Genomic DNA, 249,241 nt, shown 5'->3' with positions numbered 1-249,241 from the left:
TTGTATACAATGCGTAACATCCTGGAGACTCTTATAATCAGGATCTTTGGAACCAAGCAGGTCAGACTTCCTTATTTTATAGATGGAGAAGTGAGGTCAAGAGAGGACGAGTCACTAGCAGGCAGGAGAGTTGGGGAGAGGACTCTTTTTAACGTTTATTTATTTTTGAGACAGAGAGAGACAGAGCATGAGCAGAGGAGGGGCAGAGAGAGAGGGAGACACAGAATCCGAAATAGGCTCCAGGCTCCGAGCTGTCAGCCCAGAGCCCGACGCGGGGCTCGAATTCACGGACGGTGAGATCATGACCTGAGCCGAAGTCGGACACTTAACCGACCAAGCCACCCAGGCGCCCCTGGGGAGAGGACTCTTAAAACCGGTTCTGAGATCATCAGACATGCCTTGTTTCCAGGGCAGATGAAGCGCAGCGAGGATACTTCCGAGATGGGCACCTGGGAAACAGCCCAGTGACTTCTGTGAAGACCTCAACACACAGAGCCGACTCCAGACCCAGCTGACACACAGATACAGCTCAGTCTTGTCTCTCTTAGGTTTCATTTTTGCCTTGTATCAGCTCTTGCGGGAATGAGTCGTACAACCGTATGTCCACATACCTGCTTGGACATAGAAGTATTAATAAATCTTCAGAGGAAGCACCTGATGTTCTCCATCTGAATGTTTGTGTGGGGGGTATTTCTTCTGGTCGTTTGGGAGGAGGCCATGGTTTATTTCTAGTTTTAATGGACTATGGTCAAAAACTGGGGCCTGCTGTTCTTTAATTTGGGGAATGTTGTAATGGTTTCTTTCTGCCAATGAACCAGGGTCTTTGGGATGATCTGGGACAATGTCCCCTATTAAATTAAGCTTTTCTACTCTTAATCAAATTCAAATATTCTTACTTAATTTCTATTTACATGAACTATGAAATACTCAGATAACTGTATTAAAATCCCTCCAGTGTAACAAAGCACTTAATAAAATTCTTCTTATATTAGATTTTATACTACAAATGAATTTTGTTGCTTTATTTTATGGGGCATCTGTCTTTATTATGACTGTCACAACTTCTCTGTAGATTGTGAAATTTACTTTATTTGTTTGTTTGTTTATTTATTTGTTTGTTTGTTTATTTATATTTTAGAAAGAGAGAGAGAGCACAAGTAGGGGAGGAAGCAGAGGGACACAGAGAGAGAATCTCAACCGGTCTCCATGCTTAGCTTAGAGCCCAAAATGGGGCTCAATCCTATGACCCTGGGATCATGACCTCTGCTAAAATCAAGAGTAGGACACTCAACTGAGCCACACAGGTGACCCTTATTTATTTATTTAGTTAGTTCAGGTACAGTGTTATGTTAGTTTCAGGTGTATAATATAGTGATTCAATAATTCCATACATGGGGCACCTGTGTGGCTCAGTCAGTTAAGCGTCCAATTTCAGCTCAGGTCATGATCTCACACTTCGTGGGTTCAAGCCCCACCTCGGGCTCTGTGCTGACAGCTCAGAGCTTGGAGCCTACCTGGTTTCTGTGTCTCCCTCTCTTGCTGCCCCTCCCCTGCTCGTGCTCTGTCTGTCTGTCTGTCTCTCTCTCTCTCTCTCTCTCTCAAAAATAAATAAACATGAAAAAAAATAATTGCATACATTCCTCAACAGTCATGGTGATAAGTAAAGATTGTGAAATTCACTTTTACACAATAATTTACTTTTGTCTGGTCCTTGAATTCCACTTTGACTTTCATATTCCGGCTGTGCATCTGATTTAGCATTTGCAGTTATTTTAATAGTCTATAAAAATTATTATACTGGGGCACACGGGTGGCTCAGTCAGCTAAGCGTCTGACTCTTGATCTCACCTCATTTCTTGACCTCAGGGCCGTGACTTCAAGCCCCACATTGGGCTCCACGCGGGGCATGGAGCCTATTTAAAAAAAAAAAAAAAATTGTGCTGCACTTCCAACTTCCAGAATTGCAGATGAGAAGAATTCCAGAAATGAAGATGAGATGGTTTGATTCTTTTTCCTTTTGTCTTTTCCATGGAAGTTTCTGACATGTATGACCTTCCTATCCTGAAAAGATGTATTTCTTTCTGTTTTGTTTTACCAGTTTATGTCTAGATGTGTGCTTTCTCTCATGGATAATGTGTGGAACTTGGTGAATACGGTCAGTACTAAATACTCAACATTTTTCTTCAGTTTTCAGAAATTTCCTTCTATTATGTCTCTAATTATAACTTCTATGTTTCCCTCTTAATTCTTGAGCTCATTATTTGGGTAGGTAACATGGAAGTGTTCTTTAAAATACTTGTCCCCAGGGGCGCCTGGGTGGCTCGGTTGGTTAAGCGTCCGACTTTGGCTCAGGTCATGATCTCACGGCCCGTGAGTTCGAGCCCCGTGTCGGGCTCTGTGCTGACCGCTCAGAGCCTGGAGCCTGTTTCAGATTCTGTGTCTCCCTCTCTCTCTGCCCCTCCCCTGTTCATGCTGTGTCTCTCTCTGTCTCAAAAATAAATAAAAAAATAAATAAATAAATAATAAATAAATAAATAAAAAATAAAATAAAATATTTGTCCCTACTGGAGTGTGTAGCGAAAGCCTTCCCATGAAATCATGAAGTACAAGAAGTGTTCCTCCTGCTAACCATTTTAATTTTGTTGTATTTTGTTTTGCATTGTGTGATATCTCTTCCATTTTGTCACGTAGATCACCAGTTCAGTTCGTCTTGTGACCATCCTTTGTTTACCTCCTTTAATACAATTATTCAATCTTTAATTATTTTATTTCTTTCTTCACTATGTCAAGCTAATTCTTCAGGCCTTCTGCTATACCTCCCAATCAATTCGTGATGGTAAAAATATATGCGGGTGCTGTGGCCCCTTGTGTACCACCTGGGGCCTTCCAGGCTCTTCTTTTAATACAGTCTTAAACTGAGCATATTGCTTTGAGATCTAGAAGGTACTTTTTTTTTTTTTTAATTTTTTTTTCAACGTTTTTTATTTATTTTTGGGACAGAGAGAGACAGAGCATGAACGGGGGAGGGGCAGAGAGAGAGGGAGACACAGAATCGGAAACAGGCTCCAGGCTCCGAGCCATCAGCCCAGAGCCTGACGCGGGGCTCGAACTCACGGACCGCGAGATCGTGACCTGGCTGAAGTCGGATGCTTAACCGACTGCGCCACCCAGGCGCCCCTAGAAGGTACTTTTTTGTGCTCCATTTTTATTTCCTTGATAGTCTTCCTTATGTGAGACAATAAAAATTTTATCTGATTCTTCTATTAGTTGAACTTCCAAGAAAATGAGTAGGAGTAAATTGCTTTTGTCTGCACAGCGTGTCTCTTGGGGGAAGTGGCTCCCTCAGTGACCCTGCTAATCATAGGGCCATAACCCTGTAACTGCTGGGAGGACACAAGAGCTGTAATGTGTGAATGGATTTTCTGTGTGGAATTAGGATCTCAAGCAGAGAAAACATGGAGACTGGAGGTCACATGTCCTCATGCTAGAGGGGCTGGGATGCAAAACTGTGGCCCTCCCAGCTTTGAGGAGGGAGATGTGCTCTCTCTCACCTCATATGATATGGAATTACTCAAATATAAGTCAGTTCAGATTTGGGGCATCAAAAACAGGTGAATGACCACCATTACCCTTGATGTAATAAGTGTCAGAGCCAGATTCAGACCCAAGTCTGTCTGACATCAGAGTTTTTGGTCGTTATCACTATGATATACTTACTGTGAAACATTCATGCTTTTGCAAAGAGAATGTCCTCTGTGCTGTTCAGAAACCGTTTAGTTTGATGTAGTTTCACTTATTTATTTTTATTTTTATTGCCTGTACCTTTGGTGTCAATTCCAAAAAAATCATTACCAACCCCAATGTCAAAGAGCTTTTCCCTGTTTTCTTCTAGGAGTTTTGTGTTTTCAGATTTTACATTTAAGTCTTAATCCATTTCAGGTTATTTTTTGTGAATGGTGTAAGACAGGGGTCTAGTTCCATTCTTTTGGATGTGAATGTCCAATTTCCCAGCACAATTTATTGAAGAGTCTGTCTTTTCACCACTGACTATTCCTGGCTCTCTGTCAACTATTAGTTGACTGTATATATGTGGGTTTGTTTCTGGGCTCTTAATTCTGTTCCATTGCTCTATGTGTCTGTATCATACTATTTTAATTATTAGTTTGAATTCAGGAAATGTGATGCCTCTAGGCTTATTCTTCTTTCTGAGGATTGGTTTGGTGGTTTGGGGTCTTTTGTGGTGCCATATGGATTTTAGAATTGTTTTTGTACCTTTGAAAAAACTGCCATTAGAATTTTGATAGGAATTGCATTGATTCCATACATGGCTTTAGGTAGTATGGACATCTTAACAATACTAATTATTTTAATCCAATAACATGGGATATCTTTTGATTTACTTGTGTCTTCTTCAATTTCTTTCATCAGTGTCTTATAATTTTCAGATTGAGATCTTTCACCTCTTTCGTTAAATCAGCCACTCTATGGCTTTGGTTTGGAGAATTTAATCCATTTACATTTAAAGTAATTATTGATAGATAAGGACTTAACAGCGCTATCTTATTACTTTCTAGCTATTTTGTAGTTCTCTTGTTCCTTTTTTCATCTTTTGCTGTTTTTGTGGATTGATAATTTTCTTTAGTGGTATACTTTGACTCCCTTCCCTATGTCTTTCATGCATCTACTGTAGGTTTTTGCTTCATGGTTACCATTAGACTTACATAAAACTTCTTATAGAAATAACAGTCTATTTTAAGCTGAAAACAACTTAACTTTGATAGATACAAAAACCATACCCTTTTACTACATCCTCATTTTTTGTTTTCGATGTTACAATTTATACTTTTTTATATTTTGTCTTCATTAACAAATTACTGTAGCTATAGCTAATTTAATACTTTATATGAGAGTTAAGTGATCAACACACCATCATATTCAGTATTAGCGTATTCTTAATTTGATTAAGAATATTATCTTTAGCAGTGTGTTGCATATTTTCATGTTTTCATGTTACTAATTAGCCTTCATTCTAGTTTGAAAAATTCCTTTCAGCATTTCTTGTAAGAAAGGTCTAATGGTGATGAACTGCCTTAGCTTTTGTTTGTTTGGGAAAGTCTTGATCTCTTTTTCATTTCTGAAGGACTATTTTGCTAGGTAGAGCATTCTTGGTTGGCGGAGTTTTTTCTTCTAACATTTTGAATATATCATCCCAGTCTCTCCTAGCCTGCAAGGTTTGAGTGAGGAATTCTTTTTAACTTGCAACTTTTAGAGGTCTTAAAAGTTTTAGGACTATGTGCCTTCTCTTAATCTCTCAAAGCCAAGCCAGGTGCTAAGTACCTCCCATTTATTCCCCCTAGTACAGCTCCTTAAAGTATTCTGGGTTATGTGCCTTCACCCAATCCAGCAGAGTTGAGTCAGCCACCTGAGTGTGCTTGTGCATGCCATCTATGGGGGAATACATGTGATGCTGGCTACAGCAGGGAAGGGGTATGTGGAGTGCAAGTGATGTGTCACATGAGCTTCATGGGCAGACCTCTTGGTAGAGCCCATTAGGTTGTTAGTAGAATCCATGGCTCTTTGCTGGATTCACACCCCAGTTGCTGTGAGCCCCCAGAGCCCCCCTTTTTTTGCTCCTAGTTGCCACCAGACTAATCAGTCATGCTCAGAGTTCTGGGTGGGGCAAGAAAGAAGTGGGCCTCTCGGGTAGTGTCCTGCACAATGGGAGAAACCAGGCACTCACTATGTTCTCACTTTCCTCATGGGAGAAACTGCAGGCTGAAGTGATCTCTTTTGGGCACTGAGCTGTGCAGTCTTGGGAAAGGGGTGATGCAGGTAATTTGAAACCATTCTTCTCACCCTTTTCACTGTATCCATTCTAATAGTTTTGCTCCACTGGGGTTCTGGGATTTCTCTCCTAGATTCCTGGGCTCCCACAAAGATACTCAGACCATGGATGATGGTCAAAATCAGTGTTTCTACAAAAATAAACTCAAAATGGATGAAAGACCTAAATGTGAGACAGGAAACCATCAAAACCCTAGAGGAGAAAGCAGGCAACAACCTCTTTGACCTCAGCTGCAGAAATTTCTTGCTCAACACGTCTCCAAAGGTAAGGGAATTAAGCAAAAATGAACTATTGGGACCTCATCAAGATAAAAAGCTTCTGCACTGCAAAGGAAACAATCAACAAAACTAAAAGGCAACTGGCGGAATGGGAAAAGATATTTGCAAATGACATATTGGATAAAGGGTTAGTATATAAGATCTATAAAGGGGCACCTGGGTGGCTCAGTTGGTTGAGCCTCAGACTTCGCCTCAGGTCATGATCTCACAGTTCATGAGTTCGAGCCCCACATCGGGCTCTGTGCTGATAGCTCAGAGCCTGGAGCCTGCTTCGGATTCTGTGTCTCCCTCTCTCTCTGCCCCTCCCCTGTTCATGCTCTGTCTCTGTCTCAAAAATAAGTAAACATTAAAAAAAAAAAAGAGTCTCTTGTGGTTTGTTTCCCTCTCTTTTCTTTTCCCCCCTCGCTTCCCATATGTTCATCTGTTTTGTTTCTTAAATGCCACATATGAGTGAAATCATATGGTATATTTCTTTCTCTGATTGACTTATTTCACTTAGCACAACACATTCTAGCTCCAACCACATCGTGGCAAATGGCAAGATTTCTTTCTTTTTGATGGCTGAGTAATATTTTGCTGTAGTATTATGCTAAGTGAAATAAGTCAACCAGAGAAAGACAGCATTTCCCAAATGATTTTTTAAAGTTTGCATACTCTTATTTACATACTATGTCCTGAAAAATTTTATAGGGTTGGATAATGGGTCACATCCACTGTTACAGTGTCATACAGAATAGTTTCACCACCCTAAAACAATATCTCTCAGTCTATGAGAATAAAAAAACAAGCACAGGGGCGCCTGGGTGGCGCAGTCGGTTAAGCGGCCGACTTCAGCCAGGTCACGATCTCGCGGTCCGTGGGTTCGAGCCCCGCGTCGGGCTCTGGGCTGATGGCTCGGAGCCTGGAGCCTGTTTCCGATTCTGTGTCTCCCTCTCTCTCTGCCCCTCCCCCGTTCATGCTCTGTCTCTCTCTGTCCCAAAAAATAAATAAACGTTGAGAAAAAAAAAAATTAAAAAAAAAAAAAAACAAGCACAGATGAAGAAATATTTGCAAATCACATATCTGACAAAGGACCTGTATCCAGAATACATAAGTTCAACGATGAAAAATTCAATTTAAAAAATAAACAAGATTCAGGGGCGCCTGGGTGTCTCAGTCTCTTAAGCGTCTGACTCTTGGTGTCGGCTCAGGTCATGATCTCACAGTTCATGGGTTTGAGCCCCACATCAGGCTGACAGCATGGAGTCTGCTTGGGATTCTCTCTCTCCCTCTCTCTCTATGCCTCCCCTGCTTGCTCTCTCTCTCTCAAAATAAATAAATAAACTTTAAAAATTAAAAAATCAGGGGCGCCTGGGTGGCTCAGTCGGTTAAGCCTCCGACTTCGGCTCAGGTCACGATCTCGCGGTCCGTGAGTTCCAGCCCCGCGTCGGGCTCTGGGCTGATGGCTCAGAGCCTGGAGCCTGCTTTGGATTTTGTGTCTCCCTCTCTCTCTGCCCCTCCCCCGTTCATGCTCTGTCTCTCTCTGTCCCAAAAATAAACGTTAAAAATTAAAAAATCATAAAAAATAAACAAGATTCAGACACTTTACCAAAGTTGTAAGGGTGGCAAATAAGCATGTGAAAAGATGTTGAGCATCATCAGTCATTAGGGAAATGCAAATTAAAACCATAACGAGATACCTCTATACACCTAGTACAGTCACTAAAATCAAAAATATTGGCAACACCATTGTTTTTCATTTCCAAACTTTCCATTTTTTTAAACAGGTTTCATTTCTCTGCGAGAACTTTTGTCTTTCCATTTATTTCAAAACTGTTTACCTTTAATTCATGAGGCATGGTTATAATATCTGCTTTGAAGTATTTACCTGAGAATTTTAATATCTAGGTAATTTAGGATTGCCATCTGTTGATTGTCCTTTCCCTTGAGAATAGGTCACATTTCCCCAGCTCTTTGGACACGGGTAATTTTGGATCATATTTTAGGCATTTGAATATTTTGCTGTGAGATTCTGAGTTCTATTAAAAGTCCCCGGAGCATGTTGATCTTCTTTTGTTTTTGACAAGCAATCAACTTCAGATTCAGGTTTCTCGTTCTGCCTTACTTTCTGTGGCTAGTGGCTTCGGATCCAATTTCAAAGACTTTGCTGTCCTGTTTTGCATCCGTCTGGCCCATGCACCTTTCATGGGTTAATCTGGGAACTGGGTTTGTTTTTTTTTTTAATACCCTAAGTCAACACGAAAGCACGTGTCATTCTGCGTTGGGCCTCTAACACGCACGTGCAGCTTGCGGGTAAAGCCTAGCACTTATGCCAATTCATACATAGTAGTTGGTTACCCTCTTGTCCAACTCTCCTCTATGCTACTTCCCTTTACGTTATCTGGATCCCAAGGTCCTTCTTGAGTCTTCTGGCTAGAAAGATAGGTGTTTGTTGGAGTTTTAGCTATCTATACTACCGCACACTTGCTGGAGTCCAGCCCCAGCAGGTCCAGGGGTTCCCGAAGGATGAACGGCGTCGGCGACAATAACAAATGGATACAGACGACAGCAGCGTGTTACACTGGCCGCTTTATTGTGGCAAACGCGGCATTATATTTGTTAGCAATTTCCTTGTAGCGTGCGTCATCTATGTTTCTCGGCTTTACCTAATTCTAAAAATGTTCCTTTGTGTAATCACCCATTAAGGAACCTCATGGTTATTTCTTTGTCACGTTCCCTCCTGCCTTTTGCTTATTGATTAATTTCTTCATACTACTTCCATTATGTACCTACGTTTACTTATAGCTTAAAAGCTATAACTTATATACTTAAAGCATTTGCTTTGCTATTTTCATGAAAGGTCATCTAGCTCTCAACACCTCAAGTGGAATGTTTACAGGGACATGACTTCTTAATTGTTCCTTTGAACCATTTGCGGTACAAGGAACAAAAGTATTCGCTTTGGTCTGGGGTGCCGGGAGGGAGCCAAGCGGGCCCTGGGAACCCACGCCTTATGCGCTCCCAGAGAGACAATGTATACCTAGGAGCTAATGAACCGTTCTGTACCTTAACCCACCAGGTCCAATTATCATCCGGAATGCCTCCTGGGGGCCAAGTGGGCCTAGGGGTTGGAGTAACTTGTATCCATGGATATATTCCTTTGTTGCCGGAGTGGGGACTTTGAACCCATTTGTCCGCCTCCTTGGCTGGGAAATATACGGGGCTATCCTTCCTTTAGGTAGGGAACAGGCAGGCGGGGGTGGCACCGGCTGGATATAAGGTTTCTTTTTTGTACTGGGGGTCATCCCCAGAAGATATCCCCGAGTTTGCCCCCATGGGTTTATTTTGAGTCATCAATGCCAGTTGGACCTTGGGGATGGCCATGATGAGTCACAGGAGGGATATCAGTAGCTTCCCATTCGGAGGGTCGCTGTGCGTTGCCCTTCTGCCAACCACCCGGGCTGTGCCATCAGGAAGGCTGGATGGATCGGCTCCCGGCACACAGTTATATGCCACTTAGATCACCTTGGGGGCAAAATAGTGAGGGGAAAATATAATGGAGATCTCTTTTATACATATTGGACCATAAAATATCCCTTTCCATGTCTTTTGGTTGTTTGTTTGCACAGAAAGATGAGTTTTTAAAATCAGAATTTTGCACCTTTGTTACCATGGATGCCCTGTAGGTCCACAACTGGGCCTGTCCTTGGAGCTGGGCAGGGAGGGAAAAAGACAAAACCGTGGAGATCTCCGATCCATATACACACATTCTTTGGTTCACAGGGGACCCATTTTTTTCCTGCTTCTCTGATCAGGAAGTTAGCTTCCCCCAAAGATTTTGCTTCTGGTACCTGCTGTCCAATTCTGCACTGAGGCTCCCTTTAAGTCAAAGCTGAGAGATAAAAGAAGAAAAAATCCTTGAGCAAATCACCCTCGTGTGTCATCCCTTAGATTTTAATTCCCATCTCCAATCGGCCTATTTTTAACTCTTTCCTCAGGTAGCTGCTTCTTGCATTTTGTCCAGAGTTGTAAGTTTTAATCAGTGGAAACAGGTTCTAGTGGACTTATTTCAACTTGATTAGTACATGAAACCTCTATATCCTTCTCTGATGTTCAAATTGTCACAACTTTGGCCAGTGGGTACCCTTCCCGCGGATTCCTGTGTCCTTCTGTTTTGACCTCATTAATTTTTGAAAGCTTCCTTCATAATCCCTAAAATGACAACTCTGTTTTATTAATGACATAGATGCTACGGGATTTTTCTTTGTTAGAGAGGAAAGAGATTACTGGCATTTCCTTATTTTCCACATGAATAGAGGAAATAAAATGATTTGCTGTTTCTTATTTCAACAAAATTTGGAGAGACTTTAATCATTTGAATTAATAACAATGCCAGGTGATAGATTGGCTAACCCCAGCAGAGAATTCGAAGCTGAGACGATGAGCTGCCAAAGGAAAGGTAAAGATTAATTTCTGCTTGAGTCTTAAAAACACTTTTAAACAACCATTTCCCCAAGAACGCATAAGCATTGGGAAATTAAAAAAAAACAGACGTTGTATTTGTTGCCAATTGTGGACTTATGGCTTTTGCCCCATGTATGTTCATGGAATATAGGTATATTCATGGGATATAGGTATATATAGGTATATTCATGGGATTTATTTAAGAAGCCATCAGCAATGATCTCAGAGGAGGAAACCTTGTTTCTGTCCTCCTGTAATGGATTTTGAGTGTTGATTAGTGTAGAATTTTATCTGCTTCCAGGCTTACTTATTTTGTGACAATGCTTCTCTACTGCTTGTGAACAAGGACTGGAGTACCGGTGATCCCAGAAACAAAAACCTGAATTTGGAACATTCCTTGTCGTCAGTATCAGGGAACTGCTGCCCCCTGGTGGGCAAGCTTTGACTCACAGGAGGCTCAAAGCCACTCGGTAAGTGAGTTTTCTGAAGAGAGACTTAGTTTTCTTCTTTTCCTTGAAAAATAAGGGTTGCTCCACAAAAGTCCAGCTTGACCAAGAATTTGTAGTTTCTTCTGTAGTTTGCGAGACTTTTTCTTAAGGGTGAGATCATGTGCACTGAGAGGCCGGGAGTGGAAGATCCAAGAGGGTTCTGTGATCCCAGAGTCTCTGTCTGTCTTTACGACGCTCTGTGATGCCACCAAATACCGTATGGTTGCAGAGGCCACGCATCTTTGAATGTTGTAGAATGATATGACTGAGAAAAAAAAGTTTCCTTGAAAAGGTATCACTACATGGAACAGGTGAGGCGGAGGCTATGTACAGAGGTTATTGGAAAGGGTGTAAAGGTTTTATTAATGCCCCAGGGGGGGAATTAAAAATCACCCCCAAATTCCTAATGCCTTAAATCTGCCAGAATTTCAAGAAAAAATCTTCAGCCTAGGAGAAAGAGGCAAGCACTTGAGGGGCTCAACCATCAATTAAACCTTGTAACGTGCAAATACGTTAAAGAAGTTAAAGAAGTCTGTCCTGTCTTCAGAGGACTTAATCTCATGAGGGTTTTTTTACTTGAAAAGGTTCTTTGCAAATGAAAAAAAATTAAAGTACTAAATTGTAAACTCTTTTGGTCCAAAAAGAATATTATGCTCTTTCAGGAATAAAATTTAAAAATATATATAAATAAAAATGTATAAAGACCTTGCAAAATCACAGAGTTCTTAAACATTATTTAAATAGTGTTCCTGTATTCTAATATAAATACTTCCAATAAATAATGCTTTTGGGTGAGAAAAGAGAAAATCTAATGTTAGTTCAATGATCTGAGTATTCCTACTCAGTATAATATCAAGAACAAAAGATATGCAAATCGACTTTAGGTTAATAATGAGTAACCATAAAAAGACATTATGAAACCTTCTGTGAGGTTTTTCACATTACTTGGTTGAGAGACAGATTTTTACAGTTCTCTGTTCTCATTAGTTCTCCCAAACAAGGGAAACATTTTTATTTTTGCTTTTGAAGTTTGGGTTAAATAATTCTGGGTTAAATATACTGTTTCTGAATTTGCCTCAGGAAATAAAAACACAAACATTAAATTGTTTTTTAATCCAAGGCTTTTAGTTTATTTATTATTTTATAAAATAGTTAAATACCTAAATTCCTTATTCTTTGTAGATCAGTTTTTATTAATTATAATAATATTTAAGGAGATGAACTGTAAACCTAGGTCTTCAATTAAATAATTGATACTTAAGCATAGAACATTTATGCTGTGTTTCTTGTAAATTTCAGATACTGTTTCATTTATGTGGAGTGACAGTTTCACCACTTATGTCTTTGTTTCTCTGTCAAGTTGTTACTATAAACTATGACTTCATTGTCCTTTAAAGTGAACTTACATGTATTTCCTGAACGATGTCATTGAACTAGTATCTTTAGAACAATTTAACATCATGGCCAATAGAATAGAAATCTTTGTTCATCTTGATAACTCTAAAAAATGAAACTTTAGGGGGACAGAAAATGAAGTCTATAGTTACCACATAGTGATAGGAATTATTTTTTTCTTCTACCTGCCCAAGTTAAGTTGTCCTGCCATTCAAAGTATTATATATATTGTCTTAAAATATGCTTGATAAGCTATTTTGTTTTCAGGGCGCCTGGGTGGCTCAGTAGCTTAAGCGTCCGGCTTCAGCTCAGATCATGATCTGGTGGTTCATGAGTTTGAGCCCCACATCTGGCTCTGAGCCGTCAGCCTGCTCGGAGCCTGAAGCCTACTTCAGATTCTGTGTCTCCCTCTCACTCTGCCCCTCCCTCACTCATGCTGTGTCTCTCTTTCTCAAAAATAAATAAACACTAGGGGTGCCTGTGTGGCTCAGTCGGTTAAGCATCTGACTTCAGCTCAGGTCATGACCTTGCCGTTCCTGAGTTCGAGCCCCTTGTCGGGCTCTGTGCTGACAGCTCAGAGCCTGGAGCCTGCTTTGGATTCTGTGTCTCCCTCTTTCTCTGCCCCTCACTTGCTCACGCTCTGTCCCTCTCTCTCAAAAATAAATAAACTTAAAACAAATTTTAAAAATAAATAAATTTTAAAAAGATATTTTATGTTTTCAACATTAAAGCTTACATTGCCATTTAATCATTGTTTACTTAAACACATACTGTTTATATACACATAAGTACATATCAAGATATATTAAAACTAGTGCACAAAGAAATTGGAGTTAAGTAGAGGAGAAAGACTGGTAGATCAGAGATGAGAAAGTTGCTCTCAAAGTAGGTAGTCTGTTCTCAAAATGAATTAGCCAATATTTTTGGTTTTCTATGCATTTCGTACAGGCAGGCGGCAGACCTTTCTCCCTTCATCAAATGTGTTTTCTCATATCTCAAAAGAGCGCTGACTCTCATTATGCATTTAGGGTATTTTATGACTTCGATAACTGTAAAAATAAGGGTCCCCTAGCTTCTGGAGTAGCTAAAATTTCTTTTTTTTTTTTAATTTTTTTTAACGTTTATTTATTTTTGAGACAGAGAGAGACAGAGCATGAACAGGGGAGGGTCAGAGAGAGGGAGACACAGAATCGGAAACAGGCTCCAGGCTCTGAGCTGTCAGCACAGAGCCCGACGCGGGGCTCAAACTCATGGACCGCGAGATCATGACCTGAGCCGAAGTCGGCCGCCCAACTGACTGAGCCACCCAGGCGCCCCTGGAGTAGCTAAAATTTCTAATGATCCTTGTTTTAACATCTACAGTGGTCATTACGAACTATCACGGCTTGAGTTATTCACACAGGCAGGTCTTTTCCTGATCTCACGCAGCTATGATTTGCTTTTTCTTTTCTTTTCAAATTACAGGTTTATCTTGAGGGCTCTTGGATTTCTTGGCTATCCCCTTAGTTGTAGCACCACCTGGTATTCAGAAGACCCTCCCAGTTCAAAAACCAACTTGCTACACGGCACACACCCTTCCATGTGCCTACGCTTTTATGTTCAACTGACCAACTTCCTATGATGCTGCTCAAGATATTGCCCTTGTCCAAACCTGGGCCTCAAATTTAGACCTTCAGAGACTGATGGGCAGTTTTTATATGCAGACCAGCTTTGGTGTTCATAGGTAACGACTTATTTGCACCAAAAATGTACTCTTTCAACTTGCTTATGTAGTCTATGGCCTGATACACACAGAGAAAGGACATTTTAGCTCTAGCTAGGCTTGATTAGTATGTTCTATTTAGATTCTTTCCAAATTGCTTAATGGTATTATAAAAGTGGTTTTACGTTTACGGGGTTCAGGCAAAGAAAATAGTTCATATCTACATTTTTTTTTTTTAATTTTTTTTTTTCAACGTTTTTATTTTTATTTTTGGGACAGAGAGAGACAGAGCATGAACGGGGGAGGGGCAGAGAGAGAGGGAGACACAGAATCGGAAACAGGCTCCAGGCTCTGAGCCATCAGCCCAGAGCCCGACGCGGGGCTCGAACTCATGGACCGCGAGATCGTGACCTGGCTGAAGTCGGACGCTTAACCGACTGCGCCACCCAGGCGCCCCAATTCATATCTACATTTGAAGGCTTTCTGTAAATATTTAAAGAGATTTTCAAACACATGAAGAGTGGTCCAGATAATTTTTTTTTAAACTGGATCAAATCTCTTTATTAGAACAGTCCTCTCTCTCTCTCTCTCTCCCCCCCCCCCCCCCCGGTATAATTGACATCTAACATTGCTTTGGTATGGCAGCTTTTTCAAATAGAGGGCAAGTCCAGAGAGGCTCAGCTGTGGGCTGTCAGCAGGCAGCTCTCCTGGCAACTAGGGGAGTAAAGTCCTGATGGGGATTCTAGCTGGGGCACCACAGTGAGAGATATTCTATAGTTGGAGGCCTTTCTGGACACCTCTGGATGTTGACCAGGTATAAGTCTAATGGACACTCTGAAAAACCTGTGGGTAGTCAGGACCTCTGCTGTCCTGGGACACCTGGGAGGCTCAGTCTGTTAGCATCCAAATTCAGCCTAAGTCACGATCTCGCTGTATGAGTTGGAGCTCTGCCCTGGGCTTTCTGCTGTCAGTGGGGAGCACGCTTGGGATCCTCTGTTCCCCTCTCTCTGTGTCCCCCCTGAAAAATAATAAACTTAAAAAAAAAAGACCTATGCTGTCCAAGAACTGGAAGGAGCCTAAGAGCAGAAATTGATTCTCAAAGATTAGACTCTATTTTCTTTTCAAATGCATGCAATGATTTATTAAATAATAGTTTGTTATTAAATAATAGTTTGTTGGCTGGACTGAGGAACTATCAGTCTCGCAGATGAAAGGTGGCTGGCTTTGAAGTCCCAGTTTATAAATCCTTAACTAAAATGGGCGACTTGGAAGGAGGATGCAGGTTTGACATTAACTGATCTCTTGTAAAAATTCATATATAAAAGTGACGTTATCATCTGATTAAGGGACAATTAAGAAGTTTCAGAAAGGTCTGAGTGAATAAAAGGGAAAGTTAAGGAGAAAGAAGTGTGAAGGGGCCCTGAGGGAGGAGGTCTGGTAAAAGAAAAGTATATATATAGAAGGTTTCTGGGGCGTCTGGATGGCTCAGTTGGTTAAGTGTCTGACTTCAGCTCAGGTCATGATCTCACGGTTTGTGGGTTCGAGCCCCGCGTGGGGCTCTGTGCTGACAGCTTTGAGCCTGGAACCTGCTTCAGATTCTGTGTCTCCCTCTCTCTCTGCCCCTCACCCGCTCACATTCTGTCTCTCTCTGTCTCTCAAAAATAAATAAACATTTTTTTAAAGAAGGTTTCTGAGTATTTGGATATGAAAAAAAAAGGAATTAAAAAAATCCTTCAGCTTGTGTTTTCTTGACTTTAAAATGGACATATAAGGGCCCCTGGTTGTCTCAGTCCATTGAGCACATGACTCTTGATCTAGGGGTTGTGAATTCAAGCCCCACATTGGGCAAAGAGCCTATTAAAATAATTAAATTTAATTTAAACATTTTTTTAAGTACAGTATAATAATGGTGCGGGAAGAAACCATTTATATTTAGCAGTGATAATTATGGAATGTTGCATAATTTGCAGCCCTAACTCACACACAGGAAATGTTCTCACGTGGACAGTATTAAAGGGTGGTGCATTCTAGAGGTGCCTGGCTAGCTCAGTCAGGACAGCATGCGACTCTTGATCTTAGGGTTGTGAGTTCCAGCCCCATGTTTGGGGTAGAATTTACTAGGAAGAAACAAACAAACAAACAAAGACAAGAAAAAAGAAAAAAGAAAAAAAAGGGGCAGTGCATTCTAGAAAAAGATCTCCTGGAAAAAGGGGCTAAGGCATCTTCTGAAAACTCAAATCTGAAGTGTCACTTAATGGCAATAAAGAGGAGAATTTTATGTGTAAAACATTACAAGCTCCATATCTTTTTTTCAACGTTTTTTTTTTTTTTATTTTTTTATTTTTGGGACAGAGAGAGACAGAGCATGAACGAGGGAGGGGCAGAGAGAGAGGGAGACAGAGAATCGGAAACAGGCTCCAGGCTCTGAGCCATCAGCCCAGAGCCCGACGCGGGGCTCGAACTCCCGGACCGCGAGATCGTGACCTGGCTGAAGTCGGACGCTCAACCGACTGCGCCACCCAGGCGCCCCTATAAGCTCCATATCTTATTTGTTAAAAACTCTCTTCGTCTGTCTGGAAGTTTTGAACTGGCTTCTCCTTCCCCCTCTTATTACTCATTGAGATTCCAGCACCTGTCCTCAAACTCTAACTCCTACTCACTGTTGGTGAAATAAATTTCAAAAGATAAGAAGAAAATGTTCCCTCCTCCCATGCAGTCTGCTAGGGAAGGAGACAAGATCCAATTTGATAAAACCATTCTGATGAAGATTAATGCTAACAAAGCCGTTTTGTAAACCACCCAGGCTTTATCGTTATGCCCCGAGAAATTAGCTGTAACTTCCTTGAGGTCTGTGATTCCAATTGGTTGTCCTATTTATTATATTTGTCATATTTTATCTTCCCTTACAGATAAAATGCCCCAGGGGATCACTGGATCTTCCAACTCCTCTCATGAGATGAAACAAATGAGGAAAACAACCCCCCAGGTTTCTCATCTAAACCCAAAACTGGCTATGTTTAAATTAATAGTGGCTGTTAAGAAAATATTGATTCAACAATATCATTTGATAAATATCTCTTCTACTGGCTTCCATGCCACCTAGTGTCTGTGAAGAAAATGGACTTTGTTGGGGCACCTGGGTGGCTCAGTCGGTTAAGCGTTCGACTTCAGCTCAGGTCATGATCTCGCGGTCCGTGAGTTTGAGCCCCGCGTCGGGCTCTGTGCTGACCGCTCAGAGCCTGGAGCCTGTTTCGGATTCTGTGTCTCCCTCTCTCTCTGACCCTCCCCCATTCATGCTCTGTCTCTCTCTGTCTCAAAAATAAATAAACGTTAAAAAAAAAATTTAAAAAAAAAAAAAAGGAAAATGGACTTTGTTTAAGACTTCAGATAATTCTGCGTTCTCCTCCCGGTTCTCAGCCTCTGATGTCCTTGGGAAAGTTAACAACTGGCTTGGAACTTCCATTTCCTTATCTCTATCTGTAACTGTTGCACCAATTGTTGTTTAGAACAGAGCCTGACACAAACTAGTTGCTTGATAAATACTGATTGACCTTCTCAGTTTCCTCTTTCCCTTGCTTCCTTTGTTCCCTCTGTTTTTATTCCCACCTCTCCGCCTTCTTCGTGCCCATGGGAGCCAAGAGGACAAGGATAGTTAATTATTTTAAAGTTTCCTTTTCTTAAAAAAACAAACCCAATGTGTCTTGCACACAAGGGCCAGTGGTTGGAATTTGCCCGTTTGTCTTACTAGGAGGGAAGGCCCACTTTTGTTATGGGTGCTGGCCAGTATCCACTAACTCACTCTGTGTCTAGCCGGGACATGTGTTAAATGTTGTCAGCCCGCTAGGTCGCAAGTTCGCTCCCTGTCTACATGGCTGACTAAAAACTACCCTGCTTTGGCTAACATTGTCAGAGCTCAGCCCTGCCGCAAAAACAGTTTTCCATCCTTCATGAACTAGCCACCCACTTCTGGAACCCTGCAGCCACGGAGCTTCATATCCTGATCTCTGGTCCACAGAACTCAGATAATGGAGGACTCTCAGGGGTGCTGTGGTCCTGGCCTTGTTCTAGGATAGCGAACTTACATGAGGATAGCCAACAACTGTAGCCTGGCATGAAAAAACAAAACCCAGCCAAGTAAATCTGAGGATCTAATTGGTTTTATTAAGCAATTTATGACATCCCATCTAGCAAATAGAAGGGAGCTCTGAGGAGTTGTACAAAACAGAAGGTTTTTATAGGAAAGAGTGTAGGGCAAGGAAGTTATTAGCAAAAGAAAAGAGAGGACCGTTGTAGGCTATATCCCTTTTTGTGGGGAGTGGGGGAGAACAAGGGGTTTTATCATGCAGATAAAACTTTGAATGGGGTAGGGGTGGCGGGTTAGGGATGGAGAGGGCCCTGTGACAGATGACTTCATTGGTGTTGACAAAAAAAATTCCAGACTGACTAGTTAAGACTGCATTTCTGGGGGAGGCTGAAACTGCCATTAGGTTAGGTATTGAGCCCTGGTTTGGTGACGTGGCTTAGCAGAAGAGATTCCATTTTGGGGCCTGTGGGTTTCTCTTTGACACTGGTTTCAGGCATCTTGGTGAATTTGCCCCCATGTTCATTTCTTGTCAATATCTCTTTCCGGCCCTTTTCTGCCAAGGTAGATTTAAGAGGCTGGGGCTGCAGTGCTCGAATGGTAGGAGGCTCAGGCAGGGGTCTTAAGTCCAGGCTGGCACTGATACGTGGGCCACTTGTTATGCTGTTACCTGTTGTCTCAGCTCCAAATCCAACCGACCGTGGCCCTTTTTGTAACGCTGACGCCAGCGCCCTGCGCAACGCAGCCTTTCTTTGCAGTCGCTTCATTAGGCTCTGCCAATAGGGGGTGCTAGAGGGACACTGCGAGGCTCGGGGAGGAAAGCGCCCACATCCTGTTTGCTTCCTAAGGGTTTCCCGTCCTCGCCACCAGCACTGCCCAGCCTTGCTCTTTCTTCACTCTGGCATCGGCAGTGCATTTCCTTAGCCGTAGCTGGGTCCAATCTGCAATATTCGAGTATTTACAGAGCCAGCTTCATTGTGCCTCACGGAGAAAGCAGCTCTCGCTGAGCAGAGCTCTTTGCTCAGAAGTCTGGGTTTCAGCTCCATGGGCCCCTTCCTCCAAGTTCCTAAGTTTTAATACTTTCCATCTCTTTTCTTGTTGCCCCAGCCATAGTGGCTGATTCCTGAAGTTCCTATCTCTGTGACAGCTTTGTGTCCTAATTTTTTCAGTTCCTAAATGCCTCGTTCGTGATTCTTTATATTAAAGTTAATATTAAATTAGTTAATATTAACAGTCATGGTATGTTTAAGTATTAAATTCCTTCTGTAAAAACAAGTGATAGGGCTCTGACTGATACAAGACTGATACAATATGCACTTAGATGAAGGGCTAGGGTAAAGAGACTGAGTCCAAGTTGGGGAGAGACTTGGTCCAAGTTGTCCAAGTTGGGGATCTCTGAGGGACTGCTCTGGACATGGACAGATGGATTGGGGTGAACAGTGGGGGAGATATTGGGAAGAGGGTTCAGGACTACTCTTAGGTGGACAGTTGTAGTAGGGAAGTTAATGATTTGGATGGTCTGGATAGAGGATGAAACTTAAGGCCAGATGAACCTACGTGTGGGAATTAGGCAGGGTAATGGGCTATGTTGGGGCTATTGGTGGTACAGTTAGGTTGTGGTTAGCTTAAGGCTAAATCTGAGTAGACCCAGGGTAGAGTGGGGTTGGAAGTTGGATTTAGGATTGAGTCTGACCTTTGGCTTAGTCTGAGTGATGGTGTGAGTGATCAGAACCGAGGATTCGTTTGCACTCGGGTTGAACCTGGGTCTTGATTGGCCTTATCCTAAGTGGATCCATGTAACTGGGGTGAATCTGGGTCTACTGGAATGGAATTCAATTACCTCCTCAGAATGAAAAGTGTCTAGTGGCTTTTCCCCATAATTTCCTAAATTACTTGGGTGGGAACTTCACAGGCACTGACTGGTTCAAGCATAAGAATTTGGAGGTTGGGTAGAAGAAGAAACAGGGCTGGTAGGTTCAGAGGAGGCGCCTCTTGAAGCATTTCCAGAAGAGCACCTTGGGGGAAGTTTCTCACAGCCTTCCACTATTCAGAGTCAACATAACCATTCTCCCACCCTCTCCTTTCCTTTCTCTTCTTTCCTAGCCCCTCCTCAACTCTCTGCTTATTGGAAATGGCCATTGCTCAATGGTTATTTTGGAATGGCCACCATTACTATCATACTAACATAATGGCAGTTTCAGCCTGCCACAGAAATGCAGTCTTAACTAGTCAGTCAGGAATTTTTTTGTCAGCACCAATGAGGTCATCTGTCACAAGGCCCTCTCCATCCCTAAACCACCCCCACCCCTCCACATAAACACACACACACCACCAACACAAAGGAAGATGAGGTAATCTGCATGATAAGACCCCCAGTTCCCCCCCACTCCCCACAGAAAGGGATAGCCTACAACAATCCTTTCTTTTCTTTTGCTAATAACTTCCTTGCCCTACATTCTTTCCTATAAAAGCCTTCCATTTTGTACAACTCCTCAGAGCTCCCTTCTATTTGCTAGATGGGATTGCTTGATTCATAAATTGCTTAATAAAACCAATTAGATCCTCATTTACTTGGTTGCATTTTTTTTTTCATGCCAGGCTTCAGTATGACAGTAATGACCAACATTACTGTCATCTTCTTGTGAAAAAGATGAAACACAGTAAAACTGGGCCCCAGAGAGGAAAGTGACCCTCTGAAGGGCATTTAGTAGGTCACAGGCAATGCTGAAACTACAATAGCCATCACACAGATAATCTGTATGTAGTGAAGTTGGTATTTAAGAATGAAGATGTACTGTAGACATTTTTAGACAAGCAAAAATGGGAAGAATTTGCTGTAATAAGGTCTCATGAAAGGGCATTCTAAAGGACATGCTTCAGGCAGAAGGTCTGAGATTCCAGAAGGACAAAAAGTATGATATTTATAAAATACGTGGCAAATATAAGCAATCATTCACTTATAAAACACAACAATACTCTTTGGGGGAACCGAAAGCAAACAAGATAGAATTAAATTTGTGTATAAATTAGGAGATGCGTATTTGATATGAAAAGGTAAAGAAAGATTGAAAGGAAAAGAAGACACAAAGATTTCCAAGTGAATACTAAGCCAAAGAAAGCTTTTTTAGCTCAATTAGTATTAGAAAAAATAGATTTCGAGGGAAAAAGCATTGCTGAGGTACAAAGGATCACTGCATAGCAAAATATGTTTTCAAACATATTCTTGTATCTAATAATACACCATAGGGATATATGTGTATAAAAATAATCAGAAATATGGAAATTGATGAATCTACAATTAAAGTGAGAGATTTAAAAACCACCTTTCTCAGTAATTGATATTATAAACAATCAAGTTAATAAGTACTACTTAATAAGATAGAGCTAATATACACATGTAGAACACCACATCCTAACAATATTATTTTCAAGTATAGACAGAACATTTATAAAATATCATGACATACTGGGAAAATCTCAACACATTTCAATGGATTAATAACATCTGAGTCTCTCTTCTGATTATGTTGTAGGCATGAATTAGGGGCTACTTTTATTTGCTTTTCTTATTGAATGATATGGCTTTTTGGAGGGCTCTAGAGATCCAAATTTAAGTGGCTACAAAAAAATATCCAAAAACCTCATAGGCATTTAAAATATAACTCTTTTAGGGGTACCTGGCTGGCTTAGTTGGTAGAGCATGTGACTCTTGATCTTGGGATCATGGGGCAGGTGAGTTAGACCCCCACTTTGGGGGTAGAGTTTACTTCAAAAAAAATCTTTTCCTTAAAAAAAAAAAATCTAACTCTTTTAGTTTTATCAACTGAAATTACCAGAAACAATAGCATCCTATTGGCAGTGAGCCTAATGCCCAGATGTTGGCCTCGAAGTCAGCTCTTTACTAAAAGGAATCTAGGCGTTTTAGAGAAACAGCTGAATCTTTAGTGCTGGGAACATACAAGGTGAGCAAAGGATATTTTCTTGTGCTGAAATCATGGAAGTTTTAAAAAATAACAGGTCATGGGGCGCCTGGGTGGCGCAGTCGGTTAAGCGTCCGACTTCAGCCAGGTCACGATCTCACGGTCCGTGAGTTCGAGCCCCGCGTCGGGCTCTGGGCTGATGGCTCGGAGCCTGGAGCCTGCTTCCGATTCTGTGTCTCCCTCTCTCTCTGCCCCTCCCCTGTTCATGCTCTGTCTCTCTCTGTCCCAAAAATAAAAATAAAAAAAACGTTGAAAAAAAAAAATTAAAAAAAAAAAATAACAGGTCATTATGGCATTATTTACAATAGTTAAGACTTGGAAACCACCTAAGTGTCCATCAATGGATGAACAAATGTGATATATCTATATATCTATATATCTATATATCTATATGGCATACATATATATAATATTATGTTATACTACATGTAATAATATTCCAATATATATTTGGAATATTATTCTGCCATAAAAAGGAGGAAGTCCTGCCATTTGCAACAACATGGAGAAATCTTGAAGGCATCATGCTAAGTGAACTAAGTCAGACAAAGATAAGTACTGTATGATCTCATTCATATGTAGAATCTAAACTGGACTTACAGAAACAGGGAACAGATTGGTGGTTACCAGGAGTGGAGGGTGCAGGTGGAGAAAATGGGTAAAGGTGGTCAAAAGGTTCAAACTTCCAGTTATAAGATAAATAAGTTCTGGGGACCTAATGTAGAGCAGAGTGACTATAGTTAACAACAGAGTATTGTACACTTGAAAGTTGCTAAGAGAGTGAATCTTAAAAGTTCTCATCACAAGAAAAAAAATTGTGTCTGTGAAGTGATGGATGTTAACTAAACTTATTGTGGTAATTATTTTGCAATATATACATATATCAAATCATTACGTTTTACTCCTTAAGCGAATACAATGCTGTATGTCCGTTGTATCTCAATGAAGCTGGGATAGAGACTGAGGCAGCCCTAGATTGCCAAACCATTTGTTTTCACTGCGAGGCCAAAGCTTTTCCCACTAGTACATGTTCATAAGTTGAGGGCTATATATACATGAATGAAGAAATAATGTCTTTATTGTCAAAAAAGCTCTAATTGAAATTTAAGCATTTCCTTGATTTATGAATGTGGACAATAAATTCACTAGTATTAGTTATTCCTCTGACTTTACCACCAAAAGAAAGAAAAATAATCATATATTAAAGATGTTGTATATATGCTGAGATATCACTTATGCTCATCACTATTTTGAAATTGCACTAGTTATCATACCTCTTATTTGAACTTATTTAAAACACTAATAAAGGGGCGCCTGGGTGGCGCAGTCGGTTAAGCGTCCGACTTCAGCCAGGTCACGATCTTGCCGTCCGCCAGGTCACGATCTTGCCGTCCGCGAGTTCGAGCCCCGCGTCAGGCTCTGGGCTGATGGCTCAGAGCCTGGAGCCTGTTTCCGATTCTGTGTCTCCCTCTCTCTCTGCCCCTCCCCCGTTCATGCTCTGTCTCTCTCTGTCGCAAAAATAAATAAACGTTGAAAAAAAAAATTTAAAAAAAAAATAAAAATAAAACACTAATAAATATTTATAGTTTTATTTCAATATTTTAAAAAGTATGAGGCATGTAAAAGGACACAGGATCCTGCTGGAAGAAATGTCTGCTTCCTAAAGTGATGATAATCTGGGCGTCAAACATCATGCCAAATATAATGGATTGAAATACACTGAATCAATGAAAAGACATAATTGCCTAATGATACTCAGAGGATGGATAACCAGAAAGACCCATATGTCACCCTTCGAGGCAGCCACAAAGCAAACTTCTTACTTTGAACACCAGTAACTAATTTGAATGCATTATGTAGTCATCCTGCCTCTCCAGTAGGGGCTATATTTCTAGTTATCAAATAGCTCTAGTTGATGAGGGAAAGTTCTATTTTACTGAGTTGTATCCTGAAAATCCTAAGGAGTTTATTGACTCAGGCAAGGACTATAATTTGTGTTAAATCCATTAGGTGTATGATTGACATGGGATGACACATTTGTATAGGAAAAGTAGCACATATGGATTAATTGCAATATAAAAGGGGAAACCAGCACTGTCCGATAAAAAGATCAGACACTCATCACTTTAATCCGGTTGTGAATCTGAATACTGAGTGACAGGCAGATATTAAGTGATCCCTGACGTGTTGCAATATCAAGAACATAGCTTCACCTCTGAGGCATTTTTGCAAAAAATATTACTTTGATTCAATAAAACCATTAGAACCAACCTCATATTGATGTGATATATTGGTGAACAGGCTGAAGAATACCAGACAAAACAGAGGAGGGGTCACCATAAGAACAATGGGCCCAGTGCCTTCAACAAGTCAGTGTGTGACAAAACGGGGACCGTGCTAGATTGAAAGAGGTTGAAGGGATATAAAAATCACATACGATGGTTTGGGCAGGCCAGCTTTCCAGAACACTTTGTTCTAGGATGAACAAAAATGCATGATAAATTTTAAAAAATTTTTTTTTTTTTTTCAACGTTTATTTATTTTTGGGACAGAGAGAGACAGAGCATGAACGGGGGAGGAGCAGAGAGAGAGGGAGACACAGAATCGGAAACAGGCTCCAGGCTCTGAGCCATCAGCCCAGAGCCTGATGCGGGGCTCGAACTCACGGACCGCGAGATCGTGACCTGGCTGAAGTCGGACGCTTAACCGACTGCGCCACCCAGGCGCCCCGATAAATTTTAAAAATACTTCAAAGAAAAGCAATCTATCAAGAGTAGTAACGGAAGAAATATAAACCTGAATAGATCAACCAAGCATGAAGACATTGGCATGGTGCTCAGAAGGCTCTCCTCCCACTAAGTCTCATGCTCATAAAGTATTAACACTGAGTTCAAGTTTGTTTTGCTTAAAACCATCCTTGTTCACACTCTTTCGCCCTAGCATAATTATTAATAATGCTTTCCTTTATTCTCAAATGTGTCCTTTTTACATTCATTAATTATGGTTGAGTTGGTCATCTCAGATCTTGCAAACTTTAAGGGAGCAATTAATTCCTGTCTTACACAAGATGTTCTGGAAAATAGAGGAAATGTAAGAGCTGCCCAGATGATTTTAGGAGGTATTATCTTGATTTCAAACACAGACAACGATAAAGAACAGAAAAACAATAGGCCATATTTCCTTTGTATGTATGTGCTTGAATTCCAAATGAAATTTGTAGATAATCAAACTTAAGAATATGTTAAAAATATACTATGATTAATTAGGGTAGATCTAAAATTGTGAGGATGATATAATATCAGAAAACCTAACAATGTAATTCTCTGTTAATAAACAGAAAAAGATTATAGGATTACCTTAAATGATCCAGAGAAAGTATTTTATAAATTAAAAAAACTAACTATAGGGGCGCCTGGGTGGTTCAGTCGGTTGAGCGTCCGACTTCAGCCCGGGTCACGATCTCGCGGTCCGTGAGTTCGAGCCCCGCATCGGGCTCTGGGCTGATGGCTCAGAGCCTGGAGCCTGCTTCCGATTCTGTGTCTCCCTCTCTCTCTGCCCCTCCCCCGTTCATGCTCTGTCTCTCTGTCTCAAATATAAATAAACGTTAAAAAAAAAATAAAAAAAAAAAAACTAACTATAGTAGAAGATCCTAAGAAATTAGAAGAAAAGAACTTACTAAACATGCTAAAGACTAAAGGTCAAACTCTTGGGGAGAATGTTATATTTAAACAAGGAATTTTGGATACATTCCATTTAGAACTGGAAGGAAATAGTGCAAATGTTTACTGTAACAAGGGAGAACATGGCCCATGCTATTAGGAAAAATAAGAAATAGGTGCAAGGACGGAAAAGGTGGAGATATAATCGTCATTACTTGCAGATGATACAACCCCTTACCTGGAGAAACCAACAGAATCAATCAAAGAACAAACTAAGAGAATTCAGAAGAGAGTTCAACAGGTTTGCTGGATATAAGGTCAACTCATGAAAATCAAAAGCATTTTTCCGTGTTACCAATGATCACGTGGAAGCACAGTCTTCCCACTTAACCATTCTAGTAATATCCAAACCATTTGTCAATTTTTATAAATTGTTGATGCAGTCTTCTATTTTGCTTGGCTGTTACTGTATAAATGTTGCTTTGGTTTGAGTTGGTTAAGAATAAGAAAATACATCCAACTGCTCTCAAAGGGCCCTTTGTTTTGTTTTATGGCCCTTGTTAAACAGCAGGACCAAGGCTCACATTCCACACTCTATATGGCTCCAAAGCCCATGCTCTTTCCACTGAACCACATTTTTCCCCTTGATGTTAGGACTTTGTAGGCTATGCCTAAAATCCAAATTCATTAATCTGGTGTTCAAAGTCCCCCACAATCCAACCTTCTCACTACTTACTAATTTGTATTTGCTAGCCCTTGGGCTAGATCTGGCCTTGCATCTGCTGCTAGGGACACAGAGATACTCAGTGCCCAAACTAATAAATTGGGTAAACGCAAAGTGAATAGGCAACATCACCTCTTTATCGTAGTTTCTGCGATTCTCTTTTAATGGGGAAAGTGAGCTTGCTTAAGCAAAAGTGAAGTACAGGAAAGGGAAGGAATAATGTTTCTCTTTGGCTTTACCCAAGGATGGATTATGAATACCTCAGTGCCAGGGGTTCTGTGCTTCTAAGTTCTGATAGATCTCCAAATAACCCTGAACTGCAGCTTGCTCAGCAGCTGGCCTGCTGGTCAACCCCGGGAAGGACTCACGAAAGTTGACCATGCTTCCCTGCTTTGGTGTCACAATCTCACTGCATTCTCTACCCAGCCTCAACAAGACAGAGGTCTGCCCTCTGCTTCCAGGACCCTCCTCCTTCAGCTCCTCTCTGCTAGCAGGGAAAAAAGATGGAGATGTTTGGTGGCTTCCATAGAGCAAAGCTTACATCTGTTCTGTCTTTTTTTTATGACAATTTTTAGAAATTGTTTTTATTTTTAAGATTAAGCATCCTTGCTAACAATCTAGACACAGTTCTTGCTGATTCTTTGCATATACACATATAAAATGGTTAAAAAATGATTCCCCAATTTTCAGGGATGGGATAGGAAAAAAGAACATGTTCATGGATGTAGCTGAATTCTTCTCATTCTCAAAAAAATCTTTATTTTGCTACCAAGGCACTCATCAAACCATAAGGAAAGGCAATTTTTCAAAAAGCAAACAAAACCCCCAATAGAGATCTAAGTACTGGGCCCAAATTACCCCCACCCCCCCCCCAAAAAAAAGCAGCTATTGTAAAAAAAAGTAGGAAGCCAAATCCCTTAGTTCATTAAAAAGCAACTTTTAAAAAGAATTCAGAAAGTTAAGATTGGAACTACAGTGATGCAGACAGGATAAAAAAGCAGATAACAAAAAGTTTAGCTCGAGAATATAATAGGTTTTGTCATATTCTAAATTTTTTTTTTTCAACGTTTATTTATTTTTTTGGGACAGAGAGAGATAGAGCATGAACGGGGGAGGGGCAGAGAGAGAGGGAGACACAGAATCGGAAACAGGCTCCAGGCTCTGAGCCATCAGCCCAGAGCCCGACGCGGGGCTCGAACTCACGGACCGCGAGATCGTGACCTGGCTGAAGTCGGACGCTTAACCGACTGCGCCACCCAGGCGCCCCATGTCATATTCTAACAGAGGTAATGGAACTTTGTGCTGCTGGAAATAATATTAAAATTGTCCTTACCAACAGAAGGTAGGGTGAGGTTAAAGGGAGAGAATATAGAACAAAAGACAGCAAAGGGACAAATTGTTCCGAATCTAGGCTTTACTTCCCAGGAAAGATGAATGGGGTTGAACTTCTTCTGAGCCACTCTCATTAAATTCTAGACTTGACTCAAAACCAGGGACCATGCACCACTAAGAAATAAAGAAGTGACTCACAGTCTTTATGGATATTAAAATATTTTTAAAAATTATCTATAAATTTCTATTCTGAAAAGCAGTAGATCAAAATGAAGCTAGGCCATCCAGTCAGTTATAGAATAAAGGGCTCCCTCCAAAGAGAACTAATTTAGCAGAAATCTAGGTTGGAAGGGACGTAACATGGAATAAATGAGATGAGGTTCTCAGCACAATTTGAATAAGGCTTCTTACCCACCTCCATTTTAAGTAGTACCAAAGGGGCTCACATAAAATATATTAGAGGGATGCTTCTCAGAGGCAAGCAGGTCTATATGTCTAACTCATGACCCCATCTCATTACCTAACGCTTGGGGAAGAAAACAAATATTTAATTTTTATTTATTTATTTTTATTTGAATGTAGTTGACACACAGTGTTACGTTAGTTTCAGGTGCACAACATAGTGATTCGACAAGTTTAGACGTTATTCTGTGCTCAGCACAAGTGCATCTGTCCCCATACAACACTATTACATTGACTGTATTCTTTATGCTGTACCTTTTATTGCCGTGACTTATTAATTCACTGGAAGCCTGTATCTCCCACTCCCCTTCACCCAATAAAAATTTAATTTTTAACTATTCAAAGTTTGGGACACACTGTACTATTTATGTTTGATATCCAGTTTTCATTTGCTGAGACTTACGGCTTATAATTTTCCCAATTATGCTCATTGAAAAATGTATGAACGTGCCTAAATAATACCATATGAAAATATAAACCTTGTTCTTCCATATCTTTTACATAAGAAGAGTGAATGAATGGCCCCCTAAAACTTCTACGAAGTTACTTTGCGTATTTAATAAAACTAAGCTAAACTATTCCACTTTCACATCTTGCGCAGTAGGAGGTAACTAGTCTTCAGTCTCATCTTCCCAAATATCTCCATTAACATCCACAGCCTGTGTTAACTGTTACAACCAGTTAAGACATGGGGAATCAGGAGCAGTGAAGTGTTCATAAGGGCCTGCTCTAGAGAAAGAACTCAACCCAACAGAAACATTGCATCCACGCCACCTTGTTATATCCATCTAATTTCTCCATGGGAGTCTCACAACACGGGCAGGTTTTTTAATTCTTTTCTCGTCACTTCTTACTTTCCATCTCTTCCAGTGCCTTCTTACCACACCTCTGTTCCAAAAGTCTTTTATTGGCCTCGCCTGCTTGCAAGCACTCATTTCATAAAACTTAATTTTTCTGCAGTCACCTTATGTTGAGAGATCCCATATGGTAGCGTCAGCCTGAACAAGGTACAGAAAGCAAAGTTGCAGCCAGGGAAGATGTCCATTGTGCAGCCAGGCTCCCACATTTCAGGTAGCTGGCAACATGACATCACATCTGCCATCGAGTCCGCGGTGGCTGGAGGGGAGGGCGATCATAACGGGAAAATAACTCTGCTTCTACTAGTTCTTTGACCTGACCCAGAGTGGCCACCAAAGGGCACCTGGGTCCTGGGCAGTTGAGGCATTGAACTTGGCCATCTCTGATCTGGATTTCAAAGTAGTCTTTCGGACAGCCTTTGAAGTACGCATGCCTGCACTTCCAAAAGTACATGCATTCACTCATTCACCACCCACCTTCTCACACAAACAGATATCTCACAGGAACAAGCATTTTATCTGCTGAGCTTGATCCAAGTCCAAGATTTCCTGGCTCAGACTCAACCGTGATTCCACATCCTGTGTGGGGCTCTCACCCACAACTTCCTCTTGTTTATATCAGGTCTGGCAGGTCCTCCAAAGAGGCTTGAGCTATCCTCTGCACTTTTTTCTGAGAACCCATCTTGAGGTCAAAAGGAGAGACAATATTCAGCTAGGGTCTCTTCCTTAAGAAATTGCATCTGGGCAGGGTGCCTGGGGGGCTCAGTGGGTGAAGCCTCGGATTTCCGCTCGGATCATGATCTCATGATTCGTGAGTTTGAGCCCCGCGTCCTCTGTGTGGACAGTTCGGAGCCTGGAGCCTGCCTCGGATTCTGTGTCTCCCTCTCTCTGCCCTCCCCCTGCTCGCCCTCTGTCTCTGTCTCTCTCTCAAAAATAAACAAACATTAAAAAAAAAAAAGAAAAGAAGAAAGAAAGAAATTCCGTCCAGGCAAACAGGACCACGCTGTCATGGTGTTCTTACAGCAGGTTGTCTAAGTGTTTGCAGAAGCAAATAGCGCGCAAAAATGCCTTCAGATTTTGTGAAAAGTCTAAATAGATCCTGCTGTCTCCACCTTGGAGGGATTCTTGTTTTTTGTTTTTTTTTTTTTGCAAATGCATCTCCGTCATAAATACTCACCAGGGCCAGCAATTCATCCTCCTCAGCTTCTAGGTTTTCTGACTACATTTACATCCAAGAAGCTGAGGACAATATGACACTACAGCCTGTGTTTCATTCCACTTTTGAAAGTGGTTCTTTTGGAAGGAGGAGAACTCTTGAAAAACAGTAGGTGTTCATTTATTGCTAGCAATCATCATCATTATCCTTATTATCCTCACAACAGTCCTGGGAGGTAGGCGCTCATTCTTATCTCCATGCCTTTGAAGAAGTACCTACAAGTAAATTAGTAGAATTAACAGGAAAGTTTAATAACTTTTCTTGCTACAAGATCAACCACAATTGGCAAGTGAAGGAAGAGTATACAGTAGAAACCAAAGGTAGAATGGTAGTTACCCGGGTTCTGAGGGCAGGTGAGGGGAAATGGAGAGATGGTGGTCCAAAAGTATAAACTCCCAGTCATGAGATGAATAAGTTCCGGACATCTAATGTACAACATGGTGACTAAAGTTAACAATACAGTATCGTATACGTGAGGAGAAAGTTACTAGGGGAGTAGATCTTAAATGTTACCCCACAGAAAAAGGGTAACTATGTGACAGGATGGAGGCATTAGCTAATGCTACAGTGGTAATCATTCCGCAATATATAAGAGTATCAAATCATCGTCTTCTACACCTCAGACTTACACAATGTTGTACATCAATTGTATCTCAATAAAGCTGGGGAAAAAGTCATTAGGACTACTCAAGGTATTTTCTCCCTTTCTGAGAAAAGTTATTTAAATCAATGCGCCCACACATAAAATTCTGCCAAAAAAAAGAGAATAAAGGTAAAAGAAAAGACACATTTACAATGGAATAGAAAAACATCAAGTAACTAGGAACAAAGCCAAAGAAAGTCAAGATTTCTATGTGGGAAACAAATAAATTGAGATCAATTCAAGAAGAGTAAAACCTCACCTCCTGTATGATGTCAATATTCTCCAAATTGATCTGTAGATTCAGTGTGACCACAATCAAAATCCCATGTGTTTTCTCTTTATGTGCATTGACAAGCTGATTCAAAGATTTGCAGACACAAATGGGCAAAGAATAATCAAGATAATCTTGAAGAACAAAGTCGTAGGATTTAAATTCTGATATTTTAAGATTTATCATAAAGCTATAGTAATTAGGAAAGTGTGACATTGAGGCAAAGATAAATGAACTAAGTAAACAAAATAGAGTCCAGAAATAGACCTAGTCATCCATGACTAGTGGAGTTCTGAGAAAAATGTCACAGCAGAGTAAGGGAGAAAGGATAATGTTTTCAATAAATGGCGCGTTATCAATTGGATATCCACATTGAAAAAAATCTCACACCATCCACCTAAATCAATTCCATATGGATTATAGATCTCAATAAGAATGTAAAACCTTCTTACTAACTTTCTAGAAGGAACATAAGAGAATATGTTTATGATCTTAGCATAAGTAAAGATTTTTTTTTTAAACATAAGTAAAGATTTTTAAACAGGACATAGAATATACTAACCATAAAGGAAAAGAGACAGATTTGACCTCATTAAAATTAGGAACACTTGTTGAACAAAAAGATGTCAGTAAGATAGAGAAAATAAAAGTCATGGAAGCTATTTTTAAAACATATAACCAACAAAGATATTGTATCCAAGCTCCATAAACATTTCTTACAAATCATTAAGAAAAATTCAGACCAGACTGCAAGAGAAAAGAAGGTCAAAGTCTTGAACAGACATTTCACAAAGTAGAATAGCCAAATGACCAATGATCATAAGAAAAGGCTCTCAATCATACTGGTTATTGAAAAAGTGCAAATTAAAACCACAATGAGCTACCATTACACATGAACACCAGAATGGCTAAAATTAATAAAGACTGACAATATCAAATATTGGTGGGATGTTTTAAAATGGTACAACCACTTTGGGAACTATTTGACTGTAGGTAGAAAAGGTCATCACATGTTTATCTATGACCTATCAATTTCTCCAACAGAAATGCCTATATATGTGCATAAAAAGATGTGAGCAAGAACAGTAGTATTCAGGGGCGCCTGGGCAACTCAGTCGGTTGGGCGTCCGACTTCAGCTCGGGTCATGATCTTGCCGTCCGTGAGTTTGAGGCCCGCGTCGGGCTCTGTGCTGACAGCTCAGAGCCTGGAGCCTGTTTCAGATTCTGTGTCTCCCTCTCTCTCTGACCCACCCCCGCTCATGCTTTGTCTCTCTCTGTCTCAAAAATAAGTAAACATTAAAAAAAAATTTTTTTTGAATCATAGTATTTATTCATAGTAGTATTATTCATAAATGACTCCGAACTGGAAAATATCCAAGGCCTATCACCATGTGACTCTCACAAACATAATGGTGAACCAGACACAAAAGCCTAGTTATGTAGGATTCCATTTATATAAGTTCAAAAACAGGCAAATCCAATTAGTGAATCTATGACAGAATTAAATTTAGGAGTGTGATTAACTTTGGTGAGAGCTGTGTGGACAGTGACAGGGTAGGAACAAAATCAGGGCTTCTGAGTTGGAAATAATATCATATTTCTTGACCTAAGTGGGGTTTACACAGTGTATTCACCTTGGGGTAATTCCTGTGTTGTACATTTTTTATTTGTGTATTTCACTGAATGTAGTATACACACTTTGGTAAGATAGTTCATTGAAAAAGTTGTGAGCAAATCTGAATGAATGGTAGGTATATAAAACAGTAATATTAAAACCAAGTTTTTTTTAAAAAAAACATTTTTTCAATGTTTATTTGTTTTTCAGAGAGACAGAGACAGAGTGTGAGCGGGAGAGGGGCAGAGAGGGAGGGAGACACAGAATCCGAAGCAGGCTCCAGGCTCTAAGCTGTCAGCACAGAGCCCAACGCGGGGCTCAAACCCATGAACTGTGAGATCATGACCTGAGCCGAAGTCAGACACTTAGCCAACTGAGCCCCCAGGCCCCACTTATACCACATGGTTTTAAACTGTAAAAACATGACCAAAACAAGGTGTAATTTGGGAGGGGATATATGGGTTAAATTGTTGTAAAGCTCTTACATTCTCTAAGAAATGGTAAACTTCCTAATTTATACTATATTTTGATAACTCAAGCATGTATATTTTAAATTTTAGTGGCACAGCTAAGAAAATAATGATTTCTTGTGGACAATCTAATAGAAGGGTAAATAGAATAATAAAAATACTTCAGCTAAACCATGGTTTACTTTTAGTAAACAGCAGATACCCAATTTGCATTGGTATTTACACCGAGTTTACCATCACATCCTGTTTTTTATAATTCCTAACCAGTCTTGCTTTGATGTTCTATTCTTTATGATTCTTTCTATTACCTCTTGGGTTTGCTCCTGACAGCGTATGTGGCACATAAGATTAGTCCCATGTTTCAACATACCCCAGTAAGGGTCTATTAAACTCAGTTTCCCTACAATCATTTCTTCTTCTTTTTTTTTTTTTTTAATTTTTTTTTTAACGTTTATTTATTTTTGAGACAGAGAGAGACAGAGCATGAACGGGGGAGGGGCAGAGAGAGAGGGAGACACAGAATCGGAAGCAGGCTCCAGGCTCTGAGCCATCAGCCCAGAGCCCGACGCGGGGCTCCAACTCACGGACCTGGAGATCGTGACCTGAGCTGAAGTCGGATGCTTAACCGACTGAGCCACCCAGGTGCCCCTCATTTCTTCTTTTGATACTGTTTTGTAGTAGCAGATTCTCCATACAATTTGCACTGTAGTGTTGATTTCTCTTTAAACTGTTAATATTCTATACATCCAACAAGCCCAAAGAAGTATACATACTAAAGCCATAATTAATATTATGATAGGATGATTTTTAAAAATTAAAAGAATACTGGTTTGGGGCGCCTGGGTGGCGCAGTCGGTTAAGCGTCCGACTTCAGCCAGGTCACGATCTCGCGGTCCGTGAGTTCGAGCCCCGCGTCAGGCTCTGGGCTGATGGCTGGCAGCCTGGAGCCTGTTTCCGATTCTGTGTCTCCCTCTCTCTCTGCCCCTCCCCCGTTCATGCTCTGTCTCTCTCTGTCCCAAAAATAAAAATTAAAAAAATAAATAAATAAAAGAATACTGGTTTTAGGTAAATAGCCTTTGAAAATATCATTTTAACAATGTATAGTTAAGGTAGATTCTTTTTTTAATTTAAAAACATTTTTTAAATATCTATTTATTTTGGGGGGGGAGGGGCAGAGAGAGAGGGAGACAGAGGATCCGAGGCAGACTCTGCTGATGGCAGTGAGCCCCATGTGGGGCTTCAAGTCACGAACCACGAGATCATGCCCTGAGCTGAAGTCAGCTGCTTAACCGACTGAGCCACCGAGGCGCCCTGTCTTTTTTAAATTTTTTTAAAAATAATTTTTATTTTTATTTATTTTTTAGCATTTATTTATTTTTGAGACAGAGAATGACAGCAAGCAGGGGAGGGGCAGAGTGAGGGAGACAGGATCTGAAGCAGGCTCTGCGCTGTGAGCACAGTGCCCATGCAGGGTTCAAACTCACGAACTCTGAGATCATGACCTGAGATGAAATCAAGAGTGGGCCGCTTAACCGACTGAGCTGCCCAGGCGCCCCCTTAAAGCAGATTCTTGATTATCTATGCATAAGAATTCTCCTTTATCGGGGATGCCTGACAGCTCAGAGCCTGGAGTCTGCTTTGGATTCTGTGTCTCCCTGTCTCAATTCCCCTCCCCTGCTCTCTCTCGCAAAAATAAATAAACATTAAAAGTTAAAAAAACAAAGAATTCTGCTTTATCAAACTGTTGATTAGTTTTAGTAGCTTGGTTTTCTAAATGCTCTACAGTGTGAGAGTTATTCGTCAGCTCTCCTTTTAGCTTAACCCAACTGATACCTAATGTACCATCAACATGTGGGACTCAGTTGTCTAAAGCTTTCTGTAGACATTTTTCTTGCATGGGCCAATATATTTCCGGTCAATATCCATCAATTATTCCTACAAGTTAAATCACTGCCCACAGAAATAGTCTCATCTTCCCAAGTGATCCTTCCAAAATGACACAATATTTTATTTTATTTTATTTTTATTTTTTATTTATTTATTTATTTTTATTTTTTTTCAACATTTATTTATTTTTGGGACAGAGAGAGACAGAGCATGAACGGGGGAGGGGCAGAGAGAGAGGGAGACACAGAATCGGAAACAGGCTCCAGGCTCTGAGCCATCAGCCCAGAGCCTGACGCGGGGCTCGAACTCATGGACCGCGAGATCGTGACCTGGCTGAAGTTGGACGCTTAACCAACTGCGCCACCCAGGCGCCCCAACACAATATTTTATATTACTGATCATTAAAATTTGATTATGAGGTGCTCATTAGAGGGTACCTATAAAAATATTAGTGTAAGAAAATGGGCTGTTTGTTCTAAATCCTGGGGACAAATATGCCCGATCTGCCATTTCTAACATTTTCAGTATCAACAGTAACATTTGGATTATAGCGCCTGTCTTCTGTGTCCCCACGTCCTTGAACGACAGGCATCCATCAAACACACTTCTTCCACATCAACGTAGGAGAAAACTTCCCTCCTTTAGTCTAATTAGTTACATTGGTTCAGCTTTCAGTAGTTTCAGTCTGCAAATCCCAACTTTCTGCTCTCGTATCTATGGTATGACCAACCTTTTTACATTATCCTGTAATCTTTCCATAGACAGCTCCATGCCCAATACCAGTTGTTTCCATAAGCAGGTACAATCCCGTAGTTCAGCACCAACAAGTGTATCCTGTGATTGTTGAATAGCTAGTTGTTTGGGTTTTACAGCTGAGGGCTTGGGGCGGTTCTTTAGCCATATTTTGTTGCCACAGAACTTCATTTCAAGCTGTCCAATTCCAAATTCTGCCTCAATTTCATTCTAGTTTTGTTCCTACTGCTACTCCTGTGGTCGACTATGATTCTATCCTGTTTACCTTCGAATGATATGTTTCCACAATTGCCCCAACGTATTAAGTTGTTGATGAGTATTTCTATAGGATAAGAGTTTGTAATTCCAGTCCTGGTTCTGATTCTTTCTAAACTAGTACTTAATGGCTCTTTGAGTTCAATCCTGGTCCTTTTGGCCCCTCTGTAAATATTTTCCAGAATGGTAAAGGCCACTATGTTCAAGTAAAGTTGATTCATATTAGCAGCAGTAATACTAAAAAATACAGTTCATTTGGTTCTCCTAGAGGCCTTAAATATGGAGACTAAAGATTGCTAGGTTATAAACAGGATAAACTCATTTTTAAGGGACTGTGTATACATCTGGCCACACGATGGCGGAATGAGCCTAGGGAAACAAGCAAATCTTTTCTATCTGAAGTGTTTTCTTTCCATTTTATCAGGTGAGGGGTTATCCTTAACCTCTAAATTCATCGACCTTCCAAACCTTAACTCAAAGGGAGAAATACCATACTTGCAAATGGGAGTTAGCCTTAATTTTCACAGAAACAGGTAAGGCTGTTGATCACCATAAACTAGCGGTTTGATATAATTTTGCCAAAGAATTCTTTCGGGTAAGGTTCATGTATTCTACTTCTCTGGAAAACTGGGGCTGATAAGGAGCGTGATAAGTTATTGGTGTCTGTAAGTTCTTACAGATCCTCTGATTTACCATAGAAGTAGAGTGACTTCATCTTCTGGATTCTAGATGTTTAGGAATTCCAAAGATTGGGATGATAAATTCAGTAAGGTTTTGCTTATTATTTGAGCATCTGCTTTAACCAATGGCAACACTCCTGGCGTTCTAGAAACCATATATACTATTACTGAACGGTATTTATTACCTTCTGATGGCAGAACTTCTACAATATTCAGCTATCACCAGGTCCTAGGTAATGTGGGCCTCAGTGGGCTTCCTTGATGTAACTTAGCTGTTGCATGTAATGTTCTGACAAACGGCACATGTTTGTATTACTTACTGATTTGGTCCTTCTACAGGGGTGGTATAATTTCAAGGCTTTCAGTGTATTCATTTTGTTTGAATGATATTGCTGGTTAGAAGGCATGAAAAGCCATGTATGCGTAGAATTGGGGTATGGGAATAATCTCATGGGGTAATCCCCATATTCCTATGGTGCTTTTCTTAGCTCTCCTTGATTTCCAGTTTTCCAATCTGGGGGAGTTGCACATATCTGAAACTGTGAATAGGAGTCCCTGGACAGAAGTAACAAAACTTCAATTTCCCCAGTCCAAACCTTAGTAGACACTTTTGTGCAAATTCATTTCCTTCAGATAGCTCGTCTCATCTGGTATAAGTTCTACAAGGAATTACATAAATTGTTGGGGCAACTGCAATGACTCTAATAAACTAGCAATCCGTTTCCACGTGATATTTTAGTACTCGCCGATATTCGAAAGACTTTCTTCATCCAAATAGTATGCAGGCCTCACACACATATTTACTGTCAGTAGAGGTATTCACTTTAAGACCGGTGGCTAATGTAGAGCTCGCATTTAGAGCTATGAGTGCGGCTGGTTGGCTGATTTTATGTTTGTGACAACATAGCCTCTAAAATCTCGTGAGGAGTGACTATTGCATAATATGCTTTTATATTTCCCCATGTGTCTCTCATATGGGTTTATTAGTGAACTGTATTAAGTCAGCATTGGGAATAGAAATATTAGCTATGGCAGCCTGAGGATGAGTATCTTCTATGCACGGCAAGGCAGTCACGTTCACTTCTCATTTTGGATCTGGCCACTGAACAGCTAGGTCAAAAAGTTACACCTGACTCGAATAGCATTAGCAGTAGACAAACTCTGTACCCATTAAACACGAACTCCCCTCCCCACTCTCCCCTTCTCCCCTTCTCCCCACCCCCCCACCCCCTGAAAGTAAAAGCAATCAATTTACTTTTTGTCTCTATGAGTTTGACTACTCTAGTATGTAAGTGGGAGCATACAACATTTGTCCTCTTGTGACTGGCTTAATTCACTTAGCATAATATCTTCAAGATTCATTCATGTTGTAGCATGTGTCAGAATTTCTATCCTTCTTTAAGACTGAATAATATGCCATTGTATGTATACATAACATCTTGTTTATCCCACCTTTTGGCTGTTGTGAATAATACTGCTATGAACATGAGTGTACAAACACATCTGTTTGGATCCATGCTTTCTTTTTTTTTTTTTTTTTTTGAAGTATATTGGAATTGCTGGATCATATGGTAATGCTATGCTTAACTTTCTGAGGAGTCACCATATTGTTTTCCATAGGACTGCACCATTTTACATTCCCGTCAGCAGTGTATAAAGTTCCAATCTTATCATTGCCAACACTTGTTATTTTCATTTTTTAAAAATGAAATCCTGAGGGGGTGGGGGAGAGGGGAAAATGGGTGATGGGTATTGAGGAGGGCACTTGCTGGGATGAGCACTGGGTGTTGTGTATAAGCAATGAATCACGGAATCTACCCCCAAAACCAAGAGCACACTGTATACGCTGTATGTTAGCCAACTTGACGATAAATTATGTTTAAAAAAATAGACATGGTTGTATGTTTTCCCCTAGGAATACCTAGTGGTGACAAGTAAGGGCTGCAGGATACAATAGGATGTAGTCCATTTTTCTAAATGGAGGGGGAAAAAAAATCAAGGCGGCTAGCTTGGTAGAACAACCAAAAATAGAAATTGAGGAATGAAACAAAACTAGAAAACATATTTATAACTCTGTATGGCCAGTTGAAGAGAGGAAATTTTAAACGATGAGAAAAAATTGTTTGAGGGAGAGTTAACTATCCGGTTCGTAGCAGACAGCATTAAGAAGATCTTCATGGGGGCGCCTGGGTGGCGCAGTCGGTTAAGCGTCCGACTTCAGCCAGGTCACGATCTCGCGGTCCGTGAGTTCGAGCCCCGCGTCGGGCTCTGGGCTGATGGCTCAGAGCCTGGAGCCTGTTTCCGATTCTGTGTCTCCCTCTCTCTCTGCCCCTCCCCCGTTCATGCTCTGTCTCTCTCTGTCCCAAAAAAAATAAATAAAAAAACATTGAAAAAAAAAAAGAAGATCTTCATGAACATATCACCAGAGCAACAATTCAGATTGCCCATCTTTGAAGACACTAAGTACAGATCTGAGAACTCGCTCGCTATCAGATTTGAACTACTCAGCTCAGAGATGGGCCGCTGGGAAAAAAAGGCATCATTTGATCGTTTCATCACAATGAGGTCATCACCATCGCCACGTGTCATCACAGAGCTTTCAGAGTGAATGTAGTCGCACACCATCCAACTTCTGTTATGTGGACAGGCATGTCTCTACACAGACAGGGCCACCATTTGAGAGTAAACGCTTTTGTTTCAAAAGTTGAAAAAAAAAAGTAATAAAAATAAAACCACCCTAATGGGTATGAAGTGATAGCTTATTGTGGGTTTGATTTGTATCTCCCTACTGATTTGTGATTTTGAGCCTCTTTTCATGTGCTCTTGGTCATTTGTATATATTCTTTGGAAAAATGTCCATTCAAGTTCTCTGCGCATTTTTATTTTTATTTTTTTATTTAAAAAAATGTTTTAAAATTTTTTTTTTCAACGTTTATTTTATTTTTGGGGGGACAGAGAGAGACCGAGCATGAACGGGGGAGGGGCAGAGAGAGAGGGAGACACAGAATCGGAAACAGGCTCCAGGCTCTGAGCCATTAGCCCAGAGCCCGACGCGGGGCTCGAACTCACGGACCGCGAGATCGTGACCTGGCTGAAGTCGGACGCTTAACCGACTGCGCCACCCAGGCGCCCCTCAACGATTATTTATTATTGAGAGACAAAGAGAGACAAACAAAGCATGAGCATGGGAGGGGCCGAGAGACGGGGAGACACAGAATCTGAAGCAGGCTCCAGGCTCTGAGCTGTCAGCACAGAGCTCTACAGAGGGCTCGAACTCACAAACCGAGAGATCATGACCTGAGCCGAAGTCGGATGCTCAACCAACTAAGCCAGCCAGGTGCCCCACTCTTTGCCCATTTTTAAATCAGGGATCTGTTGAGTTGTAGGAGTTCTATAGATAATCCAGATATTACTACTCTATGCCTTATTAATATCCTTACCAGATACATGATTTGCAAATATTTTCTCTCACTTCATGGGTTAGCTTTTCAATTTTTTTTTTTAATTTTTTTTTTCAACGTTTATTTATTTTTGGGACAGAGAGAGACAGAGCATGAACGGGGGAGGGGCAGAGAGAGAGGGAGACACAGAATCGGAAACAGGCTCCAGGCTCTGAGCCATCAGCCCAGAGCCTGACGCGGGGCTCGAACTCACGGACCGCGAGATCATGACCTGGCTGAAGTTGGACGCTTAACCGACTGCGCCACCCAGGCGCCCCAGCTTTTCAATTTTTAATAATAATTCGATGCACAAAAGTTTTGCATTTTGATCAAGTCCAACATACCTACTTTTCTATTGTTATCTGTGCTTTTGCTGTCATATCCAAAAACAATCATCGCACATTCCAATGTCACGAAGCTTTCTCCCTGTTTTCTTCCAAGAATTTCATAGTTCTAGTTCCTATACTTAGGTATTTCATCAGTTTTGAATTTTTGCATATGTAAAAGGTAGGGCTAACTTAATTTTTCTGTTTTGCATATCGATATCCAGTTTTCCCCACACCATTTATTGAGAAAACGATTCTTTCCGCCATTGAACAGTCTTGACACCCTTGTCAAAAATTACCCGAGCATACACATGAGGATACCTTTCTGGGCTTTCTATTCTGTTCAATTGGTCTATAAGTCTGTGATGTTAGTAATGCACTGCTTTGTAGCTCTGTAGCAAGTTCTAAAATCAGAAAGTATGAGGCTTCCAACTTTGCTCTTTTTTGAGATTATTTTTGGTGGTTCAGGGTTTCTTAAGATTCCATATGAAATTTAGAATGCATATTTCTTTTTTTTTTTAATTGCTGGAACTTGGATAAAGATTGCATTGTATCTGTAGATCACTTTGGGTGAAAATAGACATGGGTGTCTTCTGTCTTCTTTATTTATTTTTGTCTTCTTTAGTTCTTTAGACATGGTGTCTTTCCTTGTTTGGACTTATTTAAATAAAATAGCTTATTTAAAGCCTTTGTCTACAAGATTCAATGTATGGGCTTCCCCTAGAACACTTGTTATTGATTATTTTTTCCCATGTATGAGTCATACTTCCTTGTTTCTTTGCATGCGTGAATGCGTCAGAGTTTTTCAAAGCCCATATGGACATCTCACTCTCCAGCCTTTCCTCTGAAGCTGTTTGATTAATCTATTTTTTCCCTCAACTGTTATTTATCTCCTCAGGCAGCTCTGACTAAAATATATGCCTGTAATTTTTTTCTTTTTGACAAATGGCCCCTCGTAGGGTCTTTAGCAGTCAGTTCTGAGTCAAGTGAAATAAAGTCAAGCCTGTCTTTTTTTTTTTTTAACTCATTTTTTTTTAATTTTTTTTTTCAACGTTTATTTTTGGGACAGAGAGAGACAGAGCATGAACGGGGGAGGGGCAGAGAGAGAGGGAGACACAGAATCGGAAACAGGCTCCAGGCTCTGAGCCATCAGCCCAGAGCCTGACGCAGGGCTCGAACTCACGGACCGCGAGATCGTGACCTGGCTGAAGTCGGACGCTTAACCGACTGCGCCACCCAGGCGCCCCTGTGCTTGTTTTTTTATTCTCCTCCTCCGCCTTCTCCTCTTTCTTCTTCTTAGCAGGAAATCCTCTGCTGAGATCTAGCTTGAAGGCTGGGCACTCGTATATATTTACCCTCCCCTTTGGATCCTGCTGCTACTATCCTGGCAAAGCAGGGTGGGGCAAATGTGAAAGTACTTACACTAGCCCTGACTTACACTACGTTACTCAGTCTCTGTTGATGGTGGATGGAGATAGAAGCTCAGCTGCCCCCTGAGCTTAGCGGACGCTACTCCACAAGGGAATCACAGCCACTCCTGCTTCTGCCATTCAGGAGATGAAAGATTACCTCCCCATATGTCCCCACCAACATCACCTGGTGAGGAAGCCTGAGCACTGCTTCTATAGAGAGGGGGTGAACACCATGGGTAGGGGGTGAAAGCCTTGTGAAACCATGGGGAAAGGAAGAGTGAGATTTTCCCATTGGTGTTAGGCTGGAGTAGGCGGAGTATTGCCAAGACGGTTTCTGTTGTTAGGCTACCCTTGCCCCAATCCTTTGGCCAGGCATAGGCTTTTCTTTGAGTGTTCCTTTTTTCACTTTCTGTTGATGAACACTTAGGTTGTTTCATGGATACTGTAAATAATGCTGCAATGAACATGGAAGGAAATGCGGTTAGCTCTTTGACATAGTGATTTCATTTCTTTCAGGTGTGTATCTAGAGGTGGAATTGCTGAATCATTTGTTTTCCGTAATGGCTGTACCGATTTACATTCCCACCAACGGTGCACAAAGGTTCTCTTTTCCCCACATCGTCACTAGCACTTGTTACCTCTTGTCTTTTTGATAATAGTGATTCTAGCAGGTGTGAGGTGATATCTCATGGCTTTGATTTGCATTTCCCTGATGATTAGTGATGTTGAGCACCTGTTCATGTGACGGTTGGTCATTTGAACATCTTCTTTGGAAAAATGTCTACTCAGGTTATTTACCCACTTTTTAATTGGATTATTATTTTTTTTTATTGACTTGTATGAGTTCCTTTTATATTTTGGATATTAACCCTTTATCAGATATGTGGCTTGCAACATTTTCTCCCATGGTAGGTTGCCTTTTCATTTCTGCTCTGTCTTGAATTCAGTAACTGAAATAGTCACTCTTTCCCTGTTTTTTCAAGTATTACAGTTGCTTTAGTGGGAGGGCTAGTATAACTCCATTTACCTTTGGGAGGACCAGTCCTGTTCCATTTGCCTTGTTGTGGCAAGATGTGGCAATACTATTCTAGACTTTTGAAAAGAGCCTTTTCACTCATTTCCAGATTTCCATTCAAAAGACTGGATCCCACCCATCCATCTTCCACATGATTCACTGGAGTCAGTGTGGCTTCTTCTAAAAAATTCTTTCATTCTCATTTCTCAGGCGATGAGCACTGAATTCCTCAGACTAAACTTATTGTCTTGAATAGTGAATTACTCTCCGATTTTTAGCAGTTGATTCTGTTTTTGCCTTATCTCTCATTTCTGTCTTTCCACTCACTGGAAGAATGAAAAACCCCAAAGGCACATACTTTCAGACAGCTATCGTTTCTAATCTAGGCTCTATGTCCCATAAGATGGGCGGCTTAGGCATGTTACATCACCTCTTCAAACGTTCTTGTCCTCATCCGTGATGTAGAAAATATTACCTAACCTCACGGTGTTGTCATAAGTGTTCATATCTAGACCACAGTATTCAGTACAGAAACTGACACGTGGTAGACTCATGGTAAATATGAATTGCCATTATTTTTGCCTGATGTCTTTTCCTCCCTTCCCCCAGTTACACTTTCCCCTTCAGTTTTTCTTCTCCATCTTTTCTTTCATCAGTGCCTTCCCCCCAGCCCCCTTCCCTTTCTCCTTCTCTTTTTTCAGTCCATGATGCCGAGGACAGGATTGGACATACCATAAGTACTTCTGACAGAGGGAGACACTCTACTGTCGGGAGGATAAAGACAAATGTTTAAGGAAGGATTCCTTATTTCTTATAATTATGTATTACTTTCTCACTGCTTGCTTGCTTGAGCCATTCATTCATTCATTCGTTCATTCATTCAAATTTGTCTCACACAAAATGCCAACTGCCTCTAAGTTGGCTTTGTTTCTTTCTGGGAAGGAAGGCCCACTTCAACATGGGTGCCGCTGGCACATCTCCCACACTTTCACAGAGTGCCCAGCTGAGACATGTGATGCATGTGATCCTTCTGCCTGGCTGACCTCAGGTATGTCTCATCCCTCTTAGTTCACTGCACACAACCCTGGCCCATTTCCAAAACTAATAAAGGCAGGGCATCGCTCTGCTGCAGTGATCTTTGTTCTGTCCTCTGCACCTGAGCCCTCCATTCTCTCAGGACATGTCAGTCATGAAGCCGTATTTAATGACCATTTCCATCCTCCTGATCCTGGTTCCTAAGACTCCAGGTAACTCAGGCCTCTCTCAAAGGTTCCGGGGTCTTGCGTGTGGTATTGTTCTCTTGATGACCTCCGAGATGACTCCCACTCACATATCACAGGCACTACCTAAAGCCTTTCTGGTCTCAAACAGGTTGGGAACGTCACTCCCAAGGTCCATCTCATGTCAAGATCTCCCCTGGTTCCGCTCTGCCAAGACAAATTTAAGAGGTTGTTGCTTCTTCTCTCCTGGGCTAGTGGAGTATCGAAGCATGAGGCATTTTAGGTAGTGCTGTCACTGGGAGGATAGATTGATTCATGTGTTTGGTGTGCGAGATTGGATCCAAGTTGGGAGCTATCAGATGAATCAATGGTAGTTTGGGAGAATGAGTTGTGGTGGGGATGGTATATGACCTTAGAGAGAGAGTAATATTAGAAAAATGAGTGGGCATGAGGAGGGGGTAAGCAATTCTGTTTATAGGATTGGTCTGGATTGATGTTCTGGTGTAGTCTGGAGAGGGAAGGCTATTTTTGCTGAATGGAGCTGAGGGCGGACTTGGGTAGGACTGAAAGTTAGGGTGAAGCTGGTGGTGGGATTGTGTTTTGGATTAATGCTGTGAATTGGGTTGGGTGGCTTGGCTAGTATCCTGTTTGTGTTCAATTTTATAACTGGCCTTAGGTGGTTAGAGAAGAGACAGAGCTGCAAGTTGGAGTTAGCTGTTTGTTCAAGTAGGTGTGTTATTCAAGCTGGGCATATGTGGGGTGTGTCCGGGCAGGGGTTGGCTTAGCCTGAGTTTGGGGGGTGATTAAGCTTGAGTAAGACAGTTGCATTCATCAGAGCAGAGCCGTGGCTGTTGAAATGGGGAGAGTGAATGCTGCGTGAAAAATAATCTGGTAACTATGTTCAAATTCTTAAAAAAGTTTCTTGGGTGTGATTGGGGGGGGGGAGCACTGAAAAGCAATAAATATAACTGTAGGCAGTGAGGAAAAATGAAACTGGGAGGCTGGAATGTCCTTAAGTGGCTCTCCTTAAACTTTGACATGTACAGAAAGACACGGCAATAATCTCATCCCAGCCCCACAGAGAGCCAAGGTTGTCTCTTTTCTTGGGACTGAATTCAGAATTACTGTTTTCTCCTCCCTCTCTTACTTCTCTTTCCCCTTCCCACCCTCTCCCTACTTCACTTTCTCCTACCCCTTATTTCTCACTCTGTTTCATCCTCTTCACCTGAGAGACACTTGTCCTCATGTTCCGTAAAGTTCAGTTCCCATGTTAGAACAGTGGTAAAAACCACAGGTAAGTTTGCAGATAACAACAAAGGAAGACAAGTATTCCATGCTTCACAAGTTGTACATAGTGTTGCCTCCCTACTAACTATTTGATACTTTCACCCGGCAGTTCATGGGCAGGAACTGTTCCGGACAAACTTTTCTGGGGTAACCAAAGTCATTTTTTTCCTTTCATCACCCCAAAACATATACTTAGGAAATTAATGTGTTTGAAAGCCGAGACTCTGTCTTTGCAACTTATGTATTCCTAGTATTGAGGTGAGTGCTTTGCACAGAGTACGTTTATTGAATGAATTAATGAATACATATAAATGACTTATGCCTAAGATATAAATAAATATATATTCTATATTTTATATGTTATATATTTATTAAATATATAAAATATATAAATTTATAAATATATATACATTTTTATAGATAAACATTTTAAATTTTTTTTTTCAACGTTTATTTATTTTTTTGGGACAGAGAGAGACAGAGCATGAACGGGGGAGGGGCAGAGAGAGAGGGAGACACAGAATCGGAAACAGGCTCCAGGCTCCGAGCCATCAGCCCAGAGCCTGACGCGGGGCTCGAACTCACGGACCGCGAGATCGTGACCTGGCTGAAGTCGGACGCTCAACCGACTGCGCCACCCAGGCGCCCTAGATTAACATTTTATAATTAAATTTAATATATAATTTTATAATTAAATTTTATAATTAAATAAATTTTATAATTAAAATTAATCTATAAAATTAAAATTTTATATATTAAAAATTTATATATTTATATATATTTAAATATTTATTTATGTATTTTATATAATATATAAAATATTTATGTATTTTATATACATTTATATGTATTATATATATATATATATAAAGAACCTTACAAGTTGGGTGGGGAAGGATCATGTTTGGGGTGCACAGGTGGCAAAGAAATCATGTATAACATTGCTTTTGGCTGTGTATGGAACTGTTAGAGTCTAGAGCATATGTTTTATTTTTTGATTTATGATATTTTAATTTGCCCTTAATACAAGTCCAAAGTGGGTGAATGAGCCGGGCCATGTCTATGGGTGGATGTGAGAAGGTCAGGCAGGGTTGTAGCTCTCACTTCAGGCAGGAGCCCGTATTTTCTGGGAAACTCATGCACAGCACCCCTCCTCTGGCCTCTTCTCAGACCTGTCAAGTCAGAATCTCTAGAGACTTGATGTGAGTATATTTAACAACTCCCCAAGTTATTATAAAGTATGACCCATCTTATTAACCTCCTCCTTCACAAACACAGTTGAGATTTCCTGATCTGGTGCAAACTCTCTCATTCCCATTCCTGAACATGGGGAGACTGGGTACAGAGTACAGAGGGTCAGAGGCAAAGCTGATATTTAAAAGCAGATCTTTAACTTCAATTTGGAGATGGAAGGATGATCACAGGTGACATTAAATGAACGTGGATGTTACAATTTGAAATGGCAGGGAACTATATAGGGTTAGCATAGCTGCAGGATTGAGAAACTAGAAATATCTATAACAAAACCTTTGTTTGTTTGTTTAGCCACTGTAAGCAGAATCCTCCTGGGTCTGCCTTGACCTGCTTCCCATGTGGAGAGTGAGGGAAAGGCAGCTTGCCTGATCCTCATTCCTGCTATCTGTGTTCCTATCCATCTTCTGGTGATGGAGGTGACCTTGGGTGCCCTGGCTCCCATCCACTGGATTTGGGAGAAGATAAAAGTCCACCAGTTCAAATATTAGCCAGAAGAGTGTAAGTATCACTCTAGCGGGGCCCTGCAGACCTCCTCCTTTTGTAAGTAGGATGATGCCAAGAGAGGGAGGGGTTCCGTGATGAGGGCAAGGATTAAAGTAGGAAATGCAGCGGTACCCTGATGTTGGAACATGGATGAAGGGGCGCCATTTTTTACCTCCTTGTTCTGGTTAACCAGCAGGCTGGCTGATGCCGCAGCAATTGCGTGCCTTCCATGGGATGGAGTGCCAATTTCTGGGGAAGTCCATATATATATCAGTGCCCAGATGCTATGGGATGTCTGCCATTAAAGACAGAGTACTTTATACTTTCTTTCTCCTCACATTATCTGACTTCACCTAGACTTGGTGAAGTCCTGCTTTCTGTTGACACAAAATTAACAGAATGTTCTTTTTGCCAGGCAGAAAACAATGTCAAATTTGCTTGTCCAATTTTTATTAATGTGGGTGGGCACTGGAGACCTCTGTGTGCTTAGCACTGAGTATGTGGCCTGGCACAGAGTGAGTGCTGATAAATGGATGTGAAATGAGGGGATGGGTGGGTGGTTGAAAAGGTTCTTGAATGTGAAGCTATGGAGTCTGGACTATCTACTGATAGCTGAAGAAGTCCTTATGCCTAAAGACATCACGCAGGAAGACGCCACCCTGTCCTAGAAATCCTCTCATATAGGGAGGCAATGTCACACAGAGAGGAAAGAGCATGGGCTTAGTATCAAATAGAGAAGAATTGAATCCCAGGCCGGGTCAAGTGCAACGCTGTAGAAATGTGGACAGAACAAGATTTCTCTTTGAGCTTCAATGTCTTCATCTAAAGAATAGCAGTAACAATAAGCTTTTATGAAGGTTCAATGAGATATCATTTGTAAAATGCCTGACACATGGTTGAAGCTGGATGTATGATATGACTGTTAGTACTGTCTTCTTTCTAACGTTTATTTATTTTTGAGACAGAGAGAGACAGAGCATGAATGGGGGAGGGTCAGAGAGAGAGGGAGACACAGAATCCGGAGCAGGCTCCAGGCTCCGAGCTGACAGCACAGAGCCCGACGTGGGGCTTGAACTCACGGACCGCGAGATCATGACCTGAGCCGAAGTCGGCCGCTCAACCGACTGAGCCACCCAGGTGCCCCTGTTTTCTTTCTAATGGCTCCTTTGCCTTTGAAAGTTGTAATAAGTAACTAAATCTATTGATGACTAGCATTTATAGAAAGCTGAGTGAGTGTCAGGAACTTTGTCACTGGGGTATTTCCAGCCGAGGAGCCCATGTACACGTGCACGTATTTGGATGACTGATATATAGCTATCGGTGGTCAGTGAGGGGCTTTAGCCATTTGTGGAAAGCGCGTGGCAGAGGTTTGTACAGTGAGCACATGTGTATATGCTCAATATATGTGTGAATGCTGACGTGTGCACTTGTGCCTGTGCGTGTGCTCCAGCGTGTGCTCCCCAGGTACACGCAGCATCTGTTTCTGTGGGGCCAAGGTACAAAGAGAAACGTGCGTGGTATGTGTTTGCTCAAATGCTTCAAAGGACAAAGGCGCGCAGGGGCTGGAATGTGCGTGCCCTGCATGCCCCTGAAGGAGCTCTGTGTGAGAAGCGAACCTCTGTACAGACACTTGAGAACACGTCCAGTGTGTGCCCCTGAAACCCTGGACCCTCAGGAAAAGCCTTTCATATCAGCAACAGTGTCTAATATTTAATTACTTCTTACTATGTGCCAGCTACTTTTCTGAGCACGCTACATATGCTAATCTAACATCACAAACGTTGTTACACCCATTGTGAAAACAATGCAACGGTGGGCTAGCCAACCAAAGTATCTGGCTAAAGGATGACGAGTTATAATGACGGAACCCACATTTGAACCAAGGTGGTTTTGACTCCGGATCCTGTTAATACTCTCAGGGCTTGTTCTCTCGAAATCATGCTTCCCCGCTCCTGTTATCACTGCTGCAAGGACACTAAACATGGCTATGTTTTCCCCAGGTGACCTGTTCAGATCCTACTATGGCAACAGCCAAGAGCCTTGGATTCCATGCCAGCTGTACCACGGCATGTGCAGAAACACCTGCAGAAAAAATGAAATTCAATACTTAACCTGCCCAAGTGATCAAAAGTGCTGCCTGAAACTGTCTGTGAAAATAGCGAGTTCTAACAATGTGAAGGATTATGACTCCGACTCCAACCTGTCAGTTACAAACATTTCAAGCTACTCTAAAATTTGAAGATCACCAACCATACCACCTCCCCCTGGAGTAATTCTTCCCTCATTCTGGAACACCCTCTCCATAAAAACGCATTCCTTCTCACGTGTGTGTCTTTCGTCTGTGAGCCGTCATCATTGGACAGGGGAAGGTTAGGCAGGAGCTGGGGAGCAACAGAGTACTGGAAAGGACACTGGCCAAGAAAGCAAATAGGATCCGAGAGTAGCTCGGTAGATGTTGAGGGTGCCAAGGAAGGGAGGAAATCACATTTCGGCTCTGCTTTGGTACCACCAAGAGGGCTGTGATTCATTCTTAGGCAGCAGGGGGAAGGTGACGACTGTATTGAGTCTGGATTATCCAATGAATATGTAGGGGAGATCACTGAGTCCTCTGAGTAAAACGTCGTTAAGATTACGACGAGGACAAGATGGTTGTCTTTGATATCCAGACAACCATCCTGGCCTGTTTGGTATGATGTGGTGTCCTCAGGAAGAACCAGAACCAGACAGATGGATGACGAGGACTGAGTATAGGAATCTGTTGGACAAATTCGGGCAACATTTCCTGAGAGGTAGAGGTGTTGGAAAGTGGACCAAGCAGGGTTGTCCCTGAGCATTCTTCTGGTTTCGAGTCTGGAGGACCATTTCTGGGTGTGAGACAGAGGTGGTTGTGGTCATGGTGAGAGAAAGGGAATTCAAACAGAAGCTGGATACTGTACTTGATAACCTTTAAGATTCCTTTCATTCCTGAGAATGTAGGGATATTAACTTTCCACTCCAAACTTAGTCACAACTAAGTGACTATGTAGACTCATTGTGTTATGTAGACTCCTTTTCCATGGCTAATGCTTCATCTCTCCCCCTCTTTGGATCGAAACTTCTAGAAGTTTGAGTCTGGATTATTTTAATAACAATTTAATAATCTTCATAATGTTTCCCATTATTAGACAAATGACAATTTCAGCGCAGATGGACCAAAGGCCATGCACTCACTAAATGACCAATCTATACAGCTGGATTTTAATGTTCATGGAACTTAGAAGTCTGGTGGGAAATCTTAATGACGTTTATGTCTTTGAGATCCACTGACATTCAGACGTGTTTGTCAGACAGGGGATAGGGGCTTGACAGAAGCCAGGTTTCAAGAAGGGAGGCAGAAATTTTCTGGAATAAGTAGCATGATTGGACACAACTTTTAATATTTAAAAGAATATATTGGTCCCAGGTTCAGCACAGGAGTAATATTTCAGACTTTCTACTTCAGAGGTTTTTGTAAAGGGAAAACGGTTGTGGAATTCTAGGCTTAAAGCAGATTCCCATTTCCTTGGTTTCTCCATGTCTTCAAGAAAGAAACATGCATATGGAGTCAGAAGGGTTTGTTCTCTGTTCCCCATCACTGCTCAGAAGCTGTGTGATCTTGGGCGAGTTCTATATTTACATGTTCAACCCAGACAACATCTCTGAGGCCCAGACCCCCATATTGAATTATGTATTTGCTAGGTTATCATGGATTTCTCAGCTCTCTCAGATTCAAGTGTCCTAAACTGAATTTCCACCCTGTTTGCCTGGCTTTTCTCTGGTCTTCCCTTTTGAGTAATCGACACCTACCATTCATCCCATTGCTCAACTCAGAAACTTGGGAATCATTCTAGATCCACCAATTCATCTCAAGTCACCATGTCCAAACCATTAACATGTGCTTTTGGTTCCAACTCAAACTGATCTCCATTTAATGATGAAGTCAGCTTTTGCATAACCAAAAGGAGAGGGTTCACTATTTCCTTAAAGTGAAACATCTTAACTAATCAAGAAATCCTTCAGGTTTTAGTCCCTTGAATGTACATTTTTTTTTTTTTTACTCTTTTAGGGATCTTCAAGGCCATCCACCTTTGCTTTTCTCAACAATTTCCTTTGTTCAAATGTGTATTTGTCTGTATTTTGATCGTTATTAGCATCCTTATCAAATAGTGTCTTTGATGTTCGCTATTTCATAAGGTCCACCATCAGCTTCTCTCATTGTTCCTTCTCCGGTTTCACTTTCTCCACTGCTCATCAACACAAGTCTTAGAAGGATTTTTTAGGTATATTAAGTTATAAAAGAAAGCCTGTGATTTTGATGTGTTAAAGAGGGTAGAGAGTGATTCCCAGCCTCTGCCTGATGGGTATTCTTCTTCCTTCCTAAAAAACAAATCTAATAAATGGCAGACATTTATTTTAAACTTTTGAGTCTGGTCATTCTTGCCCAACAGGTTGGTGTCGTTTGTAAGATCTGAGGAAGGGTGGAGGTGGAGTGTAGGATGAGGACTGAATTTACACACAGTCTTAACTCTCAGATCCTCCTCTGTATCTCCCCTCTGTGGCCTGGAGATTCCATGGCTCCATGCCTGAGTTCAGAAATGCTTTGTATTTCAGGTAGGGACTATAATCTGAGTTCAACCACATAGTTTTGCTGGTCTGTTAACCCTTGCCACCAATAACTGAGAAAACTCGGGTCTACTGTCTTTTAGGTGAGACTCTATTCAGTGGGGTTCTCAGTCAAATGGTTAAAAAGAAAGTCTCATCTCTAATCTCTGTTTAGCTTGTTTTAAATAAGCATAACTTTAAATATAGCATGACTATAGCATAACTTAGTATAATGCGGAATTGGTGACCAGAGATTATCTCCAAACTAGTATTGTTTTCCTGCTTCATTCTTATGCTAGGATGTTCCAAAATATCTAAGAGAAAAATTTGGAAATCTCCCATTTTGGCCAGAAAGTAGTCATGATATTTATGGTGAGAAGAAGTTTACAAAAGGAAATAAAAATTCTAAATTCTCTCCTTTACAGATATATCTACAAGAGTTTGAAAACATCATTGATGTTCCCATTGACTTCAAAGGGAAAAAAAACCCTGTAAGCTTTTTCAGATACACATAGAACAAATGCCTCTGACAAAATAATAATAATAATAAATACTAATAATAATTTGTACTCAAAACCATCCTATTTCCAGCCTCTATATGCCTCAGATTTTCTACACAACAACTCCAGATACTCTATGAAACTGCCTCAATATAAGATTAAGCCTTCAAAACATTCTTGCCATGTAATTTTTTAATGTTTAAATGAATACCACCTAGAAATTATGGTAAATAGATGTTATTCCATTTAGATTAAATACTCCAAAGACTTTTGAGCAGATTCACTCTGTGTTATGGAAATTAACTCTCCTGCTGTCCAGAACATAATAGATCAAAAATGAGAACTTCTCCTCAGAGTATGTTTAGGATTACGAAGGGCAAAGGGGTCGAGGAATTATATTTTAAACAACAAAAGTGAGTGTAGAAGGAGGCATTGAATACATGCTAATATTGAATACATGTAACAAACAACTCTGTTTTAACATGTAAGGTAATCCCTATTTTATTTTATTTTATTTTATTTTTTAATTTTTTTTAACGTTTATTTATTTTTGAGACAGAGAGAGACAGAGCATGAACGGGGGAGGGGCAGAGAGAGAGGGAGACACAGAACCGGAAGCAGGCTCCAGGCTCTGAGCCATCAGCCCAGAGCCCGACGCGGGGCTCGAACTCACGGACCACGAGATCGTGACCTGAGCCGAAGTCGGACGCTTAACCGACTGAGCCACCCAGGCGCCCCGGTAATCCCTATTTTATAGATCAAAGGCTTTATTTCTTTCAGAGTCCAGAGTGTTAACCATTACACAACGGAACCAAGGCTTTATTTCTTTCAAACACACACACACACACACACACACACACACACACACACACACACACTGAAAACACCACCCCCCAAGCAAAAGTATTTTGGAGTATTACATATGCATTGTAAATTATTTTGAAATAAAATCATGTTTAGAAAGGCACCATTCTATCAAAAAATTGTGAAGGAAAATGATCCAAAATTTGGAAATAAGTAAAAGAGATTACTGGGTGTTCTTTCAGTGGAATGCTGGACATGATCTAGTAGATCCCCTGGGATTATAATTCTATTAGGGGTGTCCACGATTAAATTAATTTTCCACTGACTAAGCTATTTAGAAACTTTGTATGGGTAGTGGTTAATTAACAGAGAACTGTATCATTGCCAAAATTCTTTTGAGAGTCATTACAAACTATTCCCATCCATAGCAATGCAAAGGGACAGATGCAGGTGGATGCCCTTGACTTCTTTCTGGTGGGAAACAGCCCTGAATGTTAGAGTTTATTGTTCTTCAGTATATTAAATAGGTTTACAATTTCTGTACATTTGCAAATTTAAAAAAAATTTTTTTTTCAACGTTTATTTATTTTTGGGACAGAGAGAGACAGAGCATGAACGGGGGAGGGGCAGAGAGAAAGGGAGACACAGAATCGGAAACAGGCTCCAGGCTCCGAGCCATCAGCCCAGAGCCTGACGCGGGGCTCGAACTCACGGACCGCGAGATCGTGACCTGGCTGAAGTCGGACGCTTAACCGACTGCACCACCCAGGCGCCCCATGTACATTTGCAAATTTATTTCAGAGTTCATTTGATGGATTATATTCATCACTGTTTCTCTGAACCGGTCTTAACATCTTACTGATTTCTTTATTCTTTATGAGTTAAATGAAATCATGGAAATCTTTTCATTTTATGTCTACCTGTGACATGTTTTTAACTTTAGAACTTTATACTATGCTCTGTTTCATCACAGTAAAGATACACGATGGACGTACGAAACGTGTGGAATTTGTATTTGTGGTTTTGTAATTTTTTGCAAGAAAAGCAGAGTGATACTGTCTATGAAACAAAATTACATAAATTAAATGGTTTTTATACTAATGATACATTTTTTTTCTAGTAGAGTTATAAAATCAGATGGACAATTTTAGTTTTGGCCTGATACAGCCAAGCTATAGATCAGTAACTGACAAAGTAGTTGGGCATCCGATCAGGGTCCCCTCAATGGATAGGACCACTCGGTGTCACTTTGTCAGTCTTTTATTTAACAGTAGCATTTCCTGTGTTTTTCTAAAAGAAATTCTTTCTTAAAACAAGGCCAGAAAGATATTAACCTATATTTCCTGAATCTTTTAGTTTGCCTTGTTTATCTTTGAAGCTCCAGCCATTCCCAGAGGGTCTGGAATACAGTTGGCATTCAGTACATATACGTGGGTAAGTGAAAGAAATGAACAATTTTGAGCCTTGCTTTCACTGCCTATGAAGTCTTTAAAAATTTACTTTTGATATTCAATTTTTTTTTTTTAATTTTTTTTTTCAACGTTTATTTATTTTTTGGGACAGAGAGAGACAGAGCATGAATGGGGGAGGGGCAGAGAGAGAGGGAGACACAGAATCAGAAACAGGCTCCAGGCTCTGAGCCATCAGCCCAGAGCCCGATGCGGGGCTCGAACTCACGGACCGCGAGATCGTGACCTGGCTGAAGTCGGACGCTCAACCGACTGCGCCACCCAGGCGCCCCTGATATTCAATTTTTAATATGGAGTATATTTCTCTTATGTTTGTGAGAGGGAGGAGTATAATTACACTTTCCTGAGAGGTACAACCAAATTTATAGCTGCACTAACTGGCTAGTCCTATTTTCCCACTGATTTTCCACTTATGTCCATCATATATCAAAATTCCCTGTATGCATGGGCTGTTTCTGGGCTCCCTATTGTGTACCATTGGTCATTATGTTTATGCCTGCATCGATATTTCTCTATCTTAACAACTATAGTCATATAAATAGTTCTAATATACGGTAGATTAAGTCGCCATCCTATTTATTTTCCTTCAGAATTTTCTTGGCAATCTTGACCTTTACCTCTACATAGTTTTCTATTAATTTTTTTTTCAATTTCATAAAACTATGTTGGGATTTTGGTTGGCCTTGCACTGGATCTGTTGGGATTTTGATTGACCTTGCATCAAATTAACAAACCAATTTGGGAAGAAGTATCTTTACAAAACTATGTCTTAATATTCATGATCATGGATCATTTTTCCACTCATTTAGGACTTTTTTTAATGTTTATTTGTTTTTGAGGAGAGAGTGTGGGTGAGGGAGGGGCAGAGAGAGAGGGAGACAGAAGATCCAAAGTGGACTCTGCACTGGCAGCAGTGAGTCCCACGCGGGGCTTGAACTCACAAACTGCGAGATCATGACCTGAGCCGAACTCAGACACTCAACTGACTGAGCCACCCAGGCACCCCTACTTAGGATCTTTTAATGATTTCTAGTGGAATCATATCTGAAGACATGGCTTGTAGGTTTGCTGAGAGGTAAATTAAGAGAAGAACATGTAGGGCTTTAATGGTCACATCCTGGAAGTAACTTACATAATTTCTCTTTTCATACTCCTGTTTAGAACTGCATTGCCAAGAAAACCATAAGACTTTACTGAAAATTCTTTGACTTTCCCAGAATTAGAATAACTTATGGTCCCCATCTTTGAGCAGAAGGCAGATTTTAAAGGCTGCATCCCCTCAAAGGGGGGTAGGCTCCCTGACTTCAGATTTGGCCAGGAAGAAGAATGGACAAGGTGAAACCTTCTAAAGTGAAACCAGAATCCATAGAGAACAATGACAACAAAGATTTTTTTTTCCCAGAAAACTTATGCCTCACAAATAAAATGTCCCTATTTTTACACTGATGGCATTGCCATGGACCAGTGACTGTTGTGTGTCTTCTATTCTTCTCTTTTTTGAATTGGAGTCTTTGTTGCAGGTGTCTTGTCTCTGCATTATTTTATATCTAGTGTGTGTATCAGGGGAAGGAGCAGAAAACTTGTTCTTGGTTTATAGGTCATGATTAGGAGGAAGTAATCGTGAAAATTGATTACCTGGAGATCCTGGAGTTTTGAGCTGGAGACGGTGACTGGAGAAGGCGCTGGCTTGTCCTCTCAGGGGAGGAGAATGTTCTGTACACGGGAGGAAGACAGAAATACGAATTTGGTAGACTGGCAAAGAGCGGCTAGGTAATCTTAAATTCTATTTCTTTTTCCTATACATTCCAGCCTCCTTTACAGTTAGTCAGCTGAGGGCCACGTAACTGGCTCTGCTAATGGAATATGGACAAAAATATAATATGCCACGTTAAGGCCTTGCTCCTAAAATCTCTGGTGAGTCAGCTTTCCTCATCCTCCATGTTGTGCAACTGGAAGCCAAGTACTTAAAGATGGCACAGCCACAAAATGGGAAAAATCAGGATGCCGGAGTCACCACTTGGAATCACCATCCCGAGTCGTCCAGGAGAGTCAGGTGACCAGGAATGGAGGATGATGTGAGCAAAAAACTAACTTTTATTTTCTTCAACCAACGAGTTTTTCAGGGTTGTCTGTTGTAGCAACTGGTATTAATAATCATCCCAAACCATGTATTTTCAATGACCCAAGAAAGGGATTCTAGGTATCCCAGTCAAGGATAAAGAAATCTTGCCCATTATCTGGTTCACTCCAGATTTCTGACATCCCATTTCTCTTTGTAAGTGTGTTTTGCTGAATGTGTTAGATCACCTTAATTTGCAATTTCATGAAGGAGTTACCTGTTGGATGGGAGGATGCACAGGGACTGGCTGGTCGATTTTCCTGGGAGATAATGGAGTAGTTTGGGGCAGCCTATGGCTCTTCTGGCTAGAAATTTTCCTTTTGTCACATGTTTACTTAGCCAAATTTTCAGTATTTTCTGTAGTCTTCTTCATAAGTATTCCAACTAGTTTTTGGCCTCTACTGCCTGCAAAGCAGAAGGAAAACCACAATGACTCAAAGGTATCAATGAACCATTCATAATAATAAATGTAATAACATATGTGAAGAAGGACCCGCAAACTTAACAACTGTGGTCAATAAACATGATTATGTGTGTAACACATCTAGCTCAGGCCTCATATATACCTATTTCCTTGTATCTCAGACACATTTTCTTGCACATTTCAACACTTGTGAACTTTGGATGCATTGTACCATCGATGTTAAGAGCACCTTGTTAATCACCACAACATCGGAATAAGTTGTAAGCTACATGCTTAATCACATTGAGAAAAACAACCAAACGCTATGGTGTTTTAATATGCCTTGAAATTGTATTGTCACTTTAAGAATTATTAAAGAGGTCAAGGTCATTCACAGAGATTCTAAACAGTAGTTTGGGAATACGATCCTATGCATAATTGCCAGGGGCTAAACTTTCATGAATATTTTATTGATATCTTATATACTTTGTAAATGATAAAAGGATATCCAAGAATGAGATTGTTCCAAAAGATAAAATTGTTGCAGGCACACAGAAAATAGGATGTGTCATAGTTAAGCCAGAGGATAACTGAGTATAAATCAAGGTGTTAAGTCATACTCCTTACTATATTAGATTCTGTTGCATTATTTTCAGCACTTAGCTGAGCCAATTTAAAAGGACCCATTTTTACATGCCTCTCCAGATTTCCTCGACCTCATCTGCTTCACAGATCTTTGGCTATTTGCTCACAGGAGAGCCCTGACCACCACTGACATCACCACAACCCCGATACCTGCCAGATGGAACAAGGATTGTGCTCCTGCATGATGCCTACATCATGCGGGGAACCCAACCAAAGCAAAGCCATGGAGCATCTGGATGTTTTCACCATTTCTGGAGAAGTACCACATCTTGGGGAATGGAGTTTGATTATGCAATGACTGCTCAGAAGGGCTGTTTGATGCAGCTTAGAAGAGGCGGGGAAATAATGCTCATGAGGCAAATTTTGATCAATAAGGGCCTTAAGACAGGAAGAAGCCAGCAGGTCTGTTCCTTTGTCTTATTCCCCTGAAACACTGTTCTGATTGGCCAAGCAACTGATGATGCTTTCTCTCGAAGCCATGGAGAAGCCATCGACAGCTTGGTAAGGCATCTCTGGGGTCCATCTCTGTCCTGGGATTATCATCCCAACTGAAGTGTTAGTATACAAGCTTTGCCTCAAATTCTGCTTTCTAAGGCAGTGTTTTTCAAAGTTGTTAAAACCCAGGTTGCTGAGCCCACCTCCATAGTTTCTGTTTTAGTAGGTCTGGGATAGAGCCCAAGAATTGTATTTCTAGTAAGTTTCTAGGTAATAATTATTGATAATAGTCCGTTATGATCCTTTTTATTTTGAGTCATCTGTTGCAATGTTTTCCTTCATTTCTGGTTTTATTTGAGTTTTCTCTTTTTTAGTTAGTCTGGCTAAGGGTTTGATTTGTTTATTTTTTCAAAAACACCAAATCTTAGTTTTGCTGATTATTTGTGATTGTATTTTTTTCCATTCTTATTTGAATTATTCCTACTCTAATCTTTATTATTTCTTCCCTTCTGCTAACTTTGGGCTTAGTTGTTTTTTTTTTTTTTCCCTAGTTATTGGAGTTGTATTGTTAAATAGTTTATTGAGATTTTTCTTCCTTTTTAATGTAGTCATTTATCACTATAAACTTCTCATTTAGTACTGCTTAGCTGAATCCTATAATTTTGATATGCTGTATTTTGTTTTGTTTATATCAAGATTTATTTTATTTTGTTTTTATTATTATTATTTTTTTTTTAGAGAGAGAAGAACGCAAGCAGGGGAGAAGGGCAGAGAGAGAGAGAGGGACAGAGAGAGAATCATAAGCAGGTTCCACACTCAGTGCCGAGTCTGACACTGAGCTCAATCCCAAGACCCTGAGATCATGACCTGAGCCAAAATCAAGAGTTGGACACTTAACCAGCAGAGCCACCCAGGGGCCCCTGTTTATATCAAGATGCTTTTAAAATTCCCTTTTGATTTTCGCTTTGATCCAACATTTGTTTGAGAGTGTATTGCTTAGTTTCCACTTACTAGTGAATTTTTCTTTTTTCTTGATGTTATTGATTTTTTATTTTATTGATTATGTTTGGAAAAGGTGCTCGGAATTATTCTGATTTTCTTAAATTAAGACACATGTGACATATGTGATCTGCCTGGTGACTGTCTGGTGTTCACTTAGGGATGTCTGTTCTTCCACTGTTGGGTAGAAAGACCTGTGTATGTCTGTTAGTGTTCAACTCAGCCATATCTCCATTGATTTTCTGTCTGGATGTTGTATCCATTATTGTAAATGGGGTTTTGGAGCCCCAACTATTAGTTTATTGCCATCGATTTCTTCCTTCAGATCTGTTAGTATTTGCCTTATATATTTAGGTGCTCTAATATTGGGTGCAAATACATTTACAATTATTATGTCCTCTTGATGAATCAACTGCTTTATCATTATATAATGATTTCTTTGTCTCTTGTGACAGTTTTTGACTTAACATCTTTTTGTTAGATGTAGCCACTTTTCTCTCTTGCTTAACAATTGCACAGATTCTCTTTTTCCCTGTGGCTTTACTTCTTTCCTCTTTCTCTCCCTCCACCCTTCTCTCTTTTTGCAAATTGTACACTTTTAATTTAATTTCAAAAATTCCCTTTGCATGACAATAAGGGGTCTGGAGAAAGCAAAGTCATAATAATGAGGAGAAAGGAAGAAGAAGAACACTCACAAACATGATGCCAAGTGCTGACTGCCCACTGTGCTCCCTGGCTAGGAGAGACGTGGGATCAAAGGGAAAAGCAAGAAAAGTTTTTCTTGACACAAATAAGGGTCCTGGGGCATGCCACTCTAGTCGAATTGCTTGGCAATGCAAGATGCAAAAAAAAATGGAGACTGTGACATCTCAGGACCATGGAGCAGATGCACCAACATGAAAGGGAATCCTTTAGGTACCTTCCAAGGTGCATACAGGGTCCGAAGCATAGTAGGGTCTGTATCCGTGTCCATGAACACGGTAGGTTAAGAGCACCAGTTGAGAGGCTTACAGCAGGAGAGAGACTGAGACTCTTAGACTCTAGCACCCACTTGCCTGGCTGTCCTAGGAAGAAAGTTACTTCCCTGATGGCTGCTCTTGCAGCATAAGCCCCTCCCTCACCCTTTTGCCCTCACTTTCACGTAGGTGTGTCTTTAAATTTAATGTCTCTTGAATTTTGTTTTTATTTATTTATTTTTATCTATTTAGCCTCTTTGCCTTTGAGCTGAGAAGTTAATCCATTTATGTTTAAAGTAATTCTTGATAGGTGAGGAATTACTATGCCATTGTGTTGTTTTCTGTTTTGCAGTTTGTCTTTCTCTCCCTCTCATGCTGTCTTCCTTTGTTATTTGCTGATTTTTTTTTTTTTGAGAGTTGTTTGCTTTGATTCTTTTCTTTTTATCTTTTCTGTATCTATTATAGGGTTTTTTTTGAGGTTAGTTTGAGACCTGCATAAAATATCTTATAGTCATGATCATTTAAGCTAGTAACAACTTTAGTCTCATAAAAACTCTGTAATTTTATCCCCCTCCATGCACACTTTGTGTTCTTGTAGAGTTTGCTTCTTTTTATATTGTGTATCCATTAACAGATGTTTGTCTTCTTACTTTTATATTACAGTTTATATTAATTTATGCACCTCTAAAGTTCTACATTATTTTTTATCTGTCTATATATTTAACTTTACCAATAAATTTTATGCTTTTCATATTTATGCTGCTTAGTGTGTTTTTATTTCAAATTGAAGAACTCCCTTACGCATTTCTTATAAGGTAGGTCTAGTGGTGACAAACTTTCTCAGTTCTTCTTTGTCTGGGAAAGACTACCTCTTTTAGAGGATAGTTTTGCTGGGTATAGTATTCTTATATCAATGTGGGATCTGGGCAGTTCTATTGGCTAGGGTTAGCACTGGTGAAAACTAAAGGGCAAAATCTTCAGTGGCAAAAGCTTTGGTGGCTTCAGGTGTTTCCAGTGGCAGTGAGGGCTGCTTAATTCCTTGGTGGCAAAGAGTTCTGAGGTCTTCTCTCCTTTTCCCCTGCATATGGAGGTCATTGCTGAGGAGACTCCTTTTGATGCCGAGATTTGCTAGGCTGGGGGATGGGGTGATGCAGGTAAAATGCTTCCTACACTTCTATGCAGGTATCCTTGGGTTTTGTGCTCCACTGGTAGCTTCTTAATTGTACTCTGACACTCCCTCTGAGCTATCTGCATCAATGGAAAGTTATTATATGTTGTTGTTGTTGTTGAGGGATGAGCACTAGGATCTCCTAGTTTGCCATCTTACTGACATTGCTCCCTAACTTTTGTTTTTTACCTTCCATCTTTTCCTACTTTTCTTACCACCAATTTCCCACTCCCATCTTTTCTCCCCTTCTTTTATTTTGATGGCTAGTATAGTGCTGGATACGCATTAAGTACTACTGATAAATGTGAAATGCTCCTGATAAGAGTATAAAGAAATGTGTTTTTTAAGTTTCTTTTTTTTCCTTATAATTACTAGATTTTTTCATTGTTTAGCTGATGGACTCATTTTAATTTGTTTTATGCAAAATACAAACTGTTTGTTTCTTACTGGGAAGGAAGGCCCACCTTTCTGTGGGAGCTGGCAAGCTCCTACACTCACATAGTGTGCCCAGATGAGATATATAATACATGTTATTTTTCTGCCTGGCTGACCTCAGGCATATCCCATCCTTCTTAGTTCACTGCCCACAACCCTGACCTACCTCTGAAACTAATAAAGCGGGACATTGCCCTGCTGGAAAGATATTTATTCTGTCCCCTGTGTGGGCTCTTCATTCTCTCTGAATCTGTCAGTTATGAAGACCTATTTAATGATCATTGTCATCCTTCTGATCCTGGCTCTTAAGACTTCAGGTAACTCAAGCTATTTTCAAAGGCTCTGGGGTTCTGCATGTGGCTTTGCAATTTTGGTGACTTGGCATAAGGCAGCTCAGAGATGTTAACCTCAAGTTTTTATCATGCCAGGATGTTACTGGCTTTGTACTGCAACAATTCATTTGAAGGTTTGGTGCTCCCAGGTAGAGCAGTGGAGGAGAGTATTGGATATACAGCAGTGTTAGGGTAGCAATGTCACTGGGATGACAGCTTGGGACATGGCTTATGTGTGATAAATTGAGTACAAGTTGAGGATATGTAGGATCAATCAAGGGGTTACTTTGGAGACTGGGAAGTGAATTGTACAGAGAGGATGGGACCTTTTGTTTGGGGGTAATGGTAGAAAAATAAATAGTAATTAGCTGGAAGTGAGTGTTTGTATTTATGAAATTAGGCTGGGCTGATGGTTTAGGATAGGCTGGGCTGGGAATATTTGTAGTTAAATGCATCTTGCAGTTAAGTTGAGTGAAGTTGAGAATTGAAGTAGATGGAGTCTCCATGTGGGCTGGTTGTTGGTTTGAAGCTAGGTATTGGTCTTCGGTGACTTGATTAGTGTTGTGTTTGTCTTGAGATTGGGGATTGGGTTGGCATAAGATGGAGGTAGGCCTGGGATTTGGAACTAGGTATTGGTGTTGGGTGACTTGATCAGTGTTGTGTTTGTCTTGAGACTGGGGATTGGGTTGGCATAAGATGGAGGTAGGCCTGGGATTTGGAACTAGATTTTGTCAGGTGTTTGTTTCAAGGAGACTGAATGTGAGGTTGAAATGGATAGAGTTTGTACTGGGCTGGAGTAGAGGCTGGCTGGACTTGAATCAGACATCTGATTTGATAACAGCAGAGCTGTTATTAAAATGGCAATCAGTTGGTTCTGGATTAAATATCCAATGTCCTTTTCCAATTTTTCAAAGACTTCCTTGAATGTGATTCTCATTGACCATAATAGCCCTAATGTAAGAGAAGGTAGCGAAGGTAAATGAAATCAGAAGGCTCAAATGTTTCCAGATCTCTTCAAATCTTGGCATTTACAGTAAACACATACACCAGAATACAACAAAAGACAACAAAAACAGAATCTTTATCCCTTTAGACAACAAAAGTTGTTGCTTCTTTCTTGGGTTTGAGCTCCATTACCATGTTTAGCCTTTTCCCCCTTTTCCTCCCTCTTCTACCTTTCCTGTTCTATCAGTCTTTCCTTTTAACCACCCCTTTCTTCTTCTTACTTTCCTCTTCCTATCCCCCTCTTCCTTGACCTATTTTACCTTTTTCCTTGAGGGATAGTTGTTCCCATGCTCAGTAAAACATTGGAGTAGTTATGGTCACTGCAGGTGGGTTTACAAATAAAATGAAGGTAAATTTTTATGCTTCAAGAATTATAAATAGTTCTGCTTCCTTAATGAACTTAATGAACATCCATCTTGAAGAATGCATTCCCAGGAAGTATCTTTTTTTTAATTTAAGTATAATTAACATACAGTGTTATATCAGTTTCAGGTATACAATATAATTCAACAATTCTACACATTTCTTAGTGCTCATCAAGAACATTAAGTGTACTCTTAATCCCCTTTATCTATTTTACCCACCCCCACCTCCCCTCTGGCAACCACCAGTTTGTTTTCAGTATTTAAGAGTCTGGTTTTCTTTGCTTGAGAGTCTCCTTTTTTCCCTTGTTTGTTCATTTGATTATTTCTTAAATTCCCCATATGAGTGAAATCGTATGGTATTTGTCTTTCTCTGACTGACTTATTGCACTTAGCATTATACCCTCTAGGTCCATCCATTTGTTGCAAATGACAAGTATATACATATATATATGTATATATACATATATGGCTGCATATACATATATACATTATGGCTGTATATACATATATATCACATCTGCTTTATCCATTCATCTATTGATGGACACTTTCATTGCTTCCATATCTTGGCCATTGTAAATAATGCTGCAATAAACATAGGGATGCACATATCTTTTTGACTTAGTATTTTCATTTTCTTTGGGTAAATATCCAGTAGTGGAATTACTGGATCATATGGTATTTCTATTTTTAACTTTCCAAGGAGGCTCCATACTGTTTTTCACAGTGGCTGCACCAATTTGCATCCCACCAATAGTGCACAACGGTTGCCACGAACTATTTTCGAACAATCTCTTCCCATAAGAAAATCAAAGTGCATATATGCATATGTATGCTCTGGATGGAGCTCTTGTTAGAAAGAGCACATGGCAGGTTTTTAGTTGTTGATGTAGTTGCTACTTGATTTATGACTTGTTAAACTGATCTTAAAACACAGCTTGTATATAGAGAGTAAACGGTCTGGGCAATATCTAAATGTGAGCGTAAAAAGGTCAAGACTAGGAAAAGTTGAACAATTAACATCAAGTAGAGGTTTATCACAATTGGGGGGCCACTCTTGCAAGGCATCCTTCCTCTGGTCCATGCCCTTACTGAATGAATGTCTGGAGGAGGTGATTAAAAGTGAGGATTTTAATAATTTCCCCAAGACAATTATACTGTATTCATGCCCCTATAACTTCCTTTTCTTATACACACTTGATATCTGATGCAAACAAACACTTCTAACCCAATTTCTGAGACAGAGACTAGTTTTAGAGAGTTTAGGCATTAAACCATTGTTGGAAGCCATGCTGGGATTTGAAAGCAGATTTCTATCTCCTGATCAGAAGAGGAAAGGCATTCAAAGGTGATATTAAGAGGCGCCTGGGTGGCTCAGTCCGTTAAGTGTCCAACTCTTGATTTCAGCTCAAGTGATGATCTCACAGTTTGTGAGACTGAGCCAACGGTTGGGCTCTGCACTGGCAGCACAGAGCCTGCTTGGGATTCTCTCTCTCTCTCTTCCTCTGACTCTGCTCCTCCCCCACTCAAGCACACTATCTTTCTCTCTCTCAAAATAAATAAAAATTTTAAAAAGTACTCAAAGGTGACATTAATTTTATTTGTGTATCAAAAATGCATGATCATTCAGGGCAATATGAAGTGAGAGAAGCTGGTTTGGAGCAAAGAGGAGCAAAGGCCCTTTAACAAACTTTTGGAGATTTCTTGAGGTGCTACTGTAGGCGGAATTCTCCTGGGCTGCCTTCAGTCACTCTACATTGGAGAATGAGGAAAATGTATCCTTCCTGATACTCATTTATGGCATATATGTTCCCACCCATTTTTCTGGTGACTGCAGATAAGGGAGGATAGGCTGTTGCAACTTCCATATAAGGTGTTGGGAAGGGAAACACTCCAGGTGAGTTGTTAGCCAGAAAAATGTAAGCGTCACTCTCAGGAAGCCCCTTGCAGATCTCCTTCTGTAAGTGGGATGGTGGCAGGAGAGAGAGCTTGTCATATGACGGGAGTGAGGATTATGGTGGAGAACACGTGGTGGGTATCCTGATGCTGGAGTCTGGATGAAGGGTGCAATTTTTCACCTCCTTCCTCTGTTTGATCAACAGGTTGGCTAATGTAGCAACTGAGTGCCTTCGCTAGATTTCTGTGCTAGTTTGTATATACCCAGCATCCCAATGCTATTCACTTCTTATCTTTATTTCCTTTTCTGTATCACAATCTCATCCCTTCTTTTTTTTTTTAATGTTTATTTATTTATTTTGAGAGAGAGAGAGAGTACAAGAGCAAGTGGGGGAGGGGCAGAGAGAGAGAGAGAGAGGGAGAGAGAGAGAATCCCAAGCAGGCTCCGTGCTGTCAACACAAAGCCCAATGCGGGGCTCAATCCCACAAACTGTGAGATCATGACCTGAGTGGAAATCAAGAGTCAGTCGCTTAACTGACTGAGACACTCATCCATTTTTTTAAAAGGAATTTCCCATTCATTCTTTTCTTCCCCCGGCTTTATTGAGGTATGACACGTGTAGGGGTAAGTGTGCAATGTGATGATTTGATACATGCGTATACTGCAAAATGATCACCACAAAAAGGTTAGTTAGCACCTCTATCTCCTCACATAATTCTCTCTTATGGGATGATAACATTTAAGATCTATTCTACTAACAACTTTTAATTATACACCACATTATTGTTAATTATAGTCATCATGCTAGACACTAGGTCCCCAGAACGCCATCGTACAACTAGAAGTTTGTGCACCTTCACCAACATCTGCCCATTTCTTCCACCCCCAGCCTCTGAAAGCCACCATTCTACTCTTTGTTTCTTTCAGTTCAGGTTTTTTAGATTCCACTTATAAGTGAGAATAGGCAGTATTTGTCTTTCTCTGTCTGAATTATTTCCCTTAGCGTAATGCCCTCTATGTCCATCCATATTGTCATAAACGGTAAGATCTCCTTCTTTTTTATGGCTGAATAACATTCCATTGTGTGTGTTTGTGTGTCTGTGTCTGTGTCTATACCTACGTTTGTCCCATTCTCTTTATCCATTACTTCACTGATGGACACTTGGGTTGTTTCCATGTTCTGGCTATTGTGAATAATGCTGCAATAAATATATGGGTGCCGATATGTTTTCAAGACAGTGATTTCGTTTCCTTTGGGTATGTACTTGGAAGTGGGATTGCCAGATAACATGGTAATTCCATTTTAAATTTTTTGAGGAAATGATTCCATTTTGTATAGTGGCTATACAAGTTTACATTCCCACCAACAGCGCCCAAGTGTTCCCTTCTCTCCGCACATTGCCAACAATTCCTATCTCTTGTCTTCTGGTGATAACCATTCTATCAGGGGTGAGGTGATTTTGATTTGAATTGCCCTGGATGATTAATGACGTTGAGCATCTTTTCATGTACGCGTTGGTCATTTATATGGAAAAATATTTGTTCAGGTCCCCTGCCACTTTCTAATTGGATTGTTTGTTGTTTTGCTAGTGACTTGTATGAGTTCTTTTATTTAGTTAGTTAGTTAATTAATTAATTTTTATTAATCTTTATTTTTTTATTATGATTTTTTAAAATTTATTTTTTAATTTACATCCAAGTTAGTTAGCATACAGGGCAATAATGATTTCAGGAGTAGGATCCAGTGATTCACCTCCTACGTATAACAGCCAGTGCTCATCCCAACAAGTGTCCTCAATGCCCCTTGCCCATTTAGCCTGTCCCCCCACCCACAGCCCCTCCAGCAACCCTCAGTTTGTTCTCTATATTATGAGTTCTTTATATATTTAGATGTTAATGTGTGATCAGGTAAATAGTTTGCAAATGTTTCCTCCTATTCTGTAGGTTGCCTTTTTATCTTGCTGATCGTTTCTTTTTAAGTGCGAGAGTTTTTTAGTTTGATATAGTCCCTCCCGTTTATTTTTGCTTTTGCGGCCTGCGCCGTTGTTGCCACATCCAAAAAATTGTTGCCAAAACCAGTGTCAGGGCACTTTTTCCCTATGTTTTCTTCAAGGAGTTTTGCCGTTTCAGGTCTTACATCCAAGTCGTTAATCCATTTCAGGTTAAGTCGTGTGAGGGGTATAATACAGGGACCCAGTGCACATGCACTTATCCAGTTTTGTTTGCACCATTTACTGAAGAGACTCTCCTTTCTCCGTTTAATCTTCTTGGCTCCCTTGTCAAATATTAGTTGACCCTATATGCATGGCTTATCTCTGGGATCTGGGTTCTATTCCACTGGTCGATGTATCTATTTTGATGACAGCCCCCTACCGTTTGATTACTGTACTTTTATAATAAAATTTGAAATCAGGAATTGTGATGCCTCCCATTTGGTTCTCTCTCATGACTGCTCTGGTTACTCAGGTCTTTTGCGATTCTATGCAAATTTTAGGGTTGCTTTTTCTGTTTCTGTGAAAAATGTCATTGGAATGATCGCATTGATGGCTTTGGATGGTATGGACGTTTTAACAATAGTAATTCTTTCAATTTGCACATGGGATATCTTTCCATTTATTTGTGTTTTCTTCAATTTCTTTAACCGATGTCTTATAATTTTCAGTGTTCAGATCTTTCACTTCACTGGTTAAATTTATTCCCAAGTATTTTATTGTTTTTGATGCTATTGTGACTGGCAGTGTTCCCTTTATATCTTTCTCAGATGGTTTGTTAACAGTGTACAGAAATACAAATGATTTTTGTATGTTGATTTTGTATTCTGCAACTTTACTGAATTCCTTTATCACTTGTAACAGTTTTGGGGTGGAATCTTTAAGGTTTTCTATATGTAAGATCATATCATGAACATAAGGGAAGGGAAGCAAAATTACGATGATTTTACTTCTTCCTTTCTGATTTGGATAACTTTTATTTCTTTTTCTTGTCTAACCACTGTGGTTAGGACATCTAGTACTATAATAAATAGGAGTAGTGTACAGCCTTTTCTTGTTCAAATCTTAGCAGGAAAGTTTTCAAATTTTCACTATTGAGTATGATGTTACCTGTGGGGTTGTCATATACGGACTTTATTATGGTGACGTATATTATATTCTTTCTATACCCAATGTCCCAAGAGATTTTATCAGGAAAGTATTTTGAATTTTGTCAAATACTCATTCTGCATCTATTTAGATAATCATATGATTTTTATCCTTCATTTTATTAATGTGATGGATTTCATTTATTGATTTGCATATGTTGAAGCTTCCTTGCATTCCAAGGATAGATCCCATTTGATCATGGTGTATGATCCTTTCACTGTGCTGTTAAATTTGGTTTGTAAGTATTTTGTTCAGAATGTTTGCATCTGTATTCATCAGGGATATTGATCCGTAGTTTTCTTTATTTGCAATGTCCTTAACTATCTTTGGTATCAGAACAATGCTGGCCTCATAAAATGGATTTGGGAGCATTCTCTCTCCTCTTTGATTTTTTGGAAGAGTTTGAGAAGTATTGGTGTTAAATTTTCTTTAAATGTCTGGTAGAATTAGCCAGTGAAATCATCCTGAGCTTTCCTTTGTTGGGAGGTTTTTGATTACAGATTCAATCTCCTTACTTATTATTAGTGTGTTCAAATTTTTTATTTCTTCGTGATTCAGTCTTAGTAAGTTGGATGTTTATAGGTATTTATACAACTTTTTGTAGGTTATCTAATTTGTTGGCATATAATTGTTCATAGTGGTCTCTTACGATTCTTTGTATTTCAGTTGTGTGAGTTATAATTTCTCTCTTTAACATTTTATTTATTGGATTCTTCTCTTTTTTTTTTCTTAGTTAATCTAGCTAAGGGTTGTCCCTTTTGCTTATCTTTTCAAAAAGCCAGCTTGGTTTTGTTGATCTTTTCTGTCTTTCGTGGTCTCTATTCCATTTATTCCAGTCTGATGTTTGTTATTTCCTTAACCGGTGCTAACTGGGCACTCATGTTACACTCTCTCTCCTACAGGGAAAGTGTCTCTTTCTGAACTGGGCTGCCTGAGCGTGGGGGAGGGGTGATAGCGTGACTCCGTGTACCTTTTCTTATTTCTGGGCTTCACCGAGGTTCTGTAATCATTCACCTGAAATCCACTGGCTCTTGGGAAGGTATTTTCGTGCACAAGTAGTTGTTCAAACTGATGTGTGTCTTTCTTTTTTTTTGAAGGGGGGGAGTGGTAGAAATTCCTGTGTCTGCTGTTAAATCCCTACAGTAACTTTTCATTTCAGTTGTCGTATTTTTCAGCTCCAGATTTTCTGTTTAATTCCATTTTTACAATTTCTCTTGTTGATTTTACTTTTGTTCATGTATCATTTTCCTCCTCTTGTTTGGTTGTCCGTGTTCTCCTTTAGCTCCTTCAGTATATTTAAGACAGCTGCTTTAAAGTCTATCGGTAAGTCTGAGGCCTGTGCTTCTTTGAGGTAAGTTTCTGGAGATTTATTTTGTTTCTTTGAGTTAGTCTTGTTTCCCTGTTCTTTGTATGCCTTGTGATCTCTTCTTGAAAACCGGTCATTTGGAAAAACAGCTCCCACTCCCAGTCTTTACATACTGGCTCCATTCAGGGGTAGACGTCACTAATCTCGTGAAAGCTTAAGGTCCTCTCTGGCGTCTTCCAGGAATATGTCCTCCCTGGGCCTATGGTGTGCTTCCCCCAACCCTGATTCTTCCATATACACGTTGCTTTAAATGCCTTAATTTCTCTTAGAAACTTACACCTGTTTACTGTCAAGGCCTTATATTCCTCTTTCCATAATCTCTTGTCATGAGGCTCCTATGGGACTATAGTCCCCAGAAACTCTCACAAGTCAAGGTGCTCTCCGCTGCTTTCAGCCCTCGCCAACCTGATACCCAAACTGTGCCACCATTCCCATCAATGCTCTGAGTCAAGCAAGGCAGATATGAGTTCCTCAGGCAGCCCACACACAGGCCAGAATATTGTAAGAAAATGCCACTCTTTTCCTTCTTTCCATGCTGAGGGAGGAGCTGGGAATCGGGTGGCTTCCTCCTGACCATGCCACCTTGCACCAAGGAGTGGGCGGAGCAAGACTGAGCAAAATGCCACAAGTGTTCCTACCATTCTGAACGTGGCTTTTTCTTTTTTTTTTGTTCAGGTGTTCCCTTGGTTGATGCAGCCTCTCCTTTTTTTTTTTTTTTTTTAATGTTTATTTATTTATTTTATTTTGAGAGAGAGAGTGCGAACAGGGAAGGGGCAGAGAAAGAGGGAGAGAAAGAGAATCCCAAGTAGGATCCGAGCTACCAGTGCAGAGCCCGAAGCCAGACTCGAACCCATGAACCATGAGATCATAACCTGAGCTGAAACCAAGAGTCAGATGCTTAACTGACTGAGCCACTCAGGTGCCCCCCAGTTGACGCAACTTTTTAACTGGTTTCTAGCGTTCCCACAAAGCTACTTTGGTCCACGTGATGCTTAGTTGGTGTTTCTGTGGGGGCAATGAGGGCCTGGAGTTTCCTAGCCTATTGTCTTCCTGATGTCACTCCAGAGTTCTGAGTCACGTAGACCAGAAATTAAACCTTGGCTCTCTCGTTTTTCAATCTGGGGGCCTTAGCAGGAACAGTCTCTCTTGGTGCTTCAGATTTCTTATGTGAACAATGGAAATAATGACAGTTTGTTGTAAGTTTTCATTGAAGTAACATACAAAAATTCTCAGCACAAGTAGTTTTAAATGTTTGATAGTCATTATTTTCTTTCCAAGGGACTTTTTTTTTTTTTAAGAAACCCAACTGCTTCTAATGAGTAATGCTTACAGAATACGAGCTATATGAAGGGAACTGTACCATTAAAGTATTTTCAGACGGAAGGCTTGTATACCCATGTGTATATATCTGAGTAACTAGTTTGTTGGCCTGTGCATTGATGCGTGGTTGTGAACACACGCCTATGGGTGTGTCCGTGTTCAGTTTGTATGTGATAGTGGATCTGTGAATAAATTGAGTTGTACACATGTATCCTTGCCAATGTGCACATGGATACACAGTACCTGTTTCTGGGAAGGTGGGCACTGCAAAGGGGGTTTCACCTGTAATACATATTTATTAGTTCAAAGCAATGAGGCACTGATAAACATGTGCACTAATATGCATGTGTCCTGCCTTAGAGTAGAATCTGGCTATGTCCAAGGAGCTAAGCATCAGAAGCACATTTCTGTTCAGGCAAATGGGAACTTGCCCCACAAGTACTCCCGTAGGCAAAGTCTGTAGTCTTAAACTCTCAGGGAAATACCTTTAATAATAACAGCAATAGTAGCAACAACAACAACAATAACTATAACAAAGGCTGACGTTTAGGTAACTCTTAGCAAGTGCCAGACTTTATTCTAGGGACTTGACATGCCTTAACTCATTTAATGATCACAGCAACCTCAAGAAGTAGTCTTTATTATTATTATTTCCATTGTTCAGATGGGAATGAAGGGACAGAGAGCTGAAGTTACTTGTCCAGAGACCAAGATCTCATAAGTAACAGAGCCCAGATTTGAATCTAGATGGCTTTGATCCCAGCTCCTGTGCACTTCGCATTCTATGTCTTCTGTCATCATGGCTGCATAGAGACTGACCGTAGCCATATCTTTCCCAGGAAGCATGAAAAAAGCATTCAAAAGATCAAAGGTAGAAGAAACATCTAAATGTCACCAAGGATATGGAGTATGCAGAGATCGATGCAGAAAAGATGAAACGGAAGTTCACTTCTGTCGTAACAACAGAAGGTGCTGCATTAACTCAGATTCAACCATCCTTACTAATGTTATAGCGAAAGAAATTGAGTGGCCAAGATTAATCACCACAAGTATGCCTTTTTACTGAAGACCCTCAACGATTTCCCCTTCTGGGAAACTTCCTGTCAAATATTTTCACGATAAAATTGCATTCCAGCCTCCCATGTCTGTCTTTTATTCTATGAAGATTCATGATCGGAGGAGGGAAGTTAGGTGGGAGCCGTAGACTTCGATAAAAAGGCTCCAGCCAAGAAAGCAAATAAAATTCTGGGATTGTGCTAAGTAGATGTAGAGGGTACAGAGGAACTGAGATTATAGTTTACCTTGCTTGCTTACCATGTAGTGTGAAAAAAAATAAGCAGGCACTTCACAAAATTGGGTATCTAAATGGCCACCAGACATAAGACAGGGTGTCCATACGTATTAGCTATCAAGGAAAAGCCAACGAAAACTTCAGTGAGATGTTACTCGGCATACGCCAAAGTGGCTGAACACACGACAATTTCATATGTTGGTGAGAACAGGGAGGGACTGGGACTCTCATATACTGCTGGTAGGTAGATAAAAGAAAAATTGAACATACGAATTCCATATGCTTCACCATAGCCACTTTAAGCACATACATAACAGAAACATACTTTCACCAAAAGGCATGTACAAGAATGTTCATGGAAGCATTATCTTAACTCTAAAGCATGTCAACAAGAGAATAAATATGCTATATTGCAAAGAAAATAGACTATTTCTCCACAAAATAACACTAATTAAACCCAAAAGTACAATGGTGAGTGAAGAAATAATTCCCTTTTATACAGAGTTTAAAAATAAGAAAAAATTAATATGGCATTAGATATCAAGATAGTGAGGGCACCTGGGTGGCTCAGTCGGCTAAGCGTCTGACTTTGGCTCAGGCCATGATCTCGCGGTTCATGAGTTCAAGCCCCAAATCGGGCCTTGTGCTGACAGCTCAGAGCCTGGAGCCTGCTTCTGATTCTGTGTCTCCCTCTCTCTCGGCCCCTCCCCTGCTCACACTTTCTCTCTCTCTCTCTCTCTCTCTCAAAATTAAACATTAAAAAAAAGGTTTTTAAAGAAATCAAGATAGCGATAACTTTTAAGAAAGAAAATAAGATGAACTTCCATAATGCTAGTAAAGTTTTATTTTTTGACCGAGGTAATGGTTACATGGGCTTGTTCATTTTATGATAATTCATCAGACTACGTACTTAGGATTTTTGCACTTTTCTGTAGACACGTTATGATTCAATTAAAATGATTATTTTAAAAAGAGACCTAAGGGGCGCCTGGGTGGCGCAGTCGGTTAAGCGTCCGACTTCAGCCAGGTCACGATCTCGCGGTCCGTGAGTTCGAGCCCCGCGTCGGGCTCTGGGCTGATGGCTCAGAGCCTGGAGCCTGTTTCCGATTCTGTGTCTCCCTCTCTCTCTGCCCCTCCCCCGTTCATGCTCTGTCTCTCTCTGTCCCAAAAATAAATAAAAACGTTGAAAAAAAAAAAATTAAAAAAAAAAAAAAAAAGAGACCTAAGAGACTTAGGTTATGCCCAGAATTCTCTGCAAGGGTATTCACACCATGCTGACTTCCAATTCGAATGGCACTATTCTTTAAGGGCGTGATTTTTTTTTTTCCTGAAACTTCCCCGTATGCAAATTAGTCACACATTCTGTCCAGGAGAGAGAGGCTTTGTCCTGCACCTTTTCAGTTAAGCCAGGCTACACAAAGGTAACAAACCATGAGGATCTCAATATCACTCGGAAATTGAGGCCCCAAATGAGTTATTAATAAAAATAGTGTACTCATACTTTTCCAAAGAAGACATCCAGATGGCTAACAGACACATGAGAAAAATGCTCAACATCACTCCTCATCAGGGAAACACAAATCCAAACCACAGTGAAATACCACCTCACACCTGGCAGAATGGCCAAAGTTAACAACTCAGGCAACAACAGATGTTGGCGAGGATGCGGAGAAAGGGGAACCCTTTTGCACTGCTGGTGGGAGGGCAAGCCGGTGCAGCCGCTCTGGAACACAATACGGAGGTTTCTCGAAAAATGAAAAATAGAACTACCCTACGACCCAGCAATTGCACTACTAGGATTTTATCCAAAGGATACAAAAGTGCTGATTTGAAGGGGCCAAATTATGGAAAGAGCCCAAATGTCCATCATCTGATGAACGGATAAAGAAGATGTGGTATACATATACCATGGAATACTACTCGGCGATGAAAAAGAATGGAATCTTGCCATTTGCAACAATGTGAATGGAACTAGAGGGTATTATGCTGAGCAAAATAAGTCAGAGAAATACAGATATCTTGTGATTTCACTCACATGTGGAATTTGAGAAACTCAATAGATGAACATAGGGGAAGGGAAGGAAAAATAGGACAAAAACAGAGAGGGAGGCAAACCATAAGAGACTCTTAAATACAGAGAACAAATTGAGGGTTGCTAGGCGGTGGGGGTGGGGTAGGTTAAATGGGTGATGGGCAATAAGGAGGGCACCTTTCGGGATGAGCACTAATTATAATAATGTTTTGGGGAGCATTATAATATTTGCAGAGTTAAATGCATAACCATAGTAATATAAAATGTACAATGGAGGTTATTGGCGTGCAAGTGTTCTAAGGTCCTAGTATGTTGGCAAAAGCAATAATTTACATTAGACTATATAATAAGGAAAGGATGCGTGCTATAATTTCTAGGGTAGCCACTCAAAGAATTGTAAACCAAAAACAAAAACCATGTAACTAACAAGTTAACAGAAGGAAAAAGAAATAATAAAATTTCCATTAGGCCAAAAGAATACAAGAAAGATGGATATAAGAATGTAAAACAAATGCTCGCTGCGGCAGCACATATACTAAAATTGGAACGATAGAGAGAAGGTTAGTGTGGCCCCCGTGCAAGGATGACACGCAAATTCGTGAAGCGTTCCATATTTTTAGATATGTTTTGGGGCCAAAGAAGGTTGTTTGGAGAATGCATCTGGGATGAACGAGGGCTACCCCTCCCCTGGCCCACCCCCCCCAACTGGGGTGTCTCTGCAGGCTGCTTTTCTAGGGATGCTAGTCACAATAGTCTTTATTTTTGTGTCTGTGCGGAAGTGCCAAGAACCCCTCCACATTTGTAGATCCACAACTGTTTTTATAAGCTGTGTGTGTCCTCTGTATTATTATTAACTATTTTTTAGCTTCTGCCTATAAGTTATTAAAGACTGATGACACTGTAAAAAAAAAAAAAAAAAGAATGTAAAACAAGAAGGAGAAATTTTAAAAAAACAACACTATTTCTGAAATGACTGATGGGGCCCCTGGGTGGTTCAGCCAGTTGAGCATCTGACTTCAGCTTGGGTCATGATCTCACGGTTCATGGGTTCAAGCCCCATGCTGGGCTCTATGTTGACAGCTCAGAGCCTGGAGCCTGTTTCAGATTCTGTGTGTGTCTCTCTCTCTGCTCCTCTTCCACTCTCTCTCTCTCTCAAATATAAATAAACATTAAAATTTTTTTTTAATTTTTTTTTTCAACGTTTATTTATTTTTGGGACAGAGAGAGACAGAGCATGAACGGGGGAGGGGCAGAGAGAGAGGGAGACACAGAATCGGAAACAGGCTCCAGGCTCTGAGCCATCAGCCCAGAGCCCGACGCGGGGCTCAAACTCACGGACCGCGAGATCGTGACCTGGCTGAAGTCGGACGCTTAACCGACTGCGCCACCCAGGTGCCCCAACATTAAAAAATTTTTAATAAAATAAAATGACCGAAAAAACTGAAATTAATTAACTTAAATGCAAATCAGCTAAATGCTCCAATTAAAAGACTATTATTTCCAAACTTGATAAGAAACAAAGTCCAACCATATGCTGCCTATAAGAGCCATACTTAACTATAAGGATACAAGACATTTTATTCCATACTGGTCGCAGAGAGCCCTTTTCTGACTTTACCGTCCTGTGAATTTGTTTATGTTCAGCAAGGAAACACCATGGTCCACCTGGTAGCAACTATACAGCTATCAGATGTAGGCTGTGTTTTTTCTTTCTCGGTGCTGACCAAAACGGAAAAAAAAAAAAAATCACCAATTGATGCCATTGGCAGAAAGAAAAGGCAAGCCACCGAATTGGAGAAAATATTATAATACATATACCTACAACCTGACAAAGAACTCATATCTGGAATATAAAAAGAACCCCTACAAACCAATAGGAAAAGAAAGACAACCCAGGAGAAAAATAGGAAAAGGCTTGAGCACGTATTTCACAAAAGAAAGTAGCCAAGTGGTTAACACACATGAAAATAAATATGAAAATGGGTTCACGTTCATTTGTGCATCAGGAAAACGCAAATTATAGCCATAATGTGATGCCCCAATACAGTTATCAGGTGGTTAAATTGAAAAGATATACAACGGCAAGTGTTGGCAGGGATGTGTACCAACTAGAACTCCCGTCGTGGTGGGAGTATGATTGGTTCAGCCAAGTTGGAAAACTGACGGTATCTACTAAAGATGATCAATTACATGCCTTGTAGTCTACCATTCCCCCAGGAACTCAACAACAAACAATATGGACATATACACTCAACATACAACTCAATATGCACTCAACAACAAACAATATGGACATATTTCACTGTAAGACATGTTCCAGGGATGTTTACAGCAGTGCAATTTTTACTAGTTAAATAGTGGAAACAACCAAATGTCCATCAAAATTAGGATGAATAAATGGCTTCTGGAATGTTCATAGAAGGGAATGCTGCACAGCGATGAGAATAATAAACTATTGTGGTATGTAACAACATGGAAGAATCTACAAGTGTTCCACTGAGCTTAAGCCAGATACAAAGGAGAGTTTTCTGAATGATTTCAGTTCTTAAAAACTTTTTAAAAGCAAAAGAAATTGGTAGAAGTCAGGATCACGGTTACCTTTTTGGGATAAAGCATGACGGGAACCCAAATGTGGAAACAAACTCTTTTCTTAGCCTTTGAGTCATACTTTCTCACCTGGGATGAGGCTGCTACCTCAGGTTCTATCTGTGTAGGGCTATCATTTGGGTTCTTATAGGCTGGTCAAAAGGACCAATATTAAAATTGTTGTTGTACTCATCATTCTTTAACCAAGGATTAAACCCCTTCTTTCTTCATCTTCAACTAAAACAATTAAATAATATATGCACATATCAACATCTGGGTCATCAAACATGGCCAGATGTTTCTGAACTTTAGCTTGCTCTTAAGCCAACAACTACCTTATCTATCGACAATCTGTATCCAGAGAATACTGCCTAGTCATTACACAAGTTATTCTCATGTCTGGGGAGAACAAAACATCCCTTAGCTTATTCCCACCTCAAGGAAGGACTCATGGTGGGATTACCTGGCTCATAACTATTTTTCTAGTTATATGCATGCTGGATCCTTCTGTCCCCAGCACACATGTTACCCATTTGGAAAGAGCTCTCCTGACCACCTTATCTTAAGAATTTGCAGAGCCCAAGTCTGAGGAAGGCCATTTTGAGAAGGCAGGCCAGCAACCAGATGGCAGGCTAACCAACCATGGTACTGGCTACCGAGTCAGAAATAACCCTGTCCTCCTGTGGACTCAGCTACAGCCCCATCTGACCGTGATCTTGTTACCAGCACCATGTCAAAGGACCTGGGATGAGTCACACCTGCCTTTGCCTCAGGTAACAGGCCCATGGGCCTTGCTCCAATCCCTCTCAGCCATGGTTCAGAAGCAGTCCTGCCCACACAAGAAACCCAGCAGGAGACCTCTACACACGCCCCTGGAGGGCATAACTATAAAAAAAAAAAAAAAAGCAATTAATCAATAAATCCCACTTACAAAATAATCAAAAATAATAAAATACTTAAGAATAAATCTATCCAAAGAAGTGAAAGACCTGTACACTGAAAACTATAAAACACTGAGGAAAGAAATTGAAGAAGACACAAATAAATAGAAAATAAATACCTTGTGTTCATGGATTGGAAGAATTAATATTGTAAGGTGTCCATACTACCAAAGCAATCTACAGATTAAATGTAATCCTTATTAAGATTCCAATGGCTTTTTTCATAGAAATAGAGAAAATAATCCTAAAATTCATATGGAACCACAAAAATCTCCAATGAGCCCAAGCCATCTTGAGAAAGAATAAAGCTGAAAGCGTCACATTTCTTGACACAGTGGGAAAAGGCTAGTCTCTTCAATAATGTTACTTGGAAAACTGGGTATCTACATGCATCAAAATAAAATTGGATACTTATCTTATACCATACCAAAAAACATCAACTCAAAACTGATTAATGACTTAAACAGAAGACCTAAAACCATAAAGCTCCGATCAAAAAACATAGGGAAAATCTTCATGACATTGGAAATGATTTTGTGGATTAAAAAAAAAATTTTTTTTAATGCTTATTTATTTTTGAGAGAGGAAGACAGAAAATCCCAAGCAGGCTCCAGATTCTGAGCTGTCAGCACAGAGCCTGATGCAGGGCTCGAACTCATGAATGGTGAGATCATGACCTGAGCTGAACTCAGGCACTTAACTGACTGAGCCACGCAGGCAACCCTGAATTTTTGGGTTTGACTCCAAAAGCACAGGCAACAAAAGTAAAAGTAAGTAGACCACATCAAACTAAAATGTCTCTGCACAACAGAATGAAGAGGCAACCTCCAGAAGGAGAGAAAATATTTGAAAACTACACATCTGATAAGAAGTTAATATCCAAAATATGTAAAGAACTCATACAGCTCGGTAGCAAAAAATCCAAATAATCCATTTAAATAATGGGCAAAGGACCTGAGCTGACATTTTCCCAAAGATGACATGCAATGGTCCATAGTTATATGAAGAGGTATACAACATCACTAATCATCAGGGAAATGTAAATCAAAACCACAATGAAATATTCATTCAATCTGTTAGGATGGCTATTACACCAAAGACAAGACAGAGAACAAGTGTTTACAAGGACGTAAAGAAAGGGGGTTGCTGGTACACTGCTGGTGGAGTGTGAATCAATACAACCATCATGAAGAACAGTACAGAAGCTCCCCAAAAAGTTAAAAATGAGGCTATCTTATGATCCAGCAATTCTTCCGGGTATATATCTGAAGGAAATGAAAACAGTATCTTGAAGGGATATCTGAAGTCCCTTGATCACTGCAGCATTATTCGCAATAGCCAAGATACGGAAACTACCTAACTGTTTGCCAGTGGATGAATGGATAAAGAAAATTTGGTATCTAAATATCACATGTACATATACAAGTACACGCATTTACAGTGGAATATTATCCAGTGTTAGAAAGAAGGAAATCCTCCCACTTTGGAAACTTGGATAAACCTGGAGGACGTTACGCTAAGTGAAACAAGCCAGACATAGAAAACAAATCCTCTATGATCTCATTTATATGGTGAATCTAAATTAGCTGAACTCACAGAAAAGAGCAGAAAGGCGTTTGCCAGGGTTTGGAGGAGAAGGTAGGTATGAAATGGAGAGACGTTGGTCAAAGGGTACGAACTTTCAGTTATGAGATGATTAAATTCTGGTGATCTAACATACAACATGGTGACTGTTATTATTAATACTTTATTTTATACTTGAAATTTGCTAAGAGAACTTTATCGTGTACTTGAAATTTGCTAAGACAGTAGATCTTAAGTGCTCTTATCTAGAAAAAAGATAACTATTTGAGGTGATAAGCGTGTTAAATTAACTAGATTGTGTGTTCATATATCAAATCACCACATTATATGCCTTAAATATAAGGAAATTTTATTTGTAAAAAAATTTAAGGTAAATAAATAAAAGGACCCTTCTGGTGGCGAGGAAAGAAAGAATATACATGGCTTAGGGCAGGTAGAAGTACTGTTTAGGTGTTACTTACAGAGAAGCATGTTTGTTTGGCAAGAAGCTTCTCAGCAAAAGGGGAAGCCCATTTTTAAAAAGGGCAAGGGGGTGCCTGGGTGGCTCATTCGGCTGAGTGTTTGAGTCTTGATTTCAGCTCAGGTCATGACCTAAGGGTTCATGGGATTGAGCCCTGCATCGGGCCCTGCACTGATAGCATGGAGCCTGCTTGAGTTCTCTTTCTCTCTCCCTCTCTCTCTCAACGTAAATAAACATTAAAAAAAAAAAGAGAGAGAGGGAGAAAAAAAAGGGTGAGAAACATTAATTTCAAAGAACACAAGTTGCTTGTGAGGTCCATGGTGGGAATGGAAAGGGAGAGTTTGAGGTGAACAGGGATGATCACAAAGGAAGTATAGAATGGTGTAATCATCATACAGCTTTTGAAGAGTTTGAAAGGAAAAATAAAAATTTCAGATTTGGGTTTTAGAAATGATCCACTGGCAACTATATGGAAACAATGGAGGGAGTCAAAGGGATGATGGGAGACCAAAAGACAAGTGGGATATAAGCGTTATAGTATGTGTATTAATACTTCAAAGTATGTGTATGTGTATGTATGTTGTATTAATACGACAAAGTATCACAGGCTGAGTGGCTTAAACAACAGACATTTATTTTCTCACAATTCTGGAAGCTAAAAAGTCCACGGTCAAGGTGTCAGCAGAGTTGATTTCCTCTGAGGCCTTGTTCCTTGGCCTGTAGATGGCTATCTTCTCCCTGTGTCTTCACGTGGTTTTTCTTCTGTGTCCTCACCTCCTCTTCTTATAAGAATGCCAGTCATATTGGATTAGGGTTCAGCCTAATGATTTCATCTTTATTTAATTGCTTCTTTAAATTTAGACTCTGTCTCCAAATGTGGTCATGTTCTGAGATACTGGGGATTAAGACTTGACTATATGAATTTGAGGGGACACAGTCAGCCAATAACAATGGGCAAGAAAAGATGATGGCTGAATGGGAATAGCAGAGGCCGGGATGGAAAACAGGTGCTATGGAGGCAGCCTTGGAAGGTCTTTGTAGCCGACGTGATGTGTAGGGGGCAGTGAGGAACAAGAAGATAACTAAGATATATTTTAGGATTATGGTTTGAATACTTAGGTTGAGGCCAATTTCCTGTTTCTCCGTCTTGTCATCCTCCATGCCTTTGCTTTCTAAAGTGGAATCTGAAGTCATGGATCCAGAGAGTGGATTTTTACCATAATGTGAAGAATAAAGAAGGCTTTGGGAGTTGAAAGGCTTACGGAGTTTATTACCTAGTCCAACACTTTCATTTTGGGAGTGGGCAAAAGGAGGCTCAGAGTAGTAAGGGGATAGATCCAGTCACATCCTATTAGTGCATCTGAATTTCCGCTGCACCCTTTTCACTTCTTTGGGACTATGGTCTGGAGGCATGTGGATACAACCCTCTGACACCTGCGTCCGTATGTAGGCATAATTTCTCTAGCCAAAAACGCAGAAAAACGTGTACAAGAACAGGTGGCTTCTAAGGCTTTTCTGCAGCCGTTGGCGTGGTCTGGGTTAAAGTTTAAATATTATTTGGCATCTCTGTGCCTAAGTAAGCGGAGATCCAGTCTCAGATCCACTCTCCAGCTATCCTAAGGACCTCTTCTGAGGTTTGGGATGGTAGATGGTTGGAGGGAAATGAGGAAAATGATGTGAAAGTCCTTTGAGAAAGGCATTGAATGGTTAGAATCTGCCATGATGGTGAGGATTGCTGCACACTGTCTCCAGACTGTGTTCTCCAGATTATTACGTCAACAGAGGCAAGGGATAATTTTCCTCTTTAGACCTGACTGGCATTGGCCTCTGAACTAAGACTGCTAAGTGGGAACAACTCCTTCCTTAACTGCAACTCGGGATCATTTCTATTTGTGCCTGGATATGCAAGTTAGGGCTGGATTTGTTACACATTTTAACCACAAGGAGGCTCACAAGTCCTTGCCTTCCGCCACACCTTCCACATTAAAGAGGTTGGTTCTGGGTGCTGCAGTAATGATTTTCCACTGGGAAGAAGCATAATGTCTAAACTCGGGCATCATGGGTTCAAAATCCTGCTACTGAACTATTAGCTCAGTGGTCAACGGTACCTGGGGCAAGTCGCTTAAACTCTCCGTGACTTGGTTTCCTCTTCTGGCAAAGAGACATAAAACTACACTGTTAACCTCATGGAGCTAGCTGTTAGGACAAAAGGAGACTATGTATGTAACATGCTTAGGACAAGGCCTTGCACCCATAAGTTCTCAGTAAATGTTGAGGATTTGGGGGGTTGTTTTTTTGGTTTGGGGGTACTGGTTGTTTGTGTGTGTGTGTGTTTTGTTTTGTTTTACTATTTTCCCCTTTCATTTGGGTAGGGTGGCAATGGTTGTTTCCCAGTCAGAGGGCACGCCAATCTTTGGAAAGCCAAGTGCGATTAGGGAACTGGGGTAAGGGATAAATTCCAAGAGTGAGCCCATGAGGCAGAATCTTGGGCTAAACCTTGAGCTAAAGAGGCAAAAGAAGACCTCTGGACCAAACACACTGACCTACCTCAAGAGTCTAGGATGAGGTGTTAGATAAGAATGTGTGGCTAAGATGGAAGTTGCGTTAGCCTGGAAAACTTGCATGTTGAGGGACCTAGCAGCGCCTGGTCAGAGGCTTAGGAATTCAGAATCTAGATCCTATAAAACTGTCTTGCAGTGAGAACCAGTAATATCAGTCAAACCCTGGGACAACCTAGAGATATCAGGCTACAGAGGACTAGAGAGGCAGGACGGAAAGAGAGCTAGAATGAGCATATTTTCTTTAATGGATTATGTGAAGACCCAGCAGGTGTCTAAGGAGCTAGGGACCATGTAGGTCCTTTACTGACTCATTATTCTGGCTGTTAAAAGTCTTACGTCAAGAGTTGGTGGATGTTGAGTTGTTCTTGCCTTAAACTGACATCTTATCTGTTGTTTCTCATAAGGGTTTAAGGATATGTGCTTTCCATCAGGGATGCAGCAAATTCTTTTTGGCCCACATTTTTCTTTCTTCTTCTCATTTTCTTTGCAAGATTGCCTGCATCTGCCAATTCTATAACTGCACCTTTTGACCCATCCATCTATCAAAATAAACAAAAAGATGAATAAACAAAATACATGAAAAAGAGTAGAGACTATTCGACTACAGATGTTAGTATTATAGTAATAATGGTTAGAATGAACTACCGAAATGTAATGGCATTCTTGGGAAAATTAAGTCTGTCCATGTAGAAATGCTTAATACTGGTCGCGACATGTACAAGATAAGAGTAGTTATCGGGGTGCCTGGGTGGCGCAGTCGGTTAAGCGTCCGACTTCAGCCAGGTCACGATCTCACGGTCCGTGAGTTCGAGTCCCGCATCGGGCTCTGGGCTGATGGCTCAGAGCCTGAAGCCTGTTTCCGATTCTGTGTCTCCCTCTCTCTCTGCCCCTCCCCCATTCATGCTCTGTCTCTCTCTGTCCCAAAAATAAATAAAAACGTTGAAAAAAAAAATTAAAAAAAAAAAAAGAGTAGTTATCTCCCTTCCTTCAACCAGCTCTAACTGGACTTTATTTCTGTACTTGTGATGTTTTCACCTGTCGTTTTTCAGTCTCACCAACACTCGTTCCTCCTTGTCCCCAAATCTACGTGCCTGCCAAGGAACGGACCTATACCTTTAATTTCCTGTTTTTGCCCCACTCTGTTCATTATTCACTCAACAGTGCTTTGTTGAACACCAGAGCGTGTCCCAGGCACTGTTCCAGGTGCATGACCCAAATGACGCCCTAGAACAGGGCTTTGAACATTGAAAGATCAGTGTATATTGCCGACCTGCAGGCTGATATTCTGGATGGTGTAAAACTCTGCACTTAGATGACATTGTGGCTCAACCTTATCTGGATCTATAAAACACAAAGTACACACCCAACTTCCCCAACACCCTGGGTTCCTTTGAGAGATCATAGTATCTTGATTCCCTCTATTTGTGTTTTTCCCCAAACTCCCCTCCTGGAAGATAATTCCCAAGTCTCTCTTTCTCACTTGGATGTTCAGAATGGAAAAATCAGAATTAAGAGGACTCTGATTCCATGAATCAATGTGCAAATTCTTTCCCCAAAATGTCTTTTGCAGCTCTAATTCCCTCCCCAAGACCAATTAGCCCTCACTAGAGTTTAAAGCAGGCTGAAACCAACTCAGTATTAGCCCAGAATTACCTTCTTTTGCTTCTAGAACAACTCAGTGATTGACAAAGATTTTCGGTTTGAAAAGCTGATCCAAGAGAGGGTGCAGCTTTTAGCAGCAATAATCCAAAAGGAAATCATGAAAATAAAAATCATAAACTTTAGGGACGTCTGGGTGGCTCAGTCAGTTAAGCATCCCACTTGGGCTCAAGTCATGATCTCACAGTTGGGGAGTTCGAGCCCTGCATAGAGCTCTCTGCTGTCAGGGCATACCCGCTTCAGATCCTCTGTCTGCCTCTCTCTCTGCCCCTCTCGCTCTTGCTTGCTTGCTTGCGTGCTCTCTCTCTGTCTCTCAAAAATAAATAAACATTATAAATACCTTTAGGGGTGCCTGGGTGGCTCAGTCGGTTAAGTGTCCGACTTGGCTCAGGTCATGATCTTGTGGTTTGTGAGTTTGAGCTTGAGCTCCGCATCCAGCTCTATGCTGACAGCTCAGAGACTGGAGCCTGCTTCGGATTCTGTGTCTCCCTCTCTCTGCCCACGCCCCCCCCCCCCCCGCCCCGCCCAAGGATAATCATTAAAGTTTTTGGTTTTTAATTTTTTTTAACGTTTACTTATTTTTTTTTTAATTATTTTTCAACGTTTATTTATTTTTGGGACAGAGAAAGACAGAGCATGAACGGGAGAGGGGCAGAGAGAGAGGGAGACACAGAATCGGAAACAGGCTCCAGGCTCTGAGCCATCAGCCCAGAGCCTGACGCGGGGCTCAAACTCCCGGACCGCGAAATCGTGACCTGGCTGAAGTCGGACGCTTAACCGACTGCGCCACCCGGGCGCCCCACGTTTACTTATTTTTGAGAGACAGAGAGAGCTGGCGGTGGGGGGGATGGATAGGGGCAGAGAGAGAGATACACAGAATCCAAAGCAGGCTCCAGGCTCTAAGCTGTCAGCACAGAGCCCCTCACGGGGCTCAAACTCATGCGCCGTGAGATCACAACCTAGCCGAAGTCGGATGCTTAACCGACTGAGCCACCTAGGTGCCCCTCTCAAGGACAAACATGAAAAAACAATAAACTTTAGAATCCCCAGGAAGCTTAAGCAGAAAATATTTCCGTCAGAAAGTTATTCACTGCTCAGTCATAAAATCTATCATATTGTTAGAGCTATGGCCATGTTCAATCTGGAATCCAGAATCACCTGCCTTAACCAGCTCCACGCCTTGAGCCTGTTTTTACAAAACTCCAGATATCGGGCGTCAACCTACAAATTTTTCACTATAAAGAGCAAGATAGCTCTTCTGATTGCTTTAAAGGAACATTCAAGTCCACATAACAACGGAGAAGCAAAGTAATGGGACCTGTTATTATCAGAGGCAGTATCAATTGAAAGTAGGTTGGAGTGAGAGACACCTGGGATGAGACCCCGTTGACATTTGGGACAAGGATATTAAGGACACCAGGGATGCTGTAGTTGCTTCTGTATACGGAGGGGACATCATATGAGAAACCTTGGGCTCCGCCCATATTTGCCATCATGAAAAACACCATAATGGTCGGAAGTGACAGACCACCCTTATTATGGGACGTAGTCACTATACCAAGGCTTTTCACTACATCTCAGTTGTCTCTGTAGATTGTCTTCACGGCCGCACATGATCAGTTTTTCAATAATTCTATCCGTAGAACCCCATTCTCACTCCCTTTTCCCTCCTCTCCATGGTCTGGTTACCTGGGGAAGCCTAAGCCAGGAGCACAAGGACAGGTAAGGCCAGGAACAAGAGTTTAATGTATCCTGAGAGGGAAGAGGAACGATCCGGCAGCATACTGATGTGCCGGGAAAGGTTGGTCTTCACTCGGATTTTATTGTCTTGGGTACGGCTGAGTCATGGACAATAAATCAGAGAAGGGCAGAGCACCCCACCACCCATCAGCTTGTGGGTTAGCAACATAAATCGATGATCCAATGTTCAGAGCCCTTCTCGAGACATCATCTGGGAAGGCGGAAGGCATTAATTAGCAGAGGACCTAGAAGTCTGTCACGAGTCTGTGACACTGTGGAGAGAATGGACCCACTTTCCAAGAAGCCTTTCAAGCTCCTCTCCTTGGGCAATGGAGCCTCCTCCCTTATGTTCTCACAGCCTTTCTGCTTCCTTCTTTCTGCCATAATGTTTTTCATGTTGAGTTGGGACTAAGGATTTTTCTAGTTCATCTCCCCTATCAGACTGACATTGTCAAAGGCAACTTTTGACAGTGAGCCCCTGAAGATAGGGACTGGCTATAATTTCTGTATATCCAGAGGGTCCAATGCACGTTTGTTGAAAACGATGAATTAATGAATGCATGTTGGTATTCACTCATACCCTGATAGATCTTAGAAGTGGCATTTCTCAGCTATTTAAATGCAGCCTCAGAGAATGGAAGATGTTTGCCTCGGGTCATACTGCGGGCAAGAAAAAAACCAGACTAAGACCCTCCTAACCCAGCCCAACATCCAACTCTTTAACTATGCCTTTCTTTACTCCTTATTTCCTACTCCACATCCTTAATACTGGCTCCTTCTGCGACTTTCTTAGACTTCAGCCATCAAAGAGTACAGCAAAAATACCTACCCTCCCCCCCTCGCCAGATTCTCCAACAAAAAGGGGAGACTGCCTGGGCTCCATCAGTAAGTGTGTCTGTGAATCCATTGGGTTTTCTTTTTGGAGTCCTTAGTCTGTGGTACAGTCATTTTACACCTTTTGATGGGCCCAGGGCTCTTCCAGTCTACTCTCTTCTTCTTACAGTTGCAGGTATCAGGGACAGCCTGGTGGATATCAGGAGACCTGTTTTGCCCTTGATATCCAAGTAGTCCCTTCTCCAGGAAAAGCAGTGAGCGTGAAGCCATCCACTGAAGCCTTACTGTCTTTCAGTAGCCATCGTAAGCACTTTCCATACATGAGCCCCTAGAATCCTCACAGGATCCCGATAGGCAAATGTAATTTGCCCAGGGTTACAGTGCTTAGGACTGAGGTCTGGATTCGGGTCTGGCTTACTTGTTTCAAGAGCACATGTTCTTTCTATTACCCTGGGGGGATTGTGCCTGAATAACGATGGAAGGAGGGATCTATTAACCTGGAAAGCAGTGATGGGTGGATGAGAGGTAGGGTCACTATCTTCTGAAAGACATGTTCTATGCAGGCCTAGAGGGCAGAACCAGAAGTCTTGGCTGGAAACAGCAGCGGGGCAGGTTTTCACTAATTGGACAGACCTCTGATGATTAGAACCATCTGAAACTGGCTGGACTGTCTGGGAGATGGGGTGGTTCCTGGTGTCCAAATGCTACATATGGAGTCTGCCTGACCACTTCTCTCAGGTCCTGCAGGGAGGACTGGTGAACTGGCTGGTGTGAATCTCTGTACTAGACAGAGTTCCGAGAGAAGAAGAAAGCAAATCCTTGCATTCTGATGGGGGTGGGAGACAACAAATATGTAACACTACAGCCTGCAGATAATATGGCAGGTTGTTAAGTTTGTAAGAAGATATGCAAATGACTAAAGTTTGGACTAGGAAATTGATAAAGACCATTCTCTGCAATAGAACTCAAGCTCAGAAAGGTCAATTGACTTTCTTAAGGCCACACAGTTGGTAAGCCATAAAGTCCCAAATGACTCCAAATCCATTGCTCCTTGCAACCAGGGGAAAATGTCTCACCAAACACATATATCTTCTGGCTATAACTGTCTTCATTTTTTAGTTTAATGTAAATCTTATCTTGAAATTATTATAGATTAAGAGGGAGTTGCAAAGACAGTAGAGAAATCTTGTGTAGCCTTTGCATAGTTTCTCCAAATGTTGTTTTGAATAACTACAGCACAATGTCAAAACAAGGAAACTGACATTGGTGCAATGGTTATGTATATTTCTATGTCATTCTATCACAGGCATTGTTTAGTGTAAGCAATCAATATGCAGAACTATTCAATCACCACAAAGATCTTCCTTGTGCTACCTAGCTCCCAACTTCCCCAACATCCCTAACCCATGGCAACTAACAAGATATTCTCCATTGTTCTAATTTTGTCATTTTGAGAATGTTATATACATGGAATCATACAGTACGCAACCTTGTGAGATCACTGCATCTATCAATAGTTGTTTCTTCTGTCACTGTGTAGTATTCCATGGTACGGATGTACTACAGTTATAGAACATTTGGCTGTTTACAGATTTTGGTTATTACAAACAAAGCTGATATAAATATTTGTGTACAGATTTTTCTGTGGACAAAAGTTTTCATTTCTCTGGATAAATGCCTAGGGGGTGATTGCTAGCTTTTAAAAAAAAAATTGCCAAACTATTTTTCAGAGTGCCTGCACCATTTAACATTCTCGCCAACAATGTATGAGAGATTCAGTCTCTCCTCATCAGCCTTTGGTATTGCCATGGTTTTATTTATTTATTTATTTTTTTAATTTTTTTTTTTAACGTTTATTTATTTTTGGGACAGAGAGAGACAGAGCATGAACGGGCGAGGGGCAGAGAGAGAGGGAGACACAGAATCGGAAACAGGCTCCAGGCTCTGAGCCATCAGCCCAGAGCCCGACGCGGGGCTCGAACTCACGGAGCGCGAGATCGTGACCTGGCTGAAGTCGGACGCTTAACCGACTGCGCCACCCAGGCGCCCCGATATTGCCATGGTTTTAAATGCTATCTGTTCTAACGGATAATGCGTAGTATCTCCTGCTGGTGTTAATTTGCATTTCCCTAATTGCTACTGATGTTGATCATCTTTTCTTGTACTTAGATGCCATCCTCCTTGGTGAAATCCCTGTTCATTTGCCCATTTTCTAAATGGAATATTTGTGTTTCTTATGAGGAGTATGTCTTTACTTTTTTATTGAAGCATAACTAACATACAGTGTTACGTTAGTCTCAGGTATACAATATAATGATTCAACAATTCTCTACATTACCCAGTGCTCACCATGGTAAGTGAAGTCACCATCCGTCACCAAACAACGTTATTAAGATCTTACTGACTCTATTACCTATGTTGTACTGTTCGTCTCCATGAATTATTTATTCTGTAACTGGAAGTTTGTACCTCTTAGTCTCTCCTTTTTCTATTTCACCCACTTCTCCCCAACTCCCCTCTGGCAACCACAATTTGTTCTCTGTATCAAAGAGACGATTTTGTGTGTCTTTTTCTTTGTTTGTTCATTTGTTTGGTTTCTTTAATTGCACATATCAGTGAAATTGCATGGTACTTGTCTTTCTCTGACTTATTTCACTTAGCATAATACTCTTTAGGTCCATTCACGTAGTTGCAAATGGCAAGATCTCATTCCTTTTTACAACTGAGTACTATTCCATTGTGTATACATATATCACGTCTTTTTTCTCCATTCATCTATTGATGGACACTTGGGTTGCTTCCATATCTTGGCTAATGTAAATAAAGCTGCAGTAAACATATATGTGCATACATCTTTTCAAATTGGGTTAATATCCAAAATATATTAAGAACTTATACAACTCAACACACACACACACACACACACACACACACACAAATAATAATCCAATTAAAAATGGGCAGAAGACCCAAATAGACATTTTTCCAAAGAGGACACACAAAAGCCCAACAGACACACGAAAAATGCTCAACATCACTCATCAGTAGGACAATGCAAATCAAAAACCACAAGGAGATATCACCTTACACCTGTGCACAACTAAAATCAAAAGGACAAGAAGCAGCAAGTGTTGGTGAGGATGTGGAGAAAAAGGAATCCTTGTACACCGTTAGTGGGAATGCCACTATGATTCAGAAATGCCACTTCTGGGTATTTACTCAAAGATAATGGAATATTTTTAATTATTGAATTTTGAGAGTTGTTTATGTACTCTATTCGAGTTCTTTGTTGGCTATGCAATTGGCAAATAACATCTTTCAGTCTGTGATCTCTTTTAATCCTTTCCATTTTTTTTTTTATTCATTACCACACCTAGTTACGGTTTTCTTTTTTGACCTTTTTTGTGGTGGCAACATTTAAGATCTAGTCCATTGGCAAATTTGCAGTATATAATACAACAGTGTTAACCGTAGTCACGTTGTTGTGCGACAGAGCTTCAGAATTTACTCATCTCGCATAATTGAAATTTTGTACCTCCTGAAACCATCTCTCCACTTCCCCCCGCCACACAGTCTGACCACTGAGAGCCCACATGTAAATAAGATGGTGCGGTATTTTTATTTTTTTCATCTGGCTTATTTCACTTAGCATGAGGTCTTCTGGGTTCACGCACGTTGTCAAAAAATGGCAGGACTTCCTTCCTTTTAAAAGGCTGATTATTGTGCTCGCTTCACCAGCACATGTATTAAAATTGGGACGATACAGAGATTAGCACAGCCCCTGCACGAGGATGACACACAAATTCATGAAGAAAAGTCTGATTATTATTCCACTTTATATATACACACTTTCTTTAACCATTCTACTGTCAACATACATTTGGGTTATTTCCACACCTTGGAAATACTATTGTAAATACTGTCTATTGTAAATACTGTGAATAACATGGGAATACAAATATCTCTTCAACAGAATGATTTCATTTCATCCAGCTCTATATCCCGCGGTGGGATTTCTGGATCGTATGAGAGTGCTATTTTTCATTTTTGGGGGGAGAAACTACCATACTGTTTTCCACAGTGGCTGCACAATATTTGACAATATCACCTTCTGTCTGTGAACGCAGGATATCTTTCCATTTATTTCTGTCTTCAATTTCTTTCTTTCTTTCATCACTTTGGCCCATGATTATAAGACGGCTACCTCGCCTCCAGCAACATGACGGTGCACCTAAACTATCATCCAGACACAACAGGCCGTGCTAAGGAGCAAAGAGGCGTAAATGCCCAGAGCGCGCTCACTCCTCAGCAGATAGCACCAGGCACACGGAGTTCTCCAAGAATGACGGCATCCCTGTGGGGCCAAACTAACGATCCCGTTCTTGGAACATCGAGATCTAATCGTGCTGGCGGCCCGCAGGCACACCCCAGGCTCTGTGGAACATCACACTGGGTCAGGTGAGGAACCGCATGTTCAGACCACCCTCCCCCGGGAGCAGAGCAGGCTGGAGACGTGGCAGATGGAAGAGCTCTGTGGACAGGTGATCAAGCGGCACTACTGAGAGTTCAGGAAGCTGAAGAATTTGGGCAACTGATACCAATCTGCAGCCCCTGGAACACACGGGGGCTTCTCAGAAAGCCTGTCATCTCAGGACACAGTATGTGGCCAGGCAACACTCTGAGCGTCGGTGACAAAGTATTCAGGGGCAAAGTTCTTTTTTTTTTTTAATTTTTTTTTTCAATGTTTATTTATTTTTGGGACAGAGAGAGACAGAGCATGAACGGGGGAGGGGCAGAGAGAGAGGGAGACACAGAATCGGAAACAGGCTCCAGGCTCCGAGCCATCAGCCCAGAGCCCGACGCGGGGCTCGAACTCACGGACCGCGAGATCGTGACCTGGCTGAAGTCGGACGCTTAACCGACTGCGCCACCCAGGCGCCCCAGGGGCAAAGTTCTTTTATGCAAGCTGCCTATGGCCCTGCTCACTGCTTTGACCTGTTAGCACCTAGGTTTCTTTTTGTTAGCTTTTGATTTAGCAAATAATTCACATAGATAGGCTCACTAGCTTCCAAATCAGAAAGTGATTACCTTGATTTACGTGCAAAGATACTTGAAGAAAAATGTAAAAAATCTATATGTCCTAAACAGATCATCCAATATATGTTCCAGAAAACTAATGCTACAAGGTAAAATGGTATATTGAATTGCTGCTATTATTTAATAATTAATGACTATAATTTGCCTACATTAGTTATCATCTATTTTCTTCTGTAGTAAATGAGGGTGTATCTCACTTATATCTTATCACTGGAACCTTATTCTTCCTTCTACAATGTGAACTCATTACTTGCTAGACAGGGTACAGGGATGTCATTTTAGAATTTTCATTATGGGGCGCCTGGGTGGCTCAGTCGGTTGAGCGTCCGACTTCGGCTCAGGTCATGATCTCACGGCTCGTGAGTTCGAGCCCCGCGTCGGGCTCTGTGCTGACAGCTCAGAGCCTGGAGCCTGCTTCTGCTTCTGTGTCTCCCTCTCTCTCTGCCCCTAATCCCCTCGCATTCTGTCTCTGTCTCTGTCAAAAATAAATAAACATTAAAAAATTAAAAAAAAAAAAGAGTTTTCATTATTAGGGGGCACATGGATGTCTCAGTCAGTTGAGCATCCAACTCTTGATCTTGGCTCAGGTCATGGTTTCACTGTTTGTGGGATAGAGCTCTGCATCAGGCTCTGTGCTGACAGGAGCCTGCTTGGCTCTCTCTCTCCCTCTCTCTGCCCCTCCCCGGCTCGTGCTCTTTCACTTTTTCAAATAAATAAACTTAAAAAAAAATAATTCTTATTATTAAACTCCTGGGTTGGCATAAATATTCTTGGGTGCTGTATTTGCATATAAAAAAATTACTCCATCTTTCTGCTTATGTACCTTTTATAAAGAGAATAAAGCAGGAAATTTCAGTGCCATGCATTCCAAAAATATGTTTTTCTATATTCATAAACATCTTAAATCAAAAGCTAATTGAGGATAAGCTTAACCACATAAAAATGCTTACAATCACAATTTCTGTTCTATCTATTAAGTATGGACAAGAAATCTAGGATTACCACACTTTGAGGAAAAGCTGCAATGTGACAGAAAATAAATTAAAACAATCAAGCTCTCACAGTGAGTATCTGGCTAGTGGCAATGCCAACACTCTTCAAGACTTTCTTCCTAACAAAGGTCTAGTCTCTAGGGAGAAAGAATTTCACAGAAGGCAATTCCAAGACTTTATCCTGGATGAAAGGTATTGGGGTGCCCGGGTGGCTCAGTCGGTTAAGCGTCCGACTTGGGCTCAGGTCATTATCTCACAGTTGGTTGGGTTCGAGCCCGGATCGGGATCTCTGCTGACAGCTCAGAGTCTGGAGCCTTGTTCCAATTCTGTGTCTCTCCCACTCATGGTCTCTCCCTCCCTCCCATCCCCCCCCCCAAGGTGAATAAACATTTTAAAAAATAAAAAAAAAAAAAAGAAAGGTATCTTGCCCACTCCAACCTGCTCTAAACTTACTTCATCTAAGGAAAAAAATAGGCGACAGGGAAGATATCTTCAAGGAAATACATTGGGGGCACTGTTCTCAGGGAAGGAAGTAACAGATGGGCAAAAGAGTATATGCTGGGAAAGGGGACAGAAACACTGGTGAAGGTCATAGCCCTGAGACACAGCCTCAGTAAAAGTATGGGACAAAATCAGAAAAATTTAGATCTCTTTCCTACCACACTGTACCAATATACCAAAAAACCTTCAGTATGTTAACAGTGGATTTCAGCTGAAAAGGCTGAACACAGACTCTTGGTGTTTCTAAGCAGACTTAGATCGTTTAAAAAGATATAACTAAAACTCTAGGTCAGGCACTTAAAACAATGTAAAAATAAGTTTAAATGATATGCCAAGAGACAGAGAAAGAAAATGGAACCATGCAGGGCCATAGGCAACTTGCACAAAAGAACTTTGCCCTTGAATACTTTGTCACCGACGCTCAGAGTGTTGCCTGGCCACATACTGTGTCCTGAGATGACAGGCTTTCTGAGAAGCCCCCGTGTGTTCCAGGGGCTGCAGATTGGTACCGGTCGTCCAAATTCTTCAGCTTCCTGAATTCTCAGTAGTGCCGCTTGATCACCTGTCCACGGAGCTCTTCCATCTGTCACGTCTCCAGCCTGCTCTGCTCCCGGGGGGGTGGTCTGAACATGCGGTTCCTCACCTGACCCAGTGTGATGTTCCACAGAGCCTGGGGTGTGCCTGCGGGCCGCCAGCACGATTAGATCTCGATGTTCCAAGAACGGGGTCGTTAGTTTGGCCCCACAGGGATGCCATCATTCTTGGAGAACTCCGTGTGCCTGGTGCTATCTGCTGAGGAGTGAGTGTGCTCTGGACATTTCCGCCTCTTTGCTCCTTAGCACGGCCTGTTGTGTCTGGATGATAGTTTAGGTGCACCGTCATGTTGCTGGAGGCGAGGTAGCCGTCTTATGACCATGGGCCAAAAGCATGTGCGAGGAGTGTGTGAAAAAAAGGGTAGATGTTGCCTGGTCCCTGATGTCAGTGTGAAACTCTTATAGCATTCCTTGACATTATACCATAGGAGAAGAATAAAACCTTAATTTGTGCGACACCTTTTTGCATGTTTTTGTGTTTCACATTTCCTCCTAATTAACAGGTCATATCCAAATATGTGGGTTGCATCTAAAGTGATAATTAGAAGGAAGTTTTTATCACTAAATGCTTATAGTTAAAAAGAAAAAGGGGTGTCTGGCCGGCTCAGTCAGTAGAGCATGTGACTCTTGACCTCAGGGTCGTGAGTTCAAGCCCCACACTGGGTGTGGAGCCTACTTAAAATAAAAATAGAAAAAAAAATTTTTTTTAATTAAAAAAAGAAAAAGAAAGATCTCTATAATCTCAGATCTTATCTCAAAACTGGAAAAAGAAGAGCAAAATAAACTCAAAGCAAGCAGAAGAAAGGAAATAATAAGGGGAACAGTAGGAGAAAAATAAAATTGAAAACAAAAAAAAAAGAAAAAAATAAACAGCTGATTCTCAAAAAAAAAATCTGTAAAATTACTAAGTCAAATTTCAAAATTGACAAAGATAAAAGGAAGCAATTCAGAAACCATCAATGTCCACAATGAAACATTGATATCATTAAGATCCTACAGCCATTAAAAAAGATAAGAGGGGCGCCTGGGTGGCCCAGTAGGTTAAACGTCCGACTTCGGCTCAGGTCATGATCTCGGGGTTTGTGAGTTTGAGCCCCGTGTCGGGCTCTGTGCTGACAGCTCGGAGCCTGGAGCCTGCTTCAGATTCTGTGTCTCCTTCTCTCTCTGCCCCTCCCCAGGTTGTGCTCTATCAAAAATAAATAAATGTGTAAAAAAAAAAGATAAGAAAAGAAGAGCGCCTAGGTGGCTCAGTCAGTTGAGCCTATGCCTCTTGATTTCAGCTCAGATCATGATCTCACAATCATGAGATCAAGCCCCACGATGACCCCCCCACCACCACCACCAATAGGTGTGGAGCCTGCTCCTTTCTTTCCTTCTGCCTCTGCCCCTCTCTAGTTTGCACGAGCATGTGTGCTCTCTTTCTCTAAAACAAATAATAATAATAATAAATAAGATGGGAAAACCACGAGAAATTTTTCACTCAAAAATTTTACAACTTAGAAGAAATAGGTCAATTCTTCAAAAACCAAAAACAATTTAAACTCGATCCCGATGAAATAGACCACCTGACTAGTTCTATAACCATTAAGGAAATTGGATTTCTAATTTAAAAGCTTTCAAACAGTAATCTCCAGGCCGAAATGCTTTCGCTGGAGAATTTGACCCAATATGGGTTTTCCCCATTATCTGAGAGTAGAACGTTTCTATGAACACTTTTGTAAGCCCGATGGCATAAAGCAAAGATGCAATTACCATTAATTCATATGGAGAATTTTTTGAGTGTTTCCAGACCGAAAGATAACCTTTCTTAGTCTTTCTGATATCTTGGGACACAGCCTGCTAAGGGATGCACAAAATCCAGACAAAGCCCAGATGCTCAGAGACATAGTGCAAAGCCATGGCAACTTGATGCTGAGATACTGAGTGTAGTTCCCAGGGCAGCAGCTTGGTGGGGCTATTCTGGCTGCTCTAGGCGTGAGTTGCCTCAATAATGACTCGTTGCAAAGCAAACGCGTAACTGATCACTATTTTTGCTTTTCGCCTTTTGTAAAAGCAAAAATCCTCTTCAGATTTCTTTGTTAGCAAAAACAGGTACTAATGTAGGTCTTTCATAAAAGCAGAGTGGTGTGACCCAAACTTTCATATAGTGAGGGATACCTGTATGTACAAAGATTTAATCTCTTCCAGAAGCTAGAAGAGAAGGAAGTACTTCCTAACTCATTGTACGATATCAGCATTACCCTACTACCGAAACTAGAGACATTTCTAAAAACAAAAACTACAGACCAAATGCCCTTGTGAATTTACATGCAAATACCTCAGTAAAATATCAGCAAATAGAATCCACAATGTATAAAAAATCAGACACCAGGACCAAGGGGAAGCTATTTCAGGTATGCAAGATTGGTTTCATATAATTAAAAAAATAAAAAAAATCACGTAACCATATCAATAAGGAAATTATAAAAATAATATGAGCCTATTGATTGTCACAGAAAAAACATTTTACAAAACACCAGTTCATGATAAAAAGTCTTTTCAGGTGAGGAGTAGAAGGGAATTACTTCAATTTGATAAAGAACATCTACAAACTAAATCCCTCATATTTAGTGATCAAAGGCTAACTGCTTTCACATTACCAGTACTGGAAATTGTAGTCATCACAATAAATCAAGAAATAATAGACAAAGATTTAAAAGGAAAAAAGGGCTGCCTGTTTGCAGAAGACATGATTCTCTAGGTGAAAATCCCATCAAAAATCTATTTTAAAAAATCCACAAGAATCGACAAATGAGTTCAGCTGGGTTGCAGGATAAAAGACAAGACACAAAAGAATTCAGGTTTCTACTTGAATCTGTGTCTCCTGAATTACAACTCTAACGGCCCAAGTAAATGTCTGTTTGCTTAAAAAATTATTCAAAAGTAAATTCCATTTCTATATATTAGCAATAAACTTACAGACACTGGAATTTAAAGGCAGTAGTAATTACAGTCACTCCCAAGTAAATGAAATACTTAGGTATACTTTTAACGAAACAAGTTTAGGGGCGCCTGGGTGGCTCAGTTGGTTAGGCGTCCGATTTCCGCTCAGGTAATGATCTCCCAGTTCCTGAGTTCGAGCCTGGCTTCAGGCTCTGTGTTGACAGCTCAAAGCCTGGAGCCTGCTTTGGATTCTGTGTCTCGGTCTCTCTCTGCCCCTCCCCCACTGACTGTCTCTGTCTCTCTCAAAAACAAATAAAACATTAAAAAGTTAAAAAAAAAAACAAGTTTAGGATTTGAATGCTGAAAATTATGAAATTCTGATGGAAGCAAAACAAACCTAAATATGCAATGAGTCATACTGTGTTTACGGATTAGAAGACTTCACATTGATCTATAGGGTTAGTGAAATTCTTATCTAATCTAAGCAAGATTTTTTGTAGACACAGACAAGTTTGTTATAACATTGATACACAAGAACATCAGCCCTACCATCTTGACAGAGTATAAAGTATAAAGTATCATTCCATCAGATAGCAAGGCTTAGGTACAGCTGTGTTGTATTAGTGGAGGGATTGGTGGAACAAATTACAGGATCTGGAAACAGATCAGACAAATATGCTCAACTGACTTTTGGCAAGGCCATAGTGAATGAAAGGTGGGACCCTTATGATGATGGAACTGCTCCGTATCTTTTGAGTGTGGTGGTGGACACACAAACCTAATGTGTGGTAAAACTGCACGGAACTCCAAACACACACACTATCACAACACACACATGCACACACAAATGATTACAAGTAAAACTGGGGCATCAGAATGAGATTGGGGGGATGTATCTGTGTCACCATCCTCGTTGAGACTGTACTATAGGCTTACAAGATGTGACCATTGGGGGACACGAGATCAAGGGCAAACAGGCTCGTTCTAAATTATTTCTTACAAGTACCTGTGAGTCTACAATTATTTCAGTTAGAAAAATACTGGCAGGGGCACCTGCGTAGCTCAGTCATTAAGCATCTGACTTCGGCTCAGGTCATTATCTCACGATTTGTGAGTTCGAGTCCCACATCAGGACTTGAGCCCCACTTCGGGGGAGCTCGAGCCCCGCCTTGGATGAGCTCAAGCCCTGCATTGGGTGACCTCCAGCCCCGCTTCAGGTAAAACATGAGCCCCACTTTGAGTGAGCCCCACTTCTCTCTCCCTCTCTCTCTCTCTCCCTCTAGTGGGATTCTCTGTCTCTCTCTCTCTGCCCCTCACTCACTTGTGCCCTCTCCCTCCCTCTCTCTCCCTCTCTCTCAAAAAAAAAAATTAAAGGGGCGCCTGGGTGGCGCGTCCGACTTCAGCCAGGTCACGATCTCGCGGTCCGGGAGTTCGAGCCCCGCGTCGGGCTCTGGGCTGATGGCTCAGAGCCTGGAGCCTGTTTCTGATTCTGTGTCTCCCTCTCTCTCTGCTCCTCCCCCGTTCATGCTCTGTCTCTCTCTGTCCCAAAAAAATAAGTAAACGTTAACAAAAAAATTAAAAAAAAAAAAAATTAAAAAAAAAAATTAAAAAAAAATATTGGCAGATGGAATTGGGCAATATATAAAAAGAATTAAAGTCATGACCAGGTGGGAATTGATGCAGAATGAAAGGTGGTTAAATATTTGAAAATCATGAATATCCCCTAACAAATCAACAGGCTAATAGAAAAAAAATCAAATGATCCAATCAATTGATGTATAAATAGCATCTGAATAAGTTTCAAATGCATTCATGATAAAAACTCTAAGAAAACTAAGAATGGGGATACCTGGTTGGCTCGGTCGGTTGAGCATCCGACTCTTGATTTTTTTTTTTTTTTAATTTTTTTTTTTCAACGTTTATTTATTTTTGGGACAGAGAGAGACAGAGCATGAACGGGGGAGGGGCAGAGAGAGAGGGAGACACAGAATCGGAAACAGGCTCCAGGCTCTGAGCCATCAGCCCAGAGCCTGACGCGGGGCTCAAACTCACGGACCGCGAGATCGTGACCTGGCTGAAGTCGGACGCTTAACCGGCTGCGCCACCCAGGCGCCCCCCGACTCTTGATTTTGACTCATGTCATGATCTCATGGTTTGTGGGATCGAGCCCCACATCAGGCCCTGTGCTGACAGTGTGGAGCCTGCTTGGGGTTCTCTCTCTCTCCCTCTCTCTCTCTCTCTACTCCTCCCCCCACTCATGCTCGTGTACATGTGCTCTCTCTGAAAATAAATACATAAACATTAAAAAACACTAAGAATGTAGAGAAACTTTCCTAACTTGATAAAAAAAAAAAATCTACAAAATACCTACAGCTAATGTTATACTTAATGTACTTAATGTTATACTTAATGGTAAAAGAATGACTATCTGTAAGATCACAGAAATGCAAGGATACTCACACTCACCATTCTTATTTAATGTATTCTGAAAATTCTACTCAACACGGTAAGACAAGAAAAGGAAACAAAAGACAGCGTTTGGAAAGGAAACAAGAAAACTGTCCTCATTTGCAGCTGACATGGTAGTTTATGTAGAAAAGACCAAGGAATCTATAAAAAAAAAAACAAACAAACAAACACCTCCTAAAACTACTGAGTTGAGCAAGGTCCAGGATACCAAATCAATACATAAAAATGAATTGTATTGCTGTATACTAGTAAGGGTATGTGAATGCTGAAATTAAAAGTTTCAGATTATACTTACGTGAATGTTGAAATTAAAGGTATTAAATACTTAGGTGGAAATTGAAAAATATTTTAAATCTCGTATCCTAAAAACTACAAAACACTGATGCAAGCAATAAATGCTAAGTGAAATAAGTCAGCCAGAGAAAGACAAATACCATATTGTTTCACTGCTCTGCACAATTTAAGAAACAAAACAAATGGACAAATTAAAAAAGAGACAAACCAAAAGCAGACTCGTGACTTTAGAGAACAAACTGGTGGATGCCAGAGGGGAGGTAGATGGGGAATGGGTGAAACAGGTGATGGGAATTAAGAGTACTTTTATCTTGATGAGCACTGAGGAATGTACGGGAGGGCCGAATCACTATATTGTACACCTGATACTAACATGACACTGTATGTTAACTATACTGGAATTAAAATTAAAAAGAAAGAAACAAAACAAACAAAAAAAGGACAGAAAGAAATTTAAAAGACACTTAAATGAAGTGGCGTAGGCATACCTGTTCATGGACTAGAAGACTCAACATTTCTCCCCAGACTAATACACAGGTACAACTCAATTGCTATCATAATCCCAGGAAGATCTTTTGTGGATATGCACAAGACTATTCTTTTTTTTTTTTTTTTTTTTTTTAATTTTTTTTTTCCCAACGTTTTTATTTATTTTTGGGACAGAGAGAGACAGAGCATGAACGGGGGAGGGGCAGAGAGAGAGGGAGACACAGAATCGGAAACAGGCTCCAGGCTCTGAGCCATCAGCCCAGAGCCTGACGCAGGGCTCGAACTCACGGACCGCGAGATCGTGACCTGGCTGAAGTTGGACGCTTAACCGACTGCGCCACCCAGGCGCCCCTGCACAAGACTATTCTAAAATCTGTATCGAAAGGCAAAGGAACCGGTATATAGCTAAAAAAATTTTTTTAAAGAAGAATAAAGCAAGAAGAATCAGTACACTATCTTAGGACACATTATACAGTTACAGTAATCAAGAGTATGTTGTTTCATCAGAGGAACAGGCACATAATCAATGGAAGGTAACAGAGAACCACGTATGGCCGAATAAGTTTTGACAAGTTTTGACAAATTGCCAAAGCAGTTCAATGGAGGAAGGATAGTACTTTTAATAAATCGTTACTGCAAAAATTGAATATCCACAGTAAAAAAGGAATCCATCTCAAACTAAACTTCAAAACTTAGACAAAAATGAATACAAAATGGATGTGGCAATCATTCAGATGGAGAGGAGGATACTCTAGTGGAAGTCATAAGCTATTGGTCTGAAATAAGTGGGATCTTCATGTAGCATTCTGCTACCATTGGTGTATATATATGATGCTGCATATAGACAGAGGAGAAGTAATTGGCCTTATCTAGGGTTAAGGAGAACAACTTCCTTTGGGAGTTGTTTCTTTCCATCAGACCCTATACTCCCTCAGGATTATAACTCATTTCACAAGGCCTCAATTTCCTTTAAAAGTTTCTAGAACAGAGCATGATTTTGTCATGCACACTCACTCAGTGGTGCAAGTTAATGGTTTGGTGTTCTGGATGGTGTCCCCATTTCTGGTTCATCACCCACGATAGGCAAGTAAAGGTGACTATTTAGAGTCCTAGCTGGGCAAAGTGCTCTGGATTCCTCAGGACACAGAGCTTCCTCTCTGCCAGAAGCCATGAACCTCCTGATGCTGGCCTTCATTATATGTGGGTTTCTAAATCTGGTGACCAAAGGTAATGGAACCCTACAACATAGGCACAATGGAACTAGGATGTTGTTGACCTTGGGCTTTCAGGTATCTTGAGGGGAAAAGAGGGTCTTCAGGAAAAGCCTTGGGCCAATAAAGAACCACAAAAATGGTCTCATTATGGCAGCTCAATGTCCCTACTCTCTAAGACTCTGTTGGAGGCACCTATCATGTTAGGGTATCTTCTTCTTCTTTTTTTTAATCTTCTTGGCCATGATGTATTTTTTTCTATTGTTTTTTTTAACATTCACTCATTTTTAAGAGAGCACAAGCAGGGGTGAGGCAAAGAGAGAGAGAGAGGAAGACACAGAATCTAAAGCAAGCTCCAGGCTCTGAGCTGTCAGCACAGAGCCCAACATGGGGCTCAAACTCACAAACAGTGAGATCATAACCTGAGCTGAAGTTGGACGCTTAACCTACTGAGCCACCTAGGCACCTCATGTTGGGGTATCTTCTGAGACATTTCTCTAAAGGCATGAATTTCCTCAATCTTCTGAGCAGCTCTTGCTAGCTCTCTCTATAACTAACCAGTGTTAACCAGTGAAATAGTAAGCTTCTCATATTAGATCGATATGAATGGGCTTATTCCTGCTTTTTAGTAATGCTACTTTTGAGAATTATCCACTTTTATTGAAAAGCAATACTTGCAATTGATGGAAAGTATCAGGCACTTGATAGGTTTATATGAGTTTAAGTACTCTCTTACCCTAGAGTAATATTTCTGCAATCTTTCTTTCAGAATCCCTCAATCTTACCAATTTCTTGTATATCCTAGCAGATATAGATAGATAGATAGATAGATAGATAGATAGATAGATAGATAGATAGACAGACCGATCTTAGATTTTTTTCTTTTTTAGATCTTAGATTTTTTAAAACCCAATATAAATGAACCATGTGGATTCTTCTGCAAGGTACAACTACTATGTCTTAAAAATTTGTTATCAATATAGAAACTTACTTTATTGTTATTAATGGATGCACAAGACTTAAAGAAGGTGGGTGAATTTCTGATTATGAACTATTTGCTGACATTTTGAAAAGTTTTGAAGTAGTAAAGAACTAAAAATAAAGTTTTGTTTTGTTGCTCTCCCTCAGACTTCTTGGATACTGTGTGAATAAAAATGTGTAGCCTACTTTTAAATTTTCTATTATAATGTAAGTATTTTCCCATGTATTAAATATTTTTCAACAACTGAATTTTCTTTTTTTTTTTTTTTTCAACGTTTTTTATTTATTTTTCGGACATAGAGAGACAGAGCATGAACGGGGGAGGGGCAGAGAGAGAGGGAGACACAGAATCGGAAACAGGCTCCAGGCTCTGAGCCATCAGCCCAGAGCCCGACGCGGGGCTCGAACTCACGGACCGTGAGATCGTGACCTGAGCTGAAGTCGGATGCCCAACCGACTGCGCCACCCAGGCGCCCCGCAACAACTGAATTTTCAATAATTGCACAAAATTTCATTGAATGGATGCTCTGCAAATCATTTATCCAATCTGATAATTGGACATTTACATCCTTATTTTTGCTAATATTTATGTTATATTTACAAATTAGTTCTATATAACCATTCTCAGCCATAAATCAAAAATTTTAAATGAAGGATAATATTTAAAGATGTAATTGTTTCTACTTCATTCAGTATGGAGAAGTCAAACTTCATATATATTTATTGTGTATTTTAATTTGTCTACAAATTGTGTGGTTCTGCCTGTTTTTCCTTTTTATTTGGGGGGGGGTAGCTTTTATTCCGGTTGATTTATAGATCTTCCCTTATAGGTTCCGTTTTGAAATTTAACTACTTAATGTATTTGAGTTTATTTTTGTATTTTCAAGTAAGAGAGCATCTGATGGTTTTGTGAAGTAACTTTTTACTAAGCCAAGTTGTCCATCAATGTCAACGGCTGTATTTAACTTGGTGCCATCTGATTCTGCATCTGGTATGTTTTAGGCAGAATTCACACACGGGAAAATGTTTTGGCGAATGGCTTATGTGCCCAAAATGATACAATTGTTATTCATATTCTTTAGTTTTATGATTTTGAGATATTGGTGGTGGAGGTCACAAGTTTTAACAACATAATTCCAGACTGAGGACCTTTGGGGGAAAAAAACCAAAACTGCTGTCATTCTAAACAAAAATACATTCGATGAGAGATTATTCCCAATTGCCATCATTGCGTTGCTTAAGCCATATTCTTGGAGTTGTCTTTGGTATTTTAATCTGTGACATCTGTATCTATCAGGGAGTCCACTGGCAAATTGTGTCCAGAGCCAACCAATCTCACCACCTCCACTGCTACCACTCTGGTTCAAGTCACTACCATCTCTCACCTCCTATTGCTGTAGCTTCCTCACAGGTATCTGTCCATCTACACCTGCCTCCTGCAGTCATCTCACAAGATAGCAGATGGCATAATCTACTCCCAACAGAAGTCAGATTATGTACCTCTTCTGCTCAAAACTCTGCAATGGCCCCCTCTTTACTCAGAACAATAACCAAGGTCCCAACAACGGCTCACCTGCTGTCTGTGATCTGTCCCTTATGAACTCTCTCACCTCATCTTCTACTCTTCTAGCCTTTGCTCCCTTCACTAGAGCCCCACTGGCTTCATTGCTCTTCCTCAGATATGCCTGGCTTGCTCAACCCACAGAGTTCTTTCTGTTTCCTCTGCTTAGATGTACTTGACCCAGACTCTGGTGTGGTTAATTCCTTTACCTCCTCCAAGTCATTATTTAATTGTCACCTTCTTTCAAACACTATGCTAACTTCTGTTTAAACAACTGTCAGGGGGTGTCTGGATGGCTCCGTTGTTTAAGCGTCCGACTTTGGCTCAGGTCATGATCTCACGGTTCGTGGGTTCAGGCCGTGCGTTGGGCTCCGTGCTGACAGCTCAGAGCCTGGAGCCTGCTTCTGCCCTCCCCTGCTCACACTCTGTCTGTGTCTCTCTCTCAAAAATAAATAAAACATAAAAAAAAGAAACTGCTAGTCTGCCCCCATGACACCCCAAATAGATTCTGCTGAAATCTATTCTCTCTTACTTCTGCAAACCACTATCACCTTCTCACATATAAGGTAATGTATTTGTTTTTCATCGTCTGTCTTCCCCTGCTAGAAAGTAAGCTCTATGTGATTTTTTGTCTGCTTAGTTCACAAATGTACTATACGGACCTAGAATAAAATCTGTATCATAGTTAGGGGCTCACACTTTCTTGAATGAGGGGCATTCAAGAATGGGTATCCTAGAGGAAAAGAAAAATTGAGAAACAATCTTTGTAGAAACAAGGAATGAAGAAGTGATGTCAAAGTTTGTTTTGGAAGAAAAAAGTGGAATGTCTACACTTAAAACTTACAGAAAATTCTAACATGAGCAAAGCAAATCGGAGCCAGTAAAAAAATAAGAGAATGAGTCATCAGAGAAGAGGAATAAACTTCTTGGCCCAGGGGAGGCAACAGGAGACAAATTACTGTTATCTCTATATATGTAAACCCATGAAAGGTGCTTTTCATACATAATCAAATTAAATCCAGAAAAGGTTGTTTTGAGAACGGCTTCCCTTTTTTAATACATACCGGGCTTTCTCCAACATAGAATCTTTGCTCTAGCTGCTTCCTCTGCCTAGGATACACTAACCTTTATACATTGCAGGCAATTTGCTGAGAAATACGGTCATATTTACTTGCCTGAAAAATGATCGTAAAATGGAGCAGGCTAGTTTCACTTTATATTCCGATCCTCATCCCTCAAATTATCACATTGCTTAGAAATCCTACCATATTTCTTTTGTGAGCTCATCCTTCCTCTTTCCCAGACAGCTATTTTGTACTGACCTTTCTTTCTCTTTAATTCTCCTGCTCTATTTCTCTAAATGACTCTCCCTCCCAGCTTATGACTTTATCCCACACTTCAAGATTTAAAAAATTCAAATAGTCACATGAAAAGTTGCTCAACATCACCAGTCATCAGGGAAATGCAAACCAAAACCACAATGAGATATCACCTTACACCTGTCGGAATGGCTAAAATAAAAAGACAAGAAGTAAGAATGTTGGTGAGGATGTGAGAAAAAGAACCCTTGTGCACGCCTGGTGGGAATGCAAATTGGCGCAGACACTGTGGAAAACAATATGGATTTCCTCAAAAAAAATAAAAATTAAAACTAGACTGCCATGGGGTGCCTGGGTGGCTCACTTGGTTGGGTGTCCCACTCTTGATTTCAGCTCAGATCATGATCCCAGGGTAATAGGGTCAAGTCCTGTGTTGGGCTCCACGTTGAGTGTGGAGTCTGCATAAGATTCTCTCTCCCTCTGCCCCACTCTTTGCTCTCTCTCTCTCTCTCTCTCTCTCTAAAATAAAATTTAAAAAAATAGAAACACCATATGATCTAATAATTCTACTACTGGACATTTACCCAAAGAAAATGAAAACACTAATTTGAAATATATGTGCATTCCTATGTTTATTGCAACATTATTTCCAATAGTCAAGATAGGGAAGCAACCCAAGTATCCATCAATAGACAAATGGATAAGGAAGATGTGATATATATATATATATATGTATATATGCAGCCCTAAAAAAGTATAAGATTGTGCCATTTACAGCCAATATAGGTGGACTGAGAGGGTATTTTGCTAAGTGAAGTAAGTCACACTGAGAAAGACAAGTACTATATTACTCCACTCATATGTGAAATCTAAAAAACCGATTAAACAAATAAAACAAAAAAATAAAAAAATTAAACATTCAAATAGAACTTTTTCTTTTTACCACGGTCAACATTCCTACCAGTATGTCTTTGCACCCATCTTCTCTTTCCCTCTTGACATAGCTGAGGACGTGTGCCTTCTCTGCCTCAATCTGTCGAATGTGATTTTGGTCCTTGCCAACCATGAAGAACTATGCCTTTCCTTTGTCTCATTTCCCTATTCTGCATTAATCCCTCCCTTTCTACTGGTTTCTTCTTAAGCGTCTTCAAACATGTTCTGTCATTTCCCTGAAAAATGCTCCCTTGGTTCCGTATTGTCCTCCAAGAACCTCTCCATTTCTCCGCTCTTCCTCACATGGAACTTAAGAGTTTTGTCTCCAGGTTCTACTTCGACTTCTCTCATTCACCTTTCACCAACTTCACTTTTCTTTCTTTTTTTTTTTTTCCCCTCTCACTCTGAAACCACTCCTCTCATGGTTATCAGTGACAATCATCATGTTAAACACAATGGACACTTCTGCCCGTATCTTACTCAACTTCTCCTCAATATTTGCCTACAAATGTCCACTCACTGTTTTAAGAAACACTTTCCTCTCTTGCATAACCTAGTTACACTGGTACAACTTTATTTGTATCCTTTTGGCATTTACCATTTTTCATGCATACTAGCCTGATCTGCACCTTGCAGGTCTCCCCAAAGCATGGTTGATTGCGTACGAAATGCCCCTGTACAGAGCAATCCAGAAATGACAAAAAATTATGAGCTCACTCTGGGATCATCTATCAAATATTGGCTAGCCAGGTGGCAGATAAATACTCCAGCTCCTTTCATTCTCAAGAAGGAGAATTCTGAGGCACTGGCTGCCACAGTTTCCCACAGGATTATGCTCTAGTCAACCACACTGGTAACTAACTCCATAACTCACCTCTTCTTGGCTTTCTTACTTTCCTAACTACCATATTTCCAAACTGATTCCAGATGGAGGAGAATGCCTCTCGGTTCACTTGTTATACTCAAATTTCCCCCCAAGGTCTGCTTTTGGAGAAACTAATCTAATTCTCCAGTGTCTCATTCTCTTGTTTTGTTCCAACTTACCTGGTTGTTCCTTTTGGGTCTTTTCCTCCTATTTGAGCTCTTAATATTGACACTCACCAGAATTTAATCTTGGTCCCCTTTTTATCTCACATTATTCCAGCTCACTATACTTTATCCATTACTGTAGCCTGAAATATCCATAAGCAACGATTCCAAAATTTACACCTAGAGTCCGAACTTGTCTACTGAGATCCTACAGGTGTTTCCACCGCCTTTTTTGACATTCTAGGTGTATGTTACATGCCCTGAAGTGAATACTTGAGCCTGCCTTTTTCTGTTCCTTCCAAAGCTTGTTGTTTCCTCAGTTTACCATCCTGCGAATGGCAAGTACCACTAATCTCCCCTATCTCAACAGAAATGCAGGAATGCACTTTGATTTCTCCATCTTCCTCTGATCTCATATCCAAACAACCAATGTCTTAAATCTACCCTCTTTTCCCCACAGTTCTTGAAGCCCCAATTCCAGTCACCATTATATCATACCTAGCCAAAGCTTCTAACACACCTTCCTGATTCTGTTCTTTCTTTTCCCTAATCTAATTTCCACATAAAATCCAAACTAATCATCTAAAGCATAAAATAAATTAGTTCACACTGTGTTTTGAAACCAAAATGCTTAACAATGGTGTAACATGACTGGGTGATGGCATTGGCCACTTGAAGTTCACTTCATCTTAGGCTCCTTGTCACGTTACACTTCAGACTCATCAGCCTCCTCCAAACACATGATGCAGTTTCTCAGCAGTGGGACTGAGCATTTGCTGATCCTTTCTCTGCTTTTTGTGCACTTGGCTGGCTCCTTCCATCCTTCTTGCCTTGGCTTAAATATTAGCTGTACATAGGTCTCCCTCTCTACCTCTCTTTCTTCGTCCTCCTCCTCCTCCTCTTTCCTTCTGCTTTCCTTCTTTCTCTCTCTCCCCACCCGGCCGCCATTTCCTTGATGGCATATGACACAAGATTTAACATACAGTTTCATTTTTTGGTCTCCCAATGGCTTGTAGCATTTATCATATTGCTCTAGATGGGTAATGGTTGTCAAGTTTTTCAATTAATGCTTATCATATTGGTGCTAGAGTTAAAAACTTATCCTACTCATTTATTCCCCGCAGCTGGCTGGGAAGTCAAAAGATGTTGGAAGGATAACATCGGGCACTGCAGAAAACGATGTTTTCATGTTGAAAGGTACAAGCTTCTTTGTATGAACAAGCTAACGTGCTGCATTCCCATAAAAGAAGACGACGGATACACTAAAACGCCACCACATCCTGTACCCTTTGAAGAACAGATAACTGTTAATACGAACGATTGGGATTTATTTTCTAATTCCCCCATATCTTGGTTTGATGATGAGGTAACAGTTAACCCAACTATACCTGGAAACCTAAGAGAAAATTCTTCCACAGCTCCGGCACATTCTCTTGAGACCACTGAAGGTACAACTAATTAACATTTCTTCTGGGTATGGGACACTAGAGATATGCACTGGGAATAATATGCAGGGACCAATCTTGTTGATGTTATTTCACCAGAGACAATTCTATTGGGGATTGGATGGCATGCAGACGGACAGAATGCTACCGCCAAGACAAGTACCAACAGTTACCCTACAGTTGGAAATGTGTAAAGAGAAGTGCATCGAAGACACAGGGGTTCTCTTTATTGGGCTGAAATTCTTTATCTGTCTTCCTCTGATGTATTAAAATATATTGGTCTCAGTGAACATTTTGTGTGTCTGTGTATTTTTCCATACCAAAAAAAAAAAAAAAAAAAGACCACAGTTTGGAGCTGCCTTTATGGTTGAGACAAGGATTTTGATTTTAGTAATTCCTGAACCACTCCTATCATATACGGAGGAACCTGTGAAGGCACATAAAAAGTTCCAGACAAGTCCTCCCTTTCCTATATTCCCCGCACCCCCACTTTATTGCAAGTTATGAATTTAAGTCCCTATCTGTATCATAAGGTCAAACTTTGTTTAAGGCTTCAACCAGAAACTAACCCAGTTATAGTCAGAAACCACCTCATTCTGCACAAATACTGTGTTAACTAGATAGAGATGAAACTGTGACTTGCCTTGAGAGCAGCATATGAAATTAAAAGCTGCATCACAAATTCAACTCATCTTTCCAATGTTCTTTCCAATCAAAAGTCCAACTTCCCACAGTGGTGATCTCACAGCATGCCTCTCCAGATCTTTATCTTGTCCATGAATGCCTGTTGTGTGTAGGGTTTCTATGCTCTGTGTGCCTGCATGCATGTTGAGTGATGGTTTGTATGGTGACTGATGAGTCAGCAAGTTTACTCTTTGATATCACAAAGAAGCAATTATTAACTCTAAACTTGATTGATTATTAATGTGTTGGGCTAAGTCTGGGATGCTACTGAAAGCCACAGTCTTGGGTGCCTAAATGTCTCAGAATCAAGAAGGTTTTTTCCTCTAATTCTTTTATCTAAGTCAAGTTTTGTCTAAGTCAAGTTGCCAGTGACTGTGACTGCAGTTTGGATATCGGCCATCAGATCACTGACCTTTCAATAGACCTCTATTCCAGTAGATCTTAGACACCCTGTTAGGCTGACAAGCCATCCTAGCTTGTCTAGGACTGAGGGTTGTCCCAGAACTTGAGAATTAGAGTGCTAACATCAAGAAAGTCTTTAGCAAACTAGAACAAATTGATCACCTTCTCTCTAAATTGTTCTTCTCTATTTCTTTGCATAGCGGACACTTCATCACACGGGTCCTATGTGGACTCTTCACAGGGGCATCTTTTCACTATGAAGGCCTCCCTAAACCACCAGTCTGCCTCAGCCTAGACTACTTTTTTTTTCGTATCTTTGCTTCAAATGTCAACTCCTTAGAAACAATCCTTGGCCATGAGACCACTCCTCACTACTCTATATTATTTTCTTCTTCTTATGCTCTTTGAAATTATTTTGTATATTTAAACAAATTGTTTTTATTTTTCTATTTTATTTATTTATTTTTGAGAGAGAGGGAGAGAGACAGAGAGAGAGAGAGAGATTGGGCAGGGGAGGGGCATAGAGAGAATCTGAATTCAGAATCTGAAGCAGGCTCCAGGCTCCAAGCTGTCAGCATGGAGCCCGATGCGGGACTCGAACCCACGGACCATGGAAAGAGGGGCACCTGGGTGGCTCAGTTGGTTGGGCGGCCGACTTGGGCTCAAGTCATGATCTCGCAGTTTGTGAGTTCGAGCCCCATGTCAGCTCTGTGCTGACAGCTCAGAGCCTGGAGCCTACTTCAGATTCTGTGTCTCCCTCTCTCTCTACTCCCTTGCTCATGCTCTGTGTCTCTCTGTCTCTTAATAATAAATAAACGTTAAAAAAATTAAAAAATAAAATAAACTAATAGAAAGGAAGCACATTCTATTTACTAACAAGATGCATTTACAGTAAAACAAAGTTATTTTTGGTTGATAATTATTTGTCATGTTTGACAATACATTTATGCATCTTTAATCAATTTTGTTCCAAATATTGCAATGATGGTTCAATCTTGAATATGTTGTTAAACATTTAGAGCTTTATGTTCATGGAGATTTTACAATAAATCACAATATATATCCATCTTTTGTTACAGGCAAATATGATAGAACGATCAATAATAGACTTTTAAACATAAAAATATATTACATTAAGATTTAATTTTGTGGGGAGGGTGGAATAAAAACTTAAACTGGTGGAATAAAAATTTAAAGAGAAAAAAACAATGTGATGTTTCTATTTGCTTTTCTAAAAAGCTTTTCATATTTATTAAATGAATAATTGCCATTATTATCTATTCAGATTGAATTGAAAAACTAAATTGTAATTTTTACATGTCAATTTTTATAATACACCAGTAATCATATCTTTTTATTATATACATTTATGATGAAATATTTTATTTTTCCGTTTTAAATAGTGTTAGGAAAACCACACCCTCAAAATTCAAAAAAGTTTGAAGACCACTCCTAAAACATGATATAAGGCTTCAAACGTTACCTGACACAGACCACACCAATCATTCCGTTTTTCCACAATTCCTAGATATTACATTTTCATGAATATATGCTTTCTCCATCATTCAGCATGATAATCTTCGTATTCTTTTTATCTTTGTCCTTAAGGATCCCCCATAGCTCAATAACCCATCACTTCACTACATGGGAACTGACCACCAAATTGCTGCTACCTTCATATATAAACATAGTATTTGCATTTGGTTTCTTTTTGTAGTTCCTAGCTCCAGTCTGAAATTCCCCATCTCTTGGGGCGCCTGGGTGGCTCAGTCGGTTAAGTGCCCAACTTGGGCTCAGGTCATGATCTTACCATTCATGGGTTCGAGCCCTGCATCAGGCTCTGTGCTGACAGCTCAGAGCCTGGTGCCTGCTTTGGATTCTGTGTCTCCCTCTCTCTCTGCCCCACCCCTGCTCACACTCCATCTCTCTCTCTGTGTCAAAAATAAATAAACATTAAAAAAAAATTTTTTTAATGAAATTCCCCATCTCTTGAGCTATACTGCCCATGTTACACATAAGATTTGATATGTTAGGCATATATTTCCTCCATTCTCTGGGTTTCTTTTTCATTTTATTGATCGTGTCTTTTACAATATAACAGTTTTTAATTTTGATGAAGTTCCATTTATCTTTTTTGCTTTTGGTGTCATGTCTAAGAAATTATTGCCTAACCTAAGGTCATGAGGATTTACACCTGTGTTTTCTTCTAAAGGTTTTATGGTTTTAGCTCCTACATTTACCTAATTGATCCATTTTAATTTACTTTTTTGTAGGATGTCTATTAGGTCCATTCAGTCTAAAGCATGGTTCAATTCCAAATTTTTTAAACTGATTTTCTCTCTCAATGACCTATCCATTGCTGAAAATGGGGGTACTGAAGTGCCCTGTTGTCATAATCTTGTCTATTTCTCCCTTCTGACATGTTAATATTTGCTTAATACATTTAGGTCCTCCAACGTTGGTTGTATATATATTTATAATTATTATATCTTCTTGATGTACTGACACCTTTACCATTATATAACGACCTTCTATGTCTCTTACTACCGGTTTTGGCCAACAGCCTATGCCCCCACTTTCTTTTGGTTTCCACTTGCATGAAATGTCTTCTTCCAACCCTTCACTCTGAGCATATATGTGTTCTTAAAGCTGAAGTGGGTCTCTGGGAGGCAGCATAGAGTTGGGTCTGGTTTTTTATAAACCTCTAGCTATTTTGTGCCTTTTGATTGGGTAATTAAAACCATTTATCTTTAGAGTGATCATTGATATGCAAGAACTTACTACTGCCATCTTATTGACTGCTTTCTGGTTGTTTTGTATTTCCATTGCTCCTTTTTTCCCCCTCTGTTTCTAACTACTTTTGTAAGTTGCTGATTTGCCCGGGTGGTGTGGTCTGTTCTCCCCCTTCTCCCTCCTTTTTTTATCCTTTATGAACCTACTTTAGATGTTTGCTTTGTGGTTTTCTTGAGGCTTACATAAAACCTCTCATAGATAAAACAGTCCATTTTATGATGATAGGAACTTCATCTGCATTCACCTATAAAGTCTCCTCCCTTTTTCTCCTCCCCTTTTGTATTTTTGATGTCACAATGTACCTTTTATGCTGTGAATTCATTAGCAAATTATAGTAACTATAGTTATTTTTAACACTCTTTTTCTTTAACCTTTATACTTCAGTTAAGTGGTTCATATACCACCCTATTATAAAATTAAGAGTTTTCTATATCTGACTAACATTTTCCAGCTTTAGCAGTGGGCTGAGTACTGTCATATGTTGTCATGTTGCTGGATTAGCATCTTTTCATTTCAGTTTGGAGAACTCCTATCAGCAGCACTTCTTGCAAGGCAGGTCTAGTGGTGAAGAACTTCCTCACCTTTTGTTTGTCTGGGGAAGTCTTTATTTCCACCTCATATTTTGTCGCGACCGGTGCGACAAACACCGAGGTCAGGGTCCTGAGGGTAGGGGAATGCAAGAAAAAAAGAGAGAAGAGAAAGTTTGGGAACAGGAGGGTCCCCTGGGCTGATGGCCCAAGTGACGGCTTTATTGTTGCTGTACGCAATCTTTTATAATATAAGACTCTTATGGATCAGGTCATTCTAAGAATAATCAGGTTTCACATAATCACTGCCAACCAAAACATTTAGTTCTGTGTTTCTTGTGAATTTTCTAGACGGGTCACAACAAGACCTTGTTGATAAGATTGCTAGCAAAACACAATTCCCATGTTTGTTTCTATCTGACTCGGGATAGAAAAAGGGAGGTAGCATTACTGCCAACACCTGCAGACCACAGGCTTCAGGAATGAACTCTCTCAGCCTTGACAAGGCTTTCGTATGCCCTTGAAAGTGGGGGAATGGGAGGGGGAACCACCGGGTTGGCTAAGTCAACAGGGAACGTTGCTCGACCCGGTCTCAGCCTGGCGCCGGGGGCCCGGCCTCCCACATGAATGGGAGGGGAACCACCGGGTTGGCTGAGTCAACAGGGAACATTGCTGGACCCGGTCTCAGGCTGAGTCAACAGGGAACATTGCTGGACCCGGTCTCAGCCTGGCACCGGGGCCTGGCCCCCCACAATATCTGAAGGACAATTTTGCCAGATATTCTTGGCAGGCGATTTTAAACCTTTCATCACTTTGCTTATGTCCCCTTAGGGATTCTGCTGAGAAATCTGCTGACAGCCTAATGGGGTTTCCTTTGTAGGTTACACTCTTCACTTACTGGATGCCTTTTGGGATTTTCTTTGTATCTTTGATTTTGAATAGTTTTATTATATTATGTTTTGGAGGTCTTTTGGCCTTGAGATAATAGGGCAATCTATTTATTAGCTTTGTGAATTTGGATGTCTAAGTCTTTCCCCAGGTTGGGCAGTTTTCAACTATTATTTCTTTAAATAAGATTTCTGTCCCCTTCTCCCTCTCTTCTCTCTCTAGATTCCCGATTATTCCAACATTTCCCCTTTGATTCAGTCCCATAGAATGTGTAAGCCTTCTTCACTTTATTCTTTATTCTTTGTTCTCTTCTGTGTTCAAAATTCCTATCCCCTAAGTCACTTATAATACCTTCCATCTGCTCTCTTCTCAAAAAGATGTTCTCTGTTATATTCTTCACTTAATTCATTGAATTCTTTAGCTCCAGAATTTCTATTTGGGTCTTTTTTTAGGGTCTACCTCTTTGACAAAGAGTTCATTTTGTTCCTGTATTTTTTTTTTTCCCTGAGATCATTGAACTGTCTTACTAAGTTTTCTTTAGCTCATTAAGTGTCTTCAAAACAGCTATTTTGAATTCTTTATCAACTCAATTGCAGTATTCTCTAACTTTGAGCTCAGCTGTTGGAGAATTATGGATATCTTATGGTGATGGCCTATTTATTTGATTCTTCACGTTCCTACATTTTTGCACTGTTGCTTTCACATGTGAAGCAGCAGAAACCTCCTTAAATCTCTACTGGTGGTCTTCCCATGTGGTATTCCTCCTTGGTGTCAGTTTACCTGGTGTTTCCTAGGTTGTGTACGGGTAGACCAGCACCACTCTTCTTCTTCCATCTTGTGACAGGATTTTTAAGCTTTTATTGTTTTCTCTTGTTAGAACTCACCAGTGTAGCTGCTGGAAACCTCCCTTTAGATTCCAGAAGGTGGCGCTGCTGCTCCAGTTTGTGGCTTCTCCTTGCCCAAAGACCTGGGTAGGAACTGCTGTGGCTCCCGTGAGCCACACAAAGATCTGGCTGTGGGGGGTGGGAAGGGGGGCTGTGGGCTCAGCACTGGGTGCACACGGGTGCGGGCGGACCAGGAGAGTCTCCAGTGGGATACTCCCAGAGGTTTGTAGGCAGACTTCCTAGCAGAAGCTGCTTTCTCTATAGCGTTTTAATATTCTTATCTGCTTTCTTCCGCGTCTCTCCCCCCAACCCCACCTCCGGCATGGGGTTCTTTTCTCAGTACTCTGGGTTCTTCTGAAGAGAAACAAGTTTCTCCAGCCACAACCCATACAACTAGGGTAACTGGGCACTAACTCACTGCTTTCCACCCAATGCCCTCAACGCTGGACAACTTAGCCCTGTGCAGTATCACCCTAGGTGATTCTGGTAAAATTCCCCTCCACTGTGTCCAAACTGATATCCTTCCCACTCTGCTGCTGTGCTAAGCCCAGGCAGTTGTTTTGTGGTTTTTTGTTTGTTTGTTTTGTAATGCAAGTGCTTGAGTTAAGCTTTGATTGCTGAGGCATCCACTTCAAAGAGGCAGCCAATTCAACAAAGGCTATCTCTAATAAACACATTGCCAGCCACGGAGCTAGAAAAAGAGCCACCACCCCACCCCACCCCCCTTCAATGAGTTTCCTTTGTTTCAGAGATTTTGGTTGAATTTGAAAACTAACCAGTTGGGACACTAGTTTTTTCTCTTCCCGTGCTTTAAATTCCTGCTCTTATGTTTTAAATTCACCTAGTTAGACCATAATACCCTAGGCCCCAATAAAAGCAGAACCCCAGAACCCTGTGTGCACTCTCTCTATCAAAGACTTTGCTATGCAGCCTCAGGTGTGCTATGTAATTTCCATGCTCTATAAGTAATGAAACTTTATTTTTTCAAAGTTTCCTGATGGTTATTGCTGAAGGGCACCTTGCAATCATAACCACAAGGGCTCGTCCAACCACAACACCAGTAACTGATAGGCTGAGACTGGCACACAATGCAACACACCTTCAGGTAGGCTGGATTTCTACAAATTCTCTATAGATTGGTTTGCAATTTGTAGACTATCATATAAATGACATTGATCTTAGCAGTGATTTTTTAAATAGGACACCAAAAGAACAAGGGACAAAACCAAAAATTAACAAGTGGGATTATATCAAACTTAAAAGGTTCTGCACGGCAAAAGAAACTATCAACAAAATGAAAAAGGCAACCTACAGAATGGAAGAAAATATTTGCAAACCATATATCAGAAAAGGGGTTAAGATCCAAAATATATAAATAATGCATACGACTCAATGACAGAAAAACAAAGAATCTAATTTTAAAATAGAGAGGGGAATTAAATAGACATTTTTCCAAAGAAGACATCCAAATGGCCAACAGACCCATGAAGATGCTCAAGATTATTAATCATCAGGGAACTACAAATCAAAACCACAGTGAGATATAACCTCACACTTGTTGGAATGGCTGTCATCAGGAAGACAAGAAATAACAAATGTTGACATTAACAACTCAGGCAACAACAGATGTTGGCAAGGATGCGGAGAAAGAGGATCTCTTTTGCACTGCTGGTGGGAATGCAAACTGGTGCAGCCACTCTGGAAAAGAGTACGGAGGTTCCTCAAAAAACTAAAAATAGAACGACCCTACGACCCAGCAATTGCACTGCTAGGCATTTACCCACGGGATACAGGTGTCCTGTTTCGAAGGGACACATGCTCCCCCATGTTTATAGCAGCACTATCAACAACAGCCAAAGTATGGAAAGAGCCCAAATGTCCATCGATGGATGAATGGGTAAAGAAGATGTGGTAAATAATTTGACAATAAATTATATTCATAAAAAAAAAGATGTGATACACACACACACACACACACACACTATGGAATATTACTCAGCAATCAAAAAATAATGAAATCTTGCCACTTGCAACAATGTGGATGGAACTAGAGTGTGTATTATGCTAAGCAAAGTAAGTCATTCAGAGAAAGACAAGTATCGTAGGACTTCACTCATATGTGGATTTAAGACACAAAACAGATGAACATAAGGGAAGGGAAGCAAAAATAATATAAAAACAGAGAGGGAGACAAACCATAAGAGACTCTTAAATACAGCGCACAAACTGAGAGTTGCTGGCAGGGTGTCTGGTGGGGGGAAGGGCTAAACAAGTGAAGGGTATTAATTAAGGAGGGCACTTGTTAGGATGAGCACTGGGTGTTATATGTAAGTGATGAATCACTAAATTCTATTCCTGAACTTATTATTGCACTATATGTTAACTAACTTGGATTTAAATTTTTTAAAAATTAAAAAAAAAAAAGATCAATGATGTCTTCCAGTCCTTTTGAAAGTTGCTTGTGTTACTGCCAAGTAATCACCTTCTCAGTAACCCTCCCTCCCAAACTCTTACATACCTTCTGATAAATTCCAAAGTGCTTAGTACGTGTGGTTTTACTTTTGTTGGGAATTAACAAAGAGTTTTGCATTGGGGAGGATGGATATGGTGCAAGTAAGAATTAGCAAATGAAGATAGAGAATTCTGAAAGCCGGTGTATCCTAAGAATGTAAACATCTGGAACCCGCAGAGATTTGAAGAATCCTAGACTTTCAAAAGCCATGCAATTGATGTTAAGTCTGGGACAGTTTTATCACATCTTTCCTGTTAATCAGGAAAACCCCGTAAGATGATATCTGAATTAAACAATAAAGGTATTTTTGTTCTATTAAGGAAAAAATTATAAATGGTATACATGTTTTCAGATGTTTTCTTTAGACAGTAGTAATGCCACTGGTTATTTCCTTTCTTGTGTTTGGTTTTTATTTCCTGATTCTTGTAAATAATGCACACGCTATACAAGAAAAGTATTTTTCAACGTTTATTTATTTTTGAGACAGAGAGAGACAGAGCATGAACAGGGGAGGGGCAGAGAGAGAGGGAGACACAGAATCCGAAGCAGGCTCCAGGCTCTGAGCTGGCAGCACAGAGCCCGACGCGGGGCTCGAACTCACAGACCGTGAGATCATGACCTGAGCCGAAGTCGGACGCTTAACCGACTGAGCCACCCAGGCGCCCCAAGAAAACTATTTTTCAAATCTATTTTTAATTGACATAAAAAGAAAAACTTTTTAACTCTTGCAAACAAACACAACCTCCCTGGCTGACCCATTTAAATAATCAAATAATTTACTCTCCTAACTCTTCGACTCGACACAGCATGATAGGTGAGTTATCCAGAAATATATTACACTCATGTCTTTTTATAAGAAGTACATTAAAAATGTTGTACTTTTCCTAAGAAACATCATGTTCTTTATTCATCCCATCTTGCACATGGGAACATGTACTTTTTTAGCCCTAAGGGAGTCTGGGGAAAGGAAGACTCTCTATGGAATCAATCTAGAAGATCATGTTCATAGACTCTCTGGCAGCAGGGGACAGAAAAGACACACACGCGTGCACGCACACACGCACACGTGGCCACACACACGCGTGCACACATGCAAGCACACACACAGTATTGAAGTGGGAGTATGGAGACACCACTTTTTCTAAGATGCAGAGTCTTAATGTTACCTGTGGGACAAAAGAATGTGAATTTTCTTTTTTTTTTTATTTTTTTTAATTTTTTTTTCAACGTTTTTTATTTATTTTTGGGACAGAGAGAGACAGAGCATGAACGGGGGAGGGGCAGAGAGAGAGGGAGACACAGAATCGGAAACAGGCTCCAGGCTCTGAGCCATCAGCCCAGAGCCCGACGCGGGGCTCGAACTCACGGACCGCGAGATCGTGACCTGGCTGAAGTCGGACGCTCAACCGACTGCGCCACCCAGGCGCCCCAAGAATGTGAATTTTCTAATCACGGAATTGTCAAATCAACTTATCAGCCCCACTTTGTTTATATTTCTGTCTCTAACCAGAAGAGAGTCCGTGATCTACTTCAATAGCTCTCTGGCCAATAACTAGGGCTCCTATGTTCTTCTTCTTTTAGTCCTTTAATTCCTTGGACACCACAATCCTACATTAACGCAATTAATGTTGTGTACATTTCTGAATTTAGATAGACAAGTGTTGCCGGTGGCATTACACAAACACATACGTTGATACTACCATAAATTCATGGAGATCACTCTCAATTAGTTCATCTACACTGTCCAGATGCTATCGTATCGAATGCTTACAGCCAGAGCCTGAGTGAGAGACTGTTAAGTTAAGGGATGAGCGTAGAGATGGTTTAGAGATGGCATAATCTCCAGAAGCTTATTCTGTCAATATCAGTGCCCTGGTTGGGATCTAAAATGAGTTTCCATGATTCAAAACTATTTATTGATTGATCTTACAGACGAACATGACTAAAAGCAATTCAAAGGAAAGTCTTATCTTTCAAACGAGTTATAATGCAAGAGAAATCAAAGCCTGGGTAACAAAATCATTCGTGTAATTTCCTATACCTGCACTAATAGGAAATGTGTTGCTAAAGTAGCACATCCCCCAGAAGTCTCCCCCAACCTCCTCCAAGAGACAGCCACTGAGATCCATGGAGAAAGGGAATCTTCCCAGAGAACAGAACGGAAAAAATACAAATCGAAGAATTCTCTATGTTGGCAGGAGAGAAACCCTTGCTATTGTCCATCAGGACAATGCTATATTGCTGTGTTATCTCTGTCTTTTCTCCCCCTTTCTGCTGTTTCTAGATGAAATTTTATTGTAGTCATCCTATTATTCCTCTATCATTGTATATTGTTTGTCTGTGAGTCATTAAATATATCCAGGATGTGAGGATGAAAGTGGGCTGCCATTTGGACAGACTGAAGTGATAGACACAACACCCAGAGATGCTACACTTAGCTGAATGCTGCAAATGGAGAATGCTTCATTGTTTGTATTCTTTTATTCATAACTAGATGTGAGCACATGTCTACCTTGGTCTAACAGGGCAGACAGCCAAAGTACAGAAAGCACAGATTATTCTCACCAGTAGTCTACAGCCGACAGAAAGCATCAGATAAGATGGGGTAGAACATGCCGTGTCTCTGAATTCCACGTGGGGGAAAAGTGGGTAACCTCAAATTTCCTGTGCCCGCCCACATGGTACGAAGTCCACAGTTCAGAAGTTTGGGAACACACTTCGTATCATGCCATCCGTTCTAGTCTGGTGCATAAGAATCCAAGTCTCTGAGGAAGGTGACACGGTGTGCAACCCACTGGACAAAGAGCTTTGGCTGCCACCTCCTGTGGCAAGCCTGGCCATGAAGCTCCTCCTGATCATTGCAATTCTGCTGTTCCAGAAGTCCACAGGTAATCCAGAGCTTTCCAGGGGCTCACCCAAATCAACAATGGGATGGAGTATTTCTAAGAACCAAGAGAATTTCATAAGTCATGGCAGGAGAAGATAGGCCCCCTTGGGATGGCTGAAGTCTACCCAACCTCACCAGAAATTCCCTCTCCCTGATGCCTTCTACCATGGTACTGTTCTTTAAAAAAAAAAAAAAAGTATTGACAGAGCTGAAAAGAGGCCATAATTTCCTCTGGGAAGGTGTCATTATAGAAAGGAGTGAGACCATATCTAGGAATGCCCCTATTTATTAGGATACCGTTTTTACTCTGCCACCTAGCCATATTTTCTTCCACTCCAATATATATTTTAGTCTACAGTGTGTGGATAGTGGAAGAAAAACAAACTGTGGAGTCAGGTGTGAGAAATATGCCTTCAATATCTACCAGCTGGTCAACTTTGGATAAATGGTAAAGGCTCTCTGAGCTTCAGTTCCCTCATTGTGGAGATAATGACACCTGGATCATAGGGGCTTTATTAAATAACATTTGTAAAACATCCAGCATAAGGCTTGGCCCATACTAAGAACGTAAAAATTCGTTTTCTTTCCTCTTTCAAAAGCAGATCTCTTATATTTGGCTCTTACTATAGGATTAGAAGTGGTCCGTCCCCAGCCCCTCAAACTCCTAAGAATCAAAGGAATTCTGGAATCTGGGGTTGGAGGCAGCATCTTTGTTTTCAGTCTTCATCTTCTGGCGTCTACCTCAGGGGATTATATAAGTCCAGAAGACAAAATCTGAACATCTTAACTCTGTAGGTCACTAAAAGTATTTAGGTGCACTAAAGAAAAGGCTATATATCAAGGTGAGCAAAGTCTGGGACTGAACATTGGAGAAACTCTCGCTCTAGAGGTAGAAGAGGAATGAGGACTCAGAGAGGAGTAAAACAAATTCAAGATTATTATGATGACATAGAAGTCAAAGGAAGACCTGCACTGGCAAAAATGTGCAATGCTGAGAATCGGGGAGGAATATTACTGAGGGAAAAAAAACACCTGACTGAACAACATGACAGTCTTTCTTGATCATGGTAGGGAGTATGAACCCGAGAACACAGTCTGACTCAGACATCAATACAGAGTAACAAATACTATTCTCTGGGCATTACAGGTGGGGCAGTGGTAGAGAAGTGGTGCCCTGCGGCACCCAAACAGTGGCAGATGTGCTGAGGTTCCCAGATGGAGTAATAGTTCCATACCCTGCAATCAAAGCTTCCGTTCCTTTATTTTCCCAACAAGAGCTGATGCTTTGGGGGGAGTCCATTGGATGTTGGATGGAAGCCCAAAACCCAGGAGGAAATAAATATGAGTGATCAGTTAGACATAAACACTGAGGTTTACCTTCTTGGAGCATCCTCCATAGGATATCATGAGTATATGCCTGCAGGTTTTCCATACACCTAATCCCTACAAACATCCTCTGTCTTCCCCATGACCAAAGTTGCCTTTTAGTCTCAAACACTGATCTTGGCCTATTGTTCTTTATATGCACAGTAACTGAACAACTTAAGAGATGCTGGGGTGAATATATACGAGGATATTGCAGGAAAATATGCAAAATAAGTGAAATACGTGAAGTACTATGTGAGAATGGGAGATACTGTTGCCTCAATATCGTGGAATTGAAAGCACGTAAAAAAATTACAAAGCCACCTCGTCCAAAGCCAAGGACATATGCAGTGACTTTCCCTCAAGATTATGATATAAACATAGAAAATTATTCAAGACCCAAGGCAAACTCTACATGAATCAAGCACAATTTTCTGTTCCTTTACTTCTCAACCTATTCTAATAAAGTAAGCTGAAGAGGTCCACATCTTCTTCCTTCTGATTCCTTGACACCCCCCCCCCAGAATGACCTTACAGTAGATTCTAATAAAGCTCATTGCCAGTTTTCTGACTTGTTTGTTCTTTAATCAGAGATCGAACACTCAATACACCAAGTGATGAACTGATAAGGACAACTCAGAACCTCTCCCTTGAAAGGGGATATAACCAGCACATAAAAAAAACTACAGCAAGAAACTCAAGGAAGTTGTCATGGAATTCAGGAGAGGGAAAGGTGAAGCCAAGTATTCAGGGAAAATCGCAAGTGAATTTAAGATTAAAGTGGTGCCTTATAAAATGTGTATGATTTCAACCGGTAAGTGTTAGTGAGAAGGCAATTTGCATGAACAGAACAAAATCAACAAATGGAAGGAACAGGACATTTCAGAAGAATATACATGCACTTTGTTTGGTTGATGAATAGGTTCCCAAAGACAAACTATGGGGTAATCTAATTTATTTAGTTCCTATGCAAAAGCAGTGAGCTGTGAAGACAGAGATGAATAAAATTCCACTACTATGGAGCTCACTATATAAGGTAGAGGCAGAAATAAATACATGACTCCAAGACATAAGTTTTTAGTTATTCCTTTGTTGTTATTTTACGTGTTACCACTAGTAATGGATCCTTTTGGAGATTGGAGTCCTTTGAAGTTTGGAGGAAACGTAAAGGACTTAGGAATTGGTTTCAATTGCAGTATTGCATGAGACTTTATTGCTGTCTTGAAATACAAGATGACATAATGATAATTCATGTATATAGTCCACCTAATTCTTTTTTATTTTTTTTTTAAATTTTTTTTTCAACGTTTATTTATTTTTGGGACAGAGAGAGACAGAGCATGAATGGGGGAGGGGCAGAGAGAGAGGGAGACACAGAATCGGAAACAGGCTCCAGGCTCTGAGCCATCAGCCCAGAGCCCGACGCGGGGCTCGAACTCACGGACCGCGAGATCGTGACCTGGCTGAAGTCGGATGCTTAACCGACTGCGCCACCCAGGCGCCCCTATAGTCCACCTAATTCTTAAAGATATACCTTCTGGATGTGATTCACATGAAAAATGTCCTTTCCCACTACATTTCACATTCATTTTCCAGTTTTGTTCCTTACGTCATTGCACCGAGGTAACGTCCACCACACAAATTTGTGGCATATTCTCTCTTAATCACCCTCTTATCTCCCGTTCTAGGGCTGGGGCAGGGAATACACACGAGCCCAGAGCACCTTGCAATGCCAGAAAGCCAGGAAGTGTTTTAAAACTGAGAAGGCTGGGGCATGTTAATGGGACACAGGAGTTAGGTTGAAAGAATTCTGAACGACCAAAGTTGGGATGATTTGACTAATAAAATAAATAACATAGCATTGGATTGTAATACAATGTAGAAATAAAATCTAGGAGTCCATACTGATCTGAAAAATTAAATAAATACATTGGCGAGAAAAGACAGATTTTCTGTGCAGAAGAATTCCAAGTAACTTTATGTAGACACTCCCTCCTCAAGGAGGGGGAGCTTCACCTCTCCCTTCAATATGGGCTGTGCTTAGTGACTTACCTCCTGCGAGTAGAGTATGGAAAGGAGCAAAAAGGTAATTTTACAGTGGAGAAGCCTGATAAAACCATGCTTCAGATTCTATGGGGAAATCTGTTGATAGTATGAGCATGTGAAATGACGTCATGAGAACAGCACTTCACCTGTGTGGCCATCCTCCCTAAAAGCCACAGCCCCAGCCTAACAATGAGGAAAGCACCAGAAAAAACCCAAACTGAGTGGCATTCTGCAAAATATCTGACCGGTACTCCTCAAACATGTCAAATTTGTCAAAAACAAGAAACTTCTGAGAAATTGTCACAACCAGAGGAGGCTGAGGAGACATGACAACTAAAGGTAATGTGATATCCCGATGGGCTCCTGGAACAGGAAGAGGACATTAAGGAAAAACTACTGAAGTTTGAATAAGTGTAGGGCTTAGTTAATGCTAATGCACTTAGCTGTGACAAATGCAACGTGACATATAAGATGTTAGCAAGGGGAAATTGGCTAAGGAGTATACACAAGCTCTCTGTACTATCTTTGTAATTTTTCTATAAATCTAAAACTGTTCTTTAAAAAAAAAGTTTACTTAGATTTTAAAAGCTAAACACAAAACCAATTTGGTCATATTCTCTTTTTTCCTATTTATCTAAGAGCCTCTCATGTTATTTCTTCCTTGAATGTTTGATAGAATCAACTGAGATTCAACTTCTTATAGGAATTTTTTTTAATTATACGCTGTTTAAAAGCTAAAAGGACAGGGGCGCCTGGGTGGCGCAGTCGGTTAAGCGTCCGACTTCAGCCAGGTCACGATCTCGCGGTCCGTGAGTTCGAGCCCCGCGTCGGGCTCTGGGCTGATGGCTCAGAGCCTGGAGCCTGTTTCCGATTCTGTGTCTCCCTCTCTCTCTGCCCCTCCCCCGTTCATGCTCTGTCTCTCTCTGTCCCAAAAATAAATAAAAAACGTTGAAAAAAAAAATTTAAAAAAAAAAGCTAAAAGGACAATTGTAATGTTTTTAGTCGACTCATATTTTTGTTTTTATTGTTTCTCCCATTTTGCTATGATTTTTAAACGTATCAGCCTAAAATAATTTGTAATATCTTCCTTTTCTTTTTAATGCTTATTAAGATATGTAGTGATGTCTCCTTTTTAATTTCTGACATTGTTTATTGTTTTTTCTTGGTAAGTCTCACTATTTGCTTATCAATTTGATTGGTCTTCACAAAAACTAAATTTTATTTGTTAATTTTTGATCCAGCTTCCATTTCTTTAGTACTTTTATTAATGTTTTTATTTCCACTTGTTTTTCAACCAACTTCCAGTGCCATAAAATTCACTGTTTTCGGTGTATTTCTACTTTCTTGGTTTTAATATGCTTTTCTTTTTCTAACTCTGTTAGGTGATGTTTATCTCTCTTATTTACAGCCTTTCTTTGTTTCAGATATGAGCATTTTAAAGCTACAAATTTCCTTCTATACACAGCTTTAGAAGTGTCCCACAAATTTTTGGCATATAGTACATTCATTCTTAACGTTATGAACCTTCTCACTTTTCTTAGATGAGCACACAAATAGAACCTTGATTATATGAAGACAATGAGGACACATGGTGACCATGCAATTTTCTCCATTAATTATTATTACGTGTATAGTAACATTACTTTGATGATATATAAACCAAAGTCAAACAACACAACTTGAAAACAAAGAAATCATACACAGAAATGTTTACACACTTGTCCCTCCTACAGTTTGTTCTCAATATGATGCTCTGTCTTGCCAGGAGATTTTGTATGGCTTAAAACCTGACATTTGCTTTTCATTTATATCCACCTTTTTTTTTTTTTTTTTTAATTTTTTTTTTCAACGTTTTTATTTATTTTTGGGACAGAGAGAGACCGAGCATGAACGGGGGAGGGGCAGAGAGAGAGGGAGACACAGAATCGGAAGCAGGCTCCAGGCTCTGAGCGGTCAGCACAGAGCCTGACACGGGGCTCCAACTCCCGGACCGCGAGATCGTGACCTGGCTGAAGTCGGACGCTTAACCGACTGCGCCACCCAGGCGCCCCTATATCCACCTTTTTTATGATTCTTCTAGTCCTGACTTTCCTAGATGAGTAAATTGCTTAAAAAATATTTTAGGGGCGGCTGGGTGGCTCAGTCGGTTGAGCGTCCGACTCCGGCTCAGGTCACAATCTCGCGGTCCGTGAGTTCGAGCCCCGCGTGGGGCTCTGGGCTGACGGCTCAGAGCCTGGAGCCTGCTTCAGATTCTGTGTCTCCCTCTCTCTCTCTCTCTCTGCCCCTTCCCCACTCATGCTCTCTCTCTCTCTGTCAAAAATAAATAAAACATTTAAAAAATTGTTTTTTTAATTTTAGTTATCACCATCATTTACTAATTTATCTTTAAATGTCACCAAAAGTGACATTATATGTCACTTTTGATTCCAGAAGTGAAATTTCACCTTCAAGAAATATGTACATATGACATAGCAGGGGAAAATAGGATGAATTTTTTTTTAACTGAATTCATTCAAATTACTTAAAATCTCATTGCATTATTCCAATTTTTCTCATTTTATTACAGACTGGCTCAAACTATATTACAAACTACATTGGGACCAATCAATCCACCTAAGAATTCAATTCACTAGGAGCGCCTGGGTGGCTCAGTCAGTTGGGTGCCTGACTTAGCTCAGCTCATGATCTCATGACTCGTGAGTCTGAGTCACATCAGGCTCTGTGCTGACAACTCAGAGCCCGCTTCGGATCCTCTGTTCCCTTTTCTCTCTGCCCTTCCCCCATTCATGTGCTCGCTCTCAAAAATTAATAAACAAACAGCCAAACAAAAAGAATTCAATTATTTAGCTCTTAAATTCTTAGAATTAAAATTTATATAATTACTGACACTCGGGGGGCAGTAGTCTTCTGGGATGTATCCATTCTATCATGGTTTATCTTCTACAATCAATCTCTGAATCTAAATGTCTTTTCAGTTATTTTTTGGTCCATAGTTAGTTGTGGAAGGTATTTGCTTAGTGTCTCCTCTATCTTTTTTTTTTTTTTTCAACGTTTATTTATTTATTTTTTGGGGGGGACAGAGAGAGACAGAGCATGAACGGGGGAGGGGCAGAGAGAAAGGGAGACACAGAATCGGAAACAGGCTCCAGGCTCTGAGCCATCAGCCCAGAGCCTGACACGGGGCTCGAACTCACAGACCGCGAGATCGTGACCTGGCGGACGCTTAACCGACTGCACCACCCAGGCGCCCCATCCTCTATCTTAATAAAGAATGTGTTTTGCATTCCTAATGGTTAGTGGTTTTGTCATTTTTTATCTACTTGTGACACGTGGACTCATGGTCTTTTCTTGACCTCTGATAAATAGTGATCCCCAATGCCCCATTTAAAGACCATAATGTCAAAATATACTCAACACTTTTGGAAATTTCTATTCATATTCATATTGCTATGATGTCAATACTCCCCTAATTATTTGATATCCAAAATACATAAGGAAATCATACAACTCAAAAGCAGAAACTCAAACAACCCAATTTCAAAGTGTGCAAAATACCTGGATGCACATTTTTTCCAAAGAAGACATACAAATGGCCAACATGTACAAGAAAAAGTGCTAAACATCACGAGTCATCAGGGAAATACAAAACAAAACCATAATGAAGTATCATTTCACACCTTTTAGAACAGCCATCATCAGAAAGATAAGAGATATCAAGGGCTGGTAAGGATATGGAGAAAAGGAAACCCTAGTGTGACAGCTGGTAGAGAGGCAAATTGGCATAGCCACTGCGGAAAACAGTGTGGAAGGGTTTCTGGAAGGTTCCTCAAAACCTTCTGGAAGGTTCCTCAAAAAACTAAAAATAGGGACAGATGGTAGCTACACTTGTGGTGAACATGGTATAATGTATAAACTTGTCAAATCATTCAGTGGTACACCTGAAAGTAATGTAACATCGTGTGTCAACTATACTCAAAAACAAAAAAACAAAAAAACTTAGTTGAATAAACCTACCTAAAAAAATAATAATATAAAGTTGAAATTGAAAAGAAAAAGAACTACCATGTGATCTAGCAATCTTACTTCTGGTTATATATCCAACGGAAATTTTAAAACTATTTTTTTTTAAGTAGGCTCCACTCCCAGTGCAGAGCCCAACGTGGGGCTTGAACTCATGACCCTGAGATTAAGACCTGAGCTGAAATCATCATTTAACCGACTGAGCCACCCAAGTGCCTCTAAAACTATTTAAAAAAAATTTTTTTTTCAACGTTTATTTATTTTGGGGACAGAGAGAGACAGAGCATGAACGGGGGAGGGGCAGAGAGAGAGGGAGACACAGAATCGGAAACAGGCTCCAGGCTCTGAGCCATCAGCCCAGAGCCCAACGCGGGGCTCGAACTCACGGAGCGCGAGATTGTGACCTGGCTGAAGTCGGACGCTTAACCGACTGCGCCACCCAGGCGCCCCTAAAACTATTTTAAAGAGATGTCTGCACTCCCATGTCCATTGCAATATTATTTACAATGGCCAAGACGTGGAAACAACCTAAATATTTGTCAATGGATAAATGAATAAAGAAAATGCGACATAGATACACACACACACACACACACACACACACACACACACACACACACTGGAATACTATTCAGCTTTAAAAAATAAGGAAATCCTGCCATTTGCAACACAGATAGGCCTCAAGGGCTTTATGCCAAGTGAAATAATTCAGACAGAAAAAGACAAATACCAAGTGATCTCATTTATACGTAAAACCTGAAAAAGTCAAACTCACAGGAACAGAGAGTAGAATTGTAGTTGCAAGAGCTGGGGTGGAGGAAATGGGAAGACGTTGGTCAAAGGGTACAAAGTTTCAGTGATAAGATGACTAAGCTCTGGAGATGTAATGTACAGCATGGTGACTACAGTTAATAATACTATGTTGCATACTTGAACATTGCTAAGCCAGTAGATCATGAATGTTCTCACCACACAAAAACAGAATAATTATTATGTGAGGTGATAACTAACCTTATTGTGGTAGTCACTTTGTAATATATATACATGTTTCAGATCATCACATTGTACACCTCAAACTTATACAATGTCACCTGTCAATTCTATCTCAGTAATGCCGGGCGGTGGGGGGGGGGGGGGGGGGAGGGGAAATTGGGCAGTAGGAGGTCTGAAGAGCATCTCAAAGAATCCGTCAGGTACCCCATGAACAAGCTAGGATTTGAACACCTGCCACACAAAACACATCAGTTACCTCACAGAGCACAAGCATGTTGCAGTGTTGGCCCAGTCGCATAAAGAGGGATTTACTCTTTCCCTCTCTCCTCCCCAGAGACAGTAACCCATGGAAGATGGAGTAGAAAAGGGTAGGGGGGAGTCCTTGGCATAGCTGACACCGAGAGTGGATCACTTTTTATTGCCATGCAATAAAATACAACACACAACAAAATGTGCCTGTAATAATCATGTAAAAATCAGCAATAATTTTCATTAATTTATTTTCTTTTATGTTGAGGGAGAGCGAGCAAGCACATGAGTGCACAAGTGGGAGAGGGGCAGAGGGGGAGGGAGAGAGAGAATCTTAAGCAGACTTCGAGCCCAGCACAGAGCATGATGCCAGGCTCAATCTCATGACTGTGAGATCATGACTGAGCCAAAGTCAAGAGTTGGACACTTAACCGACTAAGCCACCCAGGCATCTCTATTTTTTTTATTTTAAAATAAGACCTTGGGGCACGTGGGTGGCTCAGTAGGTTAAGCATCTGACTTCAGCTCAGGTCATGATCTCATGGTTCATGGGTTCGAGCCCCATGTCAGGCTCTGTGCTGACAGCTCAGAGCCTGGAGCCTGCTTCAGATTCTGTGTCTCCCTCTCTCTCTCTGCCCTTCCCCCCCTTTCAAAAATAAAAACATTAAAAACATTTTTTAAATAAATAACTAAAATAAAACCTAAAAGAAGAATAAATTTCAATCTTAAATATACAATTCAAATCCATAAAAATATTTCATATATGAATTAAAATTGGTACTAACCATACAAAAATATTACAACTTGCATTCTCTTTCACCGTTTGGATAAACACAAAAGTGATCACACAGAATGACAGAACTGAAGTAACTAACACTAGTGCTCTTTCTTTGTATCTTTACAATCACTCCAGGATCACTGTTAAGTTCAAATCCACTATTTACACACGGAAATAGATAGTACTTGAGCGTTTGGAAACATCAACGGGACCTGAAGCAAGCGGAATCATTATGAACTGATTCCTAAAACAAATGCGTGTATCAGAATCCGCGTATACCAATGCAGACTGTAAAACTTGGAGTTTTCCAAGCTCTAGAATTCTCCCTGTAGAATATGTTTATTAAATCATAAATAATTTTCGGGGTGCCTGGGTGGCTCAGTCTGTTGAGTGGCCGACTTCGGCTCAGGTCACGATCTCGCGGTCCGTGAGTGCGAGCCCCACGTCGGGCTCTGTGCTGACAGCTCAGAGCCTGGAGCCTGCTTCAGATTCTGTGTCTCCCTCTCTCTGACCCTCCCCCGTTCATGCTCTGTCTCTCTCTGTCTCAAAAATAAATAAACATTAAAAAAATTTTTTTTTTAAATAATTTTAAAATGTGCCAATTTGGTGCTTACATATCACTGCGAAAACATATACATTATTTAGAGAACAGTCTTGAAGATGGACATTACCAGACATCAAGATTTACTATAGAGCTACAGTAATCAAGATGGTGTGGCATTGTTGAAAAAGACAAGCAGATCACTAGAACAGAATAGAGAGCCCAGAAATAGACCCACATACTTATAGTCAACTGATCTTTGCCAAAGGAGGGAAAGCAATTCAATGGAGAAAAGATAGTTTCTTCAACAAATGGTGCTTAAACAACTAGACATCCACATGCAAAGAAAGAAAAGTCAAAAAACGACTCGTGGGCAGACTGCAGGACAAAGGATGATGTTGGAGATGTGGGCGAAGGAGACCAACGGACTAATAGGGCAGGGGCTAGTAGACCATTTTCATCTTTAACTGAAGAGGAATAGGAAGCGAAGCCACTAAGAATTTTAAGCAGGAAAAAAAAATAATAAAGTTACCAATGGAAAGATAAAAAAAAAATTTTTTTAAGCAGGGTATGACGTGATCAAGTCCGCACTTTCTAAATTGCTCTGTATCGAGTGAATAAAATGCATTGAAACTGGGAGAAAATAGGGAAAGAACAGATACAACGTACCACAATGGGCTAGGAGACAGCTGGCTTGGACCAAAGTCAAGACAGTGAAGATGGAACAGAGTGGGTAGATTTGAGAGGTATTTAGTAGCTATGATTTATAGTAGTTGATTATTCATTGGAGGTGGTGGGAGTGAGGATGACTCCCTGGTTTCAGCCCACAGTGACATGAGAAACTGGGTGGTGGTGACGTCATTCCCTGAAGGATAGTAGATGTCCTTGTGTTGTGTCATTATCGCAACATCAGCTGCTGATGTAAGTCCCTTAAATGAACTCTGGAAGCCACGGATTGAGCCAGTAGTACAGTTTTAACAGTTATGGCAGAGTTGACAAATGAAGCTCAGTGAGATCCTGACAATACACCAAACTGACAGCAGCATCCGACATTGGATGTGCGTAGTAAGTCTGTTGAAATAATAAATAAATCTTTAGTTTTAGCTCCTATAGAGGGTGCTGATTCTGCTTCCTTCCATACAGTCGCCCAAGTCACCTACCGTCCACTGACCTTGCTACAATTTCATGCCCCAATTCACTCTCTGCCTCACCTAGCCCACTCTTAGAGGGAAAGGTGACTGTGTCTTCTGTGCCTGGGAATGTGGTGTGATCACACTGAGGTGGCTCTGAAGCTGAGACATTGCCCTGAGAAATATCGAATTTTTTCCTTGAACTGTAACCCAAGAGCGGTGTCTCTCGTTTCCTCAAAAATGAAGCACTGTAGGTTGTAGTGCAGTGTCTCCTCACAACACGCCTGTTCCCTTTCTAGTGGGATCTCTAAGGCTAGGCCAATTACTCTGATTCTGTCCCTGAAAATCTACTCTAGCTCCAGCCACATTAAAGGAAGAATTCTTTATTCTTGCTCCTGAATTCTTATTTCAAAACTAGTGTCATGGACAACTGTCAGGGTATTGGCTTCTAAACACTTCTTCAACACAATTCTTATTTTGGTTGTAGGAATGAGTCTGTACAACCCAAAGTTGTTAAAAACAAACAAACAAAAAAACCAAAGTTGCTCCTAGGGTGCAGACATGTGACCTAGACTATTATCAATAATGGTGCTATGAACACAAGTCTTTATGTGGAAGTATGTTTTCATTTCTCTGCATATATAACTAGAAGTGCAATTGTCAGATCGTTTAAATCTATGTTTAACATTTGAAGAACCACCAGATTGTTTTTCCAATATGGCTGCACCATTTTATATCCCCACCAGCAGGGTATGAGGGTTCCAAGTCCTCTATATCCACACTGAGACTTGTAGGGGCACCTGGGTGGTTCAGTTGGTTAAGCATCCAACTTTGGCTCAGGTCATGATCTCACGGTTCATGAGTTCGAGCCCCACATCAGGCTCTGTGCTGACAGCTCAGAGGCTGGAGCCTGCTTCCGATTCTGTGTCTCCTTCCCTCTCTGCCCCTCCCCCACTCACACTCTGTCTGTCTCTCAAAAGTAAACGAACATTAAAAACATTAAAAAAAAACTTGTTATTATCTGCCTTTCTGATTATGGCAATCCCAGTGAGAGTGAAATGGCATGTCATTATGATTTTGACTTGCATTTACCTGATGGCTAGTGATGTTGCGTATTTTTTTTCATGCATTTACTGGTCATTTGTGTATCTTCTTTGGAGAAATATCTATCAGATCTTTTGTCCATTTTTTTCTTTTTATATTGTATATATATTTTATTAGTTTGTACTAACACATTCTCATTGCTTATAAAAGCAATTTAGTGGAAGAATCTTTCTTTTGATACTTAAATCATCTAAAATAACACAAACAGAGGGGCGCCTGGGTGGCTCAGTCGGTTGAGCGTCCAACTTCAGCTCAGGTCATGATCTCACAGCTCGTGGGTTTGAGCCCCGCGTCGGGCTCTGTGCTGACAGCTCGGAGCCTGGAGCCTGCTTCGGATACTGTGTCTCCCTCTCTCTGCCCCAACCCACTCGCATTCTGTCTCTGTCTCTCTCAAAAATAAATAAACATTTTAAAAAAATGTTTTAAATAACACAAACAGAATGATACATTTTTTTTTTTAAATCGTCATTTGGATAACAAAAAAGACACATTAAACAACAAAAAAGTTTTCCTTTCTGACAGGTGACATTGAAGGGGACGTAATTCAGTTTTCTTCTTCTTTTTTTTAATGTTTATTTATCTTTTTGAGAGGGAGAGAGAGAGAGAATGAGCAGGGGAGGGGGCAGAGAGAGAAGGGGACAGAGGATCCGAAGTAGGTTCTGCGCTGACAGCCCGAGGTGGGGCTTGAACCCACAAACAGTGAGATCATGACCTGAGCCAAAGTCAGAGGCTTAACCAACGGAGCCACGCCAGTGCCCCTCAGTTTTCTTTCTAAAAGCCTCCAAAGACAAAAGCAGCTTAAAATCTCTAATTAAAGTGACTTAAAAACTTGTTTCCTGTACTTGCTAGTCGCCAGCGACCATTGTTTTGTTTTCTGTTGTTTCCACACAGGTTCTTCTTTGTTTCTGCTCTTGCTCTTTTTCCTCGGCCAGCTGCGCCATTTTTATCACGTTCATAATCACTATCACGTTTCATTTTCTCGCCCCGAAACTGAACTTTTCTTTGCCCATTCCAGACAGCTTTATTTCCCTTTCTTTGTCCTTTAAAGCTGAGACCTTTAGACTTCCACTCATTTAGGGATTCTTATTGATTCATGACTTTTCTCTCTCTTTTTTTTTTAATGTTTATTTATTCTTGAGAGAGACAGAGCATGAGTGCGGGAGGGGCAGGGAGAGAGGGAGACACAGAATCCGAAGCAGGCTCCAGGCTCCGAACTGTCAGCACAGAGCCCGACACGGGGCTCGAACTCACAAACCGTGAGATCATGACCTGAGCCAAAGTCAGATGCTCAATTGACTGAGCCACCCAGGCATCCCAGATTTATGACTTTTTTCAACGCTTCTGGTTCCATGTCATTCTTTTAGTACTTCCCAGGTCACTTCTCTGTTCCTTTATTATAAGTTACCATCATTTGCATCGTTGGCTTTATCCAATGTCTCCTTAGCTCCTTCATTAAATAGAATTATTCCCTCTTTTGCTTCTCTGACAAAGTCTATCCATTTTATTTCACCATGATTTAAGAAAAAGATATGCAAGGGGCGCCTGGGTGGCTCAGTCGGTTGAACATCCGACTTCAGCTCAGGTCATGATCTCACGGTCCATGGGTTCAAGCCCCACGTCAGGCTCTGTGCTGACAGCTCAGAGCCTGGAGCCTGCTTTGGATTCTGTGTCTCCCTCTCTCTCTCTACCTCTCCCCCACTCATGCTCTGTCTCTCTCTCTCCTTCAAAAATAAATAAAACATTAAAAAAAATTTTTTTTAAATATGCAAGTCTTCTCTATGGTCTGTTCATCTAAGCTGCCCCAAAATTTCATCAAGCATCCAATCTTTTCTGCAAGAGATTTCATTTCAGCACTTTCTGCTAACTTTTGTTTTTCTTCTTTCTCGTTTGGGATATAATTTAGCCTCTTCATTTTGCCTTCTTTCTTCTTCTTTTTCCTTTTCTTTCTCCTCCTCCTCCTCACCATCCTTCTCTTTCTCCCTACCCTCCTCCTTCACTCCCTCTGCCTTCTTCTTCTCTTTCTTCTCTTCTTCTTCTCTTCTTCTTCTGCTTCTCCTTCCAAAGTAGTCTTCCTTGAAAAGCATTATTAGGTCCCTGTCTTTGTTCTTCTGTCCAGGAGTCTCAACAAACTTCTTAGATTCAATAGTATCAAACACAGCATATATTGATCCCTTAAATACTTGGTGCAATGTTCTTTTCATCTGAATATTTAGTATTTGGCCTCTATCTCTGATCACCCTTGTATGTCATCAAGAGTTGCATCAGTTGGGAAGTTTTTAATATAAACAGATCTTTTTTGGTATCGTTTTTATGCTCATCAGTCACTTCAAGATGAGGTTTGCTTGGAGATCTTCTGATTTTAGTTTTAGCTTCACTTATTTCCATGAGTCCTGCCCTTGGTTTGCTCAATGCTTCTATAGTGGTTAGATGGTTAGATGAATTTTATCATTATCTTTAAAGGTAACCAACCCTTATTCAGTTTGATCCATGCCTTTAAGATTTTATCACGTGGCAAACTGAAGTCACCAAAATCTTACTCAATTTGATGACAGATTTTGGCCTCCAGAGCAGCCTTCCCCCCCACCCCCCATTATCACCATTTCACCCATTCTGGCTGTCTTTAAGGTCCCGTTCCACAGACCTGAGGTCACTAACAGTTACAACAGACGGCTATGTATCCACTTCCCAGCACTACCAGTTGCCCTAATGCACATAAAGATGGGGGCCATTTTCTGTATGCTTTTTAATCGGGTTGTCTTTTTTTTATTGAGATGCAATAGGTCGTTATATATTCTAGATACAAGTCCCTTATCAGATACATGATTTGCAAAAATTTTCTCCCATTCTGTGGATTACCTTTACATTTTCACCATGACATCCTTTGAAGCCCCAAGGTTTCTAATTTGGGTAATGCCCAATATTCACTGTACATTAACTTTTTAAAATAAAGATTGGCTTTGTGCGAACTTTGGGGGATATTCTGTGTGTCTGTGTAAGTCATTAATTGCATATTACTTAACATATGCTTTTTGGGGGCACCTGGATGGCTCAGCCAGTTAAGCGTCTGACTCAGTTTAGCTCAGGTCATGATCTCACAGTTCATGGGTTCGAGCCCCACATCAGGCTTTGCACTGATAGCATTCGAAGCCTGCTTGGAATTCTCTCTCTCCTCTCTGCCCCTTCCCCCACTTGCATGTGCATTTTCTCTCTCTCTCTCTCTCTCTCTCAAAATAAAGAAATAAACTTAAAAAAAATAAATAGGGGCGACTGGGTGGCTCAGTCGGTCAAGTGTCCGACTTTGGCTCAGGTCACAATCTCACGGTTCGTGGGTTCGAGCCCTGCGTCCGGCTCTGTGCTGACAGCTCAGCCTGGAGCCTGCTTTGGACTCTGTGTCTCCCTCTCTCTCTGCTCCTCCCCCACTCATGCTCTCTGTCTCTGTCTGTGTCTCTGTCTCTGTCTCTCTCTCAAAACTAAACATTAAAAAATGTTTTTAATAAAAAAAATAGGGGCGCCTGGGTGGCGCAGTCGGTTAAGCGTCCGACTTCAGCCAGGTCACGATCTCGTGGTCTGTGAGTTCGAGCCCCGCGTCGGGCTCTGGGCTGATGGCTCAGAGCCTGGAGCCTGTTTCCGATTCTGTGTCTCCCTCTCTCTCTGCCCCTCCCCCGTTCATGCTCTGTCTCTCTCTGTCCCAAAAATAAATAAACGTTGGAAAAAAAAAAATTTAAAAAAATAAATAAATAAATAAATAAATAAATAAATAAATAAATAAAATGTGGTTTTTCTAGGAGGGAGGGAGCTTTCCCAGCATGGCAATGCTTATACCACTAACCTTAACTAAAGAATACAGATACATTACTAAATTTACATTTTACTACTTCAAACTGGTTAACTATACTTTAACTATACATCGTAATTCATTTTTATTTGTAGAAGTTACAGGTAATTGCCTTCCAACCCTTACCAGGTTGAAAGATAGCAACAACAAAAAACAAAAAACAAAAAAAAATAGTGCTACAAGACAGCTGTACTATCATTTCTGTGCTTCCATTTTGACATAAGGTAGCGATTTCAGATGTACGTAACTCTTACATGACCTGATTCTTGGACTCAGGAAATATTACTTAATGGCATCTGGGCTTTTCACATTTATCTAACCTGCACTATTTGGGAGGGATTATTTAATAATATCCGAATTAGGGGCGCCTGGGTGGCGCAGTCGGTTGGGCGTCCGACTTCAGCCAGGTCACGATCTCGCGCTCTGTGAGTTCGAGCCCCGCGTCAGGCTCTGGGCTGATGGCTCAGAGCCTGGAGCCTGTTTCCAATTCTGTGTCTCCCTCTCTCTCTGCCCCTCCCCCGTTCATGCTCTGTCTCTCTCTCTGTCCGAAAAATAAATAAATGTTGGAAAAAAAAATTAAAAAAAAAATAATAATAATATCCGAATTATTATTCCATACAATCATTTTCCACTCGTTTGATCGTGTTTTCTTTTTTTTTTTCTTGTTTATGTTTATTTAGTTTGAGAGAGGGAGAGAGAGAATGAGTGGGGCAAGGGCAGAGAGAGAGGGAAAGAGAGAATCCCAAGCAGGCTCCATGCTGTCAGTGCAGAGCCTGACCTGGGGTTCAATCCCACCACCATGAGATCATGATCTGAGCCAAAATCAAGAGTCAAACACTTCACCAACTGAGCCATCCAGGTGCTCTGATCATGTTTTCTAATATTTATTGGCTATTTTTAGAAAGCTTGAAAAGTATCACACTGGGTCAATGAATATCTACATATTCCCAAGGGCCACTGAGTAATCGAAGCTAAATTAGAACTACAAACACAAAATATCATCATAAAGTTGCTTTGAACATGGCGTCTCTTAAGTACTTGGTTATCTCTAAAACTAGTTGTTGGGCACAGAGCCCGACACGGGGCTCGAACTCACGGACCACGAGATCATGACCTGAGCTGAAGTTGGATGCTTACCAACTGAGCCACCCAGGCGCCCCACCCTAGTCTTTACTAATTAAGTATTACTAATGAGCAAACCTTCTATTTGTACCTCTGTGCCTGAAAACTTGCCCTATACACAATTTTCATGTCTTAGATATGAGGTCATAGGAACATACGCCCACTCAAGCCCACCTATCATAAGAAATGTTAGTAATTACATGAGGCCTAAAGGTCTAGAACCAGTAACTAGAAATCTCTCTCCCTCTTTCTCTCTCTCCCTCCCTCTCGCCTTCCCTCCCTCACTTTCTCTTTCTATCTTTTCCTATTCATCAGTGCACCAGGACCCAATTTGGATATCCAAGAGAGTTCAGTCTCTACATATACATCTGTCATCCACCCTGGTCCAATTACTCGTAGTCAAAATAATAAGGTTCTCTGGCCCTCTACTCTCTTGCCAGGGCATACTGAAATAGATTCCCTGAGAAAGGCTATGAGCAAACTTTCTAAGAAGGTATGAATGTGGATGGGAAATGATTACTATCTCTGGCACCTTTCATGATCATTGTCCAAGACCCCCCCCCCCCCCGCCCCCAAAGAGATTAGTGGTCCCAAATGCTGAGACTTCTTAGAAAAATGTATCTGGAACATTCTGGAAATTTCACAATATTCTATAAATAAGACTTCGGAGAGTGTTCTAAGATCCAAAAGAAATAAGGCACTAATAATATTGCCTGTGCCACAGGATACATAATAAAAGTATCGGATTTCAACTTAACTTTGTATATAAAAATAAGGACCAAAAAACATGTATCTAACAATACTGACCACATCCATTCTTCTATGAGTATAAAGGGGATACAAAAAGTATCATAGGGGGAAAGTCCAAGCAAAGATTAGGTCCACCACTCAAAGCGGAGTTTGAGGCTTGATTTATCTGTTCAGTTCATTACGCCTCGCTCCTGACCAGGCAACACTTCACTGGTTGATCTGAAACTAAGCCAAAACAGATTCGTGTATCTAATTTATCAATGGACTCATACAGAATAGAGGACACACATAGATTAAAGACAATGGACAAGATCCCTCTTCATACCATGGTGACAAAATGGACCCTCCCTAAAAATGCCTCTGGTGACGGAATACTGAAAAAGGGGCTTATGAAGTATTGAGATAAAGAACAGGCTTTCTTATCTGGGCCCCTTGAAAAACCCCTCTGAGAGTTAGACTGAAACAGTCATACATTAGTTCCTATGGCGAAATCATCAACAAAATAATTTCTAAATTTCTACAATTTAGTCTGGTCCTGGTTTCCTGTACATGTCTCCAGAATTCTCAAAATCCACAACGACTAAAAGTAAGATCTTCGTAGATCCTTAAAATGTTAACATATCCACCTAAATATGTGTCTCTCTGTTGTCCCAGTGAGACAAGCTGGGTGCTGCGCGTGGAGGGATAAGGCCCATTGATTTCTTTATCTCAGATGAGCAAATGTCAGCTCCACAAAAGTTATTTCTGGCCAATACTTTAACCAAGCAACATTAATGAATGTCACCACAAAATATTCTGTTCTGTTCATCTGGAGGGCATCATCACTTACTGAAAGTCTGCCTCGCTCATGAGAAGCTTCTTAAATATGTCTCTCTCGTGTATGAGGCTTTAAATTCCACACAGTTTTTTATTTATTTATTTGCAGTTTTTATTGAGGTGGAATTGACTTACAAATTGTAAGATATTTGGGGCGCCTGGGTGGCTCAGTCGGTTAAGCAGCCGACTTCGGCTCGGGTCATGATCTCGTGGTCCCTGAGTTCGAGCCCCGCGTCGGGCTCTGTGCTGACACCTCAGAGCCTGGAGCCTGTTTCAGATTTTGTGTCTCCCTCTCTCTGACCCTCCCCCATTCATGCTCTGTCTCTCTGTGTCTCAAAAATAAATAAACGTTAAAAAAAATTTTTTTTTAATTGTAAGATATTTAAAGTGTGCATCATGGTGCTTTGATATATGTGTATGGCATGAAAGGACTCTCTCCCCATCTAGTTAATTAACACACCCATTACCTCTTCATCTTGACCTAGTGGTTTTGGGGGTTTGGGTTTTGGTTTTTTGTTTTGTTGTGAGTGTATGTGAGAAAAAGAGAGAGAACACTTAAGTCCTTAAGTTTCAATTATAGGACATAGTGTGCTCAACTATGGTCACTGAATTTCACATCAGACCCGCAGACCTCATTCACCTTGAAACTGAGAGCTTGTAAATTTCACTGTTCACAAACTATTGAATATGTAATGGTTTTAAAGATTCTAAGAGTAAAAGAGCCTTAAAATTGTGTCAACTGAATGTTCAAATTGCTACTAAAAAAGGAAATGGACCATACACATTAAATAAGCTTCAAATGGCGTACAGGTGTCCCCCACTTTTTGAAAGTCCCCAGTTACGCGACTTCACTTCTACAAAACACCTGCATTAGTACCTGTTTTCACTAACTGCATGAGATCTGAAGAAGATATTGCCTGCTGCATTAAAAAGGCAAAAAGCAAAAATAGCACGCAATGTTGGTTTTGCAGCAAACCATTACAGAGGCTGTGGGCACTGTGAGCAGTGAGAGTGGACCCCCCCAAACACCCCCCCCACCCCCCACCCCCCCCACTCCCCCCACCCCCGCCAAGCTCCTTTCCAAGGACCTACATTCAGCATCTCAGCATGAAACCATCATAGCTTTGAACTGTGTCTGGGCGCATCAGTGCTTTATCTTGATTTATTCTGTGCATCCATTAGCAAGATGTGTCCAAAGGTATCTGAAAAGCCTAAGAGTGGTTATTTTTTGGGTCCAGCACACTCAAATACTTTCCCATATAAGTTCGTGGTAATTGCTTCTTCACTTCACACCATTTTGGCCTATGAAAGGTCTCCTAGGATCAACTCTACTTTTGGATAGGAGGGGTAACCTGTATTGGAACTATCACTAGCTGTCATTACTGTCCATTAGACCTGGCCAATAAATGCTATGAAAATATTCCAATATCATGCCTTCTTCTAACGAATTCTTGTTAGCCAAACCCCCTGTATTCACCACCACCCCCCTCCCCACCCCCCACCCCCACAAAGCTGGGACATTTAGATCTGCTTAGACTAAGAGTAGGGCATCTGGGTGGCTCAGTCGGTTAGGTGTCCAATTCCTGATTTCGGCTCAGGTCATGATCTCAGGGTTGTGAGGTGGAGCCCCATAGTGGGCTCCCAACTGGGCACAAAGCTTGCTTAAGATTCTGTCTCTCTCTGCCCCTCCCCCTCTTACGTGCGCAAGTACATGCTCTCTCTCTCTCTTTCTCTCTCAAAAACAAAAATACATAAATAAAAGGAGCAATATTTGAAATGCTATGAAATTGCACAGACGATGCGGAAAAGTTAGGTGGCTAACTTCCACCTCTACCAATATGTTCTTTTCATCTCTACGTCACCCATGTTACCAGCATGATGAATGCCTGGAACATGATAACTATTCCTCTATGTTTAAAGTGTTCAAAAAAATAAGTGAATACATTAATAAATAAATCCAGAGCAAAGCAAAAAAAAAAAAACAACCTTTATTATGTGGAGAATCAAGGTCACAGAAGAAGTAGATACATCTCTTGCCCCAGGATGTCGGAAGAGGTGGCGTTTTTGGTTTAAGAAGAGTGGAGACCAGCGGAGCCAGCCCCTGATTCATATCTGGATTGTAAGAAGTGTGGTAGTGGGTAAAATAACATAGTCCATCTTCCCATCAGACTGTACCAAAAAGGAAGGCGACTTTGGGGCTTTCTTGTGTTTTTTGTTTTCGCCTTCATTAACACAACATAATTTCCCATTTCGACATGCCACTTCATAGATTTCCCCCATCTCGCATTTCTTCCGGCAGTAGCCTGTTATATTACTAAAGCATTTCCTGGGTCGTGCCGTATCTGTGCACAGAAAACAACATTGGACGCAGATTAGTTCCGGAGGCAGAGTAGAAGGCGTGTGTGGTTCCCGTAAGTTTTGGCCTCCTGTGGTTCCAAAGTCAACCTTATGCTGGTGAGAGAAAACGAAGCGCCTCCTCCTGGCAAATCATCCCAAATTAAGGACATCAAAACCCCAGGCTCCTAGCCAATACCCAGTTATCTCTGAGAACATCAGAACTATATGACCAGAAAAGAGAGACCAACGCATGGTTATCAACTGTTGTTATGTCCCACCCCTGGACTCTGGCAAATCTGACTCTGTCTCCCATGCTCCAAAGTCAGTACTCGCTCAGCCTTACCCCGGTCCAGTGTCCCCAAAGAGTGCCAACTTGCCACCGTGGCATGACTCAAAGCCAAGTTAACCTTTAAAAGAGTATCACAGACAGGGCTTTTTAAGTTAAGAGAGACAGTGGGTTTCACACTCATTGACACGGGCAGCAGAAATCTCCCTTTGCCAACACCTCGTGGGTCTCCGCAATAAATGCTGCAGAGAACTTCCTTTATCCAGCCTCTGTGTCTTCATAACCATGCTCCTCCTGGCTCTGCTCTCTCACTCTCTCTCTCTCTCTCTCTCTCTCTCTCTCTCCTCCTTTTTGTCTCAAATAAATGTGTTGCCCAGGGAATCAAACTCAATTCCATGTGTACCCATCTCCCTAGAGATCCAAACTATTCGGAGTATTGTACCGAGGTCCTAAATCGCCTGTTTTTAATTCTTTATTTGCCCCTGTACCCATATTTGGACAAGCTCACAGAACAAAGAGGGAGAAAAGAGACATTTCCTCACATGAAATTCAATCATTATGAAACTGGGTCATCCATACTCAATCGACAGATGAGAAAACTGAAATTCAAAGGGAATAATTAGCCCGATTCATACAACTAACCAGAGATCAAGATATATTTTAACCTCACATCTACATGATTCCAAAGCTTGTACTGTTCTCATTACTGTTGTAGCATAGGCTGAAAATGAGTTTGGATGGAAAAAGGCATGGTGAGGTTCCTGTGTGAAAACTATGTTCAATTACAAAGATCATTCTAGAGGATGGGTTCATGCCTCCCTTTGGAAAGGACTTCCAAGAGTACAGCCCTGATGTCTTCTTAGCACCCTGAATGCTTTCTTCTAAGACACAGACTCAGGGAGAGTGGGTACTTTTGATGACATTGGCAAGACAGCAACAATCTGAAGGCCCTGGCTCCGCTCCTACAGACAGAGTAGTATCTCCTAGGGTTTCATGGTACATTTGGACAAGTTACCTGCTGGTAGGACCTCAAAGGGCAGCATAATTAGAACCAGAAACAGCTTCATGTTTACAGACTTCCCAAGAGAAACAGGCAGCACAATTTCGTTGCCCAGCGATCTCTGTCACACACGGTCTTTCAAGAACGAAACTAGAGTTTTGGGTGCTATCAGCATTCTGAGCTCTCGTTTTAACCCGTATGGACGGACAGGAAATCCAAGCCTACCCTACCTTCATTCCCATATTTGGAGTTCACGGTTACAGAATGTTCCATCGCATCACACCCACTCTTCTTTACTCAGCATGTGAGCTCCCAGAGAGCAGGAACATTGATTTCTCCACCTGGGCCATCAGCCCAATTGGTTGGTCATATGTCCTTATTTGTGTGAGTCAGTCCTAGTTTATTCCTCTTGTTCCAATGTCCCATCCAGCTGGTGCCAACTTTTACTCGCAAAAGTAACGCATTTGGAAGATTAAGTAAATCATTAGCTGATAAAGGCAGACACATACACACATCCGATAGTAATTTTTTTACTGTATGAAACTATTGTAGGAAAAATAGTATTTTTACGTATGAAACTTCCAGAAAGTCATCTAGTCTTAATGCATCTTAAGACTGCCTTAAGGTTTGCCCAGATAAATTTGGTATTACTTTGGAGTCTCCAGTGAAGTCCTCTCCAGTACAGAGCAATTCTACAAATGAAGTCTTTCAAAAGAGCAAATTAAAAAAAAAAAAAAAAAAAAAAAAAAGATCAGATCTCATTAGCACAGTGTTCAACTCATTGTGAACTAGCCCCTGCTAGTCTCTGCTCACCTCTCTAGGCATTTAAAAATTTTTTTTTCAACGTTTATTTATTTTTGGGACAGAGAGAGACAGAGCATGAACGGGGGAGGGGCAGAGAGAGAGGGAGACACAGAATTGGAAACAGGCTCCAGGCTCTGAGCCATCAGCCCAGAGCCTGACGCGGGGCTCGAACTCACGGACCGCGAGATCGTGACCTGGCTGAAGTCGGACGCTTAACCGACTGCGCCACCCAGGCGCCCCTCTAGGCATTTTAGAGAACCACTTATGTTTCTGCCAAATTTGTGTGGGTGCCTCAACCCAACTTGTTACTTCCACAACCTGTTTCTTTGCACATTTAAATCTCTCTTGGGGCGCCTGGGTGGCTCAGTCGGTTAAGCGGCCGACTTCGGCTCAGATCATGATCTCGCAGTCCGTGAGTTCGAGCCCCGCGTCGGGCTCTGTGCTGACCGCTCGGAGCCTGGAGCCTGTTTCCGATTCTGTGTCTCCCTCCCTCTCTCTGACCCTCCCCCGTTCATGCTCTGTCTCTCTCTGTCTCAAAAAGAAATAAACATTAAAAATAAATAAATAAATAATCTCTCTTCACAAATTTATATCATGCTCTCCCATCCTGTCCATCAAGCTGGCCCTATTGAGCTCCTAATTTTCCTTCCAAACCAAGTTCAGTCATCTCCACATCTGTGAAAGTTTCCCTTGACCCAACTACATATGCTGCAAACTCCCTTCTTTTGTCAACACTGTATCTTGTCCATATTTTTGGTGGCGGTCACAATACGTCACGTTCCAATTATTTGTTCGTCTGTAATAATCTATGAGCCCCTCAAGGGCAGGCCACTGGCCTTGTTCAATTTGGAGTTCTTAATGCACAACACAAAACCCACGCTATATCCTCAGTGTGTAATTACGGAATGAATGATTGCAAAGAACCAAACAAATTATTGCTCTATAAAATACCCAAGGCAGTAATGAAGTTAATTAAGACATTTCCTAAAGAATTCTGTTTACCATGTTTTCCAATTTCTGGACACCAGAACTTTGAATTTACAGTAATTAGTAATTACAGTAATTTTGAATTACAGCCCACCCAAATAGCTTTCCGTGACCACAAAGAATCTGGGAATATGTGAAGGCTGAATAAATATTTGTTGATGATAATGAAACTTGTATCACAACACAGGGTTCAGGCTACAGCTAGGGTTAGTAATGAATACTGTGTATAGCATATTATGTTTGCCAGTAACCCGAGTGAATTAAATTTGTCAAGGAGGAGGAAGTGCCAAATGCTACTGATATTTCAAGATGAGGAACAAGAATTGACCAGTGGCCCCAACAGATCTGTACTAGTCCCACCAGTACCTCATTGGTTTCAGCTCAATGACCTCTTACATGTGCCTACTATATGACAAATGCATTTTGTATACATCACTTACTTTAAGCCTTTGCATTTATGAAGTACAAAATTAATACCTCTCTCTTCCCAGTTGGAAAACTACGATTTAGGGAATTGCTAATGTGTCCAATGTCACACAGCTAGTAGGGAATGAACTAGGATCAACCCAGGTTGATCCCATGATCAACCCAGGTTCTCCATGAACCTAAAACTAAAGGCCTTAGCTATTAGCTAACTTGCCTCTTTTGGGCAGTTGCCTCCTTTGGGTCAGTCTTTGGGAGGCCAAGACAAAATATTCAAATACAAGATGCTGCTTTGTTCACAAAATTTATTGGTCATGCACTGGACTGGACATCCTCCCACCCACCTCCTTATATCCCACTCACCACTCAGAGAGCAACCTATATTGAGAGAATTCGTATTTCTGATTTTCACAGGTGACATTGTTACATCCTGGAAGTAATATCTCTTGCCTGCTTGAATAGATTCCTAAGTCTTTGTTGGTCAACTCTTTGTCACCTGTGTCAACTCTTTAATATCAGAGAGACCTTTTGCAATCCTTATGGGGCACAAAAAGCACACAGTCTCATTTTCAAAGCCATTTGTGGCTAAGCAAGAGATTTCCCCTTGAGTAGACTGGGATGCATAATTAAATGTTGCATTTTAGTTGTGGTCATTAAAAAGAAAAATCACCCATCAACGTTTGTAACTGCACCTCCCACTGTGACCCACAGTCATACAAATTGCTTTTAATACCTTACTTATAAATGGACTTTAAATGTGTTATATTTCTTAGAAATATCCTCTGAATTCTACTCAAGATGTTATCTTCCCCAAATGTTGAATAGGCTAAATCCAGACAAGAAATAGGATTCCTAATTCCCTCTTACAAAGAGGGGAGGACTCAAGCAAGATTCTTTTGTTATTCTTTCTTTAGAGATGTGAGGAAGTTGAATTAACACTTCATGCTAGAAAAAATCAGACACACAAACAAAAAAGGTGACAATAGACCACCCATACTCTTGCCTCTGTTGTTAACATACTGATGTTTAGCCTTCTAGATATTACACTCCAAAAGTCATTTATTTTGACAACTGTGTAAGAAGTAAGATGAAATAAAGTGAGCTTGCTTGCTTTTCAGCCACTCAGTTTAAAATAGTCTGCTAGTCAACACTCCCTGGGCACACACATATTTATAAGCATACAAAGTCTACATTCATTTCTCTGATCCAAGAAACAGGCCTATTGGCAAAGCAGACATGACCCAATACAGAAGAACCACATTCGGCTATGTTTGCTATCCACCACTATGCCTAAATATATGCCACCAGATAGTTTCAGAAAAATAAAAAATATAAAAGAAGAACTTAAATGAATAATAAGGATAAATAACTTCAAAGGAAATAAAGCTAATAATGAGGACAAAAGAGAATTATTAAAAATGATAAGAGTGACAGATTTGACTACATAAAGTGCGTAACATCTTTATAACAAAATGCATGCAGGAGAGGGTTCAAGCCAGTGTAAGACCTGGGTCAGGTCATGGTCTCACAGTCATGGGATTCAGCCCTGTGTCGGGCTCCATGCTCATCATGGAGCCTGCTTGGGATTCTCTCTCTCCCTCTCTCTCTGTCCCTCCCCCACTCTCTCTCTCTCTCTCTTTCCCTCTCTCAAAATACATAAACTTAAAAAAAAGATAATCAGAGTAGAATAAAATTTATAAATGCATTCTATACCGTAAAAGGATTAAAATCCATAATATATAAAGAGTGTTTACAAATCAATAACAAAATGACAAATGACCCAGTAGAAAATAGGCAAGCAATATCATAGAAACAAAGTATGTATGTGCTTCTTGCAGAAGGTTGATATAAATTTAGAAATACAATGTTTGTTTTAAGAGAATCTGCTTTTAATCCATAAATTGTCTCACAAGATAGATTTATTAGGTTAAGATTGAGGGACCCAATTAGGATTGCAATTTGCTATATATTACTGTTCATTCTCATTCCACTGCACTCCTGAGACCCAAGTATACCAGGAATGTGTCATATTTTATGAAATGCACATTTGGAACTTTTGTGTGTGTGTTTGGACAATAAGTGTGAAACATTACACAAAAAGCATACAAATGTCTCGTGATAATAATAGTTCACAAACGATATTTGCTTAAATACTAAAGATATAGGTGCTGGGGGGGGCCTGGGTGCCTCAGTCAGTTAAGCGTCCAACTTTGGCTCAGGTCATGATCTTGTAGTTTGTGGGTTCGAGCCCCGTGTCAGGCTCTGTGCTGACAGTTCAGAGCCTGAAGCCTGTTTCAGATTCTGTGTCTCTTCTCTCTGTCTGTCCCCTGCTCTCGCTGTCTCTTTCTCTCTCAAAAATTAACATTTAAAAAAATCGTTTCAAAGATATAAGTACTTTAAGTAGCTTTAAACATGCCATTTAACCCTTGCTCTCCTTTTTCTCTCCCCCAGAACTATTAACAGATGAAAGTATATGAAATAAACAATGTCATGATTTGGTCTCCTTGCTGCAGTGTGTTTCAGATCATATTATAAAATCAAAAATGAATCTGAAGTTTTATTTGTTTTTGTTATTTTTTTGATAGTTAAATAATACCATGATATGTGGATAGAGAGGTATCACCAGTGGCTTTGATGCGGCATTCCATAGCATGCCAAAGAGAGACTTTTCTCCAGGTGAGATGTATGGCTACCCATGTCTGCCTGATTCTTCGAGGCTTTTGTTGATAAGAACTATCAGGTCAGGGGCGCCTGGGTGGCTCAGTTGGTTAAGCGTCCGACTTCGGCTCAGGTCATGATCTCGCGGTCCGTGAGTTCGAGCCCCGCGTCAGGCTCTGTGCTGACTGCTCAGAGCCTGGAGCCTGTTTCAGATTCTGTGTCTCCCTCTCTCTCTGACCCTCCCCTGTTCATGCTCTGTCTCTCTCTGTCTCAAAAATAAATAAACGTTAAAAAAAAAAATTTAAAAAAAAAGAACTATCAGGTCAGAGGAACACAAAAGAAAAAGATCATATGTTAGTTATGAGAAATAAATGGTTAACTGATAATTAGTGAATCTGGTTTCAGCAGATTGGCCTTAGAGATAGATGGTCAGAGTAAGTCTCTAGTAATAATTAACGACTGAAAAACTTAAAATGACTTTTTTTTTTTTAAGTTCAAAGAGTGTTAGATAGGGGCACCTGAGTGGCTCAGTCAGTTAAGCGTCCGACTTTGGCTCAGGTCATGATCTCACAGTTCGTGAGTTTGAGCCCTGCATCAGGCTCTGTGCTGACAGCACGGAGCCTGGAGCCTGCTTTGGATTCTGTGTCTCCCTCCCTCTCTCTCTCTCTTTCTTTCTCTCTCTCTCTCTCCCTCACTCAGGGTCTGTCTCTCTCTCTCTCTCTCTAAAAAATTACAGATTAAAAAAAATTTTTTAATAAAAATAAGAGATAAAAATAAAAACAAAGAGTGTTAGATGGCCCAGATGGACTCTGCTTCTGATATGACTTGAAAAGAAAATCACATGCATGTCCATGATGGTTCAGCTGTGTCCAGGACTGGATGGTTCAAATATCCTGTTATTGTGAACTCTAGTTAAAGATAAACAGAAGAGGGGCAGGCACCTGGGTGGCTCAGTCGGTTAAGCCTCCAACTTTGGCTCAGGTCATGATCTCACAGTTCGTGGGTTCAAGCCCCACATCGGGCTCTGTGCTGACAGTCTCGAGCCTGGAGTCTGCTTCTAAGTCTGTGTCTCCCTCTCTTCTCTGCCCTTCCCCCACTTACACTCTGTCTCTCTCTCTCTCAAAAATAAATACACATTAAAAAAGAAAAAAAAAAACATAAGCAGAAGAAACCAGATCTGTCAATCAACCAACAACATGCCAGATGCCTTCATGTTTCATCTTCTGTGTATCTAAACCCAAGCTGATCTCAACTAAATATTTCTCTTCTCCCTCAATAATAAAAAAAAATTGATAGTAAAAACAAACATGTTATAGAGATTTTTCTCAATTTATGATGAAGTTGCATCCTGATAAGCCCATTCTAAGCTGAAAATATCATAAATCAAAAATACATTTAATATACTTAGCCCACTGAACACCGTAACTTAGCCTAGCTGATCTTAAATGCGCTCAGAGCACTTACATCAACCTGCAGTTGGGCAAATCATCTAACGCAAAGCCTATTTTAAAATAGAGCACTGGATATCGCGTGTAGTTTCTTGACTACTGTACTGAAAGTGAACAACAGAATGGTTGATGGTTACAGCATGGCTGTTAAGTGTATCGGTTGTTTACCCTGACGGTCGGTCGCAAGGCTGACTGGATACTGCCAATACCCAGCATCAAGAGAGAATATCTTACCACACATCACTAGCCTGGGTAAAGATCACAATTCAGGGGCGCCTGGGTGGCTCAGTCAGTTGAGCATCTGACTTTGGCTCAGGTCACAATCTCGCGGTTTGTGAGTTTGAGCCCCGCATCGGGCTCTGTGCTGACAGCTCGGAGCCTGGAGCCTGCTTGGGATTCTGTGTCTCCTTCTCTCTGCCCCTCCCCCACTTGTGAGTTGCTCTATCAAAAATAAGTAAATGCAAAAAAAATTAAATAAATAAATAAAGATCACAATTCAAACTCAAAGTATGGTTTTTACTGAACATGTATCACTTTCGCAAACATTGTAAAATCAAAAAGCCTAAGACAAAACATTGTAAGTCAGGGACCATCTATATGTGAAATTTTGAGTTCTAAAGGTGGGAAAAATTGCATTAATAATATTTATGGTAGGAAGAGTAATGGTCCCCTAAAGATGTCCACATTCTAATTCTCAGAAGCTGTGCATGTATGTTACATGGCAAGGGAGAGTCACGGTTGTAGACAGAATTAAGCTTGCTAATCAGCTGACCTGAAAATAAAGAGACTATTTTGGATTAACTGGATGGGTCTCATGTGATTACAAGGATCACTTAAACGTGGAAGAGGGAGGTAGATGAGTCAGTGTCAAAGAAAGATCTGACAATGCTACGTAGCTAGCTTTGAAGAAGGAGGAAGGGGCCATGACCAAAGAATCCAATCCTCTAGAAGCTGGAAAAAACGAGGAAAGATTTTCCCTTAAAGACTCCAAAAGGAACACAACCCTGCTGACACCTTGCTTTTAGCCAAGTAAGACCCATTCCGGACTAACTGCAGAACTATAAGATGGTAAAGTTGTGTGGGCTTAAGCCACTAAATTTGTTGTAATTTGTAATTGCACCAATAGGAAACGAAGACAATATTCAATCTCGTGTCCAGAGGTCAGGCTCCTTCCAGTGATCTAGAACAATTCCATTACTCAGCCGAGTGATTATAACAAAGCACGTACTGTCAGAAAGGGCATGCTTTGCCAGCAAGCTTCCAAACCTGAACTGACACTTTATTCACACAGGACAATTGGTATCTTCTAGCCCAGAAAGTAAAGCCTGAAATAACTCATTTGCAGGGGTTTTTCTCTGAGAGTTTTAAAACCTAAATTAGAGACACAGGGGCACCTGCCTAGTTCAGTTGGTGGAGCACACAACCCTTGATCTTGGGGTTGTGGGTTCAAGCCTCACACTGGATATAGAGATTACCCTTTAAAAAATAATAAAATATTTAAAAAATAAAGAAACAAACTAGAGATACATTCATCCTTTGAGAGAACAATCCAGAGAGATCTGAGGTACCTCTAGGCCAGGTTATGGAGGAAAGCCTATGTTCCCAGAAGGAGTTCACATACACCTTCAGATGTTCAGAAAAATGAAAAAAAAAAAAAGATTTTTTTCAATCAAAATAATTTTAGGGTAAAAATGTTATTTTGAAAACTCATTTACTGAGAGAGCAAACTAGGTATGTAGGTAATGGCTCAACAAAACACCTACTTCATCTGGAGTTTTTCCATATTGTTTTAGGTTGAAAACAATAGTTACAGATAATCGTAAACTTTTTGAAGCAACAAAATTGATATACCTCAGAGAGCATGTATAAACTTTCAAGGTTAGTCAAAACTGGGTTCTTAATCCATTCCCTTCATATCAGCCCAAGAGGCAACAGAAGATGTTAGGCATATTTTTCCCAGTTGAAATACTCCATCCAGTATTCCTGCAGCCCCCGTAAAACCCACTGCAGTCATGCTTCCTCCCCCTTTCTTCCATCCTTTCCACTGTCGAATTCAGAGAGTTTGCATTTATCACGACGAGCACTGAGGAATATATAGAATTGTTGAATCGCTAAACTGCACACTTGAAACTAATGTAACAATGTACGCTAATTATAATGGAACCAAAATCAAAAACATAAACAAATAAAATGAAAATGAAAACATTCAGGTAGTTTGGACTTCGAGCACCACCTAGTGGCCAAAGCAAATCCTCTCATTAGCCGTCCAAGCATTCCAAACTCCAGAACCTCAAGGCAGAGCCCCAGCCATGATGAACATGTTTCTATGATTGTTCTTCATGGTCCGTGGACATCTAGAGACTTCAAAACATTAACAAAAGAATTTTCTAATATCAGGGAAAACCTTTAAAAATTCAAAAGCAACCATTATAGTTTTTACCCTGTGTAGGCAACTCTAAACAAATTTGTGTGCACAATATCTTCTGAAATTAAAAATCAGGTATAAGGAGAAGCAAGTTGTCCCAACCACACCACTAGCCATTTTACATCAAGCAAATGCTACGTTAGAAAAAAGCTCTAGAGGCGCCTGGGTGGCTCAAGTCGGTTAAGCATCTGACTCTTGATTTCAGCTCAGGTCGTGAGCTCGTGGTCATGGGATTGGGCTCCGCACACTGGGCATGAAGCCTGCCTAAGATTCTTTCTTCCTCTACTGCTCGGGTGCTCTGTCTCTCTTTAAAATGAAAAAAAAAAAAAAGAAGGAGAAGGAGAAAGAGAAAGGGAAGAGGAAGGGGAAGGGGGAGGGAAGGTAAAACTCTAAACTGAATGGTCCTGGAGTGAATTTTTTTTTAAATCAGTTTTATTATACAAGATATATATCTTTAGTTAAAGCTAGATACTCTGATTCACAAACACGTCATGACCTTTAATAATGTTTTCTCGGATATGGGGTCAGGTTTCTTGGCTATGTTTCTAACAGATGACATATTCTGTTGGAAGTTAAAACCACAGTCTATGACAACGGAAGAAACTATCTTGTATCCACGGAACAGAGACCTCATACTCAACCATGAAAAACTAAAAGCTTTTCCTCTAAGATCAGGAAAAAGACAGGCGTGCCCACTCTCACCACTTATCCAATACAGCATCAGAAGTCCTAACCAGAGCAATAAGGCAAGAAAAAGAAAAAAAGGACATCCAAATGGGGAAGGAAGAAGTAAAACTGCCATTGTTCGGGGATGACAAGATATTATATACAGAAAACCTTAAAGATTCCACACAAAAAAAAAACCTTGTTATAACAAATAAACAAATTCAGAGGGGCACCTTTGTGGCTCAGTCAGTTAAGTGTCTAACTCTTGATTTTGGCTCAGGTCATGATCTTACAGTTTGTGGGATCGAGTTCCACATTGGGTTCTGTGCTGTCAGCACTTATACACATGTCCTCTCTCTCTGTCTCTCTCTGTCTCTCTCTCTCTCTCTCTCTCAATAAGTAAGTAAACAAACAAACAAACTTTTAAAAAATCTGTGGCATTACTGGGGAACCTGGGTGGCTCAGTTGGTTAAGCACCTGACTCTTGGTTTTAGCTCAGGTCATGATTTCGTGCTTCGTGGGTTTGAGCCCCACGTCAGCTGACTGACAGCTCAGAGCCTGCAGCCTGCTTCAGATTCTGTGTCTCCCTCTCTCTCTGCCCTTTCCCTGCTTGTGCTCACGCTTGCTCTCTCTCTCGCTCTCTCTCTCTCTCTCTCTCAAAAATAAATAAACATTAGAAAAACATTTTTAAGATATATACAAGTCTATACAACCAACTTTTAATCTTAGTTTCTTCTGGAGAGGGAGATGAGAAGGGTTTCAGGGATAAAGGAAACAGATCCCTGGTCTGTGAATCGATGAGGACTCAAATTCACAGCGTTGCTAAGTGATCCTTTGATAACTCCCTTTTCTTTCTTCAGCTTCACTTTCCTGTCTGTGACATAAACGTTGGACTAGATGTCCACCCCAGTTCTTGTATTCTAAGCTATTCGTTCAGCTTATCCCCTGGGATAAAAATGCCCCTTTGTCCTTTTTGGAAAGACCCGCTCTGTAATTTGGGGAGTACATGAGATCATTGGGAGGTTGTGTCCTCACCACATGCACTGGTAACTGAAGCAGACGCCTAGATGCTTCATCCTCTACTTCGTCTACTGGCCACCCCCCACCCCTCCACACCTATGCCCCACTCCCTAGCTCTATCTTCTCCTCCCGGCTTCATTCCCTATCACCTCCCACCTGTTCTTACAGAACTCTCTTCCCTAGTTTCTTTGCCCCCCACCGTGTACTCCAACAATCAGAGTGATTCTTTTCTAGTCTATTTTGTTTCTAAAATGGCAAGGTTCTATATGACTTTATACAAAAATTAAACTAATCTAGAAGTATATAAGAGAGAAAGTGAAGGCGACACACTGCCCATAGCACCTAAGAAAAGAAGATCTACAGTGAAGACTGGGACTCAGCCCACAAGAAACACCTGTAAAACATCCTGTTTACTCCTCTAGAGGGAGCTCTAGGACATTCGTGTGCTCCTTGATATGGTAGCAGATTGTTGTAAAGCCTTATGGTCCTGGAAAATGCATTATGCCATTCTATTAGCAAGTATAATGCTGATCTACAGGGACTGGGTTCACATTAGCTCCATTGCAGAAAGGCACTGCCACGATGTCACTTGTAGAGGCCACCATCATATGCATCAGTAAGCTTTCCTACCGGGATCCACATCTCCTGCTGTAAGGAGACCTTAACCCTGATCATTTAACAACTTCATACACTTTTTTTTTTCCTTATTTTTTTTTTTTTGTTTGTTTTTAAATAGGCTTCACACCCAACACAGAGCCCCAACACAGGGCTGGAACCTAGGATCCTGAGATCAAGACCTGAGCTGGGATCAAGAGTCGAACACTTAACCAACTAGGCCGCCCGGGTGCCCCACAAGTTCATACGCTTTCTTTATGTTTCTCATTAACAGACCATTGAGGTCCAGACTATTGGTGCCAATGGATGGAAACACAAGGAAATCATAACTGATTCTTAAAAGCCTCTTCCCAGAAGTGACACCAATCATTTCACCTCACACGTTATTGGTAAGAACAAATTATATGACTACACTTAGATGCAGGGGGAATGCGACATTGGCAACCTTTTCCAAGTGACAGTTATATACTATGGAAGGGGAGGGCGCGTTTCAGGGGAAAGCTGGACAGAGTGGCCACAGGTATAGAGGAGGGTTGAAAGACACAGAGAGGTACAGAGGAGTTGAAAGATGCTGGGTAGCCAAAAGATAGTGCCACATGTCTATGACAGGAGGGCACAGACACCAAAAGAAACGAGTGAACACTCTTTTATTTTACAAATAACAATCACCAAAAAAGAAAGCACAATTTGTTACATATTCAAGCATTCAACAAGAAAAGACATTTTTGCGTCAACGTGCTTCCAGAGTCTAAATACCCAAGTAATCATGTGGCTAGGTAATGAGGACTCCAACCAGTTTGGGATTACATAAAGTGCCAATGTATAGGGGCGCCTGGGTGGCGCAGTCGGTTAAGCGTCCGACTTCAGCCAGGTCACGATCTCGCGGTCCGGGAGTTCGAGCCCCGCGTCAGGCTCTGGGCTGATGGCTCGGAGCCTGGAGCCTGTTTCCGATTCTGTGTTTCCCTCTCTCTCTGCCCCTCCCCTCTTCATGCTCTGTCTCTCTCTGTCCCAAAAATAAATAAACGTTGGAAAAAAAATTTTTTTTAAAAAAAAGTGCCAATGTATATTGTATTGTACTAAAATGGTACATTTTCTTTGTATTTGCTATTGTAACGCAAAGAATCGTGGTTCATTGTCCCAAAACAAATAGAACTGTATTCAACTTGCTTATCTGCTATTATACAGCTTTATAAATGAACCTATCTTGTTTCTGACACTTACACAAATTTCGCCTCCGGAGAACTACAGGCGCACACACTCTGCACCCACCCCATGATCACCCATGCAAATTTTCAGTCCCCTGCATGCCAGGCTGTCTTCACTGGGAGATGGGAAATCTCTTGTAGGTCTTTGTTCTCTGGACGATGGCAGAAGGGTATGTGCGTAAGTGGCTGCAGATCATGCTGTGCCCTGGGGTGCCCTGGGGTGAGGGCCCGTTCGTAGGACTAGGAGAGAGAAGTCACAGGTACAAAGAGATTGGGATCTGTCTGCCCAGACAGAGGGGTTATCAGAGGCTCCCCGAAAAGTTCATTGTACTTCCCACACTGGACTACCTTGATCCCTGAAATCGCCCTAGTCATGTGACCTAGATGAAGGAATTGACCTTGTTCAAGCTCTCCTTCTTAAGGTCTTTTATCTTCTAGTCCCTTGACCTGGATTTCCTGCACAATTTCTTTATTCCTCATCTCATTTCATGGGACAATAACTTCGCTAGGACTTTAACAATAGGAACAGGAGAAAGGGAAGGAATAAAAGAAGGCTGGGGGGCATCACACAGTAGGAAGCAAATATTCTATGGGCACCAACCATGCACTGAATGCCACTTAAGTTACCACACTTAAAACTCGTAACACTTTCGGGGCGCCTGGGTGGCTCAGTCGGTTGGGCGTCCGACTTCAGCTCAGGTCACGATCTCGCGGTCCGTGAGTTCGAGCCCCACGTCGGGCTCTGGGCTGACGGCTCAGAGCCTGGAGCCTGCTTCCGATTCTGTGTCTCCCTCTCTCTCTGCCCCTCCCCTGTTCATGCTCTGTCTCTCTCTGTCCCAAAAAAAATAAATAAACGTTGAAAAAAAAAACAAACTCGTAACACTTTCGAGTTTGGTGTCATTGCCAGCGTTTTTTAAATTTGGAAACTGAGGCTCAGAGGCTTGACAGGACTTCTCCAGGGTCTCATTAATGTGTGAGCAGTGTAAGCTGAATGGAATCTGTTCTGCCTAACTCCGCCTCCTGGGATTACACCCAGTCACATCTTCAACTCCCTGATTTTGTTATTATGGAAGCCTTCTCCTTGAATTCATCAAGATATATACTCCCTTGACTCCAGTACATTCCATGTGTCAATCAGACTCTTCCTTCCTCGCTTTTCTTTATCAGCGGCCACTCCATGACTGATCGCGTCAACTGCTTTCTCGCCAACATCTTAAGAATCCAAACACTATCATTTTCTGCACCTATCTGTATGGAAAAATTTCAACCTTAGCTCCTTTCTTTTTTTTTTTTTTTTTTAATATTTATCTTTAAGAGAGACAGACAGAGCAGTAGAGGGGCAGAGAGCGCGGGAGAGAGGATCAAAAGCGGGCTCAGCACTGACAGCAGAGAGCCCAATGCGGAGCTCGAACTCACGAACCATGAGGCCATGACCCCAGCTGAACTTGGACACTTAAGTGGACTGGATCCCCAGATCCTTTTAAGTGCTTGCCTTCTCAAAAAGAAAAAAAAAAAGAACAACTGATAAGAACGCTGGATAAAATCACAAAAGTGTACAGATTAGTGGCATCTGAATTTGTCATTTTCAGTCTTTACAGAGCCCTCAGCAGCAGCCATTGAACTGCCTGTTTGCCTCACTCAACAGAAGGCTCAATGAAAGTGAGAGCCATACCTGGTTTTGCTCACTATTTTAAACCACTTTAATGTAAACCCCATGACGGTAGGAACTGCTTGTGGTACATACTACTGGCCCCTGAGACGGTTTCTAGAATGTGATACATGCTCAATAAATAACTAATGAGGACATTAAACGAAGAAGAGCTTAAAATGGTCAACAGTAGTCCAGGATTTAAAGAGACTTGCTTTGGGGCGCCTGGGTGGCGCAGTCGGTTAAGCGTCCGACTTCAACCAGGTCACGATCTCACGGTCCGTGAGTTCGAGCCCCGCGTCGGGCTCTGGGCTGATGGCTCAGAGCCTGGAGCCTGTTTCCGATTCTGTGTCTCCCTCTCTCTCTGCCCCTCGCCCATTCATGCTCTGTCTCTCTGTCCCAAAAATAAATAAACGTTGAAAAAAAAAAAAATTTTAAAGAGACTTGCTTTGGAAGTTCCAATGAAGCAGAGATTTGAGAAATCAGTAGGAGGTTGCTTATGAGAGGAGCGGGAAAGGACACTATCAGAGAAAAACTGAATGGCATTCCTAAGATCCCTCCTTCATACTTTATACGCTGTTCTGAATATGCTCTCTACTCAGAGCTCTCCCATTCTCTCCCGTCCCACGGTCACTCCCATGAATACACGCAGATTCAGTCTCTGTGTTGCAACCAAATGTACTTCTGCTGTTGAAGGTAGCAAGATAGTGGAAGAAGAGGCCCCTGGATCAAGTCCTCCCCACAGAAATACAAATTAGCAAATATCCACAGACAAGATGCCTTTCTGAAAATCCCAGAGTGAGGCTGAAGCACCGAAACCAAGGAAACCTACTTTAGAAAGGTAAGAGGAGCAGGTTCACTTTGACCAGATCAGCCCTCCCCCGGGCAAACACGGTGCCACACCAAGCGCGATCTCCTGGGCCCACAATTTCTCCCCAGACGTTTAGCCTCCCCAGCATTTCTGGGTCCCTCCTTGGGAGCCCATTTCTATCTTGGAGCTGGGACAACTGACAGACCTAGACCACAGCAAGGCAGCTGGAACAAAGAAGGGATGGGGGGCTCACAGTGACCAGCACTGCATTGCAACCACATTGCAGCCATGACCTTGCCCAAACAGAGAGCCCGGGCAGTGGCTCCTCCCACCTGTGAAGCCAAGTCAACAATCCCTCTGGCCGGGGAACACAGTCAGCATTTCTGCCCGGGAGGGTCCTCAGCCCATGGTCCGACCCAGATGCAGAGCACAGTCCATGGCCCTGCTTGGCCGTGGTACACAGTCAGGGACCCTGCCGAACCACAGAGAACAGCCAGTGACTCCGCGGGGCCAGGGAGCAAAGCCAGCACCCCAACCGGTCACACGGCACAACCCGCAACCCTGCCCAGTGTCAGACCACAGCCAGTAGCCCCACCCAACGATGAAGCACAGCCGGCGGCTTCACTTGCACATAAAATCCAGCTAGAAGCACCATTTCATCAGGGAGTACAAACTGCAACCCCATCCAATCAGGGGTGGCTGCAGAAACTAGCCAGTGGCCCTGCCCAGCTATGGAGCCCAGCCAGCGGCAGCGCTCCACCAAGGAGCCCGGTGAGCCCAGCAACTGGCACTGCCTGACCGTGGATCCCAACAGGCAACACTTCCCCACCACGGAACCCAGCCAGCAGGTGGGAGGCCAGCCACCAGCGTTACCAAAGCTCACAGGACAGGCAGGAGCTCCATCCGACCAGAGACCCCACAGCAAGCCCCACCTGCCAGTGAAAAGTCCAGAACCCCAGGCTGAACCGACTTGTGAAGGTCCTTCTGTGCCAAATTGAACCTGTATCGACTGGAAGAGGTGACTGCATCCTCAAAGGCACAGACACCACTACAAAGATACAAGGATCATAAAGAATCAGGGAAACATGGCACCACCCAAAAAAAGTAATAAGATTCCAAGGGTGCCTGGGTGGCTCAGTTGGTTGAGCATCTGACTTCAGCTCAGGTCATGATCTCACGGTTCGTGGGGTCGGGCCCCATGTCAGGCTCTGTGCTGACAGCTCGGAGCCTGGAGCCGGTTTCAGATTCTCTCTCTCCCTCTCTCTCTGCCCCTCCCCCACTCACACTCTGTCTCTCTCTCTCTCTCTCTCTCTCTCAAAAATAAACATAAAAAAAAAGTAATAGGACTCCAATAACCAACCCTTAAAAATAAAGATATGTAAACTCCCAAAGAATTCAGAATAATCCTCTTAAAGAAGTTGAGTGAAGTGTGCCTGGGTGGCTCAGTCGGTTAAGCGTCCAACTTCAGCTCAGGTTGTGATCTCAAGGTCTGTGAGTTCAAGCCCCGTGTCGGGCTCTGTACTGACAGCTCAGAGCCTAGAGCCTGCTTCAGATTCTGTGTCTCCCTCTCTCTCTGCCCTTCCCCTGCTCTCGCTCTGTCTCTGTCTCTCTCTCTCTCTCTCTAAAAAATAAAGAAACATTTAAAAAGAAGTTCAGTGAACTGCAAGAAAACATAGACAGGCAATAAACAAAATTGGGAAAACAATACTTAAACAAAATAAGTTCAAAAAAAAAAAAAAGAAATCACTTTAAAAAAATTCCTAGAGCTGAAGAATTTCATAACTGACCAAAGGCACAAGCCATGAAGAAATAATTGATAAGGTAAACTTCACTAAAATTAAAGACTTCTGCTCTGCAGAAGACAATGTCAGGAACATGAGAAGGCAAGTCACAGACTGGGGGAGAATATTTGCAAAAGACCCATGTGATAAAGGATTGCTATCCAACATATACAAAGAATTCTTAGAACTCAGTAATAAAAAAAATAAATAAATAAACAACCCAAGTAAAAAATGGGCCAAAAGCCTTCACAGACACTTCAACAAAGAAGATACACCGATGGCAAATAAGCGTGCGAAAAGATGCTTCACATCATTTGTCGTCAGGGAAGTCCAAGTTAAAGCAATCGTGAGATATCACAACATACCTATCAGAACGGCCAGAATCCAGACACCAAAACGCCAAATCCTGGGGAGGCTATGCAGCAGGAACTCTCCAGCGTTGCCGGTGAGAATGCAAAATGGCACAACCAACATGAAAGACCAAAGTCAATCCGGTGGCTTCTTACAAAACTAAAGACACTCTTACTGTCCGATTCCACAATTGTGGTTCCTGGGTACAGGTATCCCCCACTTCCCAAAAGTTCACGGTACACCACTTTGCTTGTACGAAAGCCCCCCACGAGCGCTGTTTTCACTAGCCAAAAGAAACCCGAGGAGGATTCTTCCTTCCACAAAAAAAAAAGGCAGAAAGCGAAGCCAGCATTCAGCGTTTGTTTTGCAGCCAGCTGGTATGGAGGCGGTGTGCCCCCGAGTAACAACAGTGGCCCCCGCCAAACGCCTGCCCCCGGACCTACACTCGGCATCTCAGCGTCAGGCCACCAGAGCCAGAAAGTGGGTCTCTGAGCATCTGTGCCTTGTCTCGATTTATTCTGTGCATTTATTGGCAAAGGTGTGTCCTAAGGTATCGGAAAAGCCTAAGAGAGGTTACTTTTGGGGTCTGGGAACACCCTCAAATTTTCCCATATAAATTAATGGTAACTGTCTCTTCATTTTACACCATGCCATCTCACAAAAGATTTCACAGGAACGCTCCACTTTTGGATACTGCGGGAAACCTGTACTTACCTAAAGGAGTTGAAAACTTAAGCCCACACAAAAACCTGCAGACAGAAGTTTAAAGCGGTTTTCATAATTTTGCCAAAACGTGGAGACGACCAAGATGTACTTCAGAAGGGAAATGGATAACGACGGCGGTGCGTCCAGACAATGGAAAATTATTCCATGCCAAAAAGAAGTGAGCTAGCTAGCAAGCCATGAGAAGACATGGAGGAAATTTAAATGCGTATTACTAAGGGAAAGAAGCTCATCTCAGAAAGACACAAACTGGGGGCGCCTAGGTGGCTCCGTTGGTTGAGCGTCCCACTTCGGCTCAGGTCAGGATGTTGACCTCTCGGTCGGGCCCCTCGTCGGGCTCTGTGCTGACCGCTCAAAGCCTGGAGCCTGCTTTGGATTCTGCGTCTCCTTCTCTCTCTTTGCCCCTTCCCCACTTGCAGTCTCTCTCTTTCTCTCTCTTTCTCAAAAATAAACACTTTAAAAAAATTACTGGTAAAGGTAAACATATAGTCAAATTCAGAGTCCCTATATATTGCAATGATGTTAAAATCCCTTTTGACAAGTGCAAATCACTGTAACTATGATAACTCGTTAATGGAGACACAATACAAAAACATGTGAATTATAACATCAATAATCTATGTTCTGAAGAGGGAAGAAGTAAAAGTATGAAGTTTTTGTAGCAAACTTAAGTTGTCATCATCTTAAAACAGGATGTTGTAACTATAAGATGTTTTGTGGAAATCACAAAGAGCTGCAGTGTATGCACGAAACGTAAAGGGAAAAGAATCAAAGAATAATACCACTACAAAAAGTCACCAGATCACAAAGGAAGACGGCAAAAGAGGAAGAAATGTTAAAAGTTACTAAAGGAAAGAGGAGAAAGAAGAGGAGGAAAAGCCAACAATTACCAAAATATCAAACTAAAAAGCTTACTCGACAAAGGAAAAAACCAATAGCGTGAAAAGGCAATCGATAGACGAGGAGAGAATATTGGTAAATCGTGTAGCTGATAAGAAGTTAAGATCCAAAATATATAAGGAACTCCTACAACTCAGTAGCAAAAGAACAATTAACTTGATTTTTTAAAATGGGTAAAGGACCTCAATAAAAACTTCTCCAAAAATACAAATGGCCAACAAGTATATGAGGTGCTCAACAACACTTACCATCAGGGAAATGCACAAATCAAAACCACAATGAGATATCACTTCACACCTATTAGGATGTCTATGATCAAAAAACAAACAAAGCTAACAAGTGTTGGCAACAATATGGGAAATTTTTGAACCCTTGTACACTGTTGGTGGGAATGTAAACTGGTTCAGCCACTATGGAAAACCGTATGGAAGTTCCTCAAAAAATTAAAAATAGAATTCCCCTAACGATCCACCGACCTATTCCTGGGTGTATATCCAAAGGAAGTGAGATCACGATCTCAAAGAGATATCTGCATTCATATTCACTGCAGTATTATTCACCACAGCCAAAGCATGGAGTACTCTAAATGTCCACTGATGAATGAATGGATAAAGAAAATGTGGTATTTGCATATAATAGAATATTATTCCCCTTTAATAAAAAAGGAAATCCTTCCGTTTGTGACAACACGGGTGAATCTGGAGGATATCACGCTAGGTGAAATAAGCCAGACACTTAAGAACAGATGCTACATGGTCCTACTTAAATAATCTAAATTAATAAAACTCATAGAAGCAGAGAGTAGAGTAGTGGTTCCCAGGGACTGGCGTTGGGGGCAGGGAGGGAGATGAAATGGAGAGATGTTGGTCAAAGAGTACAAAGTTTCAGTTATGCAAATGTAAGAACTGTAGGACACAGTGCCTACAGTTAACAATACTGTATTGTATACTTAAAAATTTGCTACAACATGGGGAACCTGAGTGGCTCAATCAGTTAGGCGTCTGATTTCAGCTTAGGTCATGATCTCACGGGTCTCGCAGTTCGTTGTTCAAGCCCCACGTCGGGCTCTGTGCTGACAGCTCAGAGCCCAGAGCCTGCTTCAGATTCTGTGTCTTCCTCTCTCTCTGCCCCTCTCCCACACGCACTCTCTCTCAAAAATAAACATTAAAAAAAAAAAAGTTTAAAAAAAGTTTGCTAAAACAATGTATCTTATGTTTAGTGTTCTTATCACTAACTATTTAAAAATATATTTTTAGGGGCACCTGGCTGGCTCAGTTGGGAAAGCATACAACTATTGATATTGGGTCACGAGTTCAAGCCCCATGTGGGGTGTAGAGATTATTTAAATAAATAAAACTTAAATAAGTAAATAAACAAATAATAAAAATAATTTTTTAAATAATGAAAATAGACTTTAAACGTAGGAAGAAACTTTTGGAGGTCATATATGTTTATAAGCATGTGGTGCTGATTGTGGTGATGGTTTTATATTTATGTACCTATCTCCAAACTCATCAAATTGTGTGCACTAAATATGTACACCTTTTTGTATGTCAATGATACCTCAATAAAGTGTTTGTCTAAAAAAAAGAAAAGAGGGGCACCTGGGTGGCTCAGTCGGTTAAACGTCCGACTTCGGCTCAGGTCATGATCTCACGGTCCGTGGGTTCGAGCCCCGCGTCGGGCTCTGTGCTGACAGCTCGGAGCCTGGAGCCTGTTTCAGATTCTGTGTCTCCCTCTCTCTCTGACCCTCCCCCATTCATGTTCGGTCTCTCTCTGTCTCAAAAATAAACATTAAAAAAATTTTTTTATAAAAAAAAGAAAAGAAAAGAAAAGAAAGCCATTTTCAGATAAAAGAAAACTAGCAACCCTGCTCTAAAAAAAAGGCTGAAGAAATTTCTTCCAAAAAAGGTTGGTGGTGGGGGGAGGAGAGGAGATACAACAGAGGAAAATAGAAGTTCAACAATGAAGGGAGAGCAACAGAAATGGTAAATATTTTGGTAAATATAATAGACTAGTCTTTCCTCTTAAGTGCTTTAAAATACATATAACGGGGCACCTGGGTGGCTCGGTCGGTTAAGTGTCCCATTCTTGAATTCTGGCTCGGGTCACAGTCTCACAGTTCATGGGATTGAGCCCCACATTGGGACTCTGCCAGCACAGAGCATTCTCTCTCTCTCTCTCTCTCTCTCTCTCTCTCACTTTGCCTCTCTCTCTCTCTCAAAAAGTAAATAAACTTGTAAAAAAAAAATATGTGTAGGGGCGCCTGGGTGGCTCAGTCGGTTAAGCGTCCGACTTCGGCTCAGGTCATGATCTCGCGGTTCGTGAGTTCAAGCCCCGCATCAGGCTCTGTGCTGATGGCTCACAGCCTGGAGCCTGTTTCAGATTCTGTGTCTCCCTCTCTCCCTGACCCTCCCCCGTTCATGCGGTCTCTCTCTCTCTCAAAAAGTAAATAAACTTTAAAAAAAAATATGTGTAAACCAACTAAAAGCAATGACTATAACAGGTCTCATGGGGTTTTTACTATATGTAAATGTAATACATATGACAACATACAGAGGACAGTATAAAGGGACTTATGTAGTGGTGAGAATACTACCTTCCATTCAAATATCAATTCTATGTAGATTATGAAAAGATAAGATCATATATTGTAATCCCTAGAGAAATCACAAAAAAACTATATAGTCAAAAAAAATAAATGAAAAAAATTTTAAAGAGATACTAGAAACATATTCAAATAATCTAAAAGAAGGCAGAAGAGGTGAAACAGGGAGATAAAAAAGAAAGAACAAGCAGAAAAAAAAAAAAACAAAACCCAAATATAGTTATGATCATAGTACATGGAAATAGTTTAAATACAGAAATTAAAATTTGAATGGATTTTTTTCACTAGAAAATTAGAGACCCATGAAAGAGCCATGGCTTATTTTAATATTTTTTAATTGTAGTAACATGGACATAACATTTACCATCTCAACCATTTCTAAGTATACAATTCAGTAGTGTTACGTACATTCACATTGTTGTGCAACCAATTTCCAGAATTCTTTTAATCTTGCCAATCTGAAACTCTTTGCCCATTAAACAATAATTCCTCATTTTCCCCTCCGCTCACTTCCTGGAAACCACACTTCTGCTTTCTGTGTTCTATGAATTTGACTTCTCTAGGTACCTCACATAAGTGGAATCATACAGTATTTATCTTCCTTGTGACTGGCTTATTTCATATAACATAACGTTATGTTCAAGGTTCGTTCATGTTACAGCACATTTCAGAATATCCCTCCTTTTAAAATCTGCATTATTATCCATAGTATGTACATATACCACATTTTGTTTATCCATTCGTCTGTCTGTGACACTTGTGTTCCTTCCACCAGGAATAATGGTGCTATAAATATGAGCGTATAAATATATCTTCTAAACCCTTCTTTCAGTTATTTGGGGTACGTACCTAGAAGTGAAGTTGCTGGATCACAGGGTAGTTCTATTTTAGTTTTTTGAGGAATTGCCATGCAATTACCCTTAGCAACTGCACCTTTCTACATTCTCATCAATAGTGCACAAAGATTCCAATTTCTCCACATCCTCACCAACTCTTGCTATTTTGGGGGGTTTTTGATAGTAGATGCCCAAGAGATGTGGAGTGGTATCTCAATGTGGTTTTGATTTGCATTTCCTTAATGGTGAATCATGTGTTGAGCATAAATGGGTTTGGATTTGGAGGGAGGGGGGTGTTTTTGGGTTTGTTTGTTTGTTTTTTTTTCAACGTTTTTTTATTTATTTTTGGGACAGAGAGAGACAGAGCATGAATGGGGGAGGGGGCAGAGAGAGAGGGAGACACAGAATCGGAAACAGGCTCCGAGCCATCAGCCCAGAGCCTAACGCGGGGCTCGAACTCACGGACCGCGAGATCGTTACCTGGCTGAAGTCGGAAGCTTAACCGACTGCGCCACCCAGGCGCCCCTGTTTGTTTTGAGAGAGAGAGAGAGAGAGAGAGAGAGTGTAGAGGTGAGGGGCAAAGGGAGAGAGAGAATCTTAAGCAGGCTTAAGGGCCTCAATCCACGAACCTGGAATCATGACTTGAGCTGAAATCAAGAGTTGGATGCTCAACCAACTGAGCCACCCAGGCACCCCGATAAATGAGTTTTTTACACTATATGCTATTTACAAATATATACATTTTATATGGAAATATACGTAGTCTCAAAATGAAAGGATGGGAAAAGATATACCATGCAAACACCTGTAAAAAGAAAGCTGGAGTCACTATATCAAAATCCAACAAAGTTAACTTCAGATCATGGAATAATACCAAGGAGAAAAGGCTTGATTTATAAAACAATAATCATACTGTCTTGGGTTAAAAATTATATAACTAAAATACACAGAATCTATTGTGCATAAGTCAGGAGAGGTGGAATTATAATGCTCTAAATCTTTATAAGGAGGAGAAAGACACTAATTAGATTTTGATAGGTGAGTATGTATGATAAAATTTCTATGGGGCACCTGGGTGGCACATGCAGTTGAGCATCCAACTGCAGCTCAGGTCATGACCTCACAGTTTGCGACTTCGAGCCTCACATGGGCTCGCTGCTGTCAGCATAGAGCCCGCCTTGGATCCTCTGTCCCCTTCTCTCTGCCCCTGCCCCAATGCGCTCTCTTTCTCTCAAAAATAAATGAACGTTAAAAAAAAAAAAAAAAATGCTAAGTTACTGATTAAGTAAATATAGTGTGTGCTGGGGCGCCTGGGTGGCGCAGTCGGTTAAGCGTCCGACTTCAGCTCGGGTCACGATCTCACGGTCCGTGAGTTCAAGCCCCGCGTCGGGCTCTGGGCTGATGGCTCAGAGCCTGGAGCCTGTTTCCGATTCTGTGTCTCCCTCTCTCTCTGCCCCTCCCCCGTTCATGCTCTGTCTCTTTCTGTCCCAAAAATAAATAAACATTGAAAAAAAATTAAAAAAATATATATATATAGTGTGTGCCTTCCAAACAAGGGATGGGAATAAATTTAAAGTGAAAAATATTTAGCCAATCAAAAGAAAAGCAAGGAGATTCCAATTCAAGATGGCAATGTAGGAGGATTCTGAACTCCCCTCCTTCCACAGGCACACTGAATCTACGGCTACATACAGAACAATTTCCTTGGGCGGGTGAGGCGGGGCGAGGACAGTGTCTAGCTGAACAACTCCTATACATTGGATGATTGGGGGAAAAAAACACACTGAAGTAGGTAGGAGAGGCTGAGACACAATCTCACCAGAAATCCCACCTCCAGCATGGCAGGCATCTAATTTAACACACATCTAGGGGATTATGCAAATACTCTCCAAAGACCGGGGCCGGTGAGCGCCATATTTGTGCTGTTCCTCTGCCTCACTAGGCTCACCAATATCTCCCAGAAAGGAGCTTATACAGCTTCTGACTCCCCAGGTTTTTACCGCTGCCACCAAGGGGACACCTCTAAACTGCCTGCCTCTATTTGCCAGCAGGGCTTACACTTACAGGTCTCACAGGACAAAAACAGAGGAAGATTTCTTAACCCACTAACAACACCAGGGCAGAGCGGACTGAGGTGACCGGCCACTCTGTGAAAGGGGTCTATTAGCTTATCTTCAGAGCTGCAGCTCCGAGAGGAACAGGCTGCTAATGAAACACACATCTAAGGGCCAACTGTAACCCTCTCCAGAGACCTCAAGAGAAAGGCACTTATCTCTGCTCTCTCCCTCTGCTACTATAGAATACGATGCCCAGAGCGGAATTTACATACACGTATTGTGCCCTGGTTTTTGCATCTGGTGCCCCAGTTTTTATACCTGCCACCCAGGGGACAATTCTTGATTGCCTGACTCTGATGACCAGCAGGGCTTGCATTCATGGGCCCCATGGGACTGTAATACGTGGAGAGACAGTTCTTGGCTGGCTACCAATCCCGTAGGGCACGATGCAGAGACAACAGACTGAAATGCATCCCCAGTCTTTCTGTGAAAGAGGCCTATTAGCTTCTCTTCACAGCTGTAACCTGAGGGACGAGCTTCTAATTAAACACACATCTAGGGGACAACTACAGCCCTCTCCAGAGACTTGGGAGACCAGCAGGTGCCATCCTCATGCCCTCCCTCTGTCCTGCCCCAGGCCATCAGTGTCTCCAAGAAAGGACCTGGTGTATGCATCTGTGCCCCAGCTTTTATGTCTGCCACCCAGAGGACACATCCCCTGGTGGCATGGCTCTGGTGACCAGTGAGGCTTGTGCTCATGGGTTCAGTGGGATGGTAGCAAAAAAAGAAAAAAGAAACAGTTCTCAAAGGGCTATTATCCCAGAGCTGAGGGCAGAGGGAGCAGACAGAAATGCCAACTCCCAATCTTCTCCCGGAAAAAGTATATTCACATACTTTAAAAGCTGCTGCCTGAAAGTAAGGCTTCCAATCAGCTGGAACCTAAGTGTTGACTAAGACCCTGCCCTTTGGAACACTGACAGGCCTTGTCGCACCTCAACTACTGGTAGCCCCTAAAAATAAAGTAGGAGCTTGGACAGTCACAATGATTGAGAGACAACCAAAGCCAGAGTGAGGTTGAACAGTAAGATTCATCTCCCTCATGAGGTAAATCATTCAAGATTGGGATACAAATCATTCAAGATTGGGAGAGGTGGCTGTTTCATCTAATGCACAGAAACCAACACACGGAGTCAAGGAAATTGAAGAAACCAAGGAATATGTTCCAAACAAAGGAATAGAATAAAACTTCAGAAAAAGACCTGAGTGAGAGAGAGATAAGTGATGTGTCAGATAATGAGTTCAAAATAATGGTCAGGGAGCCTGGGTGGCTCAGTAGGTTAAGCAACTGACTTCAACTCAGGACATGATCTCGCGGTTTGTGGGGTTCGAGACCCAGTCAGGCTCTGTGCTGATGGCTCAGAGTCTGGAACCTGATTCAGATTCTGTGTCTCCCTCTCTCTCTGCCTCTCTCTCTCTTAAAAAATAAATAAACATTAAAATAATAATAATAATAATAATAACGGTCATAAAGATGATCACCAAGCTCAGAAGATGAATGGATGAACAGAGTGGAAATTTCAACAGAGAAATAGAAAATATAAACAATTACAGAGTAAAAGTCACAGAGCTTAAGAATACAATAACTGGGGGCATCTGTGTGACTCACTCGGTTGAGCATCCGACTTTGGCTCAAATCATGATCTCAAGGTTCGTGAGTTCAAGCCCCACATTGGGCTTGCTGCTGTCGGCCTGCCAGCGCAGAACCCACTTCAGATCCTCTCTTCCCTCTCTCTGCCCCTCCCCCACTTGTGCTCTCCCAAAAAATAAATAAATATTTGTTAAAAAAAATAATACCTAATAACTGAATTGAAAAGTACAATGGGTGGGGGGTTGACAGCAGACTAGATGCAGCAGAAGAAAGCATCGGTGACCACAAAGGGCAGTGGAACTCACCCAATCAGAGCAGCAAAAAACAAAAAACAAACAAACAAACAAAAAAAAGAATGATAAAAAGAGCAGAAAACTTAAGGGACTTATAGGATAATATCGGGTGAACCAACATTCACATTATAGGGGTCTCAGAAGGAGAAGAGACAGAAAAAGGGGCAGAAAACTTATTTGAAGAAATCATGACTGAATATTCCCCTAACCTTGGGAAGGAAACAGACAAGCAGATCCAGGAAGCCCAGGGAGTTCCAAAAAACATGAACCCAAAAAGACCCACCCAGGCACATTATAATTAAAGTTTCAAATTTTAAAGACAAGTTGAGAATCTTAAAAGAAGCAAAAGAAAAACAACTTGTTACATACAAGGACTCACCATATGACAAAATGAGCAGATTTTTTTCAACAGAAACTTTACAAGCCAGAACAAAGTGGCACAATATATGTAAAGCATTGAAAGAAAAACTGCCAATCAAGACTACTCTACCTGGCAAAACTGTTCTTCAGACTTGATGGAAACATAAAGAGTTTTCTAGATAAGCAAAAGCTAAAGGAATTCAACGCAAGTAGACCAGCCTTACAAGAAATGTTAAAGGGACTTCTTTAAGATGAAATGAAAGGGAACTAATTAGTAACAGGAAAACATGAAGGTATAAATTTCACTGGTAAAAGTATACAGTAAAATTCAGAATAATTTAGTGTTGTAAAGGTGATAGGTTAATTACTTGTAAAGCTAGTATGAAGGTTAAAAAACAAAAGTAGCAAAATAACTTATGACTATATTATGAGGCCAGCATTACCCTGATACCAAAATCAGACAAGCATATCATAAGAAAAGAAAATTACAGGCCAATATCCTTAATGAACATAGATGCAAAACCCCTCAATAAATTATTAGCAAGCCAAATTTCAGCAACACATTAAAACTATCATACACCATGATCAAGAGGGATTTATTCCAGGGATGCAGGATGGTTGAACGTCTGCAAATCAGACGTCATGTGACTCAATAAAAGATAAAAATCATACAGTCATCTCAATAGATGCAGAAAAAGCATTTGACAAAATTCAACATCCATTTATAATATAAACTCTCAACAAAATGGCTATAGAGGGAACATACCTCAACACAATAAAGACCACATATGACAAGTCCACAGCTAACATCATGCTCAATGGAGAAGAGCTGAACTCTTTTCCTCTAAGATCAGGAAAAGGACAAAGATGCCCACTCCCACCACCTTTATTTCAACAAACTATGAGAAATCCTAGCCAGAGCAATTAGGCAAGAAAAAGAAATTAAAGGCATCCATGTGAGAAAAGAAGGAGAAAAACTGTCACTATTGGCACAGGATATATTGTCACACAAAAGACCCTAAAGACTCTACCAAAAAACTGGTAAAACTAGTAAGTGATTCAGTGAAGTTGCAGGGCACAAAGTCAATACACAAAACTCGGTTGTGTTTCTAAACGTGAATAATGAACTATAGAGAAATGAAGAAAACAATCCCATTCACAACTTCACCTAAAAGAATAAAATAGCTAGGAATAAATTTAACCAAGGAGGTGACCTATACTTTCATGACCCATACTGAAAGTATAAGATATTGATGCTAGAAATTGAAGGTGACACAAATAACGGAAAGATATTTCATGCTCACGCATCAGAAGAATTAGTATTGTTAAAACGGACATACTACCCAAAGCAGTCTATAGATTCAGTGCAGTCCCTATCAAAATTCCAATGGAATTTTTCATAGAAATAGAACAACCAGCCCTAAAAGTTGAATAGAACCACAAAAGATCCCAAATAGCCAAAGGAACTTTGAGAAAGAACAAAGCTATAGGCCTGGTGCTTCCTTTTCTCAAATTACATTACAAAGCTATAGTAATCAAAACAGTATGGTCTGAGCCTAAATCCAGACCCACAGAACAATAGAAGAGAGAGCCCAGAAATAACACTCACAGATATATAGTCAATTCATTAATGACAAAGAAGCCAAGAATATACAATAGGGGAAGGACAGTCTCTTCAATAAATGGTGTTGGGAAAATTGAACAGTCACAAAAGAATTCGCAAAAGAATGAACTATACCACTACCTCACACTGCACACAAAAATTCACTCAAAGTTAAAGACTTGAACATAAGATCTGACAACATAAACTCCTAGAAGAAAACATAGGCAGTAAGCTCCCTGACATCAGTCTGGGCAGTGATTTTTTTGGATTTGACACCAAAAGCAAAGGAAACAAAAGCAAAAACTAACAAATGGGACTACACTAAACCAAAAAGCTTCTGCACAGCAAAGGAAACCATCAACAGAAGAAAAAGGCAGCCTACCAAATGGGAGAAAATATTTGCAAACCATGATAAGGGGTTAATATCCAAAATATATAAAGAACTCATACAACTCAACAACAACATATCTAATTACGTATGGATAGAGAATCGATCCATTTTTCCAAACAAGACATACAGAGGGCCAAGCGGTTCATTAAAAGGTGCTCAGTATCACTAATCACCAGGGAGATGCAAATCAAAATCACAATGAAATATCACTTCATGCTTGTTAGAACGGCTATTATCAAAAAGACAAGAAATAAGTGTTGGCAAAAATGTGGGAAAAACAAGACCCCTAATGCACTTTTGGTAGGAATGCTAATGGATGCAACCACTATGGAAAACAGTACGGAGAGTCCTCAAAACATTACAAACAGATCTATCATTATGATCCAGCAATTCCATTTCTGGGTATTTTTCTGAAAGAAACAACAACATTAACTCAAAGACATACATCTACACCGCCCCCATGTTCATTATACCATTATTTACAATAGCAAAACATCAAAGCAACCTTTAGTGTCCACTGATGAATGAATGGATAAAGAAAATGTAGTATATATAAAATGGGCCATAAGAAAGAAAATACTGCCATTTGCAACAACACGGATGGACCTTGAGGGCATTATGCTAAGTGAATTAGGTCAAGACAGAGAAAGGCAATACCATATGATCTCACTTATATGCAGCATCTAAAAATAAATGAACTCATAGATACAAAGAACAGATTGGTGGTTGCCTAGGGTGGGGGGAGTGAAGGGGGGCAAAATGGGTAAAGATCATCAAATGATACAAATGTCCAGTTAGAAAATTAGTAAGTCCCAGGAATATAATGTACCACATGGTGACTATAGTCAATAATATTATATTGTATATTTGAAAGTTGCAAGACAGTAAATCTTAAAAGTGCAGTGATGGATGTTAACTAGACTTACTGTCATAATCATTTCACAATATATACAAATATCAAATCATTACGTTGAACACTTGAAACAAATGTTATATGTCAATTATATCTCAATAAAAAAGTTCAAGTTATGCCAAGGGGCGCCTGGGTGGCTCAGTTGGTTAAGCAACTGACTCTTGATCTCGGCTCAGGTCATGGCCTCATGGTTGGTGAGAATGAGCCCCACATCAGGATCTGTGCTGACAGCACAAAGCCTGCTTGGGATTCTCTCCCTCTCTGTCTCTGCCCCTCCCCTGCTAGCTCGTTCTCATTCTCTCTCAAAATAGATAAATAAACAATTTCTTTTTAAGTTATGCCAAGAGCTGCCTCCAACAAACTCATTCAACATACATACACTGAATTATCATGGTAATCCAGTGCTCATGCTAACCGGTGGAGATGCCAAGTACTCATATCTTGTATGTCTTATGTTTCCCGCAGGATCAAGAGCAGAAGTATGTTGCACAGAAGCGTTCAGGAAAGCTGTTCTCAGACAGAATCAGTGAAAATACAACTGCTGTGAGCCGCGGCTGCACTTCACTGCTCACAGCCTCAGGCCATGAAGAGGCCCATAAAGGCTGGAGCCCAAGAAAACCAACCCAGATCGAAGGCTTCCTCTCTGGCGCCCAGCCATGAAGCTCCTTTTTCCTATCTTTGCCAGCCTTATGCTACAGTACCAGGTGAACACAGGTAATGTGGAATCACGGGATTAAAAGGGGTCGGTGTGAGGAAGCAGGGATTTGGCTGTCCATGACAATGGGAACCCAAGTAATGCTGACAGATGAGATGCCCAAACAGATGGCTGAAGAGTTTGCCTATTGCCTCAGTCATGCACGGCCCCCCATACATCCCCATAGGCCCCAATCCTAGACTCTGCTGATAGGGATATACGCAGAGCTACAGGAAAGCAGGCTGTTTTCTGTGTGTGCTCAGAAACTATCCAACATATAAAGGCTGCCTTCCTGCCCTCTACATGGCTATCATCTGGGACTCAGCCAAGTCTACCTCATTTTTGCTCTATTTCTAATTTAAACCATCTTTTGAAGCAAATGTTCATATCAGTTTATACTCTGGTGTAATACAAAGTCTCTTCCCTTGTGCTCAAAACATCTCCTCTAAGGATCCAGTAAAAAGGTCTCTGTTCTCCATCTCAACTTTTTCAGATTTGTAAAGTTTCATCCCTTTTCTCAGGCTTTGTCTTCTCGGAAACTGCCAAATCACTCATCAGGGCATCTAGGAAAGCATTGTGGCAAAATGCTAAAGCAGAGGACTGAGTGTTGTTTTTTCGAAAGAAAAGAGAAGCGTTAAGACTTGTTTCAGAATACAAGAATCACCCAGATATTTAGAACAACTGGCAATGGGTCAGGGAAGGGAAAGTGAAAGAGTCAAGATATTTCTAATGTTTTTACCTTGGGACCTTAAGAGAAGTAACATAAGCAGGTATGGCCGTGTTGTCTTGGGTAAAGTCATTTAGCCACTTTGAGCCTCAGATTCCACATGAGTATAGCAGGTTAACCCATGCAGCTGCTTGAAATATACGAAGTTTACTGTTTTGTCTCTGGAGAGAAAGGGTGTTGAAATGTATGTGAACATTAGGTACTACATAAGCCTCTTACTATTTATGGAAAATCAGTTGAATTGGTAAGATTATAGAGCAAGGGAGAACTTTCCTGAGTCAGAAAAAAAGGTGAAGACATTGGGACGGAAAAAAAAAAATCAGGTGAAGATGAGATTCTAAACAAAGCAGAGAATGTAGGGCTATAGATAACCATGTGGGAGTTACCTTGGTAGAGATGAGACTATGGCTATGATTATGAATAAGGGACATTATCTGAGGGACAGAATGTCCAGAGAGGCTGAAAATGATGAACACTACGCCCGAGGAACCACAGGTCAAGCAAGAGTCAAGGAGAGTGAAGTCATGGACCACTGGGTTTGGCAAGAGGTCAGCTCTCCTGAAAGTCCTATTGCTGTCTTTTGAAATTCTTTCTTGGATTAGCTTTATGACAGATTTTGCTCTTGTAGGTATTTCCTAGGATCAGGAGGAGAGACAGTGAGGCCCTGTAAGTGTCTAAGATACTAAGTGGGGGGTCTAACATCATATCCTGGCGGTGCCTGGGTGGTTCAGTCGGTTAAACGTCTGACTCTTGGTTTCAGCTCAGGTCATGATCTCATGGTTGGTGGGTTCAAGCCCCATAGGGGACTCTGTGCTGACAGCAAGGAGCCTGCTTGGGATTCTCTCTCCCTCCCTCTCTGTCCCTCCCCTGCTCATGCTCTCTCTCTCTGAAATACATAAACTTTAAAAAATAAATTATAAATAAATAAATAAAATAGTATGCTAAAGCAAAAAGTTGTGTTTCCCTTTTTTCCCTTCCTCTATGTGCCCTAGATTTTTGGATTTCAGGGGTGTACAGAGACTTTCTTAGCCTGCCAGGTACTTTCATCAACATCCCTAAGACTGCATTTAAAACTTAGCATTAATAGGGGCACCTGGGTGGCTCAGTTGGTTAAGTGGCCGACCTCGGCTCAGGTCATGATCTTATGGTGCATGAGTCCAAGCCCTGCGTTGGGGTTCTGTGCTGATAGCTCAGAGTCTGAAGCCTGCTTTGGATTCTGTGTCTCTCTCTCTGTCCCTCCCTTGCTCACAGTCTGTCTCTCTCTCCCAAAAATAATAAAACATTTTTTTAAAAAACTTAGCACTAATAAACAACCTCTTACTCTATTCCTCTCCCTCCATCAGTCTTAATATCATATCTAGCTATTAACCTTAGCTCAATGGTTTCTTCTTTTCTTTGTGCAGAGTACTTTGGCTTGAGAAGATGTCTAATGGGTTTTGGGAGATGCAAAGACTACTGTGCCGTGGGTGAAACGGAGATACAGAAATGCAAGAAGAGGAAATGTTGCATTGGACAGAAAGTGGTTCAAATGATAAAAAACTACATGCAAAATGAAATGTCCCACACACTTGAAGGGAACTCCCAAGAACACCTACAAGTTACCAAGAATTCTGATGCTTCGATCCAAACAAAATACCAAATTTTATCTCTTCTCCCCAGAACCAAAAGCATCAGCCCTTTTGCCAACGTCCACCCCCTCCTCATCCCAAATGCCACCACTGTAAACTCAGCCATCACCAACCCTACAACCTCATGCAAGATCACATACACTACAATTTCTGCCAAGAACGACACCACAGAAAGCAGAGATTTGGCCACTGACTCCTCACCACCAGCACCACCGCCATAGACACTCTCAACACCATGACTGGAGCCGGAGGAAGCAGATGAGCAGAGGAGTCTTTCCCTTAAAACACCAGGTTCCTCTCCATCTTTGCTGGCTGTAAAATGAAACACAGGACTGTTTCCTCAGTCATTAGTCATTCAATAAATACCGTTCAATCACCTACAGTTTACATAATGTTATCGTTCTCACAGAAACCTCACAGAGGAAACAGAGCTAGAGAGGAATGGAATTTTAGTTTGCACGCCCGGGAGAAAGTGAGCACTGAACTTGGCTCACGGATAGCCCAGATTAGGCCTCTGTAACAAGGATTTATGGTTCTCATCTAATGCGCCTTTCTTGAGGTAACAGGACAAAAAAAAAAAATATCGTCATTATTTTTTTTTTTCATAGGTTTTTTAGAAAAGGCCCATATGCAAGACAGAATGTGGGCAGACTAAGTCTACCTTCCCCGCAGAAGAACATAACTAATTCATGGAGCCATTAAAATTTTTTTTAATGTTTTTTTTTTATTTTTTTATTTTTGAGACAGAGAAAGAGCATGAACGGGGGAGGGCCAGAGAGAGGGACACACAGAATCTGAAGCAGGCTCCAGGCTCTGAGCTGTCAGCACAGAGCTCATGGTGCCATTTAAGATAAAAATCTGGGGGAACAGGGGAAGGGAGGACGGCAAAGGGAGAAGGTGTAGGACTTCTACCTCTGGGCCAAGACATTTCAACAAGATTCCCAATGGGACGGACAACAGGCGATAGGCAGAGTGGTACCTCCAACAGATGGCAGACCACAGATGCAAACCATGTAGGTAATCGAGAATTTTCTAATAGCTCCATTTGAAAAAACTGGGGCGCCTGGGTGGCGCAGTCGGTTAAGCGTCCGACTTCAGCCAGGTCACGATCTCGCGGTCCGTGAGTTCGAGCCCCGCGTCGGGCTCTGGGCTGATGGCTCAGAGCCTGGAGCCTGTTTCCGATTCTGTGTCTCCCTCTCTCTCTGCCCCTCCCCCGTTCATGCTCTGTCTCTCTCTGTCCCAAAAATAAAAAAAAATAAAAACGTTGAAAAAAAAAATGAAAAAGTTAAAAGAAATAGATGAAATGAATATTAATAATACATTTTATTGACCACAGTAAATCTAAAACATTATCATTTCAACATAAAAATCAATATAAAAATGATCTGAGACGTTTTGTATTCTTTTTTTTTCTTTTTTTTACTAAGTCCTTGACATCTCATATGTACATTACCATTACAGCACATTTCAATCCATACTGGCCACATTCCAAGTGCTCAAGAGTCCCATGGCAACCGTACTGGACAGCATCAGGTTAGAGAGTTTCGAGGGCACAGACTAGTAGCTACAGAACTGTTAAGCGAAAGGGGATGGTCCTACTCAGAAGACAGTGATGTTTCTGAGGGCTGTGGTAGAGCATGTAAGAAATTCAGATCTGATGCTCTTGAGCTAGCATTCTAGTTCCAGCACTTTTTAGCTGTTTGGCTTTGAACAGATCACTTATCCCTATACAAGCATCTGTTCAACCATTCACAAAATACAGATGTAAACGTCACATTACATCCCAGAATCTACTTCCTTCGATCCCAGTCACACTCCCTTCCTCTTATTGCCCAAATTACATTGGCACAGACCCCTGCTCCAGGTCTGCAGCATGTTCCTCTCTGCTACCTAGCACCTCCTTCAATTTAAAGGCCACTTTTCCTGGGGCGCCTGCGCGGCTCAGTCAGTTAAAGCATCTGGCTTTAGTTCAGGTCATGATCTCAGTTTATGAGTTCAAGCTCTGCATCGGGGCTGTCAGCACAGAGCCTGCTTCAGATCCTCTGTCCCCTTCTCTCTGCCCCTCCCCAGCTTGTGCTCTCTCTTTCTCGAAAATAAATAAACATTGAAAGCTGAAAGCTCAGAGCCTGGATCCTGCTTCCGATTCTGTGTATCCCTCTCTCTCTCTATCTGCCCCTCTCCCGCTGGTACTCTGTCTCTCTGTCTCAAAAACAAATAAAAAACATTAAAAAAAATTTTTTTAAAGATAAGGAAAAATATAAAACCCAACCTCATGGCTTATGGGTTATTTTGGTCTTGTAAGGATCTGTTTCTTTATATTTCAAATAATGACATTAGAATAGAGTTGTATTGTTGAAGTTCACGTATTAAATTGTTCTCAAAATCGGGGCACCTTGTTGTGTCCGACTCTTGGTTTCAGCTCAGGTCATGATCTCACGGTCTGTGGGTTCAAGCCCCACATCGGGCTCCACGCTGACAGCGCAAAGCCTGCTTGGGATTCTCTCTTCCCTCTCTCTGCCCTTCCCCTGCTCTCTCTCCCTCTCTCAAAATAAACTTTAAAAAAAGTTTTAATAAATAAAAAATAAATTATTCTCAAAATCGTGTATATGTAGATTGCATCTGTGAGTTTTAAAGAAAAATAATCACCCTTTCATATTAATTAGTTAACCTAGAATGTAAATTGGGTATGATTAAGCTACATTAATTTCTTTTTTATTTTTTTTATGTTTATTTATTTTTGAGAGAGAGACAGAGACAGAGTGTATAGACGATGAGTATCAGAGGAAATCTTTGCTACCAGAGCACCCCTCCTCATTCCCATCACCCCCCCCACATCCGCTATCTCAGCCCCCATCCCCCTCACCCCTACCCACATCCCCTATCTCAGCTCCCATCCCCCACCCCTATCGGGGCAGATTATCTCCTCTTGCTCGTTGCCCTGCTCTCTCATCCAGGCGATCTAGGAGTCTGCAAGCCTACAACCAGTTAACTATTAACCAATCCTTGTTAAATGTAGACTAATCAGCAAAGAAATATGTAAAGAAAATCGGCTGCTGGTTCCATTAGGAACTGAATAGTCACTGTTTTCTGAGTCTAGCTCTCCCTCTGTCTCCCAGACCAAATCATCTTCTGACTCCTTCAATCAAACAACCTCCTCCCCCTGACCACCAGCTGGGTACACAAACTCACGCCTCACTTATTTTTTTTATTGAAATTGGCCTGGCCAAAGTGAATGGTGTAGCACGTGGCTCCAGCTGGACCAGTCAGAATTCTCTCCCGGGATATTTCCATTTGGAACCAGGATCTTGTCTCAGGACCTCATCCTGCAAAGGAATGAATCTGGGGCTGCTTTCGGCCACATTCTCTATCACACAGAGAATTCTGTCCGCAGAACAAGATGAACACCCAGAGAGAAGCATATGGATAGAGAAGCTTGATGACATTGGAATCACTGGACCAGGCTTGCTTGAAGCAGCCACATTTCTAGACACCTCAGAAATTTGGGTGGATAAATGTCTTTTTGTGCCTAAATTGGTTTGAGTTGGTTTTCTATTACAAATTATCCCTGTCTCCATATTTAGTCAGAGAGGTTAATCTGTGGTGTTCACTGCTTAACACACAAACTAATACATTCCACAAGGCTATGCCTGTTTCATATGATGAACCCAAGGATTTGGAATATAAAGTTGGAACCTTCAATTCAATCACTAAGAAACTCCATGAGACAGACATTTCCGCCAGTGATTGGCTGAAATGCCTTGGTGATGGCACATAGAGTTCAAATTGGGCTAACCAACAACCTAGGGTCAAATCTAGAAGACTAAGAGTCTGGATGTCTATGTCCCCTCAAAATTCACATGTCAGGAGAGCCTGGGTGACTCAGTTGGTTAAGCGGCCAACTTTGGCTCAAGTCACAATCTTGCGGTTTGTGGATTCAAGCCCCACATCAGGCTCTCTGCTGTCAGTGAGGAGCCTGCTTCAGATCCTCTGTTATCCTCTCTCTATTCCCTTCCCACTGCCTCTCTCTCTCTCTCTCTCCCAACAATAAATAAACATTTTTTAAAAATTCACATGTTGAGGGGTGCCTGGCTGGCTCAGTCAGTGGAGCATGCAACTCTTGATCTCAGGGTTGTGGGTTTGAGCCCCACGTTGGGTGTAGAGATTGCTTAAAAATGAAATCTTAAAAAAAAAATTTGTATGTTGAAATCATACCCCCCAATGTGATTGTATTTGGAGGTGGGCCTTTGGGAATGGGATTAGTAACCTTACAAAAGAGACCCCAGAGAGCTCGGTCACCCCTTCTAACATGTGAAGATGCAGTGAGAAGACAGCTGTCCATGAACCAGAAAGCAGGCCCTCATGAGACCCTGAATTTGCCAGAGCCTTGATTTTGGCTTTCCCAGCCTCCAGAAATGAGAAATAAATGTCTGTTGTTTATACACTTCCTGTTCTACGTTACTCTATGATAGTGCCCCAAACACAGTAAGACACCTGCTCAGTGATCCCACGATTGGCAAGTAGAGAGTAAAGAACTGAGTGGACAGACGGCTGGTGGGGTGCCTAGAGAAAGTGACCTAGGCACAAGGATGGCTACTTCAATTCAGCCAGGCCTGAGACGTTATCACCCGAGACATAGCATGCCTGCACCCTTTCATCACACATATGGTAGTGGACCTCAAAAAGATGTATTCCTCACATGACAGAATGAGAAAGTCACCAATATGCACCAATATGCAGTCCCAAATGAAACAATTGATTCAGATTAAGAGTCGTAACTATGGGGCGCCTGGGTGGCGCAGTCGGTTAAGCGTCTGACTTCAGCCAGGTCACGATCTCGCGGTCCGTGAGTTCGAGCCCCGCGTCAGGCTCTGGGCTGATGGCTCGGAGCCTGGAGCCTGTTTCCGATTCTGTGTCTCCCTCTCTCTCTGCCCCTCCCCCGTTCATGCTCTGTCTCTCTCTGTCCCAAAAATATAAATAAACGTTGAAAAAAAAAATTAAAAAAAAAAATAAATGTATCTAATGCTTTTGTTTTCATCTCCCTTCCCTTCCATCACTCTCTCCTCAATATGGAGAATTCCAGGTTACTTACGGTCATTGAAGCCAGGAACAAGGGAGCAGCAAAAGCCAGAGGCAAGAACTTCATGCCTGAAGGATAGGGACATGTTTGGGGACAGTGCAGTGGGGCGGATGGACAGAACTACCTATGTCACTTGCCTGGAGCTCTAATCTTTATACGACTTCAAATGAGATCAAAAGTTGAGCAGTGAGCAAGTAATAAAGTAAAATAAAGCAGAAATCTCCGCCATTAGGGCCAAAGTATTTGGTCAGACTGTCTCATTGGCTACTGCATACATTTGCGGAGTTCTCACAGAATATCTGGAAGACTAGCATCCAGTCTTTGAAAATACACTTTCTAGCTACTGTTGGTAAGGGTGAGACAACACAGGGACAACTGAGTACTGTTCCTGTGAGTTTAAATCAATGCAGTATATTTTGGAGAGCAATTTGCAGTATATATTCAATGTCTAAAACAAAGTTAAACAGAACGAAACTATGCTACTCTTTGACCCAGAATTAACAAGCATAGAATAAATGGATAAGTTCACAAAGATGTCTAAGTACTATATTTCCTTCTTAGCATTGCTCGTAATGAGGATGTGAAAATGTAAATGTCCATCAATAGAGAATTTGCTGATTTATCAGCCCAGAGCCTGATGCGGGGCTCGAACTCACGGACTGCGAGATCGTGACCTGGCTGAAGTCGGACGCTTAACCGACTGCGCCACCCAGGCGCCCCAGATACATTTATTTTTAAAAGGAAAGAAAAAATTTAAGTGCACATCTATTTAGAGGAGCAGGAAGAAATGAATCAGAGAAGACAGATTTAAAAAAAAAAAAAAGCTAGACTTCTCTGAATATACCCTATTTGGAAGATCTGACTTTGGAATCATTTAAATATTTAACCTAATATAAGAATATCAAAATTTTTAAAGCAATCCCTAAAAATTAAAAGCAAAAGAAATCAAATTAAACCGTGCGTAGAACTGGCAGCATGACCACAAATAGAAGAACCATTTAAAGTGCTGGGAGGGGCGCCTGGGTGGCGCAGTCGGTTGAGCATCCGACTTCAGCTCAGGTCATGATCTCGCGGTCCGTGAGTTCGAGCCCCGCGTCGGGCTCTGGGCTGATGGCTCAGAGCCTGGAGCCTGCTTCAGATTCTGTGTCTCGCTCTCTCTGACCCTCCCCTGTTCATGTTCTGTCTCTCCCTGTCTCAAAAATAAATAAACGTTAAAAAAAAAATTTTTTTTAATAAAATAAAAAAATAAAGTGCTGGGAGGGGCACCTGGCTGCTCAGTCAGTAGAGCATGCGACTCTTGGTCTCGGGGTTGTGAGTTCGAGTCCCATGTTGGGGGGGTAAAGGTTACTTTAAAATAAAATCTTTTAAAAAAATGTGATGGGAAATAATCATTCCCGTTTTGTTTGTAAAAGGAGAAATGGGAAAAATAAGATACAAGTTCATCAAAAGGGTACTGTTTTGAGCTAAACCACTGTACATCCATATGCGTAGAGTGATGTAAAATTAGAAAGAATCCTGAGGATCCACATTTTTAGATGTGAAAAGAGCTCTTGGACATATTAAATTGTCGCGAGGAAGCTAAGGACCCATAAGCATAGGATGATACAATTATTGTATAATTTGCTCAATTTCATTGAGTAAATTTGGCTTTTTGTTCTTTTGGCATACGGTTCTTTGAATTTTGACATGGTTGTTTTTCATGCCTCAAGTTCATTAACAAACATACCGGGTATGTTGAATTCAAGCATTTGAAAAGAGATCGCACCTCTTAAAATGTTCCTTTTCACATCTGCTTAATGGATTACTTAAAACATTCTTATTTCTCGAGCAGTCGGTGTCTTACTATAAACAAAGGTGCAGTGAATCCAGATCCAAAGTACACAGTCATCATATTTAGTAACCACCACTTGTTTTCCACTGAAAATGGCAAATTCTCCCCTGGACCCTCCTCAGAGTGGCTCCTACAGACCACAGAGGCTGTGAACCTCCAGATGCTCTGTCCCAACATAGTGCGGTTGGAAGCTGGGCAAAAGGCACGACAGACACCCAAGACGAAAGATACCGTAGCACCACACCAAGTCCCCGCCTTATTCCCCGGTGTTGAATTTTGACACATTTAGATTCGTGTAACCACCGCCACAAACAGAACATACAATAATAGCTTCATCACCTAAAAAATACCTCTTTCTATTCAAACTCTCATCCCACCACAACCCCCAGCAACCATTGATCTATTTTCCATCACTGTGGTTTTGCTGTTTCCTAGGATACCCGCTGAATGAAATGTTCTGTGACTGGCTTCTCTCACTCAGCTTGTCTTTCAGGTCTATCCAATTTTCCATGTGCATCAATGACTCATTCCTCTTTCCTGCCGAATAGTATTATATTCTAGAGATCTAGTGCAGATTTTTTTTTTTCTCCTTTCACTCATTGAGATCATTTGGGTTTTTCCAGTTTAGGGCTGTCACAAAGTTGCTATAAACATTTGTTTATAGGTTTTTGGGTAGTCCTAGGTTTTCATTTCACTAGGGCAAATACCCACATGTAGGACTGCTAGGTCCAATGGGAAGTTGATGTTTAACTTTAAAAGAAACTGACAAACTATTTCCCAGAGTAACTGGGCCATTTTGCATTCCCACCAGCAATTCAAGAGATACAATTTTTTCCACATCCTCGCCAGCAATTGGTGTTGTTGGGATTTTTATTTTAGCAATTCTTATTAACGTTGTTTTAAAATGTTTTAAATGTTTTGAATGTTTTAAAAATTCACAGCTGGGGCGCCTGGATGGCTCAGTCGGTTAACTATCCAACTTCAGCTCAGGTCAGGATCTCACCATCTGTGAGTTCAAGCCCCACGTCGGGCTCTGTGCTGACAGCTCAGAGCCTGAAGCCTGCTTCAAATTCTGTGTTTCTGTCTCTCTCTCTCTCCCTGCCCCATCACTGCTCACACTCTGTCTCACTCTCTCTCTCAAAAATAAACATCGGAAAAATTTTTTTTTTAATTCATAGGATTGGGATGCCTGGATGTCTCAGTCAGTTAAGCATCCAACTTCAGCTCAAGTCATGATCTCACATTCATGAGTTCAAGCCCCACATCAGACTCCACACTGTCAGCTTCTCTCTCTCTTCATTATTCTCTGCCCCTCCGCCTCTCATGATCTCTCTCTCTCTCTCTCTCTCTTTCAAAATAAAAAAATCATAGGATTAAAAGAAAAGATATAACATATTATTTATGTAATTGACACAAAACACAAATACATAAAGGGAAGATAAAAATAAGCATCCAATACAAGAACCTATAGGAAAAACATCAAAATTAACTTTTTGGAACTGAAAGAAAGGCATATACATACTGAAAATAGTTTGCTACACACCCAAATCCTCCCTTAAAGCCAACAGCAAGCAGGACAGTGTAAGGGTAAACACAAATGAAAAAGATGAGCCTTGCCTCACTCGCCTCCGTTGGCCTGCCTTGCTGCCCGCACGCCCTGCCACTGCCCTGCAAAAATGTTTCAGTTACCTGCAGTCTTTTGCCAAAGTAGGCCAGGGTCCAGGGCACTGGCTCCTCGTCTCACTCGGGCCTCCAAAGATACAAAATTTGGTGCAGATACGTGAGCCTTAATGCTCCAAGGTATAGACCTTTTAGCGGATGTTGTAGCCGTTACTATGGGGCCAAAGGAAAGAACAGTGATTATTGAACAGAGTTGGGGAAGTCCCAAAGTAACCAAAGATGGCAGGACCGTTGCAAAGTCCATGCACTTAAAAGATAAGTATCAAAATATTGGCCCTAAACTTGTTCAAGATGTTGCCAATAACACAGACGAAGAGGCTGGCGATGGCACCACTACTGCTGTGTCCTGGCACGCTCTATTGCCAAGGAAGGCTTCGAGAAGGTTAGCAAAGGTGCTAAGCCAGTGGACGTCAGGAGCGGTGTGATACTAGCTGTTGATGCTGTAAGCGCTGAACTTAAGAAGCAGTCTAAACCTGTGACAGCCCCAGAAGAAATTGCTCACATGGCTAGATTTCTGCAAGTGGAGACCAAGAAGTTGGCAACATCATTTCCGATGCAATGAGAAAGGCTGGAAGAGAGGGCGTCATCACAGTAAAGGTTGGAAAAACACGAAACGATGAATTAGAAATTATTGAAGGCATAAAGGTTGATCGAGGTTATATTTCTCTGTACTTCATTAACACAGCAAAAGATCAGAAATGTGAGGGGTGCCTGGGTGGCTCAGTCGGTTGGGCGTCCGGCTTCGGCTCAGGTCATGATCTCACGGTCTGTGGGTTCAAGCCCCGCGTCAGGATCTGTGCTGACAGCTCGGAGCCTAGAGCCTGCTTCGGATTCTGTGTCTCCCTCTCTCTCTGCTCCACCCCCACTCATGCTCTGTCTCTCTCTGTCTCAAAAATAAAAATGAACATTAAAAAAATATATAAAAAAAGAAATGTGAATTCCAAGATGACTATGTTCTACTGAGTGAAAAGAAAATGTCTAAAACAGAAAAAAAAGAAAATTTCTAGTGTCCAGTCTGTTGTACCTGCTCTTGAAATGCCAATGCTCACTGCAAGTCCCTGTTCATAACTGCTGAAGATGTTCACGGAGAAGCTTTGAGTACACTTGTTTTGAATAGGTTAAAAGTTGGTCTTCAGGTGGTAAGCAGCCAAAGCTCTAGGTTTTGGTGACAACAGAAAAAAAATTGCTTAAAGACATGGCTATTGCTACTGGTGGTGCAGTGTTTGGGGAAGAAAGATTGACTCTAAATCTTGAAGATGTTCAGCTTCATGACTTAGGAAAAGTTGGAGAGGTCAATATGACCAAAGATGATTCCATGCTCTTAAAAAGAAAAGGTAACAAGGCTCAAATTGAAAAACGTATCCAAAAAAATCACTTGAAATCAACAGTTAGATATCACAACTAGTGAATAAGAAAAAGAAAAGCTGAATGAACATCTGGCAAAACTCTCAGAGTAGCTGTGCCGAAGGCTGGGACAAATGATGCTGAAGTGAGTGGAAAGAAAGACAGAGTCACAGATGCCCTCAATGCTCCACGAGCTGCTACTGAAGATTCTCTGGGAAGGGGCTGTGCCCTGCTTTGGTGCATTCCAGCCTTGGATCCGATAACTCCAGCTAACGAAGATCTTCAAAATTCCTGCGATGACCATTGCTAAGAATGCAGGTGTTGAAGGATCCTTGATAGTTGAGAAACGTATGCAAAGTCCCTTAGAAGTTGGTTATGACGCTGTGCTTTGGAGATTTTTTGAATGACGGTGGGAAAAGGCGTCACTGATCCAACTAAGGGTGTTAAGAACTACTTTACTAGAAAGATACTGCTAGAATTGCCTTTCTGTTAACTATAGCAGAAGTCGTCGTCACCGGAATTCCTAAAGAAGAAAAGGACCCAGGAATGGGTGGACCGGGAGGGGGTATGGAAGGTGGAATGTTCTAATTCCTAGAACAGTGCCTTTCCATTATTAATGAACTGTGAGGGGAAACTCAAGGCAGGGCCCTTCAACGATAACTTCAGAGAATTCCACTGGAGGAAATGACTGAAGAAAAGTCTGGCTGGTGTTTAAGAAAATCATGATAGCCATCAGTTACTGGTTTCGGTTGACAACAAATTCTGATTTACTGCTGTCATTGTCCATGCTCACAAAGAATGTATTTTGTGCTTTTGAATAAAAAGAGGCATTTTTACTACTATGATGTTAAAATCGGGATTTTCTTTTTTTTTAATTTTTTTTTCAACGTTTTTATTTATTTGTGGGACAGAGAGAGACAGAGCATGAACGGGGGAGGGGCAGAGAGAGAGGGAGACACAGAATCGGAAACAGGCTCCAGGCTCCGAGCCACCAGCCCAGAGCCCGACGCGGGGCTCAAACTCACGGACCGCGAGATCGTGACCTGGCTGAAGTTGGACGCTTAACCGACTGCGCCACCCAGGCGCCCCTAAAATCGGGATTTTCATACTTGCCATCACCAGATGAAAAGTTAAGAAGCAGTCTTTCTGTGGAGAGCAAGAATAATTGTGTACAAAGTAGAGAAACAGCCAACTATGTGGCAACTTTTGTGTAATGAAAATTTGTTTAAAGTTAAAAAAAGAAAGAGCCTTAATTCTCCCTGTTAGAGACTTATTACCCCTCCCCTCCCTTTTCTTAGAGCATTTACTTTAGAAAACTTGTAAGTTCCTTCTCTTTCTTTAAAACATTTATTATTATTTTTTTTAATGTAAATAGACTTCTTGACCACTTTACAACCCAGGAATGTCTTTCTCAAAGACCTGGGAGCCACCTCTCTGAAATGTAGTCACAGTTTTTGTGGGTAGGTAGGAGCCTAACTTCAGCAGGTTCCTCAGGCTCCTCGCTCTAAGTTTCAAAACTACCACCTGCCACAAGGATATGAGAATTTTGTTTTTCCTTTGAGTGAAACCAATCAGCAAACACAGAGAAGCCACTCTACGTATCAAGTGAATCTAGGATCAGCAATGTGTGACAAATGGTACTTTCTGGTCCTCTTCAGGGCTAGGGAGTGTTTGTCTTGAGAAGATGTCTGTAATGAGTTGTATCTTCTTGGCTATAGAAATGGGTAAGATTTTGGTCTTTGCAATCTCTTAGCAGATTGTCTACGGTAAGCATCACGTCCCAGTTTAATGCTTATTTAGTGACAAAACGGTTTTCTTTCTCTTCTACGTCTGTGGGGAGGTTTTATGAGTTGAGAAGAGATTTTATTTTTAATTACATTCCCCCCAACAATAGCAAATACATACAGACATGTGCATGCACACACACACACACGCACACACAGAGATGACATCGTCAGCAACACTAAGTGAAAAAAAAAAAAAAAGAGTAGAAAGAAATGGAAGTGAAGAAACAAACAAAAAAATGAAAGTGGGCTACACGCACAACAATAAAAGCACTAACATGTGCCCCGACACGGAGAAAATCCCGCCTTGGATGTAAGATTCACCCAGTTGTTCTCAAATGTGGTCTCTGAAAAGGGAGCCCTTGTGCATTGTTGGTGGGAACGTAAACTGGTGCAGCCACTATGGCAAACCACATGGAGGTGTTTCAAAAAATTACAGATAGAACTACCATTGATTCAGCAATCCCACTTCTGGGTATTTATTTGAAGGAAACAAAAACACCAACTGGAAAAGGTATCTGCACCTCCCAGTTCACTGCAGGGTTATTTACAATAGCCAAGATAGGGGAACCAACCTAAGTGTCCATCGATGGATGGATAGATGTGGTTTACATATACAATGGAATCTTATTCAGCCATAAAAAGAATGAAATCTTGCCACTTGCAACAGCATGGGTTGAGGGCATTATGCTAAGTCAGAAAGAGAAAGACAAATGTTGTATGATCTTACTTATATGTGGAATAAACCAAACAAAAACCAAGCTCACAGACAGAGAACAGACTGATGGTTGCCAGAGGTGGCAGTGGGAAAAGGTGGGCAGTTTGCCAGAGGTGGGCAAAACGGATGAAGGGGACCAAATGGTACAAACTTCCAGCTCTAAAATAAATAAGTCATGGAGATGTACTGTACAACATGGAAACTATATTTAATAATACTGTATTGCAGGGGCACCTGAGTGGCTCAGTCGGTTGAGCATCCGACTTCAGCTCAGGTCATGATCTCGCGGTCCATGAGTTCAAGCCCCGCGTCGGGCTCTGTGCTGACAGCTCAGAGCCTGGTGCCTGCTTCGGATTCTGTGTGTGTGTCTCTCTCTCTGCCCCTCCCCGCTCATGCTCTGGCTCTCTCTCTGTCAAAAATAAACATTAAAAATTTTTTTTCATAAAAATAAAAATAATACTGTATTCCATATTTGAAAGTTGCTAAAAGAGCAAATCTGAGGTTCTCATTGTAAGAGAACAGAAACTCTGTAATTATGTGTGCTAATGGAATTAGCATTAAATCTAATTAGCATTAGAATTAAATCTATAGGAATTCTATACACATATAGAATCATTATATTCTATACCTGAAACTAATATAACATATTCAATTATACCTCAATTAAAAAAAAAAAAAGTGTGGTCTCTGAACCAGCAGCAGCAACACCATGGGAAATGCCAATCTTAGACCTACCTGAGACCCACTGAATCAGCAACTCTGGGGGTAGAGGCTCAACAACATGTATTTTCACCAATCTTCTGCATGACTCAGATACATGCTATAGTTTGAAAACCACAGGACCAGGCAAATAGGTCTGAGAACCACCTGTCAAATCTGGAGGGTTCCTACACGTGGGAATATGTGGAGGTGGGTGGACAGGGAATTTCTGCACTGAACTAGTCACTCAAGAGTCTCTGAAACACCAAATTTAAAAAACCCTTATAGGGATGCCTGGCTGGCTCAGTTGATAGAGCATGTGACTGTGATCTCAGGGTCATGAGTTCAAGCCCCACCTTGGGTGTGGAGCCTACTTAAAAATAAATAAATAAAATAATTTTATAATAAAATAAAAATTAAATTTAGTAATTTAATTTAGCAACACTGGGGCCAGCATTTGCTCCCAATACATACACACACACACACACACACACACACACACACACACACACACAATGTCCATGAACTCTTGGCAAGGGCAGCTCAGAAGACAGTGACTATTTCCCTCCAGACTCCAAAGATAGGGTTCCAGTTTCACCAGAGGAGAAGTATCTCTCATTCCTGCCTTCACCCCAACTCTAGTCAAGGCAAGCACAGTCCAAAAGACTAGACCTCCTTCCCCCACCTAACTCCCACTCCTAGGGTGCAGGCTCTCCCCTAGGAGCACCAAGTCAAGAATACTTGGACTGTGATCACCCTCCCTCCTCATAGGCAGAGGTTCCAAGAAGGGCAAGCCAAGAAGACAGAGGTTACCATGACCCCAACACATGCTCCAGCTTATAGGGCAGTGGTGTCACTCCAGGAGAAGCCAGTTTGCTCCAGGTCTCAAGGGGGCAGACAAGACAGGTGTACTGGTATGTCTGTAACACTTTGAGACAGAAGCCCCCTTCTTTCTGAATCAGAAATTTAGGTATCTTATATACAGTGCAGCGCTGGGTATGCTTTATGATCTAATATGAAATTTTCAGGGTGAATGAATTAAGCATCTATATTTATGGATAGGGCAGATAATATTCAGTCTGAATTCTGAAATACTTTATGTATTTTTTATGTTTTAAAAAGTCATTCACTAGGTAGTGTGTGTGTGTGGTCTTCTGATATTTAGGTTTCAGATATTTAATTAAATTTAGACTTTTGAGTGGTCATCTTTATAACAATAACGTTATACAGTATCCTTAGATGTCCTTTTCTTTTTACAGCATCTACTGGTTTCCTTCTAGAACAATGATAGAATTAGCATATTTTTTATCTCTCCTCCCTTTCCAACACATCCAATATGAGTCAATACAATACTTTCTCAATGTTATCTCTACATTGCCAAATATGTCTATACCTTTATCACTTGATTCTTCAGCCTTGATTGATGTTCTTTGAGTTACACCTATTAAAGATGAGGCAATCAGCAAGTTAGTCCCTATCTCTTGGGATGCTCACCTATGAAATCCAGCCATCCTTCTGTAAGGAAGGCCACATGGGGAGGCCTAAATGAAGAGGTCCCTCACACCCACTGAGTTTATAACTGATAGCACCACCCTGGCAGCCATATGAGCGAGCCATCTTGGAAGTAGATCCTCCAGCCCCAGCTAACGTGCCCCAGGTGATGCCATGCGGAACAGAGATGAGCCTCTCCTCCTGAATCCTGCCCAAACTGCAGAGTCACGAGCTAAGTGAACGACTACTGTGGTTCTCGCCACTAAACCAGTTTGTTATATAGCAACAGATAACTAGAACAATAAGCAGCATTAGAATTCTTTCCTAAACCGGGTACTGAGGGTCCCCAGACCAAGCCGAGAGAAGTGGTTCTACAGTACTAAACGGCATGCCGAGGTCAACTATTCTACCGATTCCTGACTGCAAGAAACTTATTATTCTAACCCAGTCAGTCAGCTGGCATTAACTAATACAAAACATGACGTATTAGCCAATATAAAAATGCCACCCCTAGCTGGCCAACTGAGTCAAGAGAATACTATTGGCTCTAAGATACGTCGGCCAAGGAACCCAGGCTGGTCAATCGTACATCTAAGGTAATCTCCTTGGTGATCTCTGTCTAGCGTGACTAACAGGTTTCATACTGTTGTTTTCAGCTTAATTGTAAACCCTCCATGAATAAGGCAACATCTAAGGGTTTAGAGGGCTGGATCTCTTACTCTGCCCAAGACAGTCACTCCCTCATCACTCCAGACGGTAGCTGTGGAAGCATCATGGTGAGTCCCAGAAATTTTGGAATGGTTGCTCACTCCTCTAGGGTACAGGTCATGTATCCATAGGTCAAACAAGGAAAGTCATTTTTGCAAATTGGAAGAACATCCCAGAAGGGATATGGTGACCAGTCTAGGAAATGTCCCATTTAGTCATAAGGGTCGATCAGTTAATGGCTGTTATTTCTATTGGTGGGCATAAACATGGGCCTACTGCATTACTCCCCCCCAACCCCCGCCCAAAAAAAAAAAAAAAAAAAAAAAAGATAAATAAATAAAAACTGTTAAGTGACCTAATCAACAAAATAAAAGGTAAATGGTTATGGACCTGAAGTAGCAGCAATATTAATGTTAGGGAAAGAGCACATTTCGCTACTTCCGGGTTCCAGTGGAGGAACTAACCTCACACATTCTCTTCAAAGCGGATGTGGCTGCCACAGAGCAGTGACGAAGAAATTCCCCAGAGGGAGCTGGCCAGAGCTGTCTGCAGAGGTGGCCACCGGGCAGTGAGGCAGTTAGTTGCCTGAGGACACAGCCAGTGGTGCTACTGGAGTGGCCACCACGGGGAAGGAGCATGGCCTGAGCAGGGCTGGAGCTGGGCTGAGAGCCATGGGGCTCCTTGGCTGAATTTAAAAATGGAGAACTGGAACCCAGAATGAAATGAGCGGTTTGTGGTGTTCTTCCATCGGCCGGCCTAGGTCCGCTCTTTCACTTCCAACACCCTCCACTGTCAAAGCCTAACACAGGGCCAGCTGGCAAAAGAGGCATCTTTCCAGGGTTCAAATCCAGTATCGCAAAGCAGGACAAAGAAGGGTGGATTTGGGGCTAAGAGAATAAACTGGTAATCAGCGCATCTACACGCGGAGGATAGCAGAACAGAAGGATCCAAGACTAACTTCATCCCACCACCAAATCACCCCCTTCTTGTTGTTGATTAAATAATAGATACTTCTATGAGTTAAGCCACTGTTAGTTGAATTGCCCGTCTCTTGCGACGCCACATATGTCTAATTGAAACAGGAAGTGTTGGCGTGTCTTTAGTGAGCCGCCCGCCTTGTAAATGAGTCCCTGCAATAGGTCTAATCACTGCATGGTGTCAGTTGCATCCATGTTTCACCAACATTTAGAATGCTTTTGGCTTTCTGCTATTGTAAACAATGTTGAGATAGACCTCTTTGTGTATTTGTTCGATTATTTCCGTTAGACCGAAGTCCAGGAATAGAGTTACCGAGGCAAAATGCAGGCATTTTTCAAGACTCCTGGTGCATATTGCCAAATTGCTCTCTGAAAGCAAAACAGTACCAATCAACACGCCCAGCAGCGGTGCAAAAGAGCAGTCGTTTCTCCCACACCCTTGCCGACACTGGCTAAGAAGCATATTTTGAAAGATGGTGCTGTGTTCTGCCTCTTCCCCTCCCAACAGCCTAGAATACAAGCGCTCAATAAATCAATCACAGCTACAGACTGGTAGCCATTATGATCTAATCTGACTGTTCTGGGTGGCAATGAACTCTTCCTCTGGTTCACTGCCCAGTATCCTGGCATCATGTGGCTCCTATAAAGGCAGTAGCTCCAAGCACATCACACAGAGGGGCCGGACTCCATTAAACCGCCACCATGCTTCCCAAGGCATCCCTTCGGCCATGAAGCTCCTGTTCCTGATCTTTGCATCCCTTGGATTCCTGGTGACTCCAGGTAAACTGGATGGAGGAGGAGGGCTGGGGGGCAGGAATGCTAACAGATCTGGTTGCTCGGGTGACAGGCAAGCCAGGTGGAGGCTTGGAGGCAGGACTTACCCCCCTGAGTTCCAGCCTAAGGTAGGGATCGCTCAACATTCACCACCGGCCTCAATACCCCGTACCCAGCCACTACCCTGTGTACGATCTTCTACAAAAACCAGTCCTCAAACTTTTTTCCTGTTTTAAGACAAAAGTCAGCCTCAACCTGGTCCAAAATACCTTTCTCTCACTTTATGTGAGCTCCCTATATCTAAGCTCCTAAGATGCTGAGAAGGCCACTCTCTCTGCCACTTTCATCAGCCCCAGAGTTAGTGCTCAGAGGAGAGGCTGGGCCTAGGAGCAAGGGTCCCATCCCCATGCCCAACAGAGTGCTGGCAGGCAGGGCGAAGAGACCTCCCAGAGGGCAAGTTCACACAGGATGGCAAACAAGGTGCTCCACCTGAACCCTGGGGTGAGGAGAGCAAGCAGAGCCAGAGAGAAAGAAATCAGACAGCCAGGCAATGGGTGCGTAGAAATCCAGAAGGGAATGGTGCTCAGAAGATGTCAGTGCTGAGGTGATGGCAGACGGAGCTAAGACACAGCCATCAGATTTAACCAGAAGGTGGCCCCTGGTATCCGGCAGTGTATGAATGCATAAAAACCCCATAAGTAGCAATCATTAATTTCCCTTTAAGGCATTGGGGAACGATTTGACCTTTTTTTCCTTGCCCTGGGTCGACTGATACTTGGTTTCCTATTCCCTGAGAACAAATGAGGCAGAAAAGTGGAGGCCGGGGGGTAAGAATAGCCCCAACTCCCCCTTTCAAGGGTTCAGGTTCCTCCCTGCCATGAAGACCCGGCTCCCCACACCCCGATTTCACCCACACATCCTGTGGCACCAACTACAGTGATGTCACAGGCCTTGACTAGCGGCAAAGCCGCGGAGACTGGCGGAGAAAGAGCTCCTCGGGGTTCCCCAGAGGCCGTCAGTCCAGGCAAGTCCCGTCTCCTCTTGCCGGACTTCCCCCTCTCATTTGCCTGCTGTCTCAAGTGGCCATCTCAGAATAAAAAGCCAAACGCTCCCCTACGGCCCCGATCCCTGGGCAGGCCCCGGGGCTGCCTCCACCCTGAACTTCTCCTCTGCAGCCAGCGGGGGTGGGTCGGGCTGTGGGCGCAAGTTCCCAGGACCCTGCAGGCTGCACTGCAGCTCCCTGGAGAGATCCACCTTCATGTGCGACAGGAGCAAACAGCGCTGCACCAAAGACCACGGGAGGCCCATCGCGCCACCGCCTGTCCACAGATGGAAGCAGCTCTGCAGAACAGCTACGAAAAGCCAAACCGAGAAGCAACCGACGGCTACGACGCCACGACCACGATCCACGATACCACAGCCGCGGTGCACAACGCGACACCATCTCCAAGTCGTCCCAGTACTGTTAGCCCCACCCCCACGAATGGTGGAGGCTCCCTCCTTCCGCGGCTCCGGTTTATGGCCCATCTCAAAGCTCCTGTCTTCTACAACGCTCTGCCATCCACTTAATAAACCCTGGAGTCTGTATCTAGCCCACACGAAGGCCTCCCAGTTGGACTCCTCCACGGGGTATGTTGTCAGTCTGGGGGCTCTAAGACCTAAGAGCAGCCCCTGGAGAACATGGCCTTGGGTAAATGCTACTGCAGATCTGGAAGTATGGCAGCCGGAGGCTGTCCACCAGCTACATCCTCACAGCCGCTTCTCTTGAAGGGAGGTCTGAGCAGTGCACCTCCATGGCTGCCACAAAGCAGGAGGGGAGAGAGAAGAGGGCTGAAGGTGCACGGTTTGGCCAGCCATGTTGACTGACTGATGAGGTATTCATTTACTCGTTTGTGTAATAAAACGGACAAAATGCAGACATCCAACATAGGTAACGGTCTCAGAAAGCAAGGCCACAACGGTGCTTGGGACGCAAATGTGCCCCCTCACAATATAGGAACTGGCACAGCCCTGTTGGAAAGTCAAGTGGAAATAAGAACAAAGAAACAGAACTTCTGCGTGTTTAATCCAGTTAACGTTACTTCTAGGAATCTATCCATTTGTCAAGTTATTCAAAGGAAGGAAAAAGGCCCGGAGCTGTTCAATGCAACGTTATTTAAAACGGCAAGAAAACGGGAAAATTCTAAACGGTGAAACACTATATACTAATAACACATATAGTTACGAACAATGGAAATACTTAGAGAATAGGGTACATACGAGTAACATGATCCAAAATAGCATTTATACAATGGTTGCCATTATATCAAACTATCTCTTCAAAGGATACAATGAAACTCATGAAAATTATGACTTTTTTTGCGGGGGGGGAGGGGGTTGGAAAGCAGGATAAGTTTCCTCTCACATCCTGATGCCCATGAATTTTCTATAACATTTACATGACAGATGCCAAATTCCACCGGAGAGAAACAAACCAGAACACTCAGGCCTAAATAATTCCAAGAAATCCTGGAAGCCAGCTAACCACACAAAAACACGGAACTGCCAATTCCCTACCTCACATCTCAAACCAAAATGAATTCCAGATGGTTTAAAAATGACAGTGTGAAAAACAAAGTATTAAAAGATTACATAGCGGGGCGCCTGGTTAAGCGGCCGACTTCGGCTCAGGTCACGATCTCACGGTGCACGAGTTCGAGCCCCGAGTAGGGCTCTGGGCTGACAGCTCCGAGCCTGGAGCCCGCTTCAGATTCTGTGTCTCCCTCTCTGTCTCTGCCCCTCCCCCACTTGTGTTCTGTCTCTCTCACTTTCTCTCAAAAATAAATAAAATATCTTTAAAAACTTAAAAAAAAAAGATTATATAGTTAAATATTTAATTTGAGAGCAACAAAGTTCTAAGTACAGCAATAAAGGAAAAATTCATATACAATTAAGCTAGTTATATAGCATAAAATATTAAACTTCCACGTCAAAAAATATCATTTTGAAATATATCCATACTTGGGGCGCCTGGGTGGCGCAGTCGGTTAAGCGTCCGACTTCAGCCAGGTCACGATCTTGCGGTCCGTGAGTTCGAGCCCCGCGTCGGGCTCTGGGCTGATGGCTCAGAGCCTGGAGCCTGTTTCCGATTCTGTGTCTCCCTCTCTCTCTGCCCCTCCCCCGTTCGTGCTCTGTCTCTCTCTGTCCCACAAATAAATAAACGTTGAAAAAAAATTAAAAAAAAAAAAAATTAAAGAAATATATCCATACTGTTGCATATATCAATAGTTCATTTATCTTGATTTATGAGTACTATTCCATAGTATGAATATACCACAATTTATTTATCCAGATTTGTTGATGGACATTTGGGTTATTCCCAGTTTAGGGCCATTACAAATAAAGCTTCTGTGAACATTCATGTACAAGTCTCTGTATGGACCTATGTTTTCATTTCCCTTTGTAAATACGAAGGAGTGGAATGGCTGGATCACATGGTAGGTGAATGTTTAACTTTTAAAAGAAATACCAAACTGGGGGCACCTGGGTGGCTCAGTTGGTTAAGTGCCTGACTCTTGATTTTGGCTCAGGTCATGATCTCACGGTTCGTGGGATCGAGCCCCATGTCGGGCTCTGCACCGACAGCCTGGAGTCTGCTTGGGATTCTCTGTCACCCTCTCTCTCTGCCCCTCCCCCCAAAAATAAATAAATAAACATTAAAAAACAGAAGAAAACAGGGGTGCCTAAGTGGCTAAGGAGGTTGAGTGTCTGACTTTGGCTCAGGTCATGATCTCACGGTTCGTGAGTTCAAGCCCCGCATCGGGCTCTGCACTGGCAGCTCAGAGCCTGGAGCCTGCTTCAGATTCTGTGTCTCCCTCTCTGCCTGTCCCTCCCCTGTTCACGCCCTGTCTCTCTCTCAAAAATAAATAAACAATAAAAAAATAAAAAAAATAAAAAAAACAGAAGAAATACCACGTTGTTTCCCAAGATGGTTGCATCATTATACATTCCCACCATCAAGGGAAAGTACAGATTCTACTTGCCACCAGCACTGGGTATATGGTCGGTCTTTTAAATTTTAGCCACTCTAGTAAGCATGTAGTGGTATCTCACTGTGCTTTTAAATGTACAACTCTTTAATAACTAGTTACCCAAAAAAGTTTATTCTGTCTGATTCCATTTATATGAAATTCTAGAAAACTCCAAGTAATCCCTAATGACAGAAAGCAGACCAGTGGTTGCCTACGAATATGAGGGGCCGGTGGAAGGAGGAGTTACAATGAGGCATGAGGACACTTTGAGGCAGAGAATGTGTTCATTATCTTAATTGTGGTGACGGCCTGGCAGGGGTATACATAAGGCAAAAACTTCCCAACTCGGACCCTTTAAATGTGGGTAGTTTGTTGTAGGTCAATGATACCTCAAAAAATATATATATTAAAATAAACCTCAAGGTGAAGCAGAAAAACTCAAGTATCATAAATAGTTAAAAGGCAAATGACAAATTGAGACATATATGACAAAGTGCTGATACCCTAAAAATATAGTAAGTTAACATAAAGGAGGAAAACCTCAAACCTCTAGTAGAAAAAGGGCTGCGTGACATGAACTAGCAACGTAACTGTGAAAATGGCCAAAGAACATGGGGGAGAAAACGTCTTACGCGGTCTCAAATAAATGCAAATTGAACCAATATTGTATATATGCAATGGAACATCACTCAGCCATAAAAAGAATGAAATTTTGCCACTTGCAACAACATGGATGGACCTAGAAAGTAGGATGCTAAGTCAGACAGAGAAGGACCATGTGATTTCACTTACAGGTGAAATCTACAAAATAAAACAAATGCATAAACAAAGAACAACCACAAAGAGAAACACACCCATCAATACAGAGAATGAACACGGAGTCGGAGTCGTGGGGAGGGCGGGGGCGGGGAAACAGGTGGAAGGGATTAAAAGTCACAAACTTCCAGTTATAATATAAACACCCAGGGTGAAAAGTATAGCATAGGGAATACAGTCAATAATACTGTAATAGTATCACAATACTTTTGTAATGGGTCACAGATAGTGACTCCACTGCTCATGATGAGCATTGAGTAACGTATGTAATTGTTGCGCCACCGTGTGGTACACCTGAAACTAATATACGTCAAGTATACTTCAGATAAAAATAAAATTTTTAAATTTATAAAACCAATAAATGCAAATTAAAGCTGCAGTGACCTCTCATTTTTATCTATCAGATTGTCAGATATTCGAAAGATTTGCAAGCCCACGTTTGTCAAGGTATAGATAGAAACAAGCCTTGTCATCAGACTATTTAGGACTAAACGGGTAAATCTGGAAGACATTTAGCTATCCTTCTCAAAAACCCTAAAAATGTTCATGCTTTTTGGCTCAGAGACTCGGATGTTAGGAATGAACACATTCTGAGGAGATAACAAGAATCCGTGGTTTTTCGTTGTTGTTGTTGTTGTTGTTGTTTTTAAGAATCCAAGTGTTGGGGCGCCTGGGTGGCGCAGTCGGTTAAGCGTCCGACTTCAGCCAGGTCACGATCTCGCGGTCCGTGAGTTCGAGCCCCGCGTCGGGCTCTGGGCTGATGGCTCAGAGCCTGGAGCTTGTTTCTGATTCTGTGTCTCCCTCTCTCTCTGCCCCTCCCCCGTTCATGCTCTGTCTCTCTCTGTCCGAAAAATAAATAAACGTTGAAAAAAAAAATTTAAAAAAAAAAAAAAAAAAAAAAAAAAAAGAATCCAAGTGTTTTTTTAATGTATTGTACAAACACAGATAACAGCATAGATTAAAATAGCAAAAAACTCCAAACTACCTAAATGTCCAGAAATGAGAGAAGTGTTAAGTAGATATATTCATAATCTATAATGCATACATCCTTTCAAAAGGATAAATTTAGAGCTTTCTTCAGTCATACAGAAAGAATCCAACTGTTTTATTAACTCAAAGAGCACTATAAAAATCACATCCATATCGATCCCATTGTATACCAAAGATACATGCACACGCACAAACAGGCACCCAAAATGCTGGGGGGGGGGGGGTGTTCTAGCAACAGCTTTTATTTTTTCTCCGTGACCTTCTCAAAGAAAACAATGCAATGCATCCCACAGTAGCTTCAACTCCACAATGCAGTCATGAGAAATAAATGCTTTCCTGAAGATGTCATGGGGAAATAGGGAAGACATTTTCCATCACCCTATCCGGCAAAACGTCACAACCATTCCCTTTCAAAATCCTTGGTTTCCTCCAAGTTCCTTTTCAGCCACTGACACCTCAGCCCACAGGTCCTGGGTCTTGGCAGTCACTGCACTCCTCCATTCATCAAGGCTCTTTCCCAGGCCTCCAATTCCCAACCCACTCCCTATAATTCCCCCGCATTCTCTACAACATACCTCTTGCCCTCTTGCTGCTTCTCTCCCATCCACCCTCTTCCCTCCGTAACCAGGTCACCAGATAATAACCTTCCTTAGCACTTAATCTCTTTAGAAAATAGCATGGGATAGCAAGTAAATTATTTCTTTATCATCATAAAAACATTTTTTTTTTTTATTTTTTTTTTCAACGTTTATTTATTTTTGGGACAGAGAGAGACAGAGCATGAACGGGGGAGGGGCAGAGAGAGAGGGAGACACAGAATCAGAAACAGGCTCCAGGCTCTGAGCCATCAGCCCAGAGCCCGACGCGGGGCTCGAACTCATGGACCGCGAGATCGTGACCTGGCTGAAGTCGGACGCTTAACCGACTGCGCCACCCAGGCGCCCCTCATAAAAACATTTCTGATAACCAGAGGCCCTAAATGGACAAAGATATGGGATTACGGATAATGTTTTCTGTTATTTATCTACTTTCTATTTTTTCTATAGTAAACACATTACCGAGAAAAAGTAATATTCTAACCAAAGCACGATAATTATAAAGCACATCACAACTCAAACTGGCAAAACATTTTCTTTTTTTTTTTTTATTATATGAAGTTTATTGTCAAATTGGTTTCCATACAACACCCAGTGCTCATCCCAAAAGGTGCCCTCCTCAATACCCATTACCCACCCTCCCCTCCCTCCCACCCCCCATCAACCCTCAGTTTGTTCTCAGTTTTTTAGAGTCTCTTATGCTTTGGCTCTCTCCCACTCTAACCTCTTTTTTTTTTTTCCTTCCCCTCCCCCATGGGTTTCTGTTAAGTTTCTCAGGAACCACATAAGAGTGAAACCATATGGTATCTGTCTTTCTCTGTATGGCTTATTTCACTTAGCATCACACTCTCCAGTTCCATCCATGTTGCTACAAAGGGCCATATTTCGTTCTTTCTCATTGCCACGTAGTACTCCATTGTGTATAAAAACCACAATTTCTTTATCCATTCATCAGTTGGTGGACATTTAGGCTCTTTCCATAATTTGGCTATTGTTGAGAGTGCTGCTATAAACATTGGGGTACAAGTGCCCCTATGCATCAGTACTCCTGTATCCCTTGGGTAAATTCCTAGCAGTGCTATTGCTGGGTCATAGGGTAGGTCTATTTTTAATTTTTTGAGGAACCTCCACACTGTTTTCCAGAGTGGCTGCACCAATTTGCATTCCCACCAACAGTGCAAGAGGGTTCCCGTTTCTCCACATCCTCTCCAGCATCTGTAGTCTCCTGATTTGTTCATTTTGGCCACTCTGACTGGCGTGAGGTGGTATCTCAGTGTGGTTTTGATTCTGGCAAAACATTTTCTAGCTTCCTACTCATTTCCTCACTCCCCATCAAAGATTCACAGGGATGGGGCGCCTGGGTGGCTCAGTCGGTTAAGCGGCCGACTTCGGCCCAGGTCATGATCTCGCGGTCCATGAGTTCGAGCCCCGCGTCAGGCTCTGTGCAGACAGCTCAGAGCCTGGAGCCTGTTTCGGATTCTGTGTCTCCCTCTCTCTGACCCTCCCCCATTCATGCTCTGTCTCTCTCTGTCTCAAAAATAAATAAACGTTAAAAAAAATAAAAATAAAAATAAAAAGATTCACAGGGATCCATGGGGCACAATGGCTAGAAATGGCAAGAAGGGCATCAAAAGTACAAACTTCCAATTATAAAATAAATAAAGTCCTGGGATGATATGTATAACATGGTGACTATAATTAATAATACTGTATTATATATTTGAAAGTTGCATTAAAGTATGCTTAAAACTAACATATGTCATTTATACCCCAATCTTTAAAAATGTACACAGACTTATAAAAAGGAACAATTCCAAGGCAGGATTCCAAAATTATTTGTGGTGCCACCAATGATGATGAACCATCAAAGGATGAGACACAACCTCTGAAAAAGATGGGATACTATGCCTTATTTCTATCCCCTTCACCCACAGTGCATGGAGGAGACAGAATTGAGGGGATACTAGAGAAAATGATGCACCACATTTCTACTTATAAAGTTTTTCCCATCCAAAATGTCTCTCCTAAAATTTCTTCCAGGTAAATGACCTCCAATTCTATTAGAAATCAATAAATCAATGGAATGCCTGGGTGGCTCAGTCAGTTAAGCGTCTGACTTCAGCTCAGGTCATGATCTCACCATTTGTGGGTTCGAGGCCCTAATCAGGCTCTGTGCTGCCAGCTCGGAGCCTGGAGCCTGCTTCGGATTCCGTGTCTCCCTCTCTCTCTGCCCCTCCCCTGCGTGCGCTCTGTCTATTTCTCTTTCTCTCAAAAATAAACGTTAAAAAAAATTTTTTTTAATTTTTTTACAGAAATCAATAAATCAAGTACAAAAAGAAAAAAAAATAAGGACATGGAGAATTTGTACTAAACAATTAACAAACTAGAATAATTAAAATACAAAATATTGGGGCGCCTGGGTGGCGCAGTCGGTTGGGCGTCCGACTTCAGCCAGGTCACGATCTCGCGGGCCGTGAGTTCGAGCCCCACGTCGGGCTCTGGGCTGATGGCTCAGAGCCTGGAGCCTGTTTCCGATTCTGTGTCTGCCCCTCTCCCGTTCATGCTCTGTCTCTCTCTGTCCCAAAAATAATAAATAAACGTTAAAAAAAAAAAAATACAAAATATTCTGCATAACTGAAAAAAAAAGAACGTTCTGCATGACTAGAAAAAAATCAACATTTCCTCACAAAAACCTGCGGAAGATTCACAAAAATTAGCAAAGTCTTTGTAGATTGCAATAAATAAATGAAATTAAAATTAAATTAAATAATAAATAAATGAAATTAAGAGCAGGAATATACACACTTCACAGTCTTCACTCAGAGCAAAAGATGATCAGAAGTTGCAATAAAGAGAGAGGCAAGCGTCTGCTCTGCAGAGTATGAACAAAGAAATGCTAGATTCAAGGGCACCGGAGGAGCTGAAAACCGCTCTAAAAGGAAAGAATTCAAAGATCACCTATTGATCTGTAAGACACCTGATTCCTTCCCCCTCTCTGCTTCAATTGGCCTGCCAGCCAGGCTTTGACTTCCTGGGCAGAAGATGAAAGAATTGCCTTCTGCGGTAGTCAAGGATACCAAGGGAATCTGGGGAGATGGCGGGGGACTGTTCTGCATCCTGACTTCAGTGGTAGTCAACACTCATACAACTGTATACCCAAAAGAGTCCATTTTACTCTAGGGTAATTTTTGAAATCAAAGAGTAAAAAACACAATCACAAAAGTGTCATGGGGGGGGGGGGGGGAGAAACGTCTTCAATATACTGAGACGACAGCAAACTTTTCATTTAGGTCAACACGTCCCTCTAATCAAATAAAGTATCAATACAAAATAATGTACATACCATGGCATTATACCCAGGGAAAAAAATGGCACAATAACTACTTTCAAGACATTCCATTCTGAAGCTGAAGTCCTGAAGTTTTTGAAAATAAAATGTTTATTTTCCTTAAAAAAAAAAAAAAAAAAAAAAAAACTACATCCCATGGCCCTGGTTTATAAGCTGCAGAGAAAAAAAAAATAAGCCACCAGTCTTCTAATATGGGTTGATTTTTAAATTTATTTCAAGACTTTAGGGGAGCCTGGGTGGCTCAGTGGGTTAAGCGACCGACTCTGGCTCAGGTCATGATCTCACAATCCGTGGGTTCCAGCCCCATGTCAGGCTCTGTGCTGACAGCTCAGAGCCTGGAGCCTGCTGCAGATTCTGTGCCTGTCTCTCTCTGCCCCTTCCCCGCTCACATTCTCTCTCTCTCTCTCTCTCAAAAATAAATATTTAAAATTTTTAAAAATAAAAATAAAAAAGACTTTTAAGTAATCTCTACACCCAACGTAGGGCTCTTAACTTCCAACCCAGGGATCAAGAGTCACAAGCTTTACTGAATGAGCCAGCCAGGCACCCCGATTTTTAAATTTTAATAATTATTATCTTATTTCCAAACGTAAAGGCAAATAATAAAATGTATGAAATGTTGATATTTCTCAGTGCATTAGTCTGCTCAGGCTCCCCTAACAAAATCCCATAGACTGAGTGGCTTAAACGACAGAGGTCTATTTGCTCACAGTTTTGGAGGCTGGAAGGCACCGATCCAGGGCTGGCAGGGTGGGTTTCTGGAAAGAGCCCTCCTGGCCATCTTCCGGCTGTGTCCTCACAGGGCAGACAGGGGGCTTGGTTCTGGGGTCTCTTCTTACAAGGAACCTAATCCGAAAGGATACGAGCCCCACCCTCATGGCCTCATTTATCCGTAAGCACTTCCTTAGAGGCCCCACATTCAAGTACAGTCACGGAGGGGGGGCTGGGGCTGCGACCTGTGGTTGGAGGAGGTCATACAGAGGACGCGATAGCAGGTCGACCCGGGAGCTGGGAGGTCCCTCACCCCCTGCCCGGTCCTTAGCATGTTGGTTCCGCCCACCACCTCCACAGCCGGAGCCATTTTCAAGGACACAGCCTTGAGAGAGCGCTGTGTTGATGAGACCGTCAGAAATGGAGCCTTTGCGGAACCCATTAAGGCTCTCGAGACAAGCCTCTCGTAGGTAAGTTCCCTCGCTCATTGAACCAGCCACCCATCTGGGGGCGGATCTGCCCCCTTCTTGGGTCTCTCCCTGCCCTCTGGGTTCCGGGCGGTTCCAGATCTGCGCCCCCCCCCCCCTCAAATTCCCCCAGTTTGGGAACTAACACCTGTGAATCTTGGGGGGACACAAATATTCAGTCTGTAGCACTCAGTTTTGGAATTTTTTTTTTTAATATTTATTTGGGGGCGAGCGCAAGTGGGGGAGAGGCAGAGAGAGGAGAACAGAGGATCTGAAGCAGCCTCTGCGCTGACAGGCTGACAGCATCGAGCCCAACGTGGGGCTGGAACTGACCAGCAGCCAGATCGTGACCTGAGCCCAAGTGCCCAAGTCGAGGTTCAACGACTCAGCTACCCAGGTGCCCCTGGAATTTCAGTACTTAATTTTACCAATTAGCAAAAAGCACAATTGACAAACAGTTATCATTGTTTTGAGAAAATGAATATAGACGTGCTTCGATTCTTTTATAACGATGCATTGGTTAGAGAATGTCAAAACTTTTGAAAATAGAGATGGCACGTTTTATTCTGTTTTTTTTAATTTGCTTTTTACACGAAAGCAAAACCGCCGATAACATTTTAATTTCCTTTGCCTTTCTATAAAGCATCAGCTCTCTTTCCATTACCTATAATGTCATATAAACTGGGGTTTCGTGATAGGCAAAATTCTAACATTACTCCCACCCCCAGATTCCTGTCCCCTGCTAATTCAATCAAACACCGATCAAAGTCCAGCTATGAAGGGATTGTGCAGATATAATAAAAGTCTCAAGTCAAAGTGGGCCTTAATATACAGAGGTTATCCATATAGGTCTGACCAAATCAGGTGAGGCCTTCAGAAGCAGTTTTCCCTGGCTGGCATGAATAATGAATTACTACTTGGTTCAAATATAAAAATACTAGGGTACCTGGGTGGCTCAGTTGGTAGAGCCTCGGACTCTTGATCTCGGCTCAGGTCTTGATCACTCCAGTGTGGAGCCTACGTATGTCTATATCTATATTTATATCTATATCTATATATCTATATCTGTATATCTATATTATATCTATATCTATATCTGTACACCCAGGTTATACTATAAAATTATGTGGACTAAAATTTACTAAAATTGAGTCGATACACCAACATACAGTGTAATAATAGTTTCAGGTGTACAATATAATGAGTCATCAATTCCATATATCATCACCCAGCGCTCATCACAAGTGACCCCCTAATCCCCATCAACTATTTTACCCATCCCTCCCCACCCGCCTCTCCCCTCTGGTAACCATCCCATCATTCTCTATAGTTAGAGTCTGTTTCTTGGTTTGTCTTTCTCCCTCTCTTTTTTTTTTCTTTGTTCGTTTGTTTTGCTTTATTTCTTAAATTCCATATATGAGTGAGATCATATGGTATTTGTCTCTCTCTGACTTCTTTCACTTAGAATTATACTCTCTAGTTCCATCCATGTCATTGAAAATGGCAAGATTTCATTCTTTTTTGCAGCTGAATAGTATTCCATTGTGTGTATGTATATAAATATGAATAATAATTAGACAGCAGGAGATAGACATTATAGGTCACATTCTGAAGAGGATACCGATATACATATATGTGTGTGCATATATATCACATCTTGTTTATTCATCTATTGAGAGACACTTAAGCTGTTTCCATAATTTGTCTATTGAATTTGCGTTTTTGTATTTTTTGGATAAATACCCAGTAGTGTAATTACTGGATCATAGGGTAGTTCTATTTTTAACTTTTTTTTTTAATGTTTATTTATTTTTGAGACAGAGCATGAACAGGGGAGGGGCAGAGAGAGAGGGAGACACAGAATCGGAAACAGGCTCCAGGCTCCGAGCTGTCAGCACAGAGCCCGACGCGGGGCTCAAACTCACAGACTGCGAGATCGTGACCTGAGTTGAAGTCGGACGCTCAACCGACTGAGCCACCCAGGCGCCCGGGTCTATTGTTTTCTTCAAATGGATCTGTTACCCATGCATGATTTGGTCACTTCATGCATCGGTCATTTGGAAAATACTGGTTCACTGAGTTACCAAATCTTTCACATTTTTACATATTTCATTATACAATAGCAAAACATCATTTTCTCTTAGGGTTCCTGGACCCAATTCCAATATGGGGGGTAGGGGTGTTTCCCATACACACAACGTCAAACAACTCTCAGACACCAGCCTAGAATCGAAAAATTCAACTTCATTCTGACACTGTCTCTCCAGAGATAGCAGATTCCACAGGCTAAGGGTTCCGTCCTACAAGCCTGTCCCCCACCCCCGCCTCAATGCCTGGCGCCAACCCCAGACTATTGCCCTTGCTTCTGACTGACAAGGTACAGGTTGGAGGTTCCAACAACCTCCTCCTTAGGTCTGATTAGTTTGCAAGAGTCTCTCACAGAACTCAGGGGAACACTCACTTAATGTGGAAACTGCCACATGAAGGAATACATAGGCCGAGGTTCCAAACAAGGGAGCTTCTGTCCTCCTGGGGTACGGGGTCCAACTCAATGGCATGTGGAAGCTTTCCCCAAAAAAGACCAAAAAGCTGTCCCCTTGGATCTTATGGAGGCTTTATTACATAGTCCTGATTGACTAAGTCATTGACCAATGGCTGATTTAGCCTCCAGCCCCTCCCCCTAACCCCAGGTGGGGGGATTTGGAAATCCCAACCCTTTAATTGCCGGGTGGGTTCCCTTGGCAACCAGCCCCGACCCTTAGGTAGAATCCAAAAGTCGCCTTATTAACATAAGAAAAGACACCTTTATCACTCTCCACCCTTAGGAAATTCCAAGGGTTTGGGAAGCTGTGAGCCAGGATCTACAGGCAAAGACCAAATATGTAGTTCTTCTTTTTTTTTTTTTTTTTTTTTTTTTTTTAACGTTTTATTTATTTTTGGGACAGAGAGAGACAGAGCATGAACGGGGGAGGGGCAGAGAGAGAGGGAGACACAGAATCGGAAACAGGCTCCAGGCTCTGAGACATCAGCCTAGAGCCCGACGCGGGGCTCGAACTCACGGACCGCGAGATCGCGACCTGAGCTGAAGTCGGACGTTTAACCGACTGAGCCACCCAGGCGCCCCTGTAGTTCTTATAAATCACAATGACGCACATTCTTGTTAATACCATACCAAAGTCTGGATAACCATAATTTGTCTATAAGTCATTCATCCAAATTAAAATGGTGTTTCACGAAGAGTGGCTCACAATTCAGCGGCACAAGTGTTTTTTTTCCTTGAGACGCCAGTATACTTCCAAACTGCTTTAGATGTACTTCCCGCTTCATCATACAGAAGATGAAAAAGAATGTGTTCTGTACGGAAGAAAAAAATTCTTCCTCTATCCTCCAAGGTCTTCCAGCCAACCCAGAATTAAGTTTACAGAAGACAAGTGAACAGGAGGGAAAAAAACCGAGATTCTGTTAGATGTGCACAGAAGCCCAAGAGTGAGCCCTAAAGAGATGACCAAGGCAGGCACTTTTTATACATTTTGGACAATAAATCTGTGACGAATTGACAGGATATAGAAAACAGTTGTTTGGGAGCTTTAATTCGTAGAGAATTCTAAGCAGAGTGTAGGCTGGGGTAGTAAATTTGAAAAAATAAAATGTGCTTCTAAGCTTTCTCTCCTTTGAAGTCCCTGCCTCTGAGGATGAAAATCTCTTTTAACTTTCTAGTACAGGGATGGTATCTTTCACAGGGAAAGACTGGTTTCCTGCTTTCAAGGGGACAGAGAACAGCCTGAGCGTCCCTGCGCTATGTAACTTTTATTATCACGTAACTTTTTTTTTTAATGTTTATTTATTTTTGAGAGACAGAGTGTGAGTGGGGGAGGGGCAGAGAGAGAGAGAAAGACCCAGAATCTGAAGAGGCTCCAGGCTCTGAGCCGTCAGCACAGAGCCCTACGCGGGGCTCGAACTCACAAGCGGCGAGATCATGACCTGAGCCGAAGTCGGACGCTCAACCGACTGAGCCACCCAGGGGCCCCATTATCACGTAACTTTAATTTCAAACAATCAGGGTGCCAAAATGGCACGTGTGGGAGCAGCCTGCCCTTGGTGCCTCTAGGCCTCATGGGATGAAATTTGATCAAAATTCTGATTGTCATTAAGGACATTCTTAAGTACAGCTAGGTGTTTGTGGTGGTGGTGGTTGCTGTTCCTTTGGGTGTATTGCTTGCTCCTTTTATTTTACGGTGAATCAAAGGTGAGGAAGAACAGCTCGGGGGCCACCACCTTGGTTCATGCTACGGGGCCAACAGTTTTACCCACGACTGCTTGTGAACCAGGCGTGCAAATGCCAACACGGCAAATAAATAAAAATAAAAATAAAAATAAAAATAAAAATAAATAAAAATAAAATAAAAATAAAATAAAATAAAATAAAAATAAATAGAATAAAAAATAAAAAAACCAATTGCCTTTGTGTCGATAGGAAAATAGTTTGACCACCCCCTGAGGACCACCTTAAGCGGTTCTGGAGGCCCCTGGGAGTCCACTGACCACATCTGAGGACAGCTGGGCTAGGGTGCTTACTGCTGCGGTAAGAGCAAGCAGGAAATCTCAATGGTCTTAAAGAAAAAAAGCTTCTTTCTTGATCATGCTACCTGACCATCACATGTCAATGGGGTGCTCTGCTCCTCGTTGTCCCCAGGACCCAGGCTGGCTGCTAATATTCCCAGCCACCGTTCCGGAAGGAAAAGGAACCCTGCAGGCCCTCACACTGGCAGTTATATGCTCCAGTTCTCAAGTGACAGCAGCCACTTCTTACAGTTCATTGGTCAGAATTAGTCCCATGGTGGGGCGCCTGGGTGGCTCAGTCGGTTAAGCGGCCGACTTCGGCTCAGGTCATGATCTCAGGGTTCGTAAGTTCGAGCCCCGCGTCGGGCTCTGTGCTGACAGCTAGGGGCCCGGAGCCTGCTTCGGATTCTGTGTCTACTTCTGTCTCTGCCCCTCCTGCACTCACAGTCTGCCTGTCTATCTCTCTCTCAAAAATAAATAAACATTAAAAAATTAAAAAAAATTTTTTTTGAAGTAGTTCAAGAGTTGGTTTGACAGGCCCACTATGTCATCATCAACCCAGATTGCTAATTTGCTGCTTCACCATCCCTAGTGAATAGCCTCCATACTCAAGGTCACCTCATGGCACAAAGTGGGTGCTGGGCCTCCAGCCATCATGCTTTTTTTCAGAGAACAGAAGGAATGGGTGAGGACAAAAGGATCCTCGTCCTTAGGCAACTTTCCCAAAAGTCCCACACAACACTTCTGCTTACATACCAGTGGCCAGAACTTAGTCTCATGGCCACACCATCTTTAAGGGAAGCTAGAAAATGTTCTTTATTCCCAGAGGCAATGAGTCTTTAAAATTTGGGGTTCTGTTAGTAAAAAAGAAACTTCTAGAAAGAATGATGGATAGGTGAAATAGAAATAGTACCTTAATACACTTTAAATATATACAATTATATTTGCCAATTATTCCTCAATAAAGTTGGAAAAAATTGAAAGCAAGATCCTGAAGAGACATTGCACACCAATTTTCACAGCAGCACTATTCACGATAGCTAAAAGGTGGAACCAACCCATACGTCCACTAACGGACAAATGGGAAGACAAAATGTGGCATAATTGTCCGATGGAATATTACTCAGCCCTAAAAAGGAAGGAAATTCTGAATGATGCTACAACATGGATGAACCTGGAGGATGCTGTGCTAAGTGAAAAAAAAGTCAGTTGCAGAAAAGACAAATACTGTGTGATTCCACTGAACTGAACTACCAAGAATACCCCAATTCAGGAAAACAATAAGAGTGGCATTTGCCAGGGACTGGGGGAACAGGAAAATGGAGAGCTGAGATTTAATGGGTATAATTTTAGTTGTATAAATTGAAAAGGTTCTGAAGATTAGTTGCACCACAATGTATGCATTCTTAAAACCACTAAATTCTACATTTGGAAATGGTTAAGACCAGGGGCAGTGGAGGGGGGTTGCTGCCTAGGTGGCTCAGTCAGTTGAGCATCCGACTTGGGCTCAGGTCATGATCTCACCATTCATGGGTTCAAGCCCCGCATCAGGTTCTGTGCTGACAGCTCAGAGCCTGGAGCCTGCTTTGGATTCTGTGTCTCCCTCTCTCTCTGCCCCTCCCCCAATAGTTCTCTCTCTCTCTCTCTCTCTCTCTCTCTCTCTCTCTCTCAAAATTAAATTAATAAATAAATAAGCATTTAAAAGAAAGAAATGGTTAAGATGGTAAATTTTATGGGTTTTTTTTTTACCACAATTTAAAAACACCAAATTCCTAATAAGAAAAAAAAGAGAAATATATCATGAAAATAAGATGGGTGGATGGCTGGATGGGAAGATGGACAGATGGACAGACATGTGATGAGGCAAGTATGGCACATTGTTAAGAGTAGAATCTAGGTGGTGAGGAAAGGGTATTCTTTCCACTTTGCTATGTGTTTGAAATGTTTCATAAGAAAACTTTGGGGAAATGAGTCTGCTATGAAATGGAGACTGGGAATGGACTAACCACTTACGTTTTTTCTCGTCCAAGAGTAAGTATCTCTTCCTTTCAAGTCAGAGGGAGTTTGAAGCTCTCCCGAGGCACTTAGCATGCTTTCCCTCTGCCTCCTGGGTAGCTGCCTTTGATCACTATCCCCTAAACCTTCTTTAAAAAAATTTTTTTAATGTTTATTTATTATTGAGAGACAGAGAGAGACAGAGCAGGAGCATGGGAGGGGCAGAGAGAGAGGGAGACACAGAATCTGAAGCAGGCTCCAGGCGCTGAGCTGTCAGCACAGAGCCCAACTCAGGGCTCGAACTCACAAACCGCGAGATCATGACCTGAGGTGAAGTGGGACGCCAGTCGGACCAACTGAGCCACCCAGGTGCCCCCTGCCCCGCCAAACCTTCTTTAATTTGAAGATGTCATGGCTGCCGGGAAGGAGGAAAAGATGTCTGCTAAGTCCCTCCCATGTATCTTACAGATAGTAAGAAATTTCCCCCTCCTGGCATTCAACCTCTCCCTGGTCCCAACCTTGGAGCCATTTTTACTTAGACAAAGGGCCCCTCTAAGAAGGATCCAACTCATGAACTGTGAACAAAGTGCATCCGTCTTGATATTTTTAGCAGAAAACGTTGGGCCTAATTTTAGCACCTGTATTTGGGCTCTTTCGCTGGTAAATCATTTTTTAAATTTGTCATGAATGTGAAAAAGCTGGGTTCACTAGAGCAATGCAGACCAGAAGAGAATGTTCCAGTAGTTATTCATGCGCCTCTCCCACAGCATCATTTCTCAGTCAGATAACAGGATGAAAGAAGTAGAAGATGTGACATTTCTCCATGTTCGTGCCTTTAATCATCACGCTGTGTGTCCTGAGGCTATGAAACATAGTACAGAAATGCATTCGTTTTCATGGAATCAGATGGCAGAAATGCAGGCTGGTGGCATAAATCTGATGAAGAATGCATTCAGCTGCTTCTGCAAATCAAAAAATGGCAAGGGGGGGGTTGGTGGTGGGATTTAAGGAATCTGAGATTCAACTTAATGGACCGCAGTCAGTACAAGATACATAATTCGCGGGGCCCAGTGCAAAATAAAAATATGAGGTCACTTGTTCCAAAATTATTAAGAATTTCAAGACAGCTACCATAGAATATTAAACCAAGCGAGTATAGGGACCTGTGTGACTGTACAAATCACACACCCATCAAGCCACCCCTGCCTCCCATGGTAAATCAGGTGATTATTTTTACTGATGCGACAGAACATCAGAATAATTTGAACTCGAAGCTGATGGAGGATGAGAATTGTTCATTTCTTCAAGGCAGTGCTGATATTCCCATTGAGTGAGGCGTGCCAACTGAGCAAATAAAAGCATTTAGGGTCTGCATTATTTCCCACTACTGAGCTGCCCCAACCTTGCTGGAGTGGGCACCTGGCACAGACAGAGTAGGCATACAATATTTCTTTAAGTAGGCTCCACGCTCAAACTCCAGACCCCGGATCAAGAGTCCCACACTCCATTGAGACTGAGCCAGCCAGGGGTCCCGAGGTGTGCAATACTGATTGACTTAATCACAGATTTTAACAGCCCTGAAGCCACATTTCCAGAATTCATGCATGTATTTTGATAAGTAAGAATTCTATTTTAAGCTTCTGCATCTTCCTTTTCCTAAGAGGGCGAACATTAGAAAGTGCTGTTAACGAGACATCTTATTTTCTTGATGTATTTCAAAGTCAATTCCAGGCTTCCATACAAAAAGGAGCCATTTAGTTACATATCAGTCAACACTCTTCAGGCAATTTATTGGCTCACCCAACCGAAAGACCAGGGACAATCATCAAAGCTGTTTGTGAGGGGTCACATGATGTCATTAGAACCTGTCTTCTTTCACCTCCAGTGGTAATATGCTACCTCCTGCTGCCGTGGATTCATTGATAGCTGTATACTGCTCTCAAGCAACTGCAATTACACATCAACTCCAATAAGAAATCCAGGAGGAAAGAGATTTCACTACCCCAGCAGCACAAATAGAAGTCCAAGACCCGAGCCTCAGTAGACCCGATTGACCCTACTTAGATCTTGTGCCCATCTCTAAATCAATCAGTGGCTGGGGGATGGGACCCTCTGATTGTCTTGGTCACAAATCTCACCCCCAAATCCAGAAATAGAGCCAGCCTCTGCAGGGATTGGGGTGGATTCCCCAAAAGGAAGTTTTGGAGTTGTTATTACAGAAAGTAGAGTAGCTTCCTGCTTGTCCATCACAAGCAGAAAGCAAGCTATCCTGACCACGAAGATACTGTGTCCCCGGAAACTTAGAGAAGAGATATGAAGTCATGAAACATCCTGAAATTTCTGGCTGTGGGTTTTTTTTTAATATGTATTTATTTTGGGAGAGAGAGACAGAGCGCAAGCAGGGGAGGGGCAGAGAGAGAGAAGGACACAGAATCTGAAGCGGGCTCCAGGCTCCGAGCTGTCAGCACAGAGCCCAATATGGGGCTCGAACCCACAAACCATGAGATCATGACCTGAGCCGAAGTCAGACGCTCAACCAACTGAGCCACCCAGGCACCCCTGTGGGTTTTTTTTTTTTTAAGTTTATTTATTTATTTTGAAAGAGGGGGAAAGAAAAAGAGAGAGTGTAAGCAGGGGAGGGGCAGAGAGAGAAGGAGAGAGAATCCCAAGAATGCTCTGCACTGTCAGCACGAAGCCCCACGTGTGGGGCTCGATCTCATGAATCACAAGATCATGATCTGAGCCAAAATAAAGAGTCAGACTTTTAACTGACCGAGCCACCCAGGCGCCCCACTGGCTGTGTTTCAGTGTTCTGGGCCACAGGTCCATTTGAGTCTCTGAAAGCATCTTTTTTTTTCTCCATTAAACAACTGAAATTAAAGCTGAGAGCCAGCATTAGGTACATGTATCTAGAGTCAAACTGAGATGCTCCATGATGAAATACACCCTTGCAGTTCTCAAAACTGGCTCAGGACAGTGAGTGTATTCAGATTTTTTTTTTTTTAATTTAGAATTGTTTTTACTGTAAACATTTTTTAAAGGTTTTTTTTTTAATGTTTATTTATTTTTGAGAGAGAGAGACAGAGTGCAAACAGGGGAAGGGCAGAGAGCGAGGGAGACACAGAATCTGAAGCAGGCTCCAGGCTCTGAGCTGATGCTTAACCGACTGAGTCACCCAGGCGCCCCTATTGTCAACATTTAAAAAGAGAAGATTGTTCAGTCAATGTTATACCAGTATTCTGTCACTTGTTCGAAAGGACCCTGCCCATAACTATGCACATCTACATTAAACTTGTGTAAATAGCTACTTAGACACTGAATCTATATTTTTCATGTGCTTCTACTAGAAAGAATCTACACAGCCCTAAGATATCACCTAGTAATAACCAAACCACTGTCTTAAGCCGTGAGAGCTTGTACTTGTTGCCTTTGCATCTTGCATCATCTCCCCTACTTAACCCTCTACGCAAATTCTAATTTGCCTAAGACAGAACTTTGCAGAAATTCCATGAGTACAAGGGCCCATTCAGAGCTAGTCACAATGATGCACTTTCATGGGAAATGGAGGTAATTGAACCCTGCTCAGGTGGGGTGGGCACGAGTTGCTGTTGCATTTTTTTAAAGATTTTACTTTTAAGTCCTCTCTACACCCAACACGGGGTTTGAACTCACGACCCCGAGATCAAGAGTTGCATGCACCAACCACTGAGCCAGCCAGGCGTCCCTAGTTGCTGCTGCATTTTTTCTTTCTTTTCTTTTCTTTTCTTTTTTTTTTTTTTTTTTTTTTTTTTTTGTGAATGCTACTGAATTCTTTTGTTTGTTAATTTTTTTTAAGTTTACTTATTTATTTTGAGAGAAACAGAGACAGCGCGAGTGGGGGAGGGTCAGAGAGAGAAGCCCAAGCAGGCTCCACAGCACTGTCAGTGCAGAGCCCGTCGCAGGGCTCAAACTTATGAAACCACAAGATCATGACCTGAGCGGAAACCAAGAGTTGTGAGCTTACCCGACTGAGCCACCCGGGCGCCCCTATGCGGCTGCATTGTTTTTTTTTGTTTTTTTTTTTTTTTTAATGTTTATTTATTTTTGAGAGAGAGACAGAATGCGAGTGGATTAGGGGCAGAGAGAGAGGGAGACACAGAATCCGAAGCAGGCTCCAGGTTCCCAGCTGTCAGCACAGAGCCCGAAGCGGGGCTCGAACTCGACAACCGTGAGATCATGACCGAGCTGAAGTCGGCCGCTCAACCGTCTAAACCACGCAGGCGCCCCAACGCGGCTGCATTCTTCAGAGACGATTTGCAGGTTCAAGCCAACCAGTAAAAAAAAAGCTGCACAAAAAGATTGTGCAATGTTTAACCCAGGGACACGCCTGCGTGAAGATAAAAGGTGACGTGGAGGTTACAGACGTCCTGTTTGTCGCCTCAGCGCAATGGGAGGGTGTGGCCAAGCACCCAGGTCCTGCCATCGGAAGCTCACAGAGCAGCGATAGTCTTATAATGCAGTTTGCCTTATACTCCTTTTTGCCTCTTCATTGGAGCCTTTTCCCTGGGTTGGGGCTCTGTTTCCATGACGATGCAAGTGTCACTGCTGAAACCTAGCTTTACGAATAGCAGGGCCAGTTCACTCGTTCAGTAATTTGATAAGTATTTGTTGAGCATCAACTGTGTGCCAGGCGCTGCGCCCCACACCAGGGGTAGCCATAAACCAGAATGACAAATTGCTTATCCTCTTGCTGCTTACCTTATAGCTGGGGGACTCAGACCACAGATATAAAAAGAAGTAAATGAATGTGTTAATGTCCGGCAGTAGTCGATGCTATAAATAAAATAAAATGATAGATAAATTAATTAGAATAAAATAGAATGATGTGATGGGCAAGGAGAACCACCTTAGAAATTGCGGTCAGGCAAGACCTCTCTGAGAAAGGAAATTTGAACTACCACCGCATGATAAGACGGAGAGAAGAGCATTCAGACCAGGGGCCCTGCCAGCGCAAAGGCTGAGCGGGAAATCAGCCTGTTTGACGGAGGCAAGGAAAGTGGGACTAGAAATCGGGACCGGAGAAGAATAGGAAGGGGTGAGGCTGGATGCATGGAGCAGGCAATGGCAATAGGCACATAACCGAGGTCTCCCCCTCGCCACTCTCACGGTCCAAATGATCGTCTGCAATTGCGAACTCTACGATAAAACGCGCCACTGGCGAGTTACAAACCGGCGGTCCACTCCGAGGGAGCCGGCCCTGAAGGTTAATTTTTATTGGCCTTTTACCGCCATCTGCTGGCGATATCCGGTATGCCCACGCCACGGTCGATCCTCACCGGCTTACTGGGAACAAGCGGTCCTCGGGGTAGGTCCCTACCCTTCAGGGCCTTACCAAATCCCTCCTAATTCCTGCCGGTCACCTAAACTAGAACCTGTTGAAGGTGAAGCCTGGTTTCTTCTTGCTGTTGATAGTAAAAGGGAGAGAAGAGAGATAAATCGAGGGGAAAAGCTGTCAACCCAAAAGCAACAGGACTTGCTTGGTTTGGGAAATACACCGGGCAATGATGAAGGATACATTAAGAGATTCACCGTAAGGAAAACATGTTCTAGGGAAAACGCTAAGCGTTTTTGTCTGTAGGGGCGCCTGGGTGGCTCAGTTAAGCGTCCGACTCTTGATTTCGGCTCAGGTCATGATCTTGAGGTTCGTGAGTTCTAGCCCCGCCTCGGGTCCCTGTGCTGACAATGCAGAGCCTGCTTGGGATTCTTTGTCTCCCCCTCTCTCTGCTTCTCCCCCACTCATGCAGTCTCTCTTTCTTTCAAAATAAATAAACAAAAAAAAAAAAAAAAGACGGTTTGGGGCTGTACAATGGTTGTACAAACTTTTGCTAATAAATACCTCAGGAAGATCAGAAGTTCAAAGTACTCAGTCACACAAAAGGCTCTTTGAAATAAGCCCATGAAAGATGCTCAACATCATTAGTGGTCAGACAAAAACACAAATCAAAATCACAATGAGATATCACTTTACACCCATTAGAATATTATTTTATTACTTTTATTTATTTATTTATTTTTTTTTTTTTTTTTTTTTTTTTGAGAGAAAGAGCATGGGCAGGGTAGAGGGGCAGAGTGAGAGAGAGAATCTTTTTTATTTTTATTTTTTCTAATGTTTATTTCTTGAGAGAGAGACAGAGTGTGAGCGGGGGAGGAGCAGAGAGAGAGAGGGAGACACAGAATCCGAAGCAGGCTCCGGGCTCCCAGCTGTCGGCACAGAGCCCGACGCGGGGCTCGAACTCACAGACTGCGAGATCATTACCTGAGCCGAAGTCGGGACGCTCAACCAACTGAGCCACCCAGGTGCCGAGAGAGAGAGAGACAGAGAGAAAGAGAGAATCTTAAGCAGCCTCCACGCTCAGTGCGGAACCCCATGCAGGGCTTGATCCCATGAACCTGGGATCGTGATCCGAGCCAAAAAACCCAAAAAACCCATGTGATTTTTTTAGGCCATAGGCCATTACGAAGGCTTTCCCTGGTAGGCCTCCCCGGGAAAAGTTCTCCCCCCACCAGCCTCGTTGCCCCGCCAGTGCACGGCAGTCTCTGAATGGGGAGCAACCAAGGACTCAGCCACCAAGGCCCTCCTCGGGTACCTCTGCCAAGGCCTCCGTATCAGGGGGGAGGGGAACCCCTGAAGATACTTGTCTCCAGTCTGCCTCAGGACCCAGCACTTACTTTCCTTCTCGTAGCCCCTCCCATTCTCCCTTCCCCATCTCAACCCCTTGGGGAGGGGGGGGCAGATTCACAAAACTCCAAGAGCCTTTCATTCAGGGCTCCCTCAGCAGCAAAACCACCCCCAGGCACTGATCCACCTGACCAAGTGGGCCATTCCTTGGGGAAAATGCAACAGGGCGGATGTGGGCACTTTCTCTGGCTTAGCCTCTTCCTTGCACTGGGTAAGCAACGAAAGGCTTGACTGTCACATTAGTTGTGACTTAACCGGCTGTTCGGACACCTCAGCTCTGCGGCTCAGCTGAGCTCCTGATGGTACAGTGGTTAAGTGAGAGTGACAGGTCTCTACCACTGATTAGCCTGGTGACTTTGGAAAAATCCCTTTGCCCCTTCACATATTGGGTTCTTCCTCTGTACAATGGAAAATGCTAACAACACGTACCTCATAGGGTTGATAGAGTAAGTGCTAGCTAAGTGTTTGTTCGGATTATGTTCAACACTGTCCACTTCCGGGGCGCCGGGCTGGCTCAGTCAGTGGAGTGTGCAACTCTTGATCTCAGGGTTGTGAGTTCAAGCCCCACGTTAGGTATAGAGATTACTTTAAAAAAATTTTTAATGTTTATTTATTTTTGAGAGAGAGAGAGAGAAAGTGCGCAAGCAGGGGAGGGGCAGAGAGAGAGGGAGACACAGGATCCGAAGCAGGCTCCAGGCTCTGAGCTGTCAGCACGGAGCCTGACGCGGGGCTCGAACTCACGGGCTGTGAGATCATGACCTGAGCCGGAGTTGGCTGCTCAACCGACTGAGCCACCCAAGCGCCCCAGGTATAGAGATTACTTTTAAACAAAGTCTTTAGGGGCACCTGGTGGCTCAGTCAGTTAAGTGTCCAACTTCAGTTCAGGTCATAATCTCACAGTTCGTGGGCCTGAGGCCCGGGTCGGGCTCTGTGCTGACAGCTCAGAGCCTGGAGCCTGCTTCGGATTCTGTGTCTCCTCTCTCTCTGCTTCTCCTCGCTTGTGCTGTCTCTCAAAAGTTAATAAATGTTAAAAAATAATAATAATAATTTTAAAAATAATATTAAAAAAAAACATTTTCCATTTCAATTTGGGGACCCGTGTGGTTCTGGAGGTGCCTACCGCCTTAGCCTAGGTCACGTGCTCCACCCCAACCACCCCTCCCCTGCTCCAAGGGTGGTGTGCATGCCCTAGACTAAACCCGAAGGCATTCTCCACCTCCTTGACTGCTTCAAGGTGGGCACACGGTATAAGCCGGTCCAGTCACAGTGAAGATGGAAGACTTTGGCTGAAAATTCTGGGAGAGACACTCTTTCCAGTAGGACGTGAACAACGGATCGTAACCCCCGCCCTGCCAGGAGATGCTGGGAGCCACGCCGTGACCACAGGAGTGCCAGCCTCAGGGGGAGGAGAACACTTTGGAGAACAAAGTAGAGGAAGGTGTCCTCGCTTGATTTCCGGGTAAAGCCTCGCCTCACCTAGAACACTTATCTACCTGAGCCCTTTGTTGTTCAGGCCAGTTTGGTCAGGTGTTCCATAACCTGTAGCCCAAAGTCCCTCGATAGAGTGGATCCGTGAGCAGCCAGAATCTGGGTCCGAGGGAAGCCAAGTCTGAGGTGAAGTACAAAGTGCAGGATGTTTATTAATGGGCACCCGGGAGTCAACTGAGGGAGAGGCAGGACTGGGCAGAGGGAGAGGTCAAGCTGCGAGGCAGGCCCAAGGACTGTTTCAGTTGACCCCACAGGGAGTTCTGGAGCCAGAACAGGCCTTCGGGGTTGTCCCAAGTGAGGCCAAGATGGCCAGGACTTCGGTATTTGCACCCGGAGCAGTCATCGGATGTGGGAGGACAGCTGACCTTGGGTGAAGTGGCCTCTGCAGCTGAGGCAGCCCCTGAGGGTCCGACGGCCGAGGGATGTGTGCTATCAGCACTCCCAATAACTGGAGGGACAGTCCTTGCATGCAGGGGGTCCGGGAGCACGCGCTGGGGGCTGTGCCCAACTACGCACCTGGGTGGGTGTCACGTCCACGCACAGCTGGGGCACAGGCAGTGGACAGACAGACAGCTGCACGAGAATAGAGATGGCCATCGGCTATGAAAGCCCAGCAACATCCCAGGTGCATCGGACTCGGGGGGTCTCCCCTCTGCCCTGGCACTGGCCTCAAAAGGTCTGGGTACAAATCCGGAGGGAAGCTGGGCTCCCACCGCACCAGGGATGCCAGGGGCGGGGCAGCCCGGAGCCACGGAGCCATCGAGACTCAGGCAGGGGGTCAGGAGCCCTTCTTGAGATGTTCTGTGCCCCCAGATACAGTCAGCACAGTTACCCACCCCTTATCTTAAGACAGTCCGTGCCTACCACATCATCTCCAGGCCTAGCCGGAAATCTCCAAGCAAGGGAGCAAATGCAAAGCCAGCTTTATTGGTAAAAAGAAATGGCACGCTTCACTGGGAATGCACACCTGGCCCAAGCAGCTGCACCAGCCAGAAAGAAAAGAGGAAGGGGGGAGGGGGAGGGGGAGGGAGGAAAGGAGAGGAAGGGTGGGGGGAGAGAGGGAGGGAGGGAGAAAGGGAGAAAGGAAGGAAGAGAGGGAGGAAGGGAGAGAGGGCAGACCAGGGTCTGAGTGGACACGTGGCCGTGGAAGGAGACAAGTCAAGGCTCCAGATATGGGGGAAAGAGCAGGGAGGGAAGGGTGGCCCATGGCCCGCCATCTAGAAGGGGAGCAGTTCCTCCACAGGGATGTTGAGGATGACGTCCATGTCTGGGGGACACCTGGTAGGGAAGAGCAAAGAAGGTGTGAGAAGCCAAGCAGGGCGCCAGACTCAGCCTCCGTGGTTGGCAGGCGGACTGAGTGAGACCATGCCGGCTCGTAAAGAGCGCTCGGTAACTGACAGGCATCATTCTTTCCACACAAGTAGCCAGCGCCATGGGTTTGCATCTGCAGTACATCCCCCCCGCCCCCCAGTGATCAGCACACCCACGAGGCCACACATGACACTCTGTCTCCACCCCGTCCCAATTCTCCCATCCGTGCTCACGCTTTCCCTAGTCTCCTGGTGCCCACGGACGTCTTTAGACGTGACATGTCAGGCTGTCTGCAATTCACAACACTTCACAAGAAGAAGGAATGACGATGAGGCCAATATGGCAAAAATATAACCGCTCCTAAAACTACACGGGCCACCGGGTATTCATCCTAATATTCTCTCTACTGTCTGTATATTTGAAATGTTTCATAATAATGGTAAAAAGAAAAAGCATCTCTAGGGGCACCCGGGCGGCTCAAGTCGGTTAAGCTTCTGACTTCGGCTCAGGTCACGATCTCGCGGTTCGTGAGTTCGAGCCCCAGGTCGGGCTCTGTGCTGACAGCTCAGAGCCTGGAGCCCGCTTCGGATTCTGTGTCTCCCTCTGTCTCTGCCCCTCCCCTCCTCGTGTTCTGTCTGTCTGTCTGTCTGTCTCTCTCTCTAAAATGAGTAAACATTAAAAAAGAAGAAAAAGGAAACGCATCTCTATACTGGCAATACCTAAATTTCCATCGCTAGCCAGTACCCATCTTCTGAGGTCAACTGCCTACCTGAGGCCTCCACATGGAGGTGCCCCAGGTCTTGCGCGCCATCACGGAGAGGCCAGACCTAGTAGGACCCCCAAGCTCTGCCACAAAGGGCCTGACACAAGAAAGGTGGCAGAGAACTGGCTTTGGAAGGAAGGAACTTCTTCCTCTGGAGCCCAGCGGTGTACCAAGCAGAGAGGACATCCTTCTCTCCTCAGAGTGTCTTCCAGGCTATTCCCTGGCGTCAACCACCCCACTCAACTGCGCCTTCCTGAACAACCAAGAAGCTTAGGGGTGCACCCACTTGGTGGGAACACGGAATCTGGGAACCAGAAGGGGGTTCCAGAGAGATGATGTAAGTCAGCTGCCCGTGCGCTGGTGGGACAAGCAGGCCCAGACGGGCAACGTCACATCTGCCACGTGGTCAGCTGCAGAGGCGAGGCGAGGTGAGGCGAGACCCAGGTCTCCCCGGCCCCCTGTGCAGGGCTCTGCCTTCCCCAGGAACAGAGAGCCTCTTCAAGCACACGGCATGGCGCGTTTAAGAGGCAGCTGCCAAAAAGATCACATACTTGGGTCTCCGAAGCAGAACATCCGCAAACACGGTCTCTCGTGGCTCCTGGACTTGGACCTTGAGCCGCCCCACCTCGGCCTTTAGGATGGGTATTTCCTCCTCAAACTGGCTGATAAACTGAGGACAGAGGTGCAGCAGGGGAGAGTGAGAAGCCAACATCCCCCAACAACAGGGAGACCGGGGCAGAATGCATCTGCAGCGAGGACATCCAGGGAATCGGGGCGGCTTCGTCACAGGGCTTCCTGGGCTCGCGAGTCAGTGCCAACCTCTGATGGCGCTGAAAGCAGCCAGGAGATCACGGAGAATGGTGACAGGTGGCAAAGGGGGGCGGTACCTGGTAATGAGACTTAACGGGGGCCGGCAGCGAAGGCCACTCTCGCCGACAGTGGATGAAGGAAGACGATAATGAAAGTTAACGCGAGAGGGGGGGTGACGGTGAGGTTCATTAACACGGCTAACAGGTGATGGTGAGTGACAAAAATGAGAGGATGAACAGAGGGGGTGGGAACGACAGTAAAATGATGGCCGCGCAGACAATGTCTGGCGATGTTGCTAATGGGTCATCACCGGGGATGCTGGTCAACGAGGCAAGGCTGAGGCGGCACTAACCTCCTCCTACGATGAATGGCAGGTGACAGTAAGGCACTGGCTAGGAGGGAGGCCAATACCAGGGCTGGAGACCCGAGCGCCAGATCAAGACAAGCCTGACTCCCACAGGTCCTGGGGACCGCCCACCCTTCTGCTCCCTCCCGGAGGGACCGTCACCTTCCGTGCCCACTCACTTCTCTGAACTTGCCCGTGCATCTCAGCATGTCCTGGCCATCCCGGATCTTCTGCAGAAGAGCCTCCTGATGGCGCTGCTGGTTTTTCTGTGGAGGGAGGAGAGGTCTGGCCCCCCAGTGCCTCTTATTGGGCAGCAGTGCGTGGTACAGACCAGAGGGGGTGCAGGGGGCCTGGAGGCAGAGGACGGGGAAGAAAGCAGGGCTGGGGCAGGACCTGGATACCTACCCCAGCAGCTGGCTACTCACCACCACCAGAGATCTCAGAAGTTTTTTCTTCTTCCTCTGAATCTGCTCAGACAAAGACTCCAGGACCTTTCTGCGCATCTCATTAAGGTCATCCAGCTCATCCTAGGGGCCAGCAGGAGGGTGTTGGCCACCAGCCCTGTCTCCAGTATGGTCCAGCGGAGCGGGGCCAAGGGCCCACCTACCTGCTGGCTGTCCTTTATCTGCTGCAGCTGGCGCACAAGGTTGGCAATCTGGACCGACTTGACAGGGTACTCGCGGTCCATGTACGTGCTCAGGAAGTTCACTTCCTTCTGGGTCTTCTCGATCGTGGCGTTCAGCTGTTCCACCTGCTGCTCCAGGTCTGGAGAGGTCAGGAGGGACAGGAGACAGGATCCTCCCTCAAGAACCCCTCCCAGGAGATGCGGGAGGCCCACTTACTGTGTGACCCTCGCCAAGACTGTCCCTCCCTGGACCTGTCTCCTCATGCACCTGCTCCCAGGGCAACGGGCCCATGAAACGACCATTAAGACAAAGTCTGTCCTGCCGCCCTCCATGGGGGTGGTGTCCCAGGGTCTGAGGCTCGCCGACACACCGCCCCTTCCCTCAGAAGGCTTCCAGTCTGCTCCGGGGAAAGAAACCACGGGCTCAACATGATCGAAGACCCGGGACCAGAGGGACCCAGCCACCGGCTCCCAGAGGGACCTTGGCAGGAAAGAGGCAAGCTGGGGCCGGATTCTGGCGCCCAGCTATGTGACCTTCGGCGGGCTACTTTCACTTCCTTTCGCTTCGGCTTTCCCATCTGTAAAATGGGTGAACGGTCCCTGCCTCACAGGGAGCCGCAGTGACCGAGAGTGCCCGTAAAGGGGAAGCCTCGCGGGGCCTCGAAGCGCCAAGTGCTCCAGAAGTAAGCCCCTAAGCTCTGCATCTTAGCAATTCCACCTGCCGAACCAGGGGGATGACGGGGCTGCTGGTTTCCAAAAGGCAGGTGCAAGGCGGGTGCCCTGCTGACCTCCCAGAAGCCAGAGAGGAGACCGGGGAGCTCGCCCCAGGGATCCTCACACTTCATCTTGGATTCCTCCTTCTCCTCCCACTCCTTCAGTTCACACGTCAGCTGCCGCAGCTTCTTCTTGTTGGAGCACTCCAAGATGTCCACGATGGTCTGTGGGAGGGGTGGGGTCAGCTCGCCCCCCACCGTCTCCTGGCGCTGCCGAAGCACGGGCTCTCGGGGGACCCGGCACTTCCTCGGAGGAGTCCCCAGATCCAAACCCAGCCCCAGCCCCAGCAACCTGCCCAGAGGCTGGCCGACCCGCTCCACACGGTCCCCTCTACCACCCACCTCCGCCGATGGCACGGCCGCACGCCCAGGCACCGGGCCAAACCCAGGCTGCGGTCCCCACGCCCCCTTCCTTTGAAATGTCACTGAGTGCTACAGATTTAAGACCCAACAGCCTTGGGGTGCCTGGGTGGCTCAGTCAGTTAAGTGTCTGACTTCGGCTCGGGTCAGGATCTCACGGTTCATGGGTTCAAGCCCCGCGTCCGGCTCTGTGCTAACAGCCTGGAGCCTGTTTCGGATTCTGTGTCTCCCTCTCTCTCTGCTCCCCCTCCTGCTCGTGCTGTCTCTCTCTCTCAAAAATAAATAAACATTAAAAAAAAAAAAATTTAAATAAAAGCTGACCTCATCCCTCTGCTATTTAAAACCCTCCAGTGGGGGGGCGCCTGGGTGGCGCAGTCGGTTAAGCGTCCGACTTCAGCCAGGTCACGATCTCGCGGTCCGTGAGTTCGAGCCCCGCGTCGGGCTCTGGGCTGATGGCTCAGAGCCTGGAGCCTGTTTCTGATTCTGTGTCTCCCTCTCTCTCTGCCCCTCCCCCGTTCATGCTCTGTCTCTCTCTGTCCCAAAAATAAATAAATGTTGAAAAAAAAAAATAAATGCTTTTAAAAAATTAAAAAAAAAAAAAAACCCTCCAGTGGCTCCCCTCTGCCCTTAAATAAGGCCCAAACTCCTTAGCTAAGCTGACAAGGCCCTGGCCTGGCCTTGGGCCAACATGTGGCTCCTTGAGCTGTGTTCCCTCTCTCCACAGGCTTTGTATGCCCATTCGTTCTGCCCAGAACAGCCCTCTACCAATGAACACCCACTTCTGCAGGTTTCAACCCAAGCATCCGTTTCTCCAGGAAGCCTTCCTGACCTTCCCATGTCTGGGTGAGAGGGCCCCTCTGGGTGAGAGGGCTCCCCACATCCCCTGTCCCCACGGCAGTACACATAAATGGCTTTCTAACTGACGGTGACCCCACGAGGAGAGCTTGATGTAGACAAAGTGTCCCACTAATCACTGTTTCCCAAGGGCCCACGGGAAGCACTCAGGATGTACGGAAAAATGTATTAGTGGATCAATGCCAGAAAATCAACAATGACTTTGTCTAAGTTTAGAGAATATTCTACTAAGTTTGGGATGAATAACTCTGCAGGTCCTTGGCTTCTCTTATAGACTGAATTGTTTCCCCTCTCCCCCACCAAATTCACATGTTGAAACCCTACCCCCCAATATGACTGTATTTGGAGATAGGGGCTTTAAGCAGGTAATGAAGGTTAAATGAGGTCAAAAGGGTGGGGCTCTAATCCGATAAGACTAGTGAGCTTATAAGAAGAGGAAGAGAGAGCCTAAATGTCCATCAACTGACAAATGGATAAAGAAGATGTGGTTTATATATACAATGGAATACTACTTGGCAATGAGAAAGAATGAAATCTGGCCATTTGCAGCAACGTGGATGGAACTGGAGAGTATTATGCTAAGTGAAATAAGTCAGGCAGAGAAAGACAGATACCATATGTTTTCACTCATTATGTGGATCTTGAGAAACTTAACAGAAGACCATGGGGGAGGGGAAGAGAAAAAAAAAAGTTAGAGACGAAGGAGGCAAACCATAAGAGACTCTTAAACACTGAGAACAAACAGGGTTGATGGCGGGGTGGGAGGGAGGGGAGGGTGGGTGAGGGGTATCGAGGAGGGCACCTGTTGGGATGAGCACTGGGTGTTGTATGGAAACCAATTTGACAATAAATTATATTTTAAAAAATTTAAAAATAAATTTTACTAAAAAAAAAAGAGGAAGAGACGCGAGAGATCTCTCTCTCCATGTGAGCAAAGAGGAAAAGCCATCTGGGAACACAGAGAGAAAGCAGCCATTTGCACCCCGAGGAGAGAGGCCTCACCGCACCTCAACCCTCCTGGCCTCCTGATCTTGGACTTCCGGCCTCCAAAACCCTGAGAAAAAATGTCTATGTCTAAGCCCCCTGGTCTATCACATTTTGTTATGACAGCCTGAGCAGACCAAGTTCCCAAGACTTCATTTTCTCTTCATCTCACAGGCTCCAGTGAGCTCAGTCCCTCTTCTCCCCGGGCAGACGGCGCGACCAGAGGGAACTCCAGAACGGCTCCATGAAGCCATTTTCTCTGACCCTTCTCCAGCCCAAACTCCTGGGTCCCTGTGAACGTTCAGCTCTCTTCCGGCAGCTTCTCCAAGCCTCTCCCAGAGGAGGCGGAGGATGCCCCCTGGGTTCTCTGAAAAGCTGCTCCACCCATAGACCATAAGCGCCACCAATAGACCATAAGTGCCACCACGGGCTGAGAGCGCGGATCACAGCATGCTGGGAGGAAGCCAGACCCTGGCGCCGGGCCGCCTGGGTTCAAATCCCAGTTGCTTAGGTGGGTGTGCTTGAGGGTGACCTTGGGCAAGTTACCCAGCCTCCCTGTTCCCATTTTTTTCCGACGTAAAATAAAGATAATAGTGCCCACCCCAGGGGGTTGTTGTAAGGATTATATGAGTATATACAGAGCACTCAGTATTACACTGTGTATTTGCTGATTGGGGTGGGGACTGCAGCCGCTTTCTCTTGCACACCTACTGTGTGCCGAGTACAACCCCGCGTTTGGGGTGGGTGCTTTGTGCTCTACTTTACAGAGCTCAGAGGTTAACTCCAATTACTGCTGGCGTTGGGATGAGCCCCCATCGGGGTCTGATTCCAAAACCCAGGGAGGTGGGGCCAAGTGTGAGAGATGCATCTGCCAGGAGGAAGCCGCTGGTGCAACCGCCGGGAGAGGCCGGGAGAGGGCACCCGAGCGCTCAGCGGGGCGGCGCCGAGAGCTGGACGGAGGTGCACAGGGCGGAGGCGAGGGGGGTGCAGTTAGGCCTCACCGCAAGGATGTCCTGCTGCTGCAGCATCGCGCGCGCGTTCAGGGCCGAGCTGTCCTCCATGTCCTGGATGGCCTTGACCAGCTCCCAGTTGAGCGTGGTGAGGAAGACCTCATGGCTGCACAGCTCCTGGAGTGAGTTTCGCTGGTTCCTGAGCAACGTCTGCGGGCGGAGGGGAGGGCAGCGATGGGAGGCGGGGCTGCGCGGGAAGGCTGGAGCCTCCCGGAGCCGAGGGACCGCTTCCCTCCCGCCGCACGCCCGCCCCCTTGTGGTCGCGACTGGTAAATGCGACCCCATTGTCTGAGGGTCAGAGCCGCTGAACTACTTCGTCCATCCTCAAACGCCCATTTCCCCCTAATTCTACACCTCGGAGGTGGGGGGGGGGGTGCCTCTTCCAACCGGCGGCATGCCACAATCTGACAAAATTCTGTTCGTGGGTAAATAAGATAAAGCTGCACCTTATGATCGCTGGCTTCTTTGAGTCAAGAAGATACAGTAATACCAATTGTCATAAAAATAGAAAACACCCCAGGTAGGTAAGAAGGTGGCAGAGGTGACGGGCCATGTGTGGAGAAGCAGGGGAAGCAAGAAAAATCGCGGCCGTTTCTCTGCAGGCAGCTGAGCTGAATGAGTAGCGTCTCATTTCGTACATCACTCCCCCCCCCCCCCCCCCCCCCGTGGAAACAATGAGGGTCTGAGAGGTTAAGGGACTTGCCTAAGGTTGCCACCAGCAGGTACACAGAATCTACAATAAGAACAGTAAGAATTGTTGGGGGCCTACTATGTGCCTCACTCCAAACATGGCACACGGTATCAGTTCATCCCCTATGTTGACTCACTCTTATTTCATTTGTTTAAACACATGCTATTTTGTTAATGTTTATTTTTGAGAGAGAGAGAGCGCGCGCGCGCGCGCACACACACACACACACACACACACACACACACACAAACGGGGGAGGGGCAAAGGGAGGGGCGGGGGGACAGAGGATCCGAAGCCGGCCCTGTGCTGTCAGCTGCGAGCCCAGTCATGACCTGAGCCGAAGTCAGATGCTCAACCGCTAAGCCCCACCTAGGCACCCCCACTAACTTATTTTATTGATAAACGGAGACTCAGCCAGGTTAAGGGACTTGCCTCAAGTCACGCAGCCAGAAGGTAATGGCACCGGCACTGGAAAGCCAGACTTGTGATTCCCGATGTCTGTCTTCTCACGACACCAAGACCAGGAAGTGAGTGGGCTTAAAGCTGCGAGATGTGGCCAAGCCCCACAGCGATTAAAAGCTGGATGTAAGGTCTAGACACACTTGGTTCAAATACCAAGTCGGCCACTTACGGCCGCAGGGAACCTGGCCAGAGGCGTTAGCCTCCGAGAGCCCTGCTAATATTTCTCAAGGTCAGGAAACATACTTGCTTCAGAGAGCTGCTGTAGAAAACACAGGCGGTAACGTTCACAATCAAGGCCCTTGGCGGCAGTGCCTGGCACCCAGTGTGACTCAGGAACAGGAGCTGAAACTATCGCCACGGGCTCTAGCCCTCCACCTCTGCCATACCTACGTGCTCTCTTCCTCTGTTGTTCCTCGTTTCTCTGTCCTTTACTAGAAATCACCCTCTCCTGGATACTCCTCATAGAATGAGTCACGGCGCAAACGTACAGAGTATTTACCACGTGCCCAAAACTGTGCTAAGCACTTCACATGCTCAATTTCACTTGGTACGACCATCAGCCTCGTCTCCCAGAAGCCCACCGAGCCAACGTCGCCGGGGCTGGCCTCAGGAAGCTGTGCTCCCCGCACATACCCAACTCCCAGGGGATTCGAATCGACTAGAATTCGTGACCTCTGCTCTAGAAATGGATCTTCCCTGGCCACCAGATCTAGTGCAGAACCCCTGCTTTGTTTCCTTCCTGATCCTCACCCCAACCTGTAATTATATCTTTTTCTTATTATCTTATTTTTCTTACTTCTTGCCTGCCTCTCCCACTAGAATGTCGCAGCCAGGAGGGCGGGGGCAGCCATGTGTCGTCACAGCTGTAGGGCACAGCACATAGGACAGTGCCTGGGGCTCCACAAGTATGGGTTGAATGAACTGAGGAGTAACTATTCTTTGGGGTTTTTTGATCCATTTATTACAGGTCCCCCCCCCACCATAGCGTCAGCTCCATAATAGAACAGGTTCTGAGTGCTGTGTTCACGGCTGTGTCCCCAACACCGGGGATGGCGCCTGGCACATAGTTTTCCCTCTCTCAAATGTAGAGGCATAATTGTCCTGAGACTGAGGGGCAGAGTCAGGATCCTCTTCTGTCTCCGAGAGCAAATCGACTGGGTAGTTTCCACTCCCTTCCTGTTCCCCCCCCACCTTGTCTCCATGTCCATTCTCCACACAGCAGCAGCAGCCCAAGGACTCCTGTGAAAACGTAGGTCAGATCATCTCCCGGTTCTAATCAGAACCCTCCAGGGTCTTCCTGTCTCACTCAGCATAGAAACACAAAGCCCAGGGGTGCCTGGGTGGCTCAGTCAGTTGAGCGTCCGACTTCAGTTCAGGTCACGATCTCACGGTTTGTGGGTTCGAGCCCCACGTCGGGCTCGGTGCTGACAGCTAGGAGCCGGGAGCCTGCTTCAGATTCTGTGTCTCCCTCTCTCTCTCTGCCCCTGCCCCGCTCATGCACGCACTCTCTCTCTCTCTCTCTCAAAAATAAAATAAAAACATTAAAAGAAAAAAAAAAAAAGCCAGAGCAGGGAAAACAGACCTGCAAACAAATCACCACCTATACCCCTACTCCCACTATCTTTCCTCATCTCCAGCTATACCAACCTCAGGACCTTTGCACTTGCAGTTCGTCTATCTAGAACATTTCTCCCTCAGATATCACTTTAGCAGCCTTCTCTGACTACTCTGTCTGAAACAGTCACAGCCACTCTTCCTCTGTGCCTCTCTAGCCCCTAACCTTATCTTTACACTTCTTCATTACTCTTATCATCACGGCACATATTATATATTTATCTGTCTTGTTTGTTGTCTGTCTCCCAAAGTAGAATGTAATCTCCCTAAGGTCAGAGGCCAGCCACATGACTGGTGAATCCTTAGAACAGAGCCTGGCACATAGGAGGCATTCAATAAATATTTATTGACTAAATGAATGAATGGTTACAAGAGACAACACTAGGAACTGGTTAGGAGCCCAGGTTTCAGAGCCAAATTGTCCAAGTTCTAAAGTCAGGATAAAAGTTCTAAAGTCAGGAGGGGCGCCTGGATGGTTCGGTGGGTTAACCATTGGACTCCTGCTCAGGTCATGATCTCATGGTTCATGAGGTTGAGCCCCAAATTGGGCTCTCTGCAGCACAGATCTGGCTTCAGATCTTCTGTCCCCCTCTCTCTCAGCCCCTCCCCCCCTCAGAAATAAACAAAAACAGGGTGCCTGGGTGGCTCAGTCAGTTAAGCAGAGAGAGACAGAGCATGAACAGGGGTGGGTCAGAGAGACAGAGGGAGACACAGAATCTGAAACAGGCTCCAGGCTCGGAGCTGTCAGCACAGAGCCCGATGCGGGGCTCGAACCCACAAACTGCGAGATCATGACCTGAGCCAAAGTCGGACGCTTAACCGACTGAGCCACCCAGGTGCCCCAAGCATTGGGTTTTTGATTTCACTCAGGTAATGATCTCACAGTTGGTGGGTTCGAGCCCCACATCGGGCTCCGCACTGACGGCGTAGAGCCTGCTTGGGATTCTCTCTCTCCCTCTCTCTCTCCCTCTCTCTCTCTCCTTGCCCCTTCCCCAAGCACACACTTTCCCTCTCTCTCTCAAAATAAATAAACTTAAAAAATAAATAAATAAATAAATAAAAATATTTTTAAAAATTTTTTAAGAAAGAAAATAATAGGGGCGCCTGGGTGGCTCAGTCAGTTAAGCGTCCGACTTTGGCTCAGGTCATGATCTGACGGTCTGTGAGTTCGAGCCCCATGTCGGGCTCTGTGCTGACAGCTCAGAGCCTGGAGCCTGTTTCAGATTCTGTGTCTCCCTCTCTCTGCTCCTTCCTTGTTCATGCTCTGTCTCTCTCTGTCTCAAAAATAAATAAACGTTAAAAAAAAAAAGAAAGAAAATAATAAAACAATAACAATAAACACCAGAAATATGAGTTCCTCCTTTAAGAACGCTGGGCCACCTCTGAACCTTTTTGCAAAATTGAAGGTTAAAGGGAAGAAAAGGTTTCATAGCATTCTTCCTTATTTCTTTATTTAGTAATTGTTCACTGAGCTCTTAAAAACTTTCTCAAAACAAACTGAGGGTTGATGGGGGTGGGAGGGAGGGGAGGGTGGGTGATGGGTAGTGAGGAGGGCACCTTTTGGGATGAGCATTGGGTGTTGTATGGAAACCAATTTGATAATAAATTTCATATATTGAAAAAAATAAAAAATAAAATAAATAAAATAAAAAAATAAAGCAGAAGATGAACAAACATCTGAAATGTATTACCAGACATTTATTGATAGCCAAATCCATGAAATTTCATGGGGAAAAAAAAAACTTTTGGAAAAAAAAAAACTTTCTCGAAGAAGTTAGTAATTCTTCTACGGTATTTTGTAGTATTTATAGTATTCAGTATTCTACTTTCTTCTATGGACACAAAGACTCTTCGTCATTTCAAATACTTTGAAACGTTGTTCTGAAGCCATAGAAAACAATGGACGGCGAGAAAATTACTTATCTAAAATTGTATCAGAGGTGTGAAAAATGTACTAGTAAGCATCTAAGCCCTGCTTCAAGGTGCATCGTATTCCACGAAAGGTTCATTTACTAGAAATGTCTTGGGGCGCCTGGGTGGCACAGTCGTTAAGCGTCCGACTTCAGCCAGGTCACGATCTCGCGGTCCGTGAGTTCGAGCCCCGCGTCGGGCTCTGGGCTGATGGCTCAGAGCCTGGAGCCTGTTTCCGATTCTGCGTCTCCCTCTCTCTCTGCCCCTCCCCCGTTCATGCTCTGTCTCTCTCTGTCCCAAAAATAAATAAACGTTGGAAAAAAAAAAATTAAAAAAAAAAAAAAAAAAAAGAAATGTCTTAATGGACAAGCCACCAGATTGTGTTCCTCATGCAGTGAAATAAAAAGCGATTCTGATCATTTTCCTAGTCTTAAACACAAAGGCAAACACTTTGCTTAAGTGGCTCTGGTACTACCATTTTCTGGCTATGTGACCTGGTACAAGTCCTTCATCGCCTTGCACCTCAGTTTCCCCATCTGTAAAATGGGGGTGACGATAAGCATGCCCATGGCATTGCTAACGAGGAAGTGAGCCCAGCATCCACCAAATGTTCAGTGCGTGTTTGCTATCGCTGTCCCCCGACCCCTCTGCCCCCATCCTGGGCCCCGGTGCCTGTGGGACGATGCTCCTACCTTCATTAGCCGGATTTTGGCCTGTGCCTTTCCAGAGTCCAGCTTCTCTCTGTGCATTTCTTGTGGCTGCCTCAGCTGGCTTGTCATCGACGTGGCGGACTTGGAATGCAACGCTAGGGCATGGGAAAAGGCAGAGAGGGAGTAAGGACATAGGCAGGCCTAGGATCGGGTCCCAGTACCATCCATTGAGGTGGCCCAGGCCCCAGCCCCACCCACTCTCGACCTTATAATATGTGACAGTGAGGCAGAGCATGAAACTCACGTCTATCAGTAAGCTCCCAGGCCTCACTTTGGGCCTTGATGTAAGGGACAGAGAAGTGCAGGAGGCTTCCCCGTGACCCTGGACACGGACAAGAAGAGTAGCACAGGAGACGGCCGGGTGCCCGCAATCTCTCCCACCAACCTGGCCGGTAGCAGAGTCAGACAGGGCGGGGGTTAAGGGCAGGAACTAATCAGCCAGACAGCCTGGGCTCGAATCCAGACACTGCTTTCCACTAGCCCGTGAATTTGGGTGGGTCACATGACCTCTCTGTCCCTCAGTTTTCCCACCTCTAAGATAGGAGTGATCATCATGCCTACTTCATCGGGTTGTCGTGAAGATTAAATGTTATTCTGCTTTAAAGTGTGTCGAGAAGTGCCTGATCCATACTCAGTGCTGCATATGCATTTCTCGTTGTCACTGCTGTTACTGATGACCTGAGGATTGGCATCAGAACCACAGCACCACACGAAGGCACAGGCGCTGTGCAAAACTCCCGACTGGCTGTCTGAAATACCTCTAAAAGCTGTGGCCCTGCCAGATAAGGAGTATACGAAAATAGTTCCGATCAGAATAAGGCATTTGGAGGACATGTTCTCAGAACCCCTGCTTCCTCACAGCGTGTCATGTGCCAGCCCGGGACAAATCACCCAAATCAAGGCACCTGGGTGGCTCAGCCGGTTGAGGGACTGACTTCAGCTCAGGTCACGATCTCATGGTTCACGGGTTCGAGCCCTGCATCGGACTCTCTACAGTCAACACAGAGCCTGCTTTAGATCCTCTGTCCCCCACTCTCTCTGCCCCTCCCCTGCTTGTGCTCTCTCTCTCTCTCTCAAAAATAAATTAAAAAAAAAAATCACCCAAATCATCATGAATGCTGTGGCCACATTCTCGTCCCCGCCCCCCCCCCCCAAATCCCTACTCCAGGTGCAACCCAGTACAATTCAGAAAAATATTATTTCTTCAATGCATCAACACAGCTAACCCTGGAAGATGTTAGCATTAACTGCTGAAGTGATGAAGTAAACTACAATAATGTTGTGTTAAAGTTATGAGTTATCTGTATACACCGGGTATTTAATTGTAGTGTTTAAAAGATGGAATGATTAATAGATTAATATTGTGGTTCTAATTTAAAATGTGTAAATGAGATTTTGATTTAGATTTGTTTCAAATTAAAAGTTTAAGACGTTCTTATTAAATGTGTATAAATTACCGAAACATGAGAGGACATAAGATTACCCATATCTCGAAGTTTATTTATTAGATGTACAAGCATTATTTAAATGCTTGATGGTCTTTGTGAATCAGACAAGCGAACCCTTTGAAAATGAAAATTCAATGTATGAAATTTTAAGATGTGGCTTAAAAGAATTAGGGGAAATTAATTAACCAACTTCCCAAATCCCCCTTAGAAGTGTTTGTAAAAATTTTAAGATTAGTAAGTTGAACTCAAATAGTTAGGGAGATTTGTAGCTTTAATAATGACAATTTATTTTCATTAATGGCAGTAGCCCTGATATATCTTTTTTATTTTTAATTAAATTTATTACTGGGGCACCTGGGTGGCTCAGTCAGTTAAGCATCTGACTTCGGCTCAGGTCATGATCCCAAGGTTCATGAGTTTGAGCCCCATATCGGACTTGCTGTTGTCAGTACTGAGCCCACTTCGGATCCCCCGTTCCCCTCTCTCTCTGCCCCTCCCCTGCTCACACTCTCTTGCTCTCAAAATTAAATAAAACATTAAAAAAAACACACACACACACACACACAGAGATCTTCTGTATCCTTAACCCAGTCTCTCCCAATGGTAGCATTTTGCAAAATCACCTACAATTTCAGAACCATGAAATTGATGTTAAGACAGGCAAGATATAGAACGTTTCCATCACCGCAAGCATAGCTCATGTTGCCTTTTTTAAATGTTTTTTTTTTAATGTTTTATTTATTTTTGAGACAGGGAGAGACAGAGCATGAACAGGGGAGGGTCAGAGAGAGGGAGACACAGAATCGGAAACAGGCTCCAGGCTCTGAGCGGTCAGCACAGAGCCCGACGCGGGGCTCGAACTCACGGACTGCGAGATCATGACCTGAGCCGAAGTCGGCCGCTTAACCGACTGAGCAGGCAACCCTCATGTTGCCTTTTATAGCCATAGTCTCTTCCCCTCCCCTTACCACCCTCCCCCAGCCTGTGTCCCTAACCCCTGGTGATCACTCATCCGTTCTCCATTTCTACAATTTTGTCATTCCCAGAATGCTACATAAATGGAATCGTAGAATATATAACTTCTGGAATTGGCTTTTTTTCACTCAGCAAAATTCTGTGGATTCATCCAAGTTATTGACTGTATCAACAATCCTTTCCTTTTATTTTTGCGAGAGACAGACAGAGCACGAGCAGAGGAAGGGCAGAGAGACGGAGGGAGACACAGAATCTGAACAATCCTTTCCTTTTTATCAATGGATAGTATTCCGTGGTATGGATGTACCATAGCTTATTTAACCATTAACCATTAAAGGACATCTGGATTGCTTCCAGTTTGAGAGTATTATGAATAAGGCTGCTATGGAACATTCATGCACTGGTTTTTGTGTGACCCTAAGTTGTCACGTCACGGGAATGAATGCCCAAGAGTGCAATTGTTGAACCGTGATGAGAACTGCATGTTGGTTTCATTAGAAACTGCCGAAGTCTTTTCCAGAGCGGCTGTAGCATTTTACATGCCCACCAGCAACACATGCATCGTCCAGCTTCTCCTCTTTGCCGGCATTCGGTGTTATCACTATTTTTCATTTTAGCCATTCTGATAGGCGTGTGGTGACAAGTCACTGTGGTGTAACTTGCATGGCCCTAATGGATAATGATGTCAAACATCTTTTCATGTGATTATTTACCATCTGGATATCCTCATCAGTGAAATGTCTCTTCGTGTCTTTTGCCCATTTGCTAACTGCATTGTTCTTCTGTTGAGAGTTCTCAATCTATTCTACGTAGCAGTCCTTTGTCAGATGCAGTTCGCAAACATTTTCTCCAAGTCTGTAGCTCGTCTTTTCATCCCCTTAACAGAGTCTTTCACAGAACAGGTTTTTACTTTTGATGATATCGAACTTCCGCATTTATTTCATTTTTCTTTTATGGATCAAGCTGTCGGTATAAAGTCTGAGAGCTTTTCACATGGCCATGGGTCCCAAAGATTTTTCTCTCCTGTATTTTCTTTCCTAAAAGGTGTACACTTTTACATGAACACATTTAATTTTTATTTCATTTTACAATTAATTTGGAGTTAAGTTTTGTCTAACTTCTGAAACTCAAGTCAAGGTTCTTTTTGTTTTTCTTTCTCTCTTTTTTTGTTTTTGTTTGTTTGTTTTTTCTTTTTGCCTATGGATGTCCACTTGCCCCAGCACTATTTGTGGAAAAGGCTTTCTTTTCCTCCACTGAGCTGTTTTTGCACCCTTGTCAAAAATCAGCCAGGCATATTTATGTGGCTCTATTTCTTGTTTCTCTGTCCTATTCCACTGGTGTAGGTGTTTATCTCTGCCCATTCTATGCTGTCTTGATTAATGTAGCTGTATAGTATGCCTTAGTATCAGGTAAAGTGATTCTTCCCACATTATCGTCCTTTCTCAAAATAGTTTATTCCAGGGCCTTGCTTTTCAATATAAATTTTATTTTTTATTTTTTTTTTCAACGTTTATTTATTTTTGGTACAGAGAGAGACAGAGCATGAACGGGGGAGGGGCAGAGAGAGAGGGAGACACAGAATCGGAAACAGGCTCCAGGCTCTGAGCCATCAGCCCAGAGCCCGACGCGGGGCTCGAACTCACGGACCGCGAGATCGTGACCTGGCTGAAGTCGGACGCTTAACCGACTGCGCCACCCAGGCGCCCCTCAATATAAATTTCAGATTAAACCTATGTCTATAAAACACCTTCCTGGGATTTTGATAGGAATTACATTATACACAGAAATCAAATTGGGGAGAATTGGCGTCTTTACTATGCTGAGTGTTCTTTTTTTTTTTAAATGTTTTTATTTATTTTTAAGAGAGAGAGGGAGAGAGAATCTTTTTTTAAATTTTATTAATTTTTTTTTAATGTTTCTTTATTTTTGAGATACAGAGCGTGAGCGGGGGAGGAGGAGAGAGAGAGGGAGACACAGAATCTGAAGCAGGCTCCAGGCTCCGAGCTGTCAGCACAGAGCCCGACGTGGGGCTCGAACCCACAAACTGTGAGATCATGACCTGAGCTGAAGTCAGACGCTCAACCGACTGAACCACCCAGGGGCCTCCACTATGCTGAGTATTATAATTGTGAACATAGTATGTCTGTCCATTTATTTAGGTCTTCTTTGACCTCTTTCATTAGCATTATGTAATTTTCAGCATACAAGTCCTATACATTCTTTGTTAAGTTTATGCCTAAATATTTCAATTTCTTTGGATTATAAATGTATTTTTAATTTTGGTTTCCCCATACTCATTGTAAGAACATAGAAATGTGATTGATTTTTTTGTGTACTTGTATTCTGCAACCTTGCCAAACTTATTAATTCTAGTTTCTTTTACATTTAGTAGATTCCTTAAGATTCTCTACATAGACAGGCATGCCATCTGTAAATAAAAAGTCAAATCATTCTATCTGACTCATCTTGGTGTTGATGTCTGTCTTTTCTCCTTCATGTTGTGATTTTCCTTATTCTTGGTATGACAAGTGCTTTTGTCCTATCCTGGATGTTTATTTTTAATGCTTATTTATTTATTTTTGAGAGAGAGAGATAGAGAGTGAGCAGGGAAGGAGCACAGAGAGAGGGAGACAGAAAATCCCAAATAGGCTCTGCGCTGTCAGCATAGAGCCCGACATGGGGCTCGAACTCACGAACCGTGAGATCATGACTTGAGCTGAAATTAAGAGCCTGATGTTTGAGGTGCCTGGGTGGCTCAGATGGTTGAGCGTCTGACTTCGGCTCAGGTCATGATATTGCGGTTCACAAGTTTGAGCCCTGGGTCAGGCTCTGTGCTGACAGCTCAGAGCCTGGAGCCTACTTCAGATTCTGTGTCTCCCTCTTGTCTCTCTGCCCCTTCCCCACTGATGCTTTCTCTCTCTCTCTCTCTCAAAAATAAATAAGCATTAAAAATTAAAAAATAAATAAATAAAATAAAAACATTTTAAAAAAAGAGTCCAATACTTAACCAACTGAGCCACCCAAGCACCCCCAAGTTTTAAATAATACTCTGGATCCTACTTAATCTTCATTTTAGCAGACAGTCCGTCCCCTGTTGAGACGTAGCATACAGGCCAGATGACTGCTCACCCTTTTAGCAACCAACCCACGTTATTCTTTCCAGTTTTCAAAGTCTTCTTATGTTTGTTGTGTTACATCTAGGGCTTTTTTAGTTGCAAAAGGGAGGAACAAGAAGGAATGGGGTCATCCCGTCTTGGGGGAATCAGCTGATGCATCTTGTCGAAGACACGAAAGCTGCCCTCAAGGACATGACTTTGCTTAAGACATTTTACCAACCGAAGCCTCAGTTCCTTCATCTGTAAAATAGTGATTTTTATCTCCCAGGTCGGAAGGAATGAATGAAGTGGTGACCTCCTTGTACCCGTCTATCTCAAGTGTATTGAAAGTTTTGCGTAAAAAACATTTTTTCATAAAAAAATAAAAAACGGGGCTCCTGGGGGGCTCAGTTGGTACACCTTCTGACTCGTGACTTCGGCTCAGGTCATGATCTCACGGTTTGGGAGTTCGAGCCCCATATCGGACTCTGTGCTGCCAGCGCAGAGCCTGCTTGGGATTCTGTCTCCCTCTCTGTCCCTCCCCTGCTTTCTCTGTATCTCTCTCAAAATAAATAAAAATAAACGTAAAAAAAAATTTTTTTTTTTTAAGTTTTGTGTAGTTACATGTTTGAGGTTGGGACTGTGAACTCTATGCAGCCGGAAACCCAATCTGTCTCCGTCACCATAAGTCAACAACACTCAGCCCAATTTTGGGCACGTGGGTACTCAGCAAATGGATGCTGCTGAATGAATACATGAATGAATGAATGAATGAATGAATGACGCCTCTGCAACAGAGCCTAACATAAAATAAGTCCTCAGCAAGTGGTAACTATTTTCATCATTGTAATTTACACAGAGGATTTCACCGGGCGTAAAGCAGGAATCTCCGTAGCGGGGGCTGCGAGAGGTAACCTAGATGGAATTGCAGGAAGGGAGACAGGAACACCAACTCAGTTCCATGTTTCTCCGGTGCCCACAGACTCTCCATCGACCTGTGGTTAAGACTGTGCACCCTGGAGACAAACTGCCGACTGTCACAGCCTGGCCCTGCCCCCTCCTACCTGTGGGACCTTGGAAGTTACACCTGTCCATGCCTTATCTAGAAGAAGAGGTGATCGTCACAGCACCCACCTCACGGGGCTGTTGAGAAGACTAAATGAAGTGATGTGGGCAAAGTGCTGAGAACAGTATCTGGCACATAATAAGTGCTTGGCCTGTGTTAATTACTCTGGTTCTTACTGTGGTTGTATGTTACACATCTCACTGTCTCCCCAGTGACAGAAGGAAAGGAGTTTCCCTGTGGATGCTGTATGAATAGATCTAAAGCCAAGGACACAAATTCTGTCACTACCACCAGGCCTTGTGCTCAGCACTTAACATCCAAATCTCTTGACAGGGGAGTTTTAGATACATCGGAAAGGAGGATTTGTGGTTCTCACAAATACTGGGGGTCCCGATGGGCATCTGTGGGTGGGGGCCAGGGATGCTCGATAGATAGCCCCAGAATAGGACAGCCCCACAGAACACAGAAGTCTCCTACTTCCTGCATGACTTTCCAAAGCCCTATCAGACACTGATGTAGGTAAAAACCATATTTATAATGACCTGATCCCAGAACCTGACTCTCTTTCACATATAAACACAAAGAGGGGGGGCACCTGGGTGGCTCAGTTGGTTAAGCGTCTGACTTCAGCTCAGGTCTGATCTCACAGATCGTGGGTTCAAGCCCCGCATCGGGCTCTGTGCTGACAGCTCAGAGCCTGGAGCCTGCTTCGGATTCTGTGACTCCCTCTCTCCGTCCCTCCCCTGCTCATGCTCTGTCTCTCTCTCTGTCTCTCAAAAAATAAATAAACGTTAAAGAAAAAAATTTAAACACAAAGAGTATTTTGTAGGGGTTTATGGTAATGCTGAATTTTCCAAGAAAGCAGCTACAATCAAGGGAAGATTGTGCTCTGTTTTGTTAAGAACTTTACCAAGAGAGGGGCATCACTTTGGAAATCGTGACTGCAATGAAAAATCCCTCTGGACATTTGAGTCCCTAACATCCCACCACGTGTCAGTCTGCATTTGCAACTCTTACATTCACTGTGACTCCGCATCTGTGAATAAGCTTCTGCCTACTTTGTCATATCTTCTAATAGAGTTCACCCTGAGTATTTACATACTAAAATAGAAGTTATTTAACTATAAACAGCTTTCCTTTTCCTTTTCCTTTACTTTACACTGAGGGCATTATATTAATTTTTAAAATTACATACATAGGTCAATTATATTATCTATGAAGTTTATCTCAGATACTAAAGGAATATTACAAAATATTTGTTATTAAAAGGAATGTTGGGTCTGAGAAGGTTGAGCAACAATGCTTGACACAGATCTTCTCATTTAATTCTTGCGGCCATCCTATCAGGTCCTCATATTACAAATGAGAAAACTATGGGGCGCCTGGGTGGCTCAGTCGGTTGAGCGTCCGACTTCGGCTCAGGTTATGATCTCGCGGGTCATGAGTTCCTGCCCCGCGTCGGGCTCTGTGCTGATGGCTCAGAGCCGGGAGCCTGCTTCAGATTCTGTGTCTCCCTCTCTCTCTGCTCCTCCCCCCCACTCATGCTCTGCCTCCCCCTCTCTTTCAAAAATAAATAAAAAACATTTTTTAAAAAATGAGAAAACTAAAGCTCAGAGAGATGAATGGCTTTTCCAAGATGGTAAAGGGCAGAGCCAAGAAGTGAACCCAGGTCTGCCTGAGCCAAGGGCCTGAGAACTCCCTCAGAAGGCATAACAACAATGTGGTGGAGATTATCCTGAGTTGACCAAACCCTGTTTTCTTGGCCTCCTGGACACACAGCAGGACATTTCTCCTCTTGTGGTTATGGGTAGTCATACGACTGAGCTACAGCCACCGGAACATGAGTGGGAGTGATGTATGTATCACTTCGAGTCTAAAAAAAAAAAAAATGTCCACACAATTACCCATATCCTTGCTGTCTCTCTCTCTCTCTCTCTCTGAGTGCAGAAGTATCTAGCAGAGGACTCCAAGGCCTCACAAACTGTCAGAGCCACAAGGCTGAAGAAGCCTGGATCGCTGAATGACCATGTGGACAAGATTACCTCCTCCCCTGCAGATCCACAATTGTTCTTTGACGGAAATGAGAAATAGGCTTGAATATTAACCCTTGAAACTTGGAGATTGTTTGTTACCGCAATTAGCCTACTCTAATACTGTTGATGTCACCAAAGGCCGAGGGCATACACGCTGTCCCATCTCCCGTCCACATACCAGCCCTCAAGGGTTTCTGCCCACCTGGCGGGACACTAGTCAAAGCCTTCACTCTGCTCTTCTTGCGGCCTCTGGATTGTAGGACTGGAGGCAGAGTAGATGGCTTGGTTTTCTGCTTGGACCGCTGCCATGGAACATAATCCTACCAGATACAACACAATCAGTCACGCAGCCTGATGGGTTCAAATCCCAGCTTCACCCCTTACAGATATCTGTGACCCTGAGCAAGTGACTTTACTTCTCTGAGCCTCAATTTTTCTCATCTGTAAACTAGGTCTAATTATAAAACCCACCTCCGCGAGTTGATGCGAGCAGTCCAAGGGATATTTGTGAAGCATGTGGTAAGAGCTTCAGAAATGCTAGCTATCACTTTTTTATCAGCCAGCCAGAATTTACGAAGCACATCCAGGCTGTGAGGTGCTAAGAACTGTGAGAAACAGAAGGCATGGAAAAGACCCAATAGAAAACCCTAGTAGCGATCAGAGATAAATAAGTAGTATAAAATACCCTCACGTTCCGATAAGGTGATGAGAAAAAAACAGGCTCCGAGAATTGCCCCCGGATCCTACAGCAACTGTGTGACACAGGCAGGCCTGGAATTCAGGTCTCCAGACTCTATCACCCGGGACAGTCACAGCCTGGGGGTTCAGGGCAGGAGGACTGCAGGCCCAGGGTCAGCAAGCCCCCAATCTGCTCCTTAGCGCTCCCGGACTCACCAGAATCTGGAAGTTGTGGACTGTGGAGCGAATCCCAGAGCGGTTGGGTCTGGAAAGAGTTGGGGCGGGAAAGAACGTCCATCACTCCCACCCCGTGGATTGTAACAGCAAACGCGAACAGGGTCTCCCAGTTAACTAGCACTGGAACGCGCGGGAGCTGGGAGAGCCCGAGGGAGAGGCGGGGCTAGGGAGATGAGGGCGGGGGGAGGGGGCGGGGTCAAAAGACAACCAGGCCGAGACCAAAAGAAGCCGGGGGCGGGGGGTGGGGGACGCATGCGCACTTCACCACCCATCGATGCTCCTTTTACTTACTTTGGAAAGACATGGGCCATTGGGGAAAATGGAAGAAGAGTCGTGAGTCCGCGGGGCTCCGATCTCTTGCTATGCCTATTTATTCGGCTTCTGCAACTCTTTTGTCTGAGCGTGGACCACGTGGTAACCTAGGCCGCTCAAACTTTCCAGCGAGACCGGGCTGTCCGTCTCCAAGGAAACGGACGCGGACTACCGAGCGCCTTGAGGGACTAACCTCTCAAGGAGAAACGTAGCTCGCCACATTCTGCTCAACTAGGTTTTAAATACCATCCTTCAGCTGGCCCCAGCCATCATCCTAAAGAATTATGTCATGTTTTGGGGCGCCTGGGTGGCGCAGCCGGTTAAGCGTCCGACTTCAACCAGGTCACGATCTCACGGTCCGTGAGTTCGAGCCCCGCGTCGGGCTCTGGGCTGATGGCTCGGAGCCTGGAGCCTGTTTCTGATTCTGTGTCTCCCTCTCTCTCTGCCCCTCGCCCATTCATGCTCTGTCTCTCTCTGTCCCAAAAATAAATAAACGTTGAAAAAAAAAAAAGAATTATGTCATGTTTCTCTTCTCATCAAACCTCCATCACTTTCTTCTTCATCCTTATTCTTGGCTAATGATTTTGCTTCCTATTTCACTAAGAAATCCTGGGGATCAGTAAATTCACAGTTTCGTATCATCTCATGGAGCCACCTAATTGCCTCCCTCTTATGACTGTATGAACTGCCTGTTAAGACCGATTCCTACAACTGTGCACAGAATTCTACCCTCCCTCATTGTTCTCTGAGATACTGCCCCAGGAATTTCCACCTTTCCACTGAACCTGCCCCTGTCAAGGCCACCAGTGTCCTCCACTGTACTAACACCACAGTCACTTCTCATCTTTCTTGACCTATCTGCAGCATTTGACACAGCGGATCACTCCTCCCTTGAAACACTTTCTAAACTTGGTGCCCAGGAAACCACTCTCTTGAGTGGCTTCCTGACCCCTTCTCTTCTCCTTTGCTGGTTCTTCCTCTTTTCCCTTTAGAGTGTCTCAGGGCTAGAACCCAGCCCTCTTCTTTATCCACTCACACTCCATTCACGTTCCCTTCCAGTCTTGTGACCTCAGATGTCATCTCTACCTAGATGCCTCCCAGACTCGTATCTCCAGCCTCTACGCTGAATTCCAGCCGCATACATCCAAATGCCTACTCAGCATCTCCACTTGGGTGCCTGATAGGCAACTCTGACAGGCAACTCTTTCCCCCAACTCAAAATGGCAACTCTCTTCCTGGAGTCATCCTTGACCCATCCTTTTTTTAAAAATATATATATTTATTTTGAGAGAAAGAGTGCGAGCAGGGGAAGGGCCTAAGCAGGCTCTGCACTGTCCACACAGAGCCCAACACAGGGCTTGAACTCATGAACCTTAAGATCATGACCCGAGCTGAAATCAAGAGTTGGATGTTTAACTGGCTGAGCCACCCATGCGCACCCCTCCCACCTTGACTCATCTTTTGATTTACCTCTCACCCCACATCCAAGTCTGTCAGCAATACCTTCAAAGTATATGTGGAATTATACCGCTTTCTACCACCACCCACCCATACACATACTTTGCTTTCCTCTCACACCCAATCTATAACCTTGCAGCACAGAGAGACCTGCCTGGCCCACAGACTTTTTTTTTTTTTTTTTTTTTTCTCTGTCTTCCTCTCCAAAACCTGCTTCTTATTTCAAGGTCCATCTCAAAGCATGCCTCTGTCACAGTCTCCTAACTAACCTTTAAAAAAAAAGTGCAATGCCAGAAGTCTGTCAATAAGAACCCAGACTGAGGCGCCAAACTGACCAATTCTGATATCCTTCCATGGCAATAATTTGCCAGAAATGAGTAAAGTCTCCCCTCTGTAGATGGCCTCAGTGCCCATCTGGACGGAGGTTTTCAGAGTACCTGCCTGGCCCCTGTAGCTCCTGGTTCAATGATCTCTGCAGTAGGCCAATCTGACTGCTAAGGACAATGGCTGACAATTTCTAAAGAAATTCACTGAGAAATATAAATTTTCAGTCTTTTACCCAACTCTTAGGGAAGATTGCTGACAGTGATAATCAACAAGAAATAAAGCTAAAAATGACCAAAAGAGACTACAGAAATCTTGGATCTGCAAAATTTGACCTGAGAAAAAGGGAATTGATGGAAGGAATGGCCATACACATACCGACAAAATCTTACAAATTAAGATGTGGCTAGTAAAATTTCAGATGGAGCCAGAACCCAATCCACAGGTCAAATCTTTTCAAAATACAAACATTTCTTTGTAGTCAGAAATAAAACAAATATGCTTAATATATGTTTGGTTAGATGAGAGGTCCTGGATAGTGCAGTAAGCCAAGAAGAACTGTTTTAAAAAAAAAATTTTTTTTAACATTTATTTATTTTTGAGACAGAGAGAGACAGAGCATGAACGGGGGAGGGGCAGAGAGAGAGGGAGACACAGAATCAGAAGCTGGCTCCCGGCTCTGAGACATCAGCCCAGAGCCTGACGCGGGTCTCGAACTCACGGACTGCGAAATCATGACCTGAGCCGAAAGCTCAACCGACTGAGCCACCCAGGCGCCCCCAAGAAGAACTGTTAGATCTGAACAGAAAGACCAAAACCTTTGTTATTCAGACAATATGGCTGAACGTATCAACATAGAAAAGCAAGGTGAGGGGCACCTGGGTGGCTCAGTCGGTTAAGCGTCTTGTGTGACTCTTGGTTTCAATTCAGGTCATGATCCAACGGTTTGTGAGTTTGAGCCCCCCATCGGGCTCTGCACTGGAGCCTGCCTGGGATTCTCTCCCTCCCTCTCCCTCTGCCCACCCCACTCACGCTGTTTCTGTCTCTCTCAAAATAAATAAACTTAAAATTTTTTTTAAGTGATTTTAAAAACCATTGGAAATTTTAAAAGATGTCAGCGTTGTTGTTAATACACAAAATTCAATTTGTATTCCCTTTTTAAATTGATTTTTAAGTTTATTTATTTATTTCTAGAGAGAACGAGAATGAGTGGGGTAGAGGCAGAGAGAATTCCAAGCAGGCTCTGAGCTGTCAGCACAGAGCCCAGTGCAGTGCTCAAACTCACAAACTGTGAGATCAGGACCTGAGCCGAGATCAAGAGTCGGATACTTAACTGTCAGAGCCACCCAGGTGTCCCAAAATGAATTTTTTAATTATGCAAGACGTGTATGAAGAAAACTATAAGATGTTATTGAAGTTTATCAAAATAAGACTTAAATGAGAAATCCAGTGAGGTCATAGATGAGGTGATTTAGTATTATCAAATGGCAGTTCTGTACAAACGCAATGCAATTCCGATTGAAATCCCAAAAAGTGGTTTCTTGGAATTTAGTGAGCTGGTTCTAAATTTTGTAGAGAGGATCCAAATATAGCGGAGACAGCCTTGTAGAAAGAGAAGGAAGAATGTTTCCCACAAATAAAATAGTTCGGTTTTCTCTTTAGAATTTGGAATATCTGGCTACAGTGAGCCCTAGCAATAATGAGCTGGAAGTTGACTAACGGCTGCCCCTTCAGATAGAAATACCTGCTCTGCAGTTCACCCAGCACACTGTCCTTATTTAAGTTACCTGCCTGATCCTTGTAAATATCTGTATGATAGTTGCCTGGGGTGAGCAGTTAGGGTAAGAGGAATGGAAGAGATTATTTAAAATTATATAGGTTCTATTTGGTTTTGTAAACCTCCTCCCAGTGGAAAGACTTGAGCCGTCAAGCAGAAAGAATAAACACCAACAGAATGAAGAATAGCCTTTCTTGGAAACCCCCTGTGGACCAAGCTCTTTGACACACAATCTCCTTGAACCCCAACATTAGTCTTCTGAGAGTAGACATTAATATCCCTTTGTTACGGATGAGCAAACTAAGCCTATGAAAACTGAGGTCATTGGCCCCATGTGACAAGGCTGAGATTCAAATCAGTCAGATTCACACTAGGGTCTCCCTGACTCCACAATCCACCTCTTCTTTCACTAAAGTCACAATGGTCACTGAAACACCCTGAGATGCACACAGATTTGCATAAAGAAAACAAAGCTGACAAAGCGTATTGTTAACCCATCCCCTCAAACACCCAGATTTTATTAATGCTTCCAAAGCACCATTTGAGACAGATAGAGGAATACAAATTCTGTCCAGTGCTAACTTCAGCTGAGAATCTTCGCGTCAACCAGATTTTCCGGAGAGTCTGATGCAAATAGTCCTTGATCCACAATGTCAGAAGCAAAGCAGTTTCGAAATATAAGCCACCTACACATGCGGTCGCCTATTACTCTGACACTCGGCCAAGTGTTTTAACCCGGTCTCCAGGCCCCTGCCTCCTGTGATAGGGGTGTCATTACAGCGTGGTTTTGGAAGATTCCATGTGATAGAGCTTAAAGTGTGCTAATGAGCTTAGTACAGTACCGGGCACTGAAGAGCTCAATATATTATAATTTTTTTTTTCAACGTTTATTTATTTTTGGGACAGAGAGAGACAGAGCATGAACGGGGGAGGGGCAGAGAGAGAGGGAGACACAGAATCGGAAACAGGCTCCAGGCTCCGAGCCATCAGCCCAGAGCCCGACGGGGGGCTCGAACTCACGGACCGCGAGATCGTGACCTGGCTGAAGTCGGACGCTTAACCGACTGCACCACCCAGGCGCCCCGATACTGCATTTTTTAAAAAGACCATTATACTCATGATGACAATTATAATATATTGAGCTCTGGGGCGCCTGGGTGGCGCAGTCGGTTAAGCGTCCGACTTCAGCCAGGTCACGATCTCGCGGTCCGTGAGTTCGAGCCCCCCGTCGGGCTCTGGGCTGATGGCTCGGAGCCTGGAGCCTGTTTCCGATTCTGTGTCTCCCTCTCTCTCTGCCCCTCCCCCGTTCATGCTCTGTCTCTCTCTGTCCCAAAAATAAATAAACGTTGAAAAAAAAAAAAGTTTAAAAAAAATGCAGCATCATTTAGGAATGTATCAAAAGAACTGATGAATAGAGGTGTACTGTGATAAGGCACAGTAAAAATTCTAATGATGTTAAAATACTCCAAAGGTAAAGGTAAGATGTTCACCGTAAAATTCTTTCAACTTTGTGTTTGAAAATGTCCATAACCCAACGTTGTTAAAACAATGCACTGTCGTGGGCTCTGAAAGGAGGGAGAGCTAAGTTTCGTTTGTTTCTGGTTAAACAGAAGAGGTATAGAAAAGAAAACAAAATAGGCTCGTCTTGGGGCCGTGGGCCGTTCGCGATGCTGCCTGAATGAAATCATCGAGGACCGCTTGCGAAAGAGCGAATCCTCGAGAGCGTGGCCCGGGGCTGCCAAGCCTTCGCAAGGGACAGGGACGCGCTCCAAGCGGCGCATCCCGCCCGGGCGCCCAGGAGGTGGGGCCGGAGCGCGCGCTGGCGGAGACGCGGCTCGGCCGTTACCCGAGGGCTCGGGGCCGGCGCTGGCCGCTGCGCGCCGCGGGTAAATACCTTCGGCGGGGCGGGGGAGAGAAGCGTCGAATTTCAAAAAACACACACATACACACACACACAGACACACACCAAACCCCCACAGCCCCGGGCGGGCGGGCGCGCGGATGGGCGCCCTTTGGCTGCGGGAGCGAGTGGAGGATGCTGGGAAGGAGGTAAAATGGCCACCGGCGGCGGCGCGGAGGAGGAGAGGAAGCGGGGGCGGCCGCAGCTCCTGCCCCCCGCGCGGCCCGCGGCCCGCGGCGAGGAGGCCGAGGGCGGCCGCGAGAAGATGGGCTGGGCCCAGGTGGTGAAGAACCTGGCCGAGAAGAAGGGCGAGTTCCGCGAGTCGCGGCCGCCGCGGCGGGAGGAGGAAGGCGGCAGCGGCGTGGGCGGCGTGGGCGGCGGGCTAGGCGCCCCCGCGGGCCTGGCGGCGCCGGGCCTCGGCGACTTCCCCCCGGCCGGCCGCGGGGACCCGAAGGGCCGGCGGAGAGACCCGGCCGGCGAGGCGGCGGACCCGCGCAAGAAGAAAGGCGCGGCCGAGGCGGCCCGGAGAAAGAAGGCCGAGGCGGCGGCCATGGCGGGCCCGGCCAGGCCTGGCGCGGCCGAGGACGCAGCCGAACGGCCCGCTCAGGACGAGCAGGCAGTGGCGACGGGCCCCGCGGCGGGCCCGGGCAAAGGCCGCTTCCTGGTGCGCATCTGTTTCCAGGGAGACGAGGGTGCCTGCCCGACTCGGGACTTCGTGGTGGGCGCGCTCATCCTGCGCTCCATCGGCATGGACCCGAGCGACATCTACGCGGTCATCCAGATCCCGGGCAGTCGCGAGTTCGACGTGAGCTTCCGCTCGGCGGAGAAGCTGGCCCTGTTCCTACGCGTGTACGAGGAGAAGCGCGAGCAGGAGGACTGCTGGGAGAACTTTGTGGTGCTGGGGCGGAGCAAGTCCAGCTTGAAGACGCTCTTCATCCTCTTCCGGAACGAGACGGTGGACGTGGAGGACATCGTGACCTGGCTCAAGCGCCACTGCGATGTCCTGGCCGTGCCCGTGAAAGTGACCGACAGGTTTGGGATCTGGACCGGGGAGTACAAGTGTGAGATCGAGCTGCGCCAGGGGGAGGGCGGGGTCAGGCACCTGCCTGGGGCCTTCTTCCTGGGGGCCGAGAGGGGCTACAGCTGGTACAAGGGGCAGCCCAAGACGTGCTTTAAATGTGGTTCCCGGACCCACATGAGCGGCAGCTGCACGCAGGACAGGTGCTTCAGGTGCGGGGAGGAGGGGCATCTGAGCCCTTACTGCCGGAAGGGCATCGTTTGCAACCTCTGCGGCAAGCGAGGACACGCCTTTGCCCAGTGTCCCAAAGCAGTTCACAATTCCGTGGCAGCTCAGCTAACCGGGGTGGCTGGGCACTGAATACCCGCCTGCCTGCCAGGGGAACCCAGAGCCAGCTTACCCCCTCTTAAGTGCCAAAACTTTTTTTTAAACCATTTTTTATCGTTTTTGAAGGAGATCTTTTTAAACGTACAAGAGACATCTCTCTCTCTGCCTTCTTAAACCGAGTTTACTCCATTTCAGCCTTTTCTGAATTGGTGACTCTGTCATCAGTGACTACCGAGAACTGTCGTGTGCAGATGTGTCGCCTCTTTTTAAGATTTTGCTTTTCGTTTTTGTACCTGGGTTGTTTTGGGGGGGGGGGGTTTTGTGGTTTTTGTGTGGGGTTTTTTTGTGTACTTTTTACTCCCCACGCCTTGTCCTCTCCCAGGATTTTCACCCATTGGGCTGCCTTGCTCATCTTTATGCCCCGGCCCTAGGTACGGGGCCCACCACGTGGTAGGCACTCCGTCAGTGTTTGTTGAATCCAGAACATTGTTGACTGTGGCTTCTGTCAGGGTGTCTACTTTTTGCAGCTCTTCCCCTCCCCCTTTTAATTTGCTGCTTCTAATCTCTGTGGTCTGAGAATTTGTGAAACCAGTGTTGTTAGAAGTGTACGTAATCTGAGTCAATAAGCTCTGAATGGTGGCCAAGGGCCTCTCTTATGGCATTAAAATGCATGGACTTTGGGACAGCTGTTCAGTGGCTCAGAAGCCATTTTTCACAGAATCATGGAATTTAGAATTTTCTTACTGGAAAGGACCTAAAAATTGGTTTAGACCAATCCCCTGGATTTCCAACAGGTGCAACGGGCCCAGAGAGGGTCAGTGACTGCGTCAAAATCACGTAGCTGTCTGGTTCCAGAGCTAGCCTAGAGTAGAGTTCCCTGACCCCAAGCCCGGTGCCCATTCCACTACCTCTCACACTTCACAACATTTTCCTCAACACTTGAGGGCCCAGAAAGTCTGATCTCTCCAGAATGGTGAGCCCAGAGGAATGCTAAGAAATCATCTGGGGGAGAAAGACATTTAGCAGGGGCTTCTGAATACTTGGGAGATCAGGAAGGGACAAAGGAACATAATCCAGGGTGTGCTTACTGCTCCCTGGGGTACTGTATCTGGATTGAAGCGCCAAGTCCTTTGGGACCTCACCCTCCGCCACTCATTGCCACTGCTTAGAAATGGGGGTGCTCCTCAGTAAGGAAACCTACCGGAGGTTTACATTTGCACCTTAGCCTCAATAGCTAGAAACCCCAGAGAAGCATCTGACTGGAGCTCATCTATAGCTTCCTCACTCACAGGAGAAAGGTGATTTTAACCTGTAATCGTAAGTGAGCTGTTAACTCTAAAATGTACTTGCAAAACAGACCACTTGCAAGAGGGCATTGGGTCAACTAAGTGTTATCAAGCTAAAGTAGAAAAGACAGTACACTGCTTTTCTTTTAGTT

The 249,241-nt window shown here is 42.6% G+C and overlaps 9 protein-coding genes, 2 long non-coding RNA genes, 2 other non-coding genes and 4 pseudogenes across 15 annotated transcripts in view; 10 read left to right on the top strand and 7 right to left on the bottom strand.

Annotated features, from left to right (window-relative positions):
- Window positions 1–29,000: 29,000 nt before the first annotated feature.
- LOC112869551 (E3 ubiquitin-protein ligase RNF14 pseudogene) lies at window positions 29,001–29,986 on the bottom strand (annotated as a pseudogene).
- A 14,423-nt stretch (window positions 29,987–44,409) lies between these two features.
- Window positions 44,410–49,796, top strand: DEFB116 (defensin beta 116). The gene is made up of 2 exons (XM_025932561.2): window positions 44,410–44,476; window positions 49,474–49,796. Exons 1-2 carry the CDS (start codon window positions 44,410–44,412, stop codon window positions 49,710–49,712), a joined length of 306 nt encoding a protein of 101 aa, XP_025788346.1. The 3' UTR covers window positions 49,713–49,796.
- Window positions 49,797–56,475: 6,679 nt separating this feature from the next.
- LOC147582697 (uncharacterized) lies at window positions 56,476–203,012 on the bottom strand. Its single transcript, XR_015249426.1, has 3 exons — window positions 202,702–203,012; window positions 57,203–57,390; window positions 56,476–56,579 (listed from the first exon to the last, which is right to left on the bottom strand). It is a non-coding gene; the product is annotated as an uncharacterized LOC147582697 (long non-coding RNA).
- On the top strand, window positions 75,286–75,392 carry LOC112869786 (U6 spliceosomal RNA). Its single transcript, XR_003224432.2, has one exon. It is a non-coding gene; the product is annotated as a U6 spliceosomal RNA (small nuclear RNA).
- On the bottom strand, window positions 83,207–86,348 carry LOC112869552 (beta-defensin 115). The gene is given in 2 exon segments (XM_025932692.2): window positions 83,207–83,445; window positions 86,255–86,348. Coding segments are annotated over 2 exon segments (333 nt in total).
- On the top strand, window positions 90,862–90,965 carry LOC112869795 (U6 spliceosomal RNA). Its single transcript, XR_003224441.1, has one exon. It is a non-coding gene; the product is annotated as a U6 spliceosomal RNA (small nuclear RNA).
- On the top strand, window positions 101,666–109,036 carry DEFB125 (defensin beta 125). The gene is made up of 2 exons (XM_025932594.2): window positions 101,666–101,723; window positions 108,655–109,036. The coding sequence occupies exons 1-2, from the start codon at window positions 101,666–101,668 to the stop codon at window positions 108,990–108,992; spliced, it is 396 nt and encodes a 131-aa protein (XP_025788379.2). The 3' UTR covers window positions 108,993–109,036.
- Window positions 120,505–122,336, top strand: DEFB127 (defensin beta 127). Its single transcript, XM_025932544.1, has 2 exons — window positions 120,505–120,553; window positions 122,083–122,336. Exons 1-2 carry the CDS (start codon window positions 120,505–120,507, stop codon window positions 122,334–122,336), a joined length of 303 nt encoding a protein of 100 aa, XP_025788329.1.
- LOC112869553 (lupus La protein homolog) lies at window positions 124,127–138,551 on the bottom strand (annotated as a pseudogene).
- DEFB128 (defensin beta 128) lies at window positions 141,305–143,226 on the bottom strand. The gene is made up of 2 exons (XM_086701909.1): window positions 142,925–143,226; window positions 141,305–141,643 (listed from the first exon to the last, which is right to left on the bottom strand). The coding sequence occupies exons 1-2, from the start codon at window positions 142,989–142,991 to the stop codon at window positions 141,408–141,410; spliced, it is 303 nt and encodes a 100-aa protein (XP_086558035.1). The 5' UTR covers window positions 142,992–143,226; the 3' UTR covers window positions 141,305–141,407.
- Window positions 172,755–175,470, top strand: DEFB129 (defensin beta 129). The gene is given in 2 exon segments (XM_025932559.2): window positions 172,755–172,812; window positions 174,923–175,470. Coding segments are annotated over 2 exon segments (606 nt in total).
- On the bottom strand, window positions 182,041–182,801 carry LOC112869381 (cytochrome c oxidase subunit 7C, mitochondrial pseudogene; annotated as a pseudogene).
- Window positions 183,732–185,667, top strand: LOC112869033 (60 kDa heat shock protein, mitochondrial-like; annotated as a pseudogene).
- DEFB132 (defensin beta 132) lies at window positions 192,182–193,699 on the top strand. Its single transcript, XM_086699882.1, has 3 exons — window positions 192,182–192,236; window positions 193,406–193,513; window positions 193,560–193,699. Exons 1-3 carry the CDS (start codon window positions 192,185–192,187, stop codon window positions 193,697–193,699), a joined length of 300 nt encoding a protein of 99 aa, XP_086556008.1. The 5' UTR covers window positions 192,182–192,184.
- LOC147582696 (uncharacterized) lies at window positions 202,930–225,411 on the top strand. The gene is made up of 2 exons (XR_015249427.1): window positions 202,930–203,172; window positions 224,932–225,411. It is a non-coding gene; the product is annotated as an uncharacterized LOC147582696 (long non-coding RNA).
- CA3H20orf96 (chromosome A3 C20orf96 homolog) lies at window positions 218,066–241,208 on the bottom strand. 3 transcript variants are annotated; one of them, XR_015249425.1, is made up of 13 exons: window positions 240,979–241,208; window positions 240,667–240,715; window positions 239,975–240,092; window positions 231,400–231,540; window positions 231,138–231,250; window positions 225,759–225,917; window positions 222,624–222,723; window positions 221,768–221,925; window positions 221,586–221,687; window positions 221,340–221,426; window positions 220,556–220,674; window positions 218,898–219,208; window positions 218,066–218,503 (listed from the first exon to the last, which is right to left on the bottom strand). XR_015249425.1 is itself a non-coding variant. In XM_086701906.1 (12 exons), exons 1-12 carry the CDS (start codon window positions 240,996–240,998, stop codon window positions 219,148–219,150), a joined length of 1,227 nt encoding a protein of 408 aa, XP_086558032.1. In that variant the 5' UTR covers window positions 240,999–241,208; the 3' UTR covers window positions 218,066–219,147. The 3 variants fall into 3 exon arrangements, 2 of the variants coding, with proteins under 2 accessions (XP_086558032.1, XP_086558033.1); XM_086701906.1 differs by having other exon boundaries at window positions 218,066–219,208; XM_086701907.1 differs by lacking the exon at window positions 231,400–231,540 and having other exon boundaries at window positions 218,066–219,208; window positions 240,979–241,194.
- A 5,158-nt stretch (window positions 241,209–246,366) lies between these two features.
- The window catches only part of ZCCHC3 (zinc finger CCHC-type containing 3), a 2,982-nt gene continuing 107 nt past the window's right edge, over window positions 246,367–249,241 (top strand). Inside the window, exon 1 of the mRNA XM_025932852.2 lies at window positions 246,367–249,241. This exon is cut by the window's right edge and continues 107 nt beyond it. Coding sequence (XP_025788637.2) covers window positions 246,613–247,836 — 1,224 coding nt within the window. The 5' untranslated portion in view covers window positions 246,367–246,612 and the 3' untranslated portion in view covers window positions 247,837–249,241.

The sequence above is a fragment of the Puma concolor genome, chromosome A3 (assembly GCF_028749965.1).
Source record: "Puma concolor isolate L17-30 chromosome A3, mPumCon1.1.hap2, whole genome shotgun sequence".
Taxonomy (NCBI): domain Eukaryota; kingdom Metazoa; phylum Chordata; class Mammalia; order Carnivora; family Felidae; genus Puma; species Puma concolor.
This window is presented reverse-complemented; position numbering and strand designations above follow the sequence as displayed.

Excerpts from the sequence above, each read along its gene's own strand:
- DEFB116 (XM_025932561.2), top strand. The coding sequence starts at position 44,410 with ATGTCAGTCATGAAGCCGTATTTAATGACCATTTCCATCCTCCTGATC. Across the intron at positions 44,477-49,473 it reads CCTGGTTCCTAAGACTCCAG|GTGACCTGTTCAGATCCTAC; the intron begins GTAACTCAGGCC and ends TGTTTTCCCCAG.
- DEFB127 (XM_025932544.1), top strand. The coding sequence starts at position 120,505 with ATGAAGCTCCTCCTGATCATTGCAATTCTGCTGTTCCAGAAGTCCACA. Across the intron at positions 120,554-122,082 it reads GCTGTTCCAGAAGTCCACAG|TAACTGAACAACTTAAGAGA; the intron begins GTAATCCAGAGC and ends TTATATGCACAG.
- DEFB132 (XM_086699882.1), top strand. The coding sequence starts at position 192,185 with ATGAAGCTCCTGTTCCTGATCTTTGCATCCCTTGGATTCCTGGTGACT. Across the intron at positions 192,237-193,405 it reads TGGATTCCTGGTGACTCCAG|CCAGCGGGGGTGGGTCGGGC; the intron begins GTAAACTGGATG and ends TCTCCTCTGCAG. Across the intron at positions 193,514-193,559 it reads CGACAGGAGCAAACAGCGCT|ATGGAAGCAGCTCTGCAGAA; the intron begins GCACCAAAGACC and ends GCCTGTCCACAG.
- DEFB128 (XM_086701909.1), bottom strand. The coding sequence starts at position 142,991 with ATGAAGCTGTTTCTGGTTCTAATTATGCTGCCCTTTGAGGTCCTACCA. Across the intron at positions 141,644-142,924 it reads AGCAGGTAACTTGTCCAAAT|ATACGGCACGACCCAGGAAA; the intron begins GTACCATGAAAC and ends TTCTGTGCACAG.
- DEFB125 (XM_025932594.2), top strand. The coding sequence starts at position 101,666 with ATGAACCTCCTGATGCTGGCCTTCATTATATGTGGGTTTCTAAATCTG. Across the intron at positions 101,724-108,654 it reads TCTAAATCTGGTGACCAAAG|CTGGCTGGGAAGTCAAAAGA; the intron begins GTAATGGAACCC and ends TATTCCCCGCAG.
- CA3H20orf96 (XM_086701906.1), bottom strand. The coding sequence starts at position 240,998 with ATGGCCCATGTCTTTCCAAA. Across the intron at positions 221,926-222,623 it reads GGAGGAATCCAAGATGAAGT|ACCTGGAGCAGCAGGTGGAA; the intron begins GTGAGGATCCCT and ends TGACCTCTCCAG. Across the intron at positions 221,427-221,585 it reads TTCTGAGATCTCTGGTGGTG|AAAAACCAGCAGCGCCATCA; the intron begins GTGAGTAGCCAG and ends CTCCCTCCACAG.